This window comes from Salvelinus namaycush, chromosome 1 (genome assembly GCF_016432855.1).
Source record: "Salvelinus namaycush isolate Seneca chromosome 1, SaNama_1.0, whole genome shotgun sequence".
Lineage (NCBI taxonomy): Eukaryota > Metazoa > Chordata > Actinopteri > Salmoniformes > Salmonidae > Salvelinus > Salvelinus namaycush.
The window spans coordinates 69,969,088-70,257,445 of NC_052307.1; the positions used below are offsets into that span (position 1 = coordinate 69,969,088).

Here is a 288,358-nt window from a genome sequence, read left to right on the forward strand (position 1 = left end):
GATTGTGTCGTCACACTTCTCTTTCAATTATGCATGCAAGTTTTTAATTTCATACCTCCTTGCCATACTTCTTATAATGATTCATCAAGTCTATCAATTTTTTTTCTGAAAAGCACATATGGTTTTTAGTCTATAGGATTCAAATAGGCCGAAACGCCCCCAAGGCAGTTTCACTGAGTGGGAGTGTCCTCTGCTTTTCAAAAGAGGCTGCCGGTGCTCAGAATTGCAGCCTGAGACAGAGGGGCTCAAGGTAATGCTAGCTGGATGAAATCTGTATGTAACAGCTGCTATACTGCATATTTCAATGCTACACACTTTGACATCCAAACATCTTGGAGCTAAAAACAAGCATTTCGCTGCACCTGCAATAGCATCTGCAAATCTGTGTACGCGACAAATAAACTTTGATTTGATCTTTTTGTAAAACATTTAGATCTAAAGCCTATTGAAAAAGAAAATAACTGGCACATGCAAACTAATCTGGTCCAGACTTGTTTGAAAGTGTTGAAAATAAAGCACATCCTCCGACTGTGGGTGTGGAATTTAACTAATCTACAGTGCCGTCGGAAAATATTCAGACTCCTTGACTTTTTCCACATTTTGTTACGCTACAGCCTTATTCTAAAATACACTGCTCAAAAAAATAAAGGGAACACTTAAACAACACAATGTAACTCCAAGTCAATCACACTTCTGTGAAATCAAACTGTCCACTTAGGAAGCAACACTGATTGACAATAAATTTCACATGCTGTTGTGCAAATGGAATAGACAAAAGGTGGAAATTATAGGCAATTAGCAAGACACCCCCAATAAAGGAGTGATTCTGCAGGTGGTGACCACAGACCACTTCTCAGTTCCTATGCTTCCTGGCTGATGTTTTGGTCACTTTTGAATGCTGGCGGTGCTCTCACTCTAGTGGTAGCATGAGACGGAGTCTACAACCCACACAAGTGGCTCAGGTAGTGCAGCTCATCCAGGATGGCACATCAATGCGAGCTGTGGCAAGAAGGTTTGCTGTGTCTGTCAGCGTAGTGTCCAGAGCATGGAGGCGCTACCAGGAGACAGGCCAGTACATCAGGAGACGTGGAGGAGGCCGTAGGAGGGCAACAACCCCGCAGCAGGACCGCTACCTCCGCCTTTGTGCAAGGAGGAGCACTACCAGAGCCCTGCAAAATGACCTCCAGCAGGCCACAAATGTGCATGTGTCTGCTCAAACGGTCAGAAACAGACTCCATGAGGGTGGTATGAGGGCCCGACGTCCACAGGTGGGGGTTGTGCTTACAGCCCAACACCGTGCAGGACGTTTGGCATTTGCCAGAGAACACCAATATTGGCAAATTCGCCTTTGGCGCCCTGTGCTCTTCACAGATGAGAGCAGGTTCACACTGAGCACATGAGCACATGTGACAGACGTGACAGAGTCTGGAGACGCCGTGGAGAACGTTCTGCTGCCTGCACCATCCTCCAGCATGACCGGTTTGGCGGTGGGTCAGTCATGGTGTGGGGTGGCATTTCTTTGTGGGGCCGCACAGGCCTCCATGTGCTCGCCAGAGGTAGCCTGACTGCCATTAGGTACCGAGATGAGATCCTCAGAGCCCTTGTGAGACCATATGCTGACACATGCACATTTGTGGCCTGCTGGAGGTCATTTTGCAGGGCTCTGGTAGTGCTCCTCCTTGCACAAAGGCGGAGGTAGCGGTCCTGCTGCGGGGTTGTTGCCCTCCTACGGCCTCCTCCACGTCTCCTGATGTACTGGCCTGTCTCCTGGTAGCGCCTCCATGCTCTGGACACTACGCTGACAGACACAGCAAACCTTCTTGCCACAGCTCGCATTGATGTGCCATCCTGGATGAGCTGCACTACCTGAGCCACTTGTGTGGGTTGTAGACTCCGTCTCATGCTACCACTAGAGTGAGAGCACCGCCAGCATTCAAAAGTGACCAAAACATCAGCCAGGAAGCATAGGAACTGAGAAGTGGTCTGTGGTCACCACCTGCAGAATCACTCCTTTATTGGGGGTGTCTTGCTAATTGCCTATAATTTCCACCTTTTGTCTATTCCATTTGCACAACAGCATGTGAAATTTATTGTCAATCAGTGTTGCTTCCTAAGTGGACAGTTTGATTTCACAGAAGTGTGATTGACTTGGAGTTACATTGTGTTGTTTAAGTGTTCCCTTTATTTTTTTGAGCAGTGTATATTAAATAGTTTCCCCCCTCAGTCTACACACAATAACCCCATAATGACAAAGCAAAAACAGGTTTAGACATTTTTGCTAAAAAACTGAAATGTCACATTTACATAAGAATTCAGAGTGCACAACAGAACATTGTACTGTCTACACTCGGTGTGTTGTTTATATTACTTTTTTTTCTAATTAAATCGATTTTAATAAGAACTACAGTTTTGTTGCTAAGGATTCCACGATGCGGTTAGCCTTTACAGTTGGGACTGCAAGATTGTGTTCCATTTTTTTGCGTGGATTCCGCGAGTGCTAGCTGGCTGTACTACATAGACCTGTCATCGTCGTGGAAAAGACTCATTATCTTTTCGTAAAACAACTGGTTGCAGTAGAGGATATTAAGGATATTAAGGAGCCAAGGTAAATATCCACGATTCCAACATGGATTGTCTACTCAGGGAAAACAGGATGATGAAGGAGTCGCTACTTGACAAAGTCTTGGCATGCGTGAAAATCTATTTTTTTCTGGGATTCATGAGGACGCATCCAATAATCCAGGGCGCGATTAGAGAATTCGTGCTATCCGCCTTGAAACTTCCTATAGAAACTGTAAACAAGGTGGCTTTCCACTGAGTACACAGACTTGGAGCGACAAGACCAAGGGTCCCCGACCGATCATCGCAAAATTTGAACACTACCAACAAAAGGAGCTAATCAAAAGCATGGGAAGGGAGCTTAAAGGGACCAAATTCGGTCTCAATGACCAATTTCCAAGGGAGATAAACGAACGTCGTAAGAGACTGTATATGGAACAAAGGCAACAAAGGGAGAAGGGTAAGTGTGCCTTTCTCATTGTGGACAAACTATTTATAGATGGACAGCTATTCTGAGACAGAATGCGATCGGATCATCATCTAATTGGCATTCACATAACTCTTATAGATTTTCCACGTGGAGGGGGATATTGGAAATTTAATCAAAGTTTACTGGAGGACAATTTATTTCTAACTAAGACAAAATTATTTATTACTTAATTTTTTCAGTATAATATACAGTTGAAGTCGGAAATTTACATACACTTAGGTTGGAGTCATTAAAACTCGTTTTTCAACCACTCCACATATTTCTTGTTAAAAAACTATAGTTTTGGCAAGTCGGTTTGGACATCTACTTTGTGCATGACAAGTAATTTTTCCAACAATTGTTTCCCAACAGACTATTTTAACTTATAATTCACTGTATCACAATTCCATAAGCTGTCTTAGAACTGTCACAACAGCACACAGGGAGACCAGCGGAATCATGGAGAGTCAATGTTAGCTATTGTGGACAGAAAGAATGTCCTCCTACGTGGTTAGATAGACAGAGTATCGCAGGGCCAGGAGTGTTTTGTTCTATAACTAGAGCTCACAATTTCTCCTGACCAGGTTAGGTGCAGGTGTTCAGGAAAAACTCTTAGCACTAGAATAACAACCAATGAAACCCTAATAAAGATGGATAGAACCAGACACATTGCAGACGTTACGGGTAGTTAATGAATATAGTTCATATATGCCCAGGCCAGTGCCCAAGCTTTACTCACCCACACGCAGCCTAAAACTGTTGAAGGAGTGTCTGTTGATGCCATCCAGCTTGCCAATGAGGGCAATGGCAAACTCTACCATGTTCCCTATCTGTGCCTGCTGCCTATCTCGATCCTGAAACACAGTTCATCATAAAGTCCACACACAGGACACTACTACTTACAGTTAAAGTCAGAAGTTTACATACACTTAGGTTGGAGTCATTAAACTCGTTTTTTTCCACAAATTTTTTGTTAACAAACTATAGTTTTGGCAAGTTGGTTAGGACAACTACTTTGTGCATGACAAGTAATTTTCCTAACAATTGTTTACGGACAGATTATTTCACTTATAATTCACTGTATCACAATTCCAGTTAGAAGTTAACATACACTAAGTTGACTGTGCCTTTAAACAGCTTGGAAAATTCCAGAAAATGATGTCATGGCTTCTGATAGGCTAAGTGACATAATTTGAGTCAATTGGAGGTGTACCTGTGGATGTATTTCAAGGCCTACCTTCAAACTCAGTGCATCTTTGCTTGACATCATGGGAAAATCAAAAGAAAATCAGCCAAGACCTCAGAAAAGAAATTGTAGACCTCCACAAGTCTGGTTCATGCTTGGGAGCAATTTCCAAGCGCCTGAAGGTACCACGTTCATTTATACAAGCAATAGTACGCAAGTATAAACACCATGGGACCACGCAGCCACCATACCGCTCAGGAAGGAGATGCATTCTGTCTCCTAGAGATTAACGTACTTTGGTGTGAAAAGTGCAAATCAATCCCAGAACAACAGCAAAGGACCTTGTGAAGATGCTGGAGGAAACAGGTACAAATGTATCTACAGTGGGGAGAACAAGTATTTGACACACTGCCGATTTTGCAGGTTTTCCTATTTACAAAGCATGTAGAGGTCTGTAATTTTTATCATAGGTACACTTCAACTGTGAGAGACGGAATCTAAAACAAAAATCCAGAAAATCACATTGTATGATTTTTAAGTAATTAATTTGCATTTTATTGCATGAGATAATTATTTGATACATCAGAAAAGCAGAACTTAATATTTGGTACAGAAACCTTTGTTTGCAATTACAGAGATCATACGTTTCCTGTAGTTCTTGACCAGGTTTGCACACACTGCAGCAGGGATTTTGGCCTACTCCTCCATACAGACCTTCTCCAGATCCTTCAGGTTTCGGGGCTGTCGCTGGGCAATAGGGACTTTCATCTCCCTTCAAAGATTTTCTATTGGGTTCAGGTCTAGAAACTGGCTAGGCCACTCCAGGACCTTGAGATGCTTCTTACGGAGCCACTCCTTAGTTGCCCTGGCTGTGTGTTTCGGGTCATTGTCATGCTGGAAGACCCAGCCACCACCCATCTTCAATGCTCTTACTGAGGGAAGGAGGTTGTTGGCCAAGAACTCGCGATACATGGCCCCATCCATCCTTCCCTCAATACGGTGCAGTCGTCCTGTCCCCTTTGCAGAAAAGCATCCCCAAAGAATGATGTTTCCACCTCCATGCTTCACGGTTGGGATGGTGTTCTTGGGATTGTACTCATCCTTCTTCTTCCTCCAAACACAGCGAGTGGAGTTTAGACCAAAAAGCTCTATTTTTGTCTCATCAGACCACATGACCTTCTCCCATTCCTCCTCTGGATCATCCAGATGGTCATTGGCAAACTTCAGACGGGCCTGGACATGCGCTGGCTTGAGCAGGGGGACCTTGCGTGCCCTGCAGGATTTTAATCCATGACGGCATAGTGTGTTACTAATGGTTTTCTTTGAGACTGTGGTCCCAGCTCTCTTCAGGTCATTGACCAGGTCCTGCCGTGTAGTTCTGGGCTGATCCCTCACCTTCCTCATGATCATTGATGCCCCATGAGGTGAGATCTTGCATGGAGCCCCAGACCAAGGGTGATTGACCGTCATCTTGAACTTCTTCCATTTTCTAATAATTGCGCCAACAGTTGTTGCCTTCTCACCAAGCTGCTTGCCTATTGTCCTGTAGCCCATCCCAGCCTTGTGCAGGTCTACAATTTTATCCCTGATGTCCTTACACAGCTCTCTGGTCTTGGCCATTGTGGAGAGGTTGGAGTCTGTTTGATTGAGTGTGTGGACAGGTGTCTTTTATACAGCTAACGAGTTCAAACAGGTGCAGTTAATACAGGTAATGAGTGGAGAACAGGAGGGCTTCTTAGGTCAGGTCTGTGAGAGCCGGAATTCTTACTGGTTGGTAGGTGATCAAATACTTATGTCATGCAATAAAATGCAAATGAATTACTTAAAAATCATACAATGTGATTTTCTGGATTTTTGTTTTAGATTCCGTCTCTCACAGTTGAAGTGTACCTATGATAAAAATTACAGACCTCTACATGCTTTGTAAATAGGAAAACCTGCAAAATCGGCAGTGTATCAAATACTTGTTCTCCCCACTGTATATCCACAGTAAAACGAGTCCTATATCGACATAACCTGAAAGGCCGCTCAGCAAGGAAGAAGCCACTGCTCCAAAACCGCCATAAAAAAGCCAGACTACGGTTTGCAACTGCACATGTGGACAAAGATCGTACTTTTTGGAGAAATGTCCTCTGGTCTGATGAAACAAAAGTAGAACTGTTTGGCCATAATGACCATCGTTATGTTTGGAGGAAAAAGGGGGAGGCTTGCAAGCCGAAGAACACCATCCCAAACGTGAAGCACGGGGGTGGCAGCATCATGTTGTGGGGGTGTTTTGCTGCAGGAGGGACTGGTGCACGTCACAAAATAGATGGCATCATGAGGGAGGAAAATTATGTGGATATATTGAAGCAACATTTCAAGGCATCAGTCAGGAAGTTAAAGCTTGGTCGCAAATGGGTCTTCCAATGGACAATAACCCCAAGCATACTTCCAAAGTCGTGGCAAATGGCTTAAGGACAACAAAGTTTTTGGTTGTGGCCATCACAAAGCCCTGACCTCAATCCTATAGAAAATGTGTGAAAAAGCGTGTGCGAGGAAGGAGGCCTACAAACCTGACTCAGCTACACCAGCTCTGTCAGGAGGAATGGGTCAAAATGCACCCAACTTATTGTGGGAAGCTTGTGGAAGGCTACCCACAATGTTTGACCCAAGTTTAACAATTTAAAGGCAATGCTATCAAATACTAATTGAGTGTATATAAACTTCTGACCCACTGGGAATGTTATGAAAGAAATAAAAGCTTAAATAACTAAATCATTCTTTACTATTATTCTGCCATTTCACATTCTTAAAATAAAGTGATGATCCTAACTGACCTAAGACAGGGAATTTTTACTGGGATTAAATGTCAGGAATTGTGAAAAACGGAGTTTAAATGTATTTGTCTAAGGTGTATGTAAACCTCCGACTTCAACTGTACATGTAATAGTGCCAGACATGCACCCAAACATATACAGTTGGCATTGCTGTTATCATTTTAGTTGTCCTAGATGTCCTTTGTTCTAAATGTATTTATTTTTGTAATAATTTTTTTTGTATTGTTATTTGCTGTCTTTTTCTTTTTTCTCTTTAGTTCATTCTCTTGGTTGTTGATGCATTGGGGGGGCGGTTCTTGGGGGTGGGGAATGGAATTGTGATTTTTTTCTGTCAGGTTGGTTGGGAAGCATGCTGCACAGCTATTTCCAAGTCTCTCCAGTGATGTTTGATCTTGTTCAAGTCTGGGCTCTGGCTGGGCCACTCAAGGACATTCAGAGACTTGTCCCGAAGCCACTCCTGTGTTGTCTTGGCTGTGTGCTTAGAGTCATTGCTCTGTTGGAAGGTGAACCTTCACCCCAGTCTGAGGTCCTGAGCACTCTGGAGCAGGTATTCATCAAGGATCTCTCTGTACTTTGCTCCGATCATCTTTCCCTCGATCCTGACTATTCTCCCAGTCCCTGCTGCTGAATAACATCCCCACAGCATGATGCTGCCACCACCATTCTTCACCGTAGGGATGGTGCCAGATTTCCTCCAGACGTGACGCTTGGCATTCGGGCCAAAGAGTTTAATCTTGGTTTCATCAGATCAGAGAATCTTGTTTCTCATAGTCAGAGAGTATTTAGGTGCCTTTTGGCAAACTCTAAGCGGGCTGTCATGTGCCTTTTACTGAGGAGTGGCTTCCATCTTGCCACTACCATAAAGGCCTGATTGGTGGAGTGCTGCAGAGATGGTTGTCCTTCTGGAAGGTTTTCCCATCACCACAAAGGAACTCTAGAGCTCTGTCAGAGTGACCATCGGGTTCTTGGTCACCTCCCTGACTAAGGCCCTTCTCCCCCGATTGCTCAGTTTGGCCGGGCAGCCAGCTCTAGGAAGAGTCTTGGTGGTTCCAAACTACTTCCATTTAAGAATGATGGAGGCCACAGTGTTCTTGGGGACCTTCAATGCTGCAGAATTGTTTTGGTACCCTTTCCGAGATCTGTGCCCCGACACAATCCTGTCTCGGCGCTCTACGGACAATTCCTACGACCTCATGGCTTGGTTTTTGCTCTGACACTCACTGTCAACTGTGGAAGCTTATATAGACAGGTGTGTATCTTTCCAAATCATGTCCAATCAATTGAATTTACCACAAGTGGACTCCAATCGAGTTGTAGAAACATCAAGGATGATCAATGGAAACAGGATGCACCTGAATTCAATTTCGAGTCTCATAGCAAAGGGTCTGAATACTTATGTAAATAAGGTATCTGTTGTTTTTTTTATACATTTGCAAAAATTTCTAAAAACCTGTTTTCACTGTCATTATGGGGTATTCTGTGTAGATTAAGGATTTTTATTTATTTAATCAATTTTAGAATAAGGCTGTAACTTAAAATATGGAAAAGGTCAAGGGGTTTAAATACTTTCCGAAGGCACTGTATACGAACTACAAACGCAACACGCACACCATTTCAGAGATTTTGCTGAGTTACAGTTCATAGAAGGAAATCAGTCAACTGAATAAATAAATTCATTAGGCCCAAATCTATGGATTTCACATGACTGGGCAGGGGCACAGCCATTGGTGGGCATAGGCCCACCCACTTGGGAGCCAGGCCCAGCTAATCAGAATGAGTTTTTTCACACAAAAGGGCTTTATTACAGACAGAAATACACCATCGTAGACAAATTAACATTAAATTCTCTGGAAACCTCTGGTGGACATTCCGGCAGTCAGCATGCCAATTGCATGCTCTCTCAAAACTTGAGACATCTGTGGCATTGTGTTGCATGACAAAAATAGGGTGGCCTTTAATTGTCCCCAGCACAATGTGCACCTGTGTAATGATCATGCAGTTTAATCAGCTTCTTGATATGCCACACCGGTCAGGTGTATGTATTATCTAGCAAAGGAGAAATGCTCACTAACAGGTATGTAAAACAAATGTTTGCACAAAATAAAAAATAAGCTTTTGTGCATATGGAACATTTCTGGGATCTTTTATTTCAGCTCATGAAACATGGGACCAGCACTTTACATGTTGCGTTTATATTTTAGTTCAGTACAGCCGATGGCATTTTGACGAAATCTAACTCGATATTATTGACAGACTATGAAAGTTAAACCATTTCTGACAGTTAAAAAGACCACATGACAAGTCTGTCCTGAGGTAAACTAATGAGTCACAGCTCCCTCACATAGACTTGTCCATCAGCGTGTGAGAGAACAGCGATGACATTCAGAGTGAGCCAGAGATCTTAAGGCCGGTGCCTGGCATTCCTTCATTACATAACACTCAGCAACTCCTTATATACAGACTTCTCGTATGGATCCAGGCAATTAGCCAGAACACCTGGTCAGAGGTTAGTCCTAGGGTCAGTACTGAGGTCTCTTTTGTTCACATCTCAAGAGATGTTGTCAACAACTTTTTATTTGACACGGGAGAAATTAGCCTGTTTGATTTGGGTTTGGTGTGGTGGTGATTAGTGCACTCAACGATTACCCAAGTTGACTACTGGAGTCACAGCCAATGACAACCAAACTTAGCTACCATACCCCCGTACTGCACAACCTAAGCATATACTGGGAATAGATGAAGGAGGTCAACCCTTCAATCTAGTTTCCCATCTCTATGTTTGCGGCGGCAGGTAGCCTAGTGGTTAGAGCATTGGGCCAGTAACCGAAATGGTTGCTAGATCGAATCCACGAGCTGACAAGGTAAAAATCTGTTGTTCTGCCCCTGAACAAGGCAGTTAACCCACTGTTCCCCTGTAGACCGTCATTGTAAATAAGAATTTGCTCTTAACTGACTTGCCTAGTTAAATAAAGGTTGAATTTAAAAAATGATCACATCCAGTGGTCTGGTAATCATCATTTAAATGAGTTGTGAAGACTGCCTGCCTGGCTGGCTACTAATGCACATGCTGGGTAGGTAGTGGTACAGCACACAAAGCGCAGTCTGAACTGACTGCAGGTGTTCTGGGCTGTAATAAGAGTGTCATTGACTGTAGAGTAACTGACTGAGGAATAGAGGTAGTAAGACTATAGAGTAGCAGACTAGAGGCTCAGTCTGTCCTGATGCAACAACAGCTGTGATAATGGCAGGCTGAGTTAGACAGACGGCCAACTGTCTGTAGTGTCCTGACTCCTGGCTGAGCATTGAGCTATATCCTAGTCAGTGTGCCAGCTCACAATATGCCAGTAATGATACAAATGTTTGCAAATGTGGCTCAGTTGGTAAAGCATTGCGCTTGCAAAGCCAGGGTTGTGGGTTTGATTCCCACAGGGGACCAGTACAAAAAATGTATGTACTAACTACTTACTGTAAGTTTCTCTGGATAAGAGTGTCTGGTAAAATTACCAAAATGTTTTCATAATATACAGTATTAATGTTAGCTGGACTAATTTGTATATAAAGGGCATACCTTCAAATCTAAATAAAACAAATAACACTTGATGTACATAATGATACTAGAACTTCAATAGGTCAACAGTGACGTGTTGTGACCTACAGGTAATGTGATTGTTTCCATTATATCAAAGTCAACCCTCCCACAGAACACATTACATTAGTGCATGTCTGTGACAAAGGTAAATTGTCAAGTTGGGCCTTTTATAACAGAGGAGTTAAGAACAGCCTAAGGTTAGTATGTAGATGATCATATAGAATGGTCTCTTTTATCCTTTAGCTGCTTCGGAGGAACCTTGCTCCCAATAATGTCATCCTCATGCCCATCTTTTTCAGTGGGTAAACTTCCTACGCTTACAGAACACAAAAGAGGCGGATATCCTGGGAGTGACAACAGGGGGACTTCACCCAAAAGGTCATGTCCACCCAATGCTCCTTTGACCTCACAGCTATGTTGAAGGGAACAGGTATGGAGAACACGACTTGCCAATAGATCAAACACGTTCTGCGTTAGAGCATTCAACAGCAATGGAAAGCTAAATGCACAAGTTATAGCCTACATCCAACCCCCTCCTAAATCATTTTTTACAACCAGACATAACATGGAGGAATAAATCCTCTACCAAAACAACAATACGTCTGCTACATAAATGTCATTACTCACCTAGAAACTTTGTTTTGAACGAATAAACCCATTGTTTTTAGTCAATTTTCATATCTCACTGAGAGTGCATAACATTCTGCCAGTCTGTGTTGCATGCGCACAGTATGATCATGATGGGTGGGTGATTGGGGTGAGGGCTGTGGTGCAGCAGGATTAGTGGAAGGCCTTGGCTGGAGGCCCTGCAGTCAGAGTTAATGAGTCAGATTAGTCCTCATTGTGTGTTCCCAGGGATTAGCACACTGGCCACACTGAAGCCTCCTCATGTCAACCAAGAGAGGGGGGGGGGGGGGCAATCGAAGGAGATGGACATATTGAGATGGAGGACAAGAGACCTCACAATCAATTGTGTGTGTGTCTCAGTCTGACTGTTTGCGTAAACAGTGCTCCAGCTAGGGGGCGTTGGTAGGGGGGCACAAATTCTTCCCCAGGAGATACAGGAAGGAAGTCTTTATCACTAGGGAGAGGTAGATATGTCTGGACCCCACCCAAAAGCGATAAGAGAGAGGATCAGGCTGGGGCCGGCCAAATCATCATCATGCCAGTATCTGCTCGGAGGCTGAACTTTCATTATTTTCTCAATTGAAACACAAAGTAAACTCTCTGTGAAACAATGATGTACGTAAGCAGAGGGAGCACTAAAGCAAATGGAGCATTTGAAACTCTCAGGGGTTCCAGGAGTTGGAGGAGCTGCACTATTATTCCACACAGGAGAGCTAGTAAGGGAGAGTGAGAGAGTGTGTACACATGTTCCACTACGCGGGGGTGGCTCTGACAGATTGTGGTGACCCCCGTTCTCAAGAGAACCTGCAAACAGACACTTTCACTTCCTGTTGTAACTGCCTGTATATCTTCACTGTCTGTACTGTCTTTACCACCAATGGAAAGATGTTGAATTCAACATGGCGCTGCATACAGCATGTTCCTCATCGTGTCTTCTTCACCCATACTGTAGGTTCCATGACCCAGTTGGATGTATTTCTTCCTCCGATCCAGTGGATTCAACAGCTAAACGGTTTAATATATTTATTACCCTTTAAAATCAGGACCCTAAAAGTTAAGGATTTCAGGGAAGTTAATAATGGCTGACAAATCAGAATACTTGCCTGCAATATGGTCCGGCACACAGACAAACAGGGTCAGACAGACAGCCATACAGGACAAACACCCCATGATGTAGGAAAAACAACTCAGGCAAAACAATGATTAGAGATTCAACACAAAACTCTCAATGAGGATGGAGAACCTGGCATCCGTCCAGCCAGTGTAGACTTGTTCCTCAGTGCATGTACTGAGGCCTGCTCTGCTCCGTCCCAACTCGTCAAACTGTAAAATCTATCAAAGTACCAGCCGTTCCATAACTACCTCAGAGCAGTAGACAACACATTACGGAGAGAACACAATAGATAATTACATCAATGGAAAACGTTAAAACACTTCTCACTGTTTAGACTGATCTGACTGCTCTACTACGAGGACACTAAACACTGACTCACTGATCCATGAGCAGCAGGCCCCTGCCTCAATGTGTCTGTCTGTATGTATTTAGTGCTGGCACTGGCAGGTGCATACATTTCTCCACTGAGTCAAAATGACAATGGGTTAGTGATGTAATCAGCCAAATGATACACATAGCATATACAAACTCCAATGTATGCACTGGTGACATCTATATGCAGATGGTTCTTCTTTGCTAGCGCAGACGAAGCTGTTTGACATAAGAGACATTGAAATGGCATCAATACCTAGCTTAGTAGTCTACAAGCAGTTTTATATTATATGCAATTCACCACACAAGGGAAATTATCCGGATTGAGGATGGTTCTGTTGGGGTTGTGCCAATGCCCCATTCTGACCCAAGTTGAAGGCACTACAGTCTGCAGTGCAAGTTGTTACACCCAGCTGTGCGGCAAAGGATGAGACAAGATATTGCCGTCTTATGTCATGTTCACTGTAACTTGCAAAAGCCTGTTTAAATCCACCTTCATGTCTAGCCATGATTGTTTTTTTCCAATTGAATTACATGGAAAAAAGATAACATGTCAGCACTGCTTATTGTTTACCGAATTTAATTAGTTCCTGGCACCGTTCGCCGATGCAAACGGTGCATTCCGAATCAGAACTATCCGACCAAAGCATTGCCAAACAGGCACATGTCGGTAATTGCGTCGTACGGTAGGATAGTGTTCTACTACTAGTCTGAGATACATACTCGGTCTAGAAACTTGGGTTAGGGAATGCCCTACTTACACCCCCAGTAATTTGAATCTTTTTTAAGCTAGGCTCTTTTCCATAAAAATAAACCTTGCTCAATCTCATGATTACACTGCTTGGTAGCCTACTAAGAGGGAGAACCTCAGATGTTCTTTTTCAGTCTTCCAACAATTTAAACATCTTATGAGTCAAATACAGTAATACTCTCAGATTTTGGGGGCCATATGGGCAAATAAATGCACACCACTCACTATTTCTAATTGTAACATAATATGGTATTATTATGTGACGAAACACACTGCAGGCTTTCAGATTCCCTGTTTTTGTAGGGAATAAGGGGAAGATTCATCCTGCTTATCTCCCATGGGCAGGCCACTGAGAAGCAAAAGAAACCTGATGAGCTGAAAGGGTAAATATTAGGGGGAAAACCCTTGAAAACCCATTCTTAAAAGAGATACTGCTGCATATTTATAAAAACAGCCTTTATTATTTCCATATTAATGGGATCGTTTTTAGATGGACATGTAGTCAGACACTACAAATCTGGTCCCCTATATTTTGATAAATATGCCTATAATAATAAAGGCTACCATTTGGCAAATCAAAAACTGATTTTGGGTTGAAAAGATTATTAGATGTGTACTTGAGCAAATATGTTTTATAATGCTCTACAATACAAAAGGTAGGTCCCCAATTAAAAAGAGGACATGGGTAAGTTGATTCAACCGTCTTCAAAAGGGATGCGCTTTCACTAGTCTCTGCTCCTCAGACCAGGGCTGTCCAATTCCGGTCCTGGAGGGCCGAAACACTTCTGTTTTTTGTTTCTACCTGGTAGTTAATTACACTCACCTGGTGTCTCAGATCTGAATGAGTCGCTGATTATGAGGATGAAAACCAGAATGTTTAGGCTCATTAGGGCCGGAATTGGGCAGCCCTGCACTAGAACGACTGGTTGCCTCCCACAATGTACTACCTCTCTACTTAGTACTTACGTAAAGCGAAGGTGAGCCTGCGATATGTGGTGGGATTTGTAGGCCACATTAAAACCAACATTGTAACGCAGATAAACATACAAAAATATAATTTGAAATGCGCCACCTAAATGTATGCTCAGAAAATGTGACAACTTTTTTACACTGGGGTAGCCTACCACAAAGAGAACATTCCTCTCAGTAGTTTACATCGTATTAACACTTGGGCAAACCCAAATTAAGAATGCGTCTTACCTGTTTGTAGGAAAACGTATACCGGTAGTCTCTAAATATAGAATGAACGTATTCTAGAGACGACTTCGTGGTGGACGAATTCTTCTCTTGTCCACTCTGCAAGTTAAATTGTAATTCCACTGCGAGCGAAATGTTCTCTGGGTCCCCGTGCGCATAATGCGCGCGCTCTTGAGGGCTTGCTTTTGAATGCGGAAAAGATGTTCATCAAGTAGCTACGGTATACTCACTCCCACATGAAGAGCGAACAAGATAGTTATACTTGTTCTGCCCCAGCCATTCCCCTCTCATGGATCAACTGATTGTTAGGCGCTTATGAGTTGCACAATTATGTAACAACTGGGGGAATATCAATCAAATGCGTCTCACTGTGTGAAATACAGCTCATCATGGCAGCGAGGGACATCTACTGCCAGTCTACATAGCAGCATTGCACTTTTGTCTTCTGTGCTGCGTGAACACTTCTCCAATAAAATAAAAAATATACTTAAACCACTGACTAGATAAAGCAAGCAACACCTGTCAGGGAAGACACATGTGTTATGGGTGTAAGATGGCACAGTGATGCCATCTGTTGGTAAATGTTAATTACTGCAACCCCAGTGTTTTACCGGTGTGTTTGAGATTTCCGGATGTATTGTAATGTACTGAACAAGACTGGTTACTCGCATCAATGCCTCTCTCGTCATTTAACATTCAAACAACATGTGCTGTGTTTATACATGCAGCCCAGTTTATTTTTTCCACTCATTGGTCTTTTGAAAAATCACATCAATATATTTTTCAATGACGATTAGATTAGTGCACAAACTATCAGAATTATGCTGCCTGTATAAACGCAGCCCACGTGTCACCCCAGATTGGTGTTGCTTGCATGATTGTCTTTACATTTATTGGTTTAAGTACATTTTTTTTGTCTATTCCCCAAGTGGTTTTGCAAATGTTCCTACTAATGGAGGTACTACTTACCTTCTGCTACCGCTTCCTTCCTGTTAGGGGTGCAGCAATATACCTTAGGACATTCACCAGGAGTTTCAATTATTGTACTGTGGGTTTTATTGCATGGATTTGAATAGCTGTAGAAACTACAATTTGGATGAGTGGATACAGTTTTGTTGAAGTACTTGCAGTGAGAAGATATGATTACAGATTGTGACGGCACAGATAAGTCATTCAGTGTTCCCTGACTTGTTTCCTAAGTGTCAAATCAAATTCACAGATTAGCAGATATATACTGCATTTAGGTCCAAACTGTACTTTCCCAGGACAATATTTTTTAACCATCTAAAAACGACCAATGTTGTCTAACATATTTGCTAAAATAGTAATTGTAGCTAAAATTAAACATTCCTACTGTGTATAAATGTAATTACAGCCAGTGGATCATCTCTGTGTTTCCCAACCCTGGTCCTCGAGTACCCCCAACAGTAACCATTTTTATTGTAACCCTGGACAAGCACACCTGATTCAACTAATCATCAGGCAGGTAGCCTAGTGGTTAGAGCTTTGGGCCAGTAACCGAAAGGTTGGTGGATTGAGTCCCCGAGCTGACAATGTAAACATCTGCCATTCTGCCCCTGAGCAAGGCAGTTAACTCACTGTTCCCCAGGTGCCGAAGACGTGGATGTCGATTATGGCAGCCCCCCGCACCTCTCTGATTCAGAAGGGTTGGGTTAAATGCAGAAGACACATTTCAGTTGAATGCATTGTTGTACAACTGACTAGGTATCCCCCATTCCCATCAAGCCCTCAATGAGTTGTCAAGGGCAACAACAAACCTGTGTACTGTTGGGGATCCTCGAGGACCGAGGTTGGGAAACAGTGATTATCTAGTGCGCAGACAGTGCATTCGGAAATTACTTTTCCCACATTTTCTTAAGTCAGCCTTATTCTAAAATGGATGTTTAAAAAGAATCGACACACAATACCCCATATTATCAAAGCAAAATTTTTGTTTTAGAAATTTTTGCTAATTTACAAAAAAATAAAACAAATACCTTATTTACATAAGTATTCAGACCCTTTGCTACGAGACTCGAAATTGAGCTCAGGTGCATCCTGTTTCCATTGATCACCCTTTATGTTTCTACAACTTGGGAGTCCACCTGAGATAAATTCAATTGATTGGAAAGGCACACACCTGTCTATATAACGTTTGACAGCAAGTCAGAGCAAAAACCAAGCCATGAGGTCGAAGGAATTGTCCGTAGAGCTCCAAGACAGGATTGTGTCAAGGCACAGATCTGGGGAAGGTTACAAAAACATTTTTGCAGCATTGAATGTCCCCAAGAACACAGTGGTCTCCATCATTATATGGAAGAAGTCTCTTCCAAGAGCTGGCCGTCCAGCCAAACGGAGCAATCGGGGGAGAAGGGCCTTGGTCAGGGAGGTGACCAAGAACCCAATGGTCACTCTGACAGAGCTCCAGAGTTCCTCTGTGGAGATGAGAGAACCTTCCACAAAGACAACCATCTCTGCAGCACTCCACCAAATCAGGCCTTTATGGTAGTGGCCAGACGGAAGCCACTCAGTAAAAGGCACATGACAGCCCGCTTGGAGTTTGCCAAAAGGCACCTAAAGTACTCTGACCATGAGAAACAAGATTCTCTGGTCTGATGAAACCAAGATTGAACTCTTTGGCCTGAATGCTAAGCGTCACGTCTGAAGGAAACCTGTTACCCTCCCTACGGGGAAGCATGGTGGTGACAGCATCATGTTGTGGGGATGTTTTTCAGTGGCAGGGACTGGGATACTACTCAGGATCGAGGGAAAGATGAAGAGCAAATAACAGAGATCCTTGATGAAAACCTGCTCCAGAACGCTCAGGACGTCAGACTGGGACGAAGGTTCCTTCCAACAGGACAACGTCCCTAAGCACACAGCCAAAACAACATAGAAGTGGCTTCGGGACAAGTCTCAAAGTCCTTGAGTGGCCCAGCCAGAGCCCATACTTGAACCCGATCAAAAAGCTCTGCACAGACCTGAAAATAGCTGTGCAGAGACTTTCCCCAGAGCTTGAGAGGATCTGCAGAGAATATGGGAGAAACTACCCAAATACAGGTGTGCTAAGCTTGTAGCGTCATACCCAAGCAGACTCTAGGCTGTAAATCGCTGCCAAAGGTGCTTCAACAAAGTACCGAGTAAAGGGTCTGAATACTTATGTATGTAAATGTAATTTCAGTTTTTGCTTTGTCATTATGGGGTATTGTGTGTAGATTGAGGGGGGGGATGACAATTTAATTAATTTTAGAATCAGGCTGTAATGTAACAATGTGGATAAAGTCAAGGGGTCTGAATACATTGACTATGACGCTGAAGAAAAGGTCTAAATGCAGGTGCCAGCTGTGAAAAGAGTCGAGTAATGCCACCATCTACAGGTTAGTTGTGGAACTGCAATCAGATGTTGACATACCGGACATTTCAGCGAGGGGTTGTTGACACATTACCAAAAGAGGTGTTTGTTTGCATTATATTCTGAACAAAAACTCAGCTCCCTTTTAAAGTAGACCAGCCACATATTAAAACAAAATGCCACAAAACAGCAACATTGGTACTGCACCTGACCAATTATACTTCCCCAATATCCCACTAGTCCCATCCAAATATAAGATACAAGAATATGGTCTCTAGTGTTAATACATATAACATGTATAGTACTATATATTCATATCATTAATAGAAAAATACATGAACAAATACAAATGTTCATAATGGGTAAATTACCAAAGGGAAAAGATTACCTCCCACACCTATGGATCTTTGACATATTTCAAGGGGAGAATTTTTCTAACATCATTATGTCCTCTAACTGTAATTCTATGAGTCTGGGAGAACCTCTAAAAACCGTCGCTGTTGTTGTATAGAGCTGTGTGTATGAATGAGTGATTTGTCCCCAGCCAGCCAGTAATCTATAGGGCTGTGTGTGTGCGTGTTACCTGACTAAGGCATACTGCTAACACTGTTAGTGCATCCCAAATGGCACCCTATTCCCTATTTAGTGAAAGTAGTGCACTATATAGGAAAGGGGGTACAATTTGGAAAGAAGCCTGTCAACACATTGAGAGCAGCCAAGTAGAAATAGAATGCTGATGATTTATGTTTGTAATGAAACCCAAACCTGCCACTACTCAGATTAGCAGTCAAATGTGCACATCTACATTTGCCTATTATCCGGTAAAAAGTCAAACAATTTTTATGATAATTTTTTCTCAAAAGATTTCCGCATGTTTGTCTTTTTTTGTACAAATCTTTGTATAATCTGATTACACAACCAAAAAATAACCGCCCATCAAAAAAACCAAAATTATCGTATCCACTTACAGATTGCATTTTGGGTTTTAGTCTTTCAATCTGTGTATTTTTTTTCTTCTTCAATATAACATTTTGTACATTTTTGTTATTTGTGTATTTTATTCTTTTTTTTTTTTTACTTTTCTTGCTGAAGTTCGTTCACCAGCCAAGTTCCAGGTATTGCTTGTCAAAATCTACATTACTTTCCAGACACTTATTCCTCCAAAACACCAGATGGTGCTATGGTAAAAGGCAAGATTTGTAGGTACTGGATGTGGTGTGTAGCTCCACTGTAGAACATGTTTATGTCAAGGAAGAAAATGAGCATTTCTTTCAAGAACTAAGCCCCAGCATTTCCCATTTCTTTTTTTGGGTTATTTTTCAGCTATAAAAAGATGCGTGTCGCTTGAGAGAAGGAAGATCCTTAATACTACTCCTCAGTCAGTATGTGGTCTGGCAGCAGAAGTGGGACAGTCAGGCTGTCAGTCTGTTGCAGAGCAGACCAAGACGGCCCTATCTGCAGAGGTCCTGGGCCTCGGAGTGCTGCTGAGGTTTCCTCTTCTTGCTGTTGCCCTGGTAGTGTGGCTTGCTGCTCGGGTGGCTCTTGATGTTGGATGAGGACGAGTTCTGCTGGACGTGGTGGGTGTTTTTACTGGACGAGCGGAACAACCTGGCCTGGGAAACAAGACAGACACACACCTAGTTAGATCAGTAAACAGATCACTGGTAGGCCTATATGTGCCATTGAAATGTAAAATTGAAATGGTTATCTATGTACCGACAGTGTGTTGTAACGCTCAGGTCATAAAAGTTCAAGGCATTTGTAGGTACAGTAACAGAGTTTTTCAGTGGTTGACTTAGGTTTCTTCAAGCTGACCCTACCTTGCCCCCCTTGTTGTCAGTAGGAGTGCTGGTGGTGTGCCTCTGTGTTCTGTGATTGGTCACGCCACCTGAGGATTCTCTGTGGGCGCTGGAGCCCCGCCCAGGCAGTTGCTTCACTGTCTTACAGGGCGTCCCGTCAGAATCCTGGGGACAACCAATCACAACTCAGTAAATCAGGTCAGCAACAAATGGGTGGTTCACATTAAATGTAGTGTTAAGAGTTGATTTCCTCAGGTATTGTGGTTTTAGTGTGCACACATGGTGTGTTTGAGTGTAACAAAACTCACAACGTCGCTGGAACTGGATACCGTGGAGGATGAGGATGACGCTAATGAGGAGGAGTTGGAGGTCTTGCTGCGAGATGCAGTCACCTCCTCCGTCAGGTTGTTGTTGCACTCGTCCAGCCGCTGAGGCTTCACTAACAGTGTGACATCATTTCCTACAGCAACAGCACATGGACAAACAGTGGTAAGACAGTGTGTGTTTTAGATCGACTAAATAGCAGTCGGAATTCACTGATCTACAAATCACCTTGGATCCCAAACTACTTAAAACGTAATTAAGATGACCAATTTTGCACCTTGTCTTACTGAAACTGATCCCTTCAAACACACTGACTATCAACTCGGTAGATCTGTGACCGTGTCTAGACTCACAGTAGTACTGTGAAAACATACCATTCAGGGCAGGTTCATTCTGAGACTGTGGTCCCCAGAGCTTGGTGATCCAGTCCCTGTATTCAGCCACTTCCTGGGTCACCCGAATTATTCTGCCGAGTATACTGGAGGAAAGAAAATAGGACATATCTGATTAGAAGAACTTGTTTGCAGTAGTTCAAATAGAGTATTTAGTAAATAACTTAAGATTTTTTAAGATAGCAGCCAAGGAATGTGAGAGCGGTCGTTGGTTAAAGCGAGCCCTAGCTCACCATCTCCTCACCTCTCAGACTCGTTGTTGGGGTAGTACTTGGCGATGGGCGATACGGCGTGGTTGAGCACTATGTAGGCATAGTCAAAGGCCTGCTTCACCTGCAACACACCGTATGAGCTGCGGCCAACGTCGTTATCTGCAGGAGGCAAGAGGCATGCTTAGATCCTCTCTATTTGGGAAGAGTGACAGATTTCAGACATTGTCTGATATTGAGCTGACTTTTTAGCCTTTGCTATGGGCACCTGGGACCTCTAGCCGTCTTATTCATGCCCGTTAAAGTGTGTGATTCTTAGGTTTAGTGTCATCAGTAGTTGACTGATGTTACAGATCTTGAGCATCACAGTGCTAAAATGAGGTATCACCTGGGCAAGTGCACCCATGCTGAATGGAAGGCCTTGTTACCTGGGGCTAGGGGGTCCTCAATGAAGAGCATGGAGGGCCTGTAGAGGTCAGTGCTCTTCTGAACCTCGTCTTTGGCCACGTAGCTGCCGCCATCTTTGATCCGGATGCCCGTCTTCAGGTAGTTGAAGTGGCGCCCATAGAGCTCAAAGAACTCTATAAGGAGAACGCCCACGTTGGCATTGGGGCTGCACGCATCTTCTCTGTAGTGAAGCTGAAATACAAGGGCAGAGGATAAGAGGTCAATTGCATAGAGGAACAAGCCAAATCATCTTAGTTTACTGCATGAGAAAGACTTAAAATGTGTCAAAAGTCTATTATAGACAGTAAATTAGTCTAATGTTAGATGCAATCTATCCTGCACTGTGTGTGTGGGCTACTTGAGAGAATAGCAGAAGATAAGAGCAGAAGTCTCTCACCTGGAGGAAGCTGACAGCCATAAGGAAGAGGCTGTAGGAGCCGATCCCTCCAGTGAAAACCTCGTTCAGATCCCTCTGGAGAAGGAACTGCTTCAGCACCAGAACCAACTTCGGAAGCACTGGGTATTTCTTATGGATAAAAGAAACATGTGGTTATGGTTAAACCCATGGTTATGGTTATAGTGCCCTCTAGCGGGGAAAGTTTCAAACTAGGACATTGGGTATGGCTGGATTGAGGGACTGAGGAGACGTAGTTAAGTGTATTAGCTACCAACACCTCCGTCAGAACCCAAAGAACCTGACAAATATACAACAATCTATGCGTGCTAACTTTCAAGCCTGTTTCATCAGCTAGCTCTTTTACCGGACTGCATTAGGTAAAAGCAATGTACCCTGAATAAGAGATGCCTGCTTCACTTACCTTTTTGTAGTCTTTGATGAGAAGGGCAGCGTTAACTCCGTTCTTCACATTGAAGCTGATGTCCACCTTCACCTCTGTGCGGAAGTCTGTCAGCTTGATGATGGGTACCTGGAACAATGGAACATAGTGATGAGGATGGATTTACACACACTGTCACCCGAGGCAATGACACACTGCACGGTTAGTATGCATGCACAACATGCGGATGACTCAACACTATACATGTCAGCTACCACAGCAACTGAAATGACTGCAACACTTAACAAAGAGCTGCAGTTAGTTTCATAATGGGTGGCAATGAATAAGTTAGTCCTAAATATTTCCAAAACTAAAAGCATTGTATTTGGGACAAATCATTCATTAAACCCTAAACCTCAACTAAATCTTGTAATGAATCATATGGTAATGAGCAAGTTGAGGAAACTAAACTGCTTGGAGTAACCCTGGATTGTAAACTGATATGGTCAAAACATATTGACACAGCAGTAGCTAGGATGGGGAGAAGTCTGTCCATAAAGCGATGCTCTGCCTTCTTAACAGCACTATCAACAAGGCAGGTCATACAGGTCCTAGTTTGGTCACACCTGGACTACTGTTCAGTCGTGTGGTCAGGTACCACAAAAAGGGACTTAGGAAAATTGCAATTGGCTCAGAACAGGGCAGCATGGCTGGCCCTTGGATGTACACAGAGAGCTTATATTAATAATATGCATGTCTCCTGGCTGAAAGTGGAGGAGAGATTGACTTCATCACTACTTGTATTTGTGATAAGTATTGACACATTGAATGGACCGAGCTGTCTGTCTAAACTACTGGCACACAGCTCGGACTCCCATGCATACCCCACAAGACATGCCACAAGAGGTCTCTTTACAGTCCCCAAGTCCAGAACAGACTATGGGAGGCACACAGTACTACATAGAGCCATAACTACACGGTACTCTATTCCACATCAAGTAACTTATGCAAGCAGTAAAATTACACTTAAAAAAACAAAAATACACCTTATGGAACAGCGGGGACTGAAGCAACACAAACAAAAGGCACAGACACATGCATACAAACACACGATAACGTACACACTATACACACACTTACACAAGGATTTTGTGTTGTAGATGTGGTAGAGTAGGGGCCTGAGGGCACACACTTAATATGTTGTGAAATCTGGTGTAAATGTATTGTAATGTTAAAAATAAAAAATGTATAACTGCCTTAATTTTGCTGGACCCCAGAAAGAGTAGCTGCTGCCATAAATACAAATACAAACATACCGTGGCCTTGTCCAGCACTTTGATGGAGTTCTCGTCAGTCACGTTTTTCTTCCGCAGGGCCTCTTCCAGGGTCCAAAGGGGCAGGTTTTCCCAGTTCCCAAACACCACCAGATCGATGTCACTAGGAAGTGGAGTAAGTAGTAGAGGTCAGAGCAACATCACATTCAGATCTGAAGAGAGGACTCTCCAGTTCACTTTCACACACAGCTTATTGTCACTAATCCAGAGTCCCCAGTTACAGTGTGTGTGTGTGTGTGTGTGTGTGTGACGTCGGAGCAGAGAGCAGTCTGGCTCGTCAAGAAACCAGGTTAAAAAAGGCTTTGGATCAGCAGTGCTAAAATTACCACAGCCATAATCCCAAAAAACAAAGGCAAATAATTACACAATGGCCAGCCACATCACTCTTTCTCCATATAACCACTCACAAAGGGGTGAATTCTGAACAGAGTTAAACGTGCGGAAATGTAACATTATTCCCTTTTTATGCACTTCTCTCTATGCCTATGTATTCTGACCTTGAACTTAAAGGAAAACTCCACCCAAAAACGATATTTTGGTATTAGTTTCATTAGTCCATTGCTGTTATAGTCCCAAAATGTTTAGCATGTCAGCAATCAAGTTTAAGATGTATAACTTAAAAAATACAAACATTTAGCCGGTATGATGCATTTTGCCTTATATGATGCAAACACAGCATCATATGATGCAAAATGCATCATATTGACGTTACGCAACTGAATAAGGCAAGTCTGAATACCAAATACTGATTAGTGTGTAGGAAAGGCCTAAGAGCTTATCCACTTGGAACAGACGTCAGTTAAACATCTGGTTTTGATTTACATGTGGTTGAGTTGTCACCTAGCATAAATTAAATAAGTGAAATGAACAAAAACAATCACCTGTCATTGAATTTAGGTTAAAAAAGAAATTCCTTTACGTTGATTACTTTTTCAAAATCAAATGAAATGTTTGTTGAAATTACGTGGAAACAATGTTGATTAAACCCGTTTTTGCCCAGTGGGTAATTTTTGTAGTTTAACCCCATCAGTCCCGAGAGCCCAGCAAAAATCTGCTTTTCATTTATCATACTTTCATTTATCTGCATGTCCAGCCCTTATACAATGCCTTTCGAAAGTATTGAGAACCCTTAACTTTTTCCCACTTTTTGTTACGTTACAGCCTTTTCTAAAATGGATTACATTTGAAAAAAATCCTCAGCAATCTACACACAATACCCCATATTGACAATGGGAAAACAGCTATTTAGACATGTTTACAAATGTCTTAAATTAAAAACTAAAATACCTTGTTTACTTAACTATTCAGACCCTGGGCTATGAGACTTGGAATTGAATTCAGGTGCATCCTGTTTCCATTGATCATATTGAGATGTTTCTACAACTTGGAAGTCCACCTGTGGTAAATTCAATTGATTGGACATGATTTGGAAAGGCACACACCTGTCTATATAAAGGTCCCACAGTTGACAGTGCATGTCAGAGCAAAAACCAAACGAGGTTGAATGAATAGTACGTAGAGCTCCGAGACAGGATTGTGTCTAGACACAGATCTGGGGAAGGGTACCACAACATTTCTGCAGCATTGAAGGTCCCCAAGAACACAGCGGCCTCCATCATTCTTAAACGGAAGTAGTTTGGAACCACCAAGACTCTTCCTAGAGCTGGCCGCCCGGCCAAACTGAGCAAGGGCCTTGGTCAGGGAGAAGGGCCTTGGTCAGGGAGGTGACCAAGAACCCGATAGTCACTGACAGAGCTTCAAAGTTCCTCTGTGGAGATGGGAGAACCTTCGAGAAGGACAACCATCTCTGCAGCACTCCACCAGTCAGGCCTTTATGAAAGGCACATGAAAGCCCGCTTGGAGTTTGCCAAAAGGCACCAAAGGACTCTCAGACCATAAGAAACAAGATTCTCTGGTCTGATGTAACTAAGATTAAACTCTTTGGCCTGAATGCCAAGCGTCACGTCTGAAGGAAACCTGGTACCCTCCCTACGGTGAAGCATGGTGGTGGCAGCATCATGTTGTGGGGATGTTTTTCAGTGGCAGGGACTGGGAGACTAGTCAGGATCGAGACAAAGATGAACAGAGCAAATTCCAGAGCGATCCTTGATGAAAACCTGCTCCAGATTGCTCACAACCTCAGACAGGTGCAAAGGTTCACCTTCCAACAGGACCACGACCCTAAGCACACAGCCAAGACAACGCAGGAGTGGCTTCGGGACAAGTCTCTGAACGTCCTTGAGTGGCCCAGCCAGAGCCCGGACTTGAACATCTCTGGAGAGACCTGAAAATAGCTGTGCAGCAACGCTTCCCATCCAACCTGACAGAGCTTGAGAGGATCTGCTGAGAAGAATGGGAGAACTCCCAAATACAGGTGTGCCAAGCTTGTAGCATCATACCCAAGAAGAGTCAAGAATGTAATCGCTGCCAACGGTGATTCAACAAAGTACTGCGTAAAGGGTCTGAATACTTATGTAAATGTCATAGCAGTTTTTTTATTTTTCATACATATGCAAAAATGTCAAAAACCTGTTTCTGCCTTGTCATTATGGGGTAGTGTGTGTCGATTCAGGAAAAAAAACAATTGAATCAGTTTTAGAATAAGGCTGCGACCTAACAAAATGTGGAAAAGGTCAAGTGGTCTGAATATTTTCCCGAAGGTACTGTATTTAGCCTCACAATGAAGTGTTTTATTGTGAGGATAAAACAATTTGACAAAACCGTTGCATCTGAGTTTAATCGACAACTGTTTAAAAAATTTAAAAATCTGCCAAAGTAAAAACCTGATTAAAAAAATTATATGAATGCAGTAAGTATAGAAATTGTTTTTTCACTGGGAAATGAATATCTAACTAGTCAGTGACAACTGTGTGGAGTTTGTGACCGCAACTGAGTTTATTACAGTATTATAGAAACTATGTCCTGGGATTTCCTATGATCTTCTATGCAGAAGAACCCCTTACCTTCTAACGGCGCTTATGAGCGTCAGAGAAAAACATAGATGGCTTTTAATAGTTTGTAGCTCAAACCATTTGGACTCAAGACATTTCGGTAGAACAGACGAAATCAAATGGTACAACCCAGAAGTCCGTAGCTCAAACAAACACTGTTTAAAAGTGGTTAGAAGTCCAAAACACACCAGCGATAAGGTGGGACTCATTGGGTTATGGGTCAGTTTACACTTACTAATGTTGCGCGGGTCAGCTGTTTGTTCACCCGCACCCGCCCGCTATTGCTAATAACCCATCCACAACCGCCCAAGTATGTGAAAAAGTGAATCTGAGGCCAGCAACCGGCCCTAACCCGGATTTATTAAGGTGTTGTTTCCTCTTTATTCAACCCGCCACCCACCCGCCCTTCATCCACACAATATTTCATAACCCTAAACCCGACCGCCCCGCGGTTATACCCGCAGGGTCTGCAGGTTATGAGTCAACCCGCATATCACCAACACACTATAAGAGAGATTACGATAGGAAGGCGATTATGTACTCCATTACCTGAATCAAATAGCTTACCTGGTTGGCAGATAGAGGCCCGTGCTGAAACTCCCAAACACTTGAACCTGTAACACAAAGTCAAATGTGTTATTCATTGATTTCACTTATCAATCAGATAAGCCGAGCTATACATTAGCTTTGAACTGATACAATGGCAGGTAATTTGTTAGAAAATAAAGAAAAATTATTTGATGTCTGTCATGTCACATGATATGCTGCTTGCCTGTGACAACAGTCTGATACTTGGAGACAGGTGTCAACTAAAGCAATAAAAATATAATATTTATGCTAAGTGGGGAGGGAGTCTAACATGCATCAACTTATTTCACCTTTTATGCAAGTCGGTGCACAGTCATTATCTGACAACCATGCAATGTTCTTGGGGGCAAAAAATGGGAATTGAACAAACCATTACTACTGTAATTATGAGAACAAGGATAAAATTATGCTTTAAACCCCAACGGTTTGGACAAAAAGAAATGAAATAAGCATTTAATTTAATGCGTCCAGATTCCAGACAAATATCCCGCTTTATCTGAGCTTTGTGGGCATTAACCAATGTCACATCACATAACAGTATTTCACATTGGTTCTGAGGGCTCAAAAATAGCCTTTGCTTAAGCCTTAAACCAGCCATTATTCCCTCCTGGGCTGAGCTCCTGCCTGAACCGACCAAGGAGTTTAAAGCCTGGGCTCCAATCTGCTTACTAGAGGCAGGGCATGTGATTGTGATGTGGGTGGAAATGAGAGGGGTGATGGATTGCCACTGTGTGGACGAGTTCCAATTCCAGTGAGGGGGAACACACATCCACACAGGTCCCCAAGGTGAACTTAACTCATGGCTCGGCTCTACTGTATAAAGAGCTAGTGGTTGTCACTTACATTATCGAGAGACGGAGTGAAGTTATAGAGGGAGAGAAAGACATGGTGGCCGCCTCCTAGACTAATTATTCAGCTATCTGGTGGGTTCACAGTTGTTCAGTTCACCCAGTCACAGACAGGTCTCGTATTGAGTGTGTGTAAGAGGTCAGGTGATTGCTGGGAGTCTTAGTCCTGATCTTGTTGTGGACAGGATATTAACTGCTCTCCTGCCTCAGTGGATAGAGTAAGAGGTAGGAGAGGTACCAGGAACAGCAGTGGGCTTTTCTGTCTAGCTCAGGGATGGGCAACTGTTTTACATTTCTTTAGATCAATTCCTGTGATACTACACAATTTGCCATGGGACAGAGACAAATGTGCAGTTTCACAGCAAATTCCCTGTAATTCTACATATTTTGCCATGGGGTGAAGAAATTAAATGTTTTTATATGATGTCTGAGTGAGAGTGACTAACAAAATCTATGGGGGCCCCCCGGTTGGTAATTCGACCATGATTACTACAAGATAGCAGGCCACTAGACATTTTAGCTGACATGGGCTAATTGAGTTACTGTCAGTGAGACATAAGAGAACTGCTGATGTACAACCACATTTAGAAATTGCACCATGTGTTTTCTACTATTCCAACTCAACAGTAAATTGAGACCCAGACGGAGTTCCTAAACTAAAAAAGTGATCCGCGGGACCTACAAAACAGCAGTTGTCCATCCCTGGTATAGCTTGTAAAGCTGAGAGCAGACACACACAGCTCTATCAGCAGGCTCAAAGTCAGCAGGAATAAGGACACCTGGAGCACTGTAGATTACAGGCCAAAATATAACACAGCAGGGAGATAAGAGCGGACCGACCAGGCGCTTTCACAAATGGCTGCTGGTCACACGCCCCACCATATACGGCCTGTCTTTCATCATCATTACAGCTCAGCCTATAGGGAGAGAAAATCACTCTCTCCTACAGAGTCACGACTCCTTTCAGACAGCTATAGAGCCAGCCAGAGAAAGACTAGAAAGATGTAAAGACAGCATTTCTACATAGAGCAGCAAGTTATCATGCTGTCTCTAGCAATGAAGGGAATTTGTATAATGAGGGAACAGGAGATTGTGAGAATCTCAAGCAGCCTGCTGTGTGGGTGAGACCTGTCTGTGTAGCTAGAAACCACTTACATTCCAAACCTTTGCTCTGCCTGTCACTTCTAGTGGTTGGTGTTGGCTTTTATGAAAGCATGAACTCTACATGGTTGCAATATTTATTTGAACGATGACCCGTATTAGCCTGAGCCCAAATCTTTTCAACTATGTTAAATTTTCAACAACCAGAGGAGTTTGCTGAACACCAATAATGGTCAAACAGATCTGGGACCTGGATAGACCTGTATGGGCTTAGGACTGGAACTGTAGCGATGCGAGTTATCTCTTACGTCAGCAGTGGGCCACAGGTCTTTGATGACCCTCTCGATCCTGTCCACCACCTCCATCCTCATTCTCTCCTCCTCTGCTCGAGGAGACATGTGCTTGTAGAAGTCATTGATCTCCTCATGGAGCCTGCAGAACACAGAAAGAAAACAGTGTTAGGGAGGGAGACAGAGACTGAGCGAGAGAAAGGGAGAAAGTAGCATGGTCATGGGGATAGTAGGATAGAGTCTGAAACAGATCAAAATACACTGACAAAGATTGAAAGCAGAATATATTGATTGAAGGCAGAATATATAGTAAGAGAATAATCTAAATAACAAGTCTACAATACAATTGATGGGGTCTACAATACATATTTTATTATGCCAGTCAACGCAATTTGTTAACAACTTTCACAGGTAGCTCACTGAACAGCCACCAGAGACAATTACCCTGCCCTACAATCTAATGAAATAGTGAAAACAGAAATGACACTTCCTCAAACACACTAGGCGTTCGTGAGGAGTTAATTGCAAAGCATCATCATTACATAAACTGGCTTCTTTACTGGAGGCGTGTTATGTTAAAGGCTAACTGCCAACACCTGTGTGCCAACAAACTGTAATCAAGTAGCATCTACTGAAGATGGGAAGAAATGCATTAACTACAGCATTATGACAGACAGGCTGACGTGTGTGAGAAAAGATCACAAAGCCACCATAATGCAATACATCTACACCTTTGGTACAAATCATAGGGCATATTCCCACTGTTAGGGGTATGGACCAGTTCTTCACTGGTACCAAAGCAGTTGGCATAAATGTAATGTCCCTTGCCTGATTAAATAGTTTGGGAGGACAATGCTAATAAGTACAAGTGTTGCTGTCCTTGAGTTAAAAATGGGTGCTTAAATCAACAAATCGACTTTACTAAACAATAAACAGGGCCGCTTCCCTTCACCTTGGCCCCGATAAGTCAGTCAGGTAAACTTGGTCCTTGACTGGGTGGGTATGAATGCCAGGGCTCGTTTAGGGAGACCAGAAACTGTGCCAACTGTCAGATACATTACACAATGGCACAGAGACAAGACCGTGACTGGGCCAGTAATTGACTGACTGGGGTTATTTCTGCCTGCAATTCCCCCTGCTGTCTGACTATTATTAAAGCTGCAGATTGACCAACACACCCACCCACAGGGCCTAGACCAGAGGCTATATCAATAACACTAAAGACTGGGTCACACAAACATTCACACGTGGTACTGATTGCCGCCCACACACACACAATGCGGCCTAAGCCAGCTGCCACCTCAACCTTTGACCCAACCAACACACGTCCTTGTTGTTCCAAACTCTACTGGTTAGCTCTTGTATGTTCTGGCCAGTGCTTAGCGTGGGGACAGGAAGCGGAGCAGGAACAGAATGGAGAGAAATCAAGCCAGTCAAAGGGGATCGGAGCAGACAACACGTGGACACTAGGTCTAACACTCAGTGACCAACCAACACAGTAAGGCCGTAGGGAAACTCAGTCATCGGAGGATAAAATACTTATTCTCTTTCCTTATCTTACAAAGGAAACTCTACTAGCTTGAGTTGAATAGCAAGCTGCACAAACAGCATTATGATTGTGAGTAGAGCAGAGGCAGCAGTCCTGTTGTGTGAGCAGCTGTAATGTGAGTGAGCACCACATACTGGAGGGGGTGTACTAGAGGCCAGGACACCAGAGGGCTGGGCTGGGGCTGTCGTGGACTGGCATTGGAGCAGGTCACTCTGCCCTGGCTGCCCCTTTACTGGGTCTGCTCACACACACACAATCCCAGTCACCCACAGGGCCATGTAAACACAACACAGTACCCAGCCAATGACAGGCCTGCAGCACAGCTTCCTTTGGCAGGAAAATCAAAGAGAGTGGGAAAGAAATGGTAGCTACTTCTGAGCCTGTGTACCTGAGAGGGCTTAGCTGTGAGAAACACTAGTAGCTACTGTAGAGGACTCAGCCTGCTTCTCATTTGGGTAGCGCTCTATGGAGCGCTGCGTTTTAGATAACAGTCTTCCCTGGCGCTTACAGTAGTCTGTGTTTCGCCTAATCCTCATCGACACCCAGACAGACATTCCTGGTGTAGCAGCCAGGAGTCCAACTGAAGGGCCCTGACCCGGTTAAACCCCAGCCGACAGCCGCCCCAATCACCAGCCTGTCTGTTGGCCCAATCTACACAGCAGTCCAGCCAGCCAGACAGTCATGCCAGTTCAATGCCATCAGTCCCTGGGTAGAAGTACTCCTCCCTGATGTGATGATACCAGGCCTTTCAAGCTACATCACTGCAGGTGTTCATCCTCAAACAATGATCCCTTTATATTCACACAGAGGAGTGTATCACACAGCTTGTAATATAAACAATAGGCTGCTAAACTAATCTAACTTCTACACCTTTCCTCACCCAAGCACCAGCCTCTCCCATTTTAAGTAGGCCAAGCTAACTCCTCAGGGCAGGCCCGGTAATTGTGTGTGAAGATGCCCACCATGAGGTTCCCTATCCTGAGGTATGAGCTGTTTTTCTGGACGGGCCAGGGCCTCACATTACAGTGTATTCTGAGGTGACTGAAGCGGAGCACTATGCAGGGGATTCCTTCCTTCTCTTTCTATTTGTCTCTTCATTTCTGGTGTTGGTCAGACTGACATGAGAACAGGAGTTTAGTACCTTCAACACATAACACACACAGGCAGCAACAGGCCCACAGATACGCTCTGCAGAGGCAACCTGGCTGACAGCATTCATCACGCCCAGCCAGTCACTGCAACAAAGACTGCACCGTGAACACACCTAGAGTCAACATAGCAAGGTATGACTATAGTGGGAACTAGTGATGGGGGAAAAAATCTATACAAAAACGTCTAAATTAATGACAGATTTAATTCTGACTATTTTGAGGAAGTGTATACTGGCTACAGTGTCTCAACATGACCAAACAGTACTATTGCCGTTTGCTTTTCAAGCAAAGGTCTTTTAAAAGAATATGTGAGCACATTGTATTGTGTGTCTGCCAGTCTCCTAGCAAATGTAGTTGTCTCACACTGCCGGCCTCCTACACTGTGCTTATAACAAACAAAAAGCTGTGCCAGAGTCAGTTTCATTTCAGAGAGTCAGCCTAAGTATAGGCTCTCTATTCCAGCTCAGACCAGTGGTGCTGCTAAGTTTCATTTCACAGCAGCAGTGTCTGACTGGCTGTCCGTGTGAGAGGAGAATGGTTTTCGTTTCAGGGTTAAGCCACATCGCCTCGTCACCCAGGGAACCGGCTTAGACCGGGGGAGCAGCCCAGTGCCTCTGGAGCATGTGACAAGCAAAGAGCAAAACTAGGCAAACCCATTTGGGAGCCCTGGGTTTGGAGGAATGGCTTTGCAACGGAAACAGGCAACATCTTTTCCAAGATATAGATACTGTAGTGTACAACTGAGCAGCAAGTGCCAGTAGGTTTCTGAGGCAGCAGAGTAGGTGTGGTGGAGGAAATATGTCTTCATATGAAAGAGGGGGAGGACCATAACATCAGGGTCTCATCTGCAAGTTCACTGTTGCAGTGGCAGACTGGTACTGCTTATTGACCAGCTGCTCAGATGGACTGACAGTATAAAGGTGTGTGAGAGTCAGAGGGCAGGGCATGTGTCTTGAGTTCAGACACAGGCAGTAAAAGACAGAGGAGGGAAATCAAACTGGCTGCCAAAGTGCCTTTGAGAAAGGAGAGGGTTCGCTGGCAGATGGCTTTTCGGATGTGCAAGGCCAGCCCCCTGGTTTAGAATGGCCTACACCGAACAGCATTAGAGCAACCAGCTATAAATACTGCAGAAGGACCAGGGACAGAAATAACAGGGTACTGTACCATGCCCATGTTTCATAGCGCTGCCAGAAACAGTGAGAGACATGTCATCCAGCAGGCATTCTCTTCACGTGAACCTGCAAAAACTTTCCTCACTCACTGCTTATTAGGCAGTCCCTCTGTTGGCAGTGCTACATGTGTAAATATGCCGCTCACACAAAAACATGAATAGGCTAGCCTATGAGTGACAGGGCCAGCAATACGCATAGTCACACACACACACACACACACACACACACACACACACACACACACACACACACACACACACACACACACACACACACACACACACACACACACACACACACACACACACACAGAGGAAAGGATGTCAACCCAAACCATACACTGAACATAAGGTGGCCAGTTCATTAAGCTTTCATCAATGCCTGACTTATCCTCCAGCAGCACTACAGTGGCTCAGACTTGCTACCATAACCAGAGGATTTGAGTTGAAGACAAGCGATGGCTACGAGGACCCCTGATCGTTAGTGACCTGCTTGACCTCAGTGGAGTTATCTGGCACACACTAGCTGCGGTTGAAACCATGTGTTTAGTGCTGAAAAAAAAGCTCCCTGCACCAGGGAGTGCTGGAACTACTGCCATAAACACTAGACTACACTTACATTACACCATCCTCTTCAATTAAAGCCCTAAGGCTCGATCCACCATAACATCTAGGCCTATATTCAGCAGTACAGAGACCCATGGACAGACACAGACATCAAAAGAACAATATGATCTTTATTAATTGGGCTGCTAGATCTTGGGCTACCCCAAATACAATCTGCAGACACACTGCTAACAGATTTGAGCCATTAGCACTAGGCTACTCAAACTCGTGTGTTTGGTGTAAACGTACTGCATGTCATGTCCTCTGATCGCCGTGACAATTTCCACTCCATCTCTGAGCTCACAGGCTAGACTCCAATCACTGCATGACCCTAGTCTGCCTGTCAACCAAGTCCTCATGGCTCCTCCCACTGTGTGAGGCCTTTTAAAAAAGAGCCAGGATGCAACATGTGAGTGGCAACCTATCAGACAAGCATAGAGATCTGTGGTATACAGGTTGCATATTGAGTTCATCAAGACTGGAGTAGAGAAAAGAGCACACGGTGTGCTTTTCATCATTAGTCACATGGCATGAAGTGACGCATGTACCTAGGTAGGTCTCTCTTAATCTGCCTGGTTGAAAGGCATTTATACAGGCTTATGAAAATGCAATTGCCAGAAATGTTTAAATACTGACCGTGAAAAGAGATTTCAAACATCCAATTACCATAATTTGTACAACAGAAACGGCCTCAAAAAACACAGCAGTCTCCAAACGTATTGTCAAACAGTACGACATTCACAAAATAAATATGATTGTCTTTCAGTATTGAATTTGTCTGGGCTGTACTAAAACAAGAAACAATCTACCTAACTAGCTACCGCATATGCTGTTCAGATTACATTAACTCAACGGCTTTCAAATTGGCCAGAAGGGGAGAACATATCAATTAAAAAACATTCCTCTTTAAGCACATGGGATGGCTGAGATACAGAGGGTTTCCCACACATGCTGGTAGAGAGAAGGGTATATTACCCACAGTCTAAAGGACCAGCAGCAAGTATAGCTCTCTGCAAGTCCTCGCCTCACCACCTGGCTGTATGCCAGAAGGGGGGGGGGTACAAATGCCTTTTCTCAATTAGATTTGCAAGACATGTCAAAGACAACGTGCAACATTTTAAAATGTTTGCATGCTTTTCTCCTTCAAGAAAACAATAGCTGATTCAAAGGGGGTGTGGCAGATGTCAAAACTCTTCCGTGAAGGACTCAGGTAGGATACGCTTGTGTTTGTTTCCTCGCCTAAAGGAGGCTATCGAGAAGGACCATCTTCCGTTTGCCTACTAACGAAATGACAAACTCAATGACCGCTTACCGGTTTCCGGGTCACGGAGGAAAAAGATGGAGGACGAACATTTGCCCAAACGAGAAAACGCCATTGATATCTCTAACAGCCAGTACAGTACAGACCGAGCCATAGCTCTATGAGTGGTGCTGTGTTGGGGTAACAAGAGGTGATATCTGAAAGCTGGAGCTGTGGGACTTGGATCATAAATCTCAGAGATGGTTATAAAAACAATAATGTGCCTATACTGATAGTCACTGAGAGATTAGCAGCACATTTAGATGGCCCATGGGGTCAACACTGTACAAAACTAATCTGGCACTGTGTGACCCCTGACCTCAACATATAGGACCAAGGCCAGGGTTGTGTTCAATAGCACACAAGTAGGGCACACTGTAGCAAAAGGTAATGAAACAAACATTTCTTATTGGTCAAGTTCAAATAGTCTCTCCCTGTTTCACTCCATTTTGGGAAGTTTTATTCTGTTTTGTGCCTAGTGAACACAACCCAGGGTTTTCCACAGCTAGTTGTGTGTGACAGCACAGTGCAGCCATACAAATACTATTTTAGGCAGTCCACTCCACTCACACACCAATAACATTTCTGGGTCTTTCACAACAACTTCTGTTTCAGTGAATTAGAGGTGGCACAACGCCATTGCTGTTCCAGAGCTCATTGGATAGAGGGCTCTGTGACATCAGAGAAAGAGCTCAGGTTTCTCTCCTGGAGGGGCGGGTTTGTTTTGGGAGAGCGAAGCCAGGACATGCTAAGCGTGTGCTGCATGTAAACACAGCACCCCTTATACAGAGCGGCTGGACCTTCTGGGCTCAATCATGCAGTCCAACAACTCTGCACGCATACACACACCTACACCCCTATCCGCCCTATCCCCACCCCCGCAACCAACAACAGTGCCTTACTCATCCAAGGAAAATCGTTACTCTTCTCCCACCCGTTTCTTTCCCCTCCCCATCAAATTGTGTAACTAATGCAAAATCAACCTCTTGACTAATGCGAGCCTGAATAGGCGATCCCTCAGGTATCACAAGCACAGGAAAATGCACCTGAATGTGAATCACTTCCCAGTCAGGGACTTGGGGAAGAAAGCTAATGAAACGTTTCCACAACCAGAGATTACAAGCCTGAAAAACACTCTCTGAAAGCGACACTATCAAGTGGCAGATATTTACGGCTTTACATGTATATATTGTGAAAAATATGTTCATGATGCAACTCAGTAACTAAGCATTGTGAGCAGAATAAGAACCAGGAGTGTGGGAGACAGAGCATGGTTGTGACTGTGATCCAGGCTGTATAGTAAAGGTTGGGGTATTAGAGTAATCACTAAGGAATGTCCTTATGCAAACAGTGTGCTTCATATTACTATAAATGAGGATCAGCTTAGCTAAGACTTTGCTCTGGGCTCTTGCATGTTGCTAGCCTACGCTTGTCAGGCACGTAGAAGAGAAAAACAACACGCCTCTACACCTCAGCCTTTAAAACAACACCCCACCCACCTCAGGACTTTTCTCTAGTTTAAACTAGTAAGAACTGCATTTCTGAAATAGCTGTCACACAAAATTTCTGTAACACTAAGATTATATAAACTAATTGGTCAATGTGTTTTTTCAAGACAGACCTGGTCCTTTATACTTGGACGAATAAACAGAGGGGGGACTCAGGCAAAACAACAGTGATAAGATAAGGCATTTGGATGGTTGTAAAGCAGCACATTTCATTTCAGCAGTGTCTGGGGAAATACCCTCTGTCATTACAGAGAAAATGGTTACAGTAACCTAACCTCTATATCTGCTTTGTACCAACCTGACATATCATAATCAGTAAGCTAGTATAGCCAACCTATATGAAAGACAGAGTGTACTCGGGGCTCCTGAGTGGCGCAGCGGTCTAAGGCACTGCATCTCAGTGCTAGAGGCGTCACTACAGACCCTGGTTCGATTCCAGGCTGAATCACAACCGGCCATGATTCGGAGTCCCATAGGGCGGCGCACAATTCGCTCAGTGTCGTCCAGGTTAGGGTTTGACCGGGGTAGGCCGTTGTAAATAAGAATTTGTTCTTAACTGACTCACCTAGTTAAATAAGGATTAAATAAAAATACTATACTAAGAGACTCTACTAAGAGGTCTGGACCTTTACGGCTGGGAGGGTATACTTGCCCTGTAGCTACACGGCCACAAGCCCCCCTGACTGTCCCTGATAACTACATTTGTGTCAGAAGTGGGACAATCTGTCAACTCGCAGGCCTTTACTTACGGAACACTTCGAGAGAAGGGAAATAGTTCAGCCTACACATGTTGTGTACTACGGCTTCTGGCCAAGATTGCTGACCCTTTAAGATACATGTTGTGCATTTGTATCTGCCCAGTCGCTCCCCTTTAAAGGGGGGCAGAACTCACTGATGTCACCTCGCTTTTCCACAGTCATTAAGAAATAGACACCATTTCCGAATTGCAACTTGGGGTTGTGGTTTGATGTGGGCCTGTTATGTTTGCTATATGTACTCTGACAGTTATCGTTGTTTGTTCCTATTCACTCACAGTAGCTAAGGTATCCCCAAACAGCCACCCTATTATGACTTTGGCTAAAGGATTAAATTGTGTTTGTGATGCCTAAGTTAGCTCTGAGGATGTGTGATTTGGAGAGAAAAAAACACGCTGTTTAATAAAGAACAAGTATTGTTCCTTCAGCATAACATTGGCTACGATGTAGTAGTGTTGTCTCACGTAAAGAAGTCAGAGGCGATGCATGCTAATGAGTAGATCTGCTGTCTAAAGAAATTGATGGGTTTCTTCAATCTCGCAAATCTCAATTTGGGAAAATACTGACTATGACCAAAAGTATCCTATTTACACCTTTTAGTACATTTTGGAATTAGAATAGATGCTTCTGACTTATATCCACCAGAGAAGTTGTTTTTTCGGTTTTAATTGCTGCAAATAGGCAACAGTGAAACAGACGAGAAATACCAGCATTAGTTAGGTAGGCTTAGCCTGACAGTCAGTCACATGTCAACTACCAAGAAAAGAGTTCTGCATTGACTTGACTATGGTTACTGCTCAGTACTCGTGCTTTTAACTAAATGTCATTCGGATTAGATTTTTTTTGTTTAGCTCGTCAGTGTAGTGAACACATGCAGATGTTGGCAACCACGAGGTAGCTAGCTACCAAGGTAATAAAACAAGCTGCTGGATGTAGCTAACTAACTAGCTAGTTAACATTGACTGTCCCATTGCTTTCGACTGACCTTAGCTGGTTAGGAACGTCCCCCAACATAATGGATTATGACGCTTGACGGTCAAATCGGCACGCCTAAATATGGCTATGATGTCTAACCATAGGAATATGTGCGCTCACTTCACCAGCCAAGTTAGCTGGCTGGCTAGTTGTCTAACCAACTAACGTTAGTGTGGCAGAGATATATAACGTTAGCTAGATAACACGTGATTTATGATTAACTTGTAACGTTATATGAGCTAGCTAACGTTACTAGTAGCTAGTTTTGATGTGTCATTTTGTTTCTTACCCCAAGATTCCTTCAGAGTAGTTCTTGACTTTCCATGGTGTTCCCGTGTAACCACAGCCTCCGGTCTCGAGGCTACTGTTGAATCCATAAGTGCTAGCCTTGTTGTCTCTTTTCCTTTTGTTGGGGTGTCCTGAGACCCCAGAGCCCACTTGCCCCCCTCCGCTGCCCCTCCCCAACGATGAACGGTTGTTGTGGTTGTTATTAGCTTCCAACGGAATAAAGTCTCGTTGTTCGACCACATCTATGTCTTTCGTTGAGTTGGACATTCCCTTGTTCCTGGGTTCGCTGTTAGTGACAGCTCCGTTCTTGTTCGAGATCACGTTACCCAATGTCCCGTTGATGTTCGATTTCGTACTGAGGCTTGACGTGTTAGACAAACTACCCGTGTTACAGTTGTTATTGAAGTACAGATTCCCCAGTCCTTGTGTTGTTTCCCAAATCTGTATCCACAGGCTGTTGGCTGGCCCTCGTTGTTCTGGCTGAAACCAAGCGATTCTTGGATCCATCAAACGACAGTGCAAGCACACTGCCCCAGAGCAAGGCTCAGTTCGTGTAGCTAAAGCTAGCCAGGTAGCTAGCTAGCTAACCTCACTCGTAAGCTTAACAGCGGACTAACGTTAGATATGAAGGTTACTTCAAATTGCTATAAAATATCTAAATCTGCTATCCATGAATTAAAACGACTATTAGATACTATTATTATTAGACAGTAGGTGTCGTGTTTAATGAAAGAATGTTGGCAAAGTTTGGATTCAAGAATGAAGGAAACGTGCAACCATTGCCTATCGAAGCGATTTCTGACCCTTTCCTTCTGATTGTGGGTCCTCAATGGCGGACACTGCGCAGCCGCAGATTCGCACAGAGTGAAATGGTGATTCGAAAAGGGCGGAGAAAGTGTCGTTCTTACGCAAGAGTAGAACATGTTACCTGTTGCGTAACAATGGGCGATTGATGAATTATTTTCACATGAGAACATGAGGTACACACACTGAAATAAGTCTGTGGGAGGTTTGTAATAAAATTTAAAAAATGCCAAGATAGACCGAACTTAAATGGTTACTTCATGTCATGACAGGATATTCTATCCATCAGGCTGATAAATTACATTTCCATTATTTCAAAGTATGAAAGCAGCATATCAAAGTGGAGGCTATATACCAACAGCAGTGTCTTCTCCCTTCAATGAAACCACCATTGCTGAACTATTTTCTAAATCCAAAACCACAACTTGCTCCCTTGACCACTGCCTTAGTTAAGGCATGCCTCCCTGTTCTCTGCCTCCTGGTGGTCAAGATTGTAAATGCACACAGAGTGTCTGGTTTGAGAAACAGACCCCTCACAAGTCCTCAACTGGCAGCTTCATTAAATAGTACCCGCAAAAAAACGTCAACAGTGAAGAGGCGACTCCGGGATGCTGGCCTTCTAGGTAGAGTTTCTCTGTCCAGTGTCTGTGTTATTTTGCCCATCTTAATCTTTTCTTTTTATTGGCCAGTCTGAGATATGGCTTTTTCTTTGCCACTCTGCCTAGAAGGCCAGCATCCCGGAGTCGCCTCTTCACTGTTTACATTGAGACTGGTGTTTGCTCAGTTGTGCACTGGGGCCTCCCACTCCTCTTTCTATTCTGGTTAGAGCCAGTTTGTGCTGTTCTGTGAAGGGAGTTGTACACAGCGTTGTACTAGATCTAAAATTTCTTGGCAATTTCTCACATGGAATATCCTTCATTTCTCAGAACATGAACAGACTGACAAGTTTCAGAAGAAAGTTCTTTGTTTCTGGCCATTTTGAGCCTGTAATCAAACTCACAAATGCTGATGCTCCAGATACTCAACTGGTCTAAAGAAGGCCAGTTTTATTGCTTCTTTCATCAGTACAACAGTTTTCAGCTGTGCTAACATAATTGCAAAAGGGTTTTCTAATGATCAATTAGCCTTTTAAAATTATAAACTTAGATTAGCTAACACAACGTGCCATTGGAACACAGGAGTGATGGTTGCTGATAATGGTCCTCTGTACGCCTATGTAGATATCCCATTAAAAATCAGCCGTTTCCAGCAACAAAAGTAATTTACAACATTAACAGTGTCTACACTGTATATCTGATCAATTTGATGTTATTTAATGGACAAAAATTTTTGCTTTTTTTCCTAAACAAGGACATTTCTTAGTGACCCCAAACTTTTGAACGGTAGTGTACATCCACACAAAACCCAACTCCACTCTGCCACCCCACTCTGTCATTGCCTGTGTCCGTGAACTGAAAACTTGGATGAACAATACATTTTTTCAACTAAACGATGACAAAACAGATATCATGGGCCCAATATCCCTCATCAATAAACTGGGTCAACTCAACATGAAAATCTACAGCTGCACCATCCACTCCAACTCCACAGTCAGGAACCTTGGTGTTACATTTGACCCCACTCTGTCGTTGAACCCCACATGCGAAACATCACCAAGTCAGCCTTCTTCCACCTCAAAAACAACTCACAACTCAGACCTTCTCTCACTGACCTCAATGCTGAAAACCTCATTCACGCCTTTGTTTTATCAAGCCTGGACTACTGCAACGCCATTCTCTAGTCTCCCCGCCAAAACACTGGACAGACTTCAACATATAAAAAAATTCAGCTGCACAAGTCCTCATACACACACACCAGACCTTGGGACCACATCACCCCCATACTCATCAAACTCCACCAGCTCCCAGTTCAATAAAGCACACACTGGACTGGCACCCACATAACTTACTGACCTCCTCCACCCCTACCTGTTCACTGCGCTCATCAGACACTGGCCTGCTCACCATCCCTCACACCAGGCTCCGTTCCATTGAAGACGAGGATTTTAGCAGTGCAGGTCCCCAACTCCGGAACTCCCTCCACTCCATGTCAGAAACTCACAATGCATACACATATTCAAGTCCACACTAGACAGACCTCTTCACACAGGCTTATCCGTAGTCTCTGTTGTTTTAGTTGTTATATTTTCTAGCTCACTTCCTTGATTGGTTTGTCATGTTTAGTGTTCTCCATGGCTAGTCAGTCATCATGTTTAGTGTTCTACATGGCTAGTCTGTCATGTTCAGTGTTCTCCATGGCTAGTCAGTCATCATGTTTAGTGTTCTTCATGGCTAGTCTGTCATGTTCAGTGTTCTCCATGGCTAGTCAGTCATCATGTTTAGTGTTCTACATGGCTAGTCTGTCATGTTCAGTGTTCTCCATGGTTAGTCTGTCATCATGTTTAGTGTTCTCCATGGTTAATCTGTCATCATGTTTAGTGTTCTCCATGGTTAGTCTGTCATCATGTTTAGTGTTCTCCATGGTTAATCTGTAATCATGTGTAGTGTTCTCCATGGTTAGTCTGTCATCATGTTTAGTGTTCTCCATGGTTAATATGTCATCATGTTTAGTGTTCTCCATGGTTAATCTGTCATCATGTTTAGTGTTCTCCATGGTTAATCTGTCATCATGTTTAGTGTTCTCCATGGTTAATCTATCATCATGTTTAGTGTTCTCCATGGTTAATATGTCATCATGTTTAGTGTTCTCCATGGTTAATCTGTCATCATGTTTAGTGTTCTCCATGGTTAGTCTGTCATCATGTTTAGTGTTCTCCATGGTTAATCTGTCATCATGTTTAGTGTTCTCCATGGTTAATATGTCATCATGTTTAGTGTTCTCCATGGTTAATCTGTCATCATGTTTAGTGTTCTCCATGGTTAATCTGTCATCATGTTTAGTGTTCTCCATGGTTAGTCTGTCATCATGTGTAGTGTTCTCCATGGTTAATCTGTCATCATGTTTAGTGTTCTCCATGGATAATCTGTCATCATGTGTAGTGTTCTCCATGGTTAATCTGTCATCATGTTTAGTGTTCTACATGGTTAGTCTGTCATCATGTTTAGTGTTCTCCATGGATAATCTGTCATCATGTGTAGTGTTCTCCATGGTTAGTCTGTCATCATGTGTAGTGTTCTCCATGGTTAATCTGTCATCATGTTTAGTGTTCTCCATGGTTAATCTGTCATCATGTTTAGTGTTCTCCATGGTTAATATGTCATCATGTTTAGTGTTCTCCATGGTTAATCTGTCATCATGTTCAGTGTTCTCCATGGTTAATCTGTCATGTTCAGTGTTCTCCATGGTTAATCTGTCATCATGTTTAGTGTTCTCCATGGTTAGTCTGTCATCATGTTTAGTGTTCTCCATGGTTAGTCTGTCTTTATGTTTTGTGTTCTCCATGGTTAATCTGTCATCATGTTCAGTGTTCTCCATGGTTAATCTGTCATCATGTTTAGTGTTCTCCATGGTTAATCTGTCATCATGTTTAGTGTAATGGTATTTTTACATTATTTTTGTGATTTTGTTGCTTTTTATCATATATAAAGTGACTTTGGGTGTCGTGAAAAACACATCAAATAAAATGTATTATATCCTCCCCAGTATCAGAACAAGGTAATCAATGTACTTCCAGCAACCCAAATCATGTTAAATAAATCACCTTGTAAATGGATGGTGAGTTCTGCTTTATTCATGACATCTCACATGATCAGTAGACACTGGGGGGAATAAACAGATGGCCTTGTCATACAATGGCAAATGCCGGCAGGCAGTAGAGCCATAGCAAACCAAAGGTCAGGAAACACTGGGCCTGTCCATCTCATTTTCCATGACACCAGAGTCATGACATGGGGTCAGATAGCGGATTCTTGGGTGAGAAGCACATGAATACTACAATTGGTCATTCCTAACATGGAGGGCTACAGTATGATAGTGTGTGACGTGAGAGTTGGTTGATAAAGTTGTGTAAAATAAACCATAAAATGTTCTGTCAATTTCTTTAAAATAGAGCACATTGAAATGTACTTTTATACATAAAGTAAAACAATGTGTCACTATGTACTGCAACATTAATTCAAAATAGCGCACGTTTTTTAAAATTTTTGTACACATAATTATGTAAACACTCACCTACCAAGGAAAATAGTTATGCATTTCAGTCAGAACGTTAAAACAAAAAGATAACCAACATGAAAATCAGTTCTATAGATGTTAAAGGGATAGCTCACTCCAAAACAATGATTTTGGAATGAACTGTCCCTTTAATGAGGGTCTATTAGGGAATTCCCCTCAACCCCATTCCCTCTGTTCTGTCCCAAGGCTCTATGGGCAACTCTGGGTCCATTGTACTGTATATTATGAGTAATTTCATCTTATGTCAGCCAGTCAGTCAGATGGTGTCGTAGTGTCAGGCTGCTGTCATTTTTTTACCACAGTCTCCAGGTAGCCAATAAACCTTCTTAGGTTGACTTTGATGTTGTCCAGCACACACAGCTGCTCAGGGCTGTACTTTCCCTTCCCCTCTTTACGAATCTGCACACAGAGGACATATAATAGAGGACAGGAAACAGCAATTAAACAGATGACAACAGTGAGTTGCATAAAGAATGCATAAAAACGGTTCCTAGTGATGGGCTGCAGCTCTATTACCTTAGCCTTGAAGACGGGTTGAAGTGCCTTCAGAGCAGACAGTAAGTTGATGTTTTTAGCTGCTCTCTCTGCCTCGTCTCCATCTGCAAAAACATCAAACAGAGCATCCAGGGCCTCTCCACAAACCACAAGGTTGGCATCCTTTGTAGCAACTTGGAGTAAGGCATTGCCAATCATCTGTAAAAAGATATTGCAGTGTTTTTACATCATGGTCACAAAGTCAAGATGGGTTAATAAAACATTAAAAAAAGAAAGAAAAGAAGAACAAAAATAGTTAATTCAGAAGAAATCATAAGCTATCTAAAATACATTTCATACTAATCAAAAACTAGGGATGAAAATAATAAAGCACCTGCAGAGTTTCAGCTGTCCCCTTCTCTTTAGCCAGTGTGCTTCCTGTGATGCCTAGGATGGCCAGAGCATTCACCCTCACACTGACCACGTCACAGTGGGTCGCCGCCTCGCTCAGGCTCATCAGCTGCTGGGGAGTCATACACTGACAACACACACACAAACACAGACATAAACAATGAGTCATCCAAGAGACACATCGGGATAGTGTTATGGTATTGTATAAACTAACAAACAGATGACAGTAAGGCTAGGTAAAATGTACTTCAGAGGGAAATTCTCCTCCGCTTCAGTCAGCTGTCTTACCTGTGGGATTTTCATATAGGCTATGATCTGTAAGAGGGATCGCATGGCACTGGTAACTGCCTCAAGGAATTCCTCCTCCTTAGGGATCTCTGAGTCAGCAAATTAACCAAAAATAAATTATGAAAGAGACAATTACTCTCCTTTTTGTTAAGGTCATTGTTGTAAAAGTGAATCAACCTATCTAGTAAAATTAGGATTTAATACAAATAATGAAGAGATGGTACGACATGTAGATCTAACCTGGAGCACTGAAGACCAGCGTGGACAGGTGTTGTGCGACAGCCTGAAGAGCGGCTGCTCCCCCTAGGGACTCAGCGTCCATAGTAGACAGCATGTTGTGAAGGCACGTCAGGGCCCTGTACTGCACCCGATGCATCCTGGGGGGAAATTGATTTCAGTCAACTCCTAAAGGCAGGTAGCGGTGTGGTAAACAAAGAGTACACCAGTAATGCCATTATAAGCCAGAAAAATAGAGTACCTCAATCAAATGAGTGTACATGATGCATATTGGTTCAGGGTTACTAGGATCATGACAAACCTCTCAAATTATCTCGTGATCTACTATATCACAGAATATCTAGTGTCTCATTCTTTAAGGGCAAAGAAAATGACACCATGCTTGACAGATAATTACTTTTTCATCAAGATTTTCCAGGTGGGATTGTGACGACATACATCCATGGCCTCGCTGCTGGGGAACTGGGTCTTCTTGAGAACCTTGAACATATAGAGACATGGATGGTTATCACCTTCATACAGTGTAGTGGCTATAACAGAGACAGTAGGAACACACATTAGCCTAGTACCATGACATTACTTATTTTATATTTTGCATGTGAAAACAGAGGGAACATCAAAAAAGACAAACATGAGAAGTGAAGTGAAACAATTATGCTAGTTGAGGAAAGAAATCCCCCACACCTTCTCTGGGATATTGTGGTTGATTAGGGCCCCGTGGACCTCAGCAGACAGACACAGTGGGGACAGGAGGCTGGTGTTCCCTTCAGAGAGGCCGTCAGGACACATCTCACTCTCGTCGCTGCTCGACGCCTCCTCCCACTCATCGTCTGACAGGTCTACAAAAACAAACACACAATGAGTCACAACAACCGACGTACACCTCAAAAGCAACAAAAGCTAATTTTAAATCCTAAATATGCATTTGAGCATCAGACACAAATAAAAATACTGTCCTCTTATCTATGAACATGCTCCAGACAGCTGTGTCAAACAGTAATGAAAACAAAGCTCCCCAGGTCAGTACTACTCTGCTGCCCAAACACTGCTGCCCACAGCACTCACCATCAGAGCAGCACATGTTGACGATGATCTCCAAGGACGTCTGCTGGGCTGTCAGCAAGGCCGTCGCCTCCCTCAGCTCCTCCTTGCCCCTCTGGAGAAAGAAAAGCAGACTATTGACACTGCAGCAAGGACACAGCCACCTCCTACGTCCCTGAGGAAACCCTGCTATGTGTGTCCCTCTTTTCCTGTCTGGTGAACAAAGCAGTATCTCCCTGAGGAGGGCCACTACAGCTCTGAATACCAACTGCAATACTCTGTGCTACTTTATCAATATTCAGCTGTTTCACAGCATTCAACAGTGAGGAGTCAGGTACATACGCTGAATATTAAAAACTGAAAATGCAATACTCTTTACTTAACCCTGTCACTTTGGATCTCTATAACCATAACTCAAAAGGGTTTGATGGGTTTGTTTCTGAGTGAAAAAGGACAGGACTTACAGGTAGGAGGTCAGAGAAGTCTTTATCCATCTTGGTTGCCTTTCCATTCCTCCTCAGTCCAACCCCCTCCTCCTCATCATCATCCATCTCCTCTACAGCCATATTCCCTGCAGCTGCCTGGTGGTCCTCCATGTTCCCTGCCTCTGAGGCAGTGGCACTTCGGGCCACCTCAGCCTGGCGGAGCTGGGGTATCAGCGTGCCAGCATCCAGCTCCAAGCACTTGGACAGGGTGGCCATCAAGGCGTTGAGGGTCTGGGCCTGGCGGGCCGTGGGCAGGCTGCTCTTCAGGTTCCACACTGACCCTGTCAATGGACGGAGCACAAAGCACACAATGAGCACTGGAAACAGACTAGTTATTTAGTTAGGCTATTAACAACCTGCTTCCAAACTAGAGGTCGACCGATTAATCGGAATGGCCGATTAATTAGGGCCGATTTCAAGTTTTCATAACAATCGGTAATCGGCATTTTTGGACACCGATTATGGCCGATTACATTGCACTCCACGAGGAGACTGCGTGGCAGGCTGACTACCTGTTATGCGAGTGCAGCAAGGACCCAAGGTAAGGTGCTAGCTAGCATTAATCTTATAAAAAACAATCAATCCTAACATAATCACTAGTTAACTACACATGGTTGATGATATTACTAGTTATTCTAGCTTGTCCTGTGTTGCATATAATCGATGCGGTGCCTGTTAATTTATCATTGAATCACAGCCTACTTCGCCAAACGGGTAATTTAACAAGCGCATTCGCGAAAAAAGCACTGTCGCTGCACCAATGTGTACCTAACCATAAACATCAATGCCTTTCTTAAAATCAATACACAAGTATATATTTCTAAACATGCATATTTAGTTAATATTGCCTGCTAACATGATTTTCTTTTAACTAGGGAAATTGTGTCACTTCTCTTGCGTTCTGTGCAAGCAGAGTCAGGAAATATGCAGCAGTTTGGGCTGCCTGGCTCGTAGCGAACTGTGTGAAGACCATTTCTTCCTAACAAAGACCGTAATTAATTTGCCAGTATTATACATAATTATGACATAACATTGAAGGTTGTGCAATGTAACAGCAATATTTAGACTTAGGGATGCCACCCGTTAGATAAAATACGGAACGGTTCCGTATTTCACTGAAAGAATAAACGGTTTGTTTTCGAAATGATAGTTTCCGGATTTGACCATATTAATGACCTAAAGCACGTATTTCTGTGTGTTATTATATTATAATTAAGTCTATGATTTGATATTTGATAGAGCAGTCTGACTGAGCAGTGGAAGGCAGCAGCAGGCTCGTAAGCATTGATTCAAACAGCACTTTCCTGCATTTGCCAGCAGCTCTTCGCTGTGCTTCAAACATTGCGCTGTTTATAACTTCAAGCCTATCAACTCCCGAGATTAGGCTGGCAATACTAAAGTACCTATTAGAACATCCAATAGTCAAAGGTATATGAAATACAAATGGTATAGAGAGAAATAGTCCTATAATAACTACAACCTAAAACGTCTTACCTGGGAATATTGAAGACTCATGTTAAAAGGAACCACCAGCTTTCATATGTTCTGAGCAAGGAACTTAAACGTTAGCTTTTTTACATGGCACATATTGCACTTTTACTTTCTTCTCCAACACTTTGTTTTTGCATTATTTAAACCAAATTGAATGTTTCATTATTTATTTGAGACTAAATTGATTTTATTATTGTATTATATTAAGTTAAAATAAGTGTTCATTCAGTATTGTTGTAATTGTCATTATTACAAATATATAAATATAAAAATTAAAATAAATAAATAAATAAAAATCGGCCGGTTAATCGGTATCGGCTTTTTTTGGTCCTCCAATAATCGGTATCGGCGTTGAAAAATAATAATCGGTCGACCTCTATTCCAAACCCTGACTCTGACTTTAGTCAGAGAATGAATGCAGAGTGAATGACCGGTTGACATTGTGAGGTAAAAAAAATCTGTAAATAATGTGACAATAAAGATGTTGTAGCCATACCTGCAGCCAGTGTCCTGAGCAGTGTGTGAGCCATGTCCGCCTGTGAGGTTAGCAACACACTCTCTAGAGTCCCTAATACAGCATTGTTCATACTACACAGCAACTCTGCGTTGTCCTCAGTCACTGTGTGCAAACAGTGGGCTAAAGACAAAGAGGGAGCAGGGACTTACTACAAAATACATAATCAAGTCAAATATTTAAATGGTGAAAATGCTCATTAAAGTCGTGTGAAAATTGGTTTGATGAGACTAACCTGCAGACAAAGCCAGCTTGATGTTGTGAGTGTGTCGCTCTAGACACTGTAGGATAACATCCAGAATGCCTGCTTTGTTGAACACAGAGAGTGCCTGGCTACTGCTCTCACTGACAGACAGGGTGATGATACAACAGGAGAGTATGGTGTGAAAGAACCATAGAAACATTGGCAAGCTAACAGAATTGAATTGAATTTTGGATCTCTATGGGAAGGCTTCTCGACGCATGTTCAGATCACTAGGTGGAACTATGAAAGTAGGTTGACCGACCAGCTGACATTTGTGTTACTACTACTGTGACATTTACTACTTTTTTCTTACCAGAGATTCCACAGCAAGTTAACTGCTTCATTGGCTACATCTTCCACTGTGTTTTTCTGCCCTTTTAACGAGAGGGCATCATTGGTCTCAAACCCAGCACAGCACTGTGGAGAAACAGTACTGGGGTTCAGACACTATGAAAACACCAGACCTGGGTTCAAATACATGTGTATATGAGTATCTAATATACTTTTTTCAGTGAGAATTTTCAAATACACAGCCCAGAACAAGTACCTTTATTTGAGTATTTTCAATACCGTTTCCAAGTGTATTTCCAAATACATTAAAATATTCAAATACTTGTCTTTCAAATAAAATATAGGCCTAGCTATCTTAATACTTACTTTGAATGTATGTGAAAGTAATTGAGATATTTGAAGTAGTATTTGAACCCAGGTCTGGAAAACATACAGCCCTATAAAATAGCTATGCATTGATGTGACTAACCATCAAGGAATGGAGGTATGTAGATGCTTCACTTTTCAGACATGCACACCATGAAACATGTTGTTCAAAATGTGAAAAAACATAACCTTTGCGCTGCAGGGCCATACATTAACTTTAAGGTGTCAATCATGATAATGATTAATGAGGCAAGGCCTCACCTCTCGAAGCAGAGCAGTCAGAGGAGTCATGACGTCCTGTTTCACCATGTCCTCACACACCTCATGACCCCCACAGGCACTCAGGTTCCTGATGTGAGAAGAACACATCACTCAGTCGCTGAACGATAACTATCACATCAGTGCTAACAGTTAATTGAGGGTGTGGTATTTCAAGAGGACTCTCTCAGTGTCTGTTTAGCAAGCAAAAGCATCCTTCACTTACCTACTTCTGTCTTACAGCACATAATGGCTTCAACAACCATCTACATTCAAATCTAACATTTAGCACACACTCTGAACAATCTAGCAATATCTGATAGGCTTGATTCTCAGTCCAGACTCCACACCATCCCTCTCACATCTCTAAGGGGTTCTGTTAAGTGGCTAGTACTGGGTAGTGAACCTCCCTGTGGGAGGCCGAGGGCTCACCTGAGTGCCCCTGTGGCAGTCTCCCTGACGGCCAGGCTGCGGTCCAGCAGTAAGGGCCCGAGACGTCTCACCGCATCCCGCTGGAGGAAGCCTGGGATGGTCTGGCTCTGCTGCACCACGCGTGATATGTTGGCACAAGCAAACTCACGCACATCGGCACTGGGACTCTGCAACTAAACACATACAGTATAAACAGGGTTTATTTGGATATTCACTTTTTCATACCATCTCTGTGTTCTTTTATCTTCCAGTTGTATATGTGGGAAACACTGTTTAGTGGCACTGAACTAGATTTTACAACGTACCGAACAAAAATATAAAATGCAACAAGTTTACTGAGTTACAGTTCATATAAGAAAATCAGTCAGCTGAAATAAATTCATTAGGCCCGGCCTAATCTATGGATTTCACATGACTGGGCAGGGGAGCAGCCATGGGTTGGCCTGGGAGAATGAGTTTTTCTCCACAAAAGGGCTTTATTAGAGACAGAAATACTCTTCAGTTTCATCCGCTGTCCATGTGGCTGATCTCAGACGATCCCGCAGGTTTAGAAGCCGGATGTGGAGGTCCTGGGCTGGTGTGGTTTCACGGCATCTGCGGTTGAGGCCGGTTTGACGTTCTGCCAAATTCTCTAAAAACGATGTTGGAGGCGGCTTACGGTAGATAAATTAACATTCAATTCTCTGGCAACAGTTCTGGTGGACATTCCTGCAGTCAGCATGCCAATTGCACGCTTCCTCAAAACTTGATATATCTGTGGCATTATGCTGTGACAAAACTGCACATTTTTAGAGAGGCCTTTTATTGTCCCCAGCACAAGGTGCACCTGTTTAATGATCATGCTGTTTAATCTTCTTGATATGCCACACCTATGGATGGACTATGAGTTATTTTGGCAAAGGAGAAATGCTCACTAACATGGGTTTAAACAATTTGTGCACACAATTTGTGAAATACACTTTTTGTGCATATGCAAAACTTCTGGGATATTTTGTATCAGCTCATGAAACATGACCAACACTTTACATGTTGTGTTTATATTTTTGTTCGGTGTAGTTCTGTGAAATATTAATTAATATTATTTTGGGGGGGGGGGGGAGGGCACATTTGAGCATGATTATAAAAATGTAATAACACGTGTTTGCCTGTTTTTTGCATCTGCGGGAAGGTCCTTGGGAAGACATTTAATTTGTCCTATGGAAACATTGACATGCTTATGAAAAGCAGAACTGACCTGCAAGCTTTTCTAAAATAGAGTGCAACATCCATTAGACCGAAATAAAAGTACTGTGGTCAGATCTTGGGGCTCTTACTTTCTCCAATAACTCCCCAGCTGGAGAGTCGACTCCATCACAGACTTCATCGTGGTCCTCTTCCACTTCCTTTACAGCAGTTACCGACAGTCCCTCTGCGTTGAACTGTGGACGTCTAAATTTGTTAGTCTTACTTTTACCCATAGTTTATTTCGATCAATATCGCGTCTCACTTAATCTATCATGTAGTTGGCTGTCACACTCTCACGTTTCGCATCATTTTAAGCCATGTGGAACATCGGTGGAGATTCGTCGGGGTGCCGTAAAATGGTGCTTACTCTCGCAATGCAGAAGGGGTGTCGTATTTATGTCGCAAAGACGAGACCAGGGCCCCGTTTTTACGCTTCATAGATAAATCATTCTACTCCCTTCTTTGAAATAATGATCGGTCTAACATTGCTGGAAAACCACAAACTAATTTGTAGCGAATAGTGTTATCAAACAATGCTTAAACGTTTGAATACAATAAAAAACTGTAAAGATCAAATTACACATTGAGATTTACTTTCAAACAAGTTGTATAGACATTCACAATCTGGAGCAAAAGCATAACTGTCTACAGGTTGCAACCATATACTACAGTAAATCACAGGAAACACATATTCACACAAGTATTTATTAGGTATATAACAATTTGTTTAAAAATAGAAAGATATCTAAAACAAAATGCATGTCATCATTAGAAATGAACATCTGAACTCATGGCGAATGAGTTATGTCAAAGGGTGTGTGAGTACAGAAGCAGCTTTAAGGGAGACCGTAACACTGACTGAGATGCTGTTAAAAAGGCAGTTGATGTCCTCTCCCCTCACAATCCTTCATTAATACATAATGGAGCACATCAACATAAACACCCCTCAGTATTTCCCCAATCTCCTTCCTTCTTACATTGTTTCAGATCCTCCAAACAGGATTCTGGTCCTTGTGTCAGTCTGTTTTTCAGTGGCAATCAACATAGTCATTAAGAACATTTAATTTCCCACCCCCCCAAGAGTTTGTGGTTATTGGATGTGTGGCCGTGGTTTGAGAATTAGTTTCCCCGTCTGTAAAAGAGACAAAAACATCAAAGCCAATACAATGCATAGATGTACAGGCAATAATTCCAAATCATACTTTTAAATTATGTAAGGGATGGCCAAAAACAAGACAGCTGGATTGAATTGATTATGAATTAAGTTAACCTCAAAGAAGATGACTTATGCAACTTACATCATCGCAGGACATGTTGTATTCTGCTAAAACTGTCCGACAGCGAGCTGCAATACTTGGAGAGTGAGTTAATGGAGAATTGTCCTATTACTGAAGTAAATCTAAATAAATAAAACATATGTAAATGGTATGTTATAGAAGGGTCCAGACACTTTTCTTGTGATTTGGCTTGTTTTTGAGAAACTAACCAAAAAAGTGATTTCTCATTGCTTGTTGTGCAGTATCAGGGCAGACATGAACAAAATATTCCCAAAAAAACATCCTTTTGGAAACAAACACTCTCAGTATAGCGATATATAGGATTACTAAGGCCACCAGGTCCCTAGCTGTCATTTACCATCCAAACAGTATCACTACTTCCTTAATGGATTATTTTCAGTGCAATGATGTAGGTCTTTAGATATTGTACACATGAAATTGTGTAATTTCAAACTTTATCTGCAACGTTACAATCCATTTTGGTCAAGTAGCGCTGTTTCCCCCACGCAGTTATGCAGGCCGAGAGAGTACATAGACATAGCCCGCACAGCACTACTGGTAGAAGAAACGTATCGAGTTGCACAAAATGGAATATAACGTTGCGGATCAAGTTTGGAATGACACAATTGCATGTGTACAATATCTAAAGACCTGCATCACTACACTGAAAATTCTCCTTTAAGGAAGTAGTGACACTGTTTGGATTGTAAATGACAGCTATGGACCTGGTGGCCTTCTTCATAGTCCTGAGTAAATTAAGTGTGGAACTTTAAACAAGAGGAAGGATACATTGATGGTGCAACGACTCGTTTGTGTATTCCAGCAAAGAACAGAGCGATCAAAGTGATGCAGCTGATGGTGAAGAACGGATGGTTCCACAACGATGAGAAGAAAGACACCTGAGAAAGACAGCCAGAGGTACAGAGAGATTATACAGGCAAACACACACAACCAAACTAAAATCACAAACACACTGATCTGTGTGAAAGGTATCCTACTTTATCACATACACAATCAAGCTGTCATCACAAACACACTGACCTTCTGTGTGTCAGGGTCTATCAACCAGTTCCAGGCTCCAGTCGCCGTACAAACTGAGACCACTATTAGAATCACTGAAACAAATGTGAGATATTGATGTATATCCCCTGAAAACAAGTGGCAGAATAATGTAGGCCTGAATCCTTTACAATAAAATTCAAAATACTCAGGCTCGGAGGCCATTTACTCTTGAAATGTTACTGATTATGGTTTGAGAGTCGCAATGTAGTCATTGATTAGACAGAGTTGGAACTACAAATACTTACTTCGCCACCTCCCGGTTGCAGGTTGCAAACAGGAGACGTATTCTGTCAATCTTCTCTCAAAAGCTTTTAGGTCTGCAAAAACAAAAGCAGTTTTTGATGTTCTTGATCAAAACCATACAGAAGGAACATACAATATTCTTTTTTTGTGCTGTGCTTGATTGGTTTGGAACCGATGGAGTAATCCAAAAGTAAATAAACGATTGAATTATGTTTAGCTTGGACTGGCAAAACAAGCCTATAGTTAACGACCTTCTGAGATATCCAGGTTATGAATAGAATCAATCAAATGGGCTAAAGTGTGCGTATATGTTTGCATTGGTTAACAGTTCTGGTGAGCGTGCAGCGGTGGTCTTCTGGGGCTAACAACTACCGGTATGCTAACTATTTATAGCATAACTAGCTAGCCGGCTAATTAGATAGTGTAGCTAACAAGCCTTTGGGTGGATTTTTTTTGTACAAGTTAATGTCGAACCCCCGAGGAGGGAAATAAGCAAAAATGTAATTAGCTTGAGTTTGGTATTTTGACATTTACCAATTAATGTCCTTTAAAAGGTTAGCCTAGCTAGCTAGCTAGGTCATCGCGGCTGGCTAATCAAGCTAACAAACGACTCAAGTGAATTGCAAAGGCACGTTTGTCACCGTGCGTTTTACTTCAAAGCGAAACTTTACTTATAATAACATGCATCATGATTTGTGAAAAAAAAAAAGAATTTGCTTGCCATGTTGACTACCTTCGGCCTGTTCCAAGGAATTCATTGCTCTTCTCTCCGGCTGGTGGACGTGCTAGCTAGTTCTCCTGGGCAATTGGGGAAGGGCGAAAACCTTAACGTGGATTGGACGATTTCGAGAAATGTACGGTGATTGGTTTAAACAAGTAACTGCTACGGCGCAAACCCTAGCACCTACTCATCCACTCTTCAGATATTATATAAAAGTAGGTCGCAGAGACCAAATAACCAATGAATATATATTTGTTTAAAAGCATGTTTATTGAGTGTTCAAAGGCCGCACAATCAGCTCTGGTGAAATTAATTTTTAATATTGACAGAAAATACTGTAATGAAACAGGCAGGGAGCAGGTCTCGAACCCTCGACCTTCGAGCCCGAGGTCCGGCGCGCTATCGACTGTGCCGCAAAAGTTTGCTCGAACGGCAGTGTCGATTTCCGCGAGTATAAACCCAGGGTCGTTACAATACAAAATGTGTTTTGTAAATCTCACTGATCTCGTTGTGAGGAATCTTTGCTCAATGTAGCAGCACCTAGATTTGCCAAGGCTACATTACAATTACATCACATTAAATATTAAATGGTACAGGCAATCAAGTTCTTAAATAGTGTAGCCAGCTTTGTTGTTTTTGGGAACCAGCTTGTTTGCTAACAACACATTAAACATTTCCTTCAGCACTTTATCCACATCATCATCAGATATGTCTTTCATATCCAAAACATCAAAACCATCCTGGTTGTTGTAGGTGACCTCACTGAAGGTCCAGCCAATTAGAGCTCTGAATCCTGTAGCCGTCTGCAGTGAGCAGATGGACTTGTTGGTGAATAGAGACTTTGGATCTGTCTGAAGGCAGTGGGAAGTCTCTAGGAAATGATCAACCCCACGGGGAACCAGGGTGAAGCCGTAGATCTTCTTGGTTGGGCTCTTGTCTACCAGAGGCGAGTTGGTAAAGGCCTCATTGAGAACCAGAGGCTTTCGACCAGTCTTCTCCAGGGTCCACAGGTCTCCATCTTGTATGAGACGGAAGACACCAGGGGATTGTGGCTGGTCCTTCCCGGAGACGAGCTCAAGAGGGTGCCATATTTGGGAGGATACCCCAAAGCTCACGTCTGCAATGTAAGCAGTCCCATCAATGACCACCTTGTTGATGAGGTGAGAGTCTATTGGCCCGAACTGGTTTATGGTGTTGTTGTAGACTCTTGAACCCAGTGTTACTGGATTATAACCCATCTCTTTTAGTACCCAAGCAAAGAGGAGGTTATTCTCACAACACCAACCCCCCCGATTGCTCCTCACAATCTTATTGAAAATCAACTCATGGTCCATAGTGATCTTCTCACCACAGTGAATGCTGAGGTTTTCAAATGGTATTGACATCACATGGTGTTTGTGGACCTGGTTCAGTGTTTCAAGGTCTGGTTTAGAAAATGGGCCGTAGAACCCGATCCTCTTGAAGTACTCTTCCAGATTCATTTTGTCCTAAGAGTTAACAAAACAAAGACACTGCATGAGTTTCTGCTTTTGCATGATTTACGACTACATATACAGAAACTGACATCCGCTAATGTCTCATTCACAATTTGTTTTTCACATAGAGTAAGATCCTCTTTGCAATTGAAACACCACCATGTAGGCATTATCCTTGAATTGAAGGATAAAAGATTAAAGAATAGACAAAAACTTGGGATACACAAGGATACTACATGGAGGCACAGGCAGCTATTTTTCATTTCCATTTGATGATTACTTACTTTCAAAGGCAGTGAAAAATTAGCTTCTCAAAGTATTGCTTGCTGTTCAGAGTTCTTCAGGGCAAGAAGGGCAAAGCAGTTGTGCATTAAAAGAGATAAGAATGGCTCTTGCATGACAAAACAACTGAGCACCCTAGACTTTGCTCATGTACTGGAAAGCAATACTAAAGTTCACGAGTGAGCCTTGCATAAGGGTCCTCACTTGTAAAACACTGGAGCCTTGTGGTGTGTATGGGAAGTGTTGTACATTTCAGATACACTGACATATTTATTTTATTTTTATTTCACCTTTATTTAACCAGGTAGGCTAGTTGAGAACAAGTTCTCCTTTACAACTGCGACCTGGCCAAGATAAAGCAAAGCAGTGCGACACAAACAACAACACAGAGTTACACATGGAATAAACAAACATACAGTCAATAACACAATAGAAAAGTCTATATACAGTGTGTGCAAATGAGGTAAGATTAAGGAGGTAAGGCAATAAATAGGCCATAGTAGCGAAATAATTACAATTTAGAAATGAATCACTGGAGTGATAGATGTGCAGAAGATGAATGTGCAAGTAGAGATACTGGGGTGTAAAGGAGCAAAAAATAAATATAACAATATGGGGATGAGGTATTTGAATGGGCTATTTACAGATGGGCTTTGTACAGGTGCAATGATCTGTAAGCTGCTCTGACAGCTGATGTTTAAAGTTAGAGAGGGAGATATGAGTCTCCAGCTTCAGTGATTTTTGCAATTCGTTCCAGTCATTGGCAGCAGAGAACTGGAAGGAAAGGTGGCCAAATGAGGAGTTGGCTTTGGGGGTGATCAGTGAACTATAACTGCTGGAGCGCGTGCTACGGGTGGGTGCTGCTATGGTGACCAGTGAGCTGAGATAAGGCATGCTTTACCTAGCAAAGACTTATAGATGACCTGGAGCCATTGGGTTTGGCGACGAATATGAAGCGAGGGCCAGCCAACGAGAGCATACAGGTCGCAGTGGTGGGTAGTATATGGGGCTTTGGTGACAAAACAGATGGCACTGTGATAGACTGCATCCAATTTGCTGGAGTGATGGAGGCTATTTTGTAAATGACATCGCCGGAGTCAAGGATCGGTAGGATAGTCAGTTTTACTAGGGTATGTTAGGCAGCATGAGTGAAGGATGCTTTGTTGCAAAATAGGAAGCAGATTCTAGATTTAATTTTGGATTGGAGATGCTTAATGTGAGTCTGGAAGGAGAGTTTACAGTCTAACCAGACACCTAGGTATTTGTAGTTGTCCACATATTCTAAGTCAGAACCGTCCAGAGTAGTGATGGTAGTCGGGCGGGAGGGTGCGGGCAGCAATCGGTTGAAGAGCATGCACTTAGTTTTCTTGTATTTAAGAGCAGTTGGAGGCCAATCAGGAGAGTTGTATGGCATTGAAGCTTGTCTGGAGGTTAGATAACACAGTGTCCAAAGAAGGGCCAGAAGTATACAGAATGGTGTTATCTGCGTAGAGGTGGAACAGAGAATAATCAGCAGCAAGAACGTCGTCATTGATGTATACAGAGAAAAGAGTCGGCCCGAGAATTGAACCCTGTGGCACCCCCAGAGACTGCCAGAGGTCCGTACAACATGCCCTCCAATTTGACACACTGAGCTCTATCTGAGAAGTAGTTGATGAACCATGCGAGGCAGTCATTTGAGAAACCAAGGCTGTTGAGTCTGCCAATAAGAATGTGGTGATTGACAGAGTCGAAAGCCTTGGCTAGGTCGATGAATACGGCTGCACGGTATTGTCTTTTATCGATGGCGGTTATGATATTGTTTAGGACCCTGAGCACGGCTGAGGTCCATGACCAGCTCGGAAACCAGATTGCATAGCGGAGAAGGTACGGTGGGATTCGAAATGGTCGGTGATCTGTTTGTTAACTTGGTTTTCGAAGACCTTAGAAAGGCAGGGTAGGATATATATAGGTCTGTAACAGTTTGGGTCTAGAGTGTCTCCCCCTTTGAAGAGTGACAATGGGATGTTCCTGTGACAACATCCTGAATGAGGTCCCTGGTGCTGGCTGGGACAACATATACAATCCTTGCTATATGGGCTCCAGAGTGGCGCAGCAGTCTAAGGCACTGCATTTCAGTGCCAGAGGCGTCACTACAGACCCTGGTTTGATTCCAGGCTGTATCACAACTGGCCGTGATTGGAAGTCCCATAGGGAGGTGCACAATTGGCCCAGCGTCGCCGGGTTACGGTTTGACCGGGCTTGGACGTCATTGTGAATAAGAATTTGTTCTTAACTGACTTGCCTAGTTAAATAAAGGTCAAATAAAAAAATAAAAATAAATTCTACCCTGTCAATAAAGAGGAGTAGGTACCTACCACGTCAAAAGTGTAAAGTAGGAAGTTCGCGTAGCCCATGCACTGACAAGTCATGAAACCGCTAGCAGTTCCCTTCAAGAATTTCACTAGCTCCGCCCAAGGAAGTTGTTTGTAAAATAGTAACAGCCTGTCACACCGATTAATTAATTAAAGCATTGATGCTGGACAAACGATAAGGTTGCTAAGTTAAAACGGCAAGGTAAAATCCAGTTTTCAATTGAAATTAAAGTGTTTGCTGTTCAATAGCCTAGATAACAGCCTGTAGACTAGTATAATATGTCAGCGATCTGATTGATACAGTACAGGTTTACACAACTGTCATTGTCGTACTCTTATGTAGCTAAACTAGTTTGCATCAAATGTTGCGTTCATGACCCAAATGTAGCCAAACGTCAACGTAGCATTATCAAGTAATAGGCCACAATCTTACAAGTATGGCTACAGTAGACGTGATGAGGTTGCAGGTTGTTGGTTGTTATACATTTCGGCACTGTCTCTTTTACAAATTCAATACTTTAATACTTTAATTCATGCTCTCTCTGAAGGTACTGTGTGGTGTTATTTCAAGCATATTGAACTTCAAGTTTTCATTTCAGTGAAATGGAGAAGGCGCGAATATGCACGTTTTTGATTACCGGTGGCAGTGGATACTTTGGTTTCCGGTAAGCCCATCAAAATATAAATATTTTACATTATTTGTTGCCTGTACATAGTCTTCATCTTATCAATACAGAAGAGAACTTGTACATTACCAAGTGAATGTGCAAAATTATTCGCTAACGGTACTCCTAAACCCCACTAGGGGGAGTTATCATACCAGTTATTATAATGCTGTTATTCACTGTAGTCTATTTATTCTGTGTTACATACTAAAGTGGCAGAACCTTATCACCCCATCAATTGAATCCCTGCTTACAACATATTGTTGTGACTTACTAATGGTAGCTTCATAAGCAGTGCTTGACTTGGACAGGAGCTCACCGGAGCTGAGTACCGGCACCTCAAATATTCTACTGCTTAAGCTCCTGTTCCTTTTATAGAATATGAGCTCAAAAGTATTGTGGAGCTCCTGCACTTAAATATAAACAGTATTGGCACCCAAAATGAGTACCTGCACCTATTTCAGTCCAAATCAAGCACTGTTCATAAGTAGGCTAATGACTTTCCTATTTCGTTTTTTAGTGTTGAACTGAACATTATTAGAATATCCCTCATTACATGTGTAAAGTTTCCCTATACCCAATATTCCAGATTAGCATTTGCACACCAGTATTTCTACTTGCACATCTTCATCTGCACATCTATCACTCCAGTGTTAATTTGCTAAATTGTAATTACTTCGCTACTATGGCCTATTTATTGCCTTACCTCCTCATGCCATTTGCACACACTGTATATAGACTTTCTTTTTTTCTATTGTGTTATTGACTGTACGCTTGTTTATTCCATGTGTAAATCTGTTGTTGTTTGTGTCGCACTGCTTTGCTCTATCTTGGCCAGGTCGCAGTTGTAAAGAAGAACTTGTTCTCAACTAGCCTACCTGGTTAAATAAAGGTAAAATAAAAATAAAAAACAGGATCACTCTATTCTTCATTTCTTACAGCCTTTCCTGCTCACTACATAAAAAGGAAGCTGAAGTCATTCTGTTTGATATGAGCCCGCCCAGCCTAGAGGTTCCAAAGGGCATTGTGTTCCTAAAGGGAGAGATTCGTGAATATGCTCAGGTGGAGAAGGCGGTCACTGGCATGGACTGTGTTTTCCACAGCTCCTCCTACGGCATGTCTGTCAGGGAGCAGCTGAACAGGAAGCTGATTGAGGAGGTGAATGTCCAGGGCACAGAGCATGTCCTCAGGGCCTGTGTAGAGGCTGGAGTCTCCAGGCTTGTCTACACCAGCACCATCAACTTAGTGTTAGGAGGCCAAGACATTGAGGGTGGTGACGAAAGCCTCCCCTACCTACCTCTCCATCTCCACCCTGACCACTACTCCAGAACCAAGTCGGTAGCTGAGATAGCCGTGATGAAAGCCAGTGGTACAGAGCTGAAGGATGGGACAGGTGTGTTGAGGGCCTGTGCTCTGCGTCCAGCCAGTATATACGAGCCTGGCAAGCAGAGGCACCTGCCCAGGATCGTTAGGTACATAGAGAACGGGATATTCAGGTTTGTGTATGGCGATCCGAGAAGTTTAGTGGAGTTTGTCCATGTAGACATCCTGGTGTCTGCGCACGAACTGGCTGCAGAGGCTCTGACGTCAGAGCACCAGCACCGCTCTGCTGGACAGGCATACTTCATCTCAGACGGAAGACCTGTCAACAACTTTGAGTTCTTCAGACCTCTGGTGGAGGGTTTGGGTTACTCTTTCCCCAAACTACGTCTACCACTCTCTCTCATTTACTTTGTTGCATTCCTCACTGAGATGATTCACCATCTCTTCGGCCCGATCTATAACTTCCAGCCTCTGCTCACACGCACAGAGGTGTATAAGACCGTTGTGACGCATGACTAAGGCCAAGGCCGAGCTGGGTTATGAGCCCTAGGAGTATAACCTGGAGGAGCTTGTGTAGTGGTTCAAGAGTAGAGGTCAATGAAGAAAACCTAGGGGTTCACTTCTCCAGCGACTGATACTAGATGGTCTTCTATTAGCAGCTCTAGTAGCTCTGGCACGCTCATACCTCCCAGTGGTTGGCAGTTAATCAGCAGGCAGTAATAAAGTGATACATCTCAATGGCACATTTAAATATTGAAACTTGTGCTATACTAGTGGTGATGGATTGTTTGGTTCTCCTTTTATCAATTACAATGTTGGCAGTTTGTAATAAAACAAAATAATATTATTAACCAGAATTAGACCTGTTCAAAATAAAGACCACATTCCCTTAATAAATGTCCATGAATGTGTTTTGTGTAAATTCCAACAATAGATATACCGAGTTAGATATAGTATAGCTAACTTTTGTATTATATTGACAATTGTTGGACACAATGCATTTTGTTTTTGGCAGGGTTTTTAAAGCCAGAATGGAATGTTTGTTTTAATTTGTGACTGTCCATGGAAGTACCTGACCATAGTCCACTAGCCAAATGCAGTATTTACATAAGGATTCTCTAAATTTGATTATGTATAAGAGATATCTCTTGGTGACGATGTCTGTTGGTACAAACAAAATTTGGTCACACTTTAAATTAAGTACAACTTATAAAGGCTTTATAAAGCATACATAAAGACGTCATAAGCACTACATAAATGCTTCAAAAATCATCTATAAGCATATGTCATAAAGGGTGACATAATTCCCACTGTAGGGTGAATTACCAAATTTAACACACTTATGTTTATATACCATTTAATCAGTATTTTTTTATTTAACCTTTATTTAACTAGGCAGGTCAGTTAAGAACAAATTCTTATTGACAATGACGGCCTACCAGGGAACAATGGGTTAACTGTTTTGTTCAGGGGCTTGTCTGCTCAGGGATTCGATCCAGAAACCTTTCAGTTACTGGCTCAACGCTCTAACCGCCCTGATGGCATACGCTTATAGATGATTTGTGACGCATTTATGTAGTGCTTATGAAGCCTTTATGTATGCTATATAAAACCCTTTATAAGTTGTACTTCATTTAAAGTGTGAACCAACATTTACATCGGTTTTGTTTTTACATCTCAATTGAAGATGGTAATAAGAAATATGACGGACAATGTATTGTAATGTTTAACAGATAAGATTTTATGTTTTTTTTTATACTGTATAACTGAAATGTTTCATGATGGCCGACAGATTTTTTGTCAATGTGTGATATCTTTTATCAGGCCTGCTGCTGAATTCCTAACCTTTCTGGTTGTTTTGTGACCAGATCCTAGTGGGGATCAATAATTTGTTGGTATTTGTAATAACATTTCCTATAAGGGATATTTTTATTTTTATTTTAGTTGTATAATGTTCTCATAATATTATTGAATACAATTACATGACTGACCAGCCTGTGATTTGTGTTTCTAATGAGTTGCACAAAGTAATAGGCTAACTTCATTATACGTTTGGGACAATTCTTAGCTTAATCATCACACATTATATAAACTTTTTTGTATCTTATAAAACATCAATGTTTTTGAGACAATGCAATATTTTGCTGTCAAGAATTAAAATCATAGATGCGAGTCATGCGACAAATGAGATCTGCATAATCTTGGTGGCAAAAGCCCTTTGTTGATAGACAGAAGAGAAGCCTTCCCTGCATTCGACATCTAAACTGTAATACATTGTGTTCAGCATGCTCTAGAAACAACCCATTCTAAATTCAGTGAAGCTGTTTCTGTCCCGAAACCGAAAAGGGCAAATGAAATTGGGCCAGGTGAGACTGGTCCTTTGTGCAGTTTTTTTTAAGGCTGAGATGAATACAGCCGTACTCTCTAGGGACTACTCTTTTTCAAACTCAGGCACCCCCTTGCTGAGTTGGTCGCAATCATTGTTTCGCTCCAGCATTAACCACATTCCAGAGAGGCGGAGTGCACCCCGTCCACTTCCTCACATTCCTTCTCCACAAACGAGTCCCTTGCACTAAATTGTGTTTAAAACGTGTTTTGGCGCACTCTGTGTCTTTTAATATGTAAGATGTGGCTGTTAGTGGTGTATTGCAATATTTTCTCAACCTCAAATTTACATTTGAGACTCTTTTGGAAAACTGGATAAAAACTGACAAGGGAAAATTCCTCCGCGCAGCGCGCCATTGACTGTAAAGACCTTTCAACTTAACAAAAACTGAAGTTGACAAACGTATCCTGACGTTGAAACTTTGTTGTAAGGGTTTATGTTTTCGAAGAAAAAGATCATGCACTGCTCCGGGATTTCCAAGCACACTGGCCGTTCAGCAAATAGGCGACGATGCCTGGATTGAGCCTGCGTTTTGTTATGATTTCCAAGTGAAATGCAATTACTGCTATCTCTCACTCGGTAGTCGGTTTGTGGACTAGTGCGCTTTTTCTCTGAACTTGTTCGTCGCCTCGGGAGCAAACCATGGATCACTATGAGGAAGATTTGGGACTCCGGGCGAGTAAATTAATGGAGGACCTTTCCTTATATGAAGCATACAAGGATGGCATGTACAGTTCAAGGAGAGACATGGTTATCAACCCCGATTTGGAATTTTCGTCTCCAACGATACCCGAGCAGAAAAGTAAGACAATGAATGGCAGCTCTGCGCCTCACCAACAGATACACAGCGTTGAGAATTACATGTCTGGGAATAAAGTGTACACTGCGGCTCCCGTGCGCCCCGTGTATGGCAACAGAGCCGTTCCTGTGGATTATTGCACCCCTCAAAGAGACACAGTTTATCCTAATGAAGACAGCTATTGCACCAAATCCGAAATTGCTTTGCCGTGTTATAGCGGCGCGTCCGAGCGGCACAGGAGGTACTCATTGGAGGTGCAGGGGCATAGGTACAGCACTGGTAGCGCGTACGATGGAGTGGTTTTGAACAAGCCAGTACCCTCACCTGGCAACAGATGCAACAGTATCTGTGTTACCACCAACCACGACGGCAGATACAATGCAACCAGCCCGCGGTCCAGTTTCGCAAGCTCCCTCTCCTCCCAGGAGCAAAGCAAACATGCAAGCCCGAGGTCGAGCATCAGTAGCCCGCGCACGAGTCTGGTGGTACCCGGGCAAGACAAGTACACTAGTCCCAGGTCCAGTCTGGTACACTGCGAAGGGAGCAGTGCCCTCAGCCCCCGGTCTAGCTATGCAAGTACAGCCAGCGACACAAGTAAACATTCCAGCCCAAGGGCCAGTCTGAACAGCTATGACTGCTGCAGTAAGCCCAGCAGTAACCGCACCAGCGGCATCAGTATGGGCTACGACCAAAGGCACATCAGCCCCAGGTCCAGCACAGCGAGCCAGTATTCTTGTACCACCAGTCCACGCTCTAGCTATTCAGATTCGCGTTACATGCCTGTTGGGAACCATGATCTGGAGGGTGCAGTTTTGCATGGCATGCCGGTGGCCAGTCCCCGGTCAAGCATCTGCAGCCAGGACGGGTGTGCAAGACCCGGGACAATAGCTAATTGTGTCGTTAGTCCCCGGTCCAGTATCTCCAGTCACAGTTCCAGAAGTTCCCGGAGCTCCAGGGGATCTATGAGCACCTACCCTGATCTCCAACTGCCTTCACCCAGGTCCTCAATGCTGGGGACTGGTTTGCAGGAGGACATACTAATACAAGATTGTGGCGATACCAACGGTGTTCATAGTCGTATCCATCTCCAAGCGCTCTCTGGGATGCCAGAGGCCCTGCCACAGCATGCACCACAACAGTCAACCCAGGCAGGGATGAATACAGAGGTGACCGCTGGATCACCATCATCTTCTTATGGGCTCCATACGAAAACTCCAGCCTCAGGGCAGAGGTTTAAACTACCTTACCAGGTGACCCCATGCCGGGAAAGTGGCCCAAGCCAAGCAGAAAGGAGTCTGGAAGCACTCACCTTGGAGCTGGAGAAGGAGTTAGAAATGCACATGAAAAAAGAATACTTTGGTAAGTGTAACTCCTCCTATGAACACTGTTTATTATAAGGAACACTATGAGAGTGCAATGAAGTGAGAATAAAGCTTTAAAGTAGAAAAACAAAAAATGAAATTAAACAATATTTTGATTGATCTTGGCATATCTTTTTTTAGACTACTTGTAAACGTATGACAGCTCCCTAAACATGTCTCAATAAGAATTAGGCTATTCTTACACAAAGTCAAATTAATTAGTCATGTAAAAATGTAAAAGGGCCAGACTACATCCTCCACGTTCCATGTGTTTGGTGGTCTGATAATAACCCTCATGGTTATGAACTTGAACTCTGGTGCCCTGTGGTCCATACATGTGTGGAAGATAAGTAAATTGATGGGCTTCACTGGGTTACTTCATCTTCAGCTGGGTCACTAACCTCATTATAGCTGAGCACATGTTCATTGGCACAACACAGGTCAGGCCATGGCGATTTGGAAACATTTTCAATCATAACACCTCTCATTTTATTGCTAGACAAAAACATCTCATCACCTGTTCTAGTTGATTTACCTAATAAATATTTTCCCTGTGATAATGTGTTTACACTGAGGATAATTTGAGTTTATTTGAAGCATGGGTTTTAATGAGCGCAGTGCAAAAACTAACATACATTTTTCAAGTTTAAGAATATTATCTTCACATTACATTTTGTGTTGTCATAATATTTTGTGTGTTTGATAGTGTTTGGTATCGTGGGAGGCTGAGGCGGCGTTAGGCTAACTGGAGCATTAACTGAGTGATCAGGCCCATTTTGTCCATGGAGCCAGCTGATTGGTCAAACAGTGTTGTGGCCTGGCCACAGCAGCCCTGCCACTGATCAATCAGAACTGGCTGGTGACGCCTGAGGTAGCCCTTTGCCTCAAGTCCTTGGGTGTTTTGTGAGGTGAGGTGGGGGTTGGGGGAATGTTGTCCAGAGAGCTACTGGGGATCCTTTTCATTATAAAATCACAGTCCTGATCACCATCTCCGTACCTTGCACAGCAAGTGTAATAACAATAGTGTAAGAACATAGTAATAACAGCCTAACTACATTACATATTGACATAACTGAGGGATTTTCTTATGTGTAACAAGTCAGTTGTTATTAATTGTTACTCATGTTACTACAAAGCAGATATTCCAGTGTAGTTGTGGAGCTTGTAAAGTTTGTCTGTTTAATTGTCATGCTGTAGTTAAAAGGGTGCGTTGAACACGACTTCAGCCTAGCTTCACTGAGCTTTGTTGTCATCTCATCTAGTGGCTGGTTGCAACCTTAACAACTAACATGTATTCTATAATGCCAACAACGACTCCCTCTGTGGCAGATAAGAGTGGCTTTTACAGGGAAATACACATTTCTGTTTTGGCAGAGCTAACGTTTACACAGCGCTGAGTAGGGCTGAATGGAACCTTCTGTTCTGTCCCAGGGAGCGAGTAGATACCCTTCAGTGATTCAGTGGTCTTGCTGCTTGGTGAAAACGCCCAGCCATACGGCCAATGCAGCGGGCATTCTCTGGAAGACTTCTCTCTGCCATTTCTCTCTGTGCTTTCCTCAAGATGCATTTTTTTTCTCCATGAGTGCTCTGAGCTGTAACTGTTTTGCAACATATTCCCTCTCTGAGACTTGAAATCATTGTTTTTGAAGGGGTAAACTCTCTCCTCCCACAGGAAAAGAAGGGAGAATCTATCCACCTTTTGAATGTGCTGATGGACAAATGGCTGCGGTCTGAGAACAGAACAGTGGTTTGATTTTGTTTTCCTCCAGTGCGCTGGCTGGCTCAGAGTGACGCTGAGACGGCTGTTCATTTGTCACAGAGGAGCAGGTGAGAGCTGTAGAATGTAGCAGACAGAAGCTCCTCACAGTACGCTGGGCCGAGAGAGAGAGAGAGAGACACACACACACACACACACACACACACACACAGCTCTGTTTCCGTGGCGACGGTGGAGAAATTGATCGCCCAGGCTTTGAGGTCTGTGCTGTCACACTGCGTTGCTCTGCTCTGTGCTCTGCCTCACTGCAGGCCCCTGTGTGGCCTCTGTTTGTTGTGGTGGCGAAGGAGCTGTGAATCAACAGCTGGCCCGGGACAGACCAGCATTGAGGCTTCCAGAGCAGAGCCGCCCAGCCCCCTGCTCGCCCCCGCCCAGACCCCCCCGCGAAGCCCTTCATTAACCAGCCAGTGGGGAGTCGGGCAGCACCAGACACTTGGCACACGATCTTGGCTCGCGGGCCAGACATGGCGGTCGGGGGTCAAGTCTGATCACCTGCTCAGAATAATAATGACGGTATAGTAATGTTACATGGTTGACTCAGAAAGGGTTTTGTCAACTTTTATTGTGTTGGTGGTGGTGTCAGTCACCCCAACTCTCAACTCTCACTGCAGCCGCTCTGGAGGGCAGTCTGTGCTACAATGTGTGGCTTAGAGCTAAATGGAGCAGATACAGTTGCTCTTTTGACAAATACACTTATGAATACACAAAACACATAGGCAGCCAAATGTTTTAGGGTCATTCGTAACTCTTGTGTCAGTTGAAACGTGAACATAGCTCACATTAATGATACATGTTCATGATGCATTAGCTTAATCACAAATTCACTCTCATTAGTGAAGTATGAGTATTTTAGCTCCCTATCATGAATATGGGAAGTGTTTAGAGTGCTGCCATTACCCTTCCAACAATAGACCATGAGTAGAGAGAACACACTGTCCCTGGCCTGCCTGAACAACAACAGAACACAGCATAATCGCTTAAATATTGTGAGAGATTTTCAGACAGAGTTTCTGCCTCATTTCCAGTTTTATGCCATTTCTCAAACATCTAGGTTTTGGACAAACATTGCAGGCAGCTGTACATCAAAATAATGATTTCAAGTACACAAACAAATTGAATGTTACTATTTCTTATTAGTTCCATTCTTGCTTATGTAGCCTAATAGTGTATTTCATATGTCCCCAACAGTGGTGTACTGCTATTTCTTTAGGTGAGGGAGTGCAAAAAAATGATGTAAATGACATTATTTACTCAATCAAAGTTTGTACCGACAGATGTAGCCAATTTAATGGCCTATCATTATAGAATATGCATAAAATGCATTCTCCAATTGCAACATCTGCCTTTGCCTAACCATATTGTCCAAAGAAAATGTTCTATTTTTAATACCCTCAAACACCAAGTTAGGCATAGTTTGTTAACACAATCTACTCTAATTCACTCATAAAACAGTAGGCTAATATTTTGTTATCACAATCTACTTTCAAATAGGCCATCATCACTGTCCATCGTGAATTATTATTCTTCACATTTTACAGCTGAAACGTCCAAACTGCATCTCCATGCCAATCATTTGTTTGATCTCAATCAGTTTCATGGGAATATGCAATTACAGCTTCTTGAATTAGCCTACTGTTTTATGAGCCAATTAGAGTAGATTGTGTTAACAAACTATTAGCCTACTGTTTTATGAGCAAATTAGAGTAGATTGTGATGACAAAATATTAGCCTACTGTTTTATGAGCAAATTAGAGTAGATTGTGATGACAAAATATTAGCCTACTGTTTTATGAGCAAATTGGAGTAGATTGTGATGACAAACTATTCGCCTACTGTTTTATGAGCGAATTAGAGTAGATTGTGATAACAAACTATTAGCCTACTGTTTTATGAGAGAATTAGAGTAGATTGTGATAACAAACTATTCACCTACTGTTTTATGAGCAAATTAGAGTAGATTGTGTTAACAAACTATTAGCCTTGTATTTTGTTTCAATCAAAGGGTATATCCTGCCTAGTGGCCCGCGCTTTTGAGTTGGCGCATGTGGATTTTTAAAACTTGTTGTGTGAAGTGATAGTCTTCTATTTGTAATGATAGTAATAAGTGATGACTATTTGGTGTAGGCAACAGATCTTGATGAGATTTAATTTTAAGCAATTGGAGCGCCCTTCGTAGTGTTGAAAGGACAACGCCAGGATCGCACAATGATCTTAAAGTAGTTAAACCAACTTGTGGTGCTGAAGGATAGCTCTGCCATTTGGCCAGTTCAGAAACAAACAACTACGTGGTATTGCTATTTGGTTATAGCCTAATGTAAAACAAATACTTAGCTTAATATCATTGCACTGGTTGCGAGGAGAGCTTTATTGCGAGTAGGCATTTCATTGTATTGTGTAGCTTACATGCTCTATTATAAATAAACGTTGATTTGCTTGAACACAATACAATATACCCTATTACAGAATAAAAGAAAACAGAGAGGTGAACTATCAATTAATGTAATTTATTTGCATAGATATTATCAAAACAATTGACCAAGTAGTGAACATAAATCATTACCATGTAGAATTGCAGGAAATGTTTTTTTTAAACCACCATAAAATCAAGCTTTTAGTGTGATGTATTCATGCATCACAATAAACTATAACCTAAATGCATTATTACCTCAAACTTGACCCAATTCACAGTTCCAATTTCCCATCCTAACATACCAAGCTAGAACAGGCCCTGCGTCTCAACTAATAGCCAATGTAGGCTAAATATCCCAAGCAGGGCTACTGCAACTTCCAGAGAAGGTCAGGCTCTCAGGCTTTGCGATGGCCACTCTGGTTTGGGTGTCCTCGGCAGAACGATGTTGCTCTAACCATGTGGTCACATTTCGTTCTGGGTTCCACTGCGCAGAGGGGTCCGTGGAGTTTTATGAACATCAAGGCAGACACACACAGGGAAATTTTGTTTTTCAACGTTTTCATTGGCCATTGTGGTCCATCCTCCGACGGGCTTCCACAGTGCACACACACAGCTTATAGTTCTTCATCATTCTCACCACCAGAGAGAAGAAAGGGAACAAACCACCATTTACCTACCTCTAGGCTGCTATACATATTTATTTGATTTGTCATTCTATCCAGAAATAGTTTTACCAGCTGCGTATATTCTCAAATTGAAAAAAGTGAGGGAGCACCACTCCTTCACGCTCCGGCAGCACTACATCCCTGGTCCCCAAAGGTGTGGAACTCTGAGTTATGGGCAGCGTCACTGAGTGTGCTACTGACGATGAAGGGCAATGTTCTTTCTTCACCACGTGTGTCCAGTGGTATTGTCCTGTCCTGATCACACTGGACATGATTTAAATTAAGAACAAATGAGACTTTTCCTGCTCAGTCCCTCTCTCTCCCTAACCCTCTCCCTAGTCCCTTCAGTCATGTAAAACACTGTCCACATCCGTTTGAGGGCCTTTTAGGCTTAACAGCAACATTTATGGGAAATCATCTCAAGTCAACTTGGCTCAAAATGCCATGAACTTTTCCTTAGCTTGTAGCAAGTTCCCTATTCTGTTCAGTTTTTCCTGTCAAGCTTTCCTTCCTCAGGGCAAGGCTTCCACCTTGGGAGATGAAATGGACATGTACCTGGAGGTGTGCACATGGACATGGTCCATTGTTTTGTTTACAATTCTGCCTGAAGCTCCAGCAGGACTGTACTATAGAAGTACAGTGGAAATAAGCAAAGCCTTAAACTACAGTGGAAATAAAGTATAGTGGAAAATAAACAAAGGCAGAGAAAGAGGACAGTATTGGGGCAGTTGCTCCTATGAGTATTCAGAAGATATCAGCTCAACAAAGCCTCTAAGAATGTTGCTCTACCCCACCTCATTGTCAGCATATTTCCCTGCAAACATCTCAGCACCGCTATCTATCTCGTAGTCAGATACCGTAGTAGACAGTGGAGGCTTCAGGCAAGTGCATGCGTCTGGAATGCAGCAGAATGGGACTTAGATAGCTGGAGGAGACCTTGGTCTGGAGAATGCACAATAAACTGTGTGTGTGTGTAGGGGGGTTGTGATAATGACCTGCTTAGCAGAGATATCGTCAAGTGGTGGGAGTCCATACTCCCTCCAAAAATCAACCACCCTGGAGTGCAGACTCCCCCCTACCTTCCCCACCTCACTATAACACATTTCAGCTCTACTCCCCGGGAGCACTTGGTCCTTGCACTCAAAGTTCAGACACTCCAAGATCAGAGACCACAGATAGCCTTTGCCTTGCAAACCTTGTGAAGACTTGTCATTGCTAGCTTCACATTTCTCCACCCTGTATCTCCTAGGAACAGCCATCTTTTCAAAGCAGAGAAGAAGAGGTGCAAGTGTGGTACAGATGGTATAATAGAGGTGCCATTACATTTTCAGGACCTGCCATTATCAGTGCAGATCCATGTGTTTAAATTGTATGGCAGCCAACAGTTTGTTCATGGAATTGTTCGATGCCAATGCCCCAATTATGGAAAAAAACTAAAACATGTTCAGAAATATTCCTGGAAGTTCTGGAACAGTGGGGGAGTATTTAAAGACAATTAGCAGTGAGATTGGCGGACCAGGAACATTAGCAGACCAGACCAGACTAGAGTAGTATGCTGGGCTTTGAGTTTGGAGGTAGTACAGATTGGCCAGCAGCCTTGGCGTAATCAAGAGAGTCTAACTGCTGTCAGCTGAGGCAAGGCAGATTATAATCAATGACCATATTTACACATAAATATTATTGTCACATACACATAGTAGTACGGTTAAGATCCTTGCTGAAGGCTACAAGCCCAATGCTCTAACCGCTAGGCTACCAGCAGCCCTACATGCACACCAATATCCCTGTTTTTGAGTTGACGCATGTAAACATCATATCCGTTTACAATAACCCAAATAAGCTCCTATCCTGGTTTTAAGAAACCCAGATAAGATGCCTGGGATATGCTGATCTTAGACGGGATACTGTGGCATGTAAACATATTTTCCAATTTACTGTTGTTTAAATGGTCTGCGCAGACTCAGTTTCACATAGTATCAGCTTTGAAGTTCAGATGGGAAAAGTAATAGTTGGAATAGTAACTGAAGTCTGGACACTGACTGTAGGCCTCACATGTAGCCTATTATAACATTAACTCATGCAGAATTAATTGTTTCTTGCAGTAAAATGATAGACCAAATGTTCATTTTGTCTTGGGAACAGGAGTGGAGAAATATGATTTCTTTCTTACATCTTGAGAAAATGTGAATGAGCGCTTTGGGACCTGTTATGCAGCCTAAACGTGCATTTTTTTTCTGCGACAAAAGCTGACAGTATTTCACTTTCAGTCATATAAAATATGCTTCCAAGGCAAACTGAATTACTGTCAGAAACATGTTGGATTGTTTTCACAGATTTTCATTTCCTTAAAAAAACTCTTTGGGCTAGGTGTCCCGCTAGCATCCCGAAACTGGAGGGCGCCCAATTCAAATAAATAATTATAAAAATGCTGGATATTAAACATTTATGTACATACAAGTGTCTTATATCGGTTGAAAGCTTAAATTCTTATTAATCTAACTGCACTGTCCGATTTATAGTAGGCTTTACAGCGAAAGCATGCCATGCGATTGTTTGAGGACGGCGCCCCACATCAAAATATTTTTCCACCGGCACAGGTTTCATAAATTCACAAATAGCGATGAAAAATTCCCTTACTTTTTGAAAATCTTCCTCTGATTTGTCATCCAAAGGGTCCCAGCTATACCATGTAGTGTTGTTTTGTTAGATAAAATCCTTCTTTATATCCCAAAAGGTCTGTTTAGTTGGCGCCATCGATTTGTGTAATCCACTCGTTCAACATGCCAAGATAGGAATCCGAAAATCTAGAAAAAAGGACCCTAGCCCTAACAAGTTAAAACCGGTCAACAAACTGATGTTAATTTTGAACGGAAAATCTCCTCAGTCCCTAAATGTCTTTGCTGCGTGAGAGAAGCAGGAATGAAAGAGAACGCTACCAATGTCAACTACATTATTGATAACGGTTTCATTCTATCGATGAATGACATTCTGGTGAGCAAGGCTTTATTTAGTGTTGTAGAGCAACAAGGAATGACAGAAGAGAAGCTGTGTGTATATAATTATAGACTAACAAAGTTGATGAACAAATAGCCTTCCTAATGTCGGAAATTATAAGCAGAAAAATATCTAAATTAGGTGTACAAACCTTTTTCCCCGCTCTACATTTTAAAAAATATTTTCACCGTCCTTGGGTAAATTAGCAATATTCTGTTTATTTATGGATACAGAGACACTCATGGGTGGTAAATCAACGGTGCATGTAAAGCTTATCCTGAATAAATCAAATCAAAGTTTATTTGTCGCGTACACAGATGAGCAGATGTTGAAGCAGGTGCAGAGAAATGCTTGTGTTCCTAGCTCCAGCAGTGCAGTAAACAGTACAATACTGATACACAAATAATCCCAAGAAAAAAAGAAAATAACTAAAGAAGAACAAACAAGAGATTAATAAATCTAAGAAAAATAAGACCATAACCAGGATATGAGCTATTATCCAGAATACTGTGTGCACGTTAACATTGTCAGAGTGCTTGCAGTTCAAGATCCGTAGTCTTCAGAAACACCATGGAACACTCCAATCCAATCTGATATCTTGTTCACTTTTAGTAAATCTAACTAGTTCAGGTGCTGGACAGATACAAATAAAAAAGTCTTCAACTCCCACAGTAGTTTATTGAGACGTACAAAACAGACAACATTTCGACACCACTGGCATCTTTTTCATGTTCACTTTTAGGTAGTTACATAACTACACTTTCCAGTCTTCTGGGTGTTTCGTTAAAGGGAATATAGAGGTAATATGGGATCTATCAAATCTGGACAGTAATATTTTATTTTCTTGCCAATGGCTATTCTAGATATTTATTTTGGCCAAGCTGTTGTGATTAAGATGATTCATAGTTTGGCACTTTAACCTTATCAGAGAGAATAGCCCTAATTTCTCCTCTTATCTTTTCTGAGTGCAGGAACAGTGTCATGAGTTTAAGTTGGAATAGGAAATACCAATATTTGACTTTGGTCCAGCTGAATGACTCTTGTTGACAGGAAAGCATGTGGGCCTAACCTTTGGATAGCCTTAGGTTACCGTAGTCCTTCATTTAAAAAAATGTCATACAGAGTGCGAATTACAGAGGATGAATGAGACATGAGCTCCTCTAAAGGCAACAAAAGTTCACCTTTGGGAGGGTCATTAAATATTTATAAATTGACGAGATGCGCGCCAACGGCAAGACGCATCAATCTCACCGGAGAAAGCATCCAAGCGAGCGAAACAGCGCCTGTCATACTCTTTTTGGCCAGACAGCATCAGATACATATGATACACATACTGAGACAGAGGGCCACAGTTTCGATCACTCGGATGCTTTCTCCGGTGAGATAGATTCAACCACTTGCGAATTGACCAATTATGAAACCTTTAGTATAAAGAGGAGGAAGGGAAGCGCTACTAAGGTACACAATAGTACATTTTGGTAGATAGAAGGTGCTCTTTGGTAAAAGGGGTAAATTGGTTATCAAAAAGAAAGGAGGACCAAGGCACTCTTCATATAATTAATTAAAATGCCTTTATTAGTATGGCATGTTCAATAGAAACAAAGTTTTTTAAAAACCGACGCGTTTCGGCTGCATGACGAAGGCCATGCAGCCGAAACGCATCGTTTATTATTTCATTATTTCATTTCATTATTTCATATGCTTTTTCTTTTTTTATTGTTCACATTTTTGGGGAAGTATGGCGTCCATTGGCATCCATGAATACACACACCACTGTAGTAGGCCTAATGACAATCGCTGAATGTCATTATGGTGTTTTTAACAGATGTCTCTTCCCTTTCATGAAATGACGCGTGCACCGTGCACTGTTTGGATGCTGGAATTATTTTAGAGTGGACGAACGTACGCAGCCACAGTTAGCCTACTTTTTGAAGTGATTTGTTTGAGAATCAGATTTAAACATCATTACTGGGTGTCTTCATGCCCCATTAAAATGTAATGCATTTTTGTCTTTACTATTAGGCCCATAAAAAAAAAATGTGCATGCACGAGGCTCCCAAGAATGTCACGGTACAATTCGCACTCTGATGTCATAGATGTAAAAAGCAGGGAAGGGGTCAATTCGGAATTTGGGGAATTTAATTAAATTCAAACAATGAATTTGAATTGAATTTGAATTGGCCACACCCCACAGGAAGCAGAATTTGAATAGAATTTGATTTGAAGGAAGTAGAATGGAATTCAAAGCAATTCAACGGAGAAGTGAAACATGAAAGTCTCATTTAATTGGGGTGTGGCTAATTCAAATTCAAGAATTGAATTGGAATTAAAAACAATTCGCAACTCTATACAGAATTGACCCCAACACAGGTAGCCCTTTAGACTTGTACCCGTATACGGGTTGAAAATGGCAGACTTGGACACTGATAAGCACCTAAATTGGAACGCAGTGGCTGTACTGTAATATGCTATACTTGACGTCAGAGCTCAGGGTCTCTTCAATTAGGCTCTGTATGGGTTTTGCAAGCCAAGCAAACGTGAGTCCAAATGTGCACTTCACATTTACATATCATAAAACTCAGGGGTGCAACTTTGGTTTTAGAAGTGGGGGGGACATCACTTAAAAAAATATACCAGTCAAAAGTTTGGACACACCAGACAACTACTACTTTGAAGAATCGCAAATATAAAATATATTTTGATTTGTTTAACACTTTTTTGGTTACTACATGATTCCATATGTGTTATTTTATAGTTTTGATGTCTTCACTATTATTCTACAATGTAGAAAAAAGTTAAAATAAAGAAAAACCATTGAATGAGTAGGTGTGTCCAAACTTTGGACTAGTACTGTATATGAACATGACTGGGCATTCTAACATATCTGTATCCATTCATCATCATCAATCGTGTCTCCCAGGTCTTCCTCACATTTTTGTTATACATGTTTTGTGTCATCGGGAAAAGCCTCTATCAACTCTTGATACGGTTTGGAAATCAACTTTGGAGGTTTGTCAGACTGCCTTAAAATAGCATTTGGCTTGTCCAGTGTTTGCTGGACAGAGAGAATAAAGTGTTGTATCTGCAAAAATTCACATCACCTCTGTCCCAGACTGATCTTCCCTGGCTGCCTGACCCTGCTGAGACCCATGTCACCATCTAATCCTACTAAAATGAGGCATGAGAAAGAATTACCTTGGTGTACATTTATTCATTATATCATCCAAGAATAGAATCAATGGTTCAATAATTGAAATGACCATTATTCCCAGGTCCCAGACTGTAGCTTTAAGCTGCTGTCCTGTAGCTACTGGAGGTCTACCCATCAATTCAAGATGGAACTTTGTCATTCACAGGCGGGAGCAGGTGTTCAGACAGACGACTTTGGGATTTTTATTTTTATTTTTTTTGATACGGTCTTTAAAACTTAAATATGTAAATAAATATTGATAATCAAAAAATGTAATCATCATTGAAAAGGATTACTCATTTATTTGTCTCTGCCTGCAAATCGTCCTCCTTAAAGGTAGGCTATATCCAATAGGACTATGCAAAACGTAGCAAGTGTGACTGTCATCATTCTTGCTGCTTCCAGTTCAGTAGCCATACCAGCGAGATCAGGTGCCTGTGTGGTCTCAATTAAATAGAGTAGGCTATAGCCTATGTGTACATGAGCGGAGAAGCACGGAGCAGTTATCTTTCCAAGGAAATGTACTTCCTAAATAGGTCTATGACTAGGCTATAGTTTGCTACATTGCCTAGAATAGGCCTACATATTTATCACCCATATTCCTCAGTCTGATATAGCCTATAGGGTGCAAAATTGCTGGGACCATGCCTGGCAAGTGATCTGTGTCACATACGCCTAAAATAACATTGCGGGACTGCGGTTGGTTTTGGGACCAGTTCTTGCTGTAGCGGGTTGGAGCTGGACAGAAAGCCAGCGGGTGCGGGCAGAAGCGAGATGATAAAAATCGGTCCCACGCAGACCTCTACTGTGCAACATGACAGTGAAGCCTGTAACTTTAGGGCTGTTTATTACTGTGTCAGTGTGAAAAATCGAGAATTAGCTTGAGAAACTTACAGATAATGTTACATTGACAACTGACTAATACAACTAATACAACTTCAATTGCTTGGCCGATGGTTTCATCGTTTGATTGAGGTCTAGTTTGATTGAGGCAAAAATAATAGCAAATGTAATTCAACTTTTGGCCAGCTCTCTCTGACGGTACATAAACTGGCAAAAGCTTGCCAAGTTAATTTTTAAACATGACAAAACAAAGGCTACAAAACATTTCTATACATACAACTGCTGTTAGATAGTAATAATAGCCACCTCATATCATTATCTGACAGATAACAAGAGGCTAGAGCAGACCTGGCTGTGGTAGCTACTCACTAGCATAGCTTTTTCATTCACCTCAGTCGAGAGGGGATGAAACATTAGCTAACGTCACACAGTTGCATCGTTTTATATCACATTCCAATAATAAAACTGGGGGGGGAAATGCAATTTTAGAATGTGGGGGGGACATGTCCCACCTGTCCCCAGTGAAAGTTACGCCCCTGATGAAACTCATGTAATTTACAGTGTCAACAGTGTGATGTTTGGATTCAGTCTTGTCAGGTGAGCTGTCGTGTCCTCATCTTTAGTCTAATAATTTCCCCATAATCTCCTAAATGTTCCCTTTTAATTGCTACCATGGTTGCGCATATGCTTTCCATATTAGCCCTATCCATATAGGCCAATTATGAATCTAAGGGGTTAAGACCTGTCAAAGAGACATCCTGCATCTATAGCAGTATAAGTCCAGCACATATTTTAAATTGGCCTGGCTCTAGAAAGTATCATTGCCTTGAAATACTGTCAGAATAAATTGTTAGAGAGAGGACTAGATGATGACACTCTTTCTTCATTACTGTCAACATGGGAGGAAGTTGGGGGGGTCAGCCCCCTGTAGGGATGTTGTGTCCTGTAGGCGTAGTGACCCTGGACTCACCCTACCCAGGCTTTGACCCTGCACTCGCTGTGGAATGTGACCCCGGCGGAGGCCATCTTGTGCGTGAGAGGAAAGCAGGGGAATCATTAGTCCAATGCTATGTCCAAATAGTTGTCACCGGCTGGGTGCCTTCCTTCTCTCCTTCCTTAGTAAGGGTTTACCATCAACCTAAAAAGAACCACATAGATGAAAGTTTGTAGTCCACACCTGTGGGTAAATCACCTTTTTTTCCTCTAAATTGTCTAGTGTTTCCAGGTCAGTGGTCGTCCATTGGGACATAGCCCACTAACTTTTGCTGAATCACTTTTGTTATTGTGCCACATTAAGAGAATGCTTCCTGCCAACCCCTAACACCTCTGGTTAATGTATTTTTAATTTAGATACAACATAGATCAATGAACCTCACAGAGACACATTAGTTTGGTCCAAGTACTGTATATACACCCTTTATAGATCATTGATGGAACATGGAAGTTACTAGCTAAAGCAGTTACAATGACGTGTACTTTACTGCTGTATGAAAGCTTAAGTAGGATTCAGATTGAATATGTTGATGATAATGGTTGGCAGGTAGCCTAGCGGTTAAGAATGTTGGGCCAGTAACCGAAAAGTTGCTGGTTCGAATCCCCGTACCGATTAGGTGAAACATCTGTCAATGTGTCCTTGAGCAAGGCACTTAACCCTAATTTTTCCTGTAACACGGAACCCAAACCGGCTGCGCGCGTGCTCCATCGTGCATAAATGTATTTTGTCCGCCCACACCAAACGCAATCACGACACGCAGGTTAAAATATCAAAACAAACTCTGAACCAATTATATTAATTTGGGGACAGGTCGAAAAGCATTAAACATTTATGTCAATTTAGCTAGTTAGCTTGCACTTGCTAGCTAATTTGTCCTATTTAGCTAGCTTGCTGTTGCTAGCTAATTTGTCCTGGGATATAAACATTGAGTTGTTATTTTACCTGAAATACACAAGGTCCTTTACTCCGACAATTAATCCACACATAAAACGGTCAACTGAATCGTTTCTAGTCATCTATCTTCCTTCCTTCATGTTCTTCTCTTGACTTTATATTGCGATTGGCAACTTTCATAAATTAGGTGCATTACCGCCACTGACCTCGTTCGTCTTTGTCACCCATGTGGGTATAACCAATGAGGAGATGGCACGTGGGTACCTGCTTCTATAAACCAATGAGGAGATGGGAGAGGCAGAACTTTCTGCGTCAGAAATAGAACTGATTTCTATTTTATCCCTTGGCAACGCAGACGCTCGTTGGCGCGTGCAAGCAGTTTGGGTGCAATAATTGAATAACATAGATTTCAACATTTATTTTGCAACGCTCACATACGCGAGCGGTGTGGTCAGCCTGTAAGTTGCTCTGCCTAATGACTAAAATGTCAATGTAAAATAATGATGATTATGTCTACAGATGTTAACCTGTGTCTCTTCCCTCCTCCAGGTATCTGTATCAAGTGTGGGAAGGGTGTGTATGGAGCCAGCCAAGCCTGTCAGGCCATGGGGAATCTGTACCATACCAACTGCTTCACCTGTTGCTCCTGTGGTAGGTGTATATAGCCTTTGTCCACTACTCCTACTCAGCACCTGCATCATTGGCTGGCATCACAGATGTCCTGTATTTTCATTTCTTAGCACAACATTGATGTTGGTTGCCAGAGTGTCTTTGGGAGTTATCAGCAGAATGCTCTATTCTCTATTTGACAGGAACACGGATGATATATTGGAACGAGTGGGTTGTAGAGACGGATGTTGAATCTGCAGTCAACCTGAAAAAAAATTGTTTATGCATGTTGTGTGTATACGTGCGTGTGCGTGCGCGCATGTGTATTTGTGTGTGTAGTGCTGCCCTGTCACCTGACTCCAATTGTCCTCTCTAGTTTCAAGTGGAGACGAGGGTGAAGTCGGAGAGAGTTTGGAGCAAGGTTGCTTTCATTCATGCACTGATGTACATGGATGCTGATCCCTTGGCTTTGGAAGAAATGCATATAATTGACATGTAATTGAATACATATACTTTCAGATGTATTGTGTGGTTGAAGAATGAGGGGCAGTGTCTCTAATCCTGAGGTTTCTCTACAGATTCCTTTTGACCTGCTTTGAAAAGTGTACTTGAGTCAGACCAGAGAGATATACTGTAGTCTGTTTCCATTGGTCAGACATTATTGCCCATCTATAGTGGTTTAAACAGTACAGAAAAAGAGAATCTACACTTCTCTGTTATTCAGAATTTAAATTAGTTTGGTGAAATCTATCCAGAAGTGAAGCAGGTCTTCCCCTTCTTATTCTAGTGGTCTCTGTATATAGATGATAACAGGCCCATCTTGACTCTTGCGATGGTTTATTCCTAACGTAAACTCTGCGATGTATTATTGGGTCGCTTATAAATGGGAATGTTTGCTTTTTTAAGAGTGTTTTCAACACCTCTTAGAAGTTTAGTTTTAAAGTGCCTGTAGATCTTAAAACACACCTAATGATGTATCAACGTATTTGTTGACAAACTGTTTTTGTTTTACTTTTTGACTAAAATGCCACAAATGTTATTCTGTAAGAGTCAGGAGCTCCATAGCAGAGAGAGTTCAGTTCTCTGAGACATTGCTGGCTGGTAGCCTTGGGCTTTGTTTAACCATGCATAATTGAGGCCTCCTCTTGGCTTGCTCCTATGGTTGCACCCTTTTTTCATGAAATGGCCAGGAATGCAAACTACCCCCCTCCACTTCAGCCGGCCTTCCCATGAGGACCTCAATCAGACAGTCACAAAGTGTACCAGGCCTGCTTATCAGAGGGGGCCGGCCTGGCATGGGCTCTGAGCAAACAACACACACATAAACACACACACACACACACACACACACACACACACACAGAAAAATGTGTGCGCGAGTAATTATACGCTCACACATCACGCACGCACACACACAAACACCCCCCACCCGCCCAAACATACCCACACACACTCCTCATTATTTACTCGTCTCAACTATACAGTCATAAGACATACCTCTGTGACCAGTCTCCTGTTTATTTCCTGTACTGGTGTTGACGCCCAGCTCCTGACTGGATCACCACCCACTTCCTCCTTCCACATGCCTTTTGTCTGCTAGCTCACATGTATCCATGCCTATAATGGGGCACGCTAGTGATTAACTAGTTACATCTGTGTTACTGTAACACATCCTGCTAGTGCCTCTCACACCAGCCAGGAGAAAACAGCCAAGGGCCTTGTATTTCTGAAACCTGTTTATGATGCATTGTGGTTTCCTCAGTCACTCACCAGCTGCACCTGACTGGCTGGCTGGCACAGGGCACACATCTCAATGTTGTGCTGTCTGCTATAGGGATCTGGCTGGGGTATGGTAGATGGCTGCACTAAGTAGAGTTAGCCTGGCTACTCCCCATATAAATAGAATCTAGTCATTCTATTACTATGCTACTCCCTCATCTGAGTGTAAATTGTGGGATCTGGCCAAGGTTTTAAATTATGTACAACAACTTGGTAGTGTAACCCATGCTGCCTTTGGCAATGGTTCGACTACTTGATCATGACTTTCGCTGTGATTTAGTTGTGGGGGAGTTTCTGAGAGACTGAGTGGGTCATGGTTTTTTCACTTTGGATGAATAGCGTGCCCAGAGTGAACTGCCTCCTACTCTGTCCCAGATGCTAATATATGCATAGTATTATTACTATTGGATAGAAAACACTCTGAAGTTTCTAAAACTATTTGAATGATGTCTGTGAGTATAACAGAACTCATATGGCAGGCAAAAACCTGAGAAAAAATCCAAACGGGAAGTGGGAATTCTGAGGCTGGTCGATTTTCAACTCATCGCCTATAGAAATCCCAGTGGGATATGGATCTGTTTGCACTTCCTATGGCTTCCACTAGATGTCAACAGTCTGTAGAATGTTGAATGAAGCTTCTACTGTGATGTTGAGCCGGATGGGAGCTGTTTGAGTCAGTGGTCTGGCAGAGAGCCAGGTCCTGGACACGTGCATTCCACATGATATCGACTTGCGTTCCATTACTTCTATAGACACAAAGGAATTCTCCGGTTGGAACGTTATTGAATATTTATGATAACAACATCCTAAAGATTGATTCTATACTTAGTTTGACAAGTTTATTCGACCTGTAATATAACGTTTTGAAGTTTTCGTCCGAAGTTCGCCTGGACCTGCACGAGCGTTTGGATATGTGTACTAAACGTGCTTACAAAAGTAGCTACTTGGATATAAATAATGGACATTATCGAACAAAACAACAATTTATTGTGGAACTAGGATTCCTGGGAGTGCATTCTGATGAAGATCATCAAAGGTAAGGGAATATTTATAATGTAATTTCGTATTTCTGTTGACTCCAACATGGCGGAGAAATGTTGTTTCTATCTGAGCGCCGTCTCAGATTATTGAATATTGTGCTTTTTCCGTAAAGTTTTTTTGAAATCTGACACAGCGGTTGCATTAAGAACAAGTGTATCTTTAATTATATGTAAAACATGTATCTTTCATCAAAGTTTATGATGAGTATTTCTGTTATTTGATGTGGCTCTCTGCAATTTCTCCGGCTATTTTGGAGGCATTTCTGAACATGGCGCCAATGTAAACTGAGATTTTTGGATATAAATATGCACATTATCGAACAAAACATAAATATATTGTGTAACATGATGTCCTATGAGTGTCATCTGATGAAGATCATCAAAGGTTAGTGATTCATTATATCTCTATTTCTGCTTTTTGTGACTCCTATCTTTGGCTGGGAAAATGGCTGTGTTTTTTGGACTTGGTGGTGATCTAACATAATCATATGTTGTGTTTTCGCTGTAAAGCATTTTTTAAATCGGACACGATGGGTAGATTAACAAGATGTTTATCTTTCATTTGCTGTATTGGACTTGTTAATTTGTGAAAGTTACATATTTCTAAAAAATATTTTTTAATTTCCCGCGCTGCCTTTTCAGTGGAATGTTGTCGAGGGGTTCCGCTAGCGGAACTTGTGTCCTAGAAAGGTTAATGATATTAGAGAGACTGGGAGATTCTGTAGCTTCTGAGTTTTCTATTTGAGAGATGTGCTTGTGGCTCTGTTGGTGTCTTAACTTGGCTGTTCTCTTTAAAGAGAGACTTACTTAAAAACTTTTTGGAAGCAGCAGCAGGTCAGCACATGCTCACGTTGCCGGGATCGAAACATTCCTGTCTGAAGTCCCAAGCAATCTGAGTGAGTCACTACCTCCAGCATCCTTCTTTTACTTACCACGGCACTGGGCAGGCCCTCCCTCCGCCTCTCCCTCTCTGCCTCCTCCCCCTCAGATCCCCACTGCCTGCCTGCAGGTGATAAAGGCCCACTTGTTCTGAGAGGAGAGAGTGGGAGGAAAGGAGAGGGGAGAGTGCGTGGGGTAGAAACTGAGAGGGTGCAACATGCTTGATGTTTCCCCCCTACAGGAAGAATATGGGGATACTGAACATTTAAAAGATGGTAATCTAGGGCATTATTCAGATTATTTACATAAGGAGATATTCATTCAGTATTTATTGTGATCTCATGTCTTGGCTTAGCAACTATAGTTAAAAAAAAGAGTTGCCTATGGCCAACAGCCAGGTCATTAAAAGTCAACATAGTAGCATAGGGATTTTATAAATGACACAGGTCCAATGACATGTCCAGATGCCGGGCTGGTTGGCACCAGGAGTAGCAGTCAGCAGTGCTACAGTACCGCCACCAGGCTACCGCAACCAGGCATCCATGACTGGTCCACAATCTACCACACTGACCACATGATCACAAAACTTTGATCGCTGCAGTATGACTCACTAAGGATTTTATTTTTCCTCAGATAATTATTTTATTTGACCAGTTCACTGCAGTTTGTTGTAGTGCTCTAAAATGATTTCTGGTGGGTTAAATATCTAGCTGAGAGAATCGCTCCCATTATTTCAAGATGCACGGACCTTTATGTGCATGTGTGTGAAACACAGCACTGAGTCATGGGAAACCAATGTTGGAGCTGTAAAAACTAAGTACAGTATCTTGAGTGTGAAATCCTAATCAGGGAGCCATTTGGTCCTGAACTCCATGGAAAATGTCACATGTCCCACCGTGCTCAGGGGCTGTGAGCTGAGGAGAAGAGGAGAGGAGCCCTGAGCCCAAGCCCACTGCAGCCAGCCCAGCACTTTCCTCTCCTGTGACAAAGGCTAGAGGGAGAGAGAGGGAGGCAGGGAGCCCTCCCCCTCTCTATGAGGGAGGGGGGGTGGAGGGGGGGTTGAATGGGACCAACTAGTGACCTCAGGCAGAAAGAATGTCCCCGTTTGCTCAGGCAGCCCGCTCCCTTAGCAGAGCACCACAGTCAGCGAGCGCCGAGGGCTTTGTGTTTCACCTTCCAGATGCACTCGCCAGAGCAAAGGTCACCAGACAGACACACAGCAACATGCCCCAGCTCCGGCTCACTGGTGTGTTGTTGATTTGAATGTAATGGTTTTTATAAGTTTAGTCACTCTGAATTAAAAGAGCTCCTCCTCTGTAGTCAACATGAAATATGTTTTTTCTCTCTCGTCCAGCCTCCAACTCTAAATGCTAATAGTTCCTCGCTTTCAGTCTTAAGTCTCACCTATTGTGTGAACAGCATTCTTCGGCTGCTATAGCCATTTATGTGGGTGTTAATGTATTGCTATCTCCCAGCAATGTCACACTGTGTGTGAAATACAGTGATTGCATTCATTTGGGTGTAAAAAGGGGGACATGTCTTTCCCAAGCCAGGACACCCATAAAATCAATGGCAGCTCAGGACGGCAATTAAATCTGACTAATCCTGCAGATTTATGAGCTCTATGCGCTCTGTCTGCCAGGCTGGGCTGGGTTGAAGTCACTGCGCTGCCAGAAAGAGAAGACTGCTGCTGCCATTTAGTGTATTTGAATGGGCATGCATTAAGAGAAGCATCGCAGGGGGCGCAAAGGCCAGGGCCAGTGGGAGTGAGCATTGAGGAGATCTTTCCTTTTAGGTGGAATTCCCTTTTATCCTGTGGAATTTAGTGCTACTGTGCTCATGGAGCCCCAAAATGGTGACTTTGGGGAGGGACTGCCTGTTAGTACCAGACATGGGGAAATCCTTTGCTCAGGCTCCTATATTTGGGCTGTGGTGGTGTGTGTGAGTGTGTGTGAGCTGTACACAATGGCAGGGGTAGGGGTGAGGAGGAGGAGGGGGAGTTCGTAAAGCAGTTTAGGCCTGGTCTGGATGATGGGGCTGTATTGATTGTTTGCTGGTTCTAAGTAGAAGGAGTCCCGTGGGGATCAATGGATGACCAGAGTATTGAAACAGTAGTGTGGACCTCAAACGAGTAAACCTACATTATGTTACTATCATCTGCTTTGGTCACTGGTGTTTCCTGTTGACATCTGTTATTGTTGTGGCTTTAATGGAACAGAGAGGAGTCAGGGGAGTAGGAGGCAGAAAGTCAACTCCCATTTCTATTTATTCTCAACAATACAGTTTTGTATAATGTATTTAAAATATCATCAGGAGAACCCCTGGAGCATTTCAGCATTGTTCAAAAGGCTGGAATCACTATTTCCTTGATGTATTAACTTTCTTATAGCCTACGGGTTGGGTAAAATCACATACGTAGCAACACTTTTACAGTTTTCACTTTGACAGAGTCTGATACAGGAACACTTCTATATCCCAGCTCACACACTTACTTCTCTTCTTCAGGGAGGAGGCTGAGAGGGAAAGCTTTCTACAACGTCCACGGCAAGGTCTACTGTGAAGAGGACTTCCTGGTGAGTTACAACATATGTTGTCCCTGCGTGCCTCCTAATGCACATGCATTTATGTTTATGTTATGTTCATTATGCAGATGTTCAGAGGTTGAGTTCTCCATGTCCTTCATACACACTCACCCCTCGATGACAGACTTGGGAGAGGAGCGGTTGCACATTCTAAAACCCTCCAGAGGAAACAGATGTTTCACTGCTACAATTAAAGTTAAGCACAACCCCTCCAATTCCCACTAATTTCCCCCAAATTTCCCCAAGGAGCACAATTACCCCACTGCTCTCATCCCATTACTCCCCAGCACTTAGAATTATAGAGGGAGGCGGAGTGGCTGTGGGCAGCTGCAGGCCTCAGACTGCCTCCTGTATGATGTATCCATCTGCCCAGGTTGGACACATTGTATTGATCTCTTATAGACGTCCGTCAATCTATAATCAATGGGAACCAGGTGTTTTATAGCAGTCGTTTTTGTCTTCCAAAAAGATACAGACCTTATTACTACTGAATTAGGTTGTTAGGTTGCCATTTACTTACTTAATGTAAATGATTCACTCTATTACACATAGACATTGCCCATTGGCCCCTAAAACAGACTTTCAAGAGGAGATGATGAGTGCTAAGAGTGGTATTGGGTCTCCTCATACTGTAGATGTAAAGAATAGACCCTAAAGGGATCAGATGGTGGATGTGATAAAGTCCCTAGCTTCCTCAGAGTATTGACCACCAGCTCTGCCCTGTCATCGGGGCAGATGGTCTGTCTTGGGGGGTTAAAGTGGAAATCTGGAGTCACCCTCCCCATGCACCCCTCACCACCCCATCTCTACCTGCTGCCCCTGTCCCACCATTACCCTCCTCTCATCAGGTCATGACCCCAGGGTCATGTGCTTTGCAGATGGTCACTATGGGACAAACATAACGATGGTAATGCATGTATAACTCACATTTAAATCCCTCATTGACTTCAATGTGATATCTTATGTTCAAGTTACACATGTCTTACCTCGAGTTCGGGTACATCTCCTTGTGTTTGTGTGACTGTGGTCCAGACTTTAGGAGACCACCAATAGTAGAGAGCTGAGGACTGGATGTGTGCTCTCCTGTTAGTAGAGTGCTCTGATGGGTTTGGTTTAGGACAGTATCGTTACAGCAATGCCACTGGTCTCTCATATACATCTCAACAAAGAGAGGAGACAAAGGAAAAAGGACCAACTCCTTTCACATCAATATAAAGAGAGCAGCAGCACCCCCTATAGATGGTGTCATTTAGGCTGTACTCTGGCTCCCTACATTTACATTTTGGTCATAGTGTTAGGGGTTCTCAAACCAGGGTTGGGGTCAATTCCAATTGAATTTGAAATTCCAATTCAATTCTTGAATTCACTTATGAAGTGGAGAATTTACGTTGAATTCAAATCAAATTGAATTGGAATTAGACTATTTGGACTGTTTGAATTTAAATGGAATTGAATATTTGTGGAATTGTTCAGGAAAATATTGAATTGGGAATTGAGTTATTGGAATTGACTTAACATTGGAATTGAGAGGAATTGAATTATCTTTGAATTCAAAGACTGACATACAATTAAAACGGATTTAATTGAATTTACAGGGAGAAGGAAATTAGAATTTAGTTTGTGGAATTAACCCCAACCCTGTCTCAAACACTTAAAGGTGTCAAATTTAGCCATCCTCTCTTTTGTAATGCTGCACTCCCAAGTCTCAACCATACACAGTTAACAGTCACCATGTAACAGTTTCCATTGCTACATGTTAGAATATTAACAAGCCCAGTGATAAGTCTCTTTTTTTTATCTCCCACAGTACTCTGGCTTTCAGCAGACGGCAGAGAAGTGCTTTGTATGTGGTCACCTCATCATGGAAATGGTAAGAAATAACCTAATACTGTAGGAGGGCCTGCTAGATAGGGATACAAGACAATCAGCAGAACAGTATGCCTGTCCCTCTCTGGGATTTCTCTTCAGCAGTAATGTATCTCTTCTTGACATGTGGCATCATACCTCCTAGTTTAGTTTTGCTTCTGTATCTGAATGCCAACGGGCTGGTGTGATTGACTCCTACTGAGAGGCCTCAATCTCTAGCCTTACTGTTATCTCTGTGCGTGTGCGTGTGTGTGTAGATCCTGCAGGCACTGGGCAAGTCCTACCACCCTGGCTGCTTCCGCTGTGTGGTCTGCACAGAGGGTCTGGACGGAGTGCCTTTCACTGTGGACGTGGAGAACAACATCTACTGTGTTAAAGACTACCACACGTAAGGACATGTGTCTCTCATAGATAATGCCAACATGTGATGAAGTCAGCATGCAAGAGTTTCTTCATTCCGCAGTACTCTTTAAATCCTGGTTTGTGCTGAGACTGATATGAATTATACAGCATGTACCAAGACTTAACTTCTACTCTGTTTCCCCCACAGGGTCTTTGCCCCAAAATGTGCCTCATGCAACCAACCAATCCTCCCTGCTCAGGTAATGATGAGCCAATGACTGCTTGTATCCTCTTACTAGTTGTCAGAGTCATATATAGTATATACTGTCGAGGGTTGGGCCAATGCGGTTTCTGTCTGAACGTTCCGAGATTGCCATTTTCTCCTCCATAGCCGTTGCTAAGTGATAATTGACGCTTCCGAGCTGTGCTGTTTCTTTCTGATAGTTTTCAAAACCTATGAAGATGTGCAGTGAAGGCAGATGAGCAATTAGTTGACACAAAAACACAGTACCTACATGGATACACCTTATCCCGAATGATAATCAATAAAAACGTCTGTTAAATTCGCTGCTCTGTTTTGCTTGTTTACAGAGGGTCATTTCATAGGGAATTGTTGGAGGCGCTCTCGTATTGTTACAACTCCCAAATTTTGAGAATAAAGGCACTAACATGGCGTCCCTTTTAAAACCAATGGCATCCGTTCTGACCCAACTCTCTTAATATTCAGCTCTGATTGTTGGTGCCAGTGGAGTGGTGGAAACGGGAGGGTCTGACTGACTGTGTGTGTTTCCTAACAGGGCTCTGAGGAGACCATCCGGGTGGTGTCCATGGACAAGGACTACCATGTGGAGTGCTATCACTGCGAGGTGAGACAATGTCATTACCTCCCTGTTTGTGTGTCTTGTCTTATTTATGTTTTGAACGTAGCCAGCACATTGACTATGATCATTAATCCATTTTAGTGTAAATGCTATGGCAGTGTGGGTCTATGTTGCTGTGGGTGTGTGCACTACACACACAAACTGAACCTGAGTGAGGGGCAAACCACTGTGGTGACTCATTGTCCAGGCACATTCCAGAGTTGAGCTGTGGGAGAGGAGAGGGTAGGGTGATAGTGCTGGACTCAACTGGACATCAGACCAGGGGTTGTTGTTTGACTACCCTGGAATCTCAGCACTCTGAGAGACCGTTCAGACCACTTACTCACTCAGACACATGTACAAGAAATCATCCCACGTGACCTACAAACCTCAGTGTAATCAAAGTAATTAGTCAAGTCAGCCAAATTGAATTCCTGACAGTGCATTCATTAACACAGCAGTTTAATGATAGCTCTGTCAAGTGTGAGTCATTGTAACCAGGGCTCAAATAAAGTGTGTGATTGTAAGTGTGTGTGAGTTTGATCAAGAATTCCATGTTTAATGGCAAAAGCTGGTTGACTCATTTCATTATCACGCATTCCAGGGAATAGCTCATATCCCGTCTAGGTGAGTGATAAAGGTATTATGTAGACAATAGGTAATCATTCAGCAGCCTCTGTGGGGTTGATAGTCATTACAGGGGTCTAAAGTCCAGGTCGGCAGGGGATGGAAAATTCATCACATATTTAAAAAAATGGTTAAGAGCCCCGTATGTAATTATTATTTTTTAATTTAACCAGGCAACTCAGTTAAGAACAAATTCTTATTTACAATGACGGCCTAGGAACAGTGGGTTAACTGCCTTGTTCAGGGGAAGAACGACAGATTTTTACCTTGTCAGCTCGGGGATTCGATCTAGCAACCTTTCAGTTACTGGCCCAACGCTCTAACCTCTAGGCTACTCCGCCTCTTCGTTAACTTGACAGGAATACCCACCAGCGGCCTCTCATATCAGTCGAGAGGTAGAAAAGGTAGAAAAAGGTAGTACAGTACATATCTGAAATATGGATAGTTTTGATATCCAGCACCTGCTCAAAGGCATTGGATGGGTGTAGGGCTGGGCAATAGGGCCAAAATCTCATATCCCGATATAGGTAATTTCATATCCCGATAACGATACACATCATGATATAGCATATTTTCTGTAATAAATAAATAGCTTATATTAAATGACCACATGTAAAGGCCTATTTCTGTTTACATTTTGAATTATACTCAACAAATAAAAGGTACTTACTCATATTTGATTATTTCTCCTTTTATTTAGAACCTTTGTGCAAAGTTTCAACTAAAATATAAATGTATAAAATCTTAAAAGGTAAATAGAATACACTTCAACTATAGTTGCAAACAAAATAAAAATAGGTCTAATATATATATATATTAGGGGGCTTGCCTGTTTTGCATGTTATTTTGGCATTAATACATGTTACATATCAATTTGTATTTGGTACCTTGGGTCAAGTGTTAGCACCAACTCACGAAACTCCTGTTTCGCGACCGTGTAAATTGGGGCCATGTCTTTGCAGATGTAAGTTGTAACGGCAGCTGTTATCTCCTTCCATCTTCGTGATTCTTTGCCATGGTGTGCCGCGGGCAAACGCCTCTTGCAACGTCTGAGTCGGGGGTTTGTTTTGAGCACTCGATTGTACTTGTTTGGGTCTCATCTGTAGACTCTCTCCGTACTGTTTCACATGATTCTTGCGTAGGTGGTAAAAGAGGTTAGTGGTGTTTGAGCCTGTTGTCGGGACCGGCCTGCGGCATATTTTGCAGAGGACGGTTTTCTGGTCTGTGTCAGACTTTTCATACCCAAACGACGTCCATGCGACCGAAGTAGCCCCGCTTTTAGGTACGAGCTCCGTGTCTCTGTGCTCTGTGTCACGTTCACTCTCCTCCATGTTTGTTTGTGTTACAATTTTTTCCGTGTGGAAGAACGCAAAGTGTCGTCCAATTGACAAAAGATATTGCCGTAAAGAGTGTGATTTGCGACACAACGAAATAAACGATAGAGCATAATATGAAGCGATAGACGTTTATCTATCATCACACGATATATATCGTCATATCGCCCAACCCTAGATGGGTGTATATAATATTTTCCTTCACAAATGTCCAGCTACTGCAGTTCACTGAGTCTATCTCTCTCCCTCGGTGTTGTAGGACTGTGGCCTCCAGCTAAACGACGAGGAGGGTCACCGCTGTTACCCCCTGGATTGCCACCTGCTCTGTCACGGCTGCCACATCCGCAGGCTAAAGGTCCCGGTGCCCGCCCACCCGCCCCCCAGCTACCCACTACACGTCACTGAGCTGTGAGAGGGCAGGGTCGGCGAGGAACCAACCCCAACCCACCGCTGACCCGCCTCCCAGGTGACCTGAGACAACAAAGAAGAAGGAATCCCCCGCCCACGGAATCCCAGGAACTTCGGAACAGACAGACCCTGGGAGACTTCGCTCTCTACTTGCCGGCCGTGCCCTGGGGAGAGGAGATATACAGGGCAATGGACAAGTCACAAGACCGGGCTGGGAGAGAGTCCACGTCTCTCTCTCTCTCTCTCATCAGTTTTTTTCTCCCTCCTTCCTCCTTTTGGTCTGTGAACAGTGAAGCAGGCCGAGGCCCCAGCCCACCCAGATGCCCTGGCTGACGTCAGCACCGTGACCCCTGCACATTCATCACAGTGGGGACTGGCCTGGATGGAGGGAGGGGGCCACTCTCTCTCTATCCCTCTCTCCATCGATCTCTTTTTTCCTCCCTTTCTGTTTTCTTCATTCCTTCGCACTGAAGCCCAATGCCATGATGCATTTACTGCTCCTCTGTCAGAGAGAGAGAGAGAGAGAGAGAGAGAGAGAGAGAGAGAGCAGGACAGCGTCTCTGCCAGGAGGCTGGGAGGCCATGAAACAGGCCGCTACATAACATTCCAGCACTGTCTGGCAGGGTTAGAGGGTTGGACATGCTGTGCCTTCAGAGTGGCCTTCCACTGAGAAACCTCACCGCATGGTGACAGTGACAATGCCACAGTCCAGCTAGCTACGGCTCCTTTTGGCTATGCAAGGGTACCGAGTCTACCAGCAACAACCCGAGCTCCTTCATGTGACTCTGTGACACACTCGCCTGTACCATCCCTTCATGTGACTCTGTGACCTACTCTCCTGTACCATCCCTTCATGTAACTCTGTGACACAGTCTCCTGTACCATCCCTTCATGTGACTCTGTGACCTACTCTCCTGTACCATCCCTTCATGTGACTCTGTGACACACTCTCCTGTACCATCCCTTCATGTGACTCTGTGACCTACTCTCCTGTACCATCCCTTCATGTGACTCTGTGACACACTCTCCTGTACCATCCCTTCATGTGACTCTGTGACACACTCTCCTGTACCATCCCTTCATGTGACTCTGTGACCTACTCTCCTGTACCATCCCTTCATGTGACTCTGTGACACACTCTCCTGTACCATCCCTTCATGTGACTCTGTGACCTACTCTCCTGTACCATCCCTTCATGTGACTCTGTGACACACTCTCCTGTACCATCCCTTCATGTAACTCTGTGACACACTCTCCTGTACCATCCCTTCATGTGACTCTGTGACCTACTCTCCTGTACCATCCCTTCATGTGACTCTGTGACCTACTCTCCTGTACCATCCCTTCATGTGACTCTGTGACCTACTCTCCTGTACCATCCCTTCATGTGACTCTGTGACACACTCTCCTGTACCATCCCTTCATGTAACTCTGTGACCTACTCTCCTGTACCATCCCTTCATGTGACTCTGTGACCTACTCTCCTGTACCATCCCTTCATGTAACTCTGTGACACACTCTCCTGTACCATCCCTTCATGTGACTCTGTGACCTACTCTCCTGTACCATCCCTTCATGTGACTCTGTGACACACTCTCCTGTACCATCCCTTCATGTGACTCTGTGACACACTCTCCTGTACCATCCCTTCATGTAACTCTGTGACACAGTCTCCTGTACCATCCCTTCATGTGACTCTGTGACCTACTCTCCTGTACCATCCCTTCATGTGACTCTGTGACACACTCTCCTGTACCATCCCTTCATGTGACTCTGTGACACACTCTCCTGTACCATCCCTTCATGTAACTCTGTGACACAGTCTCCTGTACCATCCCTTCATGTGACTCTGTGACCTACTCTCCTGTACCATCCCTTCATGTGACTCTGTGACCTACTCTCCTGTACCATCCCTTCATGTGACTCTGTGACCTACTCTCCTGTACCATCCCTTCATGTAACTCTGTGACACACTCTCCTGTACCATCCCTTCATGTAACTCTGTGACACACTCTCCTGTACCATCCCTTCATGTGACTCTGTGACACACTCTCCTGTACCATCCCTTCATGTAACTCTGTGACACACTCTCCTGTACCATCCCTTCATGTAACTCTGTGACACAGTCTCCTGTACCATCCCTTCATGTGACTCTGTGACCTACTCTCCTGTACCATCCCTTCATGTGACTCTGTGACACACTCTCCTGTACCATCCCTTCATGTGACTCTGTGACCTACTCTCCTGTACCATCCCTTCATGTGACTCTGTGACCTACTCTCCTGTACCATCCCTTCATGTGACTCTGTGACCTACTCTCCTGTACCATCCCTTCATGTGACTCTGTGACCTACTCTCCTGTACCATCCCTTCATGTAACTCTGTGACCTACTCTCCTGTACCATCCCTTCATGTGACTCTGTGACACACTCTCCTGTACCATCCCTTCATGTGACTCTGTGACCTACTCTCCTGTACCATCCCTTCATGTGACTCTGTGACCTACTCTCCTGTACCATCCCTTCATGTGACTCTGTGACACACTCTCCTGTACCATCCCTTCATGTGACTCTGTGACACACTCTCCTGTACCATCCCTTCATGTAACTCTGTGACACAGTCTCCTGTACCATCCCTTCATGTGACTCTGTGACCTACTCTCCTGTACCATCCCTTCATGTGACTCTGTGACCTACTCTCCTGTACCATCCCTTCATGTAACTCTGTGACCTACTCTCCTGTACCATCCCTTCATGTGACTCTGTGACCTACTCTCCTGTACCATCCCTTCATGTAACTCTGTGACCTACTCTCCTGTACCATCCCTTCATGTAACTCTGTGACCTACTCTCCTGTACCATCCCTTCATGTGACTCTGTGACACACTCTCCTGTACCATCCCTTCATGTGACTCTGTGACCTACTCTCCTGTACCATCCCTTCATGTAACTCTGTGACCTACTCTCCTGTACCATCCCTTCATGTGACTCTGTGACACACTCTCCTGTACCATCCCTTCATGTGACTCTGTGACCTACTCTCCTGTACCATCCCTTCATGTGACTCTGTGACCTACTCTCCTGTACCATCCCTTCATGTAACTCTGTGACCTACTCTCCTGTACCATCCCTTCATGTGACTCTGTGACCTACTCTCCTGTACCATCCCTTCATGTGACTCTGTGACACACTCTCCTGTACCATCCCTTCATGTGACTCTGTGACCTACTCTCCTGTACCATCCCTTCATGTGACTCTGTGACCTACTCTCCTGTACCATCCCTTCATGTAACTCTGTGACACACTCTCCTGTACCATCCCTTCATGTGACTCTGTGACACACTCTCCTGTACCATCCCTTCATGTAACTCTGTGACACACTCTCCTGTACCATCCCTTCATGTAACTCTGTGACACAGTCTCCTGTACCATCCCTTCATGTGACTCTGTGACCTACTCTCCTGTACCATCCCTTCATGTGACTCTGTGACCTACTCTCCTGTACCATCCCTTCATGTGACTCTGTGACACACTCTCCTGTACCATCCCTTCATGTGACTCTGTGACCTACTCTCCTGTACCATCCCTTCATGTGACTCTGTGACCTACTCTCCTGTACCATCCCTTCATGTGACTCTGTGACCTACTCTCCTGTACCATCCCTTCATGTGACTCTGTGACACACTCTCCTGTACCATCCCTTCATGTGACTCTGTGACCTACTCTCCTGTACCATCCCTTCATGTAACTCTGTGACACACTCTCCTGTACCATCCCTTCATGTGACTCTGTGACACACTCTCCTGTACCATCCCTTCATGTAACTCTGTGACACACTCTCCTGTACCATCCCTTCATGTAACTCTGTGACACAGTCTCCTGTACCATCCCTTCATGTGACTCTGTGACCTACTCTCCTGTACCATCCCTTCATGTGACTCTGTGACCTACTCTCCTGTACCATCCCTTCATGTGACTCTGTGACCTACTCTCCTGTACCATCCCTTCATGTGACTCTGTGACACAGTCTCCTGTACCATCCCTTCATGTGACTCTGTGACCTACTCTCCTGTACCATCCCTTCATGTGACTCTGTGACACACTCTCCTGTACCATCCCTTCATGTGACTCTGTGACCTACTCTCCTGTACCATCCCTTCATGTAACTCTGTGACCTACTCTCCTGTACCATCCCTTCATGTGACTCTGTGACCTACTCTCCTGTACCATCCCTTCATGTGACTCTGTGACCTACTCTCCTGTACCATCCCTTCATGTGACTCTGTGACCTACTCTCCTGTACCATCCCTTCATGTGACTCTGTGACCTACTCTTGTGACGACCCTCCCACTCTGTCTACCGTTTTCTCTCTCTTTGCTCTTGTTTCCTTATTAGGATGCCGGTGGGCGGAGTTGGGAGGGTCGTCAGTTACATGGGAAACACCTGGGCCCACTCTCCCAGGATAAATACACCACTTCCCCATTCATGGAGGAGACTCTCTCCAGGCAGACACCTTGACAGATTTGTTTGTGTTTCGGTTATGTTTCATGGTGCTTTTTGGTTGTTTGTGTTAGCATCTTTCAACACCCTGCATTATCACATTCATGCATGCAAAACACTCACTTACACTACTGATTACTGATTACACACCCCATTGTATATTATACCTAGTTTCGTTATTTAAATAAATATATTTTTATTTAAATAACGAAACTAGGTATAATATACAATGGGGTGTGTAATCAGTAATCAGTAGTGTAAGTGAGTGTTTTGCATGCATGAATGTGATAATGCAGGGTGTTGAAAGATGCTAACACAAACAACCAAAAAGCACCATGAAACATAACCGAAACACAAACAAATCTGTCAAGGTGTCTGCCTGGAGAGAGTCTCCTCCATGAATGGGGAAGTGGTGTATTTATCCTGGGAGAGTGGGCCCAGGTGTTTCCCATGTAACTGACGACCCTCCCAACTCCGCCCACCGGCATCCTAATAAGGAAACAAGAGCAAAGAGAGAGAAAACGGTAGACAGAGTGGGAGGGTCGTCACACTCTCCTGTACCATCCCTTCATGTAACTCTGTGACCTACTCTCCTGTACCATCCCTTCATGTGACTCTGTGACCTACTCTCCTGTACCATCCCTTCATGTGACTCTGTGACCTACTCTCCTGTACCATCCCTTCATGTGACTCTGTGACCTACTCTCCTGTACCATCCCTTCATGTGACTCTGTGACACACTCTCCTGTACCATCCCTTTGCTCCAGTGCTACTTGGCATAGCGGATGTTTGTGGCACCGCATGTGCTGTCAGTAGCCACAGCGCTAGCCTGGGCTGGCACTCATTCCACTTAGCAGTCTTAGAAGACGTGACCTCGAGAGATTCACAAGCAGTGTCTCAACGATTATATAATGAGAAAAAAAGTTAGAAGCACGTAGATTGTCTTTTATACATGCCTATATATTTTGCAGACATTTTCCACATAAGATTCTAGAAGTGTAGTGTATTTTTTTGCTGCATTATTATCAAATGGAATCGGAGGCCAAACGAGCTGTCACAGTCTTAACGGTCCTCTGAAGGGTATTGGTCCGTTGTTTAATTTCTCCTCAAGGACACGTCCTAGAGGCCCCTGTGCTTTCGCTCTGCTTGGTCATGCGATCCACAGACCTGTTAACATGTACAGTTTCACACACTGGTTATTTGACCCATATGGTAGCACTGAGTAAGTGAGTGTCTGACCATCGAGAGTCCCCACATATCCTCCTCATGCAGACGTTACTGTGTCATACCTACTGGTTGATCTGATTGTCTGGTTGGTTGTGGGAGTTGCTGGTCCAAACCGTGTCTCTGGGGAATCCATCCCCCGTGTTTTCCCTCGCTGGTTGTGTTGTTGTGTGCGTCTGTGTGTGTGTGTGTGTTAGTCTGTTGGTCTATAGACACTGAGTGTACAAAACATTAAGAACTGCTCTTTCCATGACATAGACTGACCAGGTGAATCCAGGTGATGTCACTTGTTAAATCCACTTCAATCAGTGTAGTTGAAGACAGGTTAAACTGGATTTTTAAGCCTTGAGACAATTGAGACATGGATTGTGTATATGTGCCATTCAGAGGGTGAATGGGCAAGACAAAATATTTAAGTGCCTTTGAACGGGTTATGGTGTAGGTGTCAGGCGCACCGGTTTGTGTCAAAGACTGTAATGGTGCTGGGTTTTTCCCGTGTATATCAAGAATGGTCCACCAGCCAAAGGACATCCAGCCAACTTGACACAACTGTGGGAAGCATTGGAGTCAACATGGACCAGCATCCCTGCGGAACACTTTTGACACCTTGTAGAGTCCATGCCCTGACAAATTGAGGCTGTTCTGAGTGCAAACGGGGTGTAACTCAATATTAGGAAGGTGTTCTTAATGTTTGGTATACTCAGTGTGTACAGAAGTGTGTGTGTGTGTGTGTGTGCACCAGTGGCAGTGCCATGGTGCATGTACCTTGTTGAGTGAGCAGGACAACGGCCACCCAGCTCCACAAAACGACCCATGCTCTCTCAATCTCTCTCCAACAGAAAGGATGGGTTAAGGTTCTGACTCAGGCCTACCCAGTACCTGCTCACAGTAGCCTAGTCAGAGGAACTGTCCTCTCATACTACTGAATCTAACAGACAAGGAGGCTGACGTAGAGATTACGGAGAGGAGGGGCCGACACAGGCATCATGTGCTTTCTGATGTATCCCTCGATGAGATTCTTTGGAATGTAATTATTAGTGTATGTTTGGCAAACTGTTGTTTATTTTTTGCTCTGCTCCCAGTTATACATTTGCAAAAGTGAAAAGGCTAGTATCCCTGGAGTACATGTTTTTGCTGGGAAATTCCCTTTGATGGTAGATAAACTGAATCTCAGCATAGTATGATGAGACTCCTAGTCAAGGAATGTGTAATATACTTGAAGAATGAGGCAATGGCATTTTCTGAACTGTAGTTTGAATAGTACAATAAGACCCACTCATATCAATCTCAAATCATTTTTCATTAAAGCAGAACATTTTTAAACTTGACAAGAGTTGATCCCCTTTAACGATGTCTTAATACACCTCTTTTTAAAAATACTACTTCAATTCCATTTCTATTGCATAGAACCCAGCTAGTTTCCCCATACCTGTGCATAAAGTGGCTAGTTATTCTTTCATCATAAATCACTCTGAAAGTGAAGTCTTCTCTCTCCTACCAGTAGTTTTCAATAAGCACATATGACACCTCTGTCACATCACTTTTGTATCACTTTTGTATAAGTGTTTGATTACCTAGATGGTTCATAAAAAAGGAAACTAGATTTATTTATCTAAACATGAAAAAGTCAAAAGTTATTTAATGTATTAAAAATTGGGACGTATCATTTAACTGTAGATTATATAATCTGCTTTTTAAATAAAGTGGTTTTGTAGCTAACTTAAACCAAATGATGATGTATTTTTGTTGTTGAATGTGAAGTCATATGATAATTTCTATCCAAATGATGGCACTTTGTTGAACTACAACACAAATACCTTGTTACCATACTATTACCATGTTATTACCATTTTATTGCATGTTGTAATGTAGTGCTACCATTGGACATAAATCAACAACGAAATGTGGTAAACCTGGGAAGGATATGGGAATGATTTAGCCTGAACTTGGGAGTGATATGGACAACTGACTTTCCCGTGGTCGTGCCTTGTCTCCCTGTGGAGAAGATGGATGCTTACAAAGATGAAAAATCCCAGCTCTGGATGAAAGTCCCATGCTGTTGTTCATGCCTTCCAGTTACCTCTGTGTACTCAGAGATGTTTGTTCTAGAAAGATATCATCGTCAGATCAGAGCTACTGCAATTGTGGTGTGTAATTACATCCCCGCACGCAAGTCTCTCCAGCAAGTGGTGTGATGGAGGATCCCTCAGAGAGCAGAGCAGAGAGCAGCCCCCACCGTGGTATGTACAGTATGATAGCTCTGCTCCTGACAGTCATCACCGATAGGGCAGTCTCTGGGGTATTGTTGGCTCTGGAAGTAAACAGTCCATCTGCACTTTACTGGAATCAGAGGCCATATGTATCAAGCATCTCAGACTGCGATTGGTGACATCATTTTCCATTTGCCCATTGTGATCTATAAGGCAAAACGGATCCTAAATCAGCACTCCTATTCTGAGACGCTTGATACTTACAGCCCCAGACCCACACTACTGGGCTTGTCATGGTTACTAAGTTTTAGTTATGATGAGTTGGGGTTGACCATCAACTCACTCAACAAGTTCTGAATCATAAAACGAGATAGAAGCATCTAACACAGACAATCGGCTCTGGGTCTGTTTCTGCTCATTTACCCTTTGTTTTCTGTCTATAATCAGGTTTAAATAACACTACAGGGATTATAAACCGAATCAAATTAGCAAACTGTCTAGATGAACAAGAAGATGGCACCCCCACGGTTTCCTATTGTACAAGTGAGAGGATTTAAGACTCTTAAATTAACGTCCTGTTGGACTACATTTGTGCCAATTGGAGCATAAAGTAGGATGATTACTGTAATGCTCCTCTTAAACTCTTAAGTGAATGAATCCCCCAGCTCTATAATACCTCACAATAACCACACGCCTGGAGGAGGACCCTCAAGTACATTGTACAAATACCACACAGTCACACATTGGGCCTATGGAGATTTGGTTTGCAAAGAAGTGGTGTTTGATATATTTTTCTTTGTGACAGTCTCTGAGGTTGTTAAGTGTGTGTCATCCCACTTGACAATTTATCATTGATCTTTTGGCATCACATTAGGTCAGAAATAATCACATAAGCAGATACTTAAAAAAAAAAATATTCACTATTTGCTGTGATTGCAGCATGAGATTCTCTGAGATGACTTGTATTCCTTCATTTGGGTCATGTCATGCTCATGATTAGATGTTTATAGAGAAGTAATAATACTTTTACATTTGTAAAGAACTTTTCATTATAGATGAAAAATCTCAAAGTGCATAAAATAAAATATAAAATATAAATAATACAATGACTATGAGGTTAAAGTGCAGACTGTCAGCTTTAATTTAAAGGTATTGTCATCCATATCGGGTGAACCGTTTAGAAATTACAGTTATTTTGTACATAGTCCCTATTTAATGGGACCAAAAGTATTGGGACAAATTCACTTATACAGTATGTGTATTGAAGAAGTCAAAAGTTTAGTATTTGGTCCCATATTCCTAGCACACAATGACTACATCAACCTTGTGACAACAAATTTGTTGGATTCATTTGCTGTTTGTTTTGGTTGTGTTTCAGATTATTTTGTGCCCAATAGAAATGAATGGTAAATAATGTATTGTGTCATTTTGGAGTCACTTTAATTGTAAATAAGAATATAATATGTTTCCAAACACTTCTATATTAATGTGGATGTCAACATTTTCTTGAATCAACGTGAATGTTGAAATCAACTTGGATAACAACATTGAAGAGGGTAGAACACAGAGAGGTGATCAGCTCAGAAAACTGTATTAAAAGAGACTGTGTTGGTTTTAAGGGGGCGATAGATTAGTATCACACTGGGGGGATTGGGAGATTTAGGTTCCTTTCACATACAGTATGACTGTATGGATCTTAGAGCATTTGGTACCCTAATCTGTGCTATTAAGCACATGCGAAACGCAAACTAACCCTGTCTGAAACAAATTCAGGACCTGCGTGAGTAGCAGTTCCAAGATCCGGGACTAGAGTACCAGGTATTGTGACACGGCAGCGCGAGTTGCATGGAACTTTTTGCCCGTTGTAAATGAGCTACCCACTGGACACACATGTCATTTCAATGTCTAGTTTTAGTTTACATTTGGTTGAGTTGTCAACTAATGTGAATTCAACATGACATCAACAAAACATTTCTCCATGTCACTGGATTTAGGTGAAAAGTTTTACAACTGCGACCTGGCCAAGATAAAGCAAAGCAGTGCGACACAAACAACAACACAGGGTTATACATGGAATAAAAAAATATACAGTCAATAATACAATAGAGAAAGTCTATATACAGTGTGCAAATGAGGTAGGATAAGGGGGGTGAGGCAATAAATAGGCCATAGTGGCGGCATTATTACAGTATGGCAAATTAAACACTGGGGTGATGTGCAGAAGATGAGTTGTGTTTGTTACTTGAACTCTGTGAAGCATTTATTTGGGCTTTAATCAGAGGTGCAGTTATTCTAATGAATTTATCCTCTGCAGCAGAGGTAACTCTGGGTCTTCCTTTCCTGTGATGGTCCTCATGAGAGCCAGTTTCATCATGGCGCTTGATGGATTTTACTACTGCACTTGAAGAAACGTAAAAATGTCTTAATTTTCCGCATTGACTGACCTTCATGTCTTAAAGTAATGATGGACTGTCGTTTCTCTTTGCTTATTTGAGCTGTTCTTGCCATAATATGAACTTGGCATTTTACCAAATAAGGCTATCTTCTGCATACCATCTCTACCTTGTCATAGCACAACTGATTGTCTCAAACACATAAAATAAATTACACAAATTAACTTTTAACAAGGCACACCTGTTAATTGAAATGCATTCCAGGTGACTACCTCACGAAGCTGGTTGAGAGAATGCCAAGAGTGTGCAAAGCTGTCATCAAGGCAAAGGGTGGCTACTTTGAAGAATTTCAAATATAAAATATATTTTGATTTGTTTAACACTTTTTTGGTTATTACATGATTCCATATGTGTTATTTCCTAGTTTTGATGTCTTCATTATTATTCTACAATGTAGAAAATAGTAAAAAAAATAAAATAAAGGAAAACCATTGAATGAGTAGGTGTGTCCAAACTTTTGACTGGTACTGTATATATTTTTTAAATAAAAAATATTATGTCCCCCCCACTTCTAAATCCAACGTTGCACCCCTGCCGTCAAGCATAGTAGTCCCAAGCCATTGTTACTGATGAACTCTTGTACGAGTAAAGTCTTGTTTGTTACAGAATGCGCATTAAACTGTGCCAGTCTTAAAGGGGCTAGAGTGAGAGGCAGAATATGGACTTTTTTTAACTGTCTGCAGAAAGTCAGAATCTGCACTGCATAGAGGGGGAAGAGAGGGAGGCGTACAGTTCTGTATGGACTATTTTGGCTCATGAATGCATTTCCTACCACCTCTCCATCCTCGATGTTTGAGCTTTTCCATAGGATTCCAAGTTGAAGAGGTCCTTTTTTGAGTTCGTTACTCAGGGTTTGTTTAATCTTCTTCAAACTATGAAGGAATCTTCCTAAGTAAAATATGCCAATGTGCCCCATTCCTGTACTTTGTAGTCCTTTGTAGTCATCCAGGAGATAATAGGTGAAACTCTTCAATGTAGGTATTCAAAAGAAAACAATCAGCTAGCTTTACTTTGTTGATGCAATTTTTTGTCTGATTTCAACATTGAGGTAAAAAATTATTGGATAAAAAATATCAATACCTGATTAGCTACTCAAAAGAAAAATGCACGTTAAAAAACACTTAAAACAATAAATGACAATGAAAATAGCAGAGTAATCAGCCTAGGCTGCCATAAGGGCGCCATGGCAACAATGCCTTGATTCTCTGTCAAGTGTACAGAGAATAACATCAGCATACACAATTAATGCTATTCTGAGTGTAGAGAGGTTTATATTTGTCATACAAACTGAATTGCCTGACTTTGCTTTTAAAGTAGTGAACAGAATCATTGTTGAACAGGAAATGTGCTGCTTTTGATTTTGAGGTATTCCCCCTCTGAAGTCCAGAACAAAGGCTGTGAAGGCCTGAGGTTGGTCAGTCAGCAGGCCTGGAATTCAGGAGCGGTTGGTTGTGACAGAACAGAGCCTCGAGCTAACATGGATTGGGAAAATGTTTATCAGGGCCAGTGCAGAAAATGAAGGTCAGCACAGGGTTGAGATAGAAAGCATACAAACTGACCTGCTGGACTAGAGTGTTGGGATGGTTCCAAGGACAGGTTCAGTGGCAGAGACCACCTTAATATAATTTAAAAAATGTATACTCACCAAAATGTATTTACTTCTGCTGGTTGGTTGTTCTGTGTAATGGATAATGGATAGGCATTGCATTGGGCAGGATTTCAGGAACTGGAAGTAGATAATTTAACTACTGTTATCCCCTCAGGCCATCTCTCTTTCAGACTGTATTGGTGAATGAGTGGGCAGGTAGATTTCACTGGTAAAATATGTACTTACAATAAAGCTCATCCAGGGTCAGACGCGGAGGAGGACGTGTGAGGTTCTTACCAAGCCTCCTAAAATACACCTCAACCCATCCAGATAAATCACACTCAATGTCATTGTAATCTGTTATGACTAACTGAGACATGCTCAGGTATAATTCAGTTTGGATGTGTACTGTACTGTATATGTGTAGGCATAAACAGCAGAACAGTCTGTCCCCAACTGGGCAGCCGAGCTGAGCGCTTCTGAACAGTCATGTTCAGTTCAGTCTTCGTGAGGAAGAACTCTGGTGTTGGTTGACAGCTCCAGGAGATGGGGCACAAAGCACTCTTTATGTGTGTGTGTGAGGGTACCGCCCTGTTACTCAGGGAGCTCTGTGTGTGCGGTATAGCTGGAGCCCCAGGGACACACTGTGAGGTGAGATCTGTTACACCATACAAAGGAAGCCTTCCCTCTGGAGCACAGAGATCCCTCCACCACCAGGAGCCCAGGCTGAAATATGCACACAACAGAATGACCTCATACCCAACATGATTCTATGGTTACAGACACGTTAGTCTGTGGTGTTATATCTAAAAGTGAACCAATGAAATGTGTTAGATGTTAAATAGTTAACTAGTTAAATATCAGGGTGTGACCTCTGACCTGTTAAAATCAATTTGCATAACTGCCCTCTATGACCATCAACAACGTCACCGTGCTGGAGCGATAGAACGCCAACTGAAGGCTCAAGTCGATTTACTCTTCACTTCAAAATCACATGGCTTGAATAAATGACAGAGAGGCGGCCACGGGCCCGTGAGACTAAATAAGCCACAGCTGTCTGTCTGGTAGTTTGGCAGAAATCAAGTCAAAAAGTTGATTGTCGTGGGGGTCAGAAAAACCAGGCCTGGATATCTCAGAGATGTGACTGACAATATCACTGCCACCCCTGGCAGACTGGGATCCACAATGCCAGGGACCACCCAGAGCCTCAGGCCTCCAGCCCCACTGTTCCCACTGTCCCCCTAGCTTTTATACTAGTCAGCAGTATGATGACGAGGAGCAATGCCTGCCCACGCACTTAGACTAACCTTTATATAACTCTAGTAGCCATGGGAAATATGGAACAGGGCCTGACTAAATGGCCCCTTTTTACATCTGTAGGCCGAGGGTCCGCCATGTGAGGGATGTCAATAGCAGATTCAGACTGGAGACCAACTGAGAAAATGAGAGGGCCAACATCTAGGTTATAAGAGGGCAATCTGTGAGTTTGCTTTGCAAATATTTCAGGAGTAATATTTGCCTTAGAAATTAAATATCCCATGGAAAGTGTGTTGAGATATGAGATCATATTTGATCAATGGCATTCCTGCAAAGTTCAAGTGACTAGCAAACATAACTGTCGAACTGCAGGGTGAACTTCTCAGAATTAAGTTTTCATGGTACGTGTTACACATGCAGAAATGTGTCGTACATACAGTATTGACTTCAAATCCAGGTTTGTTCTGGCCCTCATTGTTAAGCACATAGCTTAACAACAGGAATTCAACTAATCTCTCAAGTGATGATGAGGTATAGACAAACACAAACCCCAGCTGGCTAATAGCCAGTTAACACAGATCCACTCCCAGGTCCTACTTTCTGTCACCTCTGTGAACTTGGGAATGTGTGTACAGACTGGAGGGGTGACGTTGCCTTGGCGACCGTGGTGTTGGGGAGGTTGAGGGGCAGCTCTTAAACAGGCCTCGGTGAGAATGACTGACAGGTCAACCAATAAAGCATGCAGGGGGAATGTGGGGGAATGCAGTAGGCATTGTTCTTGAAACATCTCAGGAACATGCTCTGAACTGGCAGTCGTATTCATGTTCAAAATTCATGGTTTCAATGGAACAGTTTGAGCTGCATTCCTGAATGTAACTTGAAAAGTGCATGGGTCCTAGAATGGGTTGGTAGGCTATTCGGCAGACTACTTACTCAAATACTTTTCTCCCTGAACAAGCAGGTGCAAATATATATCAGAAACATTTTTTCACTTTTTTCTCTCTCTCAAACTCCAAAATGATATCAAAACTCGCTTGTTATATTCTGTGCCACTGAGCCTGAAATAACTCAGGCTAAGTTATGATTGAAGTATAGAGTTGTTGCCAAGCAACAGGATTGCTTAGCCCATCACAGTGTCTTGGGTCCCTTGGTTTTTCTCTTTGTGCTCTTTGGCACTCAATAAATTATAACCAGGAGCAGTTTGGTACAGAGAAAAATAGTACTTCTAGGTTGGTTGAAACAAACATCACATATTCTTGCATACAGTATTATGGAAAAAGCGTGTGCGCAGCAAAGTCATCTGTAATGTACTTGCTGGTCTTATGATGAGACATACACTGAGTGTACAAAACATTAGGAACATTAGTAACACTTGAATTGGCAAGACAAAATATGTAAGTGCCTTTGAACGGGGTATGTTAGTAGGTGCCAGGCACACCGATTTCAGTGTGTCAAGAACTGTAAAACTGCTGGGTTTTTCACACTTAACAGTTTCCTGTGTGTATCAAAAATGGTCCACCACCCAAAGGACATCCAGCCAACTTGACACAACTGTGGGAAGCATTGGAGTCAAAACGGGCCAGCATCCGCGTGGAACACTTTCGACACCTTGTAGAGTCCATGTCCGATGAATTGAGGCTGTTCTGAGGGCTAAAGGGGGTGCAACTCAATATTAGGAAGGTGTTCTTAATCGTTTGTACACTGTGTATTCTTGCATACAACATCATGGTAATGTACTTGCTGGATTTATGATGAGACATATTCATGCATTGCACAGCAAAGTAATCTGTAATGTACAAGCAGAAATTATGATGAGACATGGTTTGTTTGAAATTCACAGAGTATTTTGTTTAATGGAGTTTTAGCCACATATCACAGAGCTTAATGATGATTAAACTGTCTCACATTGAGGGGCCTGCATATCACATGATGTTTTCCAGATGTATTTCTGCCTGCTGTTTGTTTTTCTCTGAGTATGGATGCTACTTAACAGTGTGATGTCTGGGGATTTGTGGGGATGGAAAATATAGGAGATAGATTGACCTCTGACCCTGTGTTCCAGGGAATAAGCACAGCATTGATTTGCTCTGAGGCTGGTTTGGTTTACACTGGGCCAAATATGGGGTCCTCTAATGCCATCTAGTGATGGTTTGGACATAAAGGAACACTTTCATTCCCCTATGAGTAAAACTCATTGGATTTATTGAGTGTGAATGACACATTCTATAATTTTGAAAGTGGTTTCCATTATTCATACATAAATGCATCATTATCCTCGAGGGTTGTCTGTGTCATGACGCTGGCCTGGGGGTAGGTTTATGACAGTCATAAATACCTCTCCCCCCTTTTTTCCTCTCTCTACCCTACTGATGTGACTATTGAAAATCCCTTGGTTAACATAGAGATTCTGGGAACATCCGAAGGTGGGGGGAAATTAACCATATTTTGGTAATCCAACCAGTTGAACATATGCGTTGGTACTTAAGGAATATGTTGTCAGTTCGGTTGTCATCTGAGACATTCTCATCAATGATAGGATGACATAAACGGTACAGTGAAAGTCTACACATTATAGTTATCAGATTCACATGGAATTGTTGTGGAATTTAAATGTTTGAATATGAAATTATTTGTGAGGGGATGAAATGTGATTTTAGCTTCTAAAATGTGAGAATTGGGTTTTCATGAGTGAATTAGGCCCGACTCAGTGGCCCGCCCACGTGAAGAGACATTGGTTATATACTATGAAACACACCCTCCTCTCCCTTCCTATATAAAGCCTTGTCGACAATATAACTTCCTGTTCCGGGTACATTAGGATGACGATCCGATGTCAGAAGGGTTCAGATAATAACTACAGAACGAAGCCAACCTCAGCGTGTGCTTTGGTTGCGAATGGTATGAACTTTGAACTCTTAATCGCTACAGAAGGGATACCTCCTAGCCGTTGAGTTAGCAACAGCAGCTGCAAACGTGGGCTAGGAAAGAACAGACAGAGTATCCCGTCTACCAAACAACGACTTTACTACAACGTATCCAATTTACCACCAGAGACATTCTTCCGAGGACAGGAAGATCTCTGTTGGCCAACACGACCAGCATCTACGACCAACCTACCGAAGCGCAGCTCAGAGTAAATATTTATTGCATTTTCCTTTTCCAAATGGGCGGTAATTTAGAATGCATAAGATTCTGTATTTACGATAGAGACATCGCTTCTCCCTTTGTTCTTCAGTCTTCCCGCTCTTTCACTCAAACCCAACCCACTTTCCTTTGTGTAACCAGCTGTCATATCTGTTCCGTCCACTAGGGACGTTTTCCTTTATGACATAATTTGTAATCAAGGTATGATTCATTCTGTGTATATGTAATTCTGTGTGATTAGTTAGGTATTTAGTAAATAAATAATTAAACCCAATTTTGTATTGCTGATTCAACTTGTTAGCCAGGGTTCGTGAAGATAACCAAGAATTTACAACTTTCAGATGAGACTGAAATAAGGACGATTAATATTGACTGCTATTGATGTAAAATATTACTAGGTCTTTAAGAGTTTATTCGGAAGATAACTGCTCTATAAATATTATTTTGTGGTGCCCCGATCAATCAGGTAATATTAATTACAGAGAAAGGATTTTATAGAATAGCATGTCATATCACTTAATCCAGCATAGCCAAAGACACGACATCTGCAAACTTCTGAACAGAATGCAGGCTGGATTCAACTAAGGACACAGACAATAGATTGGTGTAAAGATGTTTATTAAAAGCTTTACTCCCCATAAGTGGAGTGGGATAGTCTGGGATGTAGTTTACACACCCCTCCACAGGCTCACTCTACAGTAGCGTTCCCCTTTACAGTGGTAAACCCATAACTATAAACTGGGTGGTTCAAACCCTGAATGCTGATTGGCTGACAGCCGTGATACATCAGATAGTATACCACGGGTATGACAAAACATTTATTTTTACCCTTCTAATTACATTGGTAACCAGTTTATAATAGCAATAAGGCACCTCAGGGATTTGTGGTATATGACCAATAAACCACGACTAAGGGCTGTGTCCAGGCACTCCGCGTTGCGTATTGCCTAAGAAGAGCCATTAGCCGTGGTATATTGGCCATATACCACACCGACTCGGACCTTATTGCTTAAACATACAACAGTACGTAAAATACAGTCCGATGTCACAACAAACAGAGAGGACGCAGACAGATGATTACAGACATAGAAAGTGCTTCTACTCCTCTGCACGGTGACTGATGCTGCAGTGAGTCTACCTTCACTACAACCCAGACACCCCCATCAGCAGGGGGGCAGGACAGGGAGGATGGATGACGGTGGTGGGCAGGTTAGGCGTGGTTCTTCTTAATAAAGTTAATGAGCCCGTTGGTGGAGGAGTCGTGAGAGTGGACCTCGTTGGAGCCATGTAGCTCAGGCTCGATCTTCTTACACAAAGCCTTACCCAGCTCAACTCTGAGATAGATAGATATAGAGACATAATAATGGACGGAATAGAATGTCACCAGAAAACTCACCAGAGTGGACAGAATAGAATATCAATGAAACATTTTTTCGTACAATTTCATTGGATAAAGGCTCTGTGTGTAATCTGTCATAGACTACACATTATCGAGGAGCTTGGTTTCAAATAGTCACACTTACCCCCACTGGTCAAAACTGTTGATCTCCCACATAACACCCTGGACAAAGATCTTGTGTTCATACATGGCTGTGAAACAAACAACACCATACATTGTTACTGGGAGCATAACAAGTAAATACATTATTTTGATCAATATTTCAAATATCATTGGTTGTTGGTTCACAGGTCCATATTCAGCTCTTACCAATAAGTGCTCCCAGTGTGAATGGGTTCAGCTTCTTGAAGACAATAGAGTTGGTTGGCTTGTTTCCTTGGAATACCTTACAGCAGAACAAGAGGAAACATTTTATATCACACAACCTGTTGTAAGACAGTTATTGCATACTTGTAATTATACAGTGTTGCACCCTGTTTGAAGCTTCCTCCATCCTGATGCATAACTTATTTTGTCCACTAGGAGGACGCACGTCCCTATCAGAGCGACAGTGTCTGCCCTAGCAATAGACACACAATCTCCCCAGTATAATAACAGGGTTTAAGCCCATAGAAAGTCTTAGGCCGAACTGGGACTGCAGTGGACTTGCGCCATGAGGGATCTGCTCTCACTAACTTTGTGTGGCAGAATGGTTTCCAGGGCCTCTCCTGTCAGGCCGCCGGCCTCCAGTTCCTTCTTAGCCTCCTCTGTGGTCTTTCCTTTCATCAGAGCCTCAGTCTGGGCCAGGAAGTTGGCCATCAGGATCTACAGACACAGAAGATACAACAGGTAAGGCATTATCCCATTATGACATTATCCCTGTGCATTATCCCTAGTATCACACAGCATGAACACTGCATAGGCTCTTTTGTCAGATAAACAGTAAAAGTAGGTATCGCTTGAATAACTGATAGATTAGTTCAGTCACTGAATGGGAAGCTATTTACTCCCAGATCATTCCCACATACACCACGTCATTTCAATGTGGATAATTGGGTAATATTCGGTTGAGATGTTGATCAATTAGATTACAACCTATATTCACCCACTCAAAAAGACAGCCAGAAGTTTGTTGAATTTCCAAAGTGTTATCACTATGCTTTCAACCATCTGGATAAAAGCTTAACCAAATTCCAATGGAAAAACAATGTCTGATTTTTGGTTTAGTTGTCACCCAAATGTCTGTCATTGCGCTTTCATCCATTTAAAAGCACAGGAAAGTTCAAATAGGAATACACTGTCAGGTATTTTGTTTATTTATACAACAGATTAATGTGTTATTACTGTGCTTCATCTAATAGCTGAACCAAATGACCTGGATGGAAGTTGAGACTATTTTAAAAGTACATGGTGCAAGTGATCAATGCGGTTTGAGATTCTGTATAGATTATTACAGCAACATGCATGTTTTATATGATTACATACAGTAAGAAGAAATGTGGATGTGTTACTCATTTTAAGGTTGAATGGTACTGTACATTAGTTTGTAAGAAAGCCTTAACTTTACGCTATTTACTATATATTACAAAAGTAGTATGGAATTTTGTTTGGTTGACAACGCAACCAAATATCAACATTTAAAATGAGATGTATCTACTCCCTGGATAGCTCCATCTGAGCCACTGTCTTAATCCCATTCTTTTACTTTTTGGCTGAGTTTGTAACGGCTGTCGAAGTCGTTCTCCTCCTCAGACGAGGAGGAGCATGGATCGGACCAACACGCAGAGTGGAAAGTGGTCATCTTTTAATGAACGTAGACTGAACACTTACACATACAAAAACAACAAACGTGACAAAACCGAAAACAGTCCCGTGTGGTACGAACACTGACACGAGATACATTCACCCACCAACAAACAGTGAGAACAGCCTACCTTAATATGGTTCTCAATCAGAGGAAACGTCAAACACCTGCCTCTAATTGAGAACCATATCAGGCAACACATTAAACCCAACATAGAAACACAATACATAGAATGCCCACCCCAACTCACGCCCTGACCAACTAAACACATACAAAAACAATGGAAAACAGGTCAGGAACGTGACAGAGTTGGAGACGTGAATGCAACATATAATTTGTTAACTTGTCGACAAGTTAATAATAGGCTACAGTATTTATTGTATGTAAAAAGTGATATTGAATTGTGTTTGGTTGTCAAGGCTTTAATTTTAGTTTGTCTACAAATGAATAATTGATATGCTGGATTACATCTCCATCTCAACCAAAAATCTAAATGAATGAATAGGACTAAATCAAATAAATTCAAACTTGTAATGCTCTTGAAATAAAGTTTGATTTGATGTAGTCCTATTCTTTAACTTAGACTTTTGGTTGAGATGGAGATGTGAATCCAACATATCAATTATTCATTTGTAGACAAGCCAGACTAAGTCAATGGCACAGGTGGAACTATCCAAGCAGAAGGTACATCTCCTTCAAATGTTGGAAGCGTTGACAACCAAACACAATTCAATATCACTAAATATCATTACATTTGAAATCAACCACAGCTTGAAACCCAAGGCCTATTGTATGGTCTATTTTTAGTTGAATTCTGGGTTGAATTAAAACAATAGCTGTTTATTATTTTGAGAATGCTATATAGTCCTAAATAGCATCATTGATGATATATGAGTGGTAAAATATGGTCACATTTCATACGCCTCTGTCCCGAAGCAAGAACCAATTAGCCTGGAGCTAGCCTTGCTAGGCCCAATTCCCGGCTAGCCGAAGAAGTCCATCAGCCACTCCTTGGGCTTCAATACCTATTTTGCCGATTGGCATGGACCCCCACCGACCCATCACGACTGGACTACCGACGTGATTCGCCCGAGGGGGTCTCTCAACTGGCTCCTCCGTCGCGACGTCCCCTGAATGCCCATCCGCTAGCCTGCTAGCCGCGGCCTGCTAGCTGTCTAGAGCACATCGGACTGTTAGCTTAAGAGGCCCATCGGACAAATTCTTTGGCCACTATACCTATTTTGCCAATTGGCCTGGTTCACGACACGGAGCCCTGCTGATCCGTCTGCCGACGTAACAGCACGAGGGGGCCACAGACTTTCTTCCGTCACGACGTCCCTCAAAGGCCCTTCTGCTAGCTTGCTAGCCCCGGCCCGCTAGCTGCCTGAAGCCACTCATTGGACTCCTATGATCACTCAGCTACGCATGCCTATCCCTAACGTCAATATGCCTTGTCCATTGCTGTTTTGGTTAGTAATTATTGCCTTATTTCACTGTAGAGCCTCTAGCCCTGCTCAATACGCCTTAGTTAACACTTTAGTTCCACCTCCCACACATGCGGTGACATCACCTGGTTTAAATTATATTTCTAGAGACAATATCTCTTTCATCGTTACTCTATGCACAGGTTTACCCCCACTGTATTCACATCCTACCATACCTTTGTCTGTACATTATGCCATGAATCTATTCTACCGTGCCCAGAAATCTGCTCCTTTAACTCTCTGTTCTTGTAACGGCTGTCGTCTTCCTCGTCTGAGGAGGATAAGTTAGAAGGATCGGAGGACCAATGCGCAGCGTGGTAATTGTTCATCTTACTTTAATAAAGGTGAACACTCAAAATACAAAACAACAAAAGTGACAACCGAAACAGTTCTATCTGGTGCAGACACACAAAGACTGAAAACAACCACCCACAAAACCCAACACAAAACAGGCTACCTAAATATGGTTCCCAATCAGGGACAACGATTGACAGCTGCCTCTGATTGAGAACCATATCAGGCCAAACACAGAAATAGCAAAACATAGAAATACAAACATAGACTGCCCACCCCAACTCACGCCCTGACCATACTAAATAAAGACAAAACAAAGGAAATAAAGGTCAGAACGTGACAGTTCTGAACGTACTAGACAACTAGTTCTTTTAGCCTTTAGCCGTACCCTTATCCTACTCCTCCTCTGTTCCTCTGGTGATGTGGAGGTCAATCCAGGCCCTGCAGTGCCTACCTCCACTCCCATTCCCCAGGCGCTCTCATTTGTTGACTTCTGTAACCGTAAAAGCCTTGGTTTCATGCATGTTAACATTAGAAGCCTCCTCCCTAAGTTTGTTTTATTCACTGTCCTAGCACACTCTGCCAATGTCCTAGCCGTGTCTGAATCCTGGCTTAGGAAGACCACCAAAAACCCTGAAATTTCCATCCCTAACTATAACATTTTCTGACAAGATAGAACTGCCAAAAGGGGCGGAGTTGCAATCTACTGCAGGGATAGCCTGCAGAATTCTGTCTTACTATCCAGGTCTGTGCCCAAACAATTCGAGCTTCTACTTTTAAAAATCCACCTCTCCAGAAACAAGTCTTACCGTTGCCGCTTGCTATAGACCACCTTCTGCCCCCAGCTGTGCCCTGGACACCATATGCGAATTGATTGCCCCCCATCTATCTTCAGAGCTCGTGCTGTTAGGTGACCTAAACTGGGACATGCTTAACACCCCGGCCATCCTACAATTGAAGCTTGATTCTCTCAATCTCACACAAATGATCAATGAACCCACCAGGTACAACCCCAAATCCATAAATACGGGTACCCTCATAGGTATCATCCTAACCAACCTGCCCTCCAAATACACCTCTGCTGTCTTCAACCAGGATCTCAGCGATCACTGCCTCATTGCCTGCGTCCATAATGGGTCTGCAGTCAAGCGACCACCCCTCATCACTGTCAAACGCTCCCTAAAACACTTCAGCGAGCAGATCTTTCTAATCGACCTGGCCCGGGTATCCTGGAAGGATATTGACCTCATTCCACCAGTAGAGGATGCCTGGTTATTCTTTAAAAGTGCTTTCCTCACCATCTTAAATAACCATGCCCCATTCAAAAAATATTGAACCAGGAACAGATATAGCCCTTGGTTCACTCCAGACCTGACTGCCCTTGACCAGCACAAAAACATCCTGTGGCGTACTGTATTAGCATCGAATAGCACCTGCGATATGCAACTTTTCAGGGAAGTTAGGAACCAATATACACAGGCAGTTAGGAAAGCAAAGGCTAGCTTTTCAAACAGAAATGTGCATCCTGTAGCACTAACTCCAAAAAGTTCTGGGACACTGTAAAGTCCATGGAGAATAAGAGCACCTCCTCCCAGCTGCCCACTGCACTGAGGCTAGGAAACACTGTCACCACCGATAAATCCGCGATAATGGAGAATTTCAATAAGCATTTTTCTACGGCTGGCTATGCTTTCCACCTGGCTACCCCTACCCCGGTCATCAGCCCTGCAACTTGCCCAAGCCTCCCCAATTCTCCTTCACCCAAATCCAGATAGCTGATGTTCTGAAAGAGCTGCAAAATCTGGACAAATCAGCAGGGCTAGACAATCTGGACCCTCTTCCTAAAATGAAAAGCCGAAATTGTTGCAACCCCTATTACTAGCTTGTTCAACCTCTCTTTCGTATTGTCTGAGATGCCCAAAGATTGAAAAGCTGTTCCCCTCTTCAAAGGGAGACACTCTAGACCCAAACTGCTACAGACCTATATCTATCCTACCCTGCCTTTCTAAGGTCTTCGAAAGCTAAGTTAACAAAACAGATCACTGACCATTTCGAATCCCACCGTACCTTCTCTGCTATGCAATCTGGTCATGGGTGCACCTCAGCCACGCTCACGGTTCTAAACGATATCATAACCGCCATCGATAAGAGACAATACTGTGCAGCTGTATTCATCGACTTTCCCAAGGCTTTCGACTCTGTCAATCACCACATTCTTATCGGCAGACTCAACAGCCTTGGTTTCTCAAATGACTGCCTCGCCTGGTTCACCAACTAGTTCTCTGACAGAGTTGTGTGCCAAATCGGAGGGCCTGTTGTCCGGACCTCTGGCAGTCTCTATGGGGGTGCCACAGGGCTCAATCCTCGGGCCGACTATTTTCTCTGTATACATCAATGATGTCGCTCTTGCTGCTGGTGATTCTCTGATCCACCTCTACGCAGATAACACCATTCTGTATACTTCTGGACCTTCTTTGGACACTGTGTTAACTAACCTCCAGACGAGCTTCAATGACATACAACTCTCCTTCCGTGGCCTCCAACTGTTCTTAAATGCAAGCAAAACTAAATGCATGCTCTTCAACCGATTGATGCCCACACCTACCCACCCGTCCAGCATCACTACTCTGGACGGTTCTGACTTAGAATATGTGGACAACTACAAATACCTAGGTGTCTGGCTAGACTGTAAACTCTCCTTCCAGACTCACATTAAGCATCTCCAATCCAAAATTAAATCTAGAATCTGCTTCCTATTTTGCAACAAAGCATCCTTCACTCATGCTGCCAAACATACCCTAGTAAAACTGACCATCCTACCAATCCTCGACTTCGGCGATATCATTTACAAAATAGCCTCCAATACCCTACTCAATAAATTGGATGCAGTCTATCACAGTGCCATCTGTTTTGTCACCAAAGCCCCATATACTACCCACCACTGCGACCTGTATGCTCTCGTTGGCTGGCCCTCGCTTTCATATCCGTCGCCAAACCCACTGGCTCCAGGTTATCTATAAGTCTATGCTAGGTAAAGCCCAGCCTTATCTCAGCTCACTGGTCACCATAGCAGCACCCACCCGCAGCACGCACTCCAGCAGGTATATTTCACTGGTCACCCCCAAAGCCAATTCCTCCTTCGGCCGGCTTTCCTTCAAGTTCTCTGCTGCCACTGACTGGAACGAACTGCAAAAATCACTGAAGCTGGAGACTCATATCTCCCTCTCTAGCTTTAAGCACTAGCTGTCAGAGCAGCTCACAGATCACTGCACCTGTACATAGCCAATCTGTAAATAGCCCATCCAACTACCTTATCACCATATTGTTATTTATTTTGCTCATTTGCACCCCAGTACCGCTACTTGCACACTCATCTTCTGCACATCTATCACCCCAGTGTTTAATTTGCCATACTGTAATAATTGTAACGGCTGTTGGAAGGATAGGACCAAGGTGCAGCGTGGTACATGTCCATATTTATTTAATGAACACTGAAATAACAAAAATAACAACGAGTACGACCGAAACAGTTCTGGCTGGTGCAGACACACAACAGGAAACAACAACCCACAAAACACAGGTGGGATGAGGCTACCTAAGTATGGTTCTCAATCAGAGACAACGATAGGCAGCTGCCTCTGATTGAGAACCACACTCGGCCAAACACATAGAAATATAAAACATAGAACAAAAACATAGAATGCCCACCCCAACTCACGCCCTGACCAAACCAAAATAGAGACATAACAAAGGAACTAAGGTCAGGGCGTGACAATAATTTCACCACTATGGCCTATTTATTGCCTCACCCCCCTTATCCTACCTCATTTGCACACACTGTATATAGACTTTCTCTATTGTATTATCGACTGTATGCTTGTTTATTCCATGTGTAACTCTGTGTTGTTGTTTGTGTCGCACTGCTTTGCTTTATCTTGGCCAGGTCGCAGTTGTAAATGAGAACTTGTTCTCAACTGGTTAACCTGGTTAAATAAAGGTGAAAAAAAAATAGCTTAATCTTAATCCTTCCCTTTGGAATGACTTGACAGCAACAGTAAATCTAATTCGTTTTTAAGTGGAGATCTCTCAACAACCATTCTCACAATGGCATATTGGTAATTGTCCGTAACAAATATCATAGCTAAGCAGTGCTGGGCATGGTTAAAACCCTGGATGGGAGGTCAAAGGATAGCTGCAGATAGATACATTCTCCATTAGGAGGAGCTGCCCAGCCTATTCTTTTGAAGATCTGACATTGTTTTAAAAGGTACAAATTCAACATATTTTAGATCCAATGTATTTTACACGTAGATTACACATCACAATACGTTGACAAATTGACAAATTACGTTGAAACAATGTTGATTTAACCAGTTTGTTCCCAGTGGGTTGGTAGTGCTGGAAGATGTGTCCTGTAGGGGTAGCCTACCTTATGGTGCTTACTTTCCCTGATGGGGTGCTGTGTCTGGGCAGGGATGAGGAAGTCAGCGGGGACCATGCGAGTTCCTGTGGAGGACACAGCAGTCACACTGCATCTGTGACTAATATAACATATTACTCTTCCATAACATACATACTCATCCATTTCAGCTGACCATTAATCAATATGTTGAAGAGCTTATGGACCAGTCAGCAACATTATTTGGGTATGAGTTAAGAGAATATGAACTTTTAAAAGTCAGATTTTAACTGGACAGTTACTTTAAGGAGGCAGTACCTTGGTGAATGAGCTGGTAGAAGGCGTGCTGTCCATTGGTGCCAGGCTCTCCCCATACGATGGGGCCGGTATGGTAGTTGACACGTTTGCCATGGATAGTGATGTACTTTCCATTGGACTCCATGTCACCCTATAGACATCACATGAATTGAACATCTTCGGTGTTCCGTTTCAGTTAAATTTAAACTAATACTAAAACAACATGTCAGGTTTTGGCCAGGACTATTCAGGTTTTGGTCACTAGATGTCCCCATTGCGCCTTTTTGAACCTTTTGTTTTTTTTCCCTTCTAGTTATTGTTTTCACCTGTGCCTCATTTCCTTGTAGGTATTTAAACCATTAGTGTCCTTCAGTTCTTTGCTCTGTGTTTGTATGTTAGCACCCAGCCATGCTGTGAACATATATTTCTCTTGTTGGATTTTCCAGAGGTACTCTGGTTTTGTTCTTGTTTATTTTTTATTAGTCTTTTGAGGTTTGTTTTTCCCTGCTGTTCTTACCACTTTGTGGATTTTCATTGTATTTTGGAGGATATCTATTTTTTTCTCTTGGCTTTACTTTTGACGTTGTGGATTTATATTTTTTGCCTAAAGATATTTTACCTTGATTAAACCACCGTCTCTAGTACTGCTGTGTCTGCCTCATCTTCTGGGTTCTGCTGACTATTAGTGACTGTTTTTCCTGACAGAAACACAGAGCCATTAAAATGAACCCAGAGGCAGCCAGTACCCAGGATTTTTTCCCCATGCTGTCCCACCACGAGGGGACTGTCCAACGTCACGAAGCTGCTCTGGTTCAGCAAGAGGCCTTAATGGCTAGACATTCTCAACTTCTGTCGGAGATGCTGACTTCCATAAAGCAGATTTCTGATCGACTTTCCCCGGCAACCGCGTCTGCTCCAGTACATCAGATTCAAGTGCCCGTGGCAGTTAACCCCCTGGCTGAACCTCGTCTGCCACCTCCCCAACGGTTCTCAGGTGATCCGAGTGTTTGTAAGGGGTTTTTCACCCAATGTTCTCTCTCCTTCGAACTGCAAACCTCGTCGTTTCCCACCGACCGGTCCAAGATAGCATATATCATCAACCTGTTGTCGGAAAAAGCCCTAGCCTGGGCTACTGCTGTGTGGGATGCCCAAAGTCCCTGCTGTGCCAGCTACTCTACCTTTGCTGAAGAATTCAAGCGAGTGTTTCAAGGTCCTACCAGCGGCCCTGACTCAGCCAAACAGCTCCTGACTCTCCGCCAAGGTCGGCGCAGCGTGACGGACTATGCCATCCAGTTCCGCACGGTGGCAGCAGCGAGTGGCTGGAACGACGAGGCGCTCACAGTGTGCTTTTTGAAGGGTCTTTCCGACACCATCCAAGATGAACTGGCCACTCGGGAACCACCGGACAACCTCGAGTCCCTGATCAAGTTGGCCTCGCGCATAGACCAGCGTCTGAGAGAGAGAGAACTCAACCGTAGACCTCTCACCCTAGCTCCTATCGGTTCCAGCTCCGAGTCTCCACCTTTATCCTCGCTGGCTCCACCAGAACCCATGCAGGTTGGACGCATCTCCCAGGCTGAGAGAGACCGCCGGATGAGGGAGCGATGCTGTCTATATTGCGGCAAACCGGGCCATTTCCGCTCCACGTGTCCCGGGCTCCAGGGAAACGCACTCTCCCGTGCAGGCCTGGGAGGACTGTAACGGGAAACATAACCTCCTCCCATCCATCCAACTCCCGCCTGCTCATTCCAGTTACCCTTTCCTGGGACAACCACGAGCTTCCCCTTCAAGCCTTGGTAGACTCTGGAGCCGCAGGTAACTTCATGGATGGTGTCTGGGCGAAGGAGAATGGCGTTCCCTCTGAACCTCTAAGTGACCCCATAAGGGTTACTACGTTGGATGGAAGCCCTTTGGGATCTGGACTTGTCACTCGTGTCACTACCCCCTTGCGACTTTCAGTTTCCCAACACCAGGAAGTGATGAATTTTCATCTGATCTCCTGTTCCGAGTTCCCTCTCGTCCTTGGATACCCCTGGCTTCACAGCCATAACCCTCACATCGACTGGTCTGTGGGCACTATCAAGCAGTGGGGTCCTACGTGCCAAGCCAATTGTATCTTCCCGAGTTCCCCGAGTTCCCCTCCCGAGTCTCTAGAATCCATCGACCTGTCCCGAGTTCCCGAGTGTTACCATGACCTCAAACCGGTATTTAGCAAACAGAGGGCCACCAGACTACCACCCCATAGACCTTACGATTGCCCCATCGACCTGTTTCCGGGCACCTGCCCTCCCAGGGGTCGGATCTTTTCCCTATCTCCTCCCGAACGAGCTGCTATGGATACCTACATCAAGGACGCTCTGGCAGCAGGCCTCATGCGTCCATCCACCTCGCCGGCGGGAGCAGGGTTTTTCTTTGTGGCCAAAAAAGACGGTGGATTACGTCCTTGCATCGACTACCGGGGACTCAATGCCATAACCGTCCGTAACCGCTACCCGCTACCCCTTATGGCCACAGCCTTTGAGCTGCTCCAGGAAGCAGTTGTCTTCACTAAGCTCGACCTGCGGAACGCATACCATCTTGTGCGGATCAGACCCGGTGACGAGTGGAAGACCGCTTTCAACACGCCTACTGGGCACTACGAATACTTGGTGATGCCCTTCGGCCTGACCAACGCCCCGGCTGTGTTCCAAGCGCTCATAAACGATGTGCTTAGGGATATGCTTAACATCTTCGTGTTTGTTTACTTGGATGACATCCTCATCTTTTCGAGCTCCCTTCAAGAACACACTAAGCATGTCAGACAAGTACTCAAACGCCTCCTTGACAGCCATTTGTACGTTAAGCCGGAAAAATGTGAATTCCATTCCTCCCGAGTACAATTCCTGGGATTTGTAGTGGAACCCGGTCGAGTCCAGATGGACCCCAGGAAGGTAGGGGCGGTAGCGGATTGGCCCACCCCCAAGTCCGTTAAGGAAGTTCAGCGTTTCCTGGGCTTCACTAACTTTTACCGCAAGTTCATCAAGAACTTCAGCTTGCTGGCAGCCCCTCTCTCAGCTTTAACCAAGGGTGGCAACGCAAGGTTTCTGTGGGGAGAAGAAGCTGAGACGGCCTTCCAAGGACTCAAGCAGCGCATCCTCTCTGCTCCCATCCTGACACTACCGACGGCGGAGGAACCTTTTGTGGTGGAGGTAGACGCATCAGAGGTTGGTGTTGGAGCTGTCCTGTCTCAGAGGGGAGAAGACAAGAGGCTTCACCCTTGCGCCTTCTTCTCTCACCGGCTTACCCCGGCCGAGAGGAACTACGATGTGGGGGATCGTGAACTTCTAGCGGTTAAGATGGCATTGAAGGAATGGAGACACTGGCTCGAGGGGGCTTCTCAACCGTTTCAAGTGCTTACGGACCACAAAAATCTGGAGTATATCCAGCAGGCGAAGCGGTTGAACTCCAGACAAGCTCGATGGTCTCTTTTCTTCAATCGATTCCAGTTTATCCTCACCTATAGACCCGGGTCTAAGAATCTCAAACCGGACGCCTTGTCACGAGTCTACGCTCCTGCCATTCGAGAAGATACTGACATGCCTGTCCTTCCTGCCGCTAAGATCGTGGCTCCGATCTCGTGGCAAGTTGAGGATACTGTGAAACGAGCTCAAGCCATCGAACCGGGTCCTAAAGGAGGTCCTGCCAATCGGTTGTTTGTTCCCAAGGCAGCGAGGACCCAGGTCCTTCTGTGGGGGCACTCCTCTCGCCTCACCTGTCACCCGGGCGTAGGTCGCACCTTGGAGTTCATCCAGCGAAAGTTCTGGTGGCCCACCATAAAAGAAGACGTTGCCACTTTCGTCAAGGCCTGTCCCGTGTGCTGCCAGGGCAAATCTTCTCACCTCCGCCCTCAAGGACTCCTTCACCCTTTATCTATTCCCCACCGACCCTGGTCCCATATCTCATTGGACTTTATTACTGGCCTTCCTCCGTCCCATGGTAATACTACTATCCTAGTCATCATCGACAGGTTTTCTAAGGCGGCCAAGTTCGTCCCCTTGACTAAATTACCTTCTGCCAAGGAAACGGCTGAGTTAGTGATTAACCATGTGTTCCGAGTCTTCGGCATTCCGCAAGATATGGTTTCCGACAGAGGTCCCCAGTTCGCCTCAAGGTTTTGGAAGGCCTTCTGCCAACTCATAGGGGCCACTGCCAGTCGATCTTCAGGGTACCATCCGGAGTCCAACGGCCAAACCGAGAGGATGAATCAAGAGCTGGAAACCACCCTCAGAAGTATGGTCTCCAAAAACCCGTCCACATAGTCGTCCTTCATGATTTGGGCCGAGTACGCGCACAACACCTTGTGCTCCTCCTCCACTGGTATGTCCCCGCACGAGTGTCAGTTTGGCTATGCTCCTCCATTGTTCCCGGACCAGGAGGCAGAAGTCAGAGTGCCTTTAGCCTTGAGGTTCATCAGACGCTGTCGGCTTACGTGGAAGAAGGCCCGTCTTAATCTTCTGCGTTCCTCACAGCGGTACCAACAACAAGCCAACAGACGTCGCCGTCCCGGGCCTACCCTGCGCCTCGGCCAGAGAGTATGGCTCTCAACTAAGAATTTAGCGCTACGGGTGGAGTCTCGCAAGCTGTCCCAGAAATTCATCGGTCCCTTTAAGGTTGCCAGGAGAGTGAACCCCGTTACTTTTCGCCTGCACTTACCCAGATCCCTTAAGATTAATCCCACGTTTCACATTTCTTTATTAAAACCTGTTGTTTTTTCTCCACTTATCCCGGCAGGCAGACCTCCCCCTCCGCCCCGTGTCATCGGTGGCCAGTCGGCTTATACCGTCCATCGAATACTGGATTCCCGCCGGGTGCAGCGGTCCCGGCAGTATCTGGTGGACTGGGAAGGCTACGAGGAGCGCTCCTGGGTTCCTGCCAAAGACATACTGGACCCTGACCTCATTCGTCAGTTCAGGGCCCTCCACCCTGAGAAGGCTGGTAGGAACGTCAGGAGCCGTTCCTAGGAGGGGGATTCTGTCAGGTTTTGGCCAGGACTATTCAGGTTTTGGTCACTAGATGTCCCCATTGCGCCTTTTTGAACCTTTTGTTTTTTTCCCCTTCTAGTTATTGTTTTCACCTGTGCCTCATTTCCTTGTAGGTATTTAAACCATTAGTGTCCCTCAGTTCTTTGCTCTGTGTTTGTATGTTAGCACCCAGCCCCAGCCATGCTGTGAACATATATTTCTCTTGTTGGATTTTCCAGAGGTACTCTGGTTTTGTTCTTGTTTATTTTTTATTAGTCTTTTGAGGTTTGTTTTTCCCTGCTGTTCTTACCACTTTGTGGATTTTCTTTTTTTCTTTTCTTTTTTTTCTTTCTTTTTTTTTCTAAATTTTATCCCATTTTCTCCCCAATTTTCGTGGTATCCAATCGCTAGTAATTGCTATCTTGTCTCATCGCTACAACTCCCGTACGGGCTCGGGAGAGACTAAGGTCGAAAGCCATGCGTCCTCCGAAGCACAACCCAACCAAGCCGCACTGCTTCTTAACACAGTGCGCCTCCAACCCGGAAGCCAGCCGCACCAATGTGTCGGAGGAAACACCGTGTACCTGGCCCCCTTGGTTAGCGTGCACTGCGCCCGGCCCGCCACAGGAGTCGCTGGAGCGCGATGAGACAAGGATATCCCTACCGGCCAAACCCTCCCTAACCCGGACGACGCTATGCCAATTGTGCGTCGCCCCACGGACCTCCCGGTCGTGGCCGGCTGCGACAGAGCCTGGGCGCGAACCCAGAGACTCTGGTGGCGCAGTTAGCACTGCGATGCAGTGCCCTAGACCACTGCGCCACCCGGGAGGCCCACTTTGTGGATTTTCATTGTATTTTGGAGGATATCCATTTTTTTCTCTTGGCTTTACTTTTGACGTTGTGGATTTATATTTTTACCCTGAAGATCTTTTACCTTGATTAAACCACCGTCTCTAGTACTGCTGTGTCTGCCTCATCTTCTGGGTTCTGCCGACTATTAGTGACTGTTTCTCACACCGGGTCCTGACACAACATTATCATCAGGCTATTTAACCTTGACTTAGTATGCACAGTAAAACACATTTCCATTTGATCAATACAAATCTGACAATATATCCGACCACAGCCTACCTTCAGGGCAAGGAGTGGGTGTATACATTTTTATAGTATTTATAGTAAATTGCCAAAGAAGACTGACACATTCTTCACTGTGTTTTGCTTTGGCTGTTTACTTATTTTACACTCAGTCATGTCTTAACTGTGGTAATGACTCTTAACCCTGGTAAAGGCTCTTAACCCTGGTAGTGACTGATGGACCTGCTGGAAGTAGGCAGCGAATCGGTGCATGTACTGGTCATAAGGCAGCATGGCGTGGGTCTCGGCCTGGAAGAAGTTGATGTACCAGACACCCAGCAGAGCCAGGAGCATGGGAGCGTTCTGCTCCACAGGGGCTGTTTTGAAATGGTTGTCCTACAGGAACAAGAGGGGGTCAACTCACACAAATTCATCTGACCAATAGAAAAGGTTCCAAGTCTTTGGACAGTGAGAATAATTGGCTGTACTTACCATCCAGTGAGCCCCTTCTAGAAGCTTCTCAAAGTTGTCATAGCCTGGGAAGAAAGAAAAGACCAGAGACTTTGAGTTATACTTCAAATATCTCCTTTTAACAACTGATTACAAAGGTTATTCTACTCAGGTAGAGTACAGGCAGCTGATCAAAGCATCCGAATATCTAGACCGGGAGAATCAACCTACAACATAATGTACATACCGATGTGCAGAGCAATGGACAATCCAATGCAAGACCACAGGGAATAACGTCCACCAACCCACTAAAAAACAACAACAATCTAGTTAGAAATGTGCACAATATCAACAAACATTTCTTGAGCTTAATCATAATTTTCACAGTACAACTTTGAATATGCAACATGTATTCCCCCCCCCCCCCCCCCCCCCAAAATGTAGTGACCCTAACACCAATCTTATGTACCTGAGAAACGTGACTCTTACTCAAATTACTTTACTATTTCAGTGCTGTGCATTCGGGTCTATGTATTTTATATTAATTGGTGTCTGGTGGTGTCCTGAGAGGATTCAGAAACCTCAGAGCACTCTGAAGCTTACGTAGTTGAATGTGACACAGAGATGGGGAACTGTGCCCAAACTCACTTGGCCCTACAGCTTGGCCCAGAAAGAGGTCCCCTGCCTCTAAAAATTCCATACCATTGTCTTGAAATTCCTTACCATTAACCCTTATCTATCTGTGGTGACACATTTCAGCCCACTGCAGAGAATAAATCCCCCATATTACACAGCACTTCATTTGGGTAATAATATAATAAAAAGTGTGTAATAAGTCACAAATAGCCAGGTAGGCCTATATATGAAAAGGCAGACCCCAACTTCTAAATATTCTCACTTCTCATAATTATTTTCAATGTGAATGCCACCTTTTATCAGTAGTGGTGCGTGGGTAAAATCACTGGGGAAGCCAATCCAGAAAAAAAGCCATATTACAATCTATGTGTTGTGATAATTGCGTTGTTTGCTCTATAATCTGGTAGTTCATACGCTATGACACCACGATACACTATATAGGCCTAAGGCCGAGTGGCAGAATAAATTCAAACACACATTTGTTTCATTACAAAAACAAAGAGAAACATCTGTCCGGTCAAGTCCACAAAACATGTTGCATGTAACAAACACTTACATGACCTACCTACAGCATGGTCAAGCAAGGTAATGTTTCCAACATTTTTGGACTACTAAACAACTATTGATTTAGAACACAGAGTTACCGCACGTCGTAAAGAAAACAGGAGCTGCCTCCACTATTCCAGCACCATTTCAACTTCAACATTTCAACATCATCGAATCACCTATTCTTAGTATAGTACAGTGACAACTAAAAGATACAAAAAATGATTTAGTACAATCAACGTACGTTAAATATGATGTGGCTGTCCATGGTAATGATTTATCTGTGTGTGTGTGTGTGTGTGTGTGTGTGTGTGTGTAAGTATAAAAAACATGTTGACTCACCCAACGTGTTGAGAAACGCTAATGCCATCCTCCTCTTTTATGTTGCCAAAACGGTCTATGACAGTACACGCTTTTAGTTTTTGTTGTCCTAGGCTACCTAGCTAACATACTTGCTCGCTAGCCTAACTTCCTTTCATGGGCAACGATATGCCAGACCAGCTAGTTAACATTACCATACTACATCTAGCTAACGTTACATGTTGAACTTCCATCCTCTCAGACCAGGGGAACAATGTATGGATTTATGATTGGGTCAGAATCGCCGTTATAGTCATTGACCAGAACGTAAAATTAAGTAAAACCACAAGTCCAAATCCCTATCTCCATCGATGGCTAATTTAGGAAAGGGATGATTTTACCTAGCTATCTAGCCACCAGAGGACAACAGGACAACGAGATGCCACAATTCAAGGCTTTTTCAGATATGCGCTACACATACTGAGGCAGAGGGGCGCTGTTTCGTTCGCTCGGATGCTTTCTCAGCCTCTCGAAAAATTGAAGGAAATTTATGAAACACAGAGTAGAGTAAATCTTTTTTCTTGGTCCATTTTTGGGGAAGCCTGGCTTCCCTTGGCATCCATGAATACACACCGCTGCCTTTTATACATATTACCTCTGAGAGCAAGCAGCTATTTTTGCTCCGACGTGAAAGGGCATGGCATGTTAGAGCTGTTACCCTTTAAATACCAACAATGTAACTAAATGTAGCTTTCTGACCTTTGATGTGACCCAGCCTTTACAGTAACCTCTCCAAGGGAGAAGGTCGCTACCAATAATATAATACTCTTTGAGGGCAGAGCTGGAGAGGGCGGCTTCTGATTACCCCACAGCTGCCAGCCTGTGAGCCCAGGCACCTACTTCACAGGTCAGAAGTCTATGCTATTTATAGTTGTTGCCTAAGTCCCGTCAAAAGCCTGTGATTGCAGGAAGAGCACTATACTACCCCAAATGCACTGCACACATGACATATTCTGCATCATCAGATAACATGCACTCACATCCCAGAAGCCAAACATGTTGTCAGGATCAATGCCAAAGGCCTTCACTAAGGGCTGCAGAAGAGAGGAGATATAAAGAACAGAATGAGAATGTTATTTTATTTTACAGCAACACATGCAGAGCATATCACTGCATTTATGATGGTGTGTTGCAAAAATAAGAACTTACGCCGGCAGTGGAGAGCGCCACAAAGTGCTTGGCAACAGCAGATTTCTGTAAAGAAGACAATGTTTAATTTAACATACTTTGTATTCATCTTCGGTAATAGAATTCAACTCCTTTCCCTGTATTTTTCTAAAGGTAAAAAGGCTACCCACATCTTTAGCGTGCTCAATGAACCATTCCTTGGCAGACTCTGCGTTGGTGATGGTCTCTTGGGTGGTGAAAGTCTGAAAAGGGACAAGACAGTTAGATCACTACAGTAACACCAAAGACATTGCATTTCTAATGTGTGTTTAGGCTACTGTGTACAATACTAAACCACTAGCAGTTCATGCTAATCTCTTCATCAATTATCAGAGCTGGGTGACAGTAGGAAAGCCATTCAGACACAATTTTGGCTGCAACTCTACAGAGGCATAGGAGAGAAGGTACAACGTGGCATGCAGCACCAACTGATCCCTTTGTTTCAATGGAAACGTCCATTGTATCAAACAACTGTTGCTGCTAAAGCTGAGTGGAACTTTATGAGTTTCCATATTATCAGATGCACAGTTTCTTTTGCTCTTTGTCAATGTCTTTTTGTATGTCTTTCTTGTCAATTTTTTAGGCCAATTTTGAAGAAGAATATCTCTCTCTCAAGTGTTCAGACAAAACAATAAAACCAGTGAATGCACTGGTACGGTAAAGACAACCAAAAGCGGGCACCTTGGAGGCCACGATGAACAGGGTGGTCTCAGCATTGAGCTCAGCCAGGGTTTTGGCGATGTGTGTGCCGTCAATGTTGGAGACAAAATGCACACGGGGACCTCCCTTGGAGTAGTTCTTCAGAGCCTCAGTCACCATTAGAGGACCCTGGCAAAGAAGACACAACAAATACACAGTGATGGCAGAGGCAGCTTTCACACCTAATAGTGAAACATCATATTGCCTAGGTAAATAAAGGTTAAATTAAAAATTAAAAATTGACACTTTAAAATTCTCAACATATCATTTGTTACTTACCAGGTCAGATCCACCAATGCCGACGTTAACAACGTCTGTGATGGACTTTCCAGTCCAGCCCTTCCACTCCCCACTGCGAACTTTCTACACCAGACACAAACGAGTAGACCATTAAAAAAAGTGCCTACACAATTCAGTCAAATTGAATTTGTTATGCCTTGAATGCCACAGGGAGATAGCTAGCAATTCTATGTATAAATGGTACTGTAACTATTCAAATTGGAAATACAAACGGTCTCACTAAGCGATTTGGGGGATTGCTACGAAATTGAGACCCTTGGGTCAGCTCCCACTCACGTGGCAGAAGCCCTTCATCTTCTCCAGGACTTTGTTGACCTCAGGCATCACATCATGTCCGTCAACCATGATGGGATGGTTGGAGCGGTTCCTCAGAGCCACGTGGAGCACGGCACGACCCTAACCAGACAGGAGGAGGAGAAGATACAGTAAGGACACACACACTGATATACGAATTACAGCAAATGTATGTAGTGCCATTGATTTGTTTCAAGCCAATTTCTGAGGAGGTGTCAGGTGTGTTACATTAGGCCATTCATTATCACAATGATAATAACATTGATAATAAACCACGCTCAGATACACACCTCAGTGAAGTTGATCTTGTCTCCATGGAACATCTTGTCCCTGGTGGCCTCAATCCCCCTGGACTTGCCCTAGAGAAAACATATACTGTATACATCTATTGGTGGGCAAATGGGCCTTCCATGTCAGAAAGGTTGATAGGGTACTGGACGCACAGCAGAAGAAGACTGTTTTTGTAATGACTGTAGGTAAATGCCAAATACAGTATGGCTATTTGTAATTGTTGTGTTATTTGAATCATTATGATAGAGAAGCAGCCATTTACCAGTTCGACCAACATCTTCATGACATCCTCAGTGATGAGATTCTTAGAGTAATCAATCAGAATGTCTCCATGATCTGTCTTCAGTGTTGTGCTATTCAGACACAGAACATTTGACAGAGTGAGTGATCTGTTTCCACAGAGATCCTATTAAATGAGGGATTCTATATGTAATTCTATGTCTGTTTCTGGATATAGGCAATTAGCTCAATAACCTTTTGCCCACAAGTTACAAAATCAAACAGCCCTTTACTATGAAACAAATATAAATCTGTTATGTTTCACCACAAGCATTTTGTAGTGAATTTGAGGGGTAGCCCAATCGAAACCTGAAGCCACTTATTTCTAATTCCAAGGCAAGCAGGGTATCCCAATTCTACTGTTTGCTTGTGTATGTGGAAGTGCTTGTAATGCACTTAAGGTTAGGGTTATTACAATACAGACAGCAATACAGACAGACAACAAACCCGCACATCACTAGCAGTACATGAAGAGAGTTCAGAGTTCACAAGTCTACATACAGTGGCAGTGCTGTGCATTTTTTATGGTGTGGAAGCCCATAAGCTACTCTGATAAAAGGCACTACTTCATATTTTGGGGAATGAATGAATTATGTCACTGATGCAATTGCAAAGATCTCAAATTGTATGGTCGTTTTTTATTGGCAGTGGCATCTGTTCATGATGACACATTATGTGCTTTTAGCCTATGTCTAAAGGTAATAGCCTGAAGTGAAGACAACATTTTCTGATGGACAGCATTTGAATTAAAATCACATTATATACTGGTGATGTAATAATGTTTTTGAGAATAAGGATACTGTGTGTATCTTCAACAAATTAACACTGACAATTTTAAAATAAATGCCAACCATAAAGATACCTGAATTTGTGGAATCTCTCCTTGTCTTCCTCAAACATCTTCCTCATGTTGAGGTGCAGAGCATGTTCATGGTACCATTTCTCCAGTTTCTGGAAGGTTGGGTCGTGTGTGAGTCCCATGGTGTCGAGATGTGTTGGGCGCGGTCCTTTCAGCTCAACCACCCTGGCTGAGTGGAGAGGAGAGGCTTTTGAAGGGCAACCAACCCGCTACACTCGCCCCTCCTATTATAACACGATACTTCGGATCGTGCAGCACAGCCACAAATACTGTATCAGTAATGCAGCGATGACAAAAAAAAGTCACACTGTCAATTATAAAGTGTGTGACAACAGTATCATTGAATAATTGAATACAACTTCTAAAGTTACATAAACGTCCGTGCACACCATTAAAATCTAATTAATAAACTCGAATTGCCTCCAGATTTTATAATATTTTTTTGAAATTATGTTTTTAAACATAGGAACAAGGGAAATATCAAATCATGCTGAATATTGTAGCTCCGGATGATAATTATATTATTAGAACAGCATCAATGTGTGGACCACCTAAGTGAGTCTCGTCCAGCGGAAGACATGTTACGCTTCGAACAGACCGACTGCTTTTTTGCGTTTCGATACACCAGAAGTACATTCATTTCCAATGGAACGCTGCGTTTGCCTTGCAGCATTGCGTTGCAGAGGCAGTAGCAGTGCGTTCCGTGTGTATCGGAAATTGTATGCGTAGACTTACTTGACAGAAAGTAGCAAAATGTGAATGTTTAATTTTTGTTGCACACATATCCAGTAAAAAAAATGTGGGATTACATAATAAAAACAGTTTGACTGGAGAATCTCTTTACATTTTTTATTCATTTATTTGCCAAGTATATTATTTATTCGATGACATCCACAAATTAATTGTGAGAGCCTATAATATAATTTCCCTCAAATGCAGTTTTGGAGCGAAATGCAATAATAAATAGTCAAGATAGCAGCGTAGGCTCTTTCAACAATGAGACCAACTTTGAGGAAGGTGGTCTTGATCACGCTGTTGGGCCGGGACCAGCCCCGCCGAAAGAGCAGGTCTGTGTGGTTCCAGAGATGGTTCAAGTCCCGAAAGCAGACTCCACCGTCTCATTCAAGAGCTTTGAATGTTTGGAGAGGAATTCCGAAGTTACTTTCGTCTGGACCGAAGCCAGTTTGATCACCTGCTCCAGATGGTTGGAGCCAGGATCGCCCGGATGGATACCAACTACCGGGAGTCCATCAGCCCAGTTGAACGTCTGGCGATTTGTCTCCGGTAAGCTACATTCTAGTACATTTTTAAAGCCTTTGATACCATCATTGATTGATACATTATTTTTATGTGCAACCTAGCTAGCTAAAGGGCTCTCTAGTTAATAGTCCCTATTTGATATCAGATGTACTTTTACAGAATGTTCATTAGGACTATAACTTTTCCCAAAGTTGGTCTATAATCCTTTTTTAATTATGCAATGTTACCAAATGAAAATAAAGTTGAGGTGCCTTCTGCCCTGATGAAGGTAGGCTAGTCTTCTCCAGGACCCATTGTTGTTCAAGACAGTTACAGTCATTCATTACATTCTTATTGGACTCACATACTCTTAGACAAAAAGTGTCCTTCTGCTTTCTCCATAGGATAACCATTTTTGGTTCCAGGTATAACCCTTTGGGGAAAATGTTATACATGGAACCCAATAGGGTTCTACATGGAACCAAAAGGGGTACTACCTGGAACCAAAAAGGGATCTCCTATGGGGACAGCCGGAGAACCCTTTTAAGTAGATAGTACCATTCTTTCTAAGAGTAGAGTTGGCCTGGGCTACAGTTTATTGATATAGTCATAGACTGAATTGTAGTGTTTCAAGGCATTGTTAATGATGGTTGATGAGTATTACAATATAATTAGTAGAGCATAATATACTGTAATGAGGTAGATATATGAGTAGATATAATATGTGGGTGGAATTCAATTTACACACAATATTGATAATTATTTTGAATTATATTTTAGATTCTTGGCGACAGGGGAATCCTACAGGACCATTGGATTCAGCTTCCAAGTTGGACAGTCCACGGTGGCAGGCATTGTCCTCTCTGTGGCACAAGCCATTTGGGACTGTCTGGTTGGTGAATACATGCCTGTCCCCAAGGAGGAAGACTGGAGGGCCATCGCTGCCGAGTTCCTGGAGAGGTGGAATTTCCCCAACTGTCTTGGCTCCATTGACGGGAAACATGTAGTAATCCAGGCTCCACCGTGCTCAGGTTCGCAATTCTACAACTGCAAGGGTACATATAACAGTTATACTCTTGGCTGTAGTAGATGCCATCTACTGTTTCCATGTTGTCGATGTTGGTGCTTACGGCAAGGGAAGTGATGGCGGGACCCTCCGGGACTCTGCCTTCGGCCAGGCACTTCAGGATGGCACCCTGGAGATTCCACCACCTGCATCACTCCCTGGAGCTGAAGACCTGGGACCTGTTCCCCACATCTTCGTCGGCGACGAGGCCTTCCCTTTAAGACCCAACCTCATGAGGCCCTACGCTGGACGCCAGCTGCCATTGCCAAAGCCTGTAAGGATCTTTAACAAACGATTGTCCAGGGCAAGGTTAGTTGTTGAATGCACCTTTGGGATTCTGGCAGCCCGGTGGAGAATGTATTGGAGAGTGCTTGGTCTCAGCCCCTCAAATGTCGATGCCTGCGTGAAGGCTACATGTGTTCTCTATAACTACCCGCGGAGGTCATTCCAGGAGCCGCTCCGGATGGAGATGGGCACGCCAAATGGTCACCTACCTGATGTCACCAGGGCAGGTGCCAACAACGCCCCCAGACAGGCACTCCAGGTGAGGGAGAAGCTGACCACCTACTTCTCATCGCCAGCAGGTGAAGTCCCATGGCAGTATGCCGTGGAGTGAAACTGCTCTTTTAAGAGCCCCCTAACACAAAGGTTATTTTAAGAACCATCCACCGTTGTCCATAAAGTTGCATTTTCCCCCCAGATTACTTTATGTATCATTGTCTCTTCCTTTGGAAGTTATATTTAAGTGAAATTTGGGAGTAAAGACCACACCTTAATAACCCCTTCCCTCTCCCATTAACGTCAGTATTATACACACCTGGCATGGTACATCAGGTGAGCAGGAGCACTTATTAAGGTTATATGACATACAGTTAGTATGATAACAAAGGGAAAGGGTAACCTAGGGTCCATACATGTCACGCCCTGGCCTTAGTATTCTTTGTTTTCTTTATTATTTTTAGTTAGGTCAGGGTGTGACATGGGGAAGGTATGTGTTTTTGTATTGTCTAGGGTGGTTGTATGGTTTAGGGGGTTAAGTAGAGTAGATGGGTTTGTGTTTAGTGTAGGTGTCTAGCTGTGTCTATGGTTGCCTGAATGGTTCTCAATCAGAGACAGATGTCATTAATTGTCTCTGATTGGGAGCCATATTTAAGACAGCCATAGGCACTAGGTTAATGTGGGTAATTGTCTATGTTGTACGTTTGTAGCTTGTGTGTGCACTTACGTTTATAGCTTCACGATCGTTTGTTGTTTTGTTTCGTTTTGTAATAGTGTTCGTTGCGTGTTTTTTCCCTTCTCTAAATAAAAGAGAAATGTATTTTGCACACGCTGCGCCTTGGTCCTCTCTCTCACCCATAGACGATCGTGACAATACAAATAGTACAGTTTACCACCATGTTCACTGGCCTGACAAAATACAGGTGGAAAAAAAACAAATTAGGAAGAGAATGTTTTTACTTTCATCAAGAAATAAGCAGATTAAGTCTAAATGAGATATTAATAAACAACTGAAACAACTGACTATGAAAACATTATTTAATTAGTATTCAAGTACAGGAAAGGACATGACAGGTATGTGTGTTGTAAAAATAAAAATAAAAAATAGAACTATTAAAAGAAGTGTGTATGTGCGTGTAAAAAAATAAATAAAATGAATGTGTAGCCTGTAATCTGTAAGAGAACAACGAGAGCATGTATTTTTGGCACAACTGCAGACCGATACAGGGACTACTCATAAAGCCTAGACGTAGTAGGGGAACTTCAGACATGGCCATAAAGAGAGAGGGCAGGGCACTGGAGATCTGAGGTACAGAGAGGAGTGGAGAAGAGGTGTGTGTGTGTGTCTCTGTAAAAAATAAAATAATGTGTAACCATAACACAGCTAAACAAACAAATGGCCCTTGGACGTCATGGACCAGTCGATGGAACATAACTTCACAAACAGTTTCAACACTCTGGTTTTCAAGTGGTTTTAAATGAAAGAAATATATTCACCTTTAGTCTCGTAAGAGACCAACAAGAGCATCTGTGAATTCTCCGGTGTGTGAGTTTCAATTCTGTCAATTCAGAAATCTATGTAACACTAATAATGAATGCTATCCTAAGACTTTATAAACAAATGACTTTATGAATTGACTGAATTTAAACGGAACTTACGTGTGTGAAAAGAAAGGTACAATGAGGGAGGTCAAAACAACAACCAGACAACTCCTCTTCCTGTCCTTCCTGTCCTTCCTGTGAGCTGGCCGGCTAAATTGACTCCATTTCTGAAAGGGAAGAGAAAAACAACACATACAAGCTTAACATAATATGACACCATAAAAGGTGAGATTTATGTTAACTAAATACTGCTTGTATAGTGTAGTTAGTGGCATAAATATAGTAACAGTGTGGTAAAGTTGGTAATACTTGCTGTTTACTCATGGAATTTGTATTTCAGATCAAAAGATGAATGTGACAGGCAAATATTTAGACAGCAAACTGTTGTTTTAGGATATTTTCTAACCCAGAAACAACAGCTATACCTGTTCCTCATATTTATACTTTGATCTGAAATACCAATTAACCTACATGAGTATACTGTAAAAATGACCTACTTTACTTTACTGTCGCAACACTTAATGACACTACCTGTGATGTGGAGAGAAAAAAAAAACGTACCCTTGAACTTGTCATCGAAAAGCAGCTGATACATTTTAACCTTGACTGCTGCTTTTCTTTGCTGAGGCAGCCTCTTCAGTGTTGGCACCAGGCTCATGGCAAAGAGGGTCTCTTCATCCTCCTTCCTGTGAGCATCAGGTTGGGCTGCATCCCTCTCGACGGCTTGGAGGAGCCTCTGCTGAAATTAGTTGAGTGGATCTGGGGGCTGGTACCTCCGATGACGCCTGGTGTGACGTTGTTCCTCTTCGTTTCTCTCCACGGGCCACATGCTGTTCAACGAGGTCCTCAGTGGTCACTTCCGTGAGGTTCATAATAATCTCAGGTGGTCCTAGATCCAGAGGTGCTTCCTCCATTTCATAATCCTCCATGGCTGCACCGGTGGTGGTCATACTCGTGGATGATGTAGACGTTGTAGAGGGTCTTGATGCACCGGTGGGGACAACACTTGTGGATGACATAGTAGAGGGTCTGGCTGTAAAATTGCCACTCATTGCCCTAGGCACAATAAATGGATCCAGAAAATAAAGAATGTGGCAGAAGCGCCAAGGCTGCTGGCCTGAAGCTGCTGACCCAGACCTCTTCTTCTCTTTCTCTGTCCTTCTCTCTCTCTGATACCTGTCCCTGAGTCCTATCCACTCCCCCCTACAGTCTTCTTCTACATAGACATGAACATGATAAGCCAAACCATTACCTAGCATAACTATAGTTATTAGATTGCTATCATGGACATGTCACCTACTGTACACATAGACACACACACACACGGTTATCTGACCAAATTATCAGGGGTACAGTAGTATCTACCATTTCTATTACTATTTATCTAGCATACACTCACACTCTTTCAAACATGATTATTTGGTAAAGTTATCAGGGGTAGTAACTAGCATGATTTATTTGACTATTTCTTTCACACACACACCTCATTGGCTAGGTTAGCAAGCTAGGTTAGCTAGCTAGCTAACGCTAACTAGCCACATCTAGCACAAGCTCACTACTAAACTGACCTGGCAATCCTACTTCACCTATTCAGTTTAAAAAGACCACTAGAGGGCGGATAACTCCACGGAATATACATAAATTACCCTTGTGCGACAATTCGATTCTTGTAGCAAATTTTTTTTTTACTGTTTCAGTGGGATTGTTTATAAATACACCTAAACGATTCAAATAATGATCAAATTAGTTATGGAAAGCGTAATGTATTGTTCTTCCACACTTGAATTTGTAACTAATGTCATGCCATAATATCTACATAAAACATCATCTTTGTGATGAAGTAATGATGTTCTAAAAATATGTTTATATCTGAAGCTTTCATCTTTGCATTCACTTCAGTTCGAATTCGAGGTTTTGAGTGTGTCTGATCCGTGTGATCAAGCGATGTTTGTAATTTAGCTCACGCGCTCTGGTTTATATAGATAAACGTCACATCCGTTGTATACAGACTTCATTCGCTGTCAAGAGGGTGGATGCCTAGCTAGCTGGTAAGTGATGCGCTTATCAACTGTACTTTGATTAAAAACGTTTTATCTGAAAGCTCTTAACAAATTTACTCCCGTTACAAATAACAGTTGTTGTAACAAGGAATAGTACCCTAGTGTCCCAATTGTATTAGGTTTGTTTTTTGTGTTCTAGCTTTTTTGAATATTTTTTTAAAAATCGTGTCGCAGAGCGCCAGCTACAGTAACGTTACCTAGATAGCTAATGCTAACATTAGTTGTCGATAACTAGCTAGTTAGCTGTGGCCTTTGGGAGTTATGTGGCCGTTCAGTAGCTACTAACCAAAAACCTACAATTTAGCATGAGTTGCAAGAAGTTCTAAGACATTCAAACTATGAATGCTTGGTAGTGAGCTGGCTTTTAGTATTTATTTTAAGATATCTCTGATATAATGTAAATGTGCACTAGCTAACGTTAGCTAGTGTGATTTGATTGATTGGTTTTGAGACATTATTTTTGCAAATATGTTGTCTTTGCCCTTCCAGCGAGGCAATTTCAAGGAGTGTATTTCGAGGGTCAGGGAAGGTACCTAGCTAGCTAGCCAGCTAACGCTAGGTAACTAAGCTAGGTAAACTTGTCTACGGAAAGGGCAAACATGTTTACAATAGGTATGGAACCCTTCTAATAGTCAATGGTATTCTGCCAATTTACAGCCTACTAGTTACTTGGCTGCTAACGTTAGATCTTTGGGTGTGGCTTATGGGGGCTAGTGGTTAAAGCGTTGGGCCAGTAACCGAAAGGTTGCTGGATCGAATCCCCGAGCTGACAGGGTAAAAATCTCCCGTTCTGCCCCTGAACAAGGCAGTTAACCCACTGTTCCCCGGTAGGCGGTCATTGTAAATAAGAATTTGTTCTTAACTGACTTGCCTAGTTAAATAAAGGTAAAATAAAACATGCTTTTCCAAACGGGTTGGGGTTGGTTACAGTGATATTTTCTTATGTATTTTGTGTAACTATTATGTTGCCGAACTTTTTCTCCACTCGAGCCTGACAGGGGATTTCGTTGTAACGTTAGTTTAGGGCGTTAAAAGGCCGTATTAATAGCTTGCAACATAGTGCCCGGTGTGAGTTTCGATGAAACCGGCGTACTGCGCTTGCGGAGATTATGTTGCACCTTCCTGCTAAATAGTGAACAGATTCATAAATACTAGCCTACGAGCTACGTCTATGCATTTTTCTATGCTTCAAAGGTGGTTAACTCGGCTCACTTGAACTGACCACACAACCGACTAGTACCAAGCTGGTCGGATTTGAAAGAGGATCACCGATTTATAGTAGGTACATTCTAGTGTGGCTTTTTATAACTAGCGAGCCGGATGGGCAATTTTGCGAACTCTTTACTTGAAAGAAAAAATCAACCTCCCCACAACTGCTCTTCCGAGCTCATATCTGCTTACTGTAGTTAGATCACGAGCGTAAAGTCAGTAGATAACTATCGGTATTTAGCCGTGCTAGTATATCTAGGTTGCATTATGTTTCGCTTTCATCAACATTTGCTTGTGTGTTATAGCAAGCTAACCAGTGAGGGACAGCCGGAGCAAGCTTGCTGCATCCTCAGAACGGGAGTAGCCCTTACTATCCGTTGCAGTTGGTAGCTTGCTTGATAGATAACATCAATAATGCTGCACCGTTTTCGATATTCTACATTGATCTGGGTATTGTATGATTTGTTTAATGTTATAGATTTTTGCTTGGGTGGTAATGTTGGATTGAGAATTTGACAAATTTTGCTAAAATATGGGCCAGTAGTACAGTATCGAACAACTCGAATCAAATTGTATTTGTCACGTGCCAAATACGACTTTACCGTGAAATACTTGCTGGCTTAGGAGTCCTTCCCAACGATGCAGTTTAATAATAAAATGATAACTAGGAATAGAATACACAAGAATGGCAATACAATATATACAGGGAGTACCAGATCAATGTGCAGAGAGGTACTTTTGGTAGATATGTACATGAAGGCAGGGTAAAGGGACTAGGCATCAGGATGGATAATAATAAGAGTAAAGAACAGAGCAGCAGCAAATTATGAGTGTTAAAGTGTGTGTGGGGGGGGGGGGGTTGTGGGAGTGTCAATGTAGTGTGCGTGCTTGTGCATAGGGTCAGTGCAGTTAGTTCGGGTACCATTAGTTGGCTATTTAGCAGTCTTATGGCCAGAGGGTAGAAGCTGTCTTTGCTCCGGTACCATTTGCCCAACGGTAGAAGAGTGAACAGTCTGTGGCTTTGGTGGCTGGAGTCTTTGCCAATTTGGCATTCCTGATATAGTGGTCCTGGATGGCAGGAAGCTCGGCCCCAGTGATGTACTGGGCTGTCCGCACCACCCTCTGTAGCTTTTTGATGTCAAGGGTGGTGCATTTGCCATACAGAGTGGTGATGCAGCCAGTCAAGATGCTCTCGTTGGTGCCGTTGTCGAAGGACCCGAGGGCCCATGCCAAAACCTTTCAGCCCGAGGGGAAAGGGGCGCTGCCTTGCCCTCTTCATTACTGTGGGTGTGTGTGGACCATCCTTAGTGATGTGGACGCCAAGGAACTTGAAGCTCTCAACCCGCTCCACAACAGCCCCGTCGATGTTCATGGGGGCATGCTCTCCCCTCTTATGTATTTATTTCACCTTTATTTAACTTCTTGCCGCACGGATCCCTTTAGCTGGATCATTTTCGTAAACAGCCGCTGAATTGCAGAGCGCCAAATAAAAAATTATAATCATGAAATCACAAGTGAAATATACCAAAATATAGCATAGCTTGTTGTTAATCCACCTATCGTGTCAGATTTTGAAAATAGGCTTTACAGCGAAAGCAATCCAAGCGTTTGTGAGTTTATCAATCACTAGACAAAACAGTAAGAACAGCTAGCCTCAAATTAGCTTGGTCACGAAAGTCAGAAAAGCAATAATTAATCGCTTACCTTTGATAATCTTCGGATGTTTGCACTCACGAGACTCCCAGTTACACAACAAATGTTATTTTTGTAAGATAAAGATTAGTTTTGTAACACAAAATGCCATTTGGGTTGCGCGTTATGTTCAGAAAACCACAGGCTCGTTCTGGTCCTGAAAGGCAGACAAATTCCAAAAAGTATTCGTAATGTTCGTAGAAACATGTCAAACGTTTTTTATAATCAATCCTCAGGTTGTTTTTAACATACATAATCGATAATATTTCAACCGGATGGTAACCTATTCAATACTACAGAGAAAGAAAATGTCGAGCTACATCTCTCACGCGCAGGAACTAATCAAAGGACACCTGACGCGTTTTGAAAAATATCGCTCATTTTTCAAAATAAAAGCTTGAAACTATGTCTAAAGCCTGGTCACAGCCTGAGGAAGCCATTGGAAAAGGAATCTGGTTGATACCCCTTTAAATGGAGGGGCAGGCAACGGAACAGGGATTTTTCCAAATAAAAGGCACTTCCGGGTTGGATTTCCTCAGGTTTTCGCCTGCAAAATCAGTTCTGTTATACTCACAGACAATATTTTGACAGTTTTGGAAACTTTAGAGTGTTTTCTATCCTACTCTGTCAATTATATGCATATTCTAGCATCTGGACCTGAGAAATAGTCCGTTTACCTTGGGAACGTTATTTTTCCAAACATAAAAATTCTGCCCCCTAGCTGAAAGAAGTTAACCGGGTAGGCCAGTTGAGAACAAGTTCTCATTTACACCTGCGACCTGGCCAAGATAGAGCAGTGCGACATAAACAACAGAGTTTATCCCATGTGTAACAAACGTACAGTCAATAACACAATAGAAAAACCTGTGTACAGTGTGTGCAAATGAAGTAAGGAGGTAAGGCAATAAATAGGCCAATAGTGGCGAAGTAATTACAATTTAGCAATTTACACTGGAGTGATATGTGCAGATGAGAATGTGCAAGTCGAAAAATACCGGTGTGCAAACGAGCAGAAAAATTGGTTGGATGGGATATTTACAGAGGGGCTGTGTACAGCTGCAGCGATCGGTAAGCTGCTCTGACAGCTGATGCTTAGTTAGTGAGGGAGATGTACGTCCAACTTGAGTTAAAAAAATTAAAACAAATTCAGGGATGTGTATATATTTATTTTTAATTGCAATTCATTCCAGTCATAGGCAGCAGAGAACTGTAAGGAAAGGCGGCCAAAGGAGGTGTTGGCTTTGGGGATGACCAGTGAAATATACCCGCTGGAGTGCGTGCTATGGGTGGGTGTTGCTATGGTGTCCAGTGAGCTGAGATAAGGCGGCACTTTGCTAGGTAAAGACTTATAGACGACCTGGAGCCAGGGTGTTTGGCGACGAATATGTAGCGAGGACCAGCCAACGAGAGCATACAGGTCGCAGTGGTGGGTAGTAAATGGGGCTTTGGTGACAGAACGGATGGCACTGTGATAGACTGCATCCAATTTGCTGAGTAGAGTGATGGAGGCTATTTTGTAAATGACGGCGCCGAAGTCAAGGATCGGTAAGATAGTCAGTTTTACTAGGGTATGTTTGGCAGCATGAGTGAAGGAGGCTTTTTTGCGAAATAGGAATCCAATTCTAGATTTAACTTTGGATTGGAGATGCTTAATGTGAGTCTGGAAGGAGAGTTTACAGTCTAGCCAGACACCTAGAATATGTGGACAACTACAAATACCTAAGTCAGAACCGTCCAGAGTAGTGATGCTAGTCGGGCGGGCGGGTGCAGGCAACAATCGGTTGAAAAGCATGCATTTCGTTTTTACTAGCATTTAAGAGCAGTTGGAGGCCACGGAAGGAGAGTTGTATGGTATTGAAGCTCGTTTGGAGGTTAGTTAACAGTGTCCAAAGAAGGGCCAGATGTATACAGAATGGTGTTATCTGCGTAGAGGTGGATCAGAGAATCACCAGCAGCAAGAGCGACATCTTTGATATACAGAGAAGAGTCGGCCCGAGAATTGAACCCTGTGGGACCCCCATAGAGACTGCCAGAGGTCCGGACAACAGGCCCTCCGATTTGACACACTGAGCTCTATCTGAGAAGTAGTTGGTGAACCAGGCGAGGCAGCCATTAGAGAAACCAAGGTTGTTGAGTCTGCCGATAAGAATGCGGTGATTGACAGTCGAAAGCCTTGGCCAGGTCGATGAATACAGCTGCACAGTACTGTCTTTTATCGATGGCGGTTATGATATCGTTTAGGACCTTGAGTGTGGCTGAGGTGCACCTGTGACCAGCTCAGAAACCAGATTGCATAGCGGAGAAGGTATGGTGGGATTTGAAATGGTCAGTGATCTGTTCACTTGGCTTTCGAAGACTTTAGAAAGGCAGGGCAGGATGGATATAGGTCTGTAACAGTTTGGGTCTAGAGTGTCTCCCCTTTGAAGAGGGGGATGACCGCGGCCGCTTTCCAATCTTTAGGAATCTCAGACGATATGAGAGAGGTTGAACAGAATAGTAATAGGTGTTGCAACAATGGCGGTGGATAATTTTAGGAAGAGAGGGGCCAGATTGTCTAGCCCAGCTGATTTGTAGGGGTCCAGAATTTGCAGCTCTTTCAGAACATCAGCTGTCTGGATTTGGGTGAAGGAGAAGCAGGGGGGGTCTTGGGCCAGTTGCTTTTGGGGTGCAGAGCTGTTGGCCGGGGTTGGGATAGCCAGGTGAAAGCATGGCCAGCCGTAGAGATGCTTACTGAAATTCTCGATTATCGTGGATTTATCTTTCTCCTATAGTGCACGATCATCGCCTTGGTCTTATTGAGGTTGTTGTCTTTGCGCCACACTGCTAAGTCTCTGATCCCCTTCTTATAGGCTGACTCATCGCCGCCGGTGATCAGACCTACCACGTGTTGTCGGCAAACTTGATGATGGTGTTGGAGTTGTGCGTGGCCACGCAGTTTTGGGTAAACAGGGAGGGCACTAAGGACAAACCCCCTGAGGGGCTCCCGTGTTGAGGGTCAGCGTTTCTGAGGTGTTGTTGCTAGCGCTATGACGATTATGGAATTTTAGGTAATTGTTATGCAAATAGACACTTTTAATTGTCATTTTAAATGTTTTGAGCTTATAATGCCGCTTTGAAAATGATCTACGACATACGTAATGAATAAAACACAGCTTTGGGCACACCAGATTTAAAAAATGAATGGTTTTGACTGCTTGGGACTTTTGGAAATTAAGCTTCTCCTTCCGACTGTGCCATTTTGCTCGTAAAATGATTACCAATTTTACCCACTTCATGTAAAACTTAACTGCTATTGGCTAGTCCATGAACAGCGTTCTCACAGTTATTTCCCCACCTTTGTGTGGCTGAATGTTACACACACAAGACACATTCAATCAGTACTGTCCAACTCAACTGACTATCTTATTAAAGGATTTGAATAATCCCCTCATGTGCTACTACAACACAGAGGTCTTTGGTATTGTTGTTGAGCTAAAGGCAGCTTCTATTGCTATGTCTGTGGTCATGTGGAATGTATTTCCTGTTTGGAGAGGGGTGGGGGGAACGTGTGACCTTCTACCGACTATCTTGTTGCTCCACAAGTGATCTGAAGAAGGGGGAAGTTTTTATCAATATAAACATCTCATTTTTGGGCCATTTTATCATTGTGTAATCAGGTTGTCAATGCTGCTGTCTCTGGTTTTGATTATATATTTTAAAAAACTAGGCCAACTACACTGTTATTGGCCTAAATCTGTCACTGAGTTTGAGTATAGACCAGTTGTTGGGCATCTCAGCTCCTCTAGTAAACCAACATTTCCAACACACATATTTGTCACAGCCCCCTCTTTACCCTTGGGTTTCTGTTTGCTTTGAGCTTGTCACATTTTAAGACATTGCATTATTGGCTGTCATCCAAAGCTTGATGAGATATTCAACTTAACAGTAGTTTGTTTTACTGCATGCAGATTGAAGAAATCATCCTCTATGGAGATTGACTTGACTTTAACCATGTTTTTATGCAAGTAAAGTCATACTGTATAATACATTTAAAAAATCATAACAGCTGTGATGGAAACAGGAAAATTAGGTAAAATTGTTTGAAATGGTGACATGACGCTGTAAGGTTGGCACAACTGTATTTGGGGAGTTGCTCTCATTCCTCAAGCTCTGCTAGGTTGGATGGGGAGTGTTGCTGCACAGCGATTTTCAGGTCTGATGTTCGATCAGGTTCAAGTCCGGTCTCTTGCTGGGCCACTCAAGGACATTCAGAGACTTGCCCTGAAGCCACTCCTGCATTGTCTTGGCTGTGTGCTTAGGGTTATTGTCCTGTTGGAAGGTGAACCTTCGCCCCAGTCTGAGAACCTGAGCGCTCTTCATCAAGGTTCTCTCAGTACTTTGCTCTGTTTGTCTTTGCCTCGATCCTGACTAGTGTCTCAGTCCTTGCCGCTGAAAACATCCCCACAACATGTTGGTGCCACCACCATGCTTCACCGTAGGGATGGTGCCAGGTTTCCTTCAGACGTGACGCTTGGCATTCAGGCCAAAGAGTTTAATATTGGTTTCATTAGACCAGATCTTGTTTCTCATGGTCTGAGTCCTTTAGGTGCCTTTTGGCCAACTCCAAGTGGGCTGTCATGTGCCTTTTACTGAGGAGTGGCTTCCATCTGGCCACTCTACCATGAAGGCCTGATTGGTGGAGTGCTGCAGAGATGGTTGTCCTTGTGGAAGGTTCTCCCATCTCCACAGAGGAACTCTGGAGCTCTGTCAGAGTGACGATCGGGTTCTTGGTCACCTCCCTGACCAAGGCCCTTCTCCCCCGATTGCTCAGTTTGGCCGGGCGGCCAGCTCTAGGAAGTGTCTTGGTGGTTCCAAACTTCTTCCATTGAATAATGATGGAGGCCACGGTGTTCTTGGACCTTCAATGCTGCAGAAATGTTTTTGGTACCCTTCCTCAGATCTGTGCCTCGACACAATCCTGTCTCGGTACTCTATGGACAATTTCTTTGACCTCATGGCTTGGTTTTTGCTCTGACATGCACTGTCAGCTGTGGAACCTTATATAGACAGCTGTGTGCCTTTCCAAATCATGTCCAATCAATTGAATTTACCACAGGTGGACTCCCAAGTTGTAGAAACATCTCAAGGATGATCAATGGAAACAGGATGCACCTGAGCTTAATTTTGAGTCTCATAGCAAAGTGTCTGAGTAATTATGTAAATGAGGTATTTCTGTTTTATTTTTAATACATTTGCAAACAAATCTAAACCTGTTTTTGCTTTGTCATTGCTGAGGATATTTTATTTCATAAATTTTAGAATAAGGCTGTAACGTGTGAAAGTGAAGGGGTCTTAATACTAGCCTAATTTTCACCTGGATTTGTTTGCCTGTAGAGAGAGGACTTTGTCAGACTGCGTCTTTCTAACACTTACTGAGAAGCTCTGGTTTGTTGCATCGTTCGACATAGATAAACCCTCTTATCGCAGATATCCCTGTTGATTTATGTCACAGCTCTGTTGCTATGGAAATAAATGCATTGCTCTGCAGATTTCTTTGTCTGTGTACACTCTTCCTGACCACTGATCCAACGCCTGACTAGCCGTGTCCCAGACCATGGACCAGTTGTTAGTTTTTGTTGTCAGTGTAACTAATGTATTGATCAGCAGATCCCTTTTTAATTTTGTTTCCTGTTACGTGTGAGAGAGTCAGCTCATGAGCCCAATAGTCACAAGATATCTATTTTTGCCTTTTGTCTCATGGCTTTGTCTATTCTTTCAACTAACTGGACGAACCAGAGTGATATTTTCATTAACAAAGCATTCTAGTGTTGCTCATGCTGCAATGCTCAGAATATGCTGTTCTCTCAGACTCATCAGAGTTTAGAATGTCACAATGGAATCTTTGATGGTGGTTAGGGGGAGGGGGGTGTAATGAATCCCAGATGAACAGGAATGATTCTAGTGTTCCATGGTTTTTTGTTTTCACCTAATTCTGGCTATGAAATATAGGACTACCACTACAATGTAAGGTAAGCATGAAGTGTTTTTTAATTTATTTTTTTGATGGCAGCTTTTAGCAAAGTGGCAGGACTTTTGTTTTGCAATTGTGTGTCTGATTGGTGGCCCCCGAGGGCTAGTTTCTCAGATGAATTCCTAGATCCTGAGGGAAGCAGCACTCTCAAGAATGTCATAGAAAAAACAGGTGTAGCAGGAAGGAACACCTAATGTTACCCAGGTTTGAACCTCTTGAAAACTACCCCTAGAAAGACAGTAACCAGGTCACATTTCAAACCGTATTCCCTTCCCCTTGGGTGTTCACAGATCTGAAATAGCTTGATAGATGATTCGTTCCATCTAGTCCCTCCAATCAGCTAGGTTGAGGGTCTGACATAATCCTTCAACTACCAATGTCTTTCAGACATGTGAAGGCTGGGGCTACTGGGTCAGAAATGAAGCCGTGGAAGTTATCCTCACTTGCCTCATCCTGTATTTCTCAATAACATATATTTAAACCTCTGTGCCCTCTAATCAGTGCTAACCCTAAATGAGATTTCTCTCGAGACCAAACAATTCATTCTTGATCTATTCCCATACAGTAGGCTAAGTAGACTACATCAAATTAAACAGCAATAGTATTTTTTTATGTCAGGAGAATGATTTCCATACATTATCTGTGCTTCATATTTGTAGAAAGTAAATGTTAGGCATGGCATATACATGGTACTGTACATTTGTGGCTTTTCTGTTTATTGGCAGACAAATCACATTGATGAATAGGCCTCATGCATGCCACAGCCACATTGCCTAGGCTCTGACAGTGGTAGTGCCAATAACAACTTTCAAAATGTCTGAAAGAGAAGCCCTAGGACTCTGTCTTTTTGTGGAGCTTATACGTAGGCAGAGTAAGTGTCAACAACATCTCTTCCTAGGATATTAACAGTTTCCTGATACCAATACAGATGAATTAGGCCTATTCCTAAACAGCTTATACTTACTGATACCTTTTGAACAATAAATCCTACTTCATGTGTGTCTGGGCATCATTCCAGCTATTGAAAATCAAAGGCTAGAGCTGTCATTCATTTTCAGGTCAGGCTTAGTACAAGATGTTACAAGGCTATTTTTCCCCTTTGACTTACCCATGGACTGCTCAAATCTAGGCCAAATAGAAGGTACAACATTTGTTTCTCAGGAGGCAATTCCATTTGTCAGACACATAGCTAGTCTTGACCTCATAGCGTTCTTGGTCTTAAAAATATAGTATTCTTGGGAATTGATCATTCATTGACGATGTTTTGATAAGTTAGCCTAGCTAGCAGCAGGGAATCTTTCAGAATGCACAAGCAATTTCCTGTAGGTTCATATCAAGCAAAAATCATGATTCCCCAATGACCTTTTTTTTGTAGTTACACATACTTAAGATGGTTACATAACACAAATATACAGTGGCAACAAAAAGTATATGAACCCTTTGGAATTACCTGGATTACATCAAATTTGATCTGATCATTTAAGTCACAACAATAGACAAACCTAGTGTGCTTAATTCTTAGGGATCAAATCCCGTTAACGGGATCGATTTGACAACATCCGGTGAAATGGCAGAGCGCCAAATTTAAATTATTAGAAATATTTAACTTTCATACAATCACAAGTGCAATGCACCAAATTAAAGCTTTACTTCTTGTTAATCCAGCCACTGTGTCAGATTTCAAAAAGGCTTTACGGCGATAGCAAACCATGCTATTATCTGAGGACAGCACCCATCAAACACAGACAATCATATTTCATCCAAACTCAGAAATAACGCTATAATTCATGCCTTACCTTTGAAGAGCTTCTTCTGTTGGCACACCAATATGTCCCATAAACATCACAAATGGTCCTTTTTTGTTAGATTTAATTCCGTCGTTTATCTTCAAAATGTCCATTTATTTGGCGCGTTTGATCCAGAAAAACACCAGTTCCAACTCGCTCAACATGACTACAAAATATCTAATAAGTTACCTGTAATCTTTGTCCAAACATTTCAAACAACTTTCCTAATACAACTTTAGGTATTTTTTTAACGTAAATAATCGCAAAAATTTAAGACGGGATAAACTGCGTTCAATAGCAGATAAAAACAAAGTGGAGCGAGCTTTCAGGTCGTGCGCCCCAACCACAACAGTACACTAGACTCGACCCTCGTTCTGAACAGCCCTACTTCTTCATTACACAAAGGAAAAACATCAACCAATTTCTAAAGACTTGACATCCAGTGGAAGCGATAGGAACGGCAAGCAAGTGCCTTAGAAATCTAGATCCACATAGAAAACCCATTGAAAAGTCACAACAACAACAACAAAAAATCCTGGTTGGTTTGTCCCCGGGGTTTCGCCTGCCAAATAAGTTCTATTATACTCAGACATCATTCAAACAGTTTTAGAAACGTCAGTGTTTTCTATCCAAATCTACTAATAATATGCATAACCTAGCTTCTGGGCCTGACTGGCAGGCAGTTTACTTTGGGCACGCCCTTCATTCGGACGTGAAAATACCGCCCCTTAGCCTAGAGGTTAAACTAATAACGCACAAATTATTGTATTCAATGTAGACAAGAAAAATACATAATTTAAACATTCACAGTGTAGGTTGGAAAAAGTATGTGAACCCCTAGGCTAATGACTTCTCCAATAGCTAACTTGAGTCAGTCGGCTAACAGTGAGTCCAATCAATGAGACGAGATTTGAGTTGTTGGTTAGAGCTGCCTTGCCCTACTAAAAAACACTCTCAAATATTCACAAGAGGCATTGCCTGATGTGAACCATGCCTTGAACAAAAGAGATCTCAAAATCCCTAAGATTAAGAATTGTTGACTTGTATAAAGCTGGAAAGGGTTACAAAAGTATCTCTAAAAGCCTTGATGTTCATCATTCCACGGTAAGAAAAATGTTCTATAAATGGAGGAAGTTCAGCACTGTTGCTACTCTCCCTAGGAGTGGCCGTCCTGCAAAGATGACTGCAAGAAAGCAGAATGTTCAATGAGGTTAATAAGAATCCTAGAGTGTCAGCTAAAGACTTACAGAAATCTCTGGAACATGCTAACATCTCTGATGAGCCTACAATACGTAAAACACTAAACAAGAGTGGTGTTCATGGGAGGACACCACGGGGGAAAAAACATTGCTGCACGTCTGAAGTTTGCAAAAAGTGCACCTGGATGTTCCACAGCGCTACTGGCAAAATATTCTGTGGACAGATGAAACTAAAGTTTAGTTGTTTGGAAGGAACACACAACACTATGTGTGGAGAAAAAAGGCACAGCACACCAACATCAAAACCTCATCCCAACTGTAAAGTATGGTGGAGGGAGCGTCATGGTTTGGAGCTGCTTTGGTGCCTCAGGGCCTGGACCGCTTGCTATCATGGATGGAAAAATTAATTCCCAAGTTTATCAAGACATTTTGCAGGAGAATGTTAGGCCGTCTGCCGATTTGAAGATCAACAGAAGTTGGGTGATGCAACAGGACAACGACCCAAAACACAGAAGTAAACCAATAGAATGGCTTCAACAGATGAAAATACACCTTCTGGAGTGGCCCAGTCAGAGTCCTGACCTCAACCCGATTGAGATGCTGTGGCATGACCTCGCAAGACATCCCAAGAATATTGCTGAACTGATATAGTTTTGTAAAGAGGAATGGTCCAAAATTCTTCCTGACTGTTGTGCAGGTCTGATCCCTAACTACAGAAAATGTTTGGTTTAGAGGTTGACCGATTTATGACTTCAACGCCATACCGATTTATTGGAGGACCAAAAAAAGCCGATACCGATTAATCGGCCGATTTTATTTATTTATTTTCCCTAAATTTTTTTATTAAATTTATTTTAATTTTTATATTATATTTGTAATAATGACAATTACAACAATACTGAATGAGCACTTATTTTAACTTAATATAATACATCAATAAAATCAGTTTAGTCTCAAATAAATAATGAAACATGTTCAATTTGGTTTAAATAATGCAAAAACAAAGTGTTGGAGAAGAAAGTAAAAGTGCAATTAGTGCCATGTAAGAAAGCTAACGTTTAAGTTCCTTGCTCAGAACATGAGAACATGTGAAAGCTGGTGGTTCCTTTTAACATGAGTCTTCAATATTCCCAGGTAAGAAGTTTTAGGTTGTAGTTATTATAGGACTATTTCTCTCTCTACCATTTGTATTTCATATACCTTTTGACTATTGAATGATCTTATAGGCACTTTAGTATTGCCAGTGTAACAGTATAGCTTCCGTCCCTCTCCTCGCTCGAACGAGGAACACATCGACAACAGCCACCCTCGAAGCAGTGTTACCCATGCAGAGAAAGGGGAACAACTACTCCAAGTCTCAGAGCGAGTGACGTTTGAAACGCTATTAGCGCGCACCCCGCTAACTAGCCAGCCATTTCACATCGGTTACACCATCCTAATCTCGGGAGTTGATAGGCTTGAAGCACAGCGAAGAGCTTCTGGCAAAACGCAGGAAAATGTTGTTTGAATCAATGCTTACGAGCCTGCTGGTGCCTACCATCGCTCAGTCAGACTGCTCTATCAAATCATAGACTTAATTATAACATAATAACACACAGAAATACGAGCCTTAGGCCATTAATATGGTCGAATCCGGAAACTATCATCTCGAAAAACAAGACGTTTATTCTTTCAGTGAAATACGGAACAGTTCCGTATTTTATCTAACAGGTGGCATCCATAAGTCTAAATATTCCTGTTACACTGCACAACCTTCAATGTTATGTCATAATTACGTAAAATTTGGGCAAATTAGACGGCCCAAACTGTTGCATATACACTGACTCTGCGTGCAATGAACGCAGGAGAAGTGACAATTTCACCTGGTTAATATTGCCTGCAAACCTGGATTTCTTTTAGCTAAATATGCAGGTTTAAAAATATATACTTCTGTGTATTGATTTTAAGAAAGGCATTGATGTTTATGGTTAGGTACACATTGGAGCAACGATATGCATCGCATCAATTATATGCAATACAGGACACGCTAGATAAACTAGTAATATCCTCAACCATGTGTAGTTAACTAGTGATTATGATTGATTGTTTTTTTATAAGATAAGTTTAATGCTAGCTAGCAACTTACCTTGGCTTCTTACTGCATTCGCGTAACAGGCAGGCTCCTCGTGAAGTGCAATGTAATCAGGTGTTAGAGCGTTGGACTAGTTAACTGTAAGGTTGCAAGATTGCATCCCCCGAGCTGATAAGATAAAAATCTGTCGTTCTGCCCCTGAACAAGGCAGTTAACCCACCGTTCCTAGGCCGTCATTGAAAATAAGAATGTGTTCTTAACTGACTAGTTAAATAAAGATTAAATAAAGGTGTAAAAAAATATATAATAATAATCGGCCAAATCGGTGTCCAAAAATACCGATTTCCGATTATGAGAACTTGAAACCGGCCCTAATTAATCGGCCATTCCGATTTAATTGGTCGACCTCGAGTTTGGTTGAGGTGATTGCTGCAAAAAGGAGGGTCAACCAGTTATTAAATCAAAGGCTTCACATACTTTTCCCACCCTGCACTGTGAATGTTTACACTGTGTTCATTAAAGACATGAAAACGTATAATTGTTTGTGTTATTAGTTTAAGCAGACTGTGTTTATCTATTGTGGCTTAGATGAAGAGCAGATCAAATTTTATGACCAATTTATGCAGAAATCAAGGTAATTCCAAAGGGTTCACCTCCATTTTCTTGCCACTGTAGCATTGTAATACGTCTCAGATGAAGGACACCCCATAAATCCAGGCTGCGCAGTCAGTCTCTAGTATGGGGGATGGTGAACTGAGGGTAATGGACTGTCATAAGGGGCTTCCAGAGGGGAAATCTCAACCTGCTGTATCCTGGGAAACCAGTGCAAGCCTGCTCTCAGCTATTTTCCTCCCTGTGAGTCTGTCAGAGGGGCTAAAGTTCTTCGGCACTGCGACTGATTTCCTTCATATGGATTCTGGAGAGTTCATTTCTTTTGTAGATGACATAGAACAACCATGCTTCAGTATGTATTAAGCTATGTAATTGTATTTTTTTCTGTTACGCTGTGTGCGCTGAACTGACATGCATGATTGTTTCTGACACTCCATTGTTCAGATGAAGGGTTATTAAATTGTCTAAAATGCTCAACTCAAACAGCGCTGTGTAGCCTACTGTACTTCCTGCGATGTAATTCAAAGCTCAGGATGTGACTTTCCATTGCTCCTGTTTTTACCATGTAATGTTATTAAAACAAAATCCGACAACCCCATAGAACAGTTGACCTATTTACGTAGTCTGCTTGTGTGTTCTAGAAATAATATTATTCTTGAGGTGCGTTCAATTTGCGGGAGCCATAGGGAGGGAAACATGTATTCTGACAAGCAGTCATTGCACAACAGTTCTTAATGCAATTGCGGGAAGACACTTTTGAAGCAGTTTTGGCCTTTGTTAAAAAAGAGGGGGATCCCATTTGCTACTATGGGTGTGAACGTTAAAAGGAAATTGGGATCCTTAACGTTAAAAATCCCAAACTGAAATAATGTTTTTATTATTAATTTAAATGTAGTTAGTTGCAGTGTAGTTATCAAAAAACATATTTTCCATGTTAGTCTAACTAGACGATAGGCTATAAAGGCCTGGGGAAATTTGAGGACCAGAGGAAGAGGTGAACTTTAGGTTAGTGAATGTGTGAGGAAAGCAATACCAATTTTACCAAGATGCGCTATATATACAAAAGTATGTGGACACCCCTTCAAAATAGTTGATTAGGCTATTTCAGCCACACCCGTTGCTGACAGGTGTATAAAATCGAGCACATAGCAATGCAATCTTCATAGACAAACATTGGCAGTAGAATGGCCTTACTGAAGAGCTCAGCGACTTTCAACGTGGTCCTGTCATAAGGTGCCACCTTTCCAACAAGTCAGTTTGGCAAATTTCTGCCCTGCTCAAGCTGCCTCGGTCAACTAAGTCCTATTATTGTGAAGTGGAAACGTCTTGGAGCAACAACAGCTCAACTGCGAAGTGTTAGGCCACACAAGCTCACATAACAGAAGCAACGTTGGCACAAAAATTGTTCGTCAGGAGCGTCATGAAATGGGTTTCCATGGCCGAGCAGCTGCAAAAAGCCAAAAATCACCATGCGCAATGCCAAGCGTTGGCTGGGGTGGTGTAAAGCGCACCGCTAAAGAAACGAGTTCTCTGGAGTGATTTAATCACTCTTCACCATCTGCCAGTCCGACGGCTGAATCCGGGTTTGGCGGATGCAAGGAGAATGCTACCTGCCTGAATGCATAGTGCCAACTAAGGTTTGGAGGAGAAAAAATAGTGCCAAATCTTAACGCTACAGTATACAATGACATTCTAGACAATTCTGTGATTCCAAGTTTGTGGCAACAGTTTGGGGAAGGCCCTCTTCCTGTATCATCATGACAATGCACAAAGCGAGGTCCGTACAGAAATGGTTTGTCGATCTGTGTGGAAGAACTTGACTGGCCTGCACAGAGCCCAGACCTCAACCCCATCGAACAACTTGGGGATGAATTGGAACGCCCACTACGAGCCAGGCCTAATCGCCCAACATCAATGCCCGACCTCACTAATGCTCTTGTGGCTGAATGAAAGCAAGTCCCTGCAGCAATGTTCCAACATCAAGTGGAAAGCCTTCCCAGAAGAGTGTAGGCTGTTATCGCAGCAAAGGGGGGTACAACTCCATATTAATGCAAATGATTTTGGAATGATAAGTTTGATAAGGTATCCACATACTGTACATCAAAGTATGTGTACTAGAAGTCGACCGATTAATCGGAATGGCCGATTTAATTAGGGTTGATTTAAAAAAAAAAAAAAATTTTTTTTTTTTTTTTTTTTTTTTCTCCTCCCAAGTTTTCGTAACAATCGGAAATCGGTATTTTTGGGCGCCTATTTTTTTATTATATTTTTTTACACTCTTTATTTAACTAGGCAAGTCAGTTAAGAAAACATTCTTATTTTCAATGACTGCCTAGGAACGTCCTGCCTCGTTCAGGGGCAGAACGTCAGATTTTTAACCTTGTCAGCTCAGGGGATTCAATCTTGCAACCTTACGGTTAACTAGTCCAATGCTCTAACACCTGATTACATTGCACTTCACGAGGAGCCTGCCTGTTACGCGAATGCAGTAAGCTAAGGTAAGTTGCTAGCTAGCATTAAACTTATCTTATAAAAAACAATCAATCAATGACTGTCATTGCTCCAATGTGTACTTAACCATAAACATCAATGCCTTTCTTAAAATCAATACACAAGTATATATTTTTAAACCTGCATATTTAGCTAAAAGAAATCCAGATTAGCAGGCAATATTAACCAGGTGAAATTGTGTCATTTCTCTTGCGTTCATTGCACGCAGAGTCAGGGTATATGCAACAGTTTGGGCCGCCTGGCTCGTTGCGAACTAATTTGCCAGAATTTTACGTAATTATGACATAACATTGAAGGTTGTGCAATGTAACAGGAATATTTAGACTCATGGATGCCACCAGTTAGATAAAATACGAAACGGAATTAACGTTTTGTTTGAGGTGATCGTTTCCGGATTAGTCAAAGGTACAGTGGGGCAAAAAAGTATTTAGTCAGCCACCAATTGTGCAAGTTCTTCCACTTAAAAAGATGAGAGAGGCCTGTAATTTTCATCATAGGTACACTTCAACTATGACAGACAAAATGAGAATTTTTTTCTCTCCAGAAAATCACATTGTAGGATTTGTGATGAATTTATTTGCAAATTATGGTGGAAAATAAGTATTTGGTCAATAACAAAAGTTTCTCTACTTTGTTATACAGTGATCCCTCGCCACTTCGCGGTTCACTTATCGCGGATTCGCTATTTCGCGGATTTTCATAATGCATTTTTTTTTTTTTTTTGGTGCATTGTGCTCTGCATTCTGATTCGCTAAAAACTCACTCCCGCTTCTTGTATCAAAACATGCTACGAATTGTGCTATCATTTTGTCGTCTCGTGCAGTTATGTGTACGTACATAAAACAGCTTGGCAAATTTACATTAAGTTGGCCAAATTATCTTGTAATTTCGAACATCTCCTAAACCCATAATGTCGACGAAACGGCCTACACGTGAGTCACTGTATTTGTATACATGTAATAGTTGCTAATTGTAAAAAAAAAAAAAGTTTTCTATTTCGCGGATTTCACTTATCGCGGGTCATTTTCGGAACGTAACCCCCGCGATAAACGAGGGATTACTGTATACCCTTTGTTGGCAATGACAGAGGTCAAACGTTTTCTGTAAATCTTCACAAGGTTTTCACACACTGTTGCTGGTATTTTGGCCCATTCCTCCATGCAGTTCTCCTCTAGAGCAGTGATGTTTTGGGGCTGTTGCTGGGCAACACGGACTTTCAACTCCCTCCAAAGATTTTCTATGGGGTTGAGATCTGGAGACTGGCTAGGCCACTCCAGGACCTTGAAATGCTTCTTACGAAGCCACTCCTTCGTTGCCCGGGCAGTGTGTTTGGGATCATTGTCATGCTGAAAGACCCAGCCACGTTTCATCTTCAATGCCCTTGCTGATGGAAGGAGGTTTTCACTCAAAATCTCACGATACATGGCCCCATTCATTCTTTCCTTTACACGGATCAGTCGTCCTGGTCCCTTTGCAGAAAAACAGCCCCAAAGCATGATGTTTCCACCCCCATGCTTCACAGTAGGTATGGTGTTCTTTGGATGCAACTCAGCATTCTTTGTCCTCCAAACACGACGAGTTGAGTTTTTACCAAAAAGTTCTATTTTGGTTTCATCTGACCATATGACATTCTCCCAATCTTCTTCTGGATCATCCAAATGCTCTCTAGCAAACTTCAGACGGGCCTGGACATGTACTGGCTTAAGCAGGGGGACACGTCTGGCACTGCAGGATTTGAGTCCCTGGCGGCGTAGTGTGTTACTGATGGTAGGCTTTGTTACTTTGGTCCCAGCTCTCTGCAGGTCATTCACTAGGTCCCCCCGGTGGTTCTGGGATTTTTGCTCACTGTTCTTGTGATCATTTTGACCCCACGGGGTGAGATCTTGCGTGGAGCCCCAGATCGAGGGAGATTATCAGTGGTCTTGTATGTCTTCCATTTCCTAATAATTGCTATGTCTTCCATTTCCTAATAATTGCTCCCACAGTTGATTTCTTCAAACCAAGCTGCTTACCTATTGCAGATTTCAGTCTTCCCAGTCTGGTGCAGGTCTACAATTTTGTTTCTGGTGTCCTTTGACAGCTCTTTGGTCTTGGCCATAGTGGAGTTTGGAGTGTGACTGTTTGAGGTTGTGGACAGGTGTCTTTTATACTGATAACAAGTTCAAACAGGTGCCATTAATACAGGTAACGAGTGGAGGACAGAGGAGCCTCTTAAAGAAGAAGTTACAGGTCTGTGAGAGTCAGAAATCTTGCTTGTTTGTAGGTGACCAAATACTTATTTTCCACCATAATTTGCAAATAAATTCATCACAAATCCTACAATGTGATTTTCTGGATTTTTTTTCTTCTCATTTTGTCTGTCATAGTTGAAGTGTACCTATGATGAAAATTACAGGCCTCATCTTTTTAAGTGGGAGAACTTGCACAATTGGTGGCTGACTAAATACTTTTTTGCCCCACTGTATATGGTTTAGAGAGAAATAGTCGACGCGTTGTAATAACTTGCTGCTGAACTTGAAAGGGGTTCCTTTGTTATTTTACCGTTCATGTCTTCATAGAGAATGTCTTGATCTACTTCAAATAAGGTCTGTGTTTCGCGGAGGAGCAGACTGACAGGGGACCATGCAGACAAGCTCTGCTTTCTGCACTACAACCTAAAACTTCTTAACTGGGAATATTGAAGACCAATGAAAGCTGGTGGTTCGTTTTAACATATGTTCTCATGTTATTTGAGACATTGATTTTATTTATGTATAATATTAAGTTAAAATAAGTGTTCATTCAGTTTTGTAGCAATTGTCATTATTACAAAAATGTGTGTGTATTATTTATTTATATATATATATATATATCGGCCGATTTTAATCGGTATCGGTCGACCTCTAATGTGTACCACTGTTTTCTGCCTGCCCTCTCTCGCTGGCTTGCCTGGGGCGTATTCATTACGTTACTTATATGTAAGAAAACAGAATGAAATGGGAAGGGACCTACCTGAATTTGTCCAATAGAAACTTGTTTTATTTGCAAAATGTTGCAACTGTTTGGACTAATCAAATGTATTTATATAGCCCTTCTTACATCAGCTGATATCTCAAAGTGCTGTACAGAAACCCAGCCTAAAACCCCAAATAGCAAGCAATGCAGGTGTAGAAGCACGGTGTCTAGGAAAAACTCCCTAGAAAGGCCAAAACCTAATGATTACACCCCTGCTCTTTCTCTTCGCTGATGATGCAAGTCTGTGTTCAGTCTTCGGTCTGTTGTGTGTAGAATATCCTATTCAGTCTCCTCCTTTCCAAAAACAGTGTCTTAGGAGTCGATTCCTAGTGGAAATGGGAGGCGACGTACAAGGAGTCAAGGAATACATTTTTATTTTTGTGGTCGACTCTCCACCACTACGTCGTCGTCGTTAACAGTTGGGAAAAATAGCAATGAAAGGCAAGCAACAGCAGCGAAGTCCTGTATGGCAATACTTTGAAAAGGAAATGCAAACTTTGCGGAGTTAGAATTGAGATACAGTAATGGTAGTACAGGTGAAACGCTTAACCATCTGAAAGGGAATCGCCGTTAGATCCAAACCGTTTGCAGCAGCACAGCTGCCTTGTGAATTCACATGGATATACAGTGCTTTCCGAAAGTATTCAGACCGCTTGACCTTTTCCACATTTTGTTATGTTACAGCCTTATTCTAAAACGGATTAAATAAAACAATTTTCTCAGCAATCTACACTCAATACCCCATAATGATAAAGTGAGAACAGGTTTTGCGAATTTATTAAAAAGAAAGTACAGATACCTTATTTACCTCAGTACCAGTCAAATGTTTGTACACCTCATTCAATGTTTTTTTTATTTTATTTTTTACATTATATAATTATAGTGAAGACATCAAAACTATGAAATAGCACACATGGAATCATGGCGTAACCAAAAAAGTGTTAAGCAAATCAATATATTTATATTCTTCAAAGTAGCCACCCTTTGCCTTGACAGCTTTGCACACTCTTGGCATTCTCTCAACCAGCTTCACCTGGAATGCTTTTCCAACATTCTTGAAGGAGTTCCCAGATATGCTGAGCACTTGTTGGCTGCTTTTCCTTAACTCTGCGGTCCAACTTATCCCAAACCATCTCAATTGGGTTGATTTGAGGAGGCCAGGTCATCTGATGCAGCTCTCCTTCTTGGTCAAGTAGCCCTTACATAGCCTGGAGGTGTGTTGGGTCATTGTTCTGTTGAAAAATAAATGATAGTCCCACTAAGCGCAAACAAGATGGGATGGTGTATGGCTGCAGAATGCTGTGGTAGCCATGCTGGTTAAGTGTACCTTGAATAATAAATAAATCACTGACCATGTCACCAGCATGGCACCATCACACCACCATGTTTCACGGTGGGAACCACACATGCGGAGATAATCCGTTAACCTACTCTGCGTCTCACAAAGACATGCCGGTTGGAACCAAAAATCTCAAATTTGGGCTCATCAGACCAAAGGACAGATTTCAACTTGTCTAATGTCCATTGCTCCGGTTTCTTGGCCCAAGCAATTATTGGTGTCCTTTTAGTAGTGGTTTCTTTGCAGCAATTCGACCATGAAGGGCTGATTTCAGTCTCCTCTGAACAGTTGATGTTGATGTCTGTTGCTTGAGCTCTATGGAGCATTTATTTGGGCTGCAATATCTGAGGCTGGTAACTCTAATGAACGTATCCTCTGCAGCAGAGGTAACTCGGCGTCTTCCATTCCATTGGCGGTCCTCATGAGAACCAGTTTCATCATAGCGCTTGATGGTTTTTGCGATTGCACTTAATTTCAACTACTTTGTTTATTCTTCCCGGCTTGACTGACCTTCGTGTCTTAAAGTAATGATGGACTGTCGTTTCTCTTTGCTTATTTGAGCTTTTCTTGACATAATATTTCCTTGGTCTTTTAGCCCAATTTGTGTATCTTCTGTATACCACCCCTACCTTGTCACAACACAACTGATTTGTCTCAAACGCATTATGAAGGAAAGAAATACAACAAATGTTTTAACAAGGTACAGCTGTTAATTGAAATGCATTTCAGGTGACTACCTCCATGAAGCTGGTTGAGAGAATGCCAAGTGTGTGCAAAGCTGTCAAGGCGGGGGTTGCTACATGATTCCAAATATGTATTTTTTCTTCTCCATAGTTTTAATGTCTTCACTATTCTACAATATATAAAATTGTACAAATAAAGAAAAACCCTTGAATGAGTACGTGTGTCTAAACTTTTGACTGGTACTGTAAGTATTCAGGCCCTTTCTTATGGATCTTGAAATTGAGCTCAGGTGTATCCTGTTTCCATTGCTCATCCGTGATGTTTCTACAACTTGATTGGAGTCCACCTGTGGTAAATTCAATTGATTGGACCTGATTTGGAAAGGCGCACCTGTCTATATAAAGGTCCCACAGTTGACAGTGCATGTCAGAGTAAAAACCATGCCGTGAGGTTGAAGGAATTGTCCGTACAGCTCCGACAGGTTTGTGTCTCGACACAGATCTGGGGAAGGGTACCAAAACAACATTTCTACAGCGTTGAAGATCCCTGAGAACACAGTCACCTCCATCATTCTTAAATGACCAAGGCTTTCAACTCTGTCAATAACCACATTCTTATTGGAAGACTCAACAGCCTTGGTTTCTCAAATGACTGCCTAGCCTGGTTCACTAACTACTTCTCAGATAGAGTTCAGTGTGTCAAATCGGAGGGCCTGTTGTCCGGACCTCTGGCAGTCTCTATGGGGATGCCACAGGGTTCAATTCTCGGGCCGACTCTTTTCTCTGTATACATCAATGACGTCGCTCTTGCTGCTGGTGATTCTCTGTTCCACCTCTACGCAGATGACACCATTCTGTATACTTCTGGCCCTTCTTTGGACACTGTGTTAACTAACCTCCAGACAAGCTTCAATGCCATACAACTCTCATTCCGTGGCCTCCAACTGTTCTTAAATGCAAGCAAAACTAAGTGCATGCTCTTCAACCGATCACTGCCCACCCGTCCAGCATCACTACTCTGGACGGTTCTGACTTAGAATATGTGGACAACTACAAATACCTAGGTGTCTGGTTAGACTGTAAACTCTCCTTCCAGACTCACATTAAGCATCTCCAATCCAAAATTAAATCTAGAATCGGGCTTCCTATTTCGCAACAAAGCATCCTTCACTCATGCTGCCAAACATACCCTAGTAAAAGGGACTATCCTACCGATCCTTGATTTTGGCGGTGTCATTTACAAAATAATCTCCAGAACTGACCTTTATCAGTCCTCCAACATACAAATGATCCCGGGAAGGACCCTGGACACCCTAAGCAATTAGACTAGAGTTAGTCAAACTCGCAGTTTCATACATGTACAAAATTACACTCTTTCCCTAAAAGCAGGATGGTCATTACTGGAGGTTTACATGGTCCTAGACAATCGATCTGAGACCGACTTAAGTTTCACTCATGTTCGTTTTGTTTGTTGCTTCATCCCCAGTGTGATGCATGGAAGTGTTGTCAATGAAATTACTCACCGTTTAATATGCACATCATGTACAAATTAAATGGCAGATGTTTGTCATCTGTAAATCATGGTACTGAGTCTACTAGGTAACAGTTGTGAGAAGGGTTGTATTGGCTACATAGTGTACTGTTTATTTACCAAAGGGCAGTAGGTTTCTCATTCTGTGTAGTAAGAGGAATGATATCAGATTTGCTCAATGGGAAATCTGTTGTGAAAGTCACTAAATGGGCTCTGTTTCCATAGGAACCCCATATCCTGTCCACTCCTGGAGTTAAATAGAAATGTATTTTGTCCTGGCTAAAAATAAAATGGTGTTTGGCAAATCATGAAACCTTTTGACCTTACTCTTTTTAAGTGAGCCATTGCCATCTTCCACGGTATGTCTTGAATGGATATGACATCCAATTTTGTGGTTCTGTAGCCTTCAAGTTGTGCCATTTTACATATGGGGATAAAAGTAGCTTCATATCACACACATTCCCCTTTTTTAAAGAATAACATTGCCTTATTCAAGGATGCTTACAGATGTCATGCTGCTTATGTAGAAGAGAAACTCAAACTCCATCCGCTAGGCTAGCCAGCAGAGCTCCCTCTTCCAATGCTGTGCCTCGTGAGAGGTCTGTGAAATGTGAGCCGCGTTCGCTATTGGCCTGTTGCTGAAACGGACCTGTAGTTAGGAGAAGGCTTTGAATAGGAAGCTGCTCGAGTCAGGAGGTCACTGTAGTCTCCAGGGCAGGGCTGGGCGTTGTGCTTCTATCTATGCCCAACACAGTTCATGTGCTTTACTCATGACTACCATTGGTAAGAGATTTATCTGAGCATTCCTCTATTCAGATCTTTATGTTTATTTTTATAACTCAGTCATAGTGAACTGTAGGAATCCTTTTATAAAGTCATTTCAGTTTCTCCATACATCCTGTAAGTAGTTGTTGGGTTGAAGTTGCCGCTGACCACTTGTACGATTTTAGGTTTGCGTTTTGCCTTCAAATAGTTACTCAAGCCACCTATACCAGTTTGTCAACATTGTGAAACCTATAAGGGAAGTTCCGGTATGTGTAAGACAGTCGGACATTTTTAGTTAACAATTTGAAAATAAGCATCTCCTTATGACTTGTCTAGGAAACGATTTAAACACCAGGGCGAACATTTTGTCCTTCGAGCTATATAAAAAAGTGCACTGTTGGCGATGGAATGTAAGCTTACATAGTTAGGAGCCTCAGACCTTTTTGGTCTCCAAGCATATCCCCTCCTTTGTTTCAGCAGCCAGCCTGCTATTGTTACAGGCATAAGCTTCTTATATCACATGTTATAATATCTAGGCATACTAGCGTACAGCCAGTTAGCCAACCTCATTTCAGAATGAGACTCCCGTATACTACGTATTTTGAAGATAAACATTCAAATCATAGACCATATTTTGCCCTTTTTTCCTATGAGAATGCTGCAGCTGGCTGAGTTTTTTTTATTTTTTTATTATTATTATTTTTTTTACTGTGTGGTGGTATGGAGGAGGCCGGTGCTTGCCACAATGCCCTCCTTGTGTTTTCTGGGCAGGCAGAGCCTGGCTCTGCTCCTGTCACACAGTTGCTTGCAGCACTTGTCCTGCCACTTGGCTTGACATTTGACCTGTCTGCTGCCTCGGAGTCTGGGGCTAGGCTACCCCATATCCCATCCATCTACAATGTGACTATGTAAGAATGTTTACCTACAAAATACTAGTAAGATCTTCTATTTGAATGGTTTTCCTGCTCATTTTAATTGTTGTAGAGCAATTTGTGCTTATTGCTTTTTTGAGATGTTTCCTTGTCATATTAGTTGCATATTTAGGTTGATACCCATTACCTTAGATACTATAAATGTTTGAAGAATATCAATGAAATGGGGCACATACTATATAAAAGGGTATGATGGGATTGAAACGGTCGCTCTACCTGTTTTTGACGTGTTCTTGTTTGAATCCACATAAGAGCATTCTGGGGGAAAATCATTCCTTTGCTTCATTGGCAACAGATGTAGAGGACATTTTTGAGCTGAGACTGAGTCCTAAAAGCGGTATGGTACTGTCTAGTGTAGGGCAGCTGTTTGGCCGAGGAGGCTGAAATAGACCTCATGAGGGGAGACTGAGGGGTTGTTTAATGGTGGCCATGTGGTTGTACCCTGCCGTCGGTGGGCCTGGTGCCTCAGTGGCAGAAGGAGCTGTCAGCTTGAGGAACAGCTGCCCCGTCCACCACCATGAGGCTACCTTTAGTCGTTGATGTTGAAAAGAGTAATGCATACACATTTGTTATATGCTGCTTGTGCCATTATTTTACATTTCAGTTGACTTTTTAGTGCTGACAAATTCCTTGAAGATCTAGCACAGGTAAATCATACTTGGGAGCTCATTTTGTATCTGGCGACAGAGCTTGCTTCAGGAAACCTAAGCTCCTTGTCCAAGTAGCAGTAGCTGAGATACACAGTGAGGGGTGGAGGCGGCACTAACATTAGCCCTGAGTGCACCCTGCCAAAGGAAGGACATTAAACCGGGCGCTGAGCCAGCAGAACAGACTGGGGACCCTCCTATTACATGTGTTTGTTTGGGTGTAAGCTCTAATACTTTCCGCATTGGAACAAGAAGCTTGGCTGCCAATAGAGAGGATAGTGGGACGGGTCACATCAATATTGATCCAGTGCCCGGCCTGGCCTGCTCATCTTAGCCAGACCTTAGGCAGGCAGGGCAGCAGTGTTTCACATGGACACTTGGACACAAACTGAACAGTTTTTAATGGTGTGATGGCTGGCTGGGCGTCTTATACAGTCAGCAGGACACCAAGTCCCACAAACTCACTTTTGGAGTCAGAACAACAAACCTGACAGCCTACACTTCATGGTTTGATAAGTCAAAATGAGAATATCAGAGGCAATATTGGCTTTGTTTATTCATCACAATACTTGGCTGGCTCTGCCTCCTTTTGTTATGACCTGATTCCTACTGTATTTCACAAGTTTCCTTATTGGATTCATAGACCTCTGACGTAACTTCCCTTTTCTGTTCTGCAGTTTCTAGGATTTAGGACCTTTTGGGCTGGACTTGGCTAGTCAGATTCCTGTTTCCTCCGGTAGCATTAATATCCCGATTTTAAGCAGCAGGGAGTGTGGGGCATCTGGCAGTTACCGCAGTCACTGTAATCCATGGGATTTTGCGACAGGAGAGACTGCTCGTTTCACTAGTTAGACTACCTCTCTCAAAGCACCGTGTTTGAAGTAGACTGCTCATCTCTTTTTTCCAAAAGAAAACATAAGGAGCAAAATTTTACCTTTGGTTATAATGAGAACTGTTAAACTTGACATTAGGTGTAATGGCCTTAATGGTTTTTGGAACCAGTTTGCTCACTTGGAAATTGAGGTACTGACCTGTTACATCCTTTATAACCTCTGTGATTATTATTTGACCAAGCTGGTCATCTATGAACGTTTGAACATCTTGAAGAATAATCTGTCCTTAATGGCCATGTACTCATAATCTCCACCCGGCACAGCCAGAAGAGGACTGGCCACCCCTCAGTCTGGTTCCTCTCTAGGTTTCTTCCAAGGTTCCTGCCTTTCAGAGTTTTTCCCTTGCCACCGTGCTTCTACATCTGCATTGCTTGCTGTTTGGGGTTTTAGGCTGGGTTTCTGTATTTACATCTGCTAAGGTAAAACGGGCTTTATAAATACATTTGATTTGATGTCTGTCTCTCCGCTGCTGCCTCCCATGACATGGAAGGACCATGGGCTTCCCTGCATGTCAGGTCCCCTCTGTCTCCAAGGCAGGGTAATTTCTTTTGGTGTAGGCTGTCAGGCTCTGTCTACACACCACTCTGTTTGTGAAAGACAGCGAAGTTTGAAGGTTTATTTTTGTATTTCACCTTTATTTAACCAGGTAGGCCAGTTGAGAACAGGTTCTCATTTACAACTGACCTGGCCAAGATAAAGCAAAGCAGTGCAACAAAAACAAACGTACAGTCAATAACACAATAGAAAAATCTATGTACAGTGTGTGCAAATGTAGGGAGGTAGGCAATAAATAGGCCTAATAATTACAATTTAGCATTAATACTGGAGTGATAGATGTGCAAGTAGAGATACTGTGGTGCAAGAGGGTAAGGTCAGTGGGACATTGTAGATACAAACAGTGGTGGAATGTTTGTGTGGTTGATGAAGGCCATGGACAATGCACAGGCTGTCTGAGCAGCACACAATGATGGGTGTCTTGGTGTTATCCTGAGGAAAAGCTGTGGCTTGTTTTTTTCCCAGGAGTTGCTCCCTCATCCCAAAACATTGTAGCTGTAAGCATGTGGCTGAGTGATAACTCGGAGCGTTCCACAACAGAATTAATAACAGATAGGCCTACACAGTGGGACTGGCCTATCCAGTATGATTTACTTTGATTTTTGCCATTTAAGGTGTGATCTCATCAGGGGATTCTAATATCAACAAACAGTACAGCAACACCTCAGATAACAATTGCAAATGTTTTAGTATTGCTTGCCAAATTTGCTTGTGTGCGTCTGAATTTCCTAGCCTTATGCTAGCTAGGGCCTACATCTAGAAAAAAACCAGGAACATTTCCAAGTATTGACATGGACATCTCTCCACTACTGTCACATTATCACCATTGTTCTCAAGCTAGGTAATGATACATGCTGGCATTTGTTTCTCCTAAACATGCAAATAGGATTATGCTTATTTGCATAATTACATAACTACCAAGGGGAGAAACAGGTTTCTGTGGACAATTTGCTGCTTAGATTTTGAAAGGGGATATTGTTAACTCCCACTGTGTGTTCCATTTAAGACAGATCGCCACTGTTTTCCAACAATGACCGCTTGCAGACATTTGTCTGTGGCTGTATTTCCTTTTGTAGAGGAGTTATTAGTGAGTGCTAGGGTGAATTCTTCTTCAGGGCTGTTCTTCATGAGGTACAACATTAGTACCAGTCTAGAAGTGTTGATTGTGTATGTAGGGATCTACAGTGCGGTCATGTCTACCATTTATTTATGAAGGCTAATATGAAATTAGTCTAATAATGGGATAAAGAATTAACACCTAAATTTTCTTCTGTTTTCTCTTGTTCGATTTTGTTGCTGTTGAGTTGGGCTACTGTAAGTAGTTGCACAATATTGTCACAAAACCTAGTGTAATTCATTAGATTAAATGCTTACTTGAGTTTCTAAGCATTCACAATAATTTTTCTTATCTTCCCAAGAACTGCTTCAACTGCCACGTTTTATTGGAAAAAACAGCACATTTGAATCCTTCCTCTGAAATCATTGTAACTTTCTTTTGTTTTTCCCTTTTCCTCCCTTAGGAAATGACCTAGAGGCCTTACAGATACATTTGTGCTTTTGTCGCTCTTCTAATCTGCATTTTGTGGAGGAGAAGGGGTGAGATCTGGGAGCACATTTTTGTTTCCGCAGTGATTAATAACTACCTCAGCCAGCAGAAGGAAACGGCGAGGACGTTGAGGAGGCCGGCAAAGTTTCCAACAGCAGTCCTATCAGCTGGCTTCTGCTCACCGCCACAGACGGTGTGAAGAGAATCTCTGAGGGACTGGTTGTCTGCCCTCCGCTCTGCTCCATACACACAGAGAGGAAGTGAAGTGACAAGGCACCATTGTCCTACTGGATAACAGATTTTGTCTCTTTTTATTATCAGACTCCTTGCTGTTGACCAGTGCCACATTTCTTTTCAGATTCTTCGCTTTGTTTTTTGCTTACAGCTTTTAAAGATTTTCTATCTATAAATATAAAAACTATATACGTTATACAAAATGACATTTTCTGCTTCCATTTGAAGGAATTGTTATGCACATGAATCTTGTCTTGGAATGAGAGAATCGTGGAGTGTTTTCAGTTTTTTGCTCTGTCCTCTCATAAACCATTGACTCCTTTTTGAGGCAGAAAATACAGATTCGGGAAGGTGTATTTCTACCTTTCTATTTTTGCTGGGACTGTCCACCGTGAGCTGCAGCAGGGCTGCACATAAACATCACACTTAGTCAACAAGTCTCTACCCTGCATCGCTCTGTTAGTTACAAAGCATTTTGAGATGAGCTTCTGGTAGATGGAGCCCTTAAGTTGTCTTTTTACATAAATTCCAGGACTATTGGGTTGTTTCTATAAGAGCGTGAAAAAGAGCTTCTGTTTGGCTGAAATCCGGAGCTTCCAGAGTCAGCCTGACACTTATGTATTGTTGTAGTGCGCAGGAAAGTAAAATGGACTACAAGCGGCGCTTTTTGCTCGGCGGGTCCAAGCAGAAAGTGCAGCAGCACCAGCAGTACCAGATGCCTGAGCTGAGCCGGACCCTCAGTGCCCCCCTGGGCTCCACCTGCTCCCCCATGGGTGGCTCCACCGGGGTGGGCATGCCCGGCAGCTGCCAACCACCTCCCTCCACCCCCAACACCACTGCGGTCGCCGACATCCAGCAGGGCATCTCCAAGTACCTGGATGCACTGAATGTGTTCTGCCGGGCCAGCGCCTTTCTCACGGACCTGTTCAGCAGCGTGTTCAGGAACTCCCACTACTCGAAAGCAGCTATGCAACTTAAGGACGTGCAGGAACATGTCATGGAGGCGGCCAGCCGGCTGACTGCAGCAATAAAGCCAGAGATCGCCAAGATGCTGATGGAGCTGAGCGCTGGGGCTGCCAACTTCAAAGACCAGAATGACTTCAGCCTGCAGGATGTGGAGGTAAGGGGTTGCCAGGGTTACAGTTACCAACCTGGACACACACTGAACACCTGTCAAAGTAAAGTTATTACATTATCCTGACAACTAGGCCTACCTGTAAAATAACATGTTGAGTCTTTTCCATTCCCCTCCTTTCCATTTCCCTGTCAATCAGGGGAGGCTGGTAGGAGGAGCTATAGGAGGAAAGGTTCATTGTAATGGCTGGAATTGGGATGTCAAACGTGGTTTCCATATGTTTGACAGTTCCATTTTTGCCATTACAATGAGCCTGTCATCCTATAGCTCCTCCCACCTGCTGTCAATAAAGCATGTTTTGCCAAAAGGGAACTTAAAAAAAATACCACATTTTGTTATGAGGGTCTAGACTAGAATTTTTTGCAATTTCTTTTGCACTTTTTGCTTTGTTTATTATGTTCCATTTTTCTAGGGCAAGGCTGCTGCTAAGATGCCCAGCTAAAGTCTCTCAGAATGCATGGCTCCTTGATTCAGAATTTCTTGGCTGAAATTAGGTCCTGACGCCCAATGTTAAGCGGGTGCTAGGATCTGAGGGCGAGGTGCGAAAAGCACTGAGGATGTGAGAAGAAGAGGGCAGGAACCATCATTTATGCTGAGAGACAGTCTGACTGAGCATGCAAGGTGATCGGTCTGTCTATTACAGGCCAGCAAAGTTGCTTACGTCTCAATTGTGAAATGTTGCTCTTAAAGTATTTATTTTTTTGCAGTGAGTGTTTGATTGGGAAAATAGTAACTGAAATTAGACTTCACTGGCATTCGTGGATGAGAAGCCTTATGTGCTCCTGATGCCACAGCTGTGCCTCCTGCCTAGCCAGTCAGAAATGAAGAGGTTCCAGGGTAGTGCACTCCTAAATAGTACTCAAGAGAAATGCCAATTTATGTATTTATTTTTAATACATCTGGTTAGGCAGCAAGCAAATTGCCTCTTGTGTAGTGAATGTTTGAGATGTCTATGCTCTCATCCTGGAGATTAAACAGATTTAGGGAGCAAGGACTCAGTGGCAGACAGTGAGTGAATAAGCTGAATGTTCAGGCCAGGGCTGTTTTATGAGAGGGACTGCAGGGCCTCAGTGGATGTGGTTGTGCCCAGAGCAGGAAAGACTTTTGCACCACAATCTGTAATTTTGACTCTGTGGTCTTGGATATGCACAGATAAATATTAAAGGAGGGGAAGCCCAACTCAGTGAAAGTTCAGACTGCGGCAGGACTGTCTGGCAGCCATACTGACTCACTCTGGCTTCAGCTAGCGTCTGTGAATAACAACAGTGCGTTTGTCAAATAAGTGGGCTTTTGCTCTACCTCTTGCCAATATGCAGGAATTGAGGAATGAATAAGATATTCAGACCTGGTTGAGTAGAAGGAATCTATCAACAGACAAAGTCCAAAATGGCCATGTGCATCATAGGCCTACTGTATTTTTACTAGACCAGTGAGTTTCACTCTATTCCACAGATTACGGCATTACTTTTTATTCAACCTCCATTTCCTCCATAAGCAGCCTAATATTGTTTATGTAAAATTGCTTTTCACATGGTACACCTTCAGATTTGGCCAGTTCCATGCCCCCAGAGATTTACTACATTTGTGACGGAAAGGACTTTTCCATTTGTGCGTGTGTATGAACATTTATCTTGGCAGTTGTATGTAAAAGATAGAATTGTGTCTGTATGAAGAACAAAAAAATATATTTTGAGTGGGGGGGGGGGGGGGGGGGGGGGATTGTGGAATGTTGAAGGAAGCAGGATAACCCCCCCCCCCCCCCCCTTTTCCCCCCAAAATCTTAAAGTCCAGTCAGTATGGAAAACAAAATGTGTGTTTTTATTGGCGCTTGGCTACCCTGGCTGCTCAAAGTGTCTCAGCTGCCAAATATGCATGAAAATGTCACTGTTTATTAGGGGGCAGTCTACTGAGTGTATGAGCGAAACCACAGAGGGAGCAAAGGTCAGGCCAGCCAGACAGGAGTCCTGGTCTCGATTGCATACTCCTCGCATCGTATCACTTGGAGGAGGAGAGAGAGGAGAAGACGTGAGGAGAATGCAATTGAGATTTTCTCCTGGTTCTGAACATAAGGCAACCATAGTACAGGCAGAGGCCAGAGCCAGGCAGACAACTGCACTAGCAGCACTCCCAAAACATCCCTGAAAAATAGAATGGCAAAAAAACACTCTGTTTACATGTCGCTTACGAGTGCATTTCAAACTACTTTTGGATTCTGATTGGATTTTAAGGCTCGTATGAATGTCTTACTTAATTTTGCAGACATCACAAATCAACAGCATTAAACTTAAGCACTTCAACCAGTAAAATGCCTATTTGGCTAGCTTTTGCTACAGCCTATATCAATGAGTGTTAGCATTATAGCAAACTGATACATCCAAAATCAGTTATTTTGCAAAGATCACAACCAAATATAATCTTAGCGACTGTTCAAGCAAATCAAAACGTCATAAGAGTATGAAAACCCTGAAAGTTTTGTTTAGAAGTAATAAATACCTTAAATCTAGGCTGTTGAAAGGACACTGATCGCGATGGTTTTCTTACCTCCGCCAAGAGTCGCATGCATCTGTACGTGACGTCAGTGTGTCGTGTACTGGAAAAGGATCTATCGATGTTACCTTTGGAAATGGCATCTGGGTTTTATTCTCTCACTCCTAGGATAGATGATTTCCCCTTCAAGAAGACAATAGATGTGTCCTCGAACTACACGTGCCCTTAGTTAATGGGGAAGATGAGTTTTTTGATTCATTCTTCTCACTGTTTAAGCCTGCCTTTCAGCCCTGTATGCGGCTAAAAGTTGGCTTGGCCCTGTAGTTTTATTACTCATATTTTCCATGAGCCGATTTGAAATTTCATCTTATCCCCCCATGTGTGACTAATATTTTGTTGCAACCTTTACATTTTTCTTGCTACATAATCATGTCCTTTTGTAGTTTGATTGTCTGTTCTGTCCTTTTATAGTGTTCTGTGCAGCTGGTCCAAAAATAATAGTATTAATGGTATTATAAGCAATTTTACATCACTTTTCAGAATGCAGAGCTATTCATTACCTATTTTGCCTTTGGACAAGTAGGACTGATTTTATAAAATTTTAACCAAAAGCGTAAGTCACTTAAAATAAATAAATGGGTTAACACCATTTGTACATCATTGTATGACTTTGCAAAAGAAAATGCATTACTATATTTTTAACCATAGAGAATCAGACAAATGTTGGCTACACTCTATTGGCTATTCATATTCAAGCCTGTCTCAAATTGTTGGCCACCTTTGGTAGCCTAAAAAATATTGCAACATTACAATTACAACCAAATACTTTTTATGTCTTTATAAAATAATTCCCTCCAGGGCTGGTAATTTAAGGGCACATTTGTGTCCCTGGGACGATCAATATGTCTACGTTTCAAAACAGACACTGGGACAGTTCTGGGATGACACATCCAAAATCCATACAACCACTGCACTTAAAAAAGCAATGAGGCTGATCAGACCATTTTTAGCTTAAAATGTAAACTTTTTATTTCTTCATATTATAAACTCAACAATGCGCACATGGCTGTTTGGTTATGTGCGAATGTTCCAAAATGCAATTAGCGGGAAACCACCGGGAAAACACTGTTCTCAAAATATCTGTTGGAAATGAAGAAAGCATTCAAATTGTTTAACCATAATCTGTAATAATAGGGCTTTTGTTACATTCACTGATCAAGTGGACTCAATTTGACCGCTAAGAGATTTTATGTTAAACAATTCGCCACTCAATTCCGTGACAGCCTACAATTTGTTTGATAGTCTGCATTAGGAAAATGAGGGAAGAGGGACCATCTCATATATCATTATTCATTGAGCCAGTGTTTGGTATGCATTAGTCATTTGAGAGTGAGGTGTTACCAGTGTTTATACTGTGATTAGCAGTCCAACATAAGCAGTACGCATTTCACACCCTCATAACTCATGGTTCAGAACTAATACTGCATGTAAGACCAATTCCTTTACGTGAACTGTTATTTGGTCCTATTTCAGAATCTGAGCTGAAGAGGGCTCAAGGGTTTGGACCTAGCCTTGGAAGTGGTCAGTAAGTGTATAGGCCTAGTCGGTGTCTGTGCCCCCATGATGTGTTAAAGAATGAGGACAGCCCAGCCTTGTTGTTCCTGTCTGCTTTTAAACAGGGTGGCATATTTCTGTCCTTAACAACTCAGCCAAAATATATTTTCAGCACGTACCTGAAAAGAACCCTGTGACCACAGTGAGCCGGCTGGGGTGTCCGGTTGCTCTAGTTTTGCTCCTCTTTTTGCTAACTGGAAAACAAACATGTCTGACTCCTACACCTTTACAATTATTTTCTTCACTTATGTAAATGTGAACCTTATTGTTTATATGAATCACCCATTGCACAGGGTCTGGAACGGTGCCATCATGATGTGGAAAAATCTGCTCCACTATTAAGTTGAAGGAGAAGAGCAAACTTTGTTTCCAGTTGTAAGCATTGCTTGTTGTGCTTTACGACTACAGTGCTAGGCCTTGACTCTGAGTAGACTGATTTTATAACACAAACTGAGCTTCCCAATTATGGTAGAAAGTTATTTGCTGGGGTAACATTGCACTGTAGACTGGTGTTGTTGTGTGGAAAATGAGAGGACGTGTTATCAAGCAGAACATGTCCTTGATATAGAGCCATTTTTTATTTCATCCTGCCACAACTTGAGCTGTGGCTTTTTTTTGTACAATGTTAGCCTGTCAAATGTTTTCCATAATGTTCTAGTGATATGAACCAGTTGAAATTGCACTATTAAATAGACAGTTCTCTTCACTGACTCACTGTAAGGCAGCCTTTATCCAGCCTTGAACTGTTTTTGGGTTATAGCCCTTCACAATGTACTTTCTTACAAGTTGTTTTTGTGGGTAATGTCATGTTCTCAAGCTGGGTTTTCCTCAAACAAGAGCATCTTTAAGCAGTAAATTGATGCAATACATGTGACTCTATTTAGGACTGATTTAAGAGGACTCTGAGGGTTCTCAAAGATGTAATTGTTTTTAAGGAGACTTTTAAACAACCAAGTCACTGAAGCCAACATCACTTAAGTAACAGTGTCTGAGTAATGAAAAACAAGGAATGCTAAGGCCATATGCTTTGAGAACCAGTGTTCTTAGAAAACAATGATGAATGATCAAGGCTCCCACTAATGTAATCTTGTCAGGGGTGTGATTTTTTTGTTGTTGATATTATAGTGAATTCCTGCTTTTCTGCCTTGTCTCACTTCATTCATCATTGACCTTGACCAATCCCCCAAACCAATAGACTAGTGTTCCTGATTTTCTATGTTGTCCTGATCACAACCTTTGAATGTTGTGTTCTCTCCAGGTGCTGGGTCGGTGCTTCCTAACAGTGATGCAGGTGCACTTCCAGTTCCTATCCCAGGCCCTGCAGAAGGTGCAGCCTGTGGCCCAGTCATGCCTGGCAGAGGCCCTCGCCCAGGCCCAGGAGCGACGCAGCAATGTCCGCTCCCAGAGCTCCTACCCTGGGCCCCTGACGGAGCTGGAGGAGGCCTCACGATCATGGAAGGGTGCAGCCGAGGTATTTGGACATGGAGGCCAGGGCGCCCCCAGGACTCACCAAGGAGCTTCATGGTGTGACTAGCTGGTGGAAATAGGATGTGTTCAAAACGTGACAAGCTGACTGTTATACAGTCCTATGAAATGCAGTCAGCTACCATTCCAGCCACAATTTCCTCCTATTTCCCGTTGAGAAGTTTGTATATACAGTATATGAGCCTGTATTGCTAGTTTTCCCTCCTCCACTTTAAGCTAAGCCTACACATCCCCAAACAAACCCTAGCTAACTGAAATGGAGGCCGTTTTGTGAGCGGAGCTAGCTGGCTAATCCCGTAGCTAATAACAGCCCCCCGGCACATTTGGAGCTTTGCTCTGAACATTGGAGCCAGAATGGAGAATCGTGAGTGGCCTGATTGATCTGTTAAGCCCTGGAGGGACTGGGGCTGGATATCCTGCTGGAATGTGCTGCTGCGATATGGCCGGGCTGGGCCAGGCCAGGCCTCACTGCACTGTTGAGCAGTTTCCATAGAGGGAGGCGGTCGGTCTCCCTCTATAGAAGTAGTTATTCACAAATCTAGGCCCAACACTGTTCTGAAATGTACAATCTACCAGATGTGTGACCAAGTCACTATTATTGTTGTCACAAGCAAGTCTAAAGTCAAGGTCCGAGTCTCAAGTAGTCACAAGTAGAACGGGTCACGTCTCAAATCAAGTCCAAGTCGTGCGTTCTACGTGCGAGGCGAGTCAAGTAAAAAATATGTAATCTATACATGTTCAAATACAAATGTCTGTTCGAGGCTACCAGAGAGCCCTTTCCATTATTTTGTCTACAACACACTTTGATTATGTAACAATTAATTTTAACAAATTCTAAATGCAAGCTTCATAAATAAATGATACATTTCAAGCAATTTTGACATTTCAAACCGAAAAACCAGTACGCCTATGCTAGTAATTAAAGCCTGCAAAGTAAACAGTTAAATTGTTTGGTGATCAAAGATATTTATGGAAATCCATTCTCCATACAGTTTGACATTTGCACTGCACCAAATCCTATAGCTCTACAGCAAATCGTCAATCTGTTTGTTGGCTCATTGGTTCTCAAACTTTTTGACCCGCAACCCCCAAAAAGCAGTGGTTCAAAGCTCGTGACCCCACGCATGTACATGCACGCACAATGCCTGCGCCAATGTAGCTTGTCATTACAGCCATAAACGGTGATGCAGTTTCAAACGCAACATACAGAAATAAACTGTGTTTTACACATTTTGCATTTGCAGCTGAAAGTCATTGTTAGCAGCCAATATCAACTAGGTATGGATGTCACTTCTCTAGAGTCCAGAGCAAGCAGTATCATACTGCCTACCTGTATGCAGCAGGGGTTGCAGGATCGGATGGAAAGCATGGTCTGTCTGCACTGCACGCTATCACTTTGGAGAGCCGTCTACGGTATTGCACTAAATTGCTCGTTGCCAACTGGGTAGCCCTTTTCTTCCTCACAAATACCGTAATTAATTTGCCAGAATGTTATATCTTCATCCCATAATATTGAATGCAGTGCGACGTTACAGCCATCTTTTAACATGTAGCCACCCAAACTAGGCCTATCTGAGATATGAAAATCTCCAGGTTGCCTGTTATTGTTCTGGCAAAGATGCCTCTGTAGTAGATTTCTAAACTGTGTTTTATCTGGATAATACAAACATAGGCCTACTCTGTTTTTGTTTGGTCATTAATCAATATGTGCAACTTTTTGGTTCTGAAGCACAGATGAGATGTTTTTGAGATGACAATTTAGTGCAATACCGTAGGCCTATATTAGAAACCAGATGAAATGGGTGAAGGTATATAAAATCCAAATGGTAGGGTATATGTATTTTTCACACTCGTGACCCCCCCCCCCCCCCCCCCCCCCCCCGGCTAGATAATTTCAAGTAATCAGTCAAGTTATTTTATGTCAAGTCATCAAATTTGTGACTCGAGTCAAACTCGAGGCCAAGCCATGATAACTCTAGTACACACCTTTTGTTTAACATCTACTGTGTACTTGGTGGTTAGTTACTCCTTTACGTTGATGTTAGCTAGCTACTTACCATTCCCTTACAATACAACACTGACACATTTTCTCATGCATATTGTGTACATTGCTGTAATGCAGATGCAGGGTGTCTAAGGGTTGTACTAGGGTATGTGATGCTGTGTGTAAACTGCTATGTGACCTGAGACTGTGCTGTGTTCCAGGCCACGGGACGTCTGAGGGAGAGGGGACGTGATGGCTGCCTGGCAGGCATCCAGGTCCAGCAGCTCTTCTGTTCCAACAACCCCAACATCCCTGATCACCATCTGAAGGAGCTCAACATGAAGATCGACAATGCCTTACAGGTAGATGGCGCTCCCCGCAGGACCACCACAGCCTTGGTCAATGTCTGAAATGACACCCTGTTCCCCAATATAGGCTTGTGCACTGCTTTTGACCAGAGCCTTATTCCTGGTCATTTTCCCTGTAAAGTGCAATATTTTTTATCAGGGCTCTGGTCAAAAGTATTGCACTATATATGAAATAGGGTTACATTTCTGACTGGGTCAATAGTGCCCTGCAGCACAAGGGCTGCTTCAAATCAATGTGTTGATGGCTTGGATATGAAAGGACTGAATGAAGCAATAGCCAGCCTGACTTACATGTTGAGTTTATACAAATTTATTTTATATTTTCTTTTGCCAGGCTTATAAAGCAGCACTAGAAAGTATGGGCCACAGTGAATATGCACTGAAGGCTGGCTTTCACCTCAATCCCAAATCTGTGGAGGCAGCTTTACAGGTATGTTTACTCTAAGCACAGGACGTATTACAGCTCATTAGGAATGGTAAAGCCTTGGATTATAGTGGCTGTGATAAGGGCAAAACCCTGTCTCTAACCTATTTGTCTGCGCCTGTGTCTCTCGCTCTACTATGTAGGGTTGCTGCAGTGAGGCAGAGGCCCAGCAGGCTGGCAGGATGCAGACCATCTCCCAGCCCATTCAATGTGAGCTGCCCACCATCCCTGTGCAGATTGGCGCCCACTTCCTCAAAGGAGTGTCCTTCAACGAGTCAGCGGCTGACAACCTCAAACTGAAAACGGTATGCCCTGCAGGACTTGACGTTATAGAATGTTCAGATATTGCATAGAACATATGATTGTCTGTCATGTTAAATTGGGTGTCATCAGCTCGGGAGTCGAATTCAGCTCTATTTATTACATTTCTATCTGCAACATTCTGAATACACCCCTGGCCTTGGCTCGCTCTCAACCTGGCGCTAGGCTACTGTGATGGGTGGTTTCCTAAGTCTTTCATAGTCCGACCTTGCTGACCAGAATGGATCACTCTGCTCTCTCTAGGAAATGAGAGCCACTTAGACGGTCATTTCAACCTCTGATGACTTACGTGGGCTGTGAGTCTTGTATTTGGCAAGGCTTTAATGTTTTGACGTGGATGTCTTAACACTTATTCCATGGTACATCTGATGCCTTGGGTCTGGATAGAATCAGCATCTGCTTCGTTAGTTTACAGATGGATTCTCCCCCAGTCTGTGGGACAAAACTAACTTGTATGATAATTGCACACACTATCTGTCAGTTATCTGACTCACCATTTACCGAATTCAGAAATAAACAGCACATTCATCAGGACCCTTTAAACTAGAGAGCCTAGACACTTTAACAAGAGGGGACTAAGTCCCTGGACTTTGTAGTTGCTACTGTTTCCTGTTCTGGTGTATGTTCGTGTTTTAGAAGAGATGAATAGGACCCACACTCACTATTGCTCCACCATGTCTTTATTTGGCAAAAAAATTAAAAGTTTCAATTAGAGGTCGACCAATTAATCGGAATGGCCGGTTAATTAGGGCCGATTTCAAGTTCTCATAACAATCGGAAATCTGTATTTTTGGACACCGATTTGGCAAGAAATATATATATATATATTTACACCTTTATTTAACTAAGCAAGTCAGTTAAAAGCACATTCTTATTTTCAATGACGGCCTAGGAACGGTGGGTTAACTGCCTTGTTCAGGGGCAGAACGACAGATTTTTACCTTGTCAGCTCGGGATTCAATCTTGCAACCTCACGGTTAACTAGTCCAACGCTCTAACCACCTGCCTTTGCACTCCACGAGGAGCCTGCCTGTCACGCTAATGCAGTAAGAAGCCAAGGTAAGTTGCTACCTAGCATTAAACTTATCTTATAAAAAACAATCAATCATAATCACTAGTTAACTACACATGGTTGATGATATTACTAGTTTATCTAGCGTGTCCTGCGTTGCATATAATCGATGCGGTGCGCATTCGCGAAAAAGGACTGTTGCTCCAACGTGTACCTAACCATAAACATCAATGCCTTTCTTAAAATCAATACACAAGTATATATTTTTAAACCTGCATATTTAGTTAATATTGCCTGCTAACATGAATTTCTTTTAACTAGGAAAATTGTGTCACTTCTCTTGTAACAGAGTCAGGGTATATGCAGCAGTTTGGGCCGCCTGGCTCGTTGCGAACTGTGTGAAGACTATCTTCCTAACAAAGACAGCCAACTATGCCAAACGGGGGATGATTTAACAAATGCGCATTTGCGGAAAAAAAGCACAATCATTGCATGACTGTACCTAACCATAAACATCAATACACAGAAGTATATATTTTTAAACCTGCATATTTAGCTAAAAGAAATCCAGGTTAGCAGGCAATATTAACCAGGTGAAATTGTGTCACTTCTCTTGCGTTCATTGCACGCAGAGTCAGGGTATATGCAACAGTTTGGGCCCCCTGGCTCTTTGCGAACTAATTTGCCAGAATTTTACGTAACTATGACATAACATTGACGGTTGTGCAATGTAACAGGAATATTTAGACTTATGGATGCCACCCGTTAGATAAAATACGGAACGGTTCCGTATTTCACTGAAAGAACAAACGTTTGTTTGAGATGATAGTTTCCGGATTCGACCATATTAATGGCCTAAGAATCGTATTTCTGTGTGTTATTATGTTATAATTAAGTCTATGATTTGATAGAGCAGTCTGACTGAGCGATGGTAGGCACCAGCAGGCTCATAAGCATTGATTCAAACAGCACTTTCCTGCGTTTGCCAGCAGCTCTGCTGTTTATGACTTCAAGCCTATCAACTCCCGAGATGAGGATGGCGTAACCAATGTGAAATGGCTAGCTAGTTAGCGGGCGCTAATAGCGTTTCAAACGTCACTCGCTCTGAGACTTGGAGTAGTTGTTCCCCTTTCTCTGCATGGGTAACACTGCTTCGGGGGTGGCTGTTGTCGATGTGTTCCTCGTTCGAGCCCAGGTAGGAGCGAGGAGAGGGACGGAAGCTATACTGTTACACTGGCAATACTAAAGTGCCTATAAGATCATTCAATAGTCAAAGGTATATGAAATACAAATGGTATAGAGAGAAATAGTCCTATAATTACTATAATAACTACAACCTAAAACTTCTTACCTGGGAATATTGAAGACTCATGTTAAAAGGAACCACCAGCTTTCACATGTTCTCATGTTCTGAGCAAGGAACTTAAACGTTAGCTTTCTTACATGGCACTAATTGCACTTTTACTTTCTTTTCCAACACTTTGTTTTTGCATTATTTAAACCAAATTGAACATGTTTCATTATTTATTTGAGGCTAAACTGATTTTATTGATGTATTATATTAAGTTAAAATAAGTGCTCATTCAGTATTGTTGTAATTGTCATTATTACAAATAAATGTAAAAAAAATTGGCCGATTTAATCGGTATCGGCTTTTTTTTTGCCCTTCAATAATCGCTATCGGCGTTGAAAAATCATAATCGGTCGCCCTCTAGTTTCAATCCAAAGTGGATCTTTATCAGGTCCACATTAGTGCCTTGCAGCAGAAGTCTTGTGTTTTCACACCGGCCACCCTGTTTTGTATCCTCAGCACACCATGTTGCAGCTCATTAAAGAGGCAGTGGGGCAGAACGGAGTGACCCCCCGGGACGACTCCCCCGTCACTGAGGTCCTCAACCAGGTCTGCCCTTCCAGCTGGAGAATGGCCTGCAAGACCGCCGTCCAGTTACTGTTCGCTCAGGCGGGACTGGTGAGTACAAAGCACTTAAGATGTCAACAAGGGCAGCCAAGTCACCCAGCTTAAAATACTTGTCTCATTAGATGTCAACAAACTGTTGTCTCAACTTAAATTAGCTGATGGATTGTTTTGCTTTAGCAGTAGGGCCATGTGGTTCAACCAACTTCACTTATTTTATGAAACGGTAAAGGAATATTTAATTTGTTATAGTGAATCTGCCCAAGGCAGGGATCTCTAACTCTACAGCCTCTGCTTAGTGAAGCCTCTACATTATAGCTCCGGGCCAGGCTGCAAGTTGTAGTCTATTGTAACCTAGAGCCCATTGTTTGGGAGGTGTGTAATTGAGATGATGGGAAGGTATGTTGGGTTACTTTGAACGGCCAAGAGGTGTAAACAAACTCATTGTAGACACAGTGAAGCCAACATTCCTGCAGCATCTGGGTAAAGGATGGGGTCATCTGGTTGGTTCTTCAAACAGATCTTTGGCTGTTCACTTTGAAACGAGTCTCCCCCAGCCAACAGAGAGAAAGCATCAGTCCTCCTACTCTACTTTGTTTATTTCCTCAGTGTGGTCTGTAATATTTAGTGCGTTAGGCCTGGAGAGTGTTCTTATCCACCCATCAGCAGCGCTGAGTGTAAAACAAACCCTGGTGGTGGATGGGAGCTTTACATGAACTCCTTATCTGAGTTATGAGCTCTGAAGAACACAGACAGTGGGAGCCTGCATAGCAGCATACCACCTTCTCTTAACATTACTCATAGAGCGGATCTGCTAGACAGTGAAAATGGCTTTGTTATTTCTGGGATGTTAATTTAAGTTCCCAACATCTAAATTGGCCAATTCTCCTTTTTTTTGTGGGCCTATGCTGCTGCATCTCGCTCTCGTTTTTCACTCTCTCTGCTTGTGAGTCAGGGACCTGGTGGGTGTGGCGGTATGTTTCTCTCACAGGCCTTGACTCAGCCCTCTTGACTGCCCAGGGGTCCTGAGGATACACCTGCTATATAAATGACAATAGGCTGACTTCCTGTGAGACAGGAAGGGTCCTCCCTCCCCATGACCCAGTTGCATTTGCCTCTTTCAAAGAACTACTGGAAAATATTGGGCTGGAAGCGTGGATATTTGTTTTCACCCAAAGTAGCTTACATTGCCTTTGCCCACATGCTCTGACTATGGGCAGAGTTAGTACTAGATCTTATTTCATTATATCAATTTTCTATTTTAGAGGAGACTGGTGCGTTAGCGTACCAATTTCTTTCCACAATATCTGCTTTGCTTACAGTCAGTCGAGATAAAAAGGGCCAATATAATCCTGTAGAATTGCTTGCACAAGCGTAACTGACTGAGTGAATGCATTCTATTAGAAGCTGTGCTGATGCAACTCTCTGACTGTGGACAGGTGGTTGTTGACACTGCTCAGATCGAGAACAAGGAAGCCTATGCTCCACAGATTGCTCTGGAGGGCTCCAGAGTTGTGGTACAAGTACCCTCCACATGGTGAGTAGGATTATTCATAATTGTCTCTTCTGCCCTCTGCTTTTCCACAATCTGCTTGCTTTACAGGTCCAAAAAATAATTTGGCTTGCTTTAGTAGTTTTATCTTCGCAAGGGAATTCCAAGTATTCAGAACCCTTAGCCATACAATTGGCTAAATCAGCAAACTACATACTTTCTATCCACAAAAGCCAACACTGGACTCAATCAACTATCATATTTGGACAGTTAAGTGAAGTATTAACAGACCTATAAATGTATTTGTATTATGTTGGACATGCCAGTCGTGCTGTGTCCTGACTGTCCTGTGTGTAGGTGCCTGAAAGAGGACCCAGCCACCATGTCTCTGTTGCAGCGGAGTCTGGACCCAGAGAAGACCCTCGGCCTGGTGGACGTGCTATATACCGCCGTCTTTGACATCAATAGGTGGAAGGAGTGCAAGTGAGTGGATGTGTATTGTCCAAGGCATTTTCACGTTTGCATTTTTAATTCCTAGAAAGAATCAACCTGCTGTGTGTTCACATTGGCATGGGCTGACAGAGGTGTAGCTCTCATTCTCAAGCTTTAGTTTACATTTGCCCCGAAAGAAAATCTTAAACGCTAGCTAGCTATTGTAATTTTCCATGCCATTGAATGCTTATTATCGTCTCCCTCCACAGAGAACAGGCCTTGCCTACCATTCAGATGCAGTTACAGCGGGAGAGCCCTGACTACGGGATGCAGGTAGACCTGCCTTCTGGAAATGGCTCCAAAGCCTACAGTGGCCTGCCCAAAACTATCTCCAAGCTAACTTCCAAATTCACAAAGAAGGCCTCTTCCAGCTCTGTGTCCAGTGGTGGGGGCAGCTACTCCATCCCCAGCACCCCGTCCCATAGCATGCTCTCTAGCAGCAGCTCTGAAGACAAGCAGTTCAAGAGCCTGGGCCACGCAGTAGACGGGAGACTGCAGAGCATCTTACAGCTAGGCAACCTGTCCAGCAACCTCGACCCCACCCAGCCCCAGAACGGTTCAGTGTGTGATGACCAGGGCATGAACCTCCCCACGGACCAGGAGATGCAGGACGTCATTGACTTTCTCTCAGGTTTCAACATGGGCAAGTCCCAGCAAGCCTCCCCACTGGTCAAAAGGAGGAACTCTGTAGCGTCTGCCAACGCCGCCGAGCTGAAGCCCCCGAGCGGCGCCACCGACCGAACCCCAATCTCCCAAGCGGTCTCCCACAGTTCACTGCAGCCCCCTACCCAGAGTATGCCGCAGCAGCAGCAGCCACCACCACCGCAGCAGCCCTCCCAGCAGGCACTGCAGTACTACCAACACCTCCTCCAGCCTATTGGGCAGCAGCAGCATGCTCCACCTCAGCTGCCCTCCCAACAGCCTCCACCCCAGGCTCTTCCCCAGCAGAGAATGCCAAGTAAGTGGCTGAGTGGTTCCAGCCAGCAGCAGCCTCATCCCCAGGGCCCCCCTCCCCCAGCAGGGCTCTCCCCCCTGGGGCCCATTGGCCAGTGGGGCTCACCTGGCCTCCCAGACCTGAGCTCGGACCTGTACAGCCTGGGGCTGGTCAGCACCTACATGGACAGTGTCATGTCTGAGATGCTGGGGCAGAAACCACAAGGTCCTCGCAACAACACCTGGCCCAACAGGGACCAGAACGAGGGTGTGTTTGGGGTGCTGGGAGACACTTTGCCCTTTGACCCTGCAGGTGAGTCATTTTTTCCCCCTTATATCCACAAACCCAGATAACACTCTGGGTTCCTCTGACTAATGTGTGGGTGGTGTTCAGTAGGGAGTGAACATTTTGGAACAGAGTGAAATGGGGGAGGTACTACAGTGTTCCTCACTGATCATAACATAGGTGGTTGATTACACTTTAGAGCAGTGTGTGATCTGCATATTGTCATGTTGAAGGATGCAGTTAACTACAAAGGCTCCATATAATAGCAATGAAAGTTGGTCAAAGTGAGAGCCAGTGTCTTGACCTCCGATAAAGAAAAGTGGCCTCCTTTAGGATGGTGTTCCCCCCCCCCCCTCCCCATTATCAGTAGACTGTCTGGGTTGTGGTGGTGAGGCAGGCAGCTCACAGCCTCCAGGAATTCCATGGTAGGAGAGAACTGTCAGCAGTGGGGCTTGGAGCTGTGTTGACTGGGCTGTTTCATTAAAGACTGAGAAGGAAAAGGGAGACTACTGTTTAGCACTGCAGTCATTATGCCTGGAGAGGATATGTTGCTTTTGATTTTTCTTGGGGTTTTGTGGTTTGGAGATGTGCTTACATAATCTCATTGTAACCATTAAAGCCATTTGGGGTGGTGATATTTTGCTGACAGAAAAATGTATGATCTAGTTTCTGTGATTTCCATATGATTTCCTGAATGAATAGCGGCCATTATCAGGTGCAAGTGAAAATCCTTTATAGCCACATCTCTCATTCAGATACATTTTCAAAAACTCTGAACTACAGGACCTTACTAGAATCTCTCCAAATGCACTGTAAATGTAGGTTGTTGTGTCTGACAGTGAGCAGCTCTCCCCTGCACCCCCCCCCCCCCCAGCAGTTCTGATTTGTCATTTTAAATGTTATGCTGAATTTACAATGTGTCAGTTACTGTTTTTACAGTGCAGCAGACGCTTTTTATTTCAGAGTGGAGGCCATTGTGTTCAGCTGACTTACACCTATTGTGATTTTTCTGCTATGCTAGACAGTCTTGCTGAATGGTTTGAGCTGTGGAGTGCAAACACACAGAGAAAAGCTGAGGATGTCAAACTGAACTTTTTTTTTTCTCCCTTTCATATGCAGTTGGTTCTGACCCCGAGTTTGCGCGTTACGTTGCCGGAGTCAGCCAGGCCATGCAGCAGAAACGGCAGGTGCAGCAAATCCGTCGACCCAGCAACACCCGCGGCAACTGGCCCGTCTCTGATGAGCAGCACAGGACCTGGTCCCACCCAGAGTACTACAGCGAAGGGTACGTTCCCCAATCACACCTAACATCTCATTGATACACACATCTCTGTATATGGCATAGGGCTCTATATAGTCCGCCCAAAGTAGTACTACAGGGTATGTTCATTCAAGGCTCTATACACCACTCCATCTCACATGACACATGCCTACTAGTACAATTTATTCACACCTCTTTGTATATAACATCTCTCTAAAGTATGCCAATCAATTTTACATGCCTCTTAGTGATGTTCGATTTGTAAGAACAAGATGTTCATAGTGTTTCAAATAGTTCTGACTGAGAATGCCACTTATGTGAAACAGGGAGGCGGTCAACAGCAGCTGGTCAGCCAATCAGGGAGACTCTGCCAGCTCCAGTGATGAGACATCCTCAGCCAATGGGGACAGCTTGTTCTCCATGTTCTCTGGACCTGATCTTGTTGCCGCCGTCAAACAAAGAAGGTACAACTGAGTCACCATGTGTTAAACGTACACCATAGTGTGTTACTGTTCTTTTGGTTTCCCTACAACCTGTTTTGTTATTCATGAAGTGAACTATTGATATTGTGCTGTAGAGCTTCATGTCTCTGCTTCTGCCTGTAGAAAACACAGCTGTGGTGAGCATGAGGTGTGTACCCTGCCCTCTCCTCCCCTCCATCACTTGGGAGATGATAATAACCAGGTAAGGAAAGAGTGTACTTAGGAGTCTGTGTGCAGCACAGTAATTGGGCCAGAAAATGTAAGCCCCTATTCACTACATTTATTTTATTTTGAATCCCTTTAAATGTTAACATTTACCCCCTTATGTATTTTTGCTAAAGATTTTGTATTGATCAACTCCCATTTCCATCCATTCTACTCCACAGGAAAGCAAAACAAAAACTTGGCCGCCAAAGGCCCCATGGCAGCACTCCGCTCACACTCAACACAACACCATGCCCAATCCAAGCTCTTCCCTGTACCAGATGAACATCCCTTCCAGCCAATGGTGTGATTCCATGCAGATGTTACAGTCGCCGGTGTGGTCCACTGCCAGTGACTGCCCTCCCTCCACCGGGATCTCCTCTGGCTTCTCTCACTACACCCAGCAGCAACAGCAGCACAAACCCATCAGCAAGGGCTTTAAATCCTTCCCCATCAAACATGAGCACAGGCCCTCCTACCTTCACCAGTACTGATACAGACCAAACAAATGAGTCCATTGGTATGGTAAAATATTAATAATATAAAATTGAATTGTTCATACTGGCTTAACATTTTATGTATTTTTCCATTGCCCCCTATTTGAAAGACAGTCTAAACTGCATGTCCTACTGGCAGCAGATAGTATAAACTTTATCAGGCAGACTGTTTCCTCAGACATGCATGGCCATCATCCACTTTTCTTCTCCTTCTGAAAATGTAAGGGATAAGATTGTAGGGGGTGGGCTCTAAACGAGACACTCCAATTTCCCCCATAATTCTATGCTGTAACTGCCAAATCTCATGTAAGATGACTCAGACTACAGCTAACATCTACTGTTCCATAGCTTGTAAATTACTGAAGTTGAAATATAAATAATAATTTACTACTTTTTATTAAGAGGCTTTGAGCAGGCTCAGCATACATAAAACATTGCAATTGAAAAAAATAACTTTCAGCAACTGACAGAGTAAAAAATATATAGCAGTAACTATGTGCCATGTTGGTATTAATAGCACTTTCACAATATTATTTTCCAACCAAAGCGTTGTTCAGAAGATAAATGGTGCTGAGAGAAGTCAGATTAAAGTTACGAGTCCTAGGGAAAGTCTTTGATCAAAACGCGCATTCATTTCCTTTTCTTTCCCCGATTTGGCAGTTCGCTTCAGAATGACTAACTCATAAACCTAATGTTTGTTCCTTTTAAAATACAATATTTTCGTGTACAAATATTGACAGTATTAATCTTATTTTTGTATTTTCTTACATGTTATACCATATTACAACCCCCCCCCCCCCCCCAAGATATGAAGGCACATTAATTTCTTTAGTACAGAGTTTAACTACACCATATATCTAAAGGTTACCAAATATGCCATTATAAACACTAAAACATTGAGTAGGGTGTTTTTTAGCCCATGTTTCTATGGCTACGGGCTGTATTTAAATGCCCAGAATGTTAAATTTTTGATGTTTGCGGATGCCAATGTTGCCTGTATTTATGAAATGACACCATGTTTTCTGAAAACTAACATACTTACCATGTTTACAGAGATTTGTTTGCTGTATATACATAAATATATCTTTTTATAGTTCTGTGCTTTGCACAATCAAAATATAGGGTGTGTTGCTTTGTCTGTGTTTCCCAAACTTTTGCTGCCTTTTTTCTCATCTTTATAGACCTTGGACTGTAACCATTAGCATCTTTCAGCTGTGTCAAAATGGTTAACTAGTGGCATCTACAAAAAAAAAAAAAAAAAATGTTACCCTGACAGAAGATATGAAGGGGGACTGCTTGGCTTATGTTGCTTATTGTTCTCTTGAGCTGGCAACTGAATCTTCCCAAGTGTACCAGCAATGCAACAACAAAAAAATAATAAAAATGACTAGCAATTGAATGTTTATTTTCTATGACAAATTACAGTATGATCCTTTTCTTTGAGGGGTGACAGGCTGTTGCACATTCAGTGGACCTTAAGTGAAATCCTTTGTCAGTATAATAGCCATTGACCAAGGCTACCCGTCGTAGTGTATTTCAAACTTAACAATTCTGGGACCCAATGCTGGTGGCGATTTGTTCACGAACTGACCTGTTGGGAGTAATGATATTCTGTGACAGCTCCGTATGCCCAAACTATTAAATGCACCCCATGTTACTTTACAGCACTAGGTTAGGAAAGAACTCCTGGGCAGAAAAAAAATAGCACACTTTATTTATTTTCAATAAAATAAAAGATGTGAATCAATTCAGAGGAAATTACCCATTTTGTATGATGGCTTTATGTCAATGTTGGTACCTCTCCATTGGTGGGGATCTGAAAACTGGAATCGGAGTCAATTTGCAACCTGTCACTGGTTAACATCAACAAACAATTGAAACAGTCAAGCAATGAATGCAGCTGGTTGCATTTTCATTGAGGGACAAAACATACATGTTTGGCTGGCGTCTGCTATGGTTCCCAGGTACAGCCTGGATTCGAACTTGGACTGCAGTGCCTTAGACAGCTACGCCACTCTGAATGAGGTGTGTTCGTATAGAGCTGGTTAAAAACCTGCAAACCCAGTAGCTCCAGGAGAAGGGTTGACATCAACTCTAGGGAAAATAAATGGATGACGTTGAACTGACTACACATTCCATTGCTCGTCCTTTTTGCATGTACTCTGATGCAACTGAAAGTTGGAAAATATGAAAAAAACTGTTACAGCTGGCAACTTGTTTACCAAAGCTACTACCTTGTATGATATGTAGGCCAAATAGCAAACCAGCGGTACTGCCACGAGGTAAAGTTGGTTTTATATTCAGACATTCGCCAAAAGCCATAACTAATTAATTGATTGTCACAGAAACATAAAAATAGATATAAAATAAACCATAAGTGTCTAGCATACTTTGACAACCTTTGCTTTGAGTAAACATTCCAGTTCTGATTTGATAAACATCTATATAAATCATAAACGTTTTCACTGATTATGACAGAAAAATCTAACTAGGTATGAGTTTTCTTATGGCTGCAATCCCGATAACGGGATGATATGACAACAGCCAGTGAAAGTGCAGGGCGCCAAATTCAAAACAACAAATCTCATAATTAAAATTCCTCAGACTAAAATGGTATAAGAAACATGTATAAGGTAATCTTGTTGTTAATCCCACCAAAGTGTCTGATTTCAAATATGCTTTTCAGCGAAAGCACTACAAACGATTATGTTAGGTCACAATAAGCACAGCCATTTCTCCAGCGAAAGATGGTCACAAAAAGCAGAAATATAGCTAAAATGAATCACTAACCTTTGATGATCTTCATCAGATGACACTCATAGGACTTCATGTCACACAATACATGCATGTTTTGTTTGATAGATTTTTTAATATAAATATGAACTTTGAGTTTACATTGGTGCGTTACATTCACTAGTTCCAAAAACATCCAGTGATAGTGCATAGCCACATCGTTTCAACAGAAATACTCATCATAAATGTAGATGATAATACATGGAATTATAGATATACCTCAATGCAACCGCTGTCAGATTTTTTAAAAACTTTACGGAAAAAGCAAACCATGCAATAATCTGAGACAGCGCTCAGAAAAAGAGTCAAATTAGCCACCATGTTGGAGTCAACAGAAACCAGAAATTACATGACAAATATTCCCTTACCTTTGATGATCTTCATCAGAATGCACTCCCAGGAATCCCAGGTCCACAATAAATGCTTGATTTGTTCGATTATGTCCAATTAGCTACTTTGGTTAGCGCGTTTGGTAAACAATTCCAAAGTCACAAAGCGCGTTCACTAAAATGTGACGAAATGTCCAAAAGTTCCGTTAGTCAGTAGAAATATGTCAAACGATGTATTGAATCAATCTTTTTCAAATAAATCTTGAATAACGTTCCAACCGGAGAATTACATTGACTTCAGATGAGCGATGGAACAGAGCTGCCTCTCACGTGAACGCGCGTGGTCAAAGCACGGTCACCTCATGGCAGTGGTGACTCATTCCTGTCTCCTTCGACCCCCCCGTCACAGTAGAGTCATGAGACAAAGTTCTACTGACATCTAGTGGAAGCCGTAAGAAGTGAAAACTCATCCATATCTCGCTGTAATTTCAATGGGAGCTTGGTTGAAAATCTACCAGCCTCAGAAAAAATCCAAACAGGAAGTGGAACTTCTCAGGTTTTTGCCTGCCATATGAGTTCTGTTATACTCACAGACATAATTCAAACAGTTTTAGAAACTTCAGAGTGTTTTCTATCCAATACTAATAATAATATGCATATATTAGCAACTATGACTGAGGAGCAGGCCGTTTACTCTGGGCACCTTTCATCCAAGCTACTCAATACTGCCCATGCAGCCATAAGAAGTTATTCTATAAATGTCTGATTTGTTTTGATTTTATAGAAATACATGAAATGCCATTTAAAGCTGTATAAATCAATAACTAATTCACCGTTTGTTACAGAAACATCAAACTAGGTATGATCTATTCTATACATGTCTAGCATACTTTTAAAACTTTTGTTTTGAGTAAAAATTCCAGTTTTGATTTGATAGAGGGTGTGTGATCAAAGTTTCAACGAGTCAGTTATACCCTGTTAGACGGGTATAAAATTCTGCATCTTCAGTCATAAATTAGATTACAGGGGGAAAAAACTGGGATGAAGGGGTCAGGCCTGACTAACAAAGCAGACAGGTAGTTTGATCAAGACAACCAAGAGGATCAACATGGACATTCGACAGTGGAGATAAGGAAAACTAAGAGTGAACCATAACATACACTACCGTTCAAAAGTTTGGGGTCACTTAGAAATGTCCTTGTTTTTCAAAAGCAAATTTTTTTGTCCATTAAAATAACATCTAAAAGGATCAGAAATACAGTGTAGACATTGTTAATGTTGTAAATGACTGCTTTTTAATGCAATCTTTGGAGAATAAAATCAATGACCTATGCACAAGATTAAACTACCAACATCTTATGCTTCACGGAGTTGTGGCTGAACGATGACATTATCAACATACAGCTGGCTGGTTGTACCGGCAGTATAGAACAGCGGCGGCGGACTATGTACAGCTGGTGCACGACATCTAAGGAAGTCTTGAGTTATTGCATCTCATGATAAGCTGTACAGTCGTGGCCAAAAGTTTTGAGAATCACACAAATATTAATTTTCAAAGTCTGCTGCCTCAGTTTGTATGATGGCAATTTGCATATACTCCAGAATGTTATGAAGAGTGATCAGATGAATTGTAATTAATTGCAAAGTCCCTATTTGCCATGCAAATGAACTGAATCCCCAAAAAACATTTCCACTGCATTTCAGCCTTGCCATAAAAGGACCAGCTGACATGTCAGTGATTCTCTCGTTAACACAGGTGTGAGTGTTGACGAGGACAAGGCTGGAGATCACTCTGTCATGCTGATTGAGTTCAAATAACAGACTGGAAGCTTCAAAAGGAGGGTGGTGCTTGGAATCATTGTTCTTCCTCTGTCAACAATGGTTACCTGCAAGGAAAAATGTGCCGTCATTATTGCTTTGCACAAAAAGGGCTTCACAGGCAAAGATATTGCTGCCAGTCAGATTGCACCTAAATCAACCATTTATCGGATCATCAAGAACTTCAAGGAGAGCGGTTCAATTGTTGTGAAGAAGGCTTCAGGGCACCCAAGAAAGTCCAGCAAGCGCCAGGACGTCTCCTAAAGTTGATTCAGCTGCGGGATCGGGGCACCACCAGTACAGAGCTTGCTCAGGAATGGCAGCAGGCAGGTGTGAGTGCATCTGCACGCACAGTGAGGCGAAGACTTTTGGAGGATGGCCTGGTGTCAAGAAGGGCAGCAAAGAAGCCACTTCTCTCCAGGAAAAACATCAGGGACAGACTGATATTCTGCAAAAGGTACAGAGATTGGACTGCTGAGGACTGGGGTAAAGTCATTTTCTCTGATGAATCCCCTTTTCGATTGTTTGAGGCATCCGAAAAAAAGCTTGTCCGGAGAAGACAAGGTGAGCGCTACCATCAGTCCTGTGTCATGCCAACAGTAAAGCATCCTGAGACCATTCATGTGTGGGGTTGCTTCTCAGCCAAGAGAGTGGGCTCACTCACAATTTTGCCTAAGAACACAGCCATGAATAAAGAATGGTACCAACACATCCTCCGAGAGCAACTTCTCCCAACCATCCAGGAACAGTTTGGTGACGAACAATGCCTTTTCCAGCATGATGGAGCACCTTGCCATAAGGCAAAAGTGATAACTAAGTGGCTCAGGGAACAAAATATTGATATTTTGGGTCGATGGCCAGGAAACTCCCAGACCTTAATCCCATTGAGAACTTGTGGTCAATCCTCAAGAGGCGGGTGGACAAACAAAAACCCACAAATTCTGACAAATTCCAAGCATTGATTATGCAAGAATGGGCTGCCATCATTCAGGATGTGGCCCAGAAGTTAATTGACAGCATGCCAGGGCGGATTGCAGAGGTCTTGAAAAAGAAGGGTCAAACACTGCAATTATTGACTCTTTGCATCAACTTCATGTAATTGTCAATTAATGCTTGTAATTATACTTCAGTATTCCATAGTAACATCTGACAAATATCTAAAGACACTGAGGCAGCAGACATTATGAAAATTAATATTTGTGTCATTCTCAAATGTTTTGGCCACGACTGTAGACCATACTATCTGTATTTTTCGTAGCTGTTTACATACCACCACAGTCAGAGGCTGGCACTAAAACAGCATTGAATGTTCTGTATTCCGCCATAAGCAAACAAGAAAATGCTCACCCAGAGGCGGCGCTCCTAGTAGCTGGGGACTTTAATGCAGGGAAACTTAAATCTGTTTCACCAAATATCTATCAGCATGTTAAATGTGCAACTGGGGGACTCTGGACCACCTTTACGCAACACAGAGACACATACATACACAGCCCTCCTTCGCCCTACATTTGGCCAATCTGACCATAATTCTATCCTCCTGATTCCTGCTTACAAGCAAAAATTAAAGTAGAAAGAACAAGTGACTAGATCAATAAAAAAGTGGTCAGATGAAGCAGATGCTAAGCTACAGGACTGGAATATGTTCCGGGATTCCTCCGATGGTATTGAGGAGTACACCACATCAGTCATTGGCTTCATCCATAAGTGCATCGATGACGTCATCCCCACAGTGACCGTATGTACGTACATACCCCAACCAAAAGCCATGGATTACAGGCAAAATCCGCACTGAGCTAAAGGCTAGAGCTGCCGCTTTCAAGGAGCGGGACTCTAGCCCGGAAGCTTATAAGAAATCCCGCTATGCCCTCCGACAAACCATCAAACAGGCAAAGTGTCAATACAGGACTAAGATCGAATCGTACTACACTGGGCCTGATGCTCGTCAGGTGTGGCAGGGTTTGCAAACCATTTCAGACTTCAAAGGGAAGCACAGCCGAGAGCTGCCCAGTGACACGAGCCTACCAGACAAGCTAAACTACTATGCTTGCTTCGAGGCAAATGGCACTGAAACATGAATGAGATCACCAGCTATATCTTAGACTGGCCAATAAAAATACAAGTTTAAGATGGGCAAAATAACACAGACACTGGACAGAGATATGGCTTTTTCTTTGCAACTCTGCCATCATCCCGGAGTTGCCTCTTTACTGTTGAAATTGAGACTGGTGTTTTGCGGGTACTATTTAATGAAGTTGCCAGTTGAGGACTTATGAGGCGTCTGTTTCTCAAACTAGACACTAATGTACTTGTCATTTTGCTCAGTTGTGCACCAGGGCCTCCCACTACTCTTTCTATTCTGGTTAGAGCCAGTTTGCGCTGTTCTGTGAAGGGAGTAGTACACAGCGTTGTACGAGATCTTCAGTTTCTTGGCAATTTCTCACATGGAATAGCCTTCATTTCTCAGAACAAGATTAGACTGATGAGTTTCAGAAGAAAGTTCTTTGTTTCTAGCCATTTTGAGCCTGTAATCGAACCCACAAATGCTGATGCTCCAGATACTCAACTAGTCTAAAGAAGGCCAGTTTTATTGCTTCTTTAAATCAGGACAACAGTTTTCAGCTGTGCTAACATAATTGCAAAAGGGTTTTCTAATGATCAATTAGCCTTTTAAAATGATAAACTCTTGGATTAGCTAACACAGCGTGCCATTGGAACACAGGAGTGATGGTTGCTGATAATGGACCTCTGTACGCCTATGTAGATATTCCATAAAACAAACCGTTTCCAGCTACAATAGTCATTTACAACATTAACAATGTCTACACTGTATTTCTGATCAATTTGATGTTATTTTAATGTACAAAATGTTTTGCTTTCTTTCAAAAACAAGGACATTTCTAAGTGACCCCAAACTTTTGAAAGGTAGTGTACGTATATACATATTAGCATGGGTATTGAAAGATACCAGAGGATGGATAACAAAAAGAAGCACAAATATAAGAAAAGGACAGTACATGTTTTGTTTTTGTGCTAAATGTATACATTATGATTTGCCTCTGAACTGTATGTGAACCCTTCTGCAATCTACTGGCACTAACCATTAAAAACTACGACTTCAACCAGGCTGTCCCTATGCTATTTGCTCTCTTTCTCTCTTAAACTGCTAGCACAAACCCTATGTGAAAATTGGGCTTTTCACAAAAGATCATGAAAAAAATATCAACTGGCCCAAATCAGCTCTACATAATTCAGCAGGGAGGTGTGCAACTACCACACATTATACCCATTATACCAATGGAGAAACTATGCCACCTACATAGGTATTACCATATCCCTTTCAATTCACATTCCTTGCAGAAATAACTATTTGCAAACCTTTTAAAATGTCCAGAAATAGTGGTTTTAGAAGGGTATTTATACTTTAAAATACATATTTTATATGAATGGATGGGGATTAAAGAATTCTGCCAGTGTTCAAATGTCCTAGTTTCATATTTTTTTCTTTACTTCAAACTCTATATATCCAAGTGAGCCTATGAGGACCTTGGGGATCAGATTTACCATTATACCCATTGATCAAACGTATAACAGACAGACACTGCTCAAAAGGAGTTGTTTGTGATATCTACAGTCAGTTACCACTTTATTAGGTTCACCACCCTATTCACAAAAATAAATTGCTCCTACATACACCAAGTCCCGTGGTCTTGGCTTGCTAGACACTAAAGCATGCAGCGAAGTATTCAGGTATTCTGTTACTGTTGTTTGAACTTTAGAATGTGTAAAATGACAGCACAGTCTGATGGTCTTTTGTAACTCAGAAAAGTTCAAAAACTTGTACTGACTAATGAACTCCAACTGAACTTAACTTGAACAGTCCATCTCCTTTCCCAGTTCCATCAACAGTTTTGAATTCACGCTGTTCCAGATGCAAAGGGGATTGTACCTAATAAAGTGACCAATGAATCTACAGACTTTCCAGAATGTGTTCTGGGAATACCCGGGGTATTAAACATTTGGCTGTAAGTGTTGAACAGTTGAATCTATTACCTCAGGAGATGGTACCATTCAGCTTGTCTGGGGATGACAAAGAAGGACTTTAACAAAGCCAAAATAGAAAACAATTGGAAGGGGCCTCTTTGCCATTAAATTTGAGACATAAATGACTGTTTGTGCCTTGTAACTACTTTAAAATGTGTTACTGTTACACTAAAAATGTGAACATTGATTTGGCATACAATTTAAGATTGTAAACGTTGTACAACTTTATGTAAACATTGTCTAACTTCATATAGAACAAATTGCACTTGAAATGAACATTTCTTTAAAGTTATTGCAAATAAATGCATATTTTCACTTTTTTCTGTGACAATCAGCGAATTGGTTATTGATTTCTTCATCTTTAAATGCAATATGAGATGTTATGTATTTCTATCAAATCAAAACTTGAATTTCTACTCAAAGAAGCAAAGGTTGTAAAAGTATACTAGACGTTTATAGAAAGCATACCTAGTTTGATGATTCTGTGACAAATGGTGAATTAGTTATTGATTTATACCGCTTTAAATGTAATTTTATAGATTTGATGTATTTCTATAAAATCGAAACTGGAATTTCTATTCAAAACGGTGAATTAGTAGATTTTTACATTTTTAAATTGCTTTTGGCGAATGTCTCTTGAATGTCTGTTGAATGTGCGAATATAAAACCAACTTTACCTCGGTCTGTACTGCTAGCGAATGAGCTAGAAAGTTGTAAACATTCGAGAACGCAAACCAACATTCTAGCTAGCTAGGTAAATGCTACATAGGTTTAACATAACCAAACTGATAGCTAACGTTACTTACTATTTGGATGGTTTCTTGGTTGATCTGAGCTTTTCCTCTATGTCTTTTCGGTACAAAGGCAACAGACATTTTGAGTTACATTGAATGATAGACGTTACCGCCTGGGATTTTCTGTCGTCACGATATGGAACGCCGTTTGGGTCTTAAAGCACGTGGTCAAAACGTATGGAACGCCGTTTGGGTCTGAAAGTACGTGGTCAAAACGCGAAAGTTTTAATGCTGCGTGTGTAAAGTAAGCAGGTGCAAGCGCTAAATTAACGTCTTCACACCCAAAATTAACGCCTACACGTGTCAAATAAGCGCGTGCAAATGTGCTAAATAAACGGCTGCAAGCGGTCCTGCACATGTCAAATTAATGTCTACAGCTGCTAAATATCCACCTACAAACGCTAATTTAACGCGTTCTTTAATATGCTAATTTTACCCGCCAATTTCCCTAGCTCCTCCTTTCATGAAATCGATGTACAGTCAGTTTGATGCAACAACATCACAGTTGAAGATGGCGAGAAGGAACTTCCATTTTGTTGTTTCTCCGTGCTTCCAGCAACAATCGCAGCAGTACTGTGTTGGATTGCTTCATGAATGCTTGTCTCCAGATATGGTGTTCCCTCCAGAGTTAGGACGGACCATGGAGGAGAAAACAACACCGTCTGCTTGTTGAATGTAATACATATTGAAAATATTATTTAAAAAATAGAGCTACATGCATCCTTAAAATGTCTTCTTGACCTACACATTGATTACATTCTATAGTGAGTGATGCATGCGGCTCCATTTTTTTTTCTGTAAATCATTTTCAGAACGCAATTACATTATGTTTGACAGCTTTATTGCTTTCTCCATGTCTTTGAAATGTATAAGCCTTTAAATGACCTTTTACAGACTACTTCTACAAACGAGGCTACACTTGTGGCAGCACCTATTCCTGTGCCCCCCCCCATCTTCTGCACCACTTCTTGTGGCCCCCCTCCACCTATACCACTTCCTGTGGCCTCCCCTCCACCATTCCCTGAGGCTTATCGTCCACCTTCACCACACTCTTCTGTTGATGTTGGTGATGACAATGAGTAAGTCATCCCTGTAAATAATTAAATGTCTTGTTATTACAGATGAATTGTGAGAAGTATCTGAGCTTTGTTTTTCTGAATGTCTTATTTAGTGTTGACCTCCAAACACTGCTGAAGTTAATGAGATGTCAACGAAATTAACGTGATGAGGGACAGCGTTTATGATTGTGCAATGAGAACCAGGGCTTCACAAGAGAAGGTCACGGTTGGTTTGTGGAGTATCCTTCATTTATTTGGCGTGGGCAACAGCCAAACAGTAGCCTGTGTGAAGTTGGGTTAATAAACCGTCAATTCTTAAACTCATTCCTCTGTCTGGACAATTCCTCCTTTATGATCTAGTCCGGTCATTACATTGGTGTCAGAAGTAGGATTGAGTTTACAAATTGAGGAACTGTGTTGGTCTTGACCCCGAGCAGCAGGAACGGTTGTGGCAGTTGTAGTTTGAATTCAGAGACAGCTTTGCGCTGAGTGAGGAAGAGGTGGGTCAGACTCATCTGGTGCAGCATGAGATCGACACAGGTGATGCTCGACCCATCAAGATGCGTCCCCGCCGTATCCCGCTGGTACGCCAGGAGGCGGCAGACAAGGCTGTGTTGGAGATGCAGCGGCAGACTTCATCGAGCCCTCAGACAGCCCCTGGGTGGCGCCAGTCGTCATGGTTCCTAAGATGGGGGGCAAGCTGAGGTTCTGTGCGGACTACAGGCGGCTGAATGAGGTAACCAGGAAGGACTCATACCCCGTACCACGTATCGATGAGTCGCTGGACCTGGTTAGGGGGTCCTCCTGGTTCTCCTCACTAGACCTCTGCAGTGGCTACTGGCAGGTGCCCCTCTCCCCAGAGGCCAGAGCCAAAACTGCGTTCTCCACTAACAGAGGACACTGGCAGTTTAAGGTCCTGTGCTTTGGCCTGTGCAACGCTCCAGTTACTTTTGAGCGTTTGATGGACAGGGTGCTGGATGGCATCCCCCTACAGCAGTGTCTGGTATACCTCGATGACATCCTGGCCCATGGCAGCTCCTTCCAGTTAGCCCTGGTGGCGCTACGGCATGTGCTGGAGCGGGTGGCTGCCGCAGGTCTGAAGCTCCACCCCGAGAAGTGCCACTTCATGAGGAGAGAGGTGTCCTTCTTGGGCCACCAAGTGGGGAAGGAGAGGATCAGCACCATGGAGGACAAGGTCGGGGCTGTCTGAGACTGGCCCACCCCCACCGACCAGCATCAGCTGAAGAGCTTCCTGGGCCTGGCCTCGTACTACAGGAGGTTTGTACGGGGCTTCTCAAGTGTCACTGCACCCCTGAACCGCCTGCTGCCGAAGGACAAGGCCTTCACTTGGACAGCGGAGTGTGAGGAGGCCATCAACACCCTCAAACGTGCACTGATCGAGGCGCACGTGCTCGCCCCCCCGACCTCACCTTGCCTTTTATCCTGGACACAGACGCAAGAAATGTGGGCATGGGTGGGATGCTGGCCCAGGTGGGGCCAGAGGGGGAGAGAGTGGTGGCGTACTTCAGCAAAACATTTGACAAACATGTGCGCCGCTACTGTGTCACCCGGATGGAGCTCTTGGCTGTTGTGGCTTCCGTCAAACACTTCAAGTACTACCTGGGTGGCCTGCCCTTTACTGTAAGGACTGACCACTCTGCTCTCCAGTGGCTCATGTCTTTCAGAGAGTCAGAGGGGCAGGTGGCATGCTGGTTGGAGGAGCTTCAGCCGTATGACTTCACAGTGGTACACAGGGCAGGGGCACGCCACTCCAACGCCGACGTCATGTCCCGTCGGCCCTGTACTGCAGACGGCTGCCGCCACTATGAGCGGAGAGAGGGACGTGAGAGAGAGCTGTGTGCAGAGGAGGGGGTCTGTGCAACAGTGTGTCGGGCGAGCGGGTCTGTCTGCTGTGAGCTGCAGACTGTCGATTGGCTGGATGGGGGCAGCAGCAGGGACGGGACACAGACCTACAGCCAGTGCTACAGTGGGTAGAGGCGCAGGTGAGGCCACCGTGGGAAGAGGTGACAGCGCTCTCACTCGCGACCAAAGGGTTGTGGTCAAAGTTTGAGAGACTGTGGCTGGCTGATGGCGTACTACAGCGGGCATGGAAGGAGTCAGCTACGGGAGAGGAGAGGTGGCAGGTGGTGGTCCCAAAAGCACTGCGGGAGGCTGTGCTCCAGAGTACTCATGGGGGGATGGGGACTGGACACTTTGGGGTCACAAAAACACTACGCCGCCTCCGTCAGGGCTTTTACTGGGGCAGCACAAGAGGGATATGGAGGACTTTTGCCGCCGCTGTGACAACTGCACAGCGAGAAAGGGCCCCCCAGGCCGCTCTCATGCTCAGCTCCAACAGTTCCCAGTGGGGGCTCCCATGGAGAGGGTGGGAGTGGATGTATTTGGCCCGTTCCCTACCACAGACAGTGGAAACCTCTGGCTGCTCACGGCCATGGGCCATTTTGTGAAATAGTCTGAGGCCTATGCTCTGCCTGACCAGGAGGCAGAGACCATCGTCGACGCCCTGACAGCGGGGATGTTCAGCAGGTTTGGAGCTGCGGAGTCCATCCACAGCAACCAAGGCAGAAACTTTGAGTCCCGTGTGTTCACCACCATGTGTGAGAGGCTGGGTATGCACAAGACGCACACTACTCCTCTCCATCCTCAAAGTGATGGCCTTGTGGAGCGCATCAACAAAACGCTTGGACAGCAGTTGGCCATCGTCTCTGCCAAACAACAGCGTGACTGGGACAAGCACCTGCCTATGGTCCTCATGGCATGCCGCTCCGCTGTCCAAGTCTCCACCTCCTGCCCGCCTGCCCTCCTCATGCTGGGGAGAGAGATCCGCACCCCTGCGGAGATGGCGTTTGGTCGACACCCGGATAGCCCTCATGTTTCCCCTGGGCCAGAGTATGCCCGGAGACTCCAGGACCGCCTGGAGACAGCCCACACCTTCGCCAGAGTGCAGCTGGTGAATGCAGGTGTGAGGCAGAAGAGGAACTATGACGTGCACACCCGGGGAAGGCACTTTGTGGCTGGGGAGCTGGTCTGGGGGGAGAAAGGTGGCACTGCACCGGGACAGGTTAGCCCCATACAGAGGGGCCTCTTCTCCCCAAACCCCAGGGACCCCCACAATTCCCTCTCTGCCATTGACATTCTCCAGGCACCCACCCCCAGGTGCCGCAGACAAGGCTCCAGACAGCCCACTCCCCCTGTCTCCCTCCCTGTGTCACCGCGTGATTCCCCGGGAGCCACGGCCTGTATTCCCCGTTCCCGCATCCTTGTCCCCCATATCCCTGCCTTCATCCCCTGGGTCCCAGAGGGGCAGCCCTCTGCCACGGATGGAGCCCCCTGTTTCACATCTGGACACTCTGCAACCATCACGGCCATGCAGGCAAAGGAGACCTCCGGGTTGCTTCAGAGACTTTGTTTGTTCCCTCGGGACGAGGGACTTTGTGGTGGGGGGGCTGTGTAGCGACCTGTGTTATGTGTTAGGCTATTAGTTGGTTGTTTTGTACTTACCAGTACCCAGTGTTCGTGGGGTCCGACATGCCAATCAACCTGCTATCTGCCAATCGTGGGAATGCCTGGAATGTTCTGATGCCGGGCATCCTGGTGGTTGGCAGAGTGGCGTGGTGGGGGGTTGGGCAGGGGGATGGAGCTTTGGAAGTTAAGACCAGGTTTAGCCATTGTTCTTTCTCTTACGTCTGGGCTTCACAAGAGAAGGTCACGGTTGGTTTGTGGGGTATCCTTCATTTAGGCGTGGGCTACGGTCAAACAGTAGCCTGTGTGAAGTTGGGTTAATAAACCGTCAATTCGTAAACTCATTCCTCTGTCTGGACAATTGTTCCTTTATGATCTAGTCCGGTCATTACCTGTCCCGGGGAATCACGCGGTGACACAGGGAGGGAGACAGGGGGAGTGGGCTGTCTGGAGCCCCGTGTGGCTCAGTTGGTAGAGCATGGCGCTTGCAACGCCAGGGTTGTGGGTTCGATTCCCACGGGGGACCAGTACAAAAAAGTATGAATGTATGTACTTGTAAGTCGCTCTGGATAAGAGCGTCTGCTAAATGACTTAAATGTAAATATAATATGGCCGGGGTTCGAGGCTACCGGCGTTAGCTAAATTAGCTAGCAAGTATCTGATTTAGCTTATGCTAAGCACTGCTGATCCTGGTGCTAGTGTAACGGATGTGAAATGGCTAGCTAGTTAGCGGGTACGCGCTAATAGCGTTTCAATCAGTTACGTCACTTGCTCTGAAACCTAGAAGTAGTGGTTCCCCTTGCTCTGCAAGGACCGTGGCTTTTGTGGAGCGATGGGTAACGATGCTTTGTGGGTGTCTGTTGTTGATGTGTGCAGAGGGTCCCTGGTTCACGCCTGTGTCCGGGCGAGGGGACGGTCTAAAGCTATACTGTTACACTAGATTAATGTTAGCTGCATTTTATAGCCAGTGATGAGAAACCGATCCTTCCACTGTAAACTAGCTGATAAACTTCACGATTCAGTAACAAATTTCAGACAAAACCGTTACCTTGTAAAGGTTCAAACTCTGTTTGCAGTGGAAAAGGAAGTTCCTTCAAACTGTGAAATCTGTTTGAAAGGAGAAGCTAGGGAAATTGGCTAGTAAAATTTGCATATTAAAGAACTCATTAAGTTAGCGTGTGTGGGTGTATATTTAGCAGCTGTATGCGTTAACTTGATGTGCGCAGGACCGCTTGCAGCCGTTTATTTAGCACATGTTAAACCGCCTGCAAGCACATTTGCACGCGCTTATTTGACGCGTGTAGGCGTTAATTTAGGCCTGCACCCGTTTACTTTACACACATAGCATTAAAAAAATCGCGTTTTGACCACGTGCTTTAAGACCAAAACGGCGTTCCACATTTTAACCACACTGCTAATCTTATGCCTAACCCGAACCTTAAATTATAACCCAAAACCCCATTTTTGTTTTCATGATTTTTACGATATAGCCATCCTGACTTTGTGGCTATGGTAACTAGTGGAAACAGGGATTTTCGTTCATTTTAGTCGAACATTTGCCCGTTCAATTTCAATCCATAGTCCCTTGTCCTTCCCCTGATATAGAATCCTGCTAACCTGTTGATAGGCTAATTGATGCTTCCTGCTATATCGCGTTCATCTATCCGGTTGTTTTGGACAGGAGTAAGACGAGAAGTAGCCAGTGAGCGAAGTGAAAAAACGTCCCGTGCCCATGTCAAAATCTAATGTTTGTAAACAAACTACTGAAACTTCAGAAAAAGTCAACCCAATGCTTTCCACAGAAGCATGTCAATAAAAAATATAACTCAAATACATTTTCAAACTACATATACATGTTCCCCCTTTTCTAGAAAAGACCATGACCATAAACATATTTCAAATACTAACTGAAGTTAGAGCCCTAAAAAGTAATAAAACATGGACATACACAAACGCTATGAGCCTGGAAGGTTTGCTAGAAGGCAATAATTACATTTCTTCAAAAAATTAGAAAAATATGTGAACTGAGTAGTGTAGAACTTGTAGTGTCCACAATTCTTGGAAGGCAACTCGACTTGTCAATATAATAAAAACAAGGAGATGGCTATTGAACAATTGTTTATTTTTAATAGAGTAAAAACCTGTCTGCAGAAGGCGGCCCACTTGAAGTACACCATGCTGTTCAACTGCTTTATTTAGAAACAATATCTGGCTTTATTATTCCAGAGGTCGGAAGGAGTAACTCATGTAATCAAAACTTTACAGCAATATGTAGGTAATATGTACTGTTTGAAATCTCAAATTAGCTCTGGACCTTACACCGATGTGGTTATTGCAACTGCCCAGGCTCCTGTGTATAATCCTTGTCCGGAGTCATTATTTTGTGTTTTATCACAAGGCAAGGCTGCCATAGCCCCGTAAAAGCCATCCTGATCTCACGAGCTCACAGATCAGGATGATTCATACGAGGCTAAGGCTGCCAAACCTCTGTATTATCAATCTGTACAACAATTCAGTCAAACTGCACATTTATGAACTACAGGATATATTGGCCTAGCTGCCCAACATTTTTCATGTTCTAGATCAGGTTTATCTTGTAGTGTTTTCAAATAGTACATCTTACATATTGTCATCATACTGTAGGTCAATTGAGAGAAAGATAAATGCATAACCCTCCTAGCACTCCCAAACATACTGACAAAAAGTGAGAACATCTGAAAAATCCACCCCCATTATCCGCTGGCCTCAACATCCAGTTCATATCCCTTTATCTTATAAAAAGAAAATATCCCATAAAAAATCTGAATCGCTTCAAGAGGTATGATTTTATGGACAATACTCCAAACTGCAAGTGCTGGACAATAGACCGTGCTCAATAGACTTCCCCAAGCATGGGGAAAGGGACAAACATAGCAAGCTTAAAGCACCGATGCGGTTTATTACAAATGCTGGAATTGGATCACTAGGAATTCTTCCAGAAGCTTAGTAGATTGGTTTTAAGGCCTGGAGTAACTTCACTACTTTTCATCTAACTTCTTCCAACAACTGAATTTGTTTCCTTCAACCTCATGTAAACTTAGCGGTTGGACTTAAAATAAATCTATGTATGTATACTCAAACCTAGTTGTGCAGAATATTATCTCTGATGGCTGAATGAAGATTTTTCCCAAGTTATACAGACCTTACTCTCCCCCAACATATTGTCACTTCAACAAATAGATGTGCAGTCCTCAATTTCTTTTTTCAGGACAAGCTTGCGTTAGAATCACTTGTGTGTCAGGCTACTACAATGTCAATACAGCTGGTGAATGATACTATTATTCACTGAAGTTGCATTAGTGGGACTGAAAAACAAAAAACACCAGCATCTTTGTTTAGAGTTGAGCACACCAGATTGTTGTTTCAGATGCAACACCATACAAGGGGCAAGCATGGCAATAGACCATCAGGTAAAGCAAGATTGTCTGCTAGAAAAATGTCAACATACACCAGTAACACTTGTTGAATTGCAAATTGTTCTGAAACAAACAATAAGTAGCCCAATGCGCCCAGTCCCATTCTGGGGACAAAATCAATCTGGTTACACAGTAGTCTAGGCCAGAAGCAGCCATCTTCTCCTGCAGGGCAAACATTTAGAGGTCAACAATGATTTAATACCATAGACACTTGTTAAGCGGCTAGTTAAAACATGGCAGTTATTTCATATTCAAGCGCTGGGGAGATGGAGAAGGCTAGATAGACATTTCTAATGACTGATGCTCCAAGTTCAGCCATGATTGTAGCAGAAAAGCCTCCTTTGACTACATCGACTACACTAAAAAGGGCAACAGTCACCAACACTACATTTAACAAAAATATTCCAGAGCAAATATGTGCAGCACACCCAATCACTGAATCAAAGACCGCAGTCCTTCCCAACATGACCTGTAATTGGTGACCAGCATTAGCAGGTGTTGGGAACCACAGGGCATGCTTAGGGGTAGAGAAAACATCCCAACAGCTCTGAATCAAATCATTCATATGCATTTCTAAAACCAGAAGTTAGGTGGCAACCACACAATATCTTTGGGGCAGAAATAACAGCGTGATGCAGTAGAAATACATTCATTCAATATTCAGTAAAATTATAAAACAAATTATCCCGATTAGTGAAAACGCTCCAAAACCCAAAGTGTTTTCAGGATGTCTGACCTACTCTGATCTTGTATAAATAGCTTATGTTAAAGGTCTGAACTGACTACCTTAATTTGAAAGCAGGATCTTCACAACAACAAAAGTGAGCCTATGATGTAAACCACTTATCTACTTGATGTACCCCAAGAACATTTACATTTTAGTATGAACACTGAAACAATAGTTTAAGAAACTTGGCAAAGTACAGCAGAACGTCAAAACACGGGATAAATGGCTAAGATAGACTAGGAAAATATAAAAAACAAAAATTGTGACCCGACAGGCTATGTAGGATTTTAGTGCTCCTAAGGTACATTGCAGAATATATCCCAAAAAATAAAGCTATTTTTCAGTGATCAAAGTACTCACAGTATCAGCGGGCTTCTGCATACATCTTTACACAACAGAACATTATCAAATACAATTTTAGTAAGAAAGGAACTCAAATAGATGCAAAAATACTGAATAATTCCACTGGAGTACGATATTTACACAAGTTCTTGTCCCTCTGATTACTGTATAATATCAAACAATGCTCAAATTTTCAAAAGCACATTATAATCCTTTGTTGTATTTTTGGGAGAAAAAAACGAAATTGGTAAAGAAACTGCATTCACACCTGTTGAAATCAAGCAGTCAACCCCCGTGCTGGTGGCAAATTTACAGAGTATGTTGTCATTCTTTTTGACAAATATTTCTGGACCATGAAGGGCTACAATTCTTGGTGGATCCATCTCTCCGGTGCACTACGCAGCCACTTTGTTATCCTTCTGGAATAAAGCAAAACATGTTTAGACTTGAACACACATCCAGCCTTTAATAATATTGAGACAAAGACATGCATCATATTGAACTTCACTTGCATTATAAGTGTGATGTTGGGTTGTCCTGTCCTTTGTTGCAAGTGTGTGCTTATGTACATTTAACTTTGGAATAATAAAATATAAAATAAATAAAAATAAAAAAATGTGATTTTATTTTATACATGTGGTGTAAACCAAATGGTAAGGAATTATTTACCCTGTATTCATATTCAACAAACTCCCGGCCACCTCTGCTGCCTCCTCGGAATCCTCCCCTGAAGCCGGGTGGGGCCCCACGAGGGGGTCCAAAGGAACCTCTGCTCATGGCACGCCCTCTGCCCCCACGGAAGCCCATGCCGCCACGACTTCCTCTGAAGCCTCCTCGGCCTCGATTGTGCCTCAGTGGAATGCCAAAGGTCTCCGAATTCATCCTCCTCTCCTCAGCCCAAGTCTGCCTTCTTGGGAATCCTGAACCTCCAGATCGCTCAGCTGCTTTCCTGTAAATACAAAATGAGACCTTTAATGCCAAAGACTAACCGACATGCTTTTGATTTCCATTAGTATGAGACACTATCAATACCACAAAGTACATGTAAAAATACAAAAATTGTTTGAGAGCAAAAGGGACATGCCTTGTATCATCAGAAGAGATGTTATCAAAGAAGGACTTAGTCTTGTCGTAGTAAACGTTGGCCACCACAGGTTCCTCTTCCTCAGCATTGCCTTCACTGTTCTGGGTCTCCACTCCAGAATCTGCCTTCTCATCTCCATTAAGAGCCTTCTCTGGTTTATCAGGCTTGTCGTCTATGTTAGACAATTAAAAAGGGGTAAACAATTTTCTTCTTAAACTTGGATTAAGATAAGAGTACACAAAACATTGACAAGTTCCAAGTCAACAGTGGCAGCTTGGGAATTTAGGTAGGAACCCAGGCTAGGCCATGCCATTACTGCTGCATGGAACATTCTATAATAATACCTTTCAGTTTGAGTTTGCTCTGAAACTCTTTTTCAATCTCCTCCTTGTTGAACTGAGCGTTGGCAGTCTCAAAGTCAAAGTCTTGATCAAACTTCATGGGACCGTCTCTGTGTGGGTTGAAGCGGCCTCTTCCACGGTGACCACCTCCACGACCACGGCGCTGAGAGGGAGGACCACCGGCTGGGAAGACAAGACAGCAGAGTCAGACAAACAATAGCAAAGCAGCATTTAAATTATATTTTATTTGAATCCGTATAGATTTTATCTCGAAAGAAAAACGTGGGCACATTAACACCAGTAAGGCAGTGTACAACAGAAGCTATGGCGAGAGCTTGAACAGGTTAACAAGTACACTGGTATTTCATGAGAACCAACTCACCACATTGACGGTTATTCCGGTTGTCGCCACCACCTTGCTCAGAATCTGGTCTGGGTATTTTCTGAACCTCAGGGCCTGAACAGCACAAAATAAAAGGACCAAACTCGCAATTATTTTGGAATATCAGTCAAGAGCAACAATATTCTAAACTAGAAAGCCATATGGCCAGGTGCTTCACTTAGAGAGATAGGCAATCAAGCAATTGTTCTAAACAGGCAATCAAGCAATTGTTCTAAACAGGCAATGTAGACTAGTCTGTGTGACAGCAGTGTATTGTGGACGCTCAGGCCAAGCCTGGCTACAGCCTCCCCTGCCAGCCTCACCCCTCCTCTGTTCCAGGATGTCTGGAGGCTTCTGGTTGCCCGGGGTAGTGATGGGCCTGGCTGATGGGCCAGCTGGGTTCCTTTGTCCCACTGGTGCAGGTGTAGCAGGGGCAGTGGTGGGGGAAGTCTGCACTGCCTGCTCCAGGGAAGGGCTCTTCCTCAGAGTGTCCAGCTGGGGGCTGGTGCGACCTAGAGGACAAGGCAGGGGTTAGCCCAAGATGTACTCTTAAGGAGCCTACCTTTACTCTTTAAGGTCCAAGGACATTATATGATATATTCAAAGGTAGACTGGCTCTGGCAGCCAACACAGCCAAATAAGCAATAATATATATATATATATTATTTTACCCCCTTTTTCTCCCCAGTTATTCGATCTTGGTTCATCGCTGCAGCTCCCCAATGGGCTCGGGAGAAGTAAAGTCATGCGTCCACCGAAATGCCACCTAACCGCGCTCCTTAACACCCGCCAGCTTAACCCGGAAGCTAGCCGCACCAATGTGTCGGAGGAAACACAGTTCAACTGGCATCGGTGGTGAGCATGTAGGCACCCGGCCCACCACAAAGAGTCGCTAGAGTGCGATGAGTCAAGTAAAGCCCCACTGGCCAAACCCTCCCCTAACCCGGATGACGCTGGGCCAATTGCGAGCGGTCCTATGGGACTCCAGACCACGGCCGGTTGTGGCACATATGAAGCCGGGACCGTAGTAACACCTCTAGCACTCATGCAGCGCCTTACACCTCTGCTCCACTCGGGAGCCCCAAATACTAAATTTAAACATGAATCGATTATAAATTGCAATACGGTTCTAGAAACAAAGCCCTTTACTTTCAAAATAATTTCACAACTGCAAAATATACACTTACTTTACACTGTTTTAACCAGCTTTATGACAGTTGAAGTCAACAGTATTTTTCAGTGTCACATTTCTGGCAACCTTCTACAGTTACACACAGGTGTTTGGAGCATGCTAGATAGCTAATTAGCACAGGTGGTGCCTCTGTCTTCCGTAAACACGCGCTGTAACATGGAGATATGGCCATGTGGGAACACTAACCCTATAAAAAAAAAAAGTGTGTATCACTAACCTTTTCTTTAATTATTATTTCTCAATTATATTAAAGATAAGATCCTTATGCTTCCAAAACCGTACCGCAAGTGACACGTTACTGTTCAGACCGAGCTCTGGGGCTCTTAACACAACTCCCCCATATAGAAGACACCTTTGTCCAATTACTTGTGTAATGCACTGGAACTGAGAATCATGATCGAAGGCAGGTTGTGTGATTATAATAACGCAAGAAGTGCAGTTCTCCACTTTTGTTAACTGCAAGCAACATACCGCATAGAACATAAAATTGCATGATATTCAGAGGCAGATATGTTAAAGAAAAAAGTACTAGCTCCAACAGCATTGCATTAAACACTGACAATACAAGAGCTTTCAAGATCATTCTTCATTTCAGACATCTCAGAGATGATAGAATGGCGAATCAACAAGATGAATGTACCAACCTCCACCAACAACTCCAAACTGCTGGGACACCAGGGGGCTGGGGTTAAACTGGCTGTAAGGGGGAACAGGAGCCCTGCTGCTAAAGGGTGCATATGAGCCCACAGACTGGAATGATGGGGGTGGAGCATTGGTGGATCCAATAGAGGACTGGGGAAAACAAAATGTTAAGACAACCATATACATAACTATTAAATATGTAAACAGCAAATACATTTGCCAATGAATCATGACTAGATCAATGTCCTGCTTACTTGAACAATGGCAGGGTCCTGAGGCAGGGAGCTGGTGGCTTTTGGTGGCTCGCAAACAGTCAGGTCCTTGATGTCACTCCCTCTGAAGATTATGTACTCGAAGACTTCATCCCGTGGTGGAATTGGCCTGTCAGTAGGGCGGTCCTCAGTGCCAAAGGAGCGGACTGTTTGGATAAACAAATGCAGAGACAAATTACATTGATTGTCTGCCAGATCATCCACCATTCATTGTACAGTCTAGTATTGACAAAATATAACGCCGTGCAGGAGGTAAACAAAGAGAATGCAAGTGAGCACATACCAGTGCAAACAGGCAGCTAACTAGCTGCCACTGGAGAAACAATAGAACTGTCGCTAGTTAGCTAACTTGCACTTTCTAGCCATCAAATTAAGGTCAACATCGTTAGCATTTTATCAAGCCGATTTCCCGTCCACATTAACCGCTAACATTTACTATCTAATCATGCAAGTTAGCTGAAGTGATAAACCGGTCAGCTAAGCAATGCACCAACAAAGCATGAATGAAACAGGCCAGAGCGTTTGCAGTGAAACGGGCTAGTTAAATTAGCTCTGCTAACTTAAACTAGCCTGCCACACGCATGATTACGCATTCGACAAAGCCAGCTACTAGCTATGCTAACTAGCATTGTGAACAATTTGACAGTGACAGACTAAATGCCTGCACCTCATTGCTAGTAAAAAAAACGGTGTTTTCAATTTATCGACTTATTTGATTGCAATGTATACGTTTTAGCTTACCTTTGGCGAGAGCAACAGTCGAATTTTCGGTGTCAATTGTGTATAAAATTCCTTCATAGCGAATCTCGGCCTTCGAGATTAGGCTAATTTTACTCCCGATGTAGGGCGTCCCTCCACTCATACCGTCTTCCTTTTTATTTGAGTGTGGGAAATAAATATATATCTTCCAAAAGTATATGGAAAGTAGCTAGCTACTTTATTTAGTCCTGTTTGTACACTTCTAACAAAGATTATTGCTTGTTCGTTCTTCCCCCAATTTACTAGCACCACGACATGGCCGTTTTCTTATGATGCCTTGCCTCACCGCAAAGAATGGTGGGAAATCGTCTCTGTCAACCGTAGATATCGCGAGTTTTCACTGGATCATTGCTACCTTTCAAAGATTACTGATCTAAGGTTAGTTTTGTGTTACTCTCCCTTCTGGATACTTTCTGGGATTGGGAGAGGGCAAACTGATCCTAGATCTGAGACTGCCAACTACAGTTTATGTACAGTTTTCATCGCTGCCACTGGATACCTTATCGCCCATCTCTCTCGCTCATCCCTTATGCATAAAAATACATACAAAGACAACGTTTGTTTAATTAAGCAGTTTCCACACAGGTACCATGTATTTTACTGTAATCTGCAATAAAGACAAGGGTGCAGTTGCAATCTTCTTCATCTAACAAAATGTCCTTCCAGCAATTCTAACAAACCAGCAGCCAGCCACAGCTAGCCGAAGCAAAACATTTAGGTGAAATTAGGTGAAGGTGAAATTATTTGGTGCGGAAACTACTAAGTATTTCCAGTCGTGTCTGTGGCAAGTGTCAAAATAAAATCTCTATGACAAATAAAATATGTCCTAGGGACCATATGCTACTCTATACTTGATGTCCCCCCAGACTAAAGCCTATTTTCATTGCCATAATAAAATGTGAGGTTTCTGAGTTTCTGTGAGAACTCCCACTTTATTACGTGCTGAAATGTAACGTGCTAAACAATTTCCTTACTACAGTATTTTGTTTAGTAATACATTTATTAATCAATGAAATTTGAAAAAAAAAACATAAATATTGGCTCTTTGACGTCAGATTAACTCCCACAATGCCTAGTAACACGCATGCGCATTTCACTCACTTACACTTTTTTAGACAGCGATCTATGATCAAAGATGGCGAGCACCTCAGACCTACTGGAAGATATGCTATTTTCTGAGGTGGATGAAAAAGCTGTGAGCGATTTAGTGGGCTCTTTGGAGTCACAACTTGTTGGACAAAGCAACCCTGCAGATACTCAGTCGGAAAACAGAGGTGCTGGGTCTACAGTCACTGCAAAGCATCACTTAGGGAAAACGCTACCAGCCCAAGTGGGTAACGTTACTACACTAGTACAGCAGCAGCAACAAGGACAACATAAAGCTGGGATGCACCAGGAGATGAACTATAAACAAATTATCTTAGAGAAAACTGTTACATCTTCTTCGCTGAGTTCTATTCCGTCCTTTGAGGAAGCTTCCACCACTTCAGACACTGGAGTAAACGCTACCAAGAGCGGTTTGCAATCACATGGAACATCATCTATCACAACAGTACCTGCATCTGGTGGTGTAGCAACTTATCCGCTTGTCAACAGCATCAGCAGCAGCACCAGCCGAGGTTCCGCTCTGGCTTCAGGTCAGACATCAACAGACATTGTCGATCATCCAAGAAAACGTATAACTGCATCGTTACGGAGTGCATCCGTGGGAATACAGAGTTTGAACGGTACCGGAGGAGCGGTAACGTCAAGGAATAATCCCCCTGCGGCGGGAACTGATGCGTTGATTAGCAGTGCAAGTGCAGCAAACTCAAGTCGGACCGTTGACGTTACATCTTGTGTAAATACAACGAATTTCACTTTATCTAACTCCAGCATTTCTTCAACTCAATCAGCGATTCCCCTGGATAAAGGGACTCCTACTATTGCTTTGCAAAGACTACCAAGTCACATTGTAGCGAGCATCGCACATAATGGAAATGGCACTACCGTCTCGGCCTTGGTTAAACAAGGCGCGATAGGACCGATCACCTGTGCAGCAGCTTCGCAAGTGAACCACAAAAAAGAGGGTTCTGAAGCGAAGTCGGACGCTCCCGTACAGTCCAAAATAGTCATGTCCAGTCCGTTAGGTGTTGTCAATTCCGTAATAAACTCTGTTTCCTCTCCCTCTGCTGTTTTCAACCTAGCAGCGGCGACTACTCCAAGTCATGTTATGGCAAAGCCTGCAGTCAATGTTGTTGGACAAACAACAACGGTTGGAATGGTAAGACCAGCGTCACCGTCTGTGGCCACAGCTACACAGCCTCTGCTTCGACCGGGAGTCCCAGCGGCTCAAAGGATTGTAGCCCCCCAGCTGATTGTCAGACCCCCCCAACAACAACAGACGACCATTCAACTGCCTCCTGGGTTTACCATCCCACCGGGTAAGGTGTTAGAAGGATGAATTGCTCTTCTCTTCAAATCAGAGAGAGGGGAAATCTGCTCATATCAAAACAATGAAACTGGGCAGGTCTTTTTGAGAGCCCTGTGCTTTGTCATTACATCATTTCTGTACTTTAATGTAAAACATTACCTGGACATGTGATGTGTTCCTTCATTTCCCTGTTCACTTCCTGAAGATTCCCAAAGACGCAGCAGATTCTGAATGTGCTTTGGGCAAAGTAGCATTCATTTGATAAAACAACTGTCAATACAGATTACATCTGTAAATTCTATACAGATTAAAGGAGAAGTAGTTTTTACAAATAAATCTCTATTTTTTATGTAAATGTCATCTTAAAGGGTCCAGACACCTTTTGTGTGATTTCACGTTTTTGAGAAACTTTCCCCAAACAGCTAATCTCTTCTCCTCGTTGTGTAGTATAGGGGCCCTGAAAAAACACGAACAAAGGCTCCAAAAACAAATGTGTCCTTTTTTGTCAGTAGTGATGCCGAGCTTTAGATGTTTTACATATGAAATTGTGCCATTCCGAACTTTGTCCGCAACATTATAGACGCTTTGTTGTGACTCGGGAGATACATCTCCGTCCAATTTACAAGTAACCGCCAAAATAAAGGAAACACTTGAGTAAATGATGGATACAAAGTGTACTGAAAGCATGGGTTCTTACACACAGAAAGTTCCAGGCCCTTGTAGAATCTATGCCAAGGCACATTGAAGCTGTTCTTGTGGCTCGTGGTGTCCCAATGTGCTATTAAAATGCTTTATGTTGGTGTTTCCTTTTATTTTGGCAGTTACCTGTAGCAGCAGGCTACATGGAGAATGGAACAGCTGGATAGGGGAAACAGCTCGAGTTGTGCAAAAGGGAATATAACATTGCGGATAAAGTTTGGAATGACAATTTGTGTACAACATCGAAAGAACTGCGTCACTATACTGAGAGCTTTTTTCTAAGAGGATGTATTTGCTTGTTTCTGGAGCCTTTGGTCATGCTTTTTCGGGGGCCCCATATTACACAAAATGGTTGAGGAAGTGATTTGTTGTTGGGGGTAAGTTTCTCAAACATGTGAAATCACAAAAAAAGTTGTCTGGACCCTGTAACATCCAATTTCCATTAAAAAAAAAATAGATTTGGTTGTAAAAAAAAATATATATAAAAATATCCTTTACATCTGTATTGATTTTAGGTTAATTCTGTATAATGTTGAAGAAATATCTGAAATTGAATAAAGTTATTACATGATTCATGACACCCATTATCAACACAACACAAAGATCACAACCAAGACTGCATGTGAGCAAAATGTTCGCTGCTCAGTTGGTATGGTGACAACAATGCCTACTGGTATACTGAATATAATATACAGTATATTTCAATGGCATTGACAATATGACGGAACACAGTACACAATGGCATGCATCATTCCAGTTCTAAGAAAGTTCCACAAATCTGTTTGATATCACCCAATCAAATGACTTTTCTGACATCACAAGCATGTACATATTTTGCCAATGGGCAAGTTTAATGAAGTGGCAGGACATAGAAAACACACCAGACATGATCTCCTCTGTTGGTATTCATCTCTCAAAGTTGTTACCATGAGCTGCATGTGAAAGAGCCACTGAAGTTCTTAAAGAAACAATATCACTGTGTTGGCCCAGCAGACGGATAGGCCTACTCCTGCATTTTGTATGCACTCATTATTTTTTACTTTTTTTTTTATTTTTTTTACTTCACCTTTATTTAACCAGGTAGGCCAGTTGAGAACAAGTTCTCATTTACAACTGCGACCTGGCCAAGATAAAGCAAAGCAGTGTGACAAAAATAACAACACAGAGTTACACATAAACAAACATACAGTCAATAACACAAAAGAAAAGAAAAATAGAAACATCTATGTACAATGATTACAATTTAGCATTAATACTGGAGTGATAGATGTGCAGATTATGAATGTGCAAGAAGAGATACTTGGGTGCAAAAGAGCAAGAGGGTAAGTAATAATATGGGGATGAGGTAGACGGGTGTGCTGTGTACAGGTACAGTGATTGGTAAGCTGCTCAGACAGCTAATGCTTAAAGTTAGGGAGGGAGATATAAGACTCCAGCTTCAGAGATTTTTGCAATTCGTTCCAGTCATTGGCAGCAGAGAACTGGAAGGAATGACGGCCAAAGGAAGTGTTGGCTTTGGGGATGACCAGTGAAATATACCTGCTGGAGTGTGCTATGGGTGGGTGTTGCAATGGTGACCAGTGAGCTGAGATAAGGCGGGGCTTTACCTAGCAAACACTTATAGATGACCTGGAGCCAGTGGGTTTGGCGACGGATACGTAGTGAGGGCCAGCCAATGAGAGCATACAGGTCGCAGTGGTGGGTAGTATCTGGGACTTTTGGTGATAAAATGGATGGCACTGTGATAGACTACATCCAGTTTGCTGAGTAGAGTGTTGGGGGCTATTTTGTAAATTACATCGCCGAAGTCAAGGATTGGTAGGATGGTCAGTTTTACGAGGATATGTTTGGCGGCATGAGTGAAGGAGGCTTTGTTGCGAAATAGGAAGCAGATTCTAGATTTAATTTTGGATTGGAGATGCTTAATGTGAGTCTGGAAGGAGAGTTTACAGTAGCCAGACACCTAGGTATTTGTAGTTCTCCACATATTCTAGGTCAGAACCGTCCAGAGTAGTGATGCTAGTCGGGCGGGAGGGTGCGGGCAGTGATCGGTTGAAGAGCATGCACTTAGTTTTACTGGTATTTAAAAGCAGTTCGAGGCCACTGAAGGAGTGTTGTATGGTGTTGAAGCTCGTTTGGAGGTTTGTTAACACAGTGTCCAAAGAAGGGCCAGGTGCATACAGAATGGTGTCGTCTGCGTAGAGGTGGATCAGAGAATCACCAGCAGCAAGAGGGACATCATTGATATATACAGAGAAAAGAGTCGGCCCGAGAATTGAACACTGTGGCACACCCATAGAGACTGCCAAAGGTCCGGACAACAGGCCCTCCGATTTGACACACTGAACTCTATCTGAGAAGTAGTTTGTGAACGAGGCGAGGCAGTCATTTGAGAAGCCAAGGCTATTGAGTCTGCCGATAAGAATGAGGTGATTAACAGAGTCGAAAGCCTTGGCCAGGTTGATGAAGACGGCTGCACAGTACTGTCTTTTATCGATGGCGGTTATGATATCATTTAGGACCTTGAGCGTGGCTGAGGTGCACCCATGAAAAAAAATAAAATAAATTATCGACACCGACAATACTGATCACTTATCGCAGGCATTTTGCTGATATTGTTCATTACGATAAGTAGCCTATATTAGAGAAATGTGAAGTTTGAAATGAAATAATTTTACTAATATGGGTGATTGTTAATGGGACAATTGATGGCTACAACCATCAAACTAGTAGTTTAAAGGATAATAAAAAAAACTGGTGCACCTTAATGTTATAAACTTATAGTTTTATTTATCGTTATTGCATCAATTCAGGCAATTTATCGCAATACGGATTTTTGTCCATATCGCCCAGCTCTAGTGGAGATTAGACTTACCACTGTCATATAATACTCTCAAAGTTACACATTTTAAAATAAACAAATAGCAGGATATGCATACCTCTGATATGATATATTCTGATTTGCAGAATCATTCAAACCTCAGTTAAATGGAGAAGAGACGTTTCATGGAGTGCAGGGAACTCCTGGCCCAGAGCATATCACTGTCTGGCAATTCATGAGTTTATGAGCATTTCTCAACCGCTAGACCATATTGCATCTCATCTCACCAATACATGCCTGAAGACAATCCACTGTGAGTGCTGCATATGCGCTCAGCGTGGCGCATGATTAAGTCTCTATGTGTTTGCAAGCGCTAAATGAACAGTCTGAATGAATCCATGCTGTGTGCATTTAAAAACAATGAGCCAGTCATGCTCTGATGATTTGAGGCTCACTTTTATGACTGAGATTGAGGTTGTGTCTAAAGGACTTAGTGTTCTGATTGCCTGCTTTCAGAGGATTCAATTGAGGTTACTTGTTTATGAGTTGAAGGTGGCAAGTTGAAGTTCACCTGTTGTTTAGCAAGTTCATCTGATCTGTTTTTCTAACTCTGGGGTTTGAATGAGTAAGCACTTGTCTATGAGGCTGTGCAGACAGGCTCAGAACAGTGAAGGGGACCGATCACATGCAACATGTGCTGTTTAAGAGACTATTTGGTTATGTTATTCAACCTTATTTTACCAGGTAAGTTGACTGAGAACACATTCTCATTTACGGCAACAACCTGTGGAATAGTTACAGAGGAGGGGGGATGATTAGGTGGCCATGATGGTATGAGGGCCAGATTGGGAATTTAGCCAGGACGCTGGGGTTAACACCCCTACTTTTATGATAAGAGCCATGGGATCTTTACTGACCATGGAGGTGGCGTTTACACAGGCAGCCTAATTCAGATATTTTGGTATGTTGACTAATCAGATCAGCTCTGAAAAATATTTGATGTCAAATAAAATTGTATTTGTCACATACTTTGTAAACATCAGGTGTAGACTAACAGTGCAATGCTTACAGATCTTTTCCAACAACAAAGTTAAAGATAAAATTACAAATACTGACACAAGGAATGAATAAACAGTGAATAAAATGTTTAAATAAAGAGTTAAAATAACATTGCTACTATATACATGGAGTACCAATACCGAGTCGATGTGCAGGGGTACGACGTAGTTGAGGTGACTATTCAGTGCCTTCAGAAACTAATCACACCCTTTGACTTTTTCCACATTTTGTTGTGTTACAGCCTGAATTCAAAATGGATTTAAAAAAGAAGACTTCTCACCCATCTACACACAATACCTCATAATGACAAAGTGAATACATGTTTTAGAAATTGTAGCAAATGTATTGAAAATGAAATACAGAAATATCTCATTTAAATACTTTGTAGAAGCAGCTTTGGTAGAGATTACAGCTGTGAGTCTTTCTAGGTAAGTCTCTAAGAGCTTTCCACACCTGGATTGTGCAACATTTGCACAGTATTCTTTTTGAAATTCTTCGAGCTCTGTCAAATTGATTGTTGATCATTGCTAGACAACCATTTTCAGGTCTTACCATAGACTTTCAAATAGATAAGTCAAAACTGTCACTCGGGAACATTCACTGTCTTCTTGGTAAGTAGCTTCAGTGTAGATTTGGCATTGTGTTTTAGGTTATTCTCCTTGTGAAAAGTGTCTGATGGAAAGCAGACTAAACCAGGTTTTCCTCTAGGATTTTCCCTGTGCTTATCTCCTTTCCGTTTCTGTTTTATCCTGAAAAACTCCCCTGTCCTTAATGATTACAAGCAGACCCATAACACGATGCAGCCACCACTATGCTTGAAAATATGGAGAGTGGTACTCAGAACACATTACTATTGGATTTGCCCCAAACACAACACTTTGTATACAGGACAAAAAGTGAATTGCTTTGCCACATTTTTTGCAGTATTAGTTTAGTGCCTTGTTGCAAACAGGATGCAAGTTTTGGAATATTTGTATTATGTACTTCAGAGGAGGCTGTTAGGAGGAACTAAAGGAGGACGGGCTCACCATAAAGACTGGAATGGAGTTGATGGAACGGTATCAAACACATCAACCAAATGGAAACCACATGTTTGACGCCATTTCATTTATTCAATTCTAGACATTACAATGAGCCCGTCCTTTTTTAGCTCCTCCCATCAGCCTCCTCTGATGTACAGGCTTCCTTATTTTCACTCTGTCAATTAGGTTAGTATTGTGGAGTAACTACAATCTTGTTGGTTCATCCTCAGTTTTCTGCCATCACAGCCATTCAACTTTAACTGTTTTAACATCTGCTTTGGCCTCATGGTGAAATCCCTGAGCAGTTTCCTTCCTCTCCATTAACTGAGTTAGGAAGGACGCCTGTATCTTTGTGAGTGGGTGTATTGATACACCATCCAAAGTGTAGTTAATAACTTCACCATGCTCAAAGGGATATTCAATGTCTGCTTTTTTAAAATCTTTACACATCTACCAATAGGTGCAGTTCTTTGCGAGGCATTGGAAAACCTCCCAGGTCTTTGTTGTTGAATCTGTGTTTGAAATGCACTGCTCGACTGAGGGACCTTACAGATAATTGTATGCATGGGTACAGAGATGAGGTAGTCATAAAAAATCATGTTAAACACTATTATTGAACACAGAGTGAGTCCATGCAACTTATTATGTGACTTCTTAAGCACATTTTTACTCCAGAATTTATTTAGGCTTGCCATAACAAAGGGGTTGAACACTTATTGACTCAAGAAATTTCAGCTTTTCATTTTTTATTAATTTGTAACATTTAGAAAAACATAATTCCACTTTGACATTATGGGGTATTGCTTGTAGGCCAGTAACAAAACATCTAAATTGAATCTACTGTATTTTAAATTCAGGCTGTAATTATGTAGTGTATGTGTGTGTTGGGGTGTAGGTACAGTATGTATGAGTGTGTGGGTAGAGTCCAGTGTGTGTGCGTAGAGTGCAAGAGAGTTAGTGCTAAAAGGGTCAATGCAGATAGTCTGAGTATCCATTTGATTAGCTATTTAGCAGACTTATGGTTTGGGAATAGAAGCTCTTCAGGTTCCTGTTGTTTCCAGACTTGGTGCATTGGTACTGCTTGCTGTGCTGTACTATAGCAGAGAGAACAGTCTATGGCTTGGGTGGCTGGAATCTTTGAAACATTTTTGGGCTTTCCTCTGACAACGCCTGGAATAGAGGTCCTGGATGGCAGCTCGCCCCCAGTGATGTACAAGGCCTTACTCACCACCCTCTGTAGCGCCTTGCGGTCAGGTGCCATGCAGTTGCCGTACAGTTGCCGTACCAAGTGGTGATGCAGCCAGTCAAGATGCTCTCAATGGTGTATCTGTATTACTTTGAGGATCTGGACACGTTCATTCTTTAGAGCAGGATTTCCCAAAGTCCTCCCTCCCGTTTTGTTTTTTGCCCTAGCACTACACAGCTTATTCAAATAATCAAAGCTTGACGTTGAATGAGTTGGTTATTTGAATCAGCTGTGTAGTGCTAGGGCAAAAACCACAACGTGCACCTGGGGGGCCCCAGGACCGAGTTTGGGGAACCCTGCCTTAGAGGAACTTGATGTGAAAGGATCTGATGTGATTGGTCAAAATACCAATTAGTGGAAAGCATTTCAGAATGGAGCTTCCTGTGTAAACGCAGGCAGAGAGTCAGGACATCTGTTTAACGTCCCATCCAAAATTCTGCACCCTACACAGGGCAATGTCCCAAATCACTGTCCTGGGGCATTGGGATATTTTTAAGACCAGAGGAAAGAGTGCCTCTTACCAGCCCTCCAACACTATCTGGTATCCCATCCAGGGACTGACCAGGACCAACGCTGCTTAGCTTCAGAGGCAAACCAGCAGGGAGATGCAGGGTGGTATGTTGCAGTTTCAGTTGTTCCTCCGCAGAGATCTACACATTTAAGTCACATAGGGTCTACTTGTGTCTGGACATTACTCTTATAGCATACCCATTAGCCTACACAAAATGTTCAATGATTAAAGTAGCTTTTGTGTGTTAGCGAATTTTTTTTAGTATAATATAGTTACATTTTTTATGAGTCTCTGAGTTAATTTAGAGGAGGTTTATGGAAATCTGTTTGAGGCATTTATGTTCAGTAACAGATACACTGTGTAATAAAAGCTCTATCATTTCTCATTCTATTTGATGCTGATGTAAATGGAATGTACTGCTCTCATGGGCAGATTGAATATGGCATTAAGAAATCAGATTGGACATCAGAATTGATTCTACTGTTTCATAAATCCAACGTGATCTCCTTGTCACTGGTCTCCTTGTCACTTTCTAGGGTCACTATGTGACTGAAATAGGTGCATTTCATTGACAGCCAGCCCAGGTGCCTTTTAGGTCAGTATATTGACTTTGACTGAGTATATTGTGTGTGATTGCTCTGTCTGCCCTCTAGGAATGGTGTTGGTGCGCACTGAGATGGGTCAGCTGGTGATGGTCCCACAGCAGGCCCTTGCCCAGGCACAGGCCCAAGCCCAGGCCCAGGCCCAGGCCCAGGCCCAGAACAACATCTCCCCCCGAACTGCCACCCCCACTGCAGGGGCCACCTTCAGAGCAACTACCCCACAGGTAAGAGTTACTACCCCCACTGTCACTACCACAGTGTGACATGCCCTTAGTTGTTATGTGAATCAGTTACACAGAGGGATATATTGATTCAAAAATATGGATTTAGTTCATTACATTGAAAAATACAGTTGCTGAATGTATATAGCCTCTGGCTTTTGGGAAACTCATCATTTGATATTCCTTATGATGGAAAGGCCTGTATTGCATAGGATGTTGAAGAGGTAATCTATTTCATAGAAGACTAATCTACACACTGGGCTGCTTTAGGTAGCTAGGTTTTACCATTCGGTATAGTAGTAAAGAATTTGACTGTCAGATGTATGCAGACACATTCCCTGAGGATATCAAAAGAGATGAAGTGGTTATAGCCTGCCACCCAGCTGTCTCTCTGTAGTCTCACTTTACATTACTGAAGCCTCTGAGACAATTGGAATAGATTTATGGTTGTCGTAACACTTCACATTATGTCCTTCTGGTAACTGTAATTGCTGTAGTAACAACATTGTATTTGTATGCGTATAGTGTAAACTGTCAGCTGAAACTAGTAAACAAAATATAATCTACCTGACTTACATTATATCAGTTTAGACATGTTACATTTGTCAGCTCTTTTTTTTAAATCGAGCTTTTATCCAGACTGGTCTGTATTTGACATAAATATTTGACTTTAGTATTGTGTTTTTATGTGTAATTATATAGTATTATTTTGATAGAGCAGTAGATCTGGATTAAGATCCTTATTTTAATGACTCTTCTGGGTCTCCTATTTTCATAAATTAAAGAGCTGCTAAATATTTCATAGAAATTTGCTTATTATCAACTGTGGAAACATTATTAATTGCAGTGGCGATTTTAACATGTAAATCCTGGTGGGACAAATTTATTTAATTTATTTTTTGTATGCCAGCAAAGCCACTACACAACACAACACTAAACAATACATGAATTGCACTACAATGGTGACAAATGGTGCACACAAACTGTTAGGTCCTACATAAAGCTGTCCCAACAGCAGAGCTTTCTTTTCAGCTTCATGAATCCTTAACACCGCTACACCATCAGCGGAGCCTTGTCTGGGAAACGAAACAGTTCATTCAGCCTCATTTACTGCCATTTAAAAAAACATACACTACTGTTCAAAAGTTTGGGGTCACTTAGAAATGTCCTTGTTTTTGAAAGAAAAGCAAATTTTTTGTCCATTAAAATAACATTGAATTGATCAGAAATACAGTGTAGACATTGTTAATGTTGTAAATGACGATTGTAGCTGGAAACGGGCAGATTTTTAATGGAATATCTACATAGGTGTACAGAGGCCCATTATCAGCAACCATCACTCCTGTGTTCCAATGGCACATTGTGTTAGCTAATCCAAGTTTATAATTTTAAAAGGCTAATTGATCATTAGAAAACTCTTTTGCAATTATGTTAGCACAGCTGAAGGCTGTTGTTCTGATTAAAGAAGCAATAAAACTGGCCTTCATTAGACTAGTTGAGTATCTGGAGCATCAGCATTTGTGGGTTCAATTACAGGCTCAAAATGTCCAGAAACAAAGAACCTTCTGAAACACGTCAGTCTATTCTTGTTCTGAGAAATGGAGGCTATTCCATGCGAGAAATTGCCAAGAAACTGAAGATTGGGTACAACGCTGTGTACTACTCCCTTCACAGAACAGCGCAAACTGGCTCTAACCAGAATAGAAAGAGGAGTGGGAGGCCCCGGTGCACAACTGAGTAAAAGGACAAGTACATTAAAGTGTCAAGTTTGAGAAACAGATGCCTCACAAGTCCTCAACTGGCAGCTTCATTAAATAGTACCCGCAAAACACCAGTCTCAACGTCAACAGTGAAGAGCCGACTCCGGGATGCTGGCCTTCTAGGCAGAGTTGCAAAGAAAAAGCCATATCTTAGACTGGCCAATAAAAATAAAATATTAAGATGGGCAAAAGAACACAGACACTGGACAGAGGAACTCTGCCTAGATGGCCAGCATCCCGGAGTCGCCTCTTCACTGTTGACATTGAGACTGGTGTTTTGCGGGTAATAGAACTGTCTGGCCATAATGACCATCGTTATGTTAAGAGGAAAAAGGGGGAGTCTTGCAAGCTGAAGAACACCATCCCAACCATGAAGCACAGGGGTGGCAGCATCATGTTGTGGGGGCGCTTTGCTGCAGGAGGGACTGGTGCACTTCACAAAATAGATTGCATCATGAGGAGGAAAATGATGTGGATATATTGAAGCAACATCTCAAGACATCAGTCAGGAAGTTAAAGCTTGGTCGCAAGTGGGTCTTAAAATGGACAATGACCCAAAGCATACTTCCAAAGTTGTGGCAAAATGGCTTAAGGACAACAAAGTCAAGGTATTTTAGTGGCCATCACAAAGCCCTGGCCTCAATCCTATAGAAAATTTGTGGGCAGAACTAAAAAAAGCGTGTGCGAGCAAGGAGGCCTACAAACCTGACTCAGTTACACCAGCTCTGTCAGGAGGAATGGGCCAAAATTCACCCAACTTATTGTGGGAAGCTTGTGGAAGGGTACTTGAAACATTTGACCCAAGTTAAACAATTTAAAGGCAATGCTACCAAATATTAATTGAGTGTATGTAAACTTCTGACCCAATGGGAATGTGATGAAAGAAATAAAAGCTGAAATAAATAATTTTCTCTACTATTATTATTATTCTGACATTTCACATTCTTAAAATAAAGTGGTGTTCCTAACTGACCTAAGACAGGGAATTTTTTGTAAGATTAAATGTCAGGAATTGTGAAAAACTGAGTTTAAATGAATTTGGCTAAGGTGTATGTAAACTTCCGACTTCAACTGTAGATATTCCATAAAAAATCAGCCGTTTCCAGCTACAATAGTCATTTACGACATGAACAATGTCTACACTGTATTTCTGATCAATTTGATGTTATTTTAATGGACAAAAAAATTGTTTTTCTTATAAAAACAAGGACATTTCTATGTGACCCCAAACTTTTGAATGGTAGTGAAGCTGATATGGCTGACTTGCATAAACAAATGTGGTTTCTACTGACAATTGAGATGTACAAGCTATGGCATAAGGGAATGATAAGCGGATAAGAGGCAATCTGTTATTTCGATTAAGACATTAATGAGCGAGCTAAGACGAACATAGTCAATATAACTATTTGTTCAGCACTTTTGAAATGTACAGCGTCAGAATTCAGAACGTAGGCCTTTCTTACAGTATTCTCCCTGTACACCAAGTCAGAACCGTAGGATAAATAAAGGGGGCATATAAGCAGACAATGAAATCTCTTACAACATTCAATGATATTTCTCTAAGACAGGCTATAGGCTACATGTGAACCACCAGTTATGAGGGGGAAGGGACCAAAGTATTAGAGTGAGGCACACTGTCTGCTAGCAGCTTACTACATAACATAGACTAAGTATTACTTTCTTAGCTACAGTATACATATCTCCCTGGCATATTACATAATTTATGCAGCAGCATACAAGACATTTTTGGACTCACCATTGTTGTGCTGCTCACTTGAACAGGAAGGTGGCGCAGCGGTCCTTCTTGTGGGCAAATTTTGTCATACAACTTTGTTATCAAAGTCTGGCATTCTCTGGATTTATGGTGCTGTCAAGACAACTGGGAACTCGAGGGAAAAAAACAAGGTTGAATCATTACGTCAGTGATTTTCAGGTCGGATCTCTAGAAAGAGACCCAAGTTCCCGACTGGAATTCCGAGTTGGATGACCGTTGAAAATATATTTTCCCAGTCTGAGCTCGTTTTTTTCTGAGTTCCCAGTTGTCTTGAACTCACTGACATCTGAGATTTCCCAGTTCCGAGTTTCCAGTTGTTTTGAACGCGGCAGAAGTCATGCTGCTGAATTGACAGCATGACCAATGTATTCAACCTCTTCTGGCCCATGCGTGTGAATGTTAATTTTTTTAAGCTTGGAAATTAGACCCTTAAACCCAGACTTGGACCACACACCCTCTCCACCGAATAGCAGGCAGGGGAAGCAAAATAGTAATTTATTTTCAACGCTTGCAGGTATTCACTGATTTCTTACAAACCACTCATTATTGAATTTGCGATTTCTAACTTGTTGTGTAATGTTTATGTCCAATGGCCGATAAGCACCGATACATTTTATCTATAATTCCTCTTCATATGACAATGATTGAAAAGGATTTGCCAGTAGATTGTCGACGTGATTCATGATGATGACTGCTTGTCTAGCTTGCCAGCTAAGATTTTGAAAGTATGATGTTGACATGATCAGTCCAATCAAAGCTACGGTAGATACAGTATAACGTGATTTGACGTAATTTTATCTGTGGCCAATGACCTTGAGCCTTCTTGGATGGGCACTTCATCATGTAAATCTATGTCAGCATTCAAGGGGGCTTGAACTGCCTAGCTCACCCTGTAGATTCTGCGGTGACGTAGTGTCCCCATGAGTGACAGAACACTGAGCCAATCCTGGCGCAACTAGAGAAGATTACCAACGCCTACGCTCTGTATTTTCCGCTGGCTGCCCTTCCACCACAGAAAGCGCTGAGCTAGGCTGAAACACCTGCACTTTGGAGCTGCCTTACTCAAGAAAGCAAAAAAGAGACCATGTTTGTATGCAGCTTTATTAATTTGTTATATATTTTTTTGCATTGTTTGCAAATTGATATGTGACACGTCTTAATGCTAAAATAACATGCCAAACAGGCAGCTCATTTTTTTGTCGCCTCTGATTCATTGTGAAGCTTTATTGTATTGAATCCAGAATGTGGTAGGAGGACTAACATGTTTCACAACTCTTGTTGGACAACTTGTCAGTAGATGTGTCTGCTGAACTTGACTGTGCTTGACAAAAGTTGATTTTGTATACTCTGTTGTCAAAGTGTCTACTTTGAACAGAAAGGGTTGGTAGAATGGCAATTTGACGAACTGAAATGAGATACCAGGGGGGTTTTGTCACCAAAGCCCCATATACTACCCACCACTGGGACCTGTATGCTCTCGTTGGCTGGCCCTCGCTTCATATTCGTCACCTACCTGGTTAAATAAAGGTGAAATAAAAATAAAATAAATATCCTGTCTGGTACCTGCAAACAATAACATATAAACACCACCAGGGGGAAGCATTTCCTTGACTTGCATAATTCAGCTGAACAAAAATGCATTGCACTTCCTTTGATTACCATTGGGTGTCATTATGCCAGTATTTAGCCTCTAATTCTGTGTGATTGCAAGTCAGTAAATTGTTACTCATTTGAAAAATTATAGCATTATAGAATTATTAAAAATATATACGTTACAATTACAATATATACGTTACAATTACAATGTAAATGGTAATTGCAAATACAAACAATTATTACAATGAATGAAGCAAATAAAACAGGCATGGTGACAGGATGAGGACAATACAGTGTGAGTATGTTGAGCAGTGCATTAAAACACAAAACATATATATGTATCAAGAAAGAAAGTAAAAGTAATTTTTAAAAAACTAAATATTATCCTTGCACAATGTTCAATGTTCACAATGTTGCAATGCATTTTTGTAATAACCTAAGTATGTGTTTGTTACTGGAGGACTCAGCACCACTAGACACTGGTACCAGTAGGCTCAGACTTATTTTCACATGAGCCGTAGAAATTAAGACGGTTATCTTTGAGTTGTTGAACTTGTTATCCTTCTTCCTACCTGCTCATCCTGATATAAACACTGTAACAAGGTATTGCAGAGTTGGTTGTGATAGTGATTTAGGTTCAGAGTGAATCGAAGGTTCAACACTGTCACTGATAGCAGATTAGTGAGCTGCCAGCATTGACATAAACATCAACACATGAAAAGAAGAGGAGCTGGAATATGAAAGGGAATGGGGTCTATTCCCGGTGCTCCTCTCCTCTCTGTCAGGCTGTCTGTCTCTCCTGTGACCGTGAGGGAAAACGGAAGGCATTCCGAGCCAAGCTCCTTCCTTCGACAAGTGTTAAATCATTCATCATCTAACTGCCTGATTGGCTTAAAAAGCTAACAACGCTTTAGCTGGTGAATGAGAAATGTGTTATGAAGGTATGGCTGGCAGGGCGATGCACTCCCCTGCTCTTCCCCCCTCGTGAGACCCATTCTCTTCCCACCTAACTGCACATTCTTTGAGCCCACAAAACGAAGCTAAGGATAGACTTGGAGGGAGGAGCCCTCTTCATCTAAGCCCTTTCCCCTCTTCATTCCCCCTTTTCCTGTCTCCCTTCTTCCCTCTCTCGTGTGTGTGTGTGTGTGTGTGTGTGTGTGTGTGTGTGTGTGTGTGTGTGTGTGTGTGTGTGTGTGTGTGTGTGTGTGTGTGTGTGTGTGTGTGTGTGTGTGTGTGTGTGTGTGTGTGTGTGTGTGTGTTTTATTTTTTTTTATATATTTTTTTATAGAGGTCGACCGATTAATCGGAATGGCCGATTGTTCAACTTTTCATAACAATCGTAATTTTTGGACACCGATTTGGCCGATTTAATTTTTTATATTTTTTTACACCTTTATTTAACTAGGCAAGTCAGTTAAGAACACATTCTTATTTTCAATGACGGCCTAGGAACGGTGGGTTAACTGCCTTGTTCAGGGGCAGAACGACAGATTTTTACCTTGTCAGCTCAGGGATTCAATCTTGCAACCTCACAGTTAACTAGTCCAACGCTCTAACCACCTGCCTGACTTTGCACTCCACGAGGAGCCTGCCTGTTACGCGAGTGCAGTAAGAAGCCAAGGTAAGTTGCTAGCTAGCATTAAACTTATCTTATAAAAAACAATCAATCATAATCACTAGTTAACTACACATGGTTGATGATATTACTCGTTTATCTAGCGTGTCCTGCGTTGCATATAATCGATGCGGTGCGCATTCGCGAAAAAGGACTGTCGTTGCTCCAACGTGTACCTAACCATAAACATCAATGCCTTTCTTAAAATCAATACACAGAAGTATATATTTTTAAACCTGCATATTTAGCTAATAGAAATCCAGGTTAGCAGGCAATATTAACCAGGTGAAATTGTGTCACTTCTCTTGCGTTCATTGCACGCAGAGTCAGGGTATATGCAACAGTTTGGGCCCCCTGGCTCTTTGCGAACTAATTTGCCTGAATTTTACGTAATTATGACATAACATTGAAGGTTGTGCAATGTAACAGGAATATTTAGACTTATGGATGCCACCCGTTAGATAAAATACGGAACTGTTCCGTATTTCACTGAAAGAATAAACATTTTGTTTTTGAGATGGTAGTTTCCGGATTCGACCATATTAATGACCTAAGTCTCGTATTTCTGTGTGTTATTATGTTATAATTAAGTCTATGATTTGATATTTGATAGAGCAGTCTGACTGAGCGGTGGTCGGCAGCAGCAAGCTCGTAGAGCATTCATTCAATGTCACGCCCTGACCTTAGTTCCTTTTTTATGTCTCTATTTTGGTTTGGTCAGGGCGTGAGTTGGGGTGGACATTCTATGTTTTGTGTTCTATGTTTTCTATTTCTGTGTGTTTGGCCGGGTGTGGTTCTCAATCAGAGGCAGCTGTCTATCATTGTCTCTGATTGAGAACCATACTTAGGTAGCCTTTTCCCACCTGTGTTTTGTGGGTAGTTGTTTTCTGTCTTTGTGTCTGTACCAGACAGGACTGTTTCGTTTCATTCTCTTTGTTATTTTGTTTAGTGTTCTGTTTTTAATAAATGAACACACTTACCACGCTGCGCTTTGGTCCGACTACTCTTCATCTGACGACGAAAATCGTTACATTCAAACAGCACTTTCGTGCATTTGCCAGCAGCTCTTCGCTGTGCTTCAAGCATTGCGCTGTTTATGACTTCAAGCCTATCAACTCCCGAGATTAGGCTGGCAATAACATCCAATAGTCCAAGGTATATGAAATACAAATGGTATAGAGAGAAATAGTCCTATAATTCCTATAATAACTACAACCTAAAACTTCTTACCTGGGAATATTGAAGACTCATGTTAGAAGGAACCACCAGCTTTCATATGTTCTCATGTTCTGAGCAAGGAACTTAAACGTTAGCTTTTTTACATGGCAAATATTGCACTTTTACTTTCTTCTCCAACACTTTGTTTTTGCATTATTTAAACCAAATTGAACATGTTTCATTATATATTTGAGACTAAATTGATTTTATTGATGTATTATGTTAAGTTAAAATAAAAGTGTTCATTCAGTATTGTTGTAATTGTCATTATTACAAATATATATATACAAATCGGCCGATTTAATCGGTATCAGCTTTTTTGGGTCCTCCAATAATCGGTATTGGTGTTGAAAAATCATAATCGGTCAACCTTTAATATATATATATGGGGAACCAGTGTGTTACTTAGTGCCCAGCCCTCCCACCAGCATGGTACTGTGTTACTTAGTACCCAGCACTCCCACCAGCATGGTACTGTGTTAGTTAGTACCCAGCCCTCCCACCAGCATGGTACTGTGTTACTTAGTGCCCAGCCCCTGCCCTCCCACCAGCATGGTACTGTGTTACTTAGTGCCCAGCCCCAGCCTTCCCACCAGCATGGTACTGTGTTAGTTAGCGCCCAGCCCCAGCCCTCCCACCAGCATGGTACTGTGTTACTTAATGCCCAGCCCCAGCCTTCCCACCAGCATGGTACTGTGTTACTTAGTGCCCAGCCCCTGCCCTCCCACCAGCATGGTACTGTGTTACTTAGTGCCCAGCCCCTGCCCTCCCACCAGCATGGTACTGTGTTACTTAGTGCCCAGCCCCAGCCCTCCTACCAGTGTGGTACTGTGTTAGTTAGCGCCCAGCCCCAGCCCTCCCACCAGCATGGTACTGTGTTGGTTAGTGCCCAGCCCCTGCCCTCCCACCAGCATGGTACTGTGTTGGTTAGTGCCCAGCCCCTGCCCTCCCACCAGCATGGTACTGTGTTAGTTTTTTCCCTCCCACCAGCATGTTACTGTGTTACTTAGTGCCCTGCCCTCCCACCAGCATGGTACTGTGTTAGTTAGTGCCCAGCCCTCCCACCAGCATGGTACTGTGTTACTTAGTGCCCAGCCCTCCCACCAGCATGGTACTGTGTTAGTTAGTACCCAGCCCTCCCACCAGCATGGTACTGTGTTACTTGGTGCCCTGCACTTAGTGCCCTGCACTGTGTAAGTTAGTGCCCTCCCACCAGCATGGTACTGTGTTAGTTAGTGCCCTCCCACCAGCATGGTACTGTGTTAGTTAGTGCCCTCCCACCAGCATGGTACTGTGTTAGTTAGTGCCCTCCCACCAGCATGGTACTGTGTTAGTTAGTGCCCTCCCACCAGCATGGTACTGTGTTACTTAGTGCCCTCCCACCAGCATGGAACTGTGTTAGTTAGTGCCCTCCCACCAGCATGGTACTGTGTTGGTTAGCGCCCAGCCCCAGCCCTCCCACCAGCATGGTACTGTGTTAGTTAGTGCCCAGCCCTCCCACCAGCATGGTACTGTGTTACTTAGTGCCCAGCCCTCCCACCAGCATGGTACTGTGTTACTTAGTGCCCAGCCCCAGCCCTCCCACCAGCATGGTACTGTGTTACTTAGTGCCCAGCCCCAGCCCTCCCACCAGCATGGTACTGTGTTACTTAGTGCCCAGCCCTCCCACCAGCATGGTACTGTGTTGGTTTGTGCCCAGCCCCTGCCCTCCCACCAGCATGGTACTGTGTTAGTTTGTGCCCTCCCACCAGCATGGTACTGTGTTAGTTAGTGCCCTCCCACCAGCATGGTACTGTGTTAGTTTTTCCCCTCCCACCAGCATGGTACTGTGTTAGTTAGTGCCCTGCCCTGCCCTCCCACCAGAATGGTACTGTGTTCGTTTTTTCCCTCCCACCAGCATGGTACTGTGTTAGTTTGTGCCCTCCCACCAGCATGGTACTGTGTTAGTTAGTGCCCTCCCACCAGCATGGTACTGTGTTACTTAGTGCCCTCCCACCAGCATGGTACTGTGTTAGTTAGTGCCCTCCCACCAGCATGGTACTGTGTTACTTAGTGCCCTCCCACCAGCATGGTACTGTGTTACTTAGTGCCCTCCCACCAGCATGGTACTGTGTTAGTTTTTCCCCTCCCATCAGCATGGTACTGTGTTAGTTTGTGCCCTCCCACCAGCATGGTACTGTGTTAGTTTTTCCCCTCCCACCAGCATGGTACTGTGTTAGTTAGTGCCCTGCCCTGCCCTCCCACCAGAATGGTACTGTGTTCGTTTTTTCCCTCCCACCAGCATGGTACTGTGTTAGTTTGTGCCCTCCCACCAGCATGGTACTGTGTTACTTAGTGCCCTCCCACCAGCATGGTACTGTGTTAGTTTTTCCCCTCCCATCAGCATGGTACTGTGTTAGTTTGTGCCCTCCCACCAGCATGGTACTGTGTTACTTAGTGCCCTCCCACCAGCATGGTACTGTGTTAGTTTTTCCCCTCCCATCAGCATGGTACTGTGTTAGTTTGTGCCCTCCCACCAGCATGGTCTGTGTTACTTAGTGCCCTCCCACCAGCATGGTACTGTGTTAGTTAGTGCCCTCCCACCAGCATGGTACTGTGTTAGTTAGTGCCCAGCCCTCCCTCTCACTGTCTGCCCTGGTGCTGTGAAGAGAGGCTTCTGTCGTGACAGTGGGTACAATAATCTGGATTGTCTAGTAAAGGACTGTACTGTGTTTCAGCGATGAAACAAGACTGTAACTACCAATAGGATACCACGAAATTGGGGAGAAGAAGGGTTAATAAAAAGACAACATTTAAAGGACACTGATTCATTCATAATAGTTGTGACCCTCATTGCATTAGAGGAACTTATTTTGTACTTCCCATTGAATAGTATTACTGTACCTCACCCTTGGCATCAGCATCACAGTGTTTTCTCTTCTGTTCCTCTCTGTATCAGATCCTCTCTGTTTCATCCTGTGATTTACTGTCACTTCCTACTATAATGACCTTTCTCTTCCACGTCTTCAGGGCATGTTGCATTTCTCCTTCTCCTCGTCTTGAAGGCACGTTGCTTTTGTGTTTTCTCTCTGTCCCCTCTCTCTTTGTCATTCTCTCTCTCCTTCTTCACCCCCCCACCTCTGACCCCGTCTCACCTGCCCCTCCTCCTATACTGACCCTGTCTCACCTGCCCCTCCTCCTATACTGACCCCGTCTCACCTGCCCCTCCTCCTATACTGACCCTGTCTCACCTGCCCCTCCTCCTGCACTGACCCTGTCTCACCGCCCCTCCTCCTATACTGACCCTGTCTCACCGCCCCTCCTCCTATACTGACCCTGTCTCACCTGCCCCTCCTCCTATACTGACCCTGTCTCACCGCCCCTCCTCCTATACTGACCCTGTCTCACCGCCCCTCCTCCTATACTGACCCTGTCTCACCGCCCCTCCTCCTATACTGACCCTGTCTCACTGCCCCTCCTCCTATACTGACCCTGTCTCACCACCCTTCCTCCTATACTGACCCTGTCTCACCGCCCCTCCTCCTATACTGACCCTATCTCACCTGCCCCTCCTCCTATACTGACCCTGTCTCACCGCCCCTCCTCCTATACTGACCCTGTCTCACCTGCCCCTCCTCCTATACTGACCCTGTCTCACCTGCCCCTCCTCCTATACTGACCCTGTCTCACCGCCCCTCCTCCTATACTGACCCTGTCTCACCGCCCCTCCTCCTATACTGACCCTGTCTCACCGCCCCTCCTCCTATACTGACCCTGTCTCACCTGCCCCTCCTCCTATACTGACCCTGTCTCACCGCCCCTCCTCCTATACTGACCCTGTCTCACCTGCCCCTCCTCCTATACTGACCCTGTCTCACCGCCCCTCCTCCTATACTGACCCTGTCTCACCGCCCCTCCTCCTATACTGACCCTGTCTCACCTGCCCCTCCTCCTATACTGACCCTGTCTCACCTGCCCCTCCTCCTATACTGACCCTGTCTCACCTGCCCCTCCTCCTGCACTGACCCTGTCTCACCTGCCCCTCCTCCTGCACTGACCCTGTCTCACCGCCCCTCCTCCTATACTGACCCTGTCTCACCTGCCCCTCCTCCTATACTGACCCTGTCTCACCGCCCCTCCTCCTATACTGACCCTGTCTCACCGCCCCTCCTCCTATACTGACCCTGTCTCACCGCCCCTCCTCCTATACTGACCCTGTCTCACCGCCCCTCCTCCTATACTGACCCTGTCTCACCGCCCCTCCTCCTATACTGACCCTGTCTCACCTGCCCCTCCTCCTATACTGACCCTGTCTCACCTGCCCCTCCTCCTATACTGACCCTGTCTCACCTGCCCCTCCTCCTGCACTGACCCTGTCTCTTTTTCTTTCTTTTTCTTTCTCTCTGTTTATTTTCTGCAGTCTCCTGTGACCTCTCAGGCTATTCGGCCATGTCCTCCTCCTGTCCAGGCCAAGATGGTGCCGTCTCCCTCTCCCACTCCTAGTCCTGTCCTCCAGATCTCCTCCTCCACTGCGCGACCTTCTGTGAGCAGACTCTCCACTACAGAACTTCCCATCTCTCCATCTTTCCATCCCTCTCAGACCCTCCTCTACCCATCCCTTCATCCTGTTCCTCTTCTTCCTTCTCCCCTTTCTCCTCCGCTTCGTCGTCGTCTGCCTCCTCTTCCTCCTCCTCCTCCTCCTCACCTCTTTACCAACACAAACCTATAAGTTCTTCTAATCTGGGCGCATCCCATCTGACCCTTTTAACAGAGTAGAGAGTTAATTATTGAATGATATATTCAGTCAAAATTGAATTATTTGTGTATAGCTTGAAATTTACATAGTTTTGTCCAAGACCAGTGGGGGGACACAGGTGGGGGATTACTGGTATGTTTAGGGTTTTCTAGTCAGGTGCATCATTATTTGGAGGAGCTGTTTTGCTTGAAAGTCCCCCAGTCCCCTCTCCTCCCCTCCTCTCTGTTAAGCAATGTCCACAGAAGTCAGGACACCCGATGTGACAGGAGCGCTGTGCTGTTTCCCTCCTGTTCTCTGTGGCCTTGCTGGAAGCTCCCTTCACGTCCTGTTTATCTCTCTGTCTGCTCCTTGCTCTTCCAGAAGGGCCCCATGGCGCCGGCTGTGGCAGTGACGGCTCCCCAACAGGCCCCCGTGGTGATGGCCCCCCAGGCCCCCGTGGTGATGGCCCCCCAGGTCCAGGCTGGGGCCCAGGCTGCCTCGCAGCCAGCCCTGCCCCCACAGACCAGCGCCCCTGTAGCCCCAGGAGCCTCTGTCATCTCCCAGGTCTGTATTCTGCTCTGCTCCAGTCTGCCGGCCTCCTCTGGGCTGGTTAGGCTCCTCAAGCCCCAGTGCTGTCACAGCTGCCAGCAGGCTGGCTGTGTCTCCACCTTGGCCATGGCCCCACACAGCTGGGCATAGTGGGCATAGCCTCACACACAAACACATGTACATACACTCACAGACTCTTCCCCGGTGTCCTCTCCGATCCCCAAACACTGAAAGATAAAGTGTTCAACATATTTATTGATAAAATCATAACATTACATGCTTATTGAATTTGCAATTTCCTAGGAGATGCAGGAGAATGTGAAGAAGTGTAAGAACTTCTTGGCCACCCTGATAAAGCTGGCTTCCCACAACTCTCCGTCACCTGAGACCTCCAAAAATGTCAAGTCACTGGTCCAGGATCTACTGGTGAGTCTCACTACCTAACTCATTATATTACCTCTACATTACCACATCATTACATTATTTCTACATTATCTCTACATTACTGTCTTATCAACAGAGAAACATGGAATACTACTTTCTTTGCCCTACACTCTTAGAAAAAAGGTACTATATAGAACCGAAAAGGGTTCTTTGGCTGTCCAAATAAGATAACCCTTTGAAGAACCCTTTTGATTCTAGGTAGAGCCCTTTACACATGGAACCCAAAATAATTCTACCTGGAACCAAAAAGGGTTCTCCTATGGGGAGCCTAATAGTGTAGGAAGAATATTTCTGACGTTGACAGGTTGTGTGATGTAATGTATTTCTTCATCTGTAGATGGCAGCATAAAACTCTAACATGATCCAGAGTGATGCTGTTGTTAAGGATAATATTTATTCAGAGTTGTTAATGAGATGTGTCCCAGGGGATGTTAAAATGTAAATCAATATCAACACCGTCGTTTAGGTGATTTCACCTCATCTCAATGTGCTCAGAAATCACATTGCACATCGCTTCAATCACATGCTCTGCTCTCTGTTGTACAAGTGTGTCACATCACATAACAAGGAGCTGACGGGTTAATAAACCTCCCTCTCTTCTCCCGCTCACAGGATGCTAAGATTGAGCCTGAGGAGTTCACCAACAGACTGCAGTCAGAGCTCAAGTCGTCTCCTCAGCCCTACCTGGTCCCCTTCCTCAAGGTGTGTACTGTATCTACTCAGGCTACATTTGGACACTCCTCGTCATGGATGTAAAAGCATTGGTTGGTGAAAACATTGTCTGGAGGGAGTTTCTACCGTTGTAAAATCAATGTAAGAAAGTGTGCAAGTGTACCCTTCAGGAGAAAGGTGGAGAACGTAAAACAGCCAGAGTGGCAGTGGAGAGGCCAGCACATGTGAGCCGGGCAGGGGCCGCTCCCCTGGCCTGACTCCAGACTGTGGGTGACAGTGGCCCCTGCAGCTGTCCGTGCCAGTAGCCAGCAGGCCTCTCCAGCCATCCGTGATGAGTGTCACATCATGCCACTGCCACCCAGCCCTCCCTCCCTCCCTCCCTCCGCAGAGCAGAGCCAGCCAGCCACAAACACAGTCATGTTGTCATGCAATGTTAGGACGTTTACATCAAAATATGCCACAGACCAAACATTTTTCAGGTCTACTGCTGGAGTGTTTGTCCCAAATGTTTGGCTAATGGATGAGCACTTGTCCATTGAGCATACATGTCAAGTATAATACACGTCATTTTAATATTCACGATTTGGGAGATTTATTTGTTATAATGATATCTATATTTGTACAACAATGTAATAATAATTTCACATTTGATAATTTAGAAGAAATAAAAAAACATTTAATGGCTTGTTTTTACTATGTACTGTATGTTAATGCCTCTGTTGTTGTGTGTGATCTGCCCCTCAACAGAAAAGCCTCCCGGCCCTGCGGCTGTCTCTGCTCAACATTCAGCATTCCCTGATCCAGCCTCTGCCGCAGGCCAAAGCCACCCCCATCACAGGCACCAGCTCTGCCATCATGGCCGGCCCAGCTGTCCGCGGCCGCCTCCCCAACAGCGTCAGCACCACGGGGGCCAGTGTCGGGGCCCAGGGACACACAGCTGCCCTGGTAGGTACAGTACACTCACAGTCATAGCTGTCTCTACACTCACACTTCCAGTCACAGAGATCAGCCACAGTCATACAGTCCACTGACCCAAACATAGATGACCCCTGGTTATGACTCTCTGTGGAAGTATTAGAACTAATAGAACATGTTTTGGCCACGGTTCTGTTGTTAAGGTTGATGATACTGTAATACTCTGATACTTACTTATCAGTGGGGTAAATAAGTGTTTGTTCTAGATTTCCAGAGTTTTGATTGCGTCTTCACTAAATCCAAGGTCATTTGTCTTGGTATGTACCTAAGCACCAAAGGAGTGATGAGTAAGGTTCCCCAGGCCCCAGTAGTAGAGAAGTGTCTCCCAGTGCTCAGAGACTGAGACAGAGCTGGATGTGTTCCAGTGGGGAACGGCTTCACTGACAGGCTAGGCCAGCACACCACAGACCATACAGAGGCTTAGCCAAGGCAGCTGGCCACGGGGCTGGATCAGTGCACTCCCATGGGGCCTGTGTGTGTGTGTATGTGTACGTTTGTGTGTGTGTGTGTGTGTATGGCTATGCCTGTGCCCAGCGGTGTGTGTGTATACACATGTGAGTCAATGGAGTGCAGTGCTGGCTCACAGAGGAGAGGCCTCCATGGAGACTACCCAAGGTCAGAGCCCGCTGGCATCCGATGCTGGCGGGGACATACCCTCTCTGAGGACAGACTGGCAGGGTAGCCTGGGCTGGGGCACAGGGCTGGGTGGTGGTGGTGGTGGTGCCCTCCGCACCACTCATCTGCTGCTGCTGGTTGGGAGGGTCGTGGGTGAGGGGAGGTAACTAGGTCATAGCTGGATCAGTTTGAGAGCTGCTGTGTGTGGCTGCAGCTGTACAGCAGTTACTGTAGTGGAGCACTGTCACAGAGGACTCTGACACTGCTCTGCCAGCCTACACGCACACACACACACACACACACACACACACACACACACACACACACACACACACACACACACACACACACACACAGAGAGAGACACACACTGCTCTGTCAGCTCTCTGCTCTCCCACCAGACTATTGGCTGGTCTGATCCTGTGTCAACTCAATCACCAAAAGTCTGACATTCAAAGAAGTTGTAATTACTAGACTATAGCTCCTGGTATAACACCAGTCTAAAGCTAAAACGTGGTTCTGGTTTTGGAACCAGGGAACCCTGTATGTTCTTTATAGTGTGGTCCTAAAACAACCCCAAAAATGTCCCCAATTTTCGATTCTGGAACTTACCTGTGATTTTCTCAAACTGTGTTGTGGGTTTGCCAGAGGTACTACCTTCTCTATTCTGGCTGCTGAATGTATTTTCCTCTTTGAGGCCCTGCAGGGGATCTCTGGGAGAAATGGCCTCTATCTTTTTCAACCCTTGAACAGTAATATAGCATGTGTCAGGGAATGGAAAACAAGGCTAAAAAATATGCAGTGAGAAGCAAACTGGTGTGAATGGATGGCTGGGCCTCAGGCCTGTCCCACAGCTAGGCTGCATGCTAGGAAGGAAGTGGCTCTATTAGCGCAGAAGCAGCTCCCCTCCTCCCCTCCTCTCTTCTCTTCTCTGTCTTCACTTTTTCACTCTGCTGTTCCTCCTCTTCCTCCTCCCGTTGTTTTATGCCGACACACACACACACACTGGCCCATTCCTCCCTCCCCATATAGAGATACCTTTTTTAATGTCAAAATGAATTGGGATCAATCAATTTAAATGTTACAAGACCTGCTTTTCATCGTATTTACCATTCTTCTTCTCTCTCTCTCTCTCTCTCTCTGTCTCTCTCTCTCTCTCTCTGTCTCTCTCTGTCTCTCTCTCTCTCTCTCTCTCTGTCTCTCTGTCTCTCTCTCTCTCTCTGTCTCTCTCGCTGTCTCTCTCTCTCTCTCTCTCTCTCGCTGTCTCTCTCGCTGTCTCTCTCTCTCTCTCTCTCTCTCTCTCTCTGTCTCTCTCTGTCTCTCTCTCTCTCTCTCTCTCTCTGTCTCTCTCTGTCTCTCTCTCTCTCTCTCTGTCTCTCTCGCTGTCTCTCTCTCTCTCTCTCGCTGTCTCTCTCTCTCGCTGTCTCTCTCTCTCGCTGTCTCTCTCTCTCGCTGTCTCTCTCTCTCTCTCTCTCTGTCTCTCTCTCTCTCTCTCTCTCCCCCCCCCCTCAGGGTATCAAGCAAGCGGGCTCCTTTGGTTGCCAGGTCAGGATGCCCATGGTGATCACACCATTAAGAACACAAGGTGACTATAGCGTATCTCCATTCCTTGTTACATATTTCCTATGGTACTACAGAGAATCCTTATCCCACACCAGACACATAGGAGAGCTGAGAACAGGTGTTTCCTATCCTGCTGTACCCCATCCTTTCATCAAACATTTACACTGCTACCATCTCACACTGATTCACAAACACTGACTGAACACACTGAAGCAAGCCCTAAAACATCCCCTAAATACCATACTTGTCCCCAAAGAGTGTGGTGTGCTCTCAGGTGTGTGTATTTGTGCGTGTGTGTGCATGTGTGTGATCAGAGGTGCATACAAATTCGATTTGCCCCTTCCTCAGATTGCCTGCAGTGAAAGATCTGTAGGTTGTTTTATGTCCATAAATTGGAATGTGGGAAAAGTTTCTAAAAATACTTTGTGCCTCTTGGCTAGGAACATGCCTGTTAAAATCAAGTTTAAATTCACTCTGGCAGTCCTTGTGCCTCTCCAAAAAACGTGTCTTCAAGCAGGATGCGGTTTTGGAGTGTAAGGAGAACCGGTGAAGCGCAGTGATATTGACAGAATGATGTTGTCTATACAGACCTGGGGAGAGCTGCCTACGTTGTGATGCTGCGCCTCTGTCTCCCCTGGTCCCCCTCTTCTCTCCCCAGTGTGACAGAGATGGTTAAAGAAAGTCTTCAGACAGGAACAGGTTTGATGACAATACGAGGGGACAGCTCATAATAATATTACTCTGTGTGTGTGTGTGTGTGTGTGTGTGTGTGTGTGTGTGTGTGTGTGTGTGTGTGTGTGTGTGTGTGTGTGTGTGTGTGTGTGTGTGTGTGTGTGTGTGTGTGTGTGTGTGTGTGTGTGTGTGTGTGTGTGTGTTTTCCCCCCAGGCACTGTCAGCAAGGGAGCCACGTTCCAAGCAGGCAAAAGTCCTGTGGGTTTTGCCGTTAAGGGCTCTGGAAATCAGAAAAACAAGCTGAACGATCCCGGAGGCAGTTCTTTCAGGTACAAAACACTGGTTCTGTGCACCTCTTCAGGTAGAGAGAAGAGGGAGGAAAAGAGAGAGGTAGGAGAAGAGAGAAAGAGTCTTACTGAGTGTTATGGACAGCCAGCACATGGGGGCAGCATTTCACCAAGATAACTTGGATGACTACAGGCTACACTCTCAGCTAAGGCCATGAGTTTTCATCCTGTCATCTGCCTGACTCTCTCTATCTCTGTCTCTATCTCTGTCTCTGTCTGTCTGTCTCTGTCTGTCTCTCTCTGTCTCTGTCTCTATCTCTGTCTCTCTATCTCTGTCTCTGTCTCTGTCTGTCTCTCTCTATCTATCTCTGTCTCTATCTCTGTCTCTATCTCTCTCTATCTCTGTCTCTGTCTGTCTGTCTCTGTCTGTCTCTCTCTGTCTCTATCTCTGTCTCCATCTCTCTCTATCTCTGTCTGTCTCTCTCTATCTCTGTCTCTATCTCTGTCTCTGTCTCTATCTCTCTCTATCTCTGTCTCTGTCTGTCTCTCTCTGTCTCTGTCTCTGTCTCTCTCTCTCTCTCTCTCTCTCTCTCTCTCTCTCTCTCTCTCTCTCTCTCTCTCTCTCTCTCTCTCTCTCTCTCTCTCTATACTTTTTCTTCATCTGTCACATAGCAACATTCTCTCTCTCCCAGCCAATAGATAATTCAGAGTAATTCATACTCTCATCAATGCTCTGGATTCCTGTTCCAACTCTTTGGTAGGAATGATAATGAACTACTAAAAAGTTAAGTACGAACAGGGTCATTATCGAAAACATGTACATGGATTAACACTAGCTAATGACCCTGTTCTAAATAAAATGGCACAGTGTAGTCTACACTTGTGTTGCCCCCTGTTAATATAGATGTTTATGGTTGCCCCCTGTTAATATAGATGTTTATGTTTACCCCCTGTTAATATAGATGTTTATGGTTGCCCCCTGTTAATATAGATGTTTATGTTTACCCCCTGTTAATATAGATGTTTATGTTTACCCCCTGTTAATATAGATGTTTATGTTTACCCCCTGTTAATATAGATGTTTATGGTTGCCCCCTGTTAATATAGATGTTTATGGTTGCCCCCTGTTAATATAGATGTTTATGGTTACCCCTGTTAATATAGATGTTTATGGTTACCCCCTGTTAATATAGATGTTTATGTTTACCCCCTGTTAATATAGATGTTTATGGTTGCCCCCTGTTAATATAGATGTTTATGGTTGCCCCCTGTTAATATAGATGTTTATGGTTACCCCTGTTAATATAGATGTTTATGGTTACCCCCTGTTAATATAGATGTTTATGTTTACCCCCTGTTAATATAGATGTTTATGGTTACCCCCTGTTAATATAGATGTTTATGTTTACCCCCTGTTAATATAGATGTTTATGGTTGCCCCCTGTTAATATAGATGTTTATGGTTGCCCCCTGTTAATATAGATGTTTATGTTTACCCCCTGTTAATATAGATGTTTATGGTTGCCCCCTGTTAATATAGATGTTTATGGTTACCCCCTGTTAATATAGATGTTTATGTTTACCCCCTGTTAATATAGATGTGTATGGTTGCCCCCTGTTAATATAGATGTTTATGTTTACCCCCTGTTAATATAGATGTGTATGGTTGCTCCCTGTTAATATAGATGTTTATGGTTACCCCCTGTTAATATAGATGTTTATGGTTACCCCCTGTTAATATAGATGTTTATGGTTGCCCCCTGTTAATATAGATGTTTATGTTTACCCCCTGTTAATATAGATGTTTATGGTTACCCCCTGTTAATATAGATGTTTATGTTTACCCCCTGTTAATATAGATGTTTATGTTTACCCCCTGTTAATATAGATGTTTATGTTTACCCCCTGTTAATATAGATGTTTATGTTTACCCCCTGTTAATATAGATGTTTATGGTTGCCCCCTGTTAATATAGATGTTTATGGTTACCCCCTGTTAATATAGATGTTTATGTTTACCCCCTGTTAATATAGACGTTTATGTTTACCCCCTGTTAATATAGATGTTTATGTTTACCCCCTGTTAATATAGATGTTTATGGTTTCCCCCTGTTAATATAGATGTTTATGGTTGCCCCCTGTTAATATAGATGTTTATGGTTGCCCCCTGTTAATATAGATGTTTATGGTTGCCCCCTGTTAATATAGATGTTTATGTTTACCCCCTGTTAATATAGATGTTTATGGTTACCCCCTGTTAATATAGATGTTTATGGTTACCCCCTGTTAATATAGATGTTTATGGTTACCCCCTGTTAATATAGATGTTTATGTTTACCCCCTGTTAATATAGATGTTTATGTTTACCCCCTGTTAATATAGATGTTTATGGTTACCCCCTGTTAATATAGATGTTTATGGTTGCTCCCTGTTAATATAGATGTTTATGGTTGCTCCCTGTTAATATAGATGTTTATGGTTGCCCCCTGTTAATATAGATGTTTATGGTTACCCCCTGTTAATATAGATGTTTATGTTTACCCCCTGTTAATATAGATGTTTATGTTTACCCCCTGTTAATATAGATGTTTATGGTTACCCCCTGTTAATATAGATGTTTATGGTTGCTCCCTGTTAATATAGATGTTTATGGTTGCTCCCTGTTAATATAGATGTTTATGGTTGCCCCCTGTTAATATAGATGTTTATGGTTACCCCCTGTTAATATAGATGTTTATGGTTGCTCCCTGTTAATATAGATGTTTATGGTTACCCCCTGTTAATATAGATGTTTATGGTTGCCCCCTGTTAATATAGATGTTTATGGTTACCCCCTGTTAATATAGATGTTTATGGTTGCCCCCTGTTAATATAGATGTTTATGTTTACCCCCTGTTAATATAGATGTTTATGGTTACCCCCTGTTAATATAGATTGTTATGGTTACCCCCTGTTAATATAGATGTTTATGGTTGCCCCCTGTTAATATAGATGTTTATGGTTACCCCCTGTTAATATAGATGTTTATGGTTGCCCCCTGTTAATATAGATGTTTATGGTTACCCCCTGTTAATATAGATGTTTATGGTTGCCCCCTGTTAATATAGATGTTTATGTTTACCCCCTGTTAATATAGATGTTTATGGTTACCCCCTGTTAATATAGATTGTTATGGTTACCCCCTGTTAATATAGATGTTTATGTTTACCCCCTGTTAATATAGATGTTATGGTTACCCCCTGTTAATATAGATGTTTATGGTTACCCCCTGTTAATATAGATGTTTATGGTTACCCCCTGTTAATATAGATGTTTATGGTTACCCCCTGTTAATATAGATGTTTATGGTTACCCCCTGTTAATATAGATTGTTATGGTTACCCCCTGTTAATATAGATGTTTATGGTTACCCCCTGTTAATATAGATGTTTATGGTTGCCCCCTGTTAATATAGATGTTTATGGTTGCCCCCTGTTAATATAGATGTTTATGTTTACCCCCTGTTAATATAGATGTTTATGGTTACCCCCTGTTAATATAGATTGTTATGGTTACCCCCTGTTAATATAGATGTTTATGTTTACCCCCTGTTAATATAGATGTTTATGGTTACCCCCTGTTAATATAGATGTTTATGGTTACCCCCTGTTAATATAGATGTTTATGGTTACCCCCTGTTAATATAGATGTTTATGGTTGCTCCCTGTTAATATAGATGTTTATGGTTGCTCCCTGTTAATATAGATGTTTATGGTTACCCCCTGTTAATATAGATGTTTATGGTTACCCCCTGTTAATATAGATGTTTATGGTTGCCCCCTGTTAATATAGATGTTTATGGTTACCCCCTGTTAATATAGATGTTTATGGTTGCCCCCTGTTAATATAGATGTTTATGTTTACCCCCTGTTAATATAGATGTTTATGGTTACCCCCTGTTAATATAGATTGTTATGGTTACCCCCTGTTAATATAGATGTTTATGGTTGCCCCCTGTTAATATAGATGTTTATGTTTACCCCCTGTTAATATAGATGTTTATGGTTGCCCCCTGTTAATATAGATGTTTATGTTTACCCCCTGTTAATATAGATGTTTATGGTTACCCCCTGTTAATATAGATTGTTATGGTTACCCCCTGTTAATATAGATGTTTATGGTTGCCCCCTGTTAATATAGATGTTTATGGTTACCCCCTGTTAATATAGATGTTTATGGTTACCCCCTGTTAATATAGATTGTTATGGTTACCCCCTGTTAATATAGATGTTTATGGTTACCCCCTGTTAATATAGATGTTTATGGTTGCCCCCTGTTAATATAGATGTTTATGGTTGCTCCCTGTTAATATAGATGTTTATGGTTGCCCCCTGTTAATATAGATGTTTATGGTTGCCCCCTGTTAATATAGATGTTTATGGTTACCCCCTGTTAATATAGATGTTTATGGTTACCCCCTGTTAATATAGATGTTTATGGTTACCCCCTGTTAATATAGATGTTTATGGTTACCCCCTGTTAATATAGATGTTTATGGTTGCCCCCTGTTAATATAGATGTTTATGGTTGCTCCCTGTTAATATAGATGTTTATGGTTACCCCTGTTAATATAGATGTTTATGGTTACCCCCTGTTAATATAGATGTTTATGGTTACCCCCTGTTAATATAGATGTTTATGGTTGCTCCCTGTTAATATAGATGTTTATGGTTGCTCCCTGTTAATATAGATGTTTATGGTTACCCCCTGTTAATATAGATGTTTATGGTTACCCCCTGTTAATATAGATGTTTATGGTTGCCCCCTGTTAATATAGATGTTTATGGTTACCCCCTGTTAATATAGATGTTTATGGTTGCTCCCACCCTCCCTCCAGGTTCTTCAGCTCGTTTCATCTTTGTAAAAATCGTCTTAATGAAAAATGATCTTTACAATCTGACCTATAAGTATAGGTGCTTATGTGTGTGTGTACATGCGTGATTGCGCACATCGTAGTTTGTGAGTGCGTGCGTATGTATGTACATTTTCCTGTCCTGCTACGCATTCAAAATGTAACGAGTACTTTTGGGTGTCAGGGAAAATGTATGGAGTAAAAAGTACATTATTTTCTTTATGAATGTAGGTGAGTAAAAGTACAGTACAGATACCCCCCAAAAATACTTAAGTAGTGCTTCAAAGTGTTCTTATTTAGTTACTTTACACCACTGGCTCTGAGCCCATAGTAGGCCACCAGGTTCATGCTAATGGCCTCCCCTCCTGAGGGGAAAGTAGCCGCCCCGGGCCCTGATTGATAAACCAATAAATCTTTAGTGGCCTTGATAATTAAGCTGTCAGGGCTGCTTGTTACTGACAACCTTTTCCCTCTGGTGCTTCTGCCTCCGTGTTTACACAAACCACGCATTGTCTCCCTGCCCTAGCAGTGCACTCTACTGGCTAACCATACAGTACATAGGCTACACACTAGTTTCATGTCAGCTCAATCAAATAGGGTTCATATATCCTTACCAGCACTACCCCCTCTACTCTGCTTGTTGACATGGATTAGGAATCCCTGTTGTCTGGCTGTGTAGTGTAGTAGTCCCTGGTAGGGCAGGGCTGTATGTACCTCTATACTGTTCCCCTCCTGAGGACATAAGAGCATGTTGGAACAGAGCCCTGTGGCGTGTGTATATCCTCTCACCTCAGAGCACTCTCAGCCACTCCCTCCCAGCATTGGTGCGCAATAGGCCAGAAATGGAGAGGGATGGTGGGAGTCTCCCCCCTCTTAAAATAGTGATGATACTGAGATTGTACTGTAGGCATTTTTTGTTTGATCTTAAATACTCCCCCCTCCTTCCACTGCCCAGTGTTGTGCTATGTAGATGGTGTTTTGTGTAACATCAGATTTGTATTGTTTCCCTTTGTGAAGAATATAATGCTAGGGTTGAGTAGCTAGGTGGATAGGGGTTGAATAGACTATGATCTCAGAGATTCAGCTTATAACCAGTCAAACATGCTCCAAATAGAATCAACCAGGCATAACCCCTCTAGTGTTTCCACCTTGACCTATGTATTTATTTATCTGTTGTGATGTGTTGTTCTGCTGTGTTGTGTTGTGATGTGCATTGATGTGCTGTGATGTGTTGCATTGTGTTGTGTTGCATTGTGCTGTGATGTGTTGTATTGGGCTGTGTTGTGATCTGCTGTGTAGTGATGTGCTGTGATGTGCTGTGATGTGATGGGTTGTGCTGGGTTGTTATGTGAGTTCCAGTGTGCTCTGTGGTGGTGACCACAGACAGACAGACAGACAGACAGACAGACAGACAGACAGACAGACAGACAGACAGACAGACAGACAGACAGACAGACAGACAGACAGACAGACAGACAGACAGACAGACAGACAGACAGACAGAGTGAGTAGGTTTACAGTGCTGAGTGGAAGCAGCTGGTCTCTCCCTCCATGCTTTCTGTAAACACCCAACATCCGCTTTAATCACAGCCGGCCCTCATCCCCTAGTTCTCAGCCGTCTCAGACGTCGCCCCCTCAGCCCAGTGCCGCGGCAAGTAGCCTAGTGGTTAGAGCGTTGGGCCAGTAACCGAAAGGTTGCTGGATCGAATCCCGGCGCTAACAAGGTAGTGTTGTTCTGTCGTTCTGCCCCTGAACAAGGCAGTTAACCCACTGTTCCCTGGTAGGCCGTTGTAAATAAGAATTTGTTCTTAACTGACTTGCCTAGTTAAATAAAGGTTAAAATGCCAGCGGTGAGCTCACCATCATTCCCCCAAATCCTCCTGCCCCTCCACTGTATGTCTGGTCTGGGGCATACGTCCCTCTACCCCGGCCCCCATCCAGCTCATTCACGTCCAGACCAGGCCGGACACACAGAGAGGGAACGTGTTTAAACAGCAGTACACTGGCTTTGATACATATTGGCAGCAGTCAGCGTTGTCTAAAGCGACAGGCTGTAGTGCACATTGAGGAACTAAGGAAGCTGTAGTGGCCTGAGCCTGTATGTGTGACTGTGTGTGTGTGTGTGTGTGTCTCACTCACTGTGAGGTATGACTAGCTACATCGAGGGGTCTCAGGGGTGTTAGTCACTCAGATGGCTCGGTGGACGACCCCTACCTTGGCACAGGGGGCACTCTCTGGGGGGAGGTATCAGAGACGATCCCTGTCTGGCCCTGGATCCTGGTCCCTGACTGGATGCCCCCATTCCACACATACACATGCTCCTTCTAAATGGCAGAGCAATCCAACTCCCCACCTATGGCGTGCCCTCTCTCCCATTTAGGTTTGATATGGAAAATGCATGCATATGTATACATGTTGCTCTGGGTGTCATGTCCCGCAGCAAAGCCAAACCAATCATTGAGAGGTGTCTTTTCCTCCACAGTGGAACCTAATTACATCTCACCTTTATTAGTGAGAGGAGAAGGTACTGTACATTCGTTCAGGAGTCTTTTTGTTGTTGTTGTGTGTTTCATATCTAATTCCCTCCTTATAATGTCAGCCATGTCTTGCATTTCCATTTGGTTGTAGCCCCCCCAAACACAGGAGACATCTAGCTGTGCTATTAAGAAACAGGAATAAGGGAGTTATTTGGTTAGCAACATAGCATGTCCATGTCCACTAGCTGTGTAGTGTAACTTTATGTGTTATTCATCATTACATATGATGGTTTATTTATTTAATGGATGATGAGGTTAGGAGGCCAGGTTGTTGGGTGTTGATGAAGATGACGGTGCTGAAGATGAAGGTGTATAGCCTACAGGAGGGGAGATATATAATAATAACATAGTGTAATCTCCTGTATCATGATAGTGTTGTTGGGTAGATTCTACATGGAGGTTCATTATTAGAGATTATGAGAGAGAGAGAGAGTGAGAGTGAGAGTGAGTAGAACTGGGACAGGGACTGGCAGGGTGAGTAGAGGGTCTAGTGAGATCTCTTGGTGCAGGAAGGAGCTCTAATCGTCTTTGTCAACCTCCTACCGGGATGTCAGAACTCATATAGGTGCTCGTGGCCTTACAGAGGAACAGGAAGACATCAGCGGGGTGCGATGCCTGCCACTAACGATGGCGATGTGTTCCCACACACGGACGCCCGCCCGCCTGCTGCGGGCAGAGACTAGGGAACAAGGCAGCATCAACGTGTGTGGCCCCCGCAACACTGACGGTCAGAACCAGCGGCTGCTGGCGGTGCGAACGCCAATTAGTTTAGAGGGGAGGCGAAGGAACGGGCGAGGGAGGCAGTGAGCGGCTGCCCTGTGTGTGTTCTGTGGTTCTCTGTGCCCTCTGTCACCGCCACTGTGTGGTTCCTCCAGCCCAGCCCAGCGGGCGATGGAGGGAGGCAGAATTTCCATGGATGATGAGCTCAGGGCATTGCCAGCCACAACCAGGTTACCACAGCATTCGTTCCCCTGTTAGGGTACAGTAGTCATTAGCACTCACTCATAGAGACTGGAAAGAGGATTTAGGCCTTGCGACTGTCAATTTCAGATTCACCCAACACCTCAAATTAAAGGAGAACTGTTTGGGTCAGACACTCCATTCTTTTAATGATGGTCATCCTTGGGGAGAACCTTGACCCCAATGGGTCTTCTTGGTCCTTTATCCCCTTGTTACTGTTTACCTCAAATACGATATCTAATACATTTTACTGATCCAAACCTATGTATGAATTCTAAAAAAGCTCAAATGTAAGAAAATGAACAATGTATTGAGAAGCCAGCTCGTGTTGTGAATCAAAATGGTGGTGGATATTTCCACTGGACTAGTACTGGATGATATTGCTGTTCTCAGCAGAGTGGTCTGTATACAGTGTTTGTTGATATTAGTATATTGCCAGATTCATCACACAGCAGTTCCAATCCTCCTGTGCATCCTTACCCAGCTCCCCGCCATCCAAACGTTGTCAATCCTACTATATGCTGACTCAAATGGACTCTGGATGGAATAACACCTATTCAAATGGTGTATTATTATGAGCAGCTTATACACCTCTGAATCATAACAATGCAAGTGCATACACTACATTCCCTGTACGATTGCACCTCGAATGACATGAGAAAATCTGTCAGTTGTCCACAGGAACAGCTCTGTAATTGTCTATAGGGACATGTAAACTAATACTGTAAAAAGGAGACATATAGTATTGTTTTATACAGACATTGTTGTAAGAGCTAATGTACATATATGTAGGATCTTAATTTGAGCCAGTTTGCTACAGCAGGAAAATAGTCCTGCAGCAACAGGACATGTGAATTATTATGTGGATTATAAATCATTGACATTTTTGTAGGGCTTGATACATTTTTCATGAGGGCAAAACAAGTCTGACATTTCTAAGTGGAAATGACAACTTTAGATTTATTTTTAAAACTCAAATACACTACAAGTTTGCAAAAACAAACTACATCTGAAAATGAATCCTCCATCTATTTGTTTCCAGGGATGATGATGACATTAACGATGTGGCGTCCATGGCGGGGGTGAACCTGAATGAAGAGAGCGCTCGTATCCTGGCCACCAACTCTGAGCTGGTGGGAACACACATCCGCTCCTGTAAAGATGAGGCCTTCCTTCACCCGGGCCTGTTACACAGACGCATCCTGGAGACAGGTACGGACAGTACACTACTACAGTACGTTATAGTACATGATGACACCCTCACTAGAGAAACCTCTAAAGACTACCCATATAGTGTATGATAATGAGGCCTTGTTCACAGCAATAGAACAATAGAAGTTGCATACACAGTAAGTCTTTAAAGTCATTAAACCATAGAGAATTGAGGTGGAATCATGTACAGTATCGTTGTCTTCACGGTTAGTATTATCTCCAGGTCCATAATAATAATTCCATAATCATCAAGTGTTGCCGATGATGCTGATCTTCATTTTCATCATAGTGATTATTATCTTCAGATTTATCTTGAATTTATTCATGAACATGTGTACCAAACAGAATCATGTTCCTTCAAACGTGTGTTGGTTTAGAAAATATAGGCCTGTCTGTGTGTGTGTGATGAAATCTATCTGTTAGCTTTGTGTTTTCTTGTATTCTCCTTGTTGTTTCTGCATCTGTAGTGTCATCACTAAAGACAGACAGTTTGATTTACTTCCCCTGATGGGATGTTGCAGGCCAGGCCCGAGCAGACGCTCCTTTCTGGCCTCCCTCGTTTTAAACTTGATGCACTTAACAGTTCTTTCACCTCCTTTAATGAATTCTTCAGTGTCTGTCTGAACTTACTAGACCCCAGGACCTGACATAAATACTTTATAGAGCTGTCTTTTGAAGGCTGCTTGTCAGATTGTCCTGTGGGCTGAAGGAAGAGAGTTACAAGACTTGATTTTGTTCTTCTTCTGTCTTTTGATTGTAATCTCCACATTCAGATACTGTCCTATTTGTGAATCTGAGTTGATACACGGATATATATTACCATAAACAACTAAGTCTTGAGTACACGTTGCATTATAAATCACACAGTAGAATAGAATTCAAGCACAACAGGGAGTTTCAGTGCTAAGACGTTTCTTCCTGTTATACCTCAATTAAGTATCCACGGTGACGGTGACAATGAGGCCCAGAGGTCATGTGCTGTTAGACGGTACATTGGTGAGGTTGTTATCCCGTCGCCTTGGGGAGGAGGGGTTAAAAATGTAAATCTTGTTCTGGGGGCTTGGTGCTGTGCGGGGGCCGGGTGGGTGGGAGGCCATGGTGCCCCCTGCTGGGGAAGTGGCACTTGGGCGGCTTTGTTGTGTCAGTGATGGGCTGTGGAGAACTCTCAGCTGGCAGCAGAACCAAGGGAGGCTCCCCAGCCTGTCAACTCTGCTCAATCAGAGGCTAGTGGGGATGTGGTCCTCCTCACACAGTGGTACACAGCCCTGACTCACCCCTCTGCTTCATGCTGCCCTCTCTGCTCTCTGCTGCCTCCACTGGACAGGGAGATGTACAGTGGAGCAGGGTAAATTCAGACCCGGTGAGGACCAGGGAACCCTGTGTCTTTCAGAATGTCCACACACAGATTGGGAGGAGAGGAGCTTGTTTCTCTCTCCCTGTTTCTTTCTTTCTTTCTCCTTTTTTCTCTCTCTTTCTCTTCCCATATCTCTCTCTCCTCTCACCCCCCTTCTCTCTTTCTATCTCTCTTCTCTCTCCCCCTCCCCATCGTTCTTCAGGCTTGTCCTTGAGCCATAAACTGCAAGCAGCAACTCCCTCCTGACTCCCAGGGCCTAGAACATATGCACAGCTGGAGTTCTCTAGAATAGCCTCTCAAAGTAAATGTGCACTGGTACCTCAGAGGTCCAATTCTGCAGAGACGCATACAGAAGTACTCAACTCCAAAGAGACTCACTCGTGTTCAGTGCAGAAAGTTCACTTTTCTCTATTTAAGGGCAGATGAGATTACCAGTAAAAACAGTACAAAATAAAGCCTGTTAAGGTGGTTGGAAACTAACACTAAAGCAATTCAATGCTGTTTAGACTCTCCTATAGTCCTAAGTGAGGGGCTGGTGTGGACTACATTGTACATTGAGGAAGGTATTTATTTCATAGAGAACTTGGCTTTCTTTGCCTTAAATATCTCAGTTTGTAGGAGAGTGGAAGCCTTTAGTATTTTACCTTTTGACATCGCTTACGAACCAGAGAAAATGTTTTTGAATTTTCACACTAATTATCAGGCTTATACGGATCTCGATCCTTTCGAGATGTTAGACTGGGAAAAGATGTGTGTACAGTACGGCTGATTTAAATAATTGGTGTGGTTTACTTAAAAGTGTACCAGAGAGAACATTCTGTTAATGGAATATTAAAAAGGAAGAAACACAGATCCTAACCTCCTAAACTCTGTCCTCTGAATTATGACTTCACAAACTGTTTACTGCCAGAAAACTAGTCGAAATGATCCTTTAAAGTTAAGGTTGGCCAATGTTGTTTACAGCTACACACATGAAAGACTGCAGAGTAAGAGCTTGGCAATTCATACTTGGATACTATTCTCAACATGGCACTAGAACTGTGAAACGTCTAGACAGAGCTTTATCATTATTAAACTAACTACCTTTTTCACACTATCGTCCTGACCTAAACCAAACTGTGCTGGCTCAAATGTTTTGCTTTGTCCTTTTTAGCATGGTTCCAACAACTATGGTGGATGTGGAACCAGGCCAGCTCATTACAGCTTGGTTTGGTTCGGCTCAGCTTGGTTCAGTAGTATGAAAAGCCTTTTCAGACTGGGATTTGGGGAGATCAGCGTGTATTAATGTTGGAGTCCTTCTGTCTGTCTGTGACCCTAAGCTAAGAAGTTTGGCGTGTCAGAGGTTCCTATGGAGGCTGTGAACTTCATCTCCCACGCTACCCAGTCCCGACTCCGCACTGTGCTGGAGAAGGTCTCCTCCATCGCACAGCACAGGATGGACGGCGGTAAAGTAAGTAGTTGTGCCAGAGACAGACATACCTATGAGGAGGTGGGCGCTTTTTACACTTAAGTGATAAACACCATAGCACAGTTTCCACAGAAACATATTCTTCAAAACTTGAAAAATACCTGATAGATCTTTTGCAGGCCTCTGTCTGGCACACCAGCATGGGTGACATGAACTTTTAGCCTTGAATATAGCAATGTAACTACGTTTAATTGGTTTACAATAAAGTCAATTCAACTCTGCTCCTTGTAAAAGAAAGAAAGCAAAAAACATAGCAACTTTGAAAGCTGTTTTCCTGTGTGTATGTGAGGCAGAGGAGAGGGGTGGTGGGCTACAGCTGTCCCTGTCTTGTTTAGTCTTTTTTGCGGTTTGTAAATGAGGCGTGTTAGATGCGTGAAGTCTCCTCGTCTCTGTGAAGCCACTCTGTTGACATCAGCGAAAAAACCAACCGGGCGGGCGGCCTGAAAGAGAGAGCACGGCTCGACTGAGTTACGGAGGAGGAGAGGAGTGCAGGCTCAGCTCTGAACAAAGGAGGAAGGATGAGAGAGACGTGCGCGTGGTGACAAACCCTCAGATGTCACTCCACTCTGTGCTCTGCTCTGCCACCCAGCTCCTCACATCGCCACAGAGAGGGAGATAGAGTGAGAGAAACTGATAAAGGGTTTTGGGGGAGAACAGAGAGACAGAGACACACACAGGGAATAAACAATTGTCATATTAACTTTTTGATGACCCACAAACTTTGTTTTCCTTCTGAAACTTGTCTCATCTTTCCATCTTCCAAGTGTAGAACAACATATTTAACACAACGAGAAGCGGTGATACGTGTAAACAAAGAAAAGTTGTGATTAGTTATCCAAACTGGTGGTTGAGAGAGACGAGGTGTCTAAAGTTGTAATAATATGTTTATCCAAACTTGTGGTTAAAATGAGATCTTAGTATCTTAAGTTATTTTTCCTCCACTCACTCTTTTTCTTTCTTCCCCCCTCTCTGTCTCTCTGCAGGATGAGGAGGGGTTTGAGCAGTCGGCAGACGTGCGTTCGCAGCTAAAGTTCTTTGAGCAGCTGGAGAGGATAGAGAAGCAGAGGAAGGATGAACAGGAGAGAGAGATCCTACTCAAAGCAGCTAAAGTAAGTCCTAGTCGCCTTCTTGTTATAACGGCATATATCCCTTTTAGTTACAACCACACAGTCAATGAAGTGTTTTCACATTCAATCCTGATCTTTAGCCCAATTTAGCAATACGCTGAAATCTTACCAGTTTCAGTTACCCCTTTTCCAAGCCTACCTAATACACCATGAAGGCCAGTGTAGGGACTGTAGCTCTGTTGCTATTGTGTGTGTTACTTGTGTGTAAGGTGGTGTGTAAGGTGGTGTGTAAGGTAGTGTGTAAGGTAGTGTGTAAGGTGGTGTGTAAGGTGGTGTGTAAGGTAGTGTGTAAGGTGGTGTGTAAGGTGGTGTGTAAGGTGGTGTGTAAGGTGGTGTGTAAGGTAGTGTGTAAGGTAGTGTGTAATGTAGTGTGTAAGGTGGTGTGGTGTGGTGTGTGTTCCTTGTCATTGTCTAGGGCAGTGTGGTGTCTTCACTGTTCCTGCCCAGGCCCTAGCTAACAGATGAAACCGATTGCGCCCTCCGTAGAGTGACCTCAGTGTGTTCTCCCACCCCCTCGCTCTAGGGCTCCTTTGTCCTCTCATTGTCCCCAAACACAACAAGCAGAGGAACCACTGTGGAACTCTATACAGTCCTCTGATCTGATCCTCCTCACATACCCGCTGACACGCCCAGAGCTAAAAGCGTGTCGTGTCAGCCATCTCAGTACTCAGGAGAACCAGCTTCAACAGTAGTGGGCAGGGGAGCCTCAGAGAGCCTTACAGTCTCAGAACAGATGAATTGCATCTAGGCAGTCTCTGCACACTCATGTGTGTCCATCCAGTCACACTCAGGCTGTTGAGACTGGTGTAAACACTTCTTGCACACACTTAACTTGTATAAGATTGTGAAATGACTTGAATAAATTCTCACTTACTTCATACAATCTATCAAATAAGACAGGTACATAATTCATTAGACATACAGTATGATGCAAAGGTTCAATACTGTCACCACCAATAGAATGTGTTTTGAAGGGAAATGCCCCACGGTGAGACATTAGAGAGAAGCTTGCTTCATTTAATACATCTTCAACAGAGACAATGTCCCACAGCTGATTGCATTACCACTTCCCTGTGTTAACAGCATTGTTATGGTCTGGTCCTGCCTGCCATGCAGGACATTAGAAACAGTCAGACTGATGAACAATGACCCGCCTTGCCGCTGTTATAGTTGGTAGTTAGGAAACTACTGCCTTGACAGCAAAGCTGTTAAGCACCAAGCTTTATTTTGTTATTTTAAAAAGATGCAATCTCAGGGCCTAACTGTAAGTGTCTTTAGAAGGAGTATATGACAGTAAGTTTTACTTAACATCAGTTTATCACACATGAAAAAATCTTTGGTATAACTGTATAACTAATATGCAATATGTATTGTCTGGGCTCATTATTATGTCATAGGAGGGTGGCACATTAATTAATCTGATTTCCACTATACACTTCCTACAGTATATTTCAGTTTCTAACTGGTATATTCAAACAGTAGTGAGGGTGGAAGCCACTGTACTGTTATGAGAGAGAGAGAGAGAGAGAGAGAGAGAGAGAGAGAGAGAGAGAGAGAGAGAGAGAGAGAGAGAGAGAGAGAGAGAGAGAGAGAGAGAGTGAGATGAGATGTAAAGCATGTCAGTACCACCATGGCCCTTTGTAAACAGTCCATCTTTGTCCCTGTTTTCTCCCCGCTGACAGCCAGGCTCCACGCTGGGGCTCCCTTATAATTTGACCTCTTAAATAAGAATCTACTAAAATAATCCCCTCCTCCGCTCCCACTCCTCCGTCCATTTAAAATATGACTCAGGTCTTCAGGGATGCTCCGGCCGACTGGAGGGCAAATGCAGTCGTTTTAGTTGAGACACCGACCAGTACGTGAACCGCCTGATATATTTAAAGCCAATTAGCAAGGAGTAGGGCAAGACGACTGCATCTGTTCATGAAGGCGGGATGGAGGGAGGGAGCCAGGGCACGGGTAGCTAGACTCTTGCTTTCCAGCACCACTGAAGGCAAATATCATTTGATTGCTTATAGTAGAAAAAAGAAACATCAGGAGGAGCATCACGTTCAGAGATATTAATGAAGTAGTCTTTAACACCACCGGGATGACCATGCTCTTAGAGAGGTTAGGCTATGTTAAAGACACATTGGACCATTACTAGTCATATCCCTAACCTTCATTCAAGCTAAATGAATTTATGCTAGTTAAACAGGAAGTCCATTTTTTATAAAATGATTCCCATTGCTATGGCAGGGGGCAGCACTGTTAGCTGCGTGTATTACCATAGCATAGACGAAGACCTACGGGTCGAAACATTGTACAATAAAACTGTGGGAACATTCAACAGTGTATCTATCTTTCTTTCATAGACTCATAGGAGAAGTACACTGCGTCTCTGATAGCTACAGTAGGCAAGTACTGTGATAGTGTGGTGATCTGGCAGGGTGCCACTAACAGTGAGCTTTTAGAAGAATCCCTGTATGGTTAATTGGAAGCCCTGTGGTTAACAGCTCACACAGACAGGTACAAGCTGCACAGGCAGCTCAGCTCTCACTGACTAATTACAGTGGCGCTCCAGTACTGTGGACTCTGGTCCTGACTCTAGAGAGATCCACACACACACACACACACACACACACACACACACACACACACACACACACACACACACACACACACACACACACACACACACACACACACACACACACACACACACACACACACACAGCAATGGCACTGGAACAAAAGAGGGACAGACAGACAGAGTGCCAATGCCTGTGACTTTCTGAGTTTGAGCACATTCTCCCGGCCCTGTGTGCTCTGCTGGCTCGCGCAGAATTTTTAATAACCTCCTTTGATTAGAGTCTCCCTCCAGCAGCTTATTTACGGCGGGATTTGGCGCAGGTTTAAAGGGCACTGGCCTCGGGCGCTCAATTGCACTTCTATGAATCCAAATACGATGTCCTTGACACCTTGTATCCTGTTCCCATTTTGTACTATTTTTGTGGTGGCTGCAACAGATGAGGGGGTCCTTAAACCAGCTGTTAACCTGTGCCCCCCCCCCCCCCCCCCCCCTTAACTCTGCAGAGTCGCTCCAGGCAAGAGGACCCAGAGCAGGCTCGGCTGAAACAAAAAGCTAAGGAGGTAAGCGCTGTGCTGGAGATCATTACCCTTGACATTTTCCCAAGACTTCAACATATAAATTTTTCATGCCTTGCTACATATGTAATGCCATTTAAAGGTCTGACTTAAAAAGTTGTAGGAATTATTTGTGCTGATTGATGTCCGGCTCGTTTGGAAAAGTGGTTTCTATAGAACAGAGACACCACACCAAAGAGATCCTCTTCGTCTTTTCTCTCTCTCTCTCTCTCTCTCTCTCTCTCTCTCTCTCTCTCTCTCTCTCTCTCTCTCTCTCTCTTTCTCTCTCTCCCTCTCTCTTTTCTGGCTCCCGATAACATTTTGGAGACTGCTGTTCATTGTGCATGGCTCTTTCAAAGAGATAGATTGGGTGAGCATATCAGTGTTGTGAGTACCGGTTTAATATTCACCATAGCACTTTCCGTAGAGCCATTTGCAATGTAAAGGCTGATCGAAAAATGTTTACTGTCACAGTTATGTATACATTTCAGTTTAAAACATTGAAATGGCTTTGGCACTGTAGGCGCACAAATGGGAAATATCAGAAATAAAGTAGGAAGCGAATGTGCTTATTTGTTAAATTGAGTTGTTTTAGTCTCCCAATTTTCTAAACAAATAGACATTTCTATATGGGGATCATGTGGATCCCAAAAAGTAGACCACTCTTCTTCTTTGCGGTTTGTTAATTTCGTGAAATAGTTTGGCTACGCTGAAGTTGGTATGTGTTCATGTTAATCGACACCTGATGTAGTATGTTGAAACCGGAAGAGCAAAAAATGACTTGTGATTATTGAAAGGAAGAGTAAGAGCATAAACACTCTGTACAGCTACAGTGTCTTCAGAAAGTATTCATACCCCTTGACTTATTCCACATTTTGTTGTTACAGCCTGAATTCAAAATGGATTAAATATAATGTTTTTCTCATCCATCTGCACACAATACCCAATAATGACGAAGTGAAAACGGGTTTTTAGAATTCTTTTCAAATGTATTGAAAATTAAATACAGAAATATCTAATTTACATAAGTATTCTCACCCATGACTCAATATTTTGTAGAAGCACCTGACAGAGATTACAGCTGGGAGTCTTTCTGAGTAAGTCTCTAAGAGCTTTCCACACCTGGATTGCGCAACATTTTCCCATTATTCTTTTCAAAATTCTCAAAGCTCTGTCAAATTGGTTATTGATCATTGCTAGAGAACCATTTTCAGGTCTTGCCATAGATTTTCAAGTAGATTTAAGTCAAACGTTTAACTCAGCCTCTCATTCACTGTCTTCTTGGTAAGCAACTCCAGTGTAGATTTGGCCTTGTGTTTTACGTTATTGTCCTGCTGAAAGGTGAATTCATCTCCCAGTGTCTGGTGGAAAGCAGACTGAACCAGGTTTCCTCTAGGATTTTGCCTGTGCTTAGCTCCATTTCATTTATTTTTTATCCTGTAAAACTCACAAGTCCTTAGCAATTACAAGCATACCCATAACATGATGCAGCCACCACAATGCTTGAAAATATGGAGAGTGGTAGTCAGTAATGTGTTGTATTGGATTTTCAGCAAACATAACATTTTGCATTTTTAATTGCTTTGCCACATTTTTTGCGGTATTACTTTAGTGCCTTGTTGCAAACAGGATGCACGTTTTGGAATATTTTTATTCTGTACAGGCTTCCTTCTTTTCACTCTGTAAATTAGGTAGGTATTTAGGAGTAACTACAATGTTGTTGATCCATCCTCAGTTTTCTCCTATCACAACCATTAAACTCTGTAACTGTTTTAAAGTCACCGTTGGCCTCATGGTGAAATCGCTGATCGGTTTCCTTCCTCTCATTGGTCTTTGTGGTTTAATCTGTGTTTGAAATGCACTGCTTGACTGAGTGATCTTACAGATAATTGTAAGTGTGGGTTACAGAGATGAGGTAGTCATTTCAAAATCATGTTAAACAGTATTATTGTATGCAATTTTTTACTCCTGAACTTATTTAGGCTTACCATAACGAAGGGGTTGAATACTTATTGACTTAGCTTTTCATTTGTAAAAAATGATATTCTAAAAACATAATTACACTTTCACATTATGGGCTATCGTGGGTAGGCCAGTGACCAAATAAATCTCAATTTAATACATTTTAAATTTACAATGTAACACAACAGAACGTGGAAAAAGTTAAGGAGTGTGAATACTTTCTGAAGGCACTGTAGACCATGGTAGATCTCTAGCAACATAGAGCTGCTTAGCCCCATTTCAATTCTATGTCCATACTAGTGTACCACTTAGTATGAAGCAATGTATTGGACATGCATTCCAAATGGTATGCTATGGACATTAGAATGGGGATCTTCTCTCCTCCACTCTGCTCTCTGTAAAGAGATCTTACACTACCACCACACCAGTGTGAGGTGAAGTGGTGCTTTTCCTTGGCTCTGTTCATTCGTTTAGAACCTTGAGACTAGATCTCAGCCTCCCCATAAGCCCTAGCTGCATATGCAAATGAGGCAGTGTAATAGGCTGTGCTGCGATAGGTTCGCCCCGGGGCGGTGTGATCAAAGTGGATCTCCTCCCCGTTAAGTGGCAGGCCGCTCATCATCTGGATGGGGCCAGATTATCTCCTGAGAAAGAAACGCGGCACGCGCACATTCTCATTTTCATTTTAGAATTTCAGAAGGAGCAGAGGGAGGGGGGTTGGGGGGGTGAAATTGTTACTTTATGTAATGTTCAGTACGACAGTCAGGGATGACACCACTACAGGGGGAATTTTTTTCCACTGTTTTTTCATCCCCCCTTCTCTCTTTTTTTTGCTTAATGGCTGTCGTTTCTCAGTCCTGTGCCTCTCTGGTTTTCATCACCTTACTGGCTCAAGGGGACAGAGCTAGCTGTTTGTGTCACCACGGTTACCGCGGAGGGAGTCTGTCGGTGGCGGCTCCTCATTCAGCACATCTGCACAAATTTCATCAGGATAATGAGGCTGAGCTGCTCTTCCAGGTGACTGATGGACGGGTGGACAATCCTGCCACCCCTCTTTCCGAAAATAATTTTCTATGACAGTTATACTTGTTCCAAGAAATGTGTTTGAAATTGAGTTGGCACCTGATTTGTTTGTAAAGGCAGGTGTGGTATATTGGGAGGGAACAGTGAGGTGTTGTTGGGGAACTTTATTGAGGCGCTTACAGGTGAATTAAACCCAGTCAGAGTGGGATGATAGCATGTGTATGATAGAGACACATACTCTGGTAGTGTGATGGCAGCCTTGGCCCCATGTGGCCTCTATCAGACCTCTCCAGTTTCCACCTCAACCTAATCCATCCCCCTTCCCCGTCAGCCTTCAGAACCGCCCAGGCAGATAGCAAAAGCCATAAGGCCAAACGTGTGTAGCGCCCCTGTTTCCTCCATTCAGAAACATTCGCCCAAAAGGTCAGATGGGCTATTTTAGAAATGCCCCCAGTGAAAATCAATGGCCAAAACGAGTATTCCTCATTTTTTTCTTTTTTGGTCTGGTCTGTGTGCTCTGTCTGAAATCCCACTGAGGCAGGAGGTGAGGCAGTGCCTCATCATCAGGTCCTCTCAGCACTGAGAGAGGGGTGGGGGGGGGGGGGGGAGTGGACCAGACCTACAATCATCACAGTGTCAGACACACAGACACACTGCGGCCATAGATTCATCATCAGAACTCCGTCTGGAGGCAGGGAGAGGAGAGAGGAAGACTCTCTCTGGTCTAAACTCATCATCCCCAGGACCTCACATCCCATTGGGCACATCACGTCATTTCAACGTGGATAACTTGGTAATATTTGGTTGAGACGTTGATGAATGAGATTACAACCTATATTCACCCAGTCAAAAAGACAGCCAAAAGTTAGTTGAATTACCAATGTGGTATCACTCTGCTTTCAACCATCTAAAAGCACAACTAAATTCCAATAGAAAAACTATGTCTTATTTTTAGTTGTCGCCCAAATGTACAGTATATCACTCAACCATTTAAAAGCACAACTAAGTTTAAAAGGGAATACAATGTCAGATATTTTGTTTTGTATTAATACAACCGATTAATGTGTTATCACTGTGCTTCATCTAATTGCAGAACCAAACAACCTGGGCTACAGTTGAAATTACATAAAAAATATATGGCGCAAGTGATTAATGCTGTTCGAGATTATTACAGCAATTGTAAAAATCTCCACAAACCTGCAACGACCTATGCATTCTTTTTATGAATACATAAGAAGTCATTTTTACTTACAGTAACCTGAAAATGAGGCCATGGATGTGTTACTCATTTTAAGGTTTAATGTTACATTAGCTTGTAAGATATTTAATTATATTTAGGCTATTTAATGTATTACAACAGTAATTTTGAATTGTGGTTGGTTGACAACGCAAACAACATCAACATTTGAAGGAGATGTATCTACTGCTTGGATAGTTTCATCTGAACCACCGGCTTAATCCCATTCTTTAACTTTTATTTTTGGTTGAGTTGGAGATGGGAATTCAACATACTGTATCATTTGTTAACTTGTCAACAAGTTAATAGGCTAAATGTATTGTATTTCAGAAGTGATATTGAAATGTTTTTGCTTGTCAGTGCAACCAAATTTTAACATTTGAAGGAGATTTATCTTCTGCTTGGATCGTTTCTTCTCTGTGCCGCTGATGTAGTCTGGGTTTAATTCCAGTTTGTCTACAAATGAATAATTCATATGTTGGATTCACATCTCCATCTCAACCAAAAATCTAAGTGAAAGAAAAGGACTAAATCAAATCAAACTTTAAATGCACTTTAAATAAAGTTTGATTTGATTTAGTCCTATTCTTTAACTGATTTGGTCACATTTATTTTGCTCTGTTAAACCTTCCCTTTGGAATGACTTCAATAGCAACAGTGAATCTATTTTGTTTTTAAGTGGAGATCCCTCGACAATCGTTCTCATGATATCACATTGGTAATAGTCAGTGACAAATATCAAAGTTTATCAGGGCTGGGCTCATTTAAAACCCTGGATGGGAGACCAAAGGGTACCTGTAGATAGATCAATTCTCTTGTAGGAAGTGCTGCCCAGCCTATAGTTTTTTGTCTGAAAGTGGATATAACGTTGAAGATCTGACGTAGTTTTAAAGGTGCAAATTCAACATATTTTATACAAGGTTTGTCTATGTTGCAATTTGGTTACCATGATAACATAATCCTGTGGTTGAAATTTTACCCTCAAAATAAGAGTTGATTACTTTTTTCAAATTCAATGTATTTTTATTTTCCACGTAGATTCCACGTCACAATACGTTGACAAATAAAGTTGATTCAACCAGTTTGTTCCCAGTGGGATGGTTCTGGCTTTTAGCCTATGATTGGTTGGGAGGAGTCGGTCAAACGTCTGTCAGCTGATTGGGATAAATGGTTTCCCTAGAATTTGTTGCCTTTGTAAGGACAGGCTTTTATTTTGATGATGGCCCTTATCCTCCTAATTTCATTCTCGATCAAACCAGCTAAGAAATGCAGGTCATTGATGTTTCGGGCCATGGCTTCAGAATCTAATTTGTCGAAAACCATAAATAATTGATGGTAAATGTGTTATTGGAAAAGCCCAATTATATTTTATACGCCACATGCAATGCCAAGGCTGAGTGCAAAGCTTTTTGCGTCAGGTTTCCCACTAAAAGAAACATATAGATAATTGAAATAGTTGTAAAATGGGTTACAGACTTATCACAGCTTGATACACCTATGATAAACTTCCTGGCAAAATAGGAATTGAAAGAGGTGAACTTTGGCATCATCAGGTGACATGTTGATGCAAAGGAATATCAGGGGATGGACAGTTGGACACAGAAGCCTGTCTTTTGTTCCTTCCTCAAACACACCTGATTTAAATAATCAACTAATCATGGTCTTCAGTCTGGACATGATTAGCTAAGCAGGTGTGTTACTGCAGGGCTGGAATGAAAGCCTGCACGCCCAGCTGCTATCCAAGACTGGAGTTTTACATAAAGATGATCCTCCACAAGAATTGAACATAGCCAGAGTATTTAGAGGCATATCACTATACAGTTTATGTCTTTGACTATAAAGACTGTCAGTGAGACTGTTGTTAAGACAGCTCTTGGTTGCTCTGAATGACACCCCCATATCGGCATCACGAGCAGGGCCGGTTCCAGGCCAGAGGGGGGCTGAGGGGGTGTTGGGGTGCGGGTGGTGAGATGTGGGAGCCCCTGTCTTCCCTTCCTCTCTCTTCTCATCCAGCCAGTCGGATCTGTGTCCTTGCAGCGTTGCTCCACTTTACCTCAGAGTGATTTCAGACCCGTGTGAAACTGAGAGCTGTCCAATGGGAATCTCTCAGCTTTTTGTTAGAATAATTTTCCTCAAATATTTTTCCTCCTCGGGCGTTCAGAGGGAGTTTTTTCTTGCCTCGTTTGCACACCAGGATTGATCATGAAATGTCTTGAACCACGCAGCAATGAATTCTGCCCACGCTCAACTCTCAACCTTGTATGGCACCAATTAAAAGCAAGAGGCGTTATATGTACAGTATGTCCTAGCCAGATGCATAAACATGTACATACATCCACATAGTGTATTACTGGATTGACTTGGAGTCAGTAGCATCAACATGACATAGAAACACTGGTCAACATTTTTACATTTTTCTCTTCCCACCTCCATCAAGAGATATTGTAGATTTAGCCAACTTATTTTAATTATAACCTCTGGATGTAACCAATGTGCTCCAAGACATCATTGGCTCTAAGACACATGTTCATGATTTCCCCAGCATCCCCCACAGATGACCAGGTCACATTTAGCCTGTAAAGGCGCTTGTGCAACAGGCCCCGTCATGCAGCGCTATTTCTCCTCTATTGTCAGAGGTGTCAGAGGACAAGGCTACAGTGCCATGCATTTATTACTACTTTTGTGTCTGTTGTATCTGTGGTTCACGGCCTCTCATTGCTTGGCCCCACAGAACCCGTCATCGTACCCATTGTAGAGTGCTCGCTGTTAGGCATGCTCAGGGCTAAAGCCTGTCAGAATAATCGCTATGATTATGAAGCCAGTTTGGGCTAGTTAACAAAGCGCTGACATTTGGTGATATACTGTAAGGACCAAAACATGGCAGTAAATCTCTCCCTTTCATTGAACTTTTACGTTTGGCTTTTAAAATATGCTCTTTGAGAGTCTCTGTACATGGAAGATTGTGTTCTACTACAGGAAAAACAGTGAGGTTAAGTACTAACCTCTTAGTGGTTATTACAAATGTGTATGTAGATACATGCAAATATCAGATATCCACAGGTCTTCTCAAATATTTCCCATTGTTGAAGTGTTTCATCAGTGTTGTTTGAAAGATCAAAGCGGCGCAATTTAATTGTTCATTTAATTATTTCAGAATGAAGATCTGTTTTGATTAACTCCTCAATATGCACAGCCTACTAAATAGTCCACACTAGCACTATTTTTTGTTTTATTTGTTGCTTTGTTGTCTGGAGTTTCAACTTCTCTGTTTTTTTTCCTTTCTTTTTTTCCTCAAGACATATTATAAAGAAAAAATCACCAGGCTTTTAAAAATACCTTTGGTGTTCCTATGTGTTTTGGAATATTACAAAGTCCTGTAATGAGAAGGAAAACAACAAAAAAATGAGATTTGCCTCAGAGGGAGATTGCGGCTCGTCTTCTCTTGCAAAAGAAGCCTGTAGGACCACTTTTTCTTTGTGCGCTGTAGCACTCCTTGGGACTCCTGCGACAGGGGAATTGGGTACGCTGAGCTACGCTCGTGGCGGGGTGCCAGCCAGCCTCCCTCCGTTCCCGGGATAACAGGGAGAGGAGAGGAGGCAGGGTTGAGGACACGTTTCAATTAGGGAACAAACACCACACACACAGAGGAGAGAAGAAGAGCTAAATCCTGACCAGCCAGACCAACTCATATTCTCTTAACCTCTTTCCTTTCTAAACTGTACCTGCACTGGAGAACAATAGCTCAACCAGCCTGCCCCCTTTTTATTCGAGAAATGTAATTTGTATAGAAATTCACGGGGGAAGGAAGAGGAGGGTAGTGTAAAAGAGAGGGGTCTTTCTTTGTGAGTTGATTCTCTAAGTGTGCCAGCTCTGCCTGCATGTTTCCATTAGATTGTCATGTTGGCTAATTAGAGAGCAGCAGCATGATTCACCTTGGTAATTAGCAGGACTTGCACACCACGTGCCTGGAGGCTAGTGTGAAAGAGGAGCCCAGCCTCAGTGCCCTGCAGTCTCCTCTCCCCTCCACTGCATGCCTGCCTTCTCTCTCTCCCTGATTCCCTGTGAAGATTCTCTCTCTTCTCATCTACCTTCCACTTTTTTGATTTAGAAATGAATAAATCATTGCGATCGTCCTCGTCCTCTTGAATATCTGAGTTCACATCTTTTCCTAGATGCAAATGATACGTGATCAATAGAAAGGTGATGAGCACCGAATCTAACTCTTCAGAAAGAGAGGGGAAAGAGAGAGGGAGAAGACTGCTAGCCCAAGCACGGTCGCATGTAAAGGGAGACAATGTGAAAGAAGAACATTTCAAGTTGGACATTTTCCCTTAGATAAGCATTATTTTTAATGATCACCGCTTTCCTGGCGCTTCCTTATAATGCTGCTGCTTGAATATGCTTATCGGTGATTTCTGGGTTCCTCTGTTTAAAAACGTATTCTTTAAAAAATAGTCTACAAATGTTATTCTAAGGAATGAAAATACTATCTCTGTGGATGGGTTTTGGAGTGTGTTTTATACACAACCAATTTTATATACACAGTCTTTATACACGGTTTAATTTCTGCAAATAAGTTGCAAATAAATACGAACCGTAGGGTCGTGATAGTGGCCCTCACACGATGACCTTAGCTCCGGGGAGGGCTCATGGTGCTGAATAATTGGTTGTTGGCTCTGGAAATAGTTCTGACGTATCCATCCAGCTCAGGAGGAAATAGAACATGCTGAGACTATAACTAGGGTTCATTTCCATAGGTAACGTATATGTATAATGTATATGACAGCAAACAGATGCTTTCTTCATCTCTCTATTTTATGGTGAAGAAAAACACTTGACTGAAATTCCTCAATGTGGTATTAATCACTGCACATTCATGTATTCATTGTGATAAGCATGTCTATGTATAATCATTTGTTAATGCAGTGACTCATACCTACCTACAGTATGTGTGTTTACTCAGAATAAATACATATTGTGGTACATAAAACATTTGTAAAAACAAAAATTGAAAGACGCTGTCCTACAATTTTCTTTCCTGTATCTATTTGGGATCATTTGTATCCAAATCCAGTTCAGTTAAAGGGGCAATCTGAGATTGCTACATCCATTTTTGGACTTTTAAATAGATTATATACCGTGCCTTCAGAAAGTATTCATACCCCTTGACTTATTCCACATTTTGTTGTGTTACAGCCTGAATTCAAAATGGAATACCTATTTTTTTTTTCTTCTCACCCATCTACACACAATACCCTGTAAAGTGAAAACATATTTTTCAAAAATATCTAATTTACATCAGTATTCACACCCCTGAGCCAATACTTTGTAGAAGCGCCTTCGGCGGCAAATACAGTCTTGGGTATGTCTATCAGCTTTTCACATCTGGATTTGGGGATTTTCTCCCATTCTTCCTTTAAGATTTTCTCAAGCTCTGTTAAGTTAGATGGGGAGTGGCGGTGAACAGCAATCTTCAAGTCTTTCCACATATTTTCAATGGGATTCAAGTCTGGGCTTTGGCTGGGACACTAAAGGACTTTCACATTCTTGTTCTGAAGCCATTCCAGTGGTGCTTTGGCTGTATGCTTGGGGTCATTGTCCTGTTGGAATGTAAATCTTCACCCCAGTCTAAGGTTGTTTGCACTCTGAAGTAGGTTCTCATCAAGGATTTACCTGTATTTGACTCCATTCATTGTTCCCTCTATCCTTACCAGTCTACCAGTCCCTGCCGCTGAAAAGCATCCCCATAGCATGATGCTGCCACCACCATGCTTCACGGTAGGGATGGCGTTCGACGGGTGATGAGCTGTGCCTGGTTTTCTCCAAAAGTAACTTTTTGCATTCAGGCCAAAGAGTTACATTTTGTCTTATCCGACCACAGAATCTTTTGCCTTTCACATGCCTTTTCGCAAATTCCAGGCGTGCTGTCATGTGCCTTTTTCTCAGGAGTGGCTTCTGTCTCTCCCATAATGCCCAGATTGGTTAAGTGCTGTAGAGACTCCATGACCAAGGTTCTTCTTGCCCGGTTGCTCAGTTTGGTCGGAGGGACAGCACTAGGCAAAGTCTGGGTAGTTCCATATTTCTTCCCCAGATATATGCCTCATCACAATTCTATCTCAGAGATCTACAGACAGTTCCTTGGACTTCATGGTATAGTTTCTGCTCTTACATGGACAGGTGTGTTTCTTTCTAAACCATGCGCAAACAATTGAAATGGCCACAGATGGGCTCCAGTCAAGTTGTAGCTACACTTCAAAGGAAATCGGATGAACCTGAGCTCAATTTGGAGTGTCATAGCAAAGGGGTGTGAATAATTACTGTATATGAATAAGATATTTCTGTATTTCATTGTCAATACATTTGCAAACATTTCTAAAAGCATGTTTTCACTTTGTCATTTATAAAAAATATTTAAAAAAATAACCTTTATTTAACCAGGTAGGCTAGTTGAGAACAAGTTCTCATTTACAACTGCGACCTGGCCAAGATATAGCAAAGCAGTGCGACACAAACAACAACACAGATTTACACATGGAATAAACAAACATACAGTCAATAATACAATAGAAAAAGTCTATATGCAGTGTGTGCAAATTAGGTAGGATAAGGGAGGTAAGGCAATAAATAGGCCATAGTGGCGAAATAATTACAATATAGCAATTAAACACTGGATTGATAGATGTGCAGAAGATGAATGTGCAATTAGAGATACTGGGGTGCAAAGGAGCAAAATAAAGAAATAACAGTATGGGGATGAGGTAGTTGGATGGGCTATTTACAGATGGCTATGTACAGGTGCAGTGATCTGTGAGCTGCTCTGACAGCTGGTGCTTAAAGTTAGTGAGAGAGATAAGCATCTCCAGCTTCAGTGATTTTTGCAGTTCGTTCCAGTCATTGGCAGCAGAGAACTGAAAGGCGGCCATAGTAGGAATTTACTTTGGGGGTGACCAGTGAAATATACCTGCTGGAGCGCGTGCTACGCTTGGGTGCTGCTATGTTGACCAGTGAGCTGAGATAAGGCAGGGCTTTACTTAGCAAAGACTTATAGATGACCTGGAGCCAGTGGGTTTGGCGACGAATATGAAGCGAGTGCCAGCCAACAACAATTATGGGGTGTTATGGGTAAGAAAAACATATATTTAATCCATTTTGAATTCAGCCTGTAACAAAACAAAATGTGGAATAAGTCAAGGGGTATGAATACATTCTGAATGCACATCGATTTTTGAAGAATATACAGTACCAGTCAAAAGTTTGGACACACCTACTCATTCAAGGGTTTTTCTTAATTTTTTGTTATTTTCTACATTGTATAATAATAATGAAGACATCAAAACTATGACATAACACATATGGAATCATGTAGTAACCAAAAAAGTGTTAAACAAATCAAAAAATACTTTTTATTTTTCAAAGTAGCCACCCTTGGCATTCTCTCAACCAGCTTCACCAGGAATGCTTTTCCAACAGTCTTAAAGGAGTTCCCACATATGCTGAGCACTTGTTGGCTGTTTTTCCTTCACTCTGCAGTCCAACTCATCCCAAACCATTTCAATTGGTTTGAGTTTGGGTGATTGTGGAGGCCAGGTCATCTGATGCAGCACTCCATCACTCTCCTTCTTGGTCAAATAGCCCTTACACAGCCTGGAGGTGTATTGGGTCATTGTTCTGTTGAAAAACAAATGACAGTCCCACTAAGCGCAAATTAGATGGGATGGCATAATGCTGCAGAATGCTGTGGTATCCATGCTGGTTATGTGTGCCTTAAATTCTAAATAAATCACAGACAGTGTCACCAGCAAAGCACCCCCACGCCATCACACCTCCTCCTCCATACTTCACGGTGGGAACCACACATGCGGAGATCATCCGTTCACCTACTCTGTGTCTCACAAAGACACACCGGTTGGAACCAAAAATCTCACATTTTTATTCATCAGACCAAAGGACAGATTTTCACCACTCTGAAGTCCAATGCTCGTGTTTCTTGGTGTCCTTTAGTAGTGTTTTCTTTACAGAAATTTGACCATGAAGGCCTGATTCACACAGTCTCCTCTGAACAGTTGATATTGAGATGTGTCTGTTACTTGAACTCTGTGAAGCATTTATTTGGGCTGCAATTTCTGATGCTGGTAACTCTAATGAACTTATCCTATGCACTGACCTTCATGTCTTAAAGTAATGATGGACTGTCATTTCTCTTTGCTTTTTTGAGCTGTTCTTGCCATAATATGGACTTTGTCTTTTACCAAATAGGTCTAGTGGTTGGGTGCCTGTTTTGTTATTGTTTGAACTGCAGATTGCCCCTTTAAATCAACCTGTATACCACAGCTGTACTTTAGCTCTACCAAACACAGCCCCCACATCAGTAGGTCAGGGCTGAAACATGGGGAGACATAGCAGATTGGCCCAGTCATATTGGATGTCTACTGAGTTGAGATGAGGTTGGAGATCTGATTGGTGATTTAGCTTAGACTCCCCTTGCTTAACTACCAGGCATTTTAAATGAGAAAAGGCCTTACAGCTCACAGATGTTCATAGAACAGAGAGACAGACTGCCTCATATAGTTACTTAAAAAAAAGGTCTGCTGTGCAGGTGTCAAGTAATGAAATCAAATGCATGGATTTAGGTAGCTGCATAAGTAGGAAGTTAATGCACGTACCCATGCATGTGTGCACACACACCCTCAGTATACAGTATATAGCTTATTATATGGGTTGTTGTGGCCCTTAGAGTTCCCCTGCTGTGCCCCCTTGGCCCTCAGACCAGGTCTGGGCTGGGGATAGAGATCAGCAGAGGCCCCCTGCCCTGCCTTTATCCTGGGCCCTTTTAGAGGGCAGAGAGCCCCCTGCTCCTCTCCTCCACAGCCCCACAGCCATCTGTGACGTCAGCCCTGCCTGCCTGCCCTGCCTCCTCTCTGCTCTGCGTTCTGCTCCACCAAGGACATCTGTCTGTAAGCGTCTGGGGGGCTGCGAGGCGAGCAGCTAGTCCCCCAGGCCAGGGGGTGAAGCCTTTGTTACCAAGCGAACTGCACAGATAGAAAACGTCAGGTTGGACTTCATGGCTTATGGAACTGACTCCTTTGTGTATGTGGGGTTTATCTGATTGCTGTCTGTCTGAAGAACGATCTCTCTCTAGCTGTCTGCCTTTCCCTGTTTCAGACATTTTTGCATCATGTAGAGAACTTGGACATCGTGTTCTTTCCTTGTGAGGAGACAAAGAACTGTGCATGGGTTTTTATGTGGGTTTGACACTTGAAGGGCATAATTTTTTGTGAAGCATTTAGGGCATAGCCCTGACTGAGTTTTTTACTGTTGTAAATAATTCAGAAAAAGGAACAACCAAGTAAATAAGCATGGGAAAACCTCAGCCAACAAATGGGACAGAATAGGCCTATAAAAGACAAACAAATCCACTCTTCTGATATTGACTGTTTCTTCACTTCACTCAATCCATCTACTGAATACTTTTTCCAGTTATGATGTTAAAGGTGTTAACATTGTTGTTTGTGTATTGAAACCAGACCTCTAGCTATAGGAAGTGTAGCCTGATTATTGGGCAAACGCATTGATTGGAGATTCTATCGGGGGATTTTTGCATCACATCTAAGCAATGTTCTACTTCTCCTGACCTTTGTAAATAATTTGAGTTTACAAGACTCCTTCCCTATTTCCAAAGGGCATGCGGGCAGACTGCAGGAACTGGTTTTTAAGAGACTTAGGGAGAACCAAATACTTAAGTGCAGACATTGATCGAACCTGGCAAATATATGTTTGTTGGTTATTGGTTATTTTATTATACTGTTTTGAGCTGCAGACTCCAGTATTTCAGTGACCTTGGTGGTAATCTAGTTGAGGCTTCTCATCCATAGGTTAGACTAGTCAATAATACACAGTACACAGGCCCAGCCTAGGGGTGTGTCCAAAAGGGCAACCTAGGCCTATAAACTGCACTACGTTTGACCTGGTTAAATGGAGGGCATTATACAGGGAAAACGTAGTGCACTATATAGGGAATATGGTGCCAGTAAGGTCAAATCCATCCATACTTTAGTTTTGACTTGGACTCATAATGCTCTGATCAAAAGTAGTGCACTGCGCTGTATAGGAAATAGTTTGTCATTTCAGATGCAGCCCAGGTTTGCAGTCATCTTATGTAGAGTTATAGAAGCACTATGGCAGCAGGCCTCAGATCAGATTGGAATCAGTCTCTTCTCCCAGCATCATTATGGCCTCAGTCTCCAGTGAGGGGAAATGCAGACTGGAGGAGGAAGGGTTGGGGTTGAGGGAGGGTTGCAGATGGTGAAATGAGGTCTGCATTTATCATACAGTCATAAATCTGAATGGCAGAGCAGGCAGGGTAGAACGCTGCAGGCTGTGTGAGCCCATGCCTGGTGCCAACTGCCAGGCAGGGTAGAGATGCATCCCAGCATCATGGTGCCATCAATGAGATAGCAGGACCCAGACCCCTAACACACACACACAGACACACAGACCCCAGCAGACCCAGTCCCTCTCTCTCCATGGAGGCAGCAGAATCCTTTGAGGTCAAGCCTTCAGAGCTTTCTGTATGTGACCAAGCTTAACAGGGTTAACATTGATTACAGAGTTTCATCTGATATCTGTACCCAAACTGTGTAATGGAAATCTCTAGCCATAATAGCTTAGTTTATCCAGCTGCCTCCTTCCTTTCCACTGGATTTCCTCATTTGCATAGTTCTGCCTTAATTCACACCCAAACACTCCCTGGAATCACTTCCCGAACCTGTCATCTGGTTACGTGTTTATGGGTGTTTGGGAGCCGTGGTGGAACAGTGGTGGAACTGCTCCTCTCCTCAGGACCCCGTGTTGCTTACAGCACACAGCCCTGTAAAATGGCTACAATACTTTAATGTGATGGAAAATGCACAGTAGCAGCAGTAAAGTTTGGGTGGATTTCTGTCTGGTTATTATTGCATTTTTTCCTGTCTCCTAGTTTATCCTAGTTTATGTTGTCAGTGTGCTTTGAATTTTTCAACGGTTTTGCCTTGATAAATGTGAATTGGCAACACCCTAAAGGGCATGCTTTGCCTGGGGCTTTTTAAAAATCAGAGACAACTGCATGCACATTTTGGATCAGGTTTTTCTAAACCAATGCAACCTTTTATAGAGCACCATCTGAAAGCAACATTTCCCCTGATCAGACAACATGCACATACACACGTGCACACGCACAGTTTATATACTTAAATTGAATCAACAAATCACATTACATCAAGAAGGATTCTAACATTTCAAAGGTATTGCATACAAGGATACAAAAAGCACCTTCTCCATATAGCTTGGCTGCCCATAACAGCTGAAACAGAGCACCATCTGAAAGCAACATGACATTTCCCCTGATCAGACAACACGATTGCATGTACACAATCACACACACACACATACACACGCACGATCTTAGATAACATAAAAGAACATGAAAGACATGAAAGAACACATTGATTGTCTCTATTCACTTCGACCCAGGCCTCTCCCCCACTGGGCAGACAGTTGGGCAGGCAGGCGTTTCTCCCCTCTGTGCTGTGGCTGTGACTGGAGTTGATAGGAGAGGCACGTGGGTGTGGGGGAGTGGAGCTGACGCCCTCTGTGCTGCCATGACCCCAGGCTCTCACACGTCCGCCCTGCCCCAGCCCCATGCAGCAGAAAGGCCAGCTCCCAGCAACGCTCCCCTCCCTCCCCTCAGCCCTTCTCCCTCTCAGCCCCCAGGTCAGACATGACATTACCTCAGGCAGCGCCTCACCACTGCTTCCCCTTTACACATCACAAACTGAAAAATCACAATGAGGCATGTGACCATGCAGCACCGCTCACCACTTAGACTCACAGATATGAACTCTGCTAATCCCTGACAACATGCTGCCATTTTGTCTCTCTCTGGGTTTGGGGAGGGAGGGAGAGAGATGGGCCATTTACTGGAGGGATGGACATTAAAATGTAATTTCTCAGCAATAGACCTGTTCTGTGCGCACAGACATGGCTCTGCTACTGATAATGTCCATTGTGTTCATCCATTTATGATATGTAACACCTTAGTCTGCTTTGGCAGATGGGACAGAAATCAATTTCCCCTGACAAATTATTTTGATCATGCCTTTACTACCAGCTGAGACTGTTGGTCAAATAGTTACAGCTGGTTATGATAGAGGGTAGATGTACAATAGACCATTAGATCTAAACAACAAGTACAGTACGATAACTACTAACTAGGTTTTCTTCGCACATTCCCACACCTCACCAATGTCTCTGAATCGTTACCCCCATGTAATCTGTTGACCCATGTAACTGAAGGTCATGCTGAGCTAGTAATGCTAAGCTAACGTGTGCCTGTTGCTTTGTCTCCCTCAGATGCAGCAACAGGAGATTGCCCTGGTGAGGCAACGAGACGCAAACCTGACCGCGCTAGCTGCCATCGGACCTCGGAAGAAACGCAAGATGGACTCGCCAGGGGCCACGCCGTCTGGGACCGAGGTAAGACCGGAGCCCCCCTATAAAGTCTCCAACTGCTAGTTAGCTTCTGTCGTTTTCTTTAACCTGCTGTAGCAGGACAAAATATATACCTACACAATCACGTCTGAAACAAAACTAACAAATAAAACAAACATTGTTCGATTTCCCTCTCAAAAATTTTTTAGACGCCCAGTCGCCCTAAAAACAATGGACCACACTGTTGAGATGCATGTCAATTGTAATTACTCACCAACCCCAGTAGGGGTACTAAGGTGTACCTATTAGATGCCCAGAATGGTATGTTCACACACAGCAGGTTTGCCCCATGGACTGTTTCTCTTCTGTTTCTACTGAACATTGATGAATTGCATGGCCACATGCTCTGCAGTATTGGTATTCATTAGTCAAGAACCAGATGTTGGAGGGAATGAATGTGAGGTATTAAAACTCTCCTTTATCCCTGTACTCTGATTGGCTCTGTGTTGTTGTCCTCATATTATTTAGGAACAGTTCTATGGTGGGCCTGGTACACAGTCTGCAGGCCGTCCTCTCAACCATTACGTTGTTCTCATGCTTATTCGTCTATAAAGTGGATGAAGATGAGTCCTTCTGAAGTCTCCCTTTAGATTAGAGACATGAGCCAATACCATGGTGCGAGGCAGAGAAACAGAATCCCTAGAATGGGATCCCCGTTCAAGTCAATGTTCTAGGGATTCTATTTCTATGAAGAGAGGGGTTTGGGAGCAGTTATGGCGGTTTGTTTATCAATTATCCAAGGATTGGAGTTGTTGTTTTTGGGGTACTATTGTTGTATTCTTAATACCAGACCTCCTTAACAGAAATAATCTGTTATACATTAGCCCGGTTTGGGGCATGTATCTAATGCACCACATTGGAGACCTCAGTAAGCTAATACAGGGAAGATAATGGGAATATATCTGTGGTACATGAACCAACATCCACATCGACAGGACCAGAGCATGTTGACTTACTCCCTTCTGACTAACTGTCTGTTGTTAATTAAGATGAATTATGTTATTATAAAATAATAGTCTCCTGTTGAAAATGGTTAAAGAACAGCCCGATTATCACATTTCTCCAATACGGGGTTATACATTGTCATACACACAGTTATTCTGTAACCAAAAATATTTTACATTCTCAGAGAAAGAAATGTTGAACTATTCAAACTCCCCACGATATTCTCTGATTACTGCTGTGATTCTGTGAATATGATGAATAAAACATTTAAAAATCTTCTGAATTTCTGAATGTCAATTGGTCATTTTAATAACCTGCTTATTGGGTTGTATCTTCACATCATTCGTTTTGTTGCAATCTGCTGCAGAAAGAGCACAGTAATGCACCCAGTATAAAAAGGCAGAAATAACTCAATAAAAGCATTACTTCTGGTCCTTGAGTGCAGTGCCAACCTCTTTCACTATGTTTTACCCTGATTGGTTAGCGAGCCCTCGACCCTCTGCTTTCTGCGGAAAAGAAAAAAACTACAACAATCCGGTTTATATATCTAACAGAAACAGTCACACAACATAAACATGAATATCCAGAGCTGTTTTTAATGTCCTGTCCCCGTTTAATTAGGGGGCTATAATTAAGTGAAGTCATACCCCCCTGCTCCCCCTCCCTCACCCCCCTCCACCCCTCTTTTGAGCGATTGCGAGAGAGGGAAGAGAAAGAGGGAGGAATCTTAACTTATTTTCACTTCATTTTCACCTCCTCACATTTCTTCATTTCACATGGGCTGGAAGCGCCAGCGGCGTTCTCTTTCCCTTCTCCAGAGCAAAGTGAATGTGACTTTTCTAAGGGGGTCACAGGATGCCTGCAGGCCCTGTGGGTGTTACTGGACTGTTGCCTGCTCTCAGCTTCACTGAGGGGCTTGTCATAGATTTCATCTCCACAGAAATGAGCCAGGGGCCCTGGCCAGGAGCAGGCAGCAGAGGCAGGCAGCATTATGAAGGAGTAGGGCCCACGCTGCCTGCCTGGCTGATTACTTCCCTCTGACATCGCATCCTGAGCTTTCCGCATTAATCCCAGACAGACAAAGGCAGCCCTTCAGTGCTGCGCCAGAGCTCAAATTAGGAGAGGGAGGATAATGACCTTCTTGAGATCCTGTTCTCTGTTACTCCGTTCTGTCATAGTAGAGAGAGCTCCTGTTGAAACTAACAATCCCCCCGTCTCTACCCCTTCCGACCACCCTTCCGCCGTGTTCCGACCGTGACACAATTCAGGTGACACAATTTCGGTACATGTTTTTTTCCTACCTCCTTTTGATGGTGGCTTGGCCAGAGCTCTGCTGTGCTGGAGCCTGGTTGCCTCGACTAGACTGCCAAAAGGTCTGAAACTGATAGCCAGTCAAGACTGGAGTGTCTGTCTCCAGCCTGATCTAGTCTGCAGGAGGGAACAAAGGGGGGCTTACAGGGCTCCGCAGGGTGGATTAGTTACAGGGAGCCAATGGCAGGGCCTGTTCACAGGGGTAGAGAGACGAGGGCCTGCTGTGACCCTGACTGTGGGTCATAGCACAGACACCGGTAGCACTAACCCCCCTACTACCCCCCAACAACCCCTGCGCTGAGAAGGATGGATTTTGAAGTGCTCTACTAAGCCAATTGGAGGGCTAGAGAAGGATGAAGGAGGACTAGAGGAAGGAGGATGTGGAATGAAGAAGGAGAAGGACTGGTGAATAGAGGCTCTTTACCTTTACACTTTCTCAAACATCAGCCTACAGTATCAGCCCTGACATGGCTAGCCTCCAGTAACTATGGGACATTTACAGCTAATGGGTTAGCCATGCATCCCAGCCTGGCAGACTGAGCAGGGTCACTGTCCAGTCACCCAGACAAACACTGGATTATTCCCATTTTCATTAGATTATTCCACTGTCACCATCACTATGTTATGGAATCTCCTTCCTTTCACAAACAGAATAGTTTCAGAGCAGTAGTAATTCATCGGTAGTTGTTTGGGCATGAACTGCCCATGTTGTGGTTTTATCCCTTTAAAAAGAAGAATACAAGGTTTAGTATTGTTGGGGAGAGTGTCAATGTAGGGTGAAATTTCAGAACTGTAATATTGGCCAATATCAGGACACGCTTTAGCTTTTAAATGTAAAGATCCCAGTGCCTCTACTATGATGGAACATATTGTAGTGTAAAACGTGCTCTGAGCTCTGAAACATCCTTGACACGTTTACGAGCACACAGTTATCATCATCTAGACAGTTGGGCCATTTATCACATCAAAGGAACAGCCTTGTTTGTTGACGTACAACAACAATGGCAGCTAAATTGCCCGGACTTGTACAGTACTGTATAACCACACTGTCAGACTCCTATCTGTCTCTCCCAGGCAGTGCTGGGTGGAAAAGGTAAGGCAAGAAGAGATTTAATAGCAAGCAGTCTATTTTTCCAGTTGAATTCATTTCACCTTCTTACTTTGACGGTGTAGATCAGAAAAATGGAGTGAGGCAATAGAGCAAGAGGCAAAGAGAGAGAGAGGGGAAAAGCAGAAGGAAAACTGATGCCCTTTCCTACAGCTAAATTAACAGGAATCACGTGGAAAACAATCTGAGCCTCCAATGAAAGGGGAACCATTAAAATTAGCCCCAAGCTATGGACTGCACCCAATATCACTAAAGCTGCACTCACTACAGATGTGGAGGCTGGCTTACAGGCAAACTATGCTCTGTTCTATAGCTACAATTAAAATCAACCTCTCTGCCAAAAAATAGGAGAGGAGAAGAGGGGGAGAAAGGCAGACATGGAACATCAAAGACAGATTGAAATGTGTAGTCAGTAATAAGACTGGTCTCCAAGCCCTCGGGTTCTCCACGGTCCCCTTGTTAATGAGAAATTTTGACCTCTGGTTTGTAAGTTAAACTTGTAATCTCGGTTAATGAAGTAAATCAATCCCAACTTGGAGTGTGCAGTTTCTCCCCTCCATCCTCCCCCCTTCCTTCTACCCTCCCCCTTACTCCCCCCTTACTCTCTTCCCTTCTTCTCCTCCTCTTCCTTCTCCTTCCCTCCCAACGCGCTGCCTGGGAGTAAACGGCCAGGTCTTCAGCCAGACAAACAGGAAAGAGAGGCAGGGAGGAGAAAATTGTTCTGGGGGAGGAGGAGGGGACTGGGACTGGGCAGGCAGGCTGGCTGTTTGGTTAAGACATGCAGGCCAGCTGCTTGGTTAGAGAGAGGGGACATCCACCTCATCCACCACTCCCTCCCTCCTCCTCCTCTCCTCCTCTCCTTTCCCCTGCTCATTCCATCCGTCCAGTGGGATTTCACTGAGAGCACAGTGGAAGAGGCTATAGGCGCTCTCCTCTATTAACCGCCCTTAAAATGTTGCTCAGGGGAGTAACTACTGTATTGCATCGGAGTGTTTTTCCCTTTGCTGTTACCATATGTATAATTTGAATGATATTTGATTGGTGCAGTCAATGTATTCATTGGCATTGACCTCCTATTGGCTGTCATTTGAATCCCTCAACAGAAAGGAATGCAGCATGAGTAACATATGGAATTTTGAAGAGGTTCTGGAACGGAGCCCACATTTACATATGTAATGTGATGATATAATGAGCCATGCAGGAGGACTCCTGTGGGTTATCTCTACAGCTTTAACATGGTACATACATAGTCCTGATTAGAGGGGGCACCAAGAGGCTGTTATCGGTTGCGTAATGTCAGTAAGATCGTAATGCTCGTTTCACTTTTTGTCTTTAGGCAGTTCTATTTCTTTTTCCAGAGCGGGGACAAAGAGAGGAGATGAAGTTGAGTCTTTAAGAAGGGTTACAGGAGCTGCTGTACTTGGCCAGATACCATGTTCTTAGAGCTGTAACTTACTGCACGTTGCCAGCCAGCATCCCTGGCATTACAGTGCAATGCTATAGTACTATATACTACTGATCGTAGGCTGACTGCTGGTTAAAGTCCTTGAATAGAAATGCAGCTACAGTTAACATCTGTTTGTGATCTTTGTCACTTGGAAAATATTTGTTTTATACTTTTGTCCTCTTAATAAAATGAACTCTGTTATTGTGAGACAAACATCAGGCAACTGAAGTGTGAATACAATTCGCAAATTGAATACCAGATTATATTATCTTTCATATTTAAATGTTTCAATTTTCTCCAATGTATTTGTGTCATGCTCTTTGAATATGTATGGAATGCAGAACATATGAATTGATGAGATGGCCATCATCATGCATGGCTGGTTAGGTTCTTTATAAAACTGTCAACACGGTTTAAAATCAATGTTTTTAATTCCCACATGAATGGAAATAGGGCAAACAGATTCCAAGATCAGAAAGAGTTAAATAGTGATGAATCATGGTGTTAACGATATGACGCTGTGTGTGTGTGTGTGCGTGCGTGTGCGTGCGAGTATATTGTAGACATGTGTACCTGTAGACATGACATTAAGTATGATTAATTACACTATGGGTCATTGAATATTACCAACCTTTGATCATATTCAGTCAGGTTTTCCATGATAAAAACAACATTCCTATTGCGCTGATTAATGCACAAAACAATGTTTACAGGATGAAACAAACACTCCATATTGATTACTCAACCGCTTACACATGTACAGACTTGGTAGCCTCTTTGACTGTGAAACTCCAAGGTCGTCTTGGTAGTTTAGTCCTGGCTAACCCTGGTAGCAGTACAGTAATTATGTCCTTCTGTGCCAGTCTGGAAGCCAGGTGGCTGTTGTAGTAGGTGACAGTGTGTGGCTGGGGGCTCCTGTCCTCCTGCAGCTCCTGAATTACCTGACCCCCTCCAGTCCACACACAGCCCTGAATGCCCTGACCCCCTCCAGTCGCACACAGCCCTGAATGCCCTGACCCCTTCCAGTCCACACTCAGCCCTGAATTCCCTGACCCCCTCCAGTCCACACACAGCCCTGAATGCCCTGACCCCCTCCAGTCCACACTCAGCCCTGAATTCCCTGACCCCCCTCCAGTCCACACACAGCCCTGAATGCCCTGACCCCTTCCAGTCCACACACAGCCCTGAATTCCCTGACCCCCTCCAGTCCGCACACAGCCCTGAATGCCCTGACCCCCTCCAGTCCACACTCAGCCCTGAATTCCCTGACCCCCTCCAGTCCACACACAGCCCTGAATGCCCTGACCCCCTCCAGTCCACACTCAGCCCTGAATTCCCTGACCCCCTCCAGTCCACACACAGCCTTGAAAGCTCTGACCCCCTCCAGTCCACACACAGCCCTGAAAGCTCTGACAACCTCCAGTCCACACTCAGCCCTGAATTCCTTGACCCCCTCCAGTCCACACACAGTCCTGAATTCTCTGACCCCCTCCAGTCCACACACAGCCCTGAAAGCTCTGACCCCCTCCAGTCCACACACAGCCCTGAATATCCTGACCCCCTCCAGTCCACACTCAGCCCTGGCTGCTCACCGGCTTCAACAAGCACACCCCACAACTAACCACCTCATAATCACTGAGTAATAGAGGCTACAGGTTTCCAAGAAATTAGACCACAGTTACCATGTAGTCATGAGAGGCTACTGCCTTATGCCTTCAAGCTCAGAGGATGATAGTGGTTTGTGAGGTGAGAGGAATGCCGGTGAAGATTTTGCCTAAAGGGTTAAAGAAGCACTGTCAAATTACATGGACAGTTGGACCAGATTCCTACCTTATTAGCTGGATTCTCTGATGGCCCTATCATAGACATTGCAGTGTCCATGCTGGATGTCTTTGCTAGCTGAGAGGACTCTGGACATAGTAGCAGCGAGGCTATTAGGTGAGTTGTCTCAGTTGTCCGGCAGACTGATGAACAGTCCCTGTCCAGACTTGCAGAGAGAGAGACATCAGGGAAGCTTTTCAACCCTTCCAGAGTAACACGCCTCCCACTGGCTCTGTGCTTGTAAAATACATATAACAGTCATCATCGTATCACATCGCTGAATTGAATGATCTTGTACACTGAGGAAATTGTTCAGTCAGGAACATTTACATGTTGGAAAACTTATCATGACAAATGGTTTGATCAGACATTGTTCTGTTGTAGGGTTTCAAACAGACAGCAACAGCTCCGTTACCTAACCACATTCCCTTGACTGTAATCATGTTTGTGTTTGTGTTGTAGAGCAGTTGGCTTCGTTTCTCAGACAATCTGCTGGGCAGTGTGAGATCCTGCCTGGAGAATGGTCCAGAACCAGACAATGGGCCAGTGTTAGAACCTTGGATCTATGACATGGAGACCAGGTGTGTGTCCAAAATGGCAACATATTCCCCATATAGTGCACTACTTTTGACCAGAGCCCTATGCAGACCCTGGGAATAAGGTGCCATTTTCAGACGCAGACTAGCTGTTCTGTCCATACTTCACAGCCTATTAGCTTAGTACACTAGATGGCCATGCCTGTAACAAGCCAGTGGAATGGAGCAATCTGTCCAAGCTGTAAAGATACAAACTTAACACAGCTCATTATTTTAATTGGAGTGAAACTCCAACAGATTTTTATGGAATTCACAATATTCTTAGTCAACTTCTTTGTGGCATTAATAAATACATTTTACATGTATATATATATGTGTACATAAATGCGTGCATTTGTGCTAATACTGTAAAATAATCGTTTAGATAAGAAACTCCTATATTTCCATATTCATGGTGAAAGCAATGATCCTCCGCTTTTCTCTGCCTTTAAAACTTTGCCCTGAAATAATGGTTAAATATACAGTTTTGACAACAAAGTTGAGCCCCAGGCAATTAAAAGATACCCATCTTAAAGAAATTAATTACCTCCCTTGTTAATCTTGATATAATTAAATTTCTGAGAATGAAATTTGCTGCAGTTTTTCTTGTGCTACTGGTGCCATGGAGACAGGGCCGATATTGCCTGGTTCTCTTGCCCACAGAAGCTGCCTGCTGGCCAGGGACATGGGTACATCCCAACATCCAGGGCCCCATCCAAACCCCCTCTCCCCATCCCACTGCCGTCCTCCAAACCCCCTCTCCCCATCCCACTGCCGTCCTCCAAACCCCCTCTCCCCATCCCACTGCCATCCTCCAAACCCCTTTCCACATCCCACTGCTGTCCTCCAAACCCCCTCTCCCCATCCCATCCCACGCCTCCAGTCCACTCGCAGAGAAAGAATAGATAGAATACCTCTATAATAGCCGTCATTTTATATTTTCTGTCTTCTACCACACTCTCTGTTTCTTTCCCCAGTCCTGGAGGAGCTAGCTAAGAGCTCTGGGTCTCCAGTCTAAATTGCGTCTCTCAGTCTCAGTCAGTGATAACATAACGTGGTTGTATGAATTGAGGGTTTGGGAGGGCTGCTAATGAAGTTGTCGATATGAAGCGGCCTAGGCAGCCTGTGTAACTGCAGTGGCAGGACCCCTGAGAGATCAGTCAGAGAGTATGCTCCATCCTCGCTGCTCTGACTCGCTCCAGGAACTCCTGTGTGTGTCTTTGTGTCACTTAGTGGAGTTATTTGTAGTGTGTTCTCTCTCTGATGTTAGAATTAGCCGTGATTGGTTTGTGCAGCGTAGCATTGTGACATCACTGGGAAAGCGATTGGATTTCTTGTTACTATTTATTAAAGTTTGTTTTTCTTTTGACTAGATTATTTTTGTCAGCTACATTGTCAGCTCTAAAGGTTGGAGCCTTGGGGAAAGAAACAAGTGAAAATGCTGCAAATTATCTTTCAATAAAAGCTGGCATGGGGCAGAGAGAATTTTTGTTGTTGTTGAAATGTATAGCAGTAGGCAGAATAACTAGATTTCAGGAATGCCAACATAAACATAGAGATTCAAGTTTTCCACATCAGGATCTGATTTAGTATGTTTCCTTGTGGAGGTTAATGTATACTGCTCTAACTGAAGAAAAACAGCAGATCTGGCATCAACTTTCTAGATAAGACGAGGTGACTGTATAATGAATGTTCCATCGTTATATAGTGTACTTACAGCATTACTTACACATGCTCTTTCTCTAAGCAGACTAGAGACACAAGTAGATACTTTTTTCAGAATTAACATTCCACATACAGACAGGCTTAGTTTGCTTATTAGGATTTTTAATTTTTCTTTCGTTTTGGTTGATCTCAGTGCCTCGTGTCCGCAGCATGAGTTAGAAAGAGCATTCCTGGATACTACTTTTAATTTGAAGGGCCTTTGGTTGCTTGCCGGGGAAGGTTTGATTAAAAAGAAGGGCACCATATTGTTTGCAGATGGAGGCGCTTCAGGAAGACTCTAATTGAATTTATGCATTGAGATGCCAGGCCAGTCAAAGCACCTGTCTGGCAAATACTAGGACAGCATGCATGTGGAAGTATTACTGGAGAATCTGTCAGCTGGTTCTCCACTATCAAATTCATGATAAATGTTACTGTTTGCAATGCAGAAGAACTCAAAGAAGAACAAATGAGTAAATAGATTGTTGCTTTTGTGGTATGTATATAATTCCCTCTCTATTGGAATCATTTGTTGTGGGAGTAGACTTGGGTGTATTTTTTCCATACCTTGCTTCACATCTCAAACATAAACATACTTCAATCATAAACAATCCTTTCAGCCCCCTCTCAGTACTGCAGACCCTAGTGTACGGTAGACCCCATCCACCCCCCTTTCACTCTCTAGCCTTCCACTGTGAGAGAACTTGCCTTGTTCTGGCAATTACTCTGCATTACCCCTCTAATATAGAGCCAGCCACCATTCCTTTATCTCATATCAATCAGTGCTTCATTCAAATGGCTGATATGCCCTTTAACAACCAGACTATAAAGAACCTTTTACATGGTTATGTTTTGTACATTTCTATACATTTGTTGTGATGCAATTTATTCCTCTCATATGTTATTTTTTATGATAAAAACAGTGTGGCTAAAATTAGCCCTCTAGAAAACTGAAAATGGTGCACGAGAATAAACAAGGCAGCGAGTGGCTCCATTAGTGAGGATGGGTTATTGGCTGACTTGCCTCTTCTCATGGCGGCCCATTAAAAGTGGTAATGTCTGCCCGCAGCAGCGCCTAGGGGAACAGAAGGAGGCCATGAAAGGCATATTTCACATGCATCAGACACTGGAATTAAATAGACCAATGTTCCTTAAAAATACTGAAGTACATCTCTTTCTGATGTGCGTCCCGGGCAAAAAATTCATTGATCTTGGAATGTCCCTTGGCAATTATAAAATATTAAATCCAAGTCACACTTTTCGGCTCCAGCTTAATTTTTTTTTTTTTTCGCGCTTTTCCACTGCTCTCCCATTTGATCAATTTAAATGGAATGGATGGTAATAAAAACAGACTGCACTAATAATAATACCATGCTCAGAACTGGAGGTCCTTGTTACGTTCCAGTGTTGTTTCTTCCTTCTTTTTTCCCTAGCTATTCCTGGACATTAAACAAGCGATATCTCCAGCAAAAACAGAACGGTCTACAGACTTCACACTAGAATACCCCCGCAGTTCTATCAAGCCATGCAAATGACTTTAATTTCACCACACTGGGGATTGAGACGTGCGTGTATGATATATTTATTTCTAAACACAAAGTCTGCTCAGTCTCTTATGTTCCAGAACTCTGGGGACGACAATTATTTGTCAGCTGCTTTTCATTTAGGTCGGTGGCCCCGGTGCCTCCCTCCCCGTCCCCTCAGTGTCCTCTGAGATTAGAGAAGGGGTCCACAGTTAATTGCCCAAATCATTAAATGTAACGTTGGTCTCAATAAATATATTCACCCAGCTGTTTGATGAGGTACACGGTTCATTAAGCCCTGCACTTGTTTGTCGTTTGCCTAATTAAGATTTAGAATCGATCATTGAGTGGTGTAATGTACAGTGGAGTATAGCCTAGCCAGGCTTGTTGTACAGGGCCTGGGTGCCGTAATGTACAGTGGAGTATAGCCTAGCCAGGCTTGTTGTACAGGGCCTGGGTGCTGTAATGTACAGTGGAGTATAGTCTAGCCAGGCTTGTTGTACAGGGCCTGGGTGCCGTAATGTACAGTGGAGTATAGCCTAGCCAGGCTTGTTGTACAGGGCCTGGGTGCTGTAATGTACAGTGGAGTATAGTCTAGCCAGGCTTGTTGTACAGGGCCTGGGTGCCGTAATGTACAGTGGAGTATAGTCTAGCCAGGCTTGTTGTACAGGGTCTGGGTGCCGTAATGTACAGTGGAGTATAGTCTAGCCAGGCTTGTTGTACAGGGCCTGGGTGCCGTAATGTACAGTGGAGTATAGTCTAGCCAGGCTTGTTGTACAGGGCCTGGGTGCTGTAATGTACAGTGGAGTATAGCCTAGCCAGGCTTGTTGTACAGGGCCTGGGTGCCGTAATGTACAGTGGAGTATAGCCTAGCCAGGCTTGTTGTACAGGGCCTGGGTGCCGTAATGTACAGTGGAGTATAGCCTAGCCAGGCTTGTTGTACAGGGCCTGGGTGCCGTAATGTACAGTGGAGTATAGCCTAGCCAGGCTTGTTGTACAGGGCCTGGGTGCTGTAATGTACAGTGGAGTATAGCCTAGCCAGGCTTGTTGTACAGGGCTTGGGTGCCTTAATGTACAGTGGAGTATAGCCTAGCCAGGCTTGTTGTACAGGGCCTGGGTGCCGTAATGTACAGTGGAGTATAGCCTAGCCAGGCTTGTTGTACAGGGCCTGGGTGCCTTAATGTACAGTGGAGTATAGCCTAGCCAGGCTTGTTGTACAGGGCCTGGGTGCCGTAATGTACAGTGGAGTATAGCCTAGCCAGGCTTGTTGTACAGGGCCTGGGTGCCGTAATGTACAGTGGAGTATAGTCTAGCCAGGCTTGTTGTACAGGGCCTGGGTGCCGTAATGTACAGTGGAGTATAGTCTAGCCAGGCTTGGTGTACAGGGCCTGGGTGCCGTAATGTACAGTGGAGTATAGCCTAGCCAGGCTTGTTGTACAGGGCCTGGGTGCCGTAATGTACAGTGGAGTATAGCCTAGCCAGGCTTGTTGTACAGGGCCTGGGTGCTGTAATGTACAGTGGAGTATAGTCTAGCCAGGCTTGTTGTACAGGGCCTGGGTGCCGTAATGTACAGTGGAGTATAGCCTAGCCAGGCTTGTTGTACAGGGCCTGGGTGCCGTAATGTACAGTGGAGTATAGCCTAGCCAGGCTTGTTGTACAGGGCCTGGGTGCTGTAATGTACAGTGGAGTATAGCCTAGCCAGGCTTGTTGTACAGGGCCTGGGTGCCGTAATGTACAGTGGAGTATAGCCTAGCCAGGCGTGTTGTACAGGGCCTGGGTGCCTTAATGTACAGTGGAGTATAGCCTAGCCAGGCTTGTTGTACAGGGCCTGGGTGCCGTAATGTACAGTGGAGTATAGCCTAGCCAGGCTTGTTGTACAGGGCCTGGGTGCCGTACTGTACAGTGGAGTATAGCCTAGCCAGGCTTGTTGTACAGGGCCTGGGTGCCGTAATGTACAGTGGAGTATAGCCTAGCCAGGCTTGTTGTACAGGGCCTGGGTGCCATACTGTACAGTGGAGTATAAACTAGCCAGGCCTGTTGTACAGGGCCTGGGTGCCGTAATGTACAGTGGAGTATAGCCTAGCCAGGCTTGTTGTACAGGGCCTGGGTGCCTGTCTTCTTTATCTTGGGTGTTAAGGAAAGGCATCCGCTTGATAAAGCTCTACCATTTAGCACACTGACTGCAATGGGAATTAGACATCCTGTGCTAATTAACAAGCCCAATTAACTGTGAAATTCAGGCATTTTTGACAAATAATCTCAGCAGAATTCAGACATCACCCTAGACGGTATCATCATCTACCTCTCAATGAAGAGAAAGAGAGGGAGAATAAAAAGATTTTGGAGAGGTGCTCGACAATTGTTTGTTTTTCTCAAAGGTAATAATTTGTTGTAGAACCCCATAGGTTAAGTTGTTATTCGTCTAGTATATCACATTACAAAGGTTTTCATAGTCTGTCAGGTGGGTTGGATCAATTTATCACACTTCCTTAAGAGGGCCACCACATATGTTACTGAAAACTACATTTCTATTGGATGATGCCTTTTTTTATCTGGTTGAATAGCCTAATTGCCGTTCTAGAACTGAGAGCAAAGAATTCAAATAAACAGACTGATTGCTCCTATTTCTGAGTGAAGCATTAACAAGCCAGAGGGAGCGTTAAGTCTTTGTTCTCTGAGGAGAAGTACGGTACAACAGAGCTTTGTTATGGTTGGAGTGAGATCAGCTGGCCAACATGTAACTAACTAACTAACTAACTAACCAAGGCTACTAACTAACATGTAACTAACTAACCAAGGCTCTCCTGACCAGTTCTTACAAGTTCATTTACTGTTCCCCCAAAACACGAAACAAAGAATTGTCATCGCCCGAGAGAACTTCGCTCTGTGGCTTTTGTGTCTCATTCCCATTTTGATTCATTATCACATGTATTTTTTAGATTGCATCAATTATGTATTTGTTGGACTAATGAACACTCTCTCGACTGATAGAACTTTGGGAGTTTGAGTTGTGAGTGTGAAGAACCGGATTTGGTCTGCCCAGATTGCGTCAGTGTGGCTGATTACATGTCAGTTGAGAGCGATAGATGTGGTCTTGCTGCAAGGCTTGGTAGGTCTTTGTCAGTGTTTATATAAACCCACAATGAAGGAGAGGGAGCCAGGGGAAGTAAACATACCTCCTGGGTCAGACTGGATTACCGTATGCACTGTGTGTGTGTGTGTGTGTGTGTGTGTGTGTGTGTGTGTGTGTGTGTGTGTGTGTGTGTGTGTGTGTGTGTGTGTGTGTCTGTGTGTGTGTGTGTGTGTGTGTGTGTGTGTGTGTGTGTGTGTGTGTGGGTGGGTGGTCCCCGGTTGAGGGGCTGACCCTTTGACAAGCATTAAACAGGCCCCTGCTGGCTTTATTACCTGTCAATTACATCCACTCTGCTGTCTGACAGAGGACACTACTACGGTGTAAACCAGGCACATTACATCCACTCTGCTGTCTGACAGAGGACACTACTACGGTGTAAACCAGGCACATTACATCCACTCTGCTGTCTGACAGAGGACACTACTACGGTGTAAACCAGGCACATTACATCCACTCTGCTGTCTGACAGAGGACACTACTACGGTGTAAACCAGGCACATTACATCCACTCTGCTGTCTGACAGAGGACACTACTACGGTGTAAACCAGGCACATTACATCCACTCTGCTGTCTGACAGAGGACACTACTACGGTGTAAACCAGGCACATTACATCCACTCTGCTGTCTGACAGAGGACACTACTACGGTGTAAACCAGGCACATTACATCCACTCTGCTGTCTGACAGAGGACACTACTACGGTGTAAACCAGGCACATTACATCCACTCTGCTGTCTGACAGAGGACACTACTACGGTGTAAACCAGGCACATTACATCCACTCTGCTGTCTGACAGAGGACACTACTACGGTGTAAACCAGGCACATTACATCCACTCTGCTGTCTGACAGAGGACACTACTACGGTGTAAACCAGGCACATTACATCCACTCTGCTGTCTGACAGAGGACACTACTACGGTGTAAACCAGGCACATTGCATGGCGCAGTGCTCACTGTGATTTGGATGCTGTGCAGTAGCAGTTTAATAGGAAGTCTACCATTGACTGGGAACACAATGGCTTTGGGTGTGTTTGAATATCAGGCAACGCTGGAGGTGTTAGTCGGCAGGGCGGGTGCCGATGGGCACTCCCGCAGCCGCCCGCCCCTGGTGCAGGAAGAATGAAGCACTTCCTTTTACATGATATGTAATTATTATGGCAGACAAGGGTGTGGGTTTAATACCGAGTCAATATGTAGATAAGGTTTTATACATACACACAGTTAGATTAGCTGCCTGAGAAGACAAAATGCTGTTACTGTAGAACAGGTTGCCAAAATGCTGTGCAGGTATACTGAGGAAGCCTTTAGGGCCTCTGCAGGAGAAATCTTTTGAGAGAAATTAAGCTTCCTGAGGACGTGAAGAAGGCTGGGGGGAGTGTGAGGATGAGTCCCAATAACTGAAGACAAACAGGGAGCGGCACATCTCTTCTTAACCTTTGACCCTGTGGGTGTCTCTCCTAATTGGCCTGAATGGAGCCTAGACTCATCCCCTAATCACCTACAGTATGCTTCTCATACTCTCTAGTACTGTTCACTTTTTTTCCACCTAGTCCCACAAAGCTGAACACCATGTCAAGAAAATAAGGATATTTAAATATAGATGTGAAATGTGCTGTAAATGTCCCAGGTTTGACAACCCCTTTCAATATGACACCCAGACTTGGGTAGGTAGGTCAAACATGCACATGGAGTTGCTCTTTAGAATTAAACTCCTCAAGTTTCAGTTGGTTCTTTCTGGGGCATCTATATAAAACATGAAGATCATCTCTGTCTGTCCCCTGCAGACCCAGGATGTTCAGAGCTGCTCTTCAGACGTAACCTACTCCCCCTGCCTTTAATGACACACTGTAGCTACACGCTTTATACACGCTTTACATCAGGTGGGGATTGGTGACAGGAGCAGGACAGGGACAGAGCGTACGACAGCTGAGGCGATAGCTTGCAAAAAGGACCCATTTATTTGAGATCAAGGATCTGTTTAGAGTTTGAACCTCCACTGGAAAACTCCTCTCTAATATCTCAGTGATCTGCATAATCATTCCCTTGGTGCACTGGGTTACATGACATGTTCCTTGGAAGTGAAAAGTGTTGCTTCTCGTATGTGGTTTTCTGGTAAAACATTGACAGTTCTGGGTAGATGGGTAGAGTGTGGTGCTCTGGGATCTAATCTTGTGCCTATAGTTTCCCTCCCATTACCCTGTGAAGTCAGGATCTATTAGTACCACAGTACGATGCTCTATAGTTCTCTAATGTTGGCCACCATTACGCTAGCCTACTTTGTTCTCCCCAATTAGGCCATTTCTGTCTGGGATGTGTTCAGTAATGTGTTCAGTATCTGGTCATCCTTTACTCTTTCCTGAGTAGCTTCTTTGTTTCTGTTCGCTGGTTCCTGTCCCTCCCTGTCCAAGTTTAGGAGTGATTCACTTCAACAAAGACATCAGAGTCGGACCACAGCCCTCATTTGGCATCTTTCTTAAAGGCCCAATGCAGCTGTTTTTATATCAATATCAAAAAATGTCTGGGTAACAATGAACTACCACACTGTTACACAGTTTTCCCTTAAAATTGAAATAAAATAAATAGCTTTTTAGCAAAAAACAAGAATTTTGCTAGGACCGTCTGGTAGTGGTCTGAGTGGGGAGGGGAAAACTTAAAACTAGCTGTTATTGCAAAGAGATTTGGAACTGTCTTTCTTATTGGTCTATTAATCAATTTACAGCATGGTGATGTCATCAGGCAAGCCGAAACACCCGCTCTGTGTAGATTGTATTTTCAACCAGCAACTATCAGGAAATAACAATGATCACATTTTTTCACTCTTTCACAGTGTTAGTTTCATCAGCTGTTGTACAATATAATATCAAATACAGGAACAACTGAATTTTCACTGCACTGGGCCTTTAAAAGTAGCTAACCATCAGTTGAAAAACACCCCAACCAGTGCCTTGGTTATTAACTCAGTCACCACCCTCTCATTCAACTTGAATTAAAAATAATAAACCACAAGAAATGACACTGCCACACCATTTAAAGTGTGTAAAAACCAACAAGGGCTCATTAGCAGAGTACTTCTGAAGACAAGCATTCTGACTTGAGACTCATTACACTTTCCCCATTTTAACTCTAATTGGGTTCATTTTATATATGAAACGCTCTGAATATTTAATGCAGAAAAAGTTTGGCACAACTGATACTTTATGAACAGCAGTTCTGAAGATACTTGGGCCGATAAATTGCCCAGGTTATCAAGCATGTAGAGTACAGGATTATCCTATTAGTCGTCTGTTGTATTGCTCTAGTTAGAACTTCAGAATGGGTTGCTAGGATGGTGGTACCATGTTCAACAGTCTAATAGTCTTATTGTTTAAATGTCCATGTCTTTTAATGTTAAAATACAAATACATTTCATGTTGGGTCTAATCAGTCTGATTTAGGTCATAACAGCTCTGTTGTTGTACCACTGGCAAACAATAGAGCTCTTCTGACCATCAATCCCACAATGCTATTACCAACTTTAACATTAAGGATATAACCTAGTTAATATATTAAAGTCTCTTAATTTGGTAAGATAGTCAGCTAGTCCAGCTAAGAGCGATGCAATTAAACATATAAAAAAATATGTTATGTTTTTTGTTGTAGTTTCTGCCATCTCCGACTCGCTCCTCAACAAAATCGTTTGTTTCTCTGAGGTTGGAAAATAAAAAACAGCCCAGATTCTGTTTCCAGGCACGGAAGTTTGAAGTTCTTTGTTTGGAAGGAAGGTTCCGGGTGCTGCACACTGTTTAGCTTGGTGACCCTGTGACTGTCTTCTGAGGAGTTGTATGAGCAGCCCTCCAGAGTACTGCTTCAGGTTCAGCTTTCATCTTAGCAGTAACCTGTGGACTTTGAAACTCAAGGCGATGGAATTGCAGCTTTGTCAGTACACTACTAATTAGAAAATTCCTAACCTAAAGCAAGATGTTTTAATTATGTGTTGTGTCAACGACTTTGCAGATTTAATCCATGGTTGGTACACACTCAAGTGTACCACGAACTGTGTTGTTGTACTCACACCATAAATCAACTGTTAGGGATTTGTTTTAAGGCTCTTTTCCCTTTCCCTCTCTATCTGCCCCTATAACCTTCTGCCTTCTCATCCTCCATGTTTGTTTTAAGGCTCCTTTTCCCTTTCCCTCTCTATCTGCCCCTATAACCTTCTGCCTTCTCATCCTCCATGTTTGTTTTAAGGCTCTTTTCCCTTTCCCTCTCTATCTGCCCCTATAACCTTCTGCCTTCTCATCCTCCATGTTTGTTTTAAGCCATCACATGCTTAAGTAGCCAAACTAGATGGTGAGTTAATGTGTTAGCTCGTGAAAAAGCTGTTCTGATTTGCGTTGGTTTGTGTTGTGTGTGAGGCTGAACAGTGTGACAGCTAGGCTATAGAGCTGTAGCTGGGTGTAGACTACAGCGCTGGTCTGTTGCTGTGAGTCAGTGTGAGGAAAGCCAGGAAAGGGTTAAACAGAAATTGAGCGGGGATGCTGGGGGCAGCAGTGCTGCAGAACATAGCAGTGTTCGTGCGAAGGCAAGTCATTTCCCGAAACACTGCAGACACATGGCCTGCGGCGCTCTGAAACCTTTGGAGACCAAAATGGCTTGCAGGAGTTAGAAGTAATAAGGTGTTTTTTTGCCTTCTTTCTCCTTGACTGAAATTCTGCACGGTTGCTATGCATTATTGCCATGGAGCTGGGTAGCAGTTTTTATGTTTTATGTGGGTATTAAGATGCTCTGCAACTGGCATTTTTTTGTAGATTTGTTGTTCTTTAGTGGAGAACCAAATGGAAGTTGTTTGTTTTGAAAGTAATTCCTACATTTTTTTATCATGATCAGAATGCCAGACCTGACTCTTTTTCTCTCGTATTTGTTCAGTTTTTCCTTTTTTGTAATCTTTTCAAGGACAAAGGGAAAATATGAGACCCTTTTTAGATTAAAATGACTATATTTACCTTACATGGTTGAACATGCTCTCTCTCTCTCTCTCTCTCTCTCTCTCTCTCTCTCTCTCTCTCTCTCTCTCTCTCTCTCTCTCTCTCTCTCTCTCTCGCGCTCTCTCTCTCTCTCTCTCTCTCTCTTTCTCTCTTTCTCTCACTCTCTGTTTTATGATCATTGCCATAGTGCTTTCCTGCTGGTGTATGGTTTCCTACAGAATAGGACCTCTCTATGAGCCCTGACCCTCCACAAGGTCAGATAAAGGGCAATCTGTGTGCGAGTCTGAACATAAACCTGCAGTATTAGTCCAGTCTTCCTCTGTCCTCTCTCCCATCCTGACCCCCTGATTACCAGCAGACTGAACCAAAGCCTTTTCATCCCCTCCCCTGGTTCTGTTAATCTTGGCTTGCCTTCTCTTCGTGGTTCAAAGAGGGGCTCCAGCATATAATCTGGTGTATGGTACATCTGTGAATTATTATTCTAATTCTTTATACGTTTATTAGAGCTGAATAAAATCCACATCAAATACATCACTTGGGCGATGTCAAAAGGCCCGGGGCAAATCAGCCGACATCTGTTAACTCTTTCAAAATGGCCTCATCCAGCATGTCTGTGG

The 288,358-nt window shown here is 43.2% G+C and overlaps 10 protein-coding genes and 2 long non-coding RNA genes across 16 annotated transcripts in view; 5 read left to right on the top strand and 7 right to left on the bottom strand.

Moving 5' to 3' along the window:
* Positions 1-18,757: 18,757 nt before the first annotated feature.
* On the bottom strand, positions 18,758-39,222 carry LOC120048045 (terminal nucleotidyltransferase 4B-like). Its single transcript, XM_038993730.1, has 12 exons — positions 38,399-39,222; positions 29,113-29,236; positions 26,835-26,881; positions 23,299-23,419; positions 22,025-22,132; positions 21,604-21,732; positions 21,188-21,398; positions 20,795-20,921; positions 20,533-20,636; positions 20,143-20,294; positions 19,856-19,999; positions 18,758-19,648 (listed from the first exon to the last, which is right to left on the bottom strand). The coding sequence occupies exons 1-12, from the start codon at positions 38,902-38,904 to the stop codon at positions 19,487-19,489; spliced, it is 1,935 nt and encodes a 644-aa protein (XP_038849658.1). The 5' UTR covers positions 38,905-39,222; the 3' UTR covers positions 18,758-19,486.
* Positions 39,223-43,226: 4,004 nt separating this feature from the next.
* LOC120056559 (HEAT repeat-containing protein 3-like) lies at positions 43,227-51,363 on the bottom strand. Its single transcript, XM_039004745.1, has 15 exons — positions 51,220-51,363; positions 49,907-50,079; positions 49,478-49,565; positions 48,873-48,976; positions 48,551-48,660; positions 48,298-48,438; positions 46,290-46,591; positions 45,850-45,940; positions 45,469-45,623; positions 45,182-45,264; positions 44,788-44,924; positions 44,548-44,636; positions 44,243-44,386; positions 43,891-44,067; positions 43,227-43,773 (listed from the first exon to the last, which is right to left on the bottom strand). Exons 1-15 carry the CDS (start codon positions 51,361-51,363, stop codon positions 43,660-43,662), a joined length of 2,052 nt encoding a protein of 683 aa, XP_038860673.1. The 3' UTR covers positions 43,227-43,659.
* A 456-nt stretch (positions 51,364-51,819) lies between these two features.
* LOC120056567 (nuclear envelope phosphatase-regulatory subunit 1) lies at positions 51,820-54,568 on the bottom strand. 2 transcript variants are annotated; one of them, XM_039004766.1, is made up of 6 exons: positions 54,446-54,568; positions 53,715-53,786; positions 53,449-53,522; positions 53,197-53,306; positions 52,429-52,483; positions 51,820-52,262 (listed from the first exon to the last, which is right to left on the bottom strand). In XM_039004766.1, the coding sequence occupies exons 1-6, from the start codon at positions 54,468-54,470 to the stop codon at positions 52,221-52,223; spliced, it is 378 nt and encodes a 125-aa protein (XP_038860694.1). In that variant the 5' UTR covers positions 54,471-54,568; the 3' UTR covers positions 51,820-52,220. The 2 variants fall into 2 exon arrangements, with proteins under 2 accessions (XP_038860694.1, XP_038860685.1); XM_039004757.1 differs by having other exon boundaries at positions 54,434-54,552.
* Positions 54,569-54,684: 116 nt separating this feature from the next.
* On the bottom strand, positions 54,685-56,334 carry LOC120056583 (arylamine N-acetyltransferase, pineal gland isozyme NAT-10-like). Its single transcript, XM_039004776.1, has 2 exons — positions 56,193-56,334; positions 54,685-55,920 (listed from the first exon to the last, which is right to left on the bottom strand). Exon 2 carries the CDS (start codon positions 55,912-55,914, stop codon positions 55,042-55,044), a length of 873 nt encoding a protein of 290 aa, XP_038860704.1. The 5' UTR covers positions 55,915-55,920; positions 56,193-56,334; the 3' UTR covers positions 54,685-55,041.
* Positions 56,335-58,653: 2,319 nt separating this feature from the next.
* On the top strand, positions 58,654-61,687 carry LOC120056593 (short-chain dehydrogenase/reductase family 42E member 1-like). Its single transcript, XM_039004790.1, has 3 exons — positions 58,654-58,746; positions 59,144-59,209; positions 60,151-61,687. Exons 2-3 carry the CDS (start codon positions 59,148-59,150, stop codon positions 61,049-61,051), a joined length of 963 nt encoding a protein of 320 aa, XP_038860718.1. The 5' UTR covers positions 58,654-58,746; positions 59,144-59,147; the 3' UTR covers positions 61,052-61,687.
* Positions 61,688-63,488: 1,801 nt separating this feature from the next.
* On the top strand, positions 63,489-91,175 carry LOC120056600 (Wilms tumor protein 1-interacting protein homolog). Its single transcript, XM_039004801.1, has 8 exons — positions 63,489-65,076; positions 79,395-79,496; positions 85,658-85,725; positions 87,542-87,604; positions 87,858-87,988; positions 88,151-88,202; positions 88,740-88,808; positions 91,023-91,175. Exons 1-8 carry the CDS (start codon positions 63,561-63,563, stop codon positions 91,173-91,175), a joined length of 2,154 nt encoding a protein of 717 aa, XP_038860729.1. The 5' UTR covers positions 63,489-63,560.
* Positions 91,176-108,147: 16,972 nt separating this feature from the next.
* On the bottom strand, positions 108,148-129,282 carry LOC120056609 (glucose-6-phosphate isomerase-like). Of its 2 annotated transcripts, none has more exons than XM_039004819.1 (18): positions 129,161-129,282; positions 128,282-128,372; positions 128,019-128,087; positions 127,711-127,830; positions 127,414-127,497; positions 127,117-127,263; positions 126,567-126,638; positions 126,418-126,462; positions 126,249-126,302; positions 123,974-124,034; positions 123,769-123,812; positions 123,520-123,672; positions 117,224-117,353; positions 116,936-117,012; positions 109,621-109,749; positions 109,255-109,330; positions 109,070-109,136; positions 108,148-108,880 (listed from the first exon to the last, which is right to left on the bottom strand). In XM_039004819.1, exons 1-18 carry the CDS (start codon positions 129,277-129,279, stop codon positions 108,757-108,759), a joined length of 1,662 nt encoding a protein of 553 aa, XP_038860747.1. In that variant the 5' UTR covers positions 129,280-129,282; the 3' UTR covers positions 108,148-108,756. The 2 variants fall into 2 exon arrangements, with proteins under 2 accessions (XP_038860747.1, XP_038860740.1); XM_039004812.1 differs by having other exon boundaries at positions 109,621-109,722; positions 129,161-129,279.
* Positions 129,283-136,809: 7,527 nt separating this feature from the next.
* Positions 136,810-184,502, top strand: LOC120048052 (granule associated Rac and RHOG effector protein 1-like). Its single transcript, XM_038993743.1, has 14 exons — positions 136,810-136,900; positions 164,573-165,952; positions 171,327-171,539; positions 173,759-173,899; positions 174,240-174,335; positions 174,473-174,634; positions 177,473-177,631; positions 179,017-179,114; positions 179,427-179,552; positions 179,771-180,807; positions 181,900-182,065; positions 182,368-182,505; positions 182,647-182,725; positions 182,910-184,502. The coding sequence occupies exons 2-14, from the start codon at positions 165,449-165,451 to the stop codon at positions 183,219-183,221; spliced, it is 3,231 nt and encodes a 1,076-aa protein (XP_038849671.1). The 5' UTR covers positions 136,810-136,900; positions 164,573-165,448; the 3' UTR covers positions 183,222-184,502.
* A 106-nt stretch (positions 184,503-184,608) lies between these two features.
* On the bottom strand, positions 184,609-193,261 carry LOC120048061. 2 transcript variants are annotated; one of them, XR_005476964.1, is made up of 4 exons: positions 193,012-193,261; positions 185,158-185,395; positions 184,987-185,047; positions 184,609-184,815 (listed from the first exon to the last, which is right to left on the bottom strand). It is a non-coding gene; the product is annotated as an uncharacterized LOC120048061 (long non-coding RNA). The 2 variants fall into 2 exon arrangements; XR_005476963.1 differs by having other exon boundaries at positions 185,158-185,318; positions 193,012-193,246.
* On the top strand, positions 192,887-194,347 carry LOC120048071. Its single transcript, XR_005476965.1, has 3 exons — positions 192,887-193,674; positions 193,894-194,078; positions 194,171-194,347. It is a non-coding gene; the product is annotated as an uncharacterized LOC120048071 (long non-coding RNA).
* Positions 194,348-199,641: 5,294 nt separating this feature from the next.
* Positions 199,642-207,012, bottom strand: LOC120048078 (protein LSM14 homolog A-like). 2 transcript variants are annotated; one of them, XM_038993775.1, is made up of 9 exons: positions 206,719-207,012; positions 205,960-206,123; positions 205,708-205,855; positions 204,195-204,383; positions 203,872-203,946; positions 203,493-203,672; positions 203,149-203,320; positions 202,734-203,013; positions 199,642-202,480 (listed from the first exon to the last, which is right to left on the bottom strand). In XM_038993775.1, the coding sequence occupies exons 1-9, from the start codon at positions 206,837-206,839 to the stop codon at positions 202,460-202,462; spliced, it is 1,350 nt and encodes a 449-aa protein (XP_038849703.1). In that variant the 5' UTR covers positions 206,840-207,012; the 3' UTR covers positions 199,642-202,459. The 2 variants fall into 2 exon arrangements, with proteins under 2 accessions (XP_038849703.1, XP_038849700.1); XM_038993772.1 differs by having other exon boundaries at positions 199,642-202,483.
* Positions 207,013-207,868: 856 nt separating this feature from the next.
* The window catches only part of LOC120048085 (transcription initiation factor TFIID subunit 4-like), an 87,801-nt gene continuing 7,311 nt past the window's right edge, over positions 207,869-288,358 (top strand). Inside the window, exons 1-13 of the mRNA XM_038993787.1 lie at positions 207,869-209,159; positions 217,161-217,333; positions 230,389-230,571; positions 230,860-230,982; positions 231,613-231,702; positions 232,420-232,617; positions 234,775-234,847; positions 235,712-235,826; positions 245,214-245,383; positions 248,057-248,187; positions 249,189-249,314; positions 252,408-252,464; positions 269,068-269,190. Of these exons, the coding sequence (XP_038849715.1) occupies positions 207,872-209,159; positions 217,161-217,333; positions 230,389-230,571; positions 230,860-230,982; positions 231,613-231,702; positions 232,420-232,617; positions 234,775-234,847; positions 235,712-235,826; positions 245,214-245,383; positions 248,057-248,187; positions 249,189-249,314; positions 252,408-252,464; positions 269,068-269,190 (2,850 nt within the window). The 5' untranslated portion in view covers positions 207,869-207,871. The remainder of the gene's footprint in view (positions 209,160-217,160; positions 217,334-230,388; positions 230,572-230,859; positions 230,983-231,612; positions 231,703-232,419; positions 232,618-234,774; positions 234,848-235,711; positions 235,827-245,213; positions 245,384-248,056; positions 248,188-249,188; positions 249,315-252,407; positions 252,465-269,067; positions 269,191-288,358) is intronic.

Coding starts and splice junctions, on each gene's coding strand:
- LOC120056583 (XM_039004776.1), bottom strand. CDS start 55,914: ATGAATCTGGAAGAGTACTTCAAGAGGATCGGGTTCTACGGCCCATTT.
- LOC120048045 (XM_038993730.1), bottom strand. CDS start 38,904: ATGGATCCAAGAATCGCTTGGTTTCAGCCAGAACAACGAGGGCCAGCC. Junction 29,237..38,398: donor TACTCTGAAGGAATCTTGGG/GTAAGAAACAAA, acceptor TGTGTTCTGCAG/GCTCCATGAGGAGATCAATG. Junction 20,295..20,532: donor GAATGAACCTGCCCTGAATG/GTATGTTTTCAC, acceptor CTGTTGCTGTAG/GAAATGATGTCACACTGTTA.
- LOC120056593 (XM_039004790.1), top strand. CDS start 59,148: ATGGAGAAGGCGCGAATATGCACGTTTTTGATTACCGGTGGCAGTGGA. Junction 59,210..60,150: donor AGTGGATACTTTGGTTTCCG/GTAAGCCCATCA, acceptor CATTTCTTACAG/CCTTTCCTGCTCACTACATA.
- LOC120048052 (XM_038993743.1), top strand. CDS start 165,449: ATGTATTGTTGTAGTGCGCAGGAAAGTAAAATGGACTACAAGCGGCGC. Junction 165,953..171,326: donor TCAGCCTGCAGGATGTGGAG/GTAAGGGGTTGC, acceptor TGTTCTCTCCAG/GTGCTGGGTCGGTGCTTCCT. Junction 177,632..179,016: donor TGTTCGCTCAGGCGGGACTG/GTGAGTACAAAG, acceptor GACTGTGGACAG/GTGGTTGTTGACACTGCTCA.
- LOC120056559 (XM_039004745.1), bottom strand. CDS start 51,363: ATGGGTAAAAGTAAGACTAACAAATTTAGACGTCCACAGTTCAACGCA. Junction 45,265..45,468: donor ACCACAATATCCCAGAGAAG/GTGTGGGGGATT, acceptor TATATGTTCAAG/GTTCTCAAGAAGACCCAGTT. Junction 43,774..43,890: donor AACCCGTCTTCAAGGCTAAG/GTAATAGAGCTG, acceptor CTCTGTGTGCAG/ATTCGTAAAGAGGGGAAGGG.
- LOC120056600 (XM_039004801.1), top strand. CDS start 63,561: ATGGATCACTATGAGGAAGATTTGGGACTCCGGGCGAGTAAATTAATG. Junction 79,497..85,657: donor CTTCACCTGTTGCTCCTGTG/GTAGGTGTATAT, acceptor TCTCTTCTTCAG/GGAGGAGGCTGAGAGGGAAA. Junction 88,809..91,022: donor TGGAGTGCTATCACTGCGAG/GTGAGACAATGT, acceptor TCGGTGTTGTAG/GACTGTGGCCTCCAGCTAAA.
- LOC120048078 (XM_038993772.1), bottom strand. CDS start 206,839: ATGAGTGGAGGGACGCCCTACATCGGGAGTAAAATTAGCCTAATCTCG. Junction 205,856..205,959: donor AGGACCCTGCCATTGTTCAA/GTAAGCAGGACA, acceptor TGTTTTCCCCAG/TCCTCTATTGGATCCACCAA. Junction 203,014..203,148: donor ATCTCTTCTGATGATACAAG/GCATGTCCCTTT, acceptor TTGTATTTACAG/GAAAGCAGCTGAGCGATCTG.
- LOC120056609 (XM_039004819.1), bottom strand. CDS start 129,279: ATGGGACTCACACACGACCCAACCTTCCAGAAACTGGAGAAATGGTAC. Junction 128,088..128,281: donor TGAAGATGTTGGTCGAACTG/GTAAATGGCTGC, acceptor TGTTTTCTCTAG/GGCAAGTCCAGGGGGATTGA. Junction 109,331..109,620: donor AAACCATTCTGCCACACAAA/GTTAGTGAGAGC, acceptor TTCTGCTGTAAG/GTATTCCAAGGAAACAAGCC.
- LOC120056567 (XM_039004757.1), bottom strand. CDS start 54,470: ATGAATTCCTTGGAACAGGCCGAAGGTAGTCAACATG. Junction 53,787..54,433: donor GGCCGAAGGTAGTCAACATG/GCAAGCAAATTC, acceptor TTGTTTTTGCAG/ACCTAAAAGCTTTTGAGAGA. Junction 53,523..53,714: donor TGCAACCGGGAGGTGGCGAA/GTAAGTATTTGT, acceptor CATTTGTTTCAG/TGATTCTAATAGTGGTCTCA.